This window comes from Sphaerodactylus townsendi, linkage group LG02, assembly GCF_021028975.2.
Source record: "Sphaerodactylus townsendi isolate TG3544 linkage group LG02, MPM_Stown_v2.3, whole genome shotgun sequence".
In the NCBI taxonomy this organism is placed as follows: Eukaryota; Metazoa; Chordata; class Lepidosauria; order Squamata; family Sphaerodactylidae; genus Sphaerodactylus; species Sphaerodactylus townsendi.
In genome coordinates, this window is record NC_059426.1 from 72,538,007 (window position 1) to 72,824,670 (window position 286,664).

General features: G+C 43.7%; 10 protein-coding genes and 1 long non-coding RNA gene across 22 annotated transcripts in view; 7 read left to right on the forward strand and 4 right to left on the reverse strand.

The window, feature by feature from the left end:
* Positions 1-38,744: 38,744 nt before the first annotated feature.
* On the forward strand, positions 38,745-52,985 carry CD6 (CD6 molecule). Its single transcript, XM_048484555.1, has 9 exons — positions 38,745-39,093; positions 40,170-40,262; positions 42,663-42,731; positions 45,765-45,905; positions 46,559-46,687; positions 48,430-48,528; positions 49,673-49,747; positions 50,495-50,608; positions 51,960-52,985. Exons 1-9 carry the CDS (start codon positions 38,745-38,747, stop codon positions 52,055-52,057), a joined length of 1,167 nt encoding a protein of 388 aa, XP_048340512.1. The 3' UTR covers positions 52,058-52,985.
* A 26,138-nt stretch (positions 52,986-79,123) lies between these two features.
* CD5 (CD5 molecule) lies at positions 79,124-117,146 on the forward strand. The gene is made up of 10 exons (XM_048484556.1): positions 79,124-79,204; positions 91,317-91,355; positions 99,944-100,243; positions 101,934-102,002; positions 102,602-102,895; positions 107,104-107,226; positions 109,483-109,536; positions 112,519-112,641; positions 115,965-116,067; positions 116,337-117,146. The coding sequence occupies exons 1-9, from the start codon at positions 79,153-79,155 to the stop codon at positions 116,051-116,053; spliced, it is 1,143 nt and encodes a 380-aa protein (XP_048340513.1). The 5' UTR covers positions 79,124-79,152; the 3' UTR covers positions 116,054-116,067; positions 116,337-117,146.
* A 2,797-nt stretch (positions 117,147-119,943) lies between these two features.
* Positions 119,944-143,340, reverse strand: VPS37C (VPS37C subunit of ESCRT-I). Of its 4 annotated transcripts, none has more exons than XM_048485708.1 (7): positions 143,215-143,315; positions 142,655-142,745; positions 128,311-128,395; positions 126,138-126,254; positions 125,879-126,050; positions 125,216-125,298; positions 119,944-124,428 (listed from the first exon to the last, which is right to left on the reverse strand). In XM_048485708.1, the coding sequence occupies exons 4-7, from the start codon at positions 126,228-126,230 to the stop codon at positions 123,685-123,687; spliced, it is 1,092 nt and encodes a 363-aa protein (XP_048341665.1). In that variant the 5' UTR covers positions 126,231-126,254; positions 128,311-128,395; positions 142,655-142,745; positions 143,215-143,315; the 3' UTR covers positions 119,944-123,684. The 4 variants fall into 4 exon arrangements, with proteins under 4 accessions (XP_048341665.1, XP_048341664.1, XP_048341666.1 ...); XM_048485707.1 differs by having other exon boundaries at positions 142,621-142,745; XM_048485709.1 differs by lacking the exon at positions 143,215-143,315 and adding an exon at positions 143,118-143,137 and having other exon boundaries at positions 142,621-142,745.
* Positions 143,341-149,692: 6,352 nt separating this feature from the next.
* On the forward strand, positions 149,693-159,778 carry LOC125426686 (pepsin A-like). The gene is made up of 9 exons (XM_048485298.1): positions 149,693-149,780; positions 150,533-150,689; positions 151,516-151,633; positions 152,079-152,197; positions 154,253-154,452; positions 155,791-155,907; positions 156,506-156,650; positions 158,237-158,335; positions 159,546-159,778. The coding sequence occupies exons 1-9, from the start codon at positions 149,725-149,727 to the stop codon at positions 159,696-159,698; spliced, it is 1,164 nt and encodes a 387-aa protein (XP_048341255.1). The 5' UTR covers positions 149,693-149,724; the 3' UTR covers positions 159,699-159,778.
* Positions 159,779-161,633: 1,855 nt separating this feature from the next.
* Positions 161,634-198,645, reverse strand: VWCE (von Willebrand factor C and EGF domains). 2 transcript variants are annotated; one of them, XM_048486936.1, is made up of 21 exons: positions 198,256-198,645; positions 196,565-196,659; positions 191,991-192,080; positions 188,133-188,222; positions 187,305-187,433; positions 185,791-185,907; positions 183,578-183,694; positions 180,897-181,025; positions 178,432-178,898; positions 178,248-178,341; positions 177,074-177,156; positions 175,787-175,874; positions 174,062-174,147; positions 172,937-173,054; positions 171,935-172,020; positions 170,542-170,638; positions 169,392-169,474; positions 167,684-167,774; positions 166,734-166,816; positions 166,286-166,391; positions 161,634-164,293 (listed from the first exon to the last, which is right to left on the reverse strand). In XM_048486936.1, the coding sequence occupies exons 1-21, from the start codon at positions 198,363-198,365 to the stop codon at positions 163,548-163,550; spliced, it is 3,105 nt and encodes a 1,034-aa protein (XP_048342893.1). In that variant the 5' UTR covers positions 198,366-198,645; the 3' UTR covers positions 161,634-163,547. The 2 variants fall into 2 exon arrangements, with proteins under 2 accessions (XP_048342893.1, XP_048342895.1); XM_048486938.1 differs by lacking the exon at positions 191,991-192,080.
* LOC125427465 lies at positions 198,586-204,545 on the forward strand. The gene is made up of 3 exons (XR_007243688.1): positions 198,586-198,959; positions 201,813-201,916; positions 204,492-204,545. It is a non-coding gene; the product is annotated as an uncharacterized LOC125427465 (long non-coding RNA).
* Positions 204,546-208,327: 3,782 nt separating this feature from the next.
* On the reverse strand, positions 208,328-235,688 carry DDB1 (damage specific DNA binding protein 1). Its single transcript, XM_048485514.1, has 27 exons — positions 235,488-235,688; positions 235,169-235,317; positions 234,308-234,424; positions 230,956-231,177; positions 228,950-229,064; positions 226,782-226,879; positions 224,318-224,476; positions 223,198-223,281; positions 222,896-223,012; positions 220,451-220,553; positions 219,709-219,784; positions 219,506-219,614; positions 219,176-219,354; positions 218,931-219,094; positions 218,737-218,844; positions 217,535-217,742; positions 216,055-216,150; positions 215,649-215,760; positions 214,429-214,552; positions 214,008-214,172; positions 213,268-213,362; positions 212,960-213,130; positions 212,068-212,177; positions 211,789-211,958; positions 211,417-211,519; positions 209,150-209,273; positions 208,328-209,016 (listed from the first exon to the last, which is right to left on the reverse strand). Exons 1-27 carry the CDS (start codon positions 235,546-235,548, stop codon positions 208,933-208,935), a joined length of 3,423 nt encoding a protein of 1,140 aa, XP_048341471.1. The 5' UTR covers positions 235,549-235,688; the 3' UTR covers positions 208,328-208,932.
* A 129-nt stretch (positions 235,689-235,817) lies between these two features.
* Positions 235,818-259,452, forward strand: TKFC (triokinase and FMN cyclase). Of its 3 annotated transcripts, none has more exons than XM_048485517.1 (17): positions 235,819-236,034; positions 238,151-238,340; positions 239,623-239,733; positions 239,816-239,997; positions 240,278-240,356; positions 241,667-241,756; positions 243,423-243,457; positions 243,531-243,615; positions 243,921-244,010; positions 244,883-244,999; positions 249,701-249,820; positions 252,127-252,264; positions 252,687-252,793; positions 254,681-254,784; positions 254,922-254,955; positions 258,311-258,400; positions 259,021-259,452. In XM_048485517.1, exons 1-17 carry the CDS (start codon positions 236,032-236,034, stop codon positions 259,180-259,182), a joined length of 1,737 nt encoding a protein of 578 aa, XP_048341474.1. In that variant the 5' UTR covers positions 235,819-236,031; the 3' UTR covers positions 259,183-259,452. The 3 variants fall into 3 exon arrangements, with proteins under 3 accessions (XP_048341472.1, XP_048341474.1, XP_048341473.1); XM_048485516.1 differs by lacking the exon at positions 235,819-236,034 and adding an exon at positions 236,196-236,332; XM_048485515.1 differs by lacking the exon at positions 238,151-238,340 and having other exon boundaries at positions 235,818-236,332.
* A 5,587-nt stretch (positions 259,453-265,039) lies between these two features.
* LOC125426791 (lysosomal membrane ascorbate-dependent ferrireductase CYB561A3) lies at positions 265,040-273,282 on the reverse strand. Of its 4 annotated transcripts, none has more exons than XM_048485520.1 (6): positions 273,084-273,282; positions 270,425-270,631; positions 270,081-270,289; positions 269,259-269,413; positions 267,535-267,691; positions 265,040-265,415 (listed from the first exon to the last, which is right to left on the reverse strand). In XM_048485520.1, exons 2-6 carry the CDS (start codon positions 270,606-270,608, stop codon positions 265,392-265,394), a joined length of 729 nt encoding a protein of 242 aa, XP_048341477.1. In that variant the 5' UTR covers positions 270,609-270,631; positions 273,084-273,282; the 3' UTR covers positions 265,040-265,391. The 4 variants fall into 4 exon arrangements, with proteins under 4 accessions (XP_048341477.1, XP_048341475.1, XP_048341479.1 ...); XM_048485518.1 differs by lacking the exon at positions 273,084-273,282 and adding an exon at positions 272,667-273,051; XM_048485522.1 differs by lacking the exon at positions 273,084-273,282 and adding an exon at positions 272,683-272,703.
* A 12-nt stretch (positions 273,283-273,294) lies between these two features.
* On the forward strand, positions 273,295-281,121 carry TMEM138 (transmembrane protein 138). 2 transcript variants are annotated; one of them, XM_048485524.1, is made up of 5 exons: positions 273,295-273,435; positions 274,584-274,835; positions 276,892-277,063; positions 280,096-280,171; positions 280,459-281,121. In XM_048485524.1, the coding sequence occupies exons 2-5, from the start codon at positions 274,708-274,710 to the stop codon at positions 280,569-280,571; spliced, it is 489 nt and encodes a 162-aa protein (XP_048341481.1). In that variant the 5' UTR covers positions 273,295-273,435; positions 274,584-274,707; the 3' UTR covers positions 280,572-281,121. The 2 variants fall into 2 exon arrangements, with proteins under 2 accessions (XP_048341481.1, XP_048341480.1); XM_048485523.1 differs by lacking the exon at positions 273,295-273,435 and adding an exon at positions 273,442-273,604.
* Positions 281,122-285,768: 4,647 nt separating this feature from the next.
* TMEM216 (transmembrane protein 216) overlaps positions 285,769-286,664 on the forward strand; it is a 3,768-nt gene continuing 2,872 nt past the window's right edge. The window contains exon 1 of one of the 2 annotated variants that reach the window (XM_048486854.1): positions 285,769-285,870. In XM_048486854.1, the coding sequence (XP_048342811.1) occupies positions 285,858-285,870 (13 nt within the window). In that variant the 5' untranslated portion in view covers positions 285,769-285,857. Of the gene's footprint in view, positions 285,871-285,944; positions 286,249-286,664 lie in introns of those variants that run through there. The other variant, XM_048486853.1, reaches the window with a different exon arrangement.

The window sequence follows — 286,664 nt, forward strand, 5'->3', positions numbered from 1 at the left end:
AAACACTGCATTAAATCTGACACTTTATTCTTTAATGCCACTAGCATTGGTGTAGTAGTGTAGTTTCTTTCTAGTTTATGATTTTTCAAAAAGCACACAGAATCTGCAGAACAAGTGCCATGTCCTATGTTCCAGTCTCTGGCTTCAGCGTTTCAAAATAAAGAACAAGCCTTTGAAGTAAGACGCATTAAGCAAGTGGAACTGAACGTGGCCAAGAGGACATATGTTGCAGTGCTTACATGCTGCTTGATCTAGCATGATCTTAGCAATCACAACCTGAACTAATTTAAATAACAAATAAAGAGGAAGATGAAACATCTGACATGAATTACATTCCAAATAATGGTTCAACAAGCCTCCTCCACCCCCCGAGAATATTCTGTCTAGTTACAGCCAAACAGCTTGTTACAAACAGCAAAGCATGGGTGTGTGTGTGTGTGTGTGTGTGTGTGTGTGTGTGTGTGTGTGTGTGTGTGTGTGTGTGTGAATATACAAACACACACATACACACATATGTATATTCTTAGGTAATGTCACTAGTGGCACAAAATCCATGCTGCTTTACTGGCTCAAGCAGGAGTAATATAGCTTGACAAAATTGTTCCTCTCTAAATAACAACGATACAGCAGAATAACCCCATGCCTTGCTGAAATCACCCCTGGGACCCATACCAATGTAACCTGCTGCACCAACAGTGCACCTCACCCTCACTAAAGCCAGTCAAGGAAGTTCAGGCAAGAAGGTAAACTCAACAGTATGGATTACACATTGGATATGGCTCAAATGCCTGCTGGAATACAAATTGTGATTGAAATGGATGAATTTGAGAGAGTTGACCTGGGGCGCCACACTCATATATGCCTTGCAAATATCCAGGATTTTTATATCCAGGATAGCATACTCTATATAGGGCTGCCCCTGAAAACAATTTGGAACTTCAACTGGTTCATAATGTGACAGCTAGGATCCTTATAGGCCCCTGCTGGAGTGCCTATACCACTATATACCATCTACATACAAGGTAAAGTTGCTGATGTCACTTTCGATCAATGGGGCTGGTAGAAATGGCCATCATGGTTACAGCCGACTTATAGCAACCCCTTGGGTTTTCAAGGCAAGAGACATTCAGTGGCAATTTGCCTTTGCTTGCCTCCACACTGGAACCCTGGACTTCCCTGGTAGTCTCCCTACCACACCTAAAAACCTGGACTGACCCTGCTTAGCTTCTGAAATCCCACAAGGTCCCATGAACTAGATATTAATGCTTCATGAAGACCTGACTTTTAGTGGAGACAGCTGATTCCAGTAAGATAATTATTTATGCCAATAAATGCTTTGTTTGCTTGCTTGCAGTAAGATAATTAACATCTCAATAAATGCTTTGTTTGCTTGCTTGCAGTAAGATAATTAACATCTCAATGAGTGGGTAATCATTCTATATTACCTTTATAGCACACCCCATTGGTATATTTCTGTAGTATTAGCTTGTTTCCATTAGAGGGCAGCAATTCAAAGCATCCTGAGGGGTGTTAGAGAAGATTTTCTTTGTGTGAAGAACTGTAGAAGATAATTGTAAGTGTAGGTGGTGACAGTTTTGTCTGCATGTTTCTTTGTGGTTCCCTTTGATGTATCTATACAGGGGAACCAGGTTAAAGCTTACTGTATGCACAATCCAATGGAAATGTTAGTACAAGTGCTAAAAGCCTGATGAAAAAGCCATGTGGTCGATTCACTTTTAGAGCCCTGAAGAATCCTAAAGGATTGTTTATTGTTCAGAAATCATTTAGAGGCCTGAAATCATATGTTCAAATGCCCAGTCTTTCCAGCCACAAAAAAACTAATTGATTTCTACTGTTATATGAGAAAAAATTAAAACAGAAGTTATATTAGGATGGCAATTAAACTGTTATCCTAACAGCTTTTGTAGAAATATTGGATCAATAGATAAAAAGATATGGAAAATCACTGAGATGTTAATTATCTTACTGGAATCAGCAGTCTCCACTGAAAGTCAGGTCTTCATGAAGCATTAATATCTAGTTTATGGAGCAGCTCACCAACTGAAGAAGCTACTTCCGAAAGTCCTGTGCTAACTTTTTTAAAGCCTTTGTTCATCTTGTTCAATTATTCCTTGGGGATTCTGGTGGTCAGTAGTATCATATGCACTTTCCAAAGACATTCCCAAAGAATTTCCATTTGCATTCAGACAACACTGATCTCTTATTTGGTTCTCTTTTCAGTCTGCTTGAGTTGCCACCAGGACTCGGGGAGTGCTGACAGCTTCCTCCTGATAACAAACCACAGTAACAAAGAGACTCACAGAAACTGGTCTGGAAACTATTTGCAAGGTCTAGAGGGTGAGATGAAGAACTTACTGGGCCATTTTTTTCCACTGCCTTGAAGATCACTGAGACATTTGAGACAGAGTGATGATGGAACTGCTGGATTTATTCTTCATGGCTTTTTCCCTAATGGTAGTCAGAAAAGGTACTTCTCCATTCTTTCATGTGTCTCTTCTTTCATTCTCTTCATTAGTGGCTCCACTTTTCTGTTAATTCTCCCCTCCCCCATTTCTAAATTCTTTAAATGTAGTTGTTATCTCAAATTCATGCATCTCACCCTCTGACATTCACAGTGACCCGTTCTTTGCACCTTGTATATGATACATGATTTCCTACTTATGCTGCCTTGTTGGACCCAATAATAGGTTGCATTATCTTTGTTCTCTCAAGAGGGGACCATTCAAGCATTTAGTCTATCTTTTGGGGTTAGTAAATGACTGAATTTCAGCTACTTTGGGATGCCAAACTGACATATCAATGGCTCCTTCCGCACACGCAAAATAATGTGTTTTCAAACCACTTTCACAACTGTCTGCAAGTGGATTTTGCTATTCCGCACAGCTTCAAAGAGCACTGAAAGCAGTTTGAAAGTGCATTATTCTGTATGTGTGGAGTGAGCCAAAGTGTGGCCAGAGATGGCAAGCCTTCTCTAACTCCTGGGCAGGTGATGGGCTTTTATTGTTCTGAATTCACATTGGATATTTCCTTTCACTGGAAAACAGGAATAATTTTCAACTGGATTTTTCTTTGTGGTCAAAATGATCCAGGAGGCAAATGACTGTGATAGCATGATACTAGCAAAATATCCAACAATATGTTGTTACAGACTTAGAACCCAGACGTCTTATACTCTCTTTTTACATGTTGGTTATTATTTTTTCCGACAAAGGAAACAAGAACTATGTTGGAAATAGCATACTTAAAATAAATGGAAATGGCTGTAGTTTATAGGCTTTCCCATATATTTCCCAGATGGCAAAAGAGGGACCTGATCTCAGCTTTCCAAATGTATGAAAAGCCCTGTTAGACAAAACCAAGGGTGCACCTGATCCCGCATCTTGCACTCAAAAATGGCCAACCAGGTTCCACATGCAGATCATAATGTGACAGCTCTCCCCAGTTGCTCCATATTAAACACAGACAAAATTCCTCTAAACCTAGAGGTTCATTTTAGCTGTCATGGCTCGTAACAGTAGATAGACGTATCCTCCATTAATTTTCCAGATCCACTTTTGAAGCTAAGTCAGTGGTCATCACCACTTTTTGCAGCAGTGAAGCTTATTATGTGTTCTATGAGAAAGTACTTGCTTTGATTTGTTCTGTGTCTCCTGCTAATCAGTTTAATTGGGTGACTGCAAATTCTCATATTACGGGAGTGAGAAAAGATTTATTTAATCCATGAAGTGCATACTTTAGTCAGTTTTATCATGTCACCTACTTTTTTCAAAACTGTTTTTCTAAACTAAAAAGTTCCAGTGTTTTAAGTTTTCCTTTATAAGGTACACCAGCATCTTGATTTTGTTTTAGCTCTTATCAATATCTTTTCCAGCTGTATTGTAGCTTTTCTAGGAAACCTACAGTTTCCCTGTAAATTCATTTAATAGTGTAATGATAGAAACAATTTTGTTTTCAGTCTTTATAAAAAATAATTCAGAACATAAACCGTGCCTTTTTCACCACCACTGTACACATATATTTGAAGGAATGTTTACTGACTGGCGACCGTGGGCTGTTTAATGTGGCAAGTAGCTATGGTGTAAATAATGGCCTGATTTTCTTGATATTTATCATAAGCCTTGGACCCTGCGTTGGGAAGAACAATGGGGTACAAATATTTTAAATGTATAAACCATGTTGATATTTTCACTCATGGGGTTGATGTTTGAGGTATCCACCTCAACCCCAAGATCTCCTTTCTGAGTAGACACTACCAGTTCAGACCCTCTCAGTATACATATGAATCCCCCCTGCCCATGCACATGACTATATACTTATGTATACTGAACCTCATTTGCCATTTTGTTCCTCGTTCATTTTAGTTTATTTATTTACAAAATTTGTGTCACACTTTTTTGCTTTTTCAAGGGCTGTGAAGGCCCTTGCCTTCATACAACATATTAGGAGAGATCCTTTTGGACCCCTTTGTTTTCTGCTTGGGTTTTCACCATCACCTACAGACTTGGCTGCATTATCGTTCATTCTTTATTCTATACATTTATAAATATTGCTATCCCCATGGTCCTTAGAGGTCCCCACTACTTTTTCCCCTCGGTTGTGGGAATTGTGGTCCTTTGTTTACTCCTGTTTTCTTCTCCCTGTTCTTTAATTTGATACTGATTTATATTCGGACCTGCCATCTTATCTCATGGCTGCTAAATTCCTAAGCTATGCTGCTGCATAGCAAGCTTTGCATGTAAAATGAGGAAGGCTGAAAGGCAGAGTGTTCTTTCTTTAGCTCTGTTGTCATTGAGCACATCATAGCAAGGAATGGACAGTTCTGAGAAGACATTATGGAGTTCCAGGGGCAGGGGGACTGCCTACATTTATTACTTTGCTTAGATAGTTAATGTATAGGGTTGCCAACTCAGGGTTGGGAAATTGGGGATGGAACCTGGAGAAGATAGGGTTCGGGTAGGGGAGAAACAAAAGATGAGTAAATTACAAGAGTGTCCTCACCCCAAAGCAGTAATTTTTTCCAAGGGAACTGATCGCTGAAGCCTGGAAATTAGCTGTAACTCCAGGAGATCTCCAGGTTTCCCCTAAAGGTTGGAAACCCTATGACAGTATAGCATTGATGGAATTCCCACATAAAACATATTATCTATTTTCATCACCTGATCAAAATCAGTAGGGGTGAAAGTAAGCAAACAGAGACTGATTCCGCATGGGCCAAAAACATCAGTGTGAAAATGGTGTGAAAATGGTGTAAAAGGGTTTAAAACGGTGTAAAAGGGTTTATACTGTTTTCACACCGTTTTCACACCGCTGTTTTTGGCCCATGCGGAATCAGCCAGAGCTACGGAGAGCTACTTATTGCAAATTAATGTATCCAGAGTGAAATATGTGGTCCTTGGAGATTCTCTGCTTCGCTTCTGGAGTTTTTTTAAATCTTCCCAAGAGGCCATTTTGCTGGCTTCTGTTGTATGTACCATTCCAAAATTGTTCATAACCTGTATGACATGCAGTTGGACGTCCACTAATTTAGATTGAGAATCAAGATTTTGTTAAAGTCCTGTTTCTTTCTCCAAGATTGATGTAGTTATGCAGTTTTGCACCATCTGTAAAATTGGCCTCCTTGATCATTAACTGCAGGCCTACACAACTTGTAATTCACTTTTTAAAAATGCAGCCCACAAGCCATGTAGCCTTCAGATATTTGACAAGCAGGTAATAAAAGAAACCCTTACCTGAGAACTCATTGGGGCCAAAAAAAGCTTTTGCTCAGATGCTATATGTCTTTGGAACTTCAAGTACAAAAGTAGGTACATTATTCTTTGCAGTATTTCTTTGGATCGGGGCCATAGTACAGGTGGGAAAGAAAAATAAACAAATCTTTTTCCTAATGTGGACAATGAAGACATATTTCAAGCAGAAAAAAGGGGCCAATTTTCTTGTACTCAATTAAGAATGTATAAGCTCCAGATCAGCACTGAAAATTCAGTGACTTCCGCCATCACAAAACTCATGCTATTGAAAATGTTGTTAATAACTTAATTTGCCTTTCGGCAAATTAAATTAATTAAAATTAAATTGCCTTTTGGCAAAATTATCCAGTTTCCAACCTCATTTTTTATCATTATTACCAAGAACACTGTAAGTATGGTTAAAGCTTATCCCTATTGTTTTTCTTAATTGTACTAAAATAATTCAGTAGGAAATGGTAGGCTGAATTCGGTCACAACTGGTGCTAAGAACCACAGCTCATTTGAAACATTTTTAGGCACACAGTTCCCTTGAGATCAGCTCAGGTGAACAGATAGAAAGTTCCTTCATTATACTATGTGCTTTGAGTCCTGTCAACCACATCGCTGCTGAAAGGGATCCCTTGGCCTTTTTAGTTCAATGTGGTCCTGAATGAGCTGATCCAAGAATATTGAATGGGCTGTGCCAGTTGCTAAATACTTACCCTCTTTCAGACCCAAGTTATTTTGCTCTCAGTTTTTAGCAAGGAGAAAGTGCCCTTCTGCACATGCAGAATAATGCAGTTTCAATCCACTTTCACAATGGTTTGCAAGTGGGTTTTGCTATTCCACACAGTAAAATCCAGCTGCAAAGTACATTGAAAGTGCATTATTCGGCATGTGCGGAAGAGGCCAAAGTCCGGTCTTTTTCAAAAATCAGTCTGACTTTGCTTTAGCTTTGTTTGATGAAGGCCATGGGGTAATATCATTCATATATATATACGTGGTGTGTGTATAAAATCATGTATCTGTGTATCAAGTGGAACAACTCATTCCAGTATTCGAAACACTACTACTTCTGTAGCATGTGTGCCTTAGCGCCAGTTGATATAAACTGAATACTTTATTTAAATAAAATTTAGGAGCCAGACTCATTTTTCAGCCTTCAAGGTTTTGTATGCAATTTTTAATGGCCATATTTTATAGTTATTGCTATCACAAAACCTAATACTATACCCTTTCAAAATTTGTGTAATTATATAATTGTATAATTTAAAGCTGTGGAAAAGGGTTAAAGTTTGCAAATAAATATGGAATAGCCATGATTGTTATCACAACAAACAGCTAACCTCTACCCCTAAACAGAGGTGGGATCCAACCAGTTCTCACCAATTCTCTAGAAGTGGTTACTAATTTTTTCTGAGTGTTGAGAAGGGGTTACTAAAGCAACCTCCCTGCCCAATAGAGACTAGAGGTGCGTGTGTGCGGCGGCGACGGCGCTGTTTGAATCCCACCACCATCGGAACCTGTTATTAAAATTTTTGGATCCCACCACTGCCCTTAAACCTAATTTCTGCTAAATTTCTCTTAATTTCAGAGGTTTAAAAAGCTTCACTTGGTTGAATATTGGTGCTAGTAGAGCAACCAACTAAATAAGAAATGAATTCTGTCACCACTACTGAATGGTAAAGTTAGCCAATGCTTTCTAGGACTGGCATGAGCCTTCACTGAGAAATTCCAGCCAGGGCAAACAGGATAGTAATAGATCCTCTTCATGATGTGCCGGGAAATCTCACCCTCTGGCTAATGTGTAGAACATAAATGAAAAGGGATTTGCAGGCCAGCTGTAATAGTTCCAAATGCTTTGAATTTATCTTCATAGAAACAACCTGTCTGACAGCTACAGTGTGTGTAAGTCCATATAAGATCAGATCTCACTTTGTGGTAGCATTTTTTTTTCAGGACCGTAAGAAGGTGAATCTGTGTAAGTTAACCTAAAAAACATAACTGTTCCTATCACAGTGGAAGCAGCCTAGATTTATTCATCAGAATAAATCCTCTGAAATGGAAACTGGGGTAATTAATGCAGACCCTGTGACACTGAAGATGATAAACATCAAAATGCTTACGGGTTAAGGAATCCATACCATCCCAGGCTATTTACTTCCTACAGCAGCCTTTTGATAAGCTGCTTATATGTTAAATACAGTCAATAGCAGATAATGAAAGAGACTGCAGATAAAAATGATATAGGTCCCTAAGGATGTAACCTTCCAGGAAGAAAAGAGATAAAAGTGTTCCAATGCAATACACTATGGTGCTTTAGTAGTGTTAACAATGAGGCTGTGGGAAAGTTAGGATGAAAACCTACCACTTGGACCTATCCAGCACCCAAGTGTGTAAGGCAAGTTATGGATACATGGACCAGATTTCTGAAACCAACCTTTCTTTTGCCACCAGAAGCTCCAGGCATCATATACTGCCACAGAAATTAAGGCAGCAGCCTGCAATCCAGGCAGCAGGTGGCCTGGCTGTTATGCATGGTCACTATCTCACAGTCAGCAAAACAGAAGCTGCTTTTATTGCCAGATGCTCTCACATGCTTTAATTTTAAGCTGTAAAATTATTGTGATGAACATGCTTTCAAGATAATGTGGGTTCTTGACTTAGACTTGGATGTGCTGAGTGGCCAAAACTTCCATTGATCTTTGCAATAACTGGTGGTTATGAGGCTCAGTCTTAATCAGACACTCTAAGGCGGTTTCCGCACATTCAGGCTCGCAGGCTTGCATCGGCATGATTGATGCGCAGCCCCCCGAACAGCTGCCTACCTTTTCCCTGCCTTTCGTTGCTCCGAGGAGGGAAGGGGACACGCCCCCTGACCAGAGCGATGGCTGAAGTGACTGAGGCAAGGAGGTGTGTCCCCTTCCCTCCTCGGAGCGACAAAAGGCAGGGAAAAGGTAGGCAGCTGTTCGGGAGTGCCACGGGAATACGCCGGCTTCCACCTGCTGCTGTTCACTCAGCAATGGGTGGCAACTGGTGAATTCCAACAAACTTGCCCCCCAAGCGAGTTTCAGAAGTGGCGTCTTCGCACCACTTCAGGGGAGCCAGGACAGCGCTGCTGTGATGCAGCAGCCAGCGCTGCTGTGATGCAGCAGCGCCTCCTGTGCGAACAGTGCCCCAGGGACCGTTTTTTTTCCATCCCTGGAGCGCTGTTGTTTCCCCATGTGGAAACCGCTTAAGTTTATCTAACAGGTCTTCCCCTGAGTTAAAGATTTATTCTACAGTCCATTTGCTGAGAACAAAAGAACTAGGCTGGTTTACTGGCTGAAGATCAGAAAGACTTCCATATGGCATCAGTATCCTCAGTTTTTCTTGTCATGTGTCTCCTAATAAGAACAGTCTTATAGTGCTAGCAATCACTACTATTAAAAATCTGTTAAAGCTCCCCAGTGGTTGGAGGGAGGTGATGCTGCCACAAGGACAGGAAAAATGGAGAGTAGGACTGAGGGAGATTCATACTTTCTTATCAACAAGGTAGCTATTTCTTCTTTGATTGGGGAAATTATCTGGAGACAGAGAATGAGAGGGGGTACCTGAAATCTTTAACCTATGCATACCAGGATAGTCCTGAGTTCAACCTCTCAAATGAGCAGGGAGTTGTATAATTAAAATTGGTCTTACTAAAGAAAATATCATTTTATTTTATTTATTTATCAGTCTTATATACCGCCCAATCCCCGAAGGGGATATTTAGATAATGAACATTGGTGCACAGCATACAAGAGCTAAGAAAAAAGGAAGAAGTTGGATAGAGTTTCTGGGAGGGGTGATACTTACCAGTCGTGAAGGGACATCTAGGAAAAACAGCACTGAAGAGGAAAACGACCAGCATTTCCAGGAGCAAAGGGAGGAGCCCACATACAAGTGGGATTGTGTGCATGGATCCAGAACACACACACACAGGGCCATCTTAACGCATGGGTGTGCTGGGCAATTGCCCAAGGGCCCCTTGAGCCTTAGGGTCCCAAGCTAATCCATGTATGTTATGGCTTATTCACAATAAATAAATACTACACTGTACTAAACTATAAATATTTGATATTGGAAAATGCATATTTATCATGTGTTTTACTAAAGATAATGAACAATATTAACATTAGTTTTTATTGTAGCAAGTGGACATTGGCATAGCATCATGGTCACCACATGTGCACGTATGTGTATGTACCTCATGTGCTACATAATGTAAAAACAAAATATGATTCAGTTGCAAAGCCCATATTGTCCTTTAGTTTGGCTTATTCACAGCATAGCTATGTTGGTCTACAGTAGAACAGCTAGATTCAAATTCAGTCACACTTTAGAGACCAACAAGGTATTTTGGGCATGACCTTTCGAGACTCACTTCCCTTTCTCAGATACCTAACAATGGGAGATTTGAATCTCAAAAGTTCACACCCAGAAAATCTTGTTTGTCTCTAAGGTGTGACTGACTTGAATCTAGCTGTTCTTTAGTTGGGTAGCGATCATTGACCAAGGATGGCAAAGATTTTTTTTTAGTTTCATATCTTCTGATCCGCTTGCTCAAACCTAACCTAACACTAATACTTTGTCGGAGACTAGATTCAAGATTAAAAGACCCACTGTTTGACTAATTGTTTGTTCTTATGCCCTTGTGGCTTTTCGTTGCAACTTTCTGTTCAATAATACTTTCTTGAAGAGTGGGACTTAATTTGACTTCATTTAGTAAATAACTCAGTTTTGTAAAATATGCAGCTAATTGAAGCTAATGTTTTAGAGAAGTTCAGCATGACGTGCATGAATATTTCATCTTAGATAATTATTTCAAAACTGAGTAGTCCCTCCCTCCTTTGCTGCCCATTTATGTAAACTAATTAAACATGTTCATTTCTGATACCTTCCCTAACATCTTTTTTAAAAGTTCTGCGTTCATTTTTCTTTAAAGGAAATTTCCATCAGAATGACTATTAAAATGTTTACTACCAGTTCGTCTTTCTTATAATTACAAGTTTTAGATAACATTACAGTGCTTTCGTGAAATTATATTTTAATATGTACCCTCTTATTTCTGTAGTCACAAGCCTTTATTGGCATAAAATAAACATACAAAATCAGCATACAAAATTTGCCCATTATTGCTCACAATTATAGACACTGGTACTAAAATACTAAATACTAAAATATATACATGGTCCTTCTGTAACTATAGGACATTCCTTCAGCTAAGTTAACTCACTTAAACGTCATCGGATACTGACAGAAGCTAGCAAAATTACTGCTGGCTATATGTGGTCATAATACATAGACATTGGTTGGTATTCATCTAGACTTACGTCTATTATTGTTAGCAGAAATTTTGCTACATTCTCACACACTGTGGGATCCATGTTGTTCAAAAGCATAGGTATCTTAAGAGCATCAGTTAGATTGTTATACAGAAATGGGATAAGTGCAGATTGTGACATTCTGATTTTTGCAAACCTTACACAATGAAAGAGGGTATGATCGAGTGTCTCCACCTGACCCATATTGCATGGACATAGCCTCCTCTGTTTATCAATTTGTTGATATCTGCCATAGAGCAGCATAGAAGGCATTAGATTGAATCTGGCCAGTGTTAAAGCTCTTCTTAATTTAGGGTTGGTGATCCACTGTAAATAATTGGCCATGTGTCCTTGTTCAATTGGAATAAGCAGGGTCAGGGGGGGAACACGTTTTCCTCGCAGCTGTTATCATATCCCGATACTCTTGTTCTAATAGCTTAGTTTTCAAGCAGCTATATGCTTCTGATAGGGAAAGAGGGACTAACGACTCTAATGAAAAGCCAAGAGTGTTGATTTTTCCCTCAACTAGTTTCAGCCACCTAGAATTTGCATAGTCGGAAAGCATGAGGTGTAACAAACTGGAGTGATCCTGCAAATAGTGGATACGTAGCCAGTATCTGACAGTTCTCAGCCAGGCCATCGTGGCATATGATATTTGCCCGAGTTCTAAACATAGGGCTGCATATGAAGCACAATTTGGTAAGCCCATAATTTTGTAGAAGAAACGGGACTGGGCTGTGTTTATATTTTTGTTTATAGCTCCGATCCAAATAGGTGCTCCATAGAGGAGCTGAGAGCCGCATTTAGCATTGAACACCTTCAATGCGGATGGTATATACTGGTGGCCCACAGTGAAAAAGAAACGCTGAATTGCTAGGGCACTGTTGTTAGCTGCAGCGAGTGCTAATTTCCTATGTACTGCCCAATTAAGGTTGCTAGTAAGAGTTATGCCCAAATATTTGAACTGGTTAACTTGTTCTATGGGTCTGTTATTGATGGTCCATGTATGACTAGGGGGTCTTCTAGGAAAGACCATTATTTTGGTTTTTTCATAGTTAATTACCAGTCCCCCAGAGTGGGACTTAATTTGACTTCATTTAGTAAATAACTCAGTTTTGTAAAATATGCAGCTAATTGAAGCTAATGTTTTAGAGAAGTTCAGCATGACGTGCATGAATATTTCATCTTAGATAATTATTTCAAAACTGAGTAGTCCCTCCCTCCTTTGCTGCCCATTTATGTAAACTAATTAAACATGTTCATTTCTGATACCTTCCCTAACATCTTTTTAAAAAGTTCTGCGTTCATTTTTCTTTAAAGGAAATTTCCATCAGAATGACTATTAAAATGTTTACTACCAGTTCGTCTTTCTTATAATTACAAGTTTTAGATAACATTACAGTGCTTTCGTGAAATTATATTTTAATATGTACCCTCTTATTTCTGTAGCTGAATTTGAAGCCATTCTCAAAACAGACACTTTTTACATGACTGAAACAGCAGGAATTCCTGCTTTCTTGGTTAATTTTAATAAGTAAAAGATACCGTCAATACCTAGTACAGCTTACTCGTATCTTATGACTGAAGTAATTTGATTTGGCTCATGATGGCTCTTTCAAAGTTTGTCATGGCCAATAGCATCTAGGACAAGCAATGAAACATTATAATTAATTTATATGAATATTATTCTATGCCTACCATTTGTGTTTTCTGGATGAACCATTCTTAGTCTGCCTTTTGAAAGGTTTTTGACAGACAACTCTCCACAATGCAGTGCCCCATTATGTGCACTTTCTCTATTAAATCTATGAGACTGGTCAGGTGGCACTACATGGAGAGTAAATTGCCCTAAAGAAGACAACAGACTAGTCAACTCTGTGATACACCTCTGAAGATGCCAGCCACAGATGCAGGCAAAACGTTAGGAACAAGATCCACCAGACCACGGCCACACAGCCTGGAAAACCCACCAGAATCAGTTGAATCTGGCCGTAAAAGCCTTTGACAATAGACTAGTCAACTTTTTTTTTGCAGAAATTTTTTTATTGTACTGTAATGTATAAATAAACATAAACACATCATATTCTTACAAGAAATGCTCCCCAAATTCTTTGCAAATGTGACAAATCATATCATCTCTTGAAATTTGTCAATTTCCATACATTTCAGAATTTACTCATCTACTGTAGAACTTGAGTCTGTTTTCCCATATTGCGCAAATACAAATCTAGCAGCTGTTAACAGCTGTTTAATTAAATTCTCCTTACCTTTCAGGAAAAGGGCTGTATAGATTAGTAGCATAATCTTGGCAGAAAAGGGGGAATCTACATCAAAGTTTTTTTTTTAGATAATCCACAACAGAGGACCAATAGATTTGTGCTTTGCAACATGATCACCATATATGCAGATCACTTCAAAACCAAATATGTCCTGCATATTCCCTCAGTGTAGATTTTAGCTAATATAAGTGGTGATAAATGCCATTGATAAAGACATATGTCCACATTTCTTCAGGAATTTCATAACCCAAATTCCCACTTGTTTGGACACGTTTAATGTTTGGTATAAAATCTCTAGAATTTTGGAAAGTATCTTCTCCTGATTTTTGGTTATAATTTCCTCAAATTTTATCAAGCTGCTTATCCCTGGCCCTGAATGCACGCATCTAAACAAGAAGCTTCTAAGTTCAGATCATTTAATATTGCCACTACTTATTTGATAGACTTCTTGGAAGTCAATGATAGTGTTGCCTGTAGTCAAATAATTATATATCTATATCATATACTTCCTGTTTAGCTATAGAGTTTAAATTACATTTTTGCAAGATGTCTAACGGTGCAATCAGGGGGTGGGGTGGGGCAGTGGTGGGATCCAAAAATTTTAATAACAAGTTCCGATGGTGGTGGGATTCAAACAGTGGCGGCGCCGCACACACGCACCTCCAGTCCCTATTGGGCAGGGAGGTTGCTTTAGTAATCCCTTCTTGGCACTCAGAAAAAGTTAGTAACCACTTCTAGAGAAGTGGTGAGAACTGGTTGGATCCCACCTCTGGGGTGGGGGCTGAAACTGCTTAGAAGGCAGCATGGCCCTGGCATGTTGGGATTCAGTAGATTTGTACCACTTTGGCAGAACCAGTTGTTAAAATGGTGCTGGTAAACAACCAGTTGTTAAATTATTTGAATCCCACCACTGGCCGGTACTGACATTAATTCCACTTGCACTGATGGAAGGGACACTTATACTGGTGCAGAGGCATTTACGTTGGTGCTGGGGAGTGGCATGGCAGCGTGATATCCATGTGCTTGCACAGCTGTGGTGGCAGCACTTGTCCAGTGCAGGAGCCCACACCAGTGCCAAAAAGGGGTGCTCCGTGGAGCAGAGCTAGTGTTAGTAGGCTTCCTGAGTCCTTTTGGCCTGGGAATGCCCCCATTTGTTGGCACAGACTTACACTGGCTAAATCAGTGACTCATTCCGCACATGCAGAATAATGCACTTTTAAACTGCTTTCAGTTCTCTTTGAAGCTGTGTGGAATAGCAAAATCCACTTGCAAACAGTTGTGAAAGTGGTTTGAAAACGCATTATTTTGCGTGTGCGGAAGGGGCCAGTGCTGCAGCCTATTGTGCTGCCAAGGCCACTTTCACAGAAGAAGGGGCAGCATTGCTGTTGGCTTGCTGGCTGTGATGCAGCAAGCCTCTTTGGTGGTTTTCAGTTGTCCTGTGGCTACACTTTAACCAGCTGTGGTACAATTACCCCACTCCAAGCAGGCAAAAGGGAACATAAACTCAACCATAACTCAATATATGCTATTCATAAGCTACACAAATAAAATAAACCAAAGATTTATTATAAGGTACACACAAATAATCAATTTAAAACACCACAGGTATAAACTGCAACTTTCTAGTTTAAAAAAAATTAACAATACAGAATATATAGTTGAAGTCCATATCAAATGATCGATTAAGACCCTACACATTTTAGCCCCCAAAGCCTTCCTCAGTGGTCAAAACTAAACCATTTTCTAAAACATGCATCATCGAAAGAAATATATTTTAATTATAGCCAGGTATTGCTATCTAAAAAAAAAAGAAAATTGTTATTTACAAAATTTATCCCAAATTTGATCATTTCTACTTTTTAACCAAAAATGTACAAAATAATCTACCTTTTATATTGTGTGACATGATATACATCTAAGCCAGGGCATGGATTTCTTCATAATTTATTGCTTCTAACAATGGGTGGATTCCGCACAGCTAAAATATGACGTCTTTAGGATTTTATAAAAAGATCCATTTTGGCATTTTGCGTTCCCACAGCGCAGTAAAACACAAGTGTTGCCAGCCAAAGCAGATCTTTTCCCCCACCTGCTGCATGGAGCTCTTGTCTGTTTCACTGTGGTACCTGCCATTTTGTGTGCTGCAGCGGATTCTCCATGAAGATTCCCCATGGAGGTTTCCTCTGCTGGCAGCTCATCCATTTGCTTTTTCACTGTAAAAAGTAGATGATTAATGTTTGTTTTGCCTAGTGATCCCACACATGTGTCGTTTCTCCTTTTTTTGCTGTTTTGAGGGGGATGTCTGCAAAGCTATGGCAACACGATTAGAGAAGCTGCAATATGCGCACATTTGTGTTGAAGTAGCTTCACAGACATCCCCCACTAAACAAAAAAAAGGAAAAACGATATGTGCATTGGATCACTAGGCAAGACAAACTTTATCCATTTATTTTTACAGGAAAATAGCAAATAGATGAATTGCAAGCAGAGGAAATCTCCATGGGGAATCTTCACAAAGAATCTGCTGCAGCACACAAAATGGCGGGCACAAGCGATGGAAATAAAAATAAAAAGTTTGGGCAGGAGGAATAAAGAGTTTCCTGCCTGCTTGTGTTTGCTCAGCAGGCAGGACACGGCTTCAACCTGGGTTGGGGGGGGGGGGGGATCACTAGTTTAGTGATTTTTTAAAACACCTGGGTTGATAGGAATATAAAGGCCTGAACTCATTTTGGGGGAGAGAGCTGTGCGAAGTTCTTCCCCAAAACGTTTTTTTTTATAACATCCAAAAGACATTATATTTGTGCTGTGTGGAATCCACCTATGTTAGTCCATCAAAACCAGTTGCTTTATTATTTTTAAGCTATCTATTGCCTTTCAAAGCTCGTTCGATACCATTTGATTTTCCAAAGCCTATTTATCTTTTTCTGTTAATTTTGGAATCTGAATTTGGTTATACATTTTATAATCTCTTGTTTTTTTCAGTCCTTGGGATTTAAAGAATTTGTAATAGTATTTTCCAACGCATTTGTTATTTGTTCCAAGTTTACTAGCTTGTTTCCACTTTCATTTTGAATATATTCTATCATATTCTTGGCTCTCTAGTTCTTTAATTTGTATGCTAGAAATGTACCATCCTTATTGCCATGTTCAAAATAATTTTGTCTTAAATCAATATATTTTTATGAGTATCTTCAGTTTCTAATTTGTCTAACTTTGCTTTCACTGCTTTCAATTTTCGATAGGTATTTTTGTTCTGATCTTTTTTATGTTCTATTTTTAATTTCTTTACTCTCTATCCAGAGATTCAGCTTCACATTTCTTTTTAAAATAAGCATTAGTCCTAATAGCAATGCCCCCCCCCCCCCGGATTTACTTGCTTTCCCATTAATAGACATTTTCTCTACCTTTAAGGAGTGTCAGCAGAAATAAAATGTCCTACACACATTTCAAAGAGATTAATTTTGACTTTTTGAGTTTGCACACAGCCCGCTGAAAACAGCCAGCTAAAAGTATTGCCAGCCAAAATAAATCTTCTTTCCTACCTCCTGCATGAAGCTCTATTCAGTTTTACTGTTGTATTCGCCATTTTGTGTACTGCTGCAGTGATTCTCTGTACCGCTGCCATTTGGTGAAGGTTTCCCATGGAGCTCATCCATGAGCTCCTTGCAGCTCATCCATGCGTGACCTAATGGGTGGTGCCTGAGGTCAATTGACTGGGGTCCAGTGGTGGGATCCAAAAATTTTAATAACAGGTTCCAATGGTGTGTGGAATTCAAACACTGGCGCCGCCGCATACACGCACCTCCAGTCCCTATTGGGCAGGGAGGTTGCTTTAGTAACCCCTTCTCAGCACTCAGAAAAAAATAGTAACCCCTTCTAGAGAAGTGGTGAGAACTGGTTGGATCTGACCTCTGCCCCCGTCCTTCTGGCAGATTACTCCCCTGGCTCCAATGCCTGCTTTTTAGGATTAATCTATACATCAGGGGATCGCTCCAGAAAGTTTTCAAAAAAGATGAGAAGGCACAAAAGAACTCAAAGTCTTTTCCTGGTTTATACTTCAGTTTTGCACTTCCCTGTTTTTGCAGATACTGTTAATAGTTTTGTAACCTGAAATCCCCAAAACTGAACTTAGTAAAACAAGGAGAAAATAATGAAAAGTTTCTTTCCTCCCTATTCTGTTGTGCCCTTTGTCTATAATTTTCCCAGACTTCCTAGAGGCAAAAGAGCCTTGGAGCAAGTCACATCTGGGAAAAGAGACTCTGCATTCCAGCCAATATGGAAGATGAGCTTCTGTCCAACATTCAGTTGATAAACTCCTCTGGAGAACATAAAAGTTTGCACACCATATTATGTTATTTTGCTTCACCTTTATGAAACATGTTAAGGGCCTGGGACGGGGTAAGGTTGGATTTCATTTTCCCTCTCAGAAAGGGTCAGTGGTCAAGCAAGGATATGTTCTCAACATGCAGCAAAGGTTCCCTGGCTCAGTCTTAGAGCATCATTGGACTTTGGAGGCTGATATAAAGCTGGCTCTGGCCAGGCCGAGCAATGGTGGCCTCTGCCTGTCTGTCTGGGTTCAGCTTTTATATCGCTGGCTCTGGCTCTGAAACTTCACTCCCGAAGTCATGTAGACTGTCCACCTCACAAGTGGGAAGGGGGTGAGGTGCATTTCCAGGTTTCTTGGTGGAGTTCATCTGCAGGTGCATTTTCAGCTGCATTTGAATTGCATTTGCAATTTCATTAGCATGTGTTTCATTAGCATGTGTAAGGAGTGGTGTCCCCCAAGGATCCGTTTTGGGACCAGTGCTCTTTAACTTATTCATAAATGACCTGGAAGTAGGGGTGGGTAGTGTGGTGGCTAAGTTTGCAGATGATACCAAATTATGTAGGGTGGTAAGAACCACAAAGGATTGCGAAGAGCTCCAAGTGGACCTTGATAAATTAGGTGAGTGGGCTAAGAAATGGCAAATGCAGTTCAATGTAGCTAAATGTAAAGTGATGCACATAGGGGCAAAAAATCCAAACTTCACATACACGCTACAGGGGTCAGTGCTATCAGTCACAGACCAGGAAAGGGATTTGGGCGTCTTAGTTGATAGTTCCATGGGAATGTCAACTCAATGCATGGCAGCTGTGAAAAAGGCAAACTCTATGCTGGGGATCATTAGGAAAGGAGTTGATAATAAAACTGCAAGGATTGTCATGCCCTTATATAAAGCAGTGGTGCGACCGCACTTGGAGTACTGTGTTCAGTTCTGGTCGCCACATCTCAAAAAGGATATCGAAGAGATAGAAAAAGTGCAGAGAAGGGCAACGAGGATGATTGAAGGATTGGAGCACCTTCCTTATGAGGAGAGGCTGCAGCATTTGGGACTCTTTAGTTTGGAGAGGAGGCGGCTGAGGGGGGATATGATTGAAGTCTATAAAATTATGCATGGGGTAGAAAATGTTGACAGAGAGAAATTTTTCTCTCTTTCTCACAATACTAGAACCCGGGGGCATACACTGAAAATGCTGGGGGGAAGAATTAGGACTAATAAAAGGAAACACTTCTTCACGCAACGTGTGATTGGTGTTTGGAATATGCTGCCACAGGAGGTGGTGATGGCCACTAACCTGGATAGCTTTAAAAAGGGCTTGGACAGATTTATGGAGGAGAAGTCAATTTATGGCTACCAATCTTGATCCTCCTTGATCTCAGATTGCAAATGCCTTAGCAGACCAGGTGCTCAGGAGCAGCAGCAGCAGCCTCAGAAGGCCATTGCTTTCACATCCTGCACGTGAGCTCCCAAAGGCACCTGGTGGGCCACTGCGAGTAGCAGAATGCTGGACTAGATGGACTCTGGTCTGATCCAGCTGGCTAGTTCTTATGTTCTTATGTTCTTATGTCCAGGTGGAATTCATTTGCAGTTGTCCTAGGGGTCTGAATGTGTGTGACTTAACTCAGAAACTGGAATGAGGTGAGGCAGTGGGGGGGGGGAGTTCGTAGTATTTTGTGGAATGTTGAATGGTGTTTGAAAAGTTTTCTGGGTTTAAGTTTTGGTGTTTTATTAGTAACGGAAGTCAAGTTTTGTTAATTTTCAGGCTCTCCTCCTTTGTTGAAACTGTCCTGGTGTTTGTGAATGTCAAAGGCTCTCCTGTGTAGTCTGACATAGTAGCTGTGAACAGAACAGATCCCCACCATACAATCACTCCACACTGTGCCACAGAGAAACACATCTTACTGTGACATACATACAGAAGAGGTAACAAAAAATGTTTATTCAAATTGGTGCGGAGTAAGCAAACAGATAAAAGCAATTAGCTGTGTCTCTGCAAAATCAAAGGCCCTTTCCACCGGGCTGGGGGATGCAGGTTGCAGCCGGGGTAATTGATCCCAGTGCAGCCCTGGGGCCATTCGCATACTCCCGTGCGAGCGACCCCGCTGCTGCTGTGCGGAGGCGCAACCTTCCGCCCCCTTTAAAGGACAGACTATTTTTATCTGAAGTGGGTTAGGTCCAAGGTTTTCTTCCACCAAATGGGGAATTTTTGTCTCCTTCTGCTGGACAAAAAAGTTCTTCCTCCATGGAAAATTTCTTCACTTAGCTGAAGGAAACTGTTAGTTCCAATCCCATGTTACATGCATGAAGACATTATGTATATGATAGCCTCTTACATACCTTACCAGAGCCATGTGGGAAACAACCATGCTTAGGCTGCAGCCGTGTCACTAAAGTAACAAAAGATCAGGCTCTAAGGGAATTGGACATACATGTATGGTGCAGGGGTATCTCTTACAAAAACCTGAATGTTGGGAGCAGGTCGCCCCTCTAGCAGCATTTTGCAATGGTGATGGAGCCAATCACACAGAAACATAAGGCTTGGCATCCCTGGTTCTGGGTGGCTGGAAATTCCATTGTTCAGTCTCAGCACATTTAATGAGAGCAGCAGCTGTGTGGGTTGCTTTTCACAAAAACCTATAGAAGCCTGTGGGAAATGAATAGAGATTTTGCAACAATTGTGTCTGCAGTTTGCTGTCAGAATTGCTGTTTAGGGCTGAAAACAAGCTCCATAGCCAACTGTGCCATGCATACTTTAATATTCTGCAAGAATGCTACTTGGTCATGTAAGTCAATTTAAGCGATTTTCAGGTCCTTCAAGGCCTGGTAAACATTTTGCTACCATTATGACTGGGAGCAATTTGAGGAGTGGTAGCTCATGAAACAATAGTAGATTTGTGGCTCACAAACAACAGAAGATGAAACTTTCTGTTTATTCAGAATCAATTGTGCTGTCGTCATGAAATTTACTATAAGGTTAGTTTGTGGCATGCTTACACTGCAAAATTTTAAAATAAAGCAAGTACACTCAAAAACAGTAACTACTGTACTTTCATTTTCTGAAGTATGTGGCTTTAAATTTTAAAATTAGTCAGTGCAGCAACCTTAAACCTTAAAGGAGAGATTGTCTGTCTATTATTTGTATTACAGGTAGAACAGGTAAATGGTGATAATAGGCCAATGGGCATTTGATCATTTCAGTTGACCCGAGATATCTTAAAGAGGAGGAAAAAATGGGATACCCATATTTTGAAGATTCTATTTCATTCCCATGCTTTTTTGTTCTATGTTCAGGAACACTGGGAAAGTGAGAAAAATTTAGTACTTTTTCGTAAAATTTTACAGTATCTTCTAATGTAAATTTTTTATAATTTTTATCTAATGTGCCCTCACAAAATCCATGAGATACAGACTGGACTGAGAGATATTAGTTTTTGTAATTCAGGGTTGGGGAGTGGAGGTTGATACATTTTATTATTTTCCATAATTAACAAAAAAGAAAAAATACACATATGCATTAATAACTGAACACTGGTGACTGAACAAAACTGAACAAAAAATACACCCATGCTAAAACACATAACTGAAATAGATCTTAATGTTAATGATATTTTAAACTTAAGAAAGCTGTTAAAGTTTTCCAGTAATTTCCCACAAAATCCTTAGGCATTTGATTATAATTTTTAATTGTTACCTATAATACACATTAATGAAGAGAAATATTAATATAACTTACTATTTAAGCTTCAACATTAAATCTCATCTAAATTCTAGTTCAATCTTTTTATCAATATTAAAAACAATATACTTATTCTTATTTTAAAGAATAATATGCAAAATGCACCTTCCATTCCTCTAGGAATGCTTGATTTGGTCTATTCACAAAGTTTTGCCATTGTAGCATAGTCTCTTATTTTCCCATCTTTTTAGATTAGGACACTCATCTGCTTTCCATTTAATTGCAAATACCACTCTGGCCGCTATTGTAAAATATTGGAACAATTCTTCCAACTTTATTGTTAATTTCTTTGTAGAATTTCTCAGTGCATTATCTTGCCATCCACGGAAAAGTTAATTTTCAGTATTTTCTGCATTTCTGCATTTATCTTTCTAGAATTTTCTCACTTTTCTGTATGACCAACGCATTGGTAAAAAGATCCGTCTACTTCTTTACATTTCCGGCAAATTCCCTTATAACTTTTATTCATTTTTACAGCGTCTTTTGGAGTAAGATACCAACAATAGGACAACTTGTACCAATTTTCTCTCAGGCTTTGGCAGGCTGTAAATTTTGTTTTTTGTCCTCAGGGATTCCCACAGTTGAAAAAATATTTCTTCCTCAAAATTTTGCATCCATTTCACCATGTGTGTCTTTACTTGTTCAGTCTCTGTGTCATATTTAAATAAAAGTTTATATATCCATCCTAATAAATATTCTTTTTGTAGTGTAATTTCCTTTTCAAATTCTGTCATCTCTCTTAGGCCGTTTCCGCACGGGCATTAAATGGCGACCTGGAGACGGCAAAAACGCCGTCTCCAGGCCGCCATTCGCACGGGGGGCGCAGCTGCAACGCAGCCGCGCCGCCCTCATGCCGCCCGCCCGGCCTGAAGCCGGCGTTTCCCCAGAGCGCTTCCCAGAGCTCTTTTTGGGGAAACGCCGCCGTGAAGTCTCTGCCGAGCGAACGGCAGCGGCTTCATGGCCCCTCCCCCACCCGGCACTTACCTTGTCCCCGGGCCTCCGGCGCGTCGCCGAGGCCTGGGGACACGCCCCCCTGCCCTGCGGCGCTGGAGCAGGCGCGCAGGGCCAGGGGGGCGTGTCCCCAGGCCTTGGCGATGCGCCGGAGGCCCGGGGACATGCCGGGTTGGCCTTCGTGCGGAAACGGCCTTACAGTTTCTCCTGCTGATTTAATTTCTCTTGTTAATCTTGAAACTAGTTGAAAGTATGTTAGCCATTGTATTTTCTTACCTTCATCTTTTATTTCTTACCATGATTTATTTTTCCTTAGATCTTGATCATATGTCCATAAGTTATAGTATCATTGTTCTTCATTACATTATTATCACAATAAGCTTCTGTGGGTGACAATGAAGGAGTAGTGGAGGCATGCCCCAGTGTTCCCACAGAATTTCTATGATCTTTCCTAACCCTGCTATGTAAGTTGGAATGCTCAGATTTTCCTGGTCCCACCAATATAGCTATCACTGCGATCCAGTCCCTGTGGCAGCCATTTCCCCACTACACCAAGCAGCTTTTAAAAAATCAGCTGTTGAATGTCATTATGCTGTCATTATGTTTCAACATTCCCAACTTTCATTTTTTTAAAAAAAGTCTCTAGCCCTTTTCATTGTGGAGCTATGCCTTTTTCATATATTAGCACAAAAAAGGCTGCAGACTTATTTTTTAAAAACCATGAAATCTGGGAATTCCGAAAACCTGACACCCACATTGTTATAATGTGAGGGGAAACTGCTGTTGCATTGCTGGGGCAGGGAAAATATGGGTTAACATATTGTGGAAGTGGGGTGCTGTGTGGTTTCCGGGCTGTATGGCCGTGTTCTAGCAGCATTCTCTCCTGACGTTTCGCCTGCATCTGTGGCTGGCATCTTCAGAGGATCTGATAGTTGGAAAGGAAAGCAAGTGGAGTATATATACCTGTGAGTAAAGGTCAGTAGGTGAGGGCATCTGAATAGGAGTGGCCTGGCAAGTGAGTAACAATGAAGTGTTGCATGTGAGTAACAAAAGAGATAGCAAGGTCAATAGGTGAGGCATCTGAATAGAAGTAGTCTGGCCTTTGTTCCCTTTGATTATCTGTAGTCATCCTGTGCCTGTGTGGAGCTTATTAGTCACCGTCTTGACTCTAGTGTTTTTCAAAACTGGCAGCCAAAATATTTAAAACCCTTCACCTGGTCGATATTATGGTCATCAATCTGCCATTTGTATTTCACAAATCTTTTCATGAAGACAAGAATTTTGGGGGGGAAGTTCATTGTTAGCTTTGCCAATCTTTCAATATGCAAGGACAGCTTGAAGGACTTGTCTAAGCCCTGCTTCAGAGTGGAATAGAATGACCATATCATCCACATATGGTAATGTGGGAGAGGAATCGATTTGTGATCATCAATAAGCCTGAATTCGAAAACAGAGAGAAGGAAGCTGGAGGCAAATGTTTTTAGTGAGAGTTGGCTAAAACAGAGCCATAGTGGACAGCAATTGCTCTCATGAGGAATCTGTATGTATATAATTGAAAAGCGTGTTCCCAATTCATTTTTGAATTGTAAAATGACAAAAAAGGTAGAAAGTGCCCTCTCCACTTATTAGGCAGGAGAAGGGTGCTTGCCCTTCTTCTAGGAGAGAATAGGTGATTGCAAGCACTGGATTAGGGGACCAGGTACCAGGGGACATTGAACTGATGGGAACACTTCACGTGTTCTTCTTTACCAGTGGACTCATTAGAGAGAAACTAGCCAGACAGCTATTATTTCTCAAGGGCAAAGAAATAAGACATTTTGGACTGGAACCCCACCCAAACTGTCACAGAATGCTGCTGTGAGGGGGTAGGAAAGAGCTTCTGCCCCCCCCCCCCAATCCATTTTCCTGCACCCAAAGAGCACTGGGGGATGTTATTTTCCCTATTTACCCACGGAACTGCAAAAAATGGAGATAAAATTTCCTTCTGCACAGGTGCAGGAAGACTGCTTGGGAAAGAAGTCAAGAGCCAGTGGTATTCTGACCCCCTTTGTATGGCATTCCACCCCATAGTTTCTTCTTCTTTTCTTCTGAGTCCATTTGGGCTCTTTTAAATTATTTTAAATGTCACTCCCTGCAGCTGTTTTGTGGCTGAATGGAACTTGAGTTGGATCTGGGGGACCCAGAACCAACTTGTTAAAATCCCAAACATGTAGTTTGGCTGTTAATTAATCTGACTTTTGATTGCCTTGAATTGCAATTTATTTTCGTGTATCTAATCTGGAGGAACCGGGTTTGATTCTCCGCTTTGCCGCCTGAGTTGTGGAGGCTTATCTTGGAATTTAGATTAGCCTGTACACTCCCACACACGCCAGCTGGGTGACCTTGGGCTAGTCACAGCTTCTCGGAGCTACCTCACAGGGTGTTTGTTGTGAGGGGGGAAGGGCAAGGAGATTGTAAGCCCCTTTGAGTCTCCTACAGGAGAGAAAGGGGGGATATAAATCCAAATTCTTCTTCTTCTTAAAGTACACATGGTCCAATTTAAAAAGCTAGTCCAATAAATATATAATTTTAATTAATTTTTATATAAATGACTTTTCACAGATAGAAATATGTCTTTGAATGTTTTGAAGCAAGAGAGTTTGGAGATCGCTCTGTTATAAACAAAATTGTAGGGAATGTTTAAAATATTCTAATGAATGGATAGAAGAGATTTCGATTACCAGGGACAAATTATGAATGTATTTAAGGTGAACTATCTCCAATATTTCATTTGTAATTCTGTTTCAGATAACAAAGCCATGGCAAAGTTGTTTGATAAATAACTGTACTAAATTTATAGATGGGATAAAATCAGGCCAGTGGGCTTCTATGGCATACTTATAAGAAAATAATGTTGATACTAAGAGGTTATGTTCTTTCACCTGAGAAAATATATACACATAAAAAAGAAGAAAAAGACTTTGTATCACTATAACAAGAATTTGAAAGCTTAATCCATAAAGTGTCAGGAAATAACAGGTGTATTGACCCAATTATACGTATGTTTATTAAAATGTACATCCATGCACTTTATCTAGTAAAAGAAGGAGGAGTATTTTTGAGATGTGCTCACACACACACACACACACACACACACCTTAGTTTTTGCAGCATTGGTCGATATCCAGAGCCACCTTAAGCCCCAGAGACATGGCTGCGCTAATAGGTTTTTTGGCTGCTCCATTCACCTCCATGGGTTTATGCCTGTGGGAGTGGACACTCCCAACTCCAAAGGGCTCAGGAAGCCAACTACTGTCAGACCCTCCCCTGGTTCTGCCACCTTTCATGCCAGGGGATTGCGCTGCTCCTGTGCCGTGTCCCAACTGCACTACTGGCCCTGTGCTACCCTCCAACACCATGCCACAGTGTCAACATTAATGCCTTGCTGCTGACATATATAAATATACCCCTTGTGCCGGGAGAGGGGGGGTGTTACACTGCCTCCACTGCACTTTTGCCCCTTCCCTTTTGGATTGCACTGTTAGACTATTACAATACTATTTCTTTAGGGTGTCATTGGTAATAGTCTAAATGTGAACACAGAATGGAAAGGCTATCTTGGATAACTGAAATTTAAATAACAGATGTTCTATGAAAATTTAAATATCTCTCAAAATGTAAAAATATATGTTGGGGCTATTGTGCATAAAATTGAACAATGCTGTCCAAAAGCTGATAATTGCTTGGATATTGTTTTATGCCAATTTGTTTTATATTGTTATTTCACATCTCATGTTATCCACTACTTGTTTAACGTGAACTTTTTTCAAGTATTTGCCAATTTTTAAATCACACATTAAAATGAAGTAAAGGACTGAAATGCTGTTGTATGCTTGCTTCAAAAGCCTAAGTAATTTAAAACATTGAGAATAAATTTGCAATTAAACAGCTATTTCATTTATACATAAAATATAGATATATCTTTTAAATGTTTTCCAAGGTAAATTAGAATGGTTTAAAAATAAGCTTTTAGACAATGAGATGAGAAAGTATAAAAATGACAAATAAGATTTTACTAACTTGACATTTTTTTCTTTAACACTAGTGATAATGACTGCATCAGTCTATTTATATTTTGTTAGAAACAGTCACTTTTGCGTGAGGTTTCCATACATCAGTGCCATTTCAATAGCATTATATTTTATGAATGCTGTTCCTCCATGTTTTTTCGATGGAGATATTGCTGAAACATATGATATACAGATATTCCATATGAAACAGGCAGATCTCAGTCTGCTTCTCCATCCTCCCATCCATACTGCTTTTTCACCCCAGGGTAGCAATTTTGTCAGTTCTTCTCATGTCTTAACTAGGAATTAATTAAGTACAGCAGGGCTACTTCAAGTTGTACCAAGGCTAGATCAATGGGCTATGGTCTTGGAATCAGATATAAATAAGTATTTGCTCCAAGTTACTTTTTTTTATTTCAGTCCAGGCAATGCCAACTGAGTCTTCTGTCCCTTCTTTGACCTTCACAACCAGCAATGAGGATAACACAACTGCAAAGTCAGGTAAGCATAAATAAGGTAAGCTGAAATTAGAAGATGCCTTTTGTTTTTGTGGTGTTTTTCACCATAGTGAAGAGGTGAGTTAAAGGCCACGTATTTGGCCACACTGAAAAATGTCAAGAATGTAAAGACAAGTAACTCTGGTAAAGGCTGAAGTATGCATTGTTTTTATTACAACTAACTCACTTGCAGTGGCATTCTTCAGTTCAATACCAGAATTCCTCCTCTTTGCAGAATAATTTTTGTGGAATGATGACAAGGTGCAGCTCACCTGTCTTAGTGATGACCATTGCTGGTAAATGCATCATAGCACACCAAGAACAGTCACCAGGCATCTCCTTGTTCAGTTTAGATTTTGAAAGCTTCCAAGGATGTGGTGCACTACAGAGGTTGAGAAATCTCCACTATTGCACATCTCTGTACTGGGTTCCTTTCAGCCAGCAACTAATTCAGGCAGTGGGCCTGAATTATCTCATGGTGGGTTGAGTAGAAGGCATGAAGGCACACCTACCTACTGCTGCCCTGATGTACCAGTCCCAATTTCCTTCCCTACCTCTTTTATATAAAATAGGGAACAGAAGTTAGCAGAGATGCAGCAAAGACTGTTCCTTGTTACTGAACAGGATTCCAGGGTACACTATAACTTCATGCAGGGCAGAAGCAACACAAGGCTGAAAGTAGTATATTGAAAAATTGTGAACCACTTATGACACAGTTGACTGCCTCACATTAAGTGAAAATACATTTCAGATGTGAAGCACTTACGTTTCATACACTGCAACCCTTTGCGTGTAGAGGTGTGGCCCTTCCTGCTCAGTGACTAGATACACAGAATAAACACAGGACAGTATGTATATGGTGTGGGTAAGCAAATGGCCATAGCCAAAGAATTTATTAACCGAAAATACAGGAAGGCAATTGGCGCAGCATGGGAGGTGATCCAAGCATCTGGGCAGCCCGAGTGCTGTTCCCAGAGGATGGCTAGTTCCTTCAGCCCGCCTGCTGGAGGAATCTAGCCAAGCCGAAGATTGGAGTGGGACATTCCAGACCGGCGAAGTGCCCATGACTGGGGCCCCTTCTCCATCCTTCACTAGGGGCGCAAGCTCCTTAGCCCCCCGCGGGGCATTCCAACCGTGGACTTGTTCCACCTACCTCTTAATGAGGTGTAATAAACAGGGAGCTCTCCCAGCTCCCCTGCTGTGATCACTTCCCATGCGCAGCCAAAATGGCTATGACAACAACACAACATTTAAACATTTCAAAATAGGGATCGGTGGGTGGAAATCCCGCCGAGAAGATCGGCTGCTTGGTGGGGCCGTGCGACCCGCGAGGCAGGGCCTTTATAGGCCCAGCCTCGCCCCCCCTCATGAGCGTGCTCTGCGGCGTGAGCACGCCACCTAGCTGGGGCCCCTGCTTGAAGCGAGGCCGAGCTGCCCGGCCCCTCTGCGCTGTCTGTGGGGCGGCCAGCGCATCTTGTGAGCGGGCCTGGAGCCTTGGCGGGCCTTCGCCCTCCGCACTGCTTGGCGGACGGCGTTTTTAGTGGCGGCCGGCACCTGCGTGTAGAATAATGGCCCTTCCTGCTCCAGTGACTAGATACACAGAATAAACACAGGACAGTATGTATATGGTGTGGGTAATCAAATGGCCATAGCCAAAGAATTTATTAACCCGAAAATACAGGAAGGCAATTGGGCGCAGCATGGGAAGGTGATCAAGCATCTGGGCAGCCCAGTGCTGTTCCCAGAGGGATGGCTGGATTCCTTCCAGCCCGCCTGCTGGAGGAATCTAGCCAAGCAGGTGAGTGGGACATTCCAGACGTGAAGTGCCCATGACTGGGGCCCCTTCTCCATCCTTCACTAGAAGAGTAAGCTCCTTAGCCCCAGCAGGCATTCCAACCGTGGACTTGTTCCACCTACCTCTTAATGAGGTGTAATAAACAGGGGCTCTCCCAGCTCCTGCCAGCTGAATCACTTCCCATGCGCCAGCCAGCCACAGAACCGGGCGAAGGTCATCCCTTCCCGGTTCCGCTTAAACCTCCTATGCCTTCAGCCAATCACACAATGCTGTTCTAAGGCTATGCAACCACAAATCCGTGCCCTGAGGCGACAAGTGAACCCCATCCTGTCTGTACAGTGCTTCTACCTGAGGTGAAATGTCCCGATGTGAGCCTCCGCCCCCAAAACCCTGAACAAAAGCGACCGCGGTCCGGCAGATCCTGCGCTCTGGCTCCATTCACCCACTTGGCGGGTCCAAGGCACCCCTCCAGATGCGTCTTCCCAACAAGTGAGACCAGAAGATCATAGTTTCCGGTAGCAGGTGGTGAATGGAGTCCAAGTCCGCTAACATTGTCTGTAATAGTTGCACGCTCTTCACTGCAGGGATGTCGTTCTCTCCGAGCTGCAACACCAGCGCATGGGGGGGCTTGAAAACTTTCAGCTTGGTCCGAAGGGTGGGAAGAAGGTCCCGCCAATGCATGCCTCTTTTCCCGATCCAACACAGCCTGGACTGGTGGTGTAAGCCCAGGTCCCCACCCCATCCTGAGGAGGCTGCGTGTCTGCCGGCCCAGAAGACGATGCTGTGGCCAACCACCCAAATGACTCGCTGGTGTCCTAAAGAAGCTGACAAAATTGCAGGTTAGGTGGGGCCACAGGGTGGAGAACCCTACTGGTGTGCAAACGGCCTGATGTATGTTTTGTAGGCCGAAGACCGCCAATGGCCCACATCCATGACTCTGCCGGCTGGGGCTCCCAGTCCCGCTAGGGTGGGCGGCTGCCCGATCCGAAGGAATGGAGCCCATAGGATGCAGCGGGGGAGGTGTAGGGCCGATAGGCAAAGCCTCGCTTACCGCCGCCAGCTGGTATTAGCGAGGCGAGTCCCATCAATGTGGACAAATAAAGGGCCCCCCCCCTTCGGGCGGATTGCCAAGTAAGACGCCATGTCCTTCACCGGGCAAGGGCCAGGGGCTGTGGAGGCCTGCATGGAAATGCAGGTGCCTTTGGCCTGCTGATCCGTCTTGGATCGCCTTAGGTGGATATGCGCTCATGGATCGAGGACATCCCTGGCGACAGAGTCTGTCGCTGGCACCCTCCCACCAGGCGGAGACAATTCCCAGCACCGGAAAGCCCGAAAAAAAGCCAAACTAAAGGCTGCTTTAAAGAGGCAAGTCTCAGGGGGCGTGCACACCCGGGGGAGATGTGGCGGCTATCTGGGTGAGCAAATTCAGAGAGATCGGGGGCGCTTGTCCCGACCCACAGAAATATCGGGTCCCACCCCTTTATGGCCTGCCCTAATGGGAAGGATCCCGTGGGGTCCGGAATCCCTGAAGCTTTGCAGTAGAAGGATGCTCCAGCGTGAGTGTGTTCGCATGGTCTTGGGAGACCGCCCCTGCGTTGTAAACAGCCAAAGGTACATCAGGAGAAGACTTCGGTAACCGAGGGAGCCCCGCTCCCCTGAGACTGTTGGAACTGGAAAGCATGGATTGCACCCTGATAGGACTGCCGTTGCGAACCAGCGAGTTCAGGATTCCTGTGATGATTGTGTCCTCCCAGGGCCCAGAGCTCCTGTGGAAAGGGTGCGAGGTCGAGGGATGCTCAAGGCGGTGGTAGATCTCTCCATCTGGAACCTGGAGAGAGGCGTCTGCTATAAGTTCTCCACACCTGGAATCGCTGGGCCACAAAGGGAAATGTTATTGATCAAAGACAACACCACGAACTTCCTAACAAGCGCATGACCAGCTCAGAAGCGAGATGATTGCCGATTGATCGCACTTTGACCACTGCTTGGATTTGTCACACCAGAAGATGATGACTCTGCGGTTGGCAAACTGCTGCCACAGGTGTAAGGCCACCACTATTGGAAAAAAAAATTCCAGGAAGGTAGGTCTTTTTTTCCCAGGCCCCTCGCTGCAGATCTGGCCACCGTTGGAGCACACCATTGCCCTCTGGTAGACCCCAAACCCCATTGTGCCCGCGGCATCAGAATGCACTTGCAAAAGTGGACTCAGGGTGAACCCGTTCCTGCCACAGGGAATCCCGTTAAAATGGGCGAGGAACTCCTGCCAGACTGCCATGTCGTCCTTAATGCCCCTGGTCAGCCATTATGTGGTGGTGGGGGGTGGACACTAGTAAGCGTGTGTGCCGAGGGCGCAAAATGGTCTGCCAGGCGCCACCACCCGGCATGCAAAATTCAAGTGGCCTAACAACTTCTGGATATCCCTCAGAGTGCATTTTGATTTCCCTCGCAGCTGAAATAATAAGTCCCTAATGGCTACTAACTTATCTGGTGGGAGGCTGGATGTGCCCTGTAGCGTGTTCAACGTGATCCCCAGGAAATTAAGGGTGTGCGAAGGGCCCTCGGTTTCGCAGCCAGTGGTACACCCAGCTCTGCCAATGCCTGAAAAAAATTAGGTAAGCCTTTGGTGGCATTGCGAGAGATTGCCGCCTCTACTATGAGAAGTCGTCCAAGTAATGCGTGACAAATGGACTGGAAAAAAGCGACCATGCTGCCCATTCCAAAAAAGGAACTGAGAGGCCTCAAAGGCTGCATAGCGATGGAGCAGCCCATGGGCATGGCTTTGCTCGACAAACCATTGCCCTGGAATTTAATGCCCAACAGGCAAGAGTCATTTTAGGTGTATGGGGAGTAACGAAAGGCGGACTGTATGTCGCACTTTGCCAGGAGAGCCCTGGCCCTAGCCCTGATCAGATTGATGGCATGGTCAAGCGATCGTGGCAGGGCGAGACAGAGATCCTGCTCTATGTAGTCGTTTACTGAGGAGCCCTTGGGATAGGATAAATGATGAATTAAGCGGAACTCTCCTTGGGCCTTTTTTTAGGCACCATGAGGGAAATCCTCAGAGTTTGGGAGTGGGGAGAGGGAAGGGGGCCAGCCATGCTGACCCGTGACCCACTTCTTTGCAAGTTTTGCTTCTACCACTAGGGGCATTTCGGAGCAGATTTAAAGGTTGCAGTCAGTTGCCACCCTAGGGCCAGTGTATGGGATCTGAAAGCCTGAGAAAACCCCTCCCAAAGGAATTTGGCAACCGGCGGTTAGGGTAGCCAGATAGCAGGGACTAGCAATGCGGGGTTGACCCGAGGGGGGGCCGGCCAGGGTTCCCCAGGACCCACGTACTCCTGATCTAGGATGAGGCTGACTGGGAAGGAGTGGCCCGAGCCCCTCCCCTGGGAGTTTGAGATTTGCACTTGAGGCGGGCTCCCGAAAGGGCAGGGACTTAAGGCCTCTTGTACAAGTTGTCTTAGTGTGGGGGCCTAGGCAAACCTACATGGGAGTGCCAATTTGCATTTTGCCCTGTTGCACCTGCCCAAGTTAAACTCCCAGCAAACCTGGCGGGAACCCTCCCCCCGGAAATTATGCCGCTTCTTGAAAGAGTGGCCTTGGGGAGTGAACAAATGGCTGGACAAACATCGTCCATGCTTCTGATTTAACTTGTCCCCATCGAGCATCACTGCATCCTGATGATGCATCTTAAACTCACAAATTAAGTAACTCAGAGCGCATGAGTCCCCTATAAGAAATGAGCCGTAGCACATTACACTGGTGGAGTGCATGAGGTGCCGGAGCCCCTAAAAGCGAGATTAGCAGCAGCAGAGAACCAATGCCATGTATTCCCCAAAACCCAGTAACCAGTTATCAGGTCCTCTCCACCCACGTTTGACCTTGGGGCGTGAGGAGGAGGACCAGTGACACCTGAAGAGAGCCTGGAAGCGGATAAATTTAAAATATCCACGCATAATACCCGTTGAGGGCCTATCCTTCAGCTTCATGGTGTTGAGGTGTTTTCCTCGGGGATGCTTGGTGGGCTTAGCACGCTAAAAAGAGGACTGAGGTAGGGGTGGAGCCCCTGGCCCGAAGCCCAGGCTGCGGTCCCTCTGCGATCGCTCCGAGCTGGCGAGTGATGGGATAGCTGCGCATCCTCCCAGAATGTTCCCTTCCCCGAGGAGAGTCCTCGTCCGAGGAGTACTCACTGGAGGAAGATGATGAGAACGCATACGCTTGAGATGCGTGCAGCCGAGATCCTTTCCTTTGGCTTCTTCGCTGGCGGTCCCGGCTGGACCCTTCGCCCTCCTCAGCCCGATGATGGGCTCGCGGTCTCCTCCTCTTCTTCCTGTGAAAAGGCCTCCTCCCCCTGGTCCCCTGCTGGCTGAGATGGGCCTGCTGATGTCGTTGCGAAAGAGGCCGCTGCCCCACTGGCTGAAGAGCCCTTGGCCAACCGAGCGAATGTATTCGCCAGGTCATTGAAAATCTGGGCGCTGAGATCTGAAACCCCTGGTTGGTTCCCTGGGGGGGGGGCTGGTGCTGCCCCCTGCACAGCACGCCCAGACACCGGGGTTGTTACCACCCGCTTCTGAGCTTCCGAAGTTCTAGTGGCTGCCCCTTTAGAGCGCTTAGGCCGGGCAACGTGAGATGGAGAAATGGGTTGCCCAGCCCTGACCCCTGCCAAGGAATCTAGGCCGCGCCATGCAGGCGCCTTCCCCGCCGTTGTTCGCCGGGGCCTGCTAGTGGAGGGGGGCTCCCTAAGAGCTTCCTGGGAGGGGTCCAGGTGTGTTCTGCTGGGGCCCGACCCGCGAGAGGTTGTAACTCTCACTTTGGGGGCTCGTTTAGCCTGGCCCCGCACCTCGCTAGGGGTTTTCCTTTTATCTCCCTTAGCAGGTGCCATGATATATCGAACAGCGGAGTAATGAGATAATGAGCTACAAAACTGTAATGAGCTATAGTATGGTGACCCCCTCCACTGGTAACAACGACCAAAGCGTCGAATAGCTACTCAGCCAGCTGGACAGGAACGGAAATGGAGATCCCCAAAACAAGGCAAAACGTTAGTAAGAAGCCGAGATCACTGTGAAAAGAATGTGGCCAACCCCTGTTGCCCTTGGCCCGCCGACTCTAACTATTGGAGTGTGGGGTTATCCTCTCCCCTAGGCCGGCCTGAGAAAGGAACAAACCGGGGGATGGAGGCGTAGGCCAGAGGGAGTTCTGAGAGGACTGTGACCGGCCCGAAGCCACCCAACCCGCTCAATGGGGGGGGGTGATAAATTAATCCCCCTTCCCCCGTACCAGGACTGCCACCCTTGAGGAGTGGGGGAAACGACCCTTTGTTCCACCGTAACAAAACAAAACAACAAGGAAAGAAAAAAGGGGGGGCAGGCGGCCCGTCGCCCCCCGCTACGGCGCCGCAGCCGCAGCCTATAACGGGAAAGGGGGGGGCAAGAAGGCCCATCGCCCCCCCACGGTGCCGCAGCCAGTAACTGGAAGGGGGGGGCCAGAAGGCCCATCGCTTCTGACGGGCGCGCTGGCCGTACCCGGCTCGACCCGCTATGGGGGTCCTGCAGTAGGCAGAGGGGGGGAGGGCAAGGAGGCCCGTCGCCCCCGTCAATGCGCCGCAGCCGACGCCTATAAGGAAGTGGGGGGGGGCATGTGGCCCGTCGCCCCCGCTAGGGCGCTGCAGCCATCGCCGGTAAATTGTGGGGGGGGGGCAGAAGGCCCGCCGCCCCCGCTCAAGCGTCGCGGCCATTGCTGCGTCCCATGGCCTTCACTCTCTCCCCCCACCCTACCCGACTAATCCTGAAGAAAAATCCCTCGACGAAAATCCCTCGAAGATCGGCTGCGGAGTGGGGCCGGCGACCACGAGGCAGGGCCTTTTATAGGCCCAGCCTCCACCGCCCCTCCGCAGGCGTGCTCAGCGTGTCGCGAGAGCACGCCACCTATCAGCTGGGGCCCCCTGCGCTTGCGCAGGGCGAGCCCGAGCTGCCCGGCCTCTGCTGTCGCGGCGGGGCGGCCCAGCATCTGCCGAAGCAGGCCTGGAGCCTTCGCCGGGCCCCTCGCCCTCACGCAACGGCGGCCGCGTTTTAGTCGCGGCCGCGCTTTCTAGGTACCTCTTGCCTCCAGAATGAGTAGTGGTGAGCGTGGGAAGTGGTTGAGGTAGCACCCTATGGGCCTTTCCCCACTCTCATGGTTCCCCTCTATGCTGCGGGCTGCTCTCAGCGCGCAGCATCCCAGGCGTGCACCCGGCCGTCCCCACGACCCCGCGCTCTGTGCGGGGCCATCAAAAGGCGCCGTTAAGAAGAGCGCCTGGGATGCTGCGCGCTGAGGGGCGCGACAGCAGCAGCTTCGGGGCGGCTGCGCTGTCGCCGCCCCTCTCAGTGGGGAGTGCTGAGGGACCCCGCGCTACTCTCCTCGAGTAGCGCGGGGCTTAAGGTAAGTGGGGAAAGGCCCTATGAGGGACCTCAGTTGATTCCGTGGATAGTGGTGGTTAAATCCAGTTCTACTCATTCAAAGACTGTAGCACTTAATCTGTTATCTTAACAAAAGCAGCAAAGGTTCAAGAGCAGATTAATCACTTCAGCAGTGACCTGAGAAGTGTCTCAGTTCTCGCATATGGAAATCAAAAAGGTTTTATAGACAGCAAAGGCTTAATTTGCCAGCAAAATATACAAAATATGCCACTGATCATTCATCCAGCCAAATTAGTCCTTTGAATCATGAAAACATTGGGAATTGTTTATTATTAATTTGTTCATTTACTAAAATATGTACATCCCACTTTTCCTCATTTTTCAAGGTGGCTTACAAATTAACATTCAGAACAATACAACTTAAAAAATACTAAATGTAACTCCAAATAACCCCCTCCACCTATACATACTTATACATTCTAAGTTTTTTCTAAAAAGTGCCACGTAGTTAATGTGGCTTCAGGACCTTTGAATAACAAGGAGATACTTATACCACTGTAAGCAGAATTACACTCTTGATTCCAATGGGCTTAGAAGAGAGTGTATTTATTTAGACTCTCTCTCTCTCATTTTTTCCCTAGCTTGTTGGATTTAATTCTGCTCAGGATGACATTGGTAGTTGTAGAAAGTAAAAGTCAAGTAATATCTAATGATTGCATTAGTTTCTCTCCAGAAAATGACAACTGAAAATTCCCAGAGGAATTCAGGGTGAATAAATACATAATATTTGACAGTGAATACAGTAGATTCTTACATAAATAAACAACGGAAACCCAAGGGCTGATTTTGCTGTCTCCTCTCCCCTTATACTTCTGATAGGTTATCAGCCTTTATGTGTGTCTGTCATACGTACACCTTTAAAAAACAATTGCTAAACTGCTATAGGGTCCAACTCTATGCTTCCATGAAATGCAGTGAGAGGGCTTTCAAACCACCACAGTGTTCTTCAGATATCTTTCTGACGATCATTTACCTAGATCCCAATATCCTAGAAGAGAAAACAGCTCAGAATTCCTCATTTACGCTATGTTATCTACTAACTGGGGTGACTAGGAAAGAAATAAATGGGTTAAAAAGTAGATGGTCAAAAAGCAGTGAGGTTTTTGAAAGAAGGTTGTCATGGAGACCAATGGAGGAACAGACAGTGAATTTCTTAGAGAATGGCAAAGTGATTAGGAAACAGAAGAACACAAAATTAGGAAACAGCTGCAAGGAACACTTACAGCTTAATCTGGGGTGGGGTGGGGAATCTCCCTCTGGAGCCAGTGTAGCCTCGCACTGGCATGGATGCACACCCAGCCATTGCAAGAGGCAAATGCACCAGTGGGGGGGGGGGGATAATTTATCCTGACATGGTTCCTGACCCAGAAGCTGCTGCTTGTCTCCAGACCCATCAGCACAAAAAGCTGCACCAATGTGGCCAGGGGCATTCCGGGGGAGAACCAGGGGTGGAGCTCACACACTGCCTATCCACCACCACCCCATGCATTTTTTGTGACATATCTCCACTTTATCTTATGGGGGATTCTCAAAGGAGTAGATTAGCTGCTCTAGTAACATAAGCAAGTATTGATGTGCAGTTTTTGATGTCCACATTCTATTTTCCATCCTGGGTTTTAGGAAATGATGGACTATCCCAATAAACAGTATCCCAGGACATAATGGTACATCATTAACTTTTGAATCCAAATGCTGTTATATGCAATCATAGTCCATGTCCACAGGGGCACTCATGTGCAGTGGTCTCCCATCCACCCACCCACATAGTGTGCAGTGGTCTCCTATCCACCCACAAGGAGTATCATCTACTTCTCTATTTTGAGCCAGGATATTCCAAGGAAGAACAATATCTGTCATTTCTGGAGATGCCAACTATATTTCTAGGTATTTGCTGTTGTACGCAAATGGGAGTATGCATAGTTGCTCTTCAGATATGACCAAGGTCTCCTGGCAGTTATCAGTCCCACTGGGTGGTGCTTAGCATACCTCTGGTTTTTGAGGTTACCCTGAACTTCTTGCTGATACCTCAGTGACATTTTCATCAAAGAAGCAGGATGCTGTGTGGGTGGCAGTTTGTGTTTGCACCCATTCCAACTGATGGGGGATGATAAAGGACTGAGCAAAATGGGGGTTGTTTTCTTGAGTAACATCTTCCTGGATGTATTGACCAGATCTGGCGATTTCTGCATCAGCTTAGCCCAGGATCCATATTGTCATTGGCTTCAGTAGATCTCACTGGCTGCTAATGTAACCCATGACCTTTTAGACTTATCAGTCTGACTGCTTCTTGAGTTCTAGAAGCACCATGGGTTTATGAATGCAACCCAGAGTCCAAATTGTTGGTTCTTTCATGACTGTTCAACCCACAGATATTTTATGCTTACTTATTAAAATGTTTGCAGCCTGCCTTTCCTCATGGTTCAAAGCAAGTCATAGTTTAAAACATACAAAATGAAATTCAAGGTAACCCCTAGGAGATGGTTTAAGTATATACTTAATATCATAGTCAGAGGAGCAAGCATTGGGTTAGGTCAGGATAACACTGGACACCTCTCTGTCTATGATATTGCTCCACAACATTGCTTCCAGAGGTAAGCATCTCTCAGGTCTCTCAGTTCTGTTCATTGGTTCTTACTCCCCAATTCCCTCATCTATTCCAAATCTATCCCCTCACAACTGATTATATCCTAGGACTGTGTATGTTCTGCTGCTTTGATTATTGTGTGCTTCTGTACCTCGATTATCCCTTAATAAATATTGTTAAACTTTATTCACTCTCCTGCAAGTTTCTTGCAAAAGCTGACTACAGTATACATAGGCAATCAAGGTCTCAAGCTTGCCCAGCCTGTTGCTAAGCCAAGTGTCTGCTCTCACTAATTCCCCACTCAAAAAGGGAGAGACTCCCACCACTTCAGGAAACAAGTGCCACAACAAAATGGCTGTCATGGAAAGGGTTGGAGGAATCCCATTCCAATTAAGTGGAGGAAAATTAAGTCAGGTTTTTTGCACCGATAAGAGATGCTTTGTGGGAAGAATGTGGGCACCAAGAAACATGTGGGTGCCATAGAGCCCATGTTTGGGGTCACTGTCCTAGACCTTTGGCTATGACCTTGGAAAATGATTGTTAGTTCAGTAGATGTACTGGATTAGATGGATCAGTTTTTGCTTATTTAAAATATATAGCCTGCCTTTCCATATTCATAGTGACTGACTTGATGCTAAGCAGTTTCATATACATTCATATATGCTAGATGAGAATTCCAAAAATAAAACATTGACATTTGGGAGGTGAACAGTGTGAACTGTGAAAATAAAGGATATCAGTTTTTTACTGCCAGCATGTCTTTTATTGCTCAGTAAGCTAAATATCTCCAGGCTCTATGTCACTCTTCCACTTATCCTAGAGACCATCAACTGGATATCTCTGTCTAGCTTCATCTGTCCCAGTGAGACTCCACCTCATTATTCTTGCATAATTACAGTGTGTCACATTGATTAAACAGATCAAATTCTGTAGATTTTTTAAATCTGAACTGAAACTTCCGTTACTTCATTCTGTCATGGTATGACCATTAATCCCTCTGTTCTCTACTTGTCTCCTTCAGAAGCTCAGAGGTTACGTTTAGTGGATGGAGGAAGCCGCTGTGCTGGCAGAGTGGAGTTAGAAGATGATGGTATCTGGGGCACTGTATGTGATGACAGCTGGGATCTGACTGACGCCAGTGTTGTGTGCCGGCAGCTGGGTTGTGGATGGGCCATTCAGGCTCTGAATGCCTCTTTTTTCCAAAAGGGAACTGGCCCCATCCATTTGGATGAAGTGAAATGCTCAGGGAATGAATCTTATTTGTTGGACTGTCCCTCTGAGAAGAATAATGACTGTGGGCACAAGGAAGACGCTGGCGTGGTGTGTTCAGGTATTTTGCCATCTTTATTGTTGTCAGCTAGCACCATTAACTGCACATAATCCAGGGATAGCTATTCTTAAACTATTCTCATTGGCCCAACTTCTCAGCAAGAAATCCAATTCTATACTATTACCATATTGGTTCTTTGAGGCCCTGGATGACTCAAAATGAAGTAGGAGAGGACAAGAAGGTGGCTTCCTCTTTTGGCCAGCTTCAAATGAGGGCAGAAAGGGCACAGTTATCCCCTTTCTGCTCCAAGACTACACCTCGGCTGAGTAGAACAAAGAATGATGAAATTTAAAAAATTTCACCTGCATGGGAATAGGTTGATAGAAGAAACCATGCATCTTTCTCCTCTGTACTCTGTGTCTGATGGGCTGGTGCAATCAGGAACCAGTACAAGAACATTGGAACTGTTTCCACACATGATACCAAAATTGCCTTTGAGCTATGTGCCAGCCTGACACCTTTCTGCATCTGAACTGAAAAGTCAAAGAAATTCCCATGCTCTTTATTAGAGCTCAATTTCAAATATGTGAGATGGAAGAATGAAAATCATGGCAACCTCTCTAGAACCTGATACCTGAAAAGATCGCTTGTTGCTTCCTAGAAAAGCTATGTTAGTTAGTTTATTATTATGGCCTTTAGGCCAGCCAAAGAAAAGCGATATCAATTTCAACTTCTCATACATTATGTATTTGCATATCTCAGTATGATGAATGTGAGGCAGAAAGCAGAATATATAAATGAATAGACATCCGACCCTTGTACATTTTACATTCGCCTTCCTTTATTATCCAGCTTTTCACCTCTGAATGTTGTGATATGGAAAGCCAAAGAGAGACAGTTTTAATTAATGTTTCATCAATGCAGCTTTCTCATTTGATTTGCATATGCAGGAAATTGCAGTACCATTTTAGTACCACTTATGAAAATGCCCTATGTGTGCCATCTCTGACTTTAACCAATGAAATCTGACGAGTTCTGAGCCTCTGACCCTGGCAAGCATGTCAAGGCAAATAGCATTTTACTAGATAGCATTTTCATCTGCTGACTCTGCCCTTTTCTCTCCTCCCCTTTGATAGATCACCAGGAATGGCGCTTATCAGGTGGACTAGATGCTTGTGCTGGCCGAGTGGAGGTCTACTACAAGGGGGTCTGGAACACCGTATGCGATGGTAGCTGGTACCAACAACAGGCTGATTTGCTCTGCCGCTTCTTGAAATGTAGTGATAGGGCTGTAGAGCCAAAGGTGCCCTTTGACCATACACTTTTGGGAAAGATGTATTATGACTGTTCTGGAAATGAAAGCTCACTCACCCAGTGTTTATGGCGCTACAACAACTCCAATCTGTGTGACCAGTCCAGAGCTGCTGGTTTGATATGTTATGGTAATTAGTGCTTGAGCCTTAATTAGTATCTCCATCATGATTTCTTTTTCATTCTTTCTCTCTTTCTGATTTCAACAACAAAGGTAAATAATTATGCAGAGGGGAAAAAAACTTTGTCCATTTAATTCTGCACTATCATATGGTGGGGACTTCTGCTTTTTTCAAGAATCAAAGACTTGTCTAATTCCATGGTTCCCAACCTTTTTGATAAGTGACCCAGAAGGCCAAATTTGCCTTGCACAATGACCCACCTAGGGTTGGCCCAAGGGTGGGGGGGGGGGTTTGGTGCCCCAGGCAAACTAAGATCTTGGCATCCATTAATTCCTAATATTCTGTTTTCTATAGTGCCCTATCATATGTTTTTGAGAAATCAACTAAATATCACACAAAACTGCCCTACTGTGAACCCCAAGCAAGTGGGATTTCATCTCCTCCTCTGCCAGCTGGGTCAGAGCTGAAGAGGTGTGCTTGGCGGGGGTGGGGGGGGGGGATTGTTGGGTTGAAGAGATACATGAAGGTGGCAGATAGCACTGAAAAGGCTGGCAGCAAGCCATTCGGTGTAGTCCATTCCTCCCAGCAAGTAGAGGCCAGTGAGACACTGGGGGAGGGGGGTTGAACAAGAGGTTGGGCTGCTGACAGAACAACAGCAGGACAGAGCCCATGTCCACATATGCCTCTTTCTGTCCTCCTCTCTTTTTTTCAATGGCAGGTTCCATCTACTGTCCAGTCCTCCCACCCAGATGGCTTCCCCCTCATTAATATTGTCACAAAGTAGGAAGGGGAAATGAAAGTGTGCAGTGTTGGAGAGATCACAAGAAAGTGAAAGTTGCATAGGGCAGGAGCTGCCATTAGGGAGGACTGGTCTGAGACTGAGAAGCTTCATGATCTACTTTTGGTTCCTGACCCACAAGTTGGAAAACATGGGTCTGCCCTATTACCCAGCCAAAACAGGGGGTTGTATACTGTGATTCATGGATGCAAGGATCACTGATTTTTCACACATTCACCTTATAAAAAGTCATTTTGAATCCAGCAAATTTTATTCCCAGAGTCATGGGTCAAATAGCATGGTCAAATAGCCACATGGGTCATGAGGCTTCAGAGACAGGGGACAAATTGCTGTCTCTTCTTTCTTCTATCAGTGGAGTTGTGTGAATAGAAGAGACATAAAGAGCAATTTCACTCCCTTCAAAGATCTCATAAATATGGGAAAAGTTTATTCCCAGCCCAGGATCAGAAAGAACTAGGCAGGGGTGAGGGGAGGGGGGGGTGAATGACACCGAAAAGATCTGCAACCATCAACCAATAGGTCATGGGATCCAATCCATTAATCTCAATTTAACACATCTCAATAATGTGTTGTCTTTATCAGGTGAAATAGCACACCAGATTCTGGCCAATGTCTATCTGATACAAAATCAGAAATTTCATTTTAGCCCTTACATTCTGAGGCTGTGATTGCAAAGTGCTAGCAGACCCAATTATGGCCTTGGGTTCTGTGTTTTCAGTTTCTATTATTCCCTTTTCTTTATTCCCACTGGTCAAAAATGATGCAAGTGTTCCCAGGAGCCATTTTACCACTTCTCCCAGAAACAGTGAGGCAAACAAATGGCTCTTGTTTTCTTGTTTCTCTGCAATATTGAGGAAATGTGAGATTCTTGTTACAGATTTGTAAAGATCAGTTTGATATTGATCAGTTTGTCCCAAGGCACCCTGTGTGACTCACAAGGAAGCTGTGCAGGAATAGAAACAGACACAGGCAAATGATCTGTAGACTTTGCAAAACTGAACTACAGGGAAATATGACCTGGAAGGTCTGTAGTGAAGACTTGAACTGCTACAGCAGATGCACAAATAGAAAAATCAAGCAAGATTCATCACGATCCCCAGATCTCTTAACCTTTTCAAAAAAGATTTGATGAAGCTGCATAATACAGAGGCCACTTCCAGCCTGGACTAGATGGGAAGAGAAAAGAAAGAAGCGGGGTGGCGTGGGTGGGTGATAGTATGAAGGCTTGTGGGAAGGGGAGTACCTTGCTTTCCTCTGGTCAGTTTTGGTCTTTCAGATGTGCATGACAGCTCCTAGCAAGAATCACTGCTGCAAACATAATGAGCATGGCTAACTGTATCTCTACTGTCCTCTGTCACTAGTTATTTATTCTCACACAATCTCCTTCTGGCTTTTAGGCTCCCGGGGTTTACGGACCTCTACATACCTGAACCCAGGAACACCAACCAGCCCTCTGCCTACTACACGTGAGTGCAAGTCTCTTCAAGGCAATTTCTTTTATTTATAATGCATCCCCAATATAAAATGGCTATAAGTTGAAAATTCCAATACAAAAAAATCCCATATGGAGTGTTCTGTCCACTACACATGGCTCCATGCTTGCCATTTGTACCAGTGAAATGAGTGGACATATGGCTGTTTCAGGCCTGTTCCCAATCTGCAGAACAACTGAAGCAACTAAAGGTCTTTGAATCAACACTATACCACAGGCCAAGCTCATGGGGGAGTCAAACAAGAAGGGGGAAATGTAAACATTGTGGGAATGAACATATTCAATTTAAGTCATGCTGGTGAAAGAGCTAATAGGACAAACTAAACAATAAAATGAGTAACATGTCCTCATATGCAGATCTCAAAGTTTTACTCACATACGTTTTCCGCATGCACAGCTTACCACAGATTTTCCCAGTGGTCAAACCTTGGAACTGTTTTGCTGTCCGAGGGTGGATCTCTTTTGTGCGAAGCCCTTTACCAATAATACACACTGCTCCATTGCTGGGGTAATAAATTGGCCATAGCCATTTTATTGAGCAGAAGCATGAAGCTAAGCATGGGTCTGGAACTGGTAATGTGGGTAACGTGCTAAAGCTCCGCAGGGCAGGCGCCCCATCCCGAGCTTTGTTCTACTGCGGGGCTCTGCCGGGTGGATGCTCCTGGCAAGAGATGTTCCCCTTCGGCCTGGTTTGGCAGGGGCGGTCGCCTTTTGCCACTGTTGCCGTTCCCAAGGGGAAGGCGTAGTTCCCTAGCTCCCTTCCCCTTGCCCTTCCAGAGAAATACCCATGCTCCAAACCGCCAAGTATCTAGGCTATGACAAAATGAGCATGCATTAACATAGAAAATTAGGGAGAGGTGGGTGGGCAAATCGTCAGCCAGTGAGCACATGGCCGGCTCAAAGGAGGGTGAGCCCCTTTGAAGTCTCGGTTCACCCCTCCTTTTTTTCCGGTGATGCTAGCCTTTTCCAAGCGTGGCTCCCCTTCCCCGGCATCAGCTGGTTTCGCTTCTTCCCACCCCAAGCAGCAACCGCGCCTCGTGGTAATTCACAGACGTCTTTCTGTGAAATCATTCTGCATACCTCCATTCCCTCATCATTTCCCCCTGTCTCTTCAGTTGCATTTATTCCACATGCTACTGCTGAAAATATATTATTCTTAATGTTGTGAGGTGCCATCTGTGATACAGAACAACCCTCCCCCATTTTTTCTTGCACAGATATTCTAACATTACAGCACAGTTACATTGAACTGGAAATTTTAAAAATGTCTCAGCCTCCATTTCTACCACCCACACAAAATGGAGACCAACCCCCCTCCCCCACTGGAGCAGGTGCCATTACCTGAAAGAACAGAAACACATAGTGCCCTCCTCCAGCACATTTTCCAGCCAAATTTGAGCTGGAGTAACACACAATCATTACTGCAACAGTTCCTTGTCAGTTCCTCAGTTCCTAAATGCTAACACCATGTATCTTCACCTTAACATTAGGTAGCTAGTTTAATATGAAATTGACAAAGCCAATCCAGTCACCCCTCTTCTGTGTACCTGTGCCTGAATGTTTACATTGCAAGCTAGAGGTGAAATTGACAAAGCTGATACAATTGCCCCTCCTTTTTCATATCTATGCCTGAACATTAACATTCCAGGGCCTTGGTAAAATTGATAAAGCTGATCCAGTTACCCCTTCTTTGTGACTCTATCTCAACGTTACATCACTGGTTCAATATGACAAAAAAAATCTAAATCTTTTCAAAAATGGAGGAGAGGGGAGAAAGTGTCTGACAGGAGGTTGGGCAACTACATGGGTGCTTGGATACTGGGCAAGTGTTGGTGACAGAGAAATAAAGACTGTTTCAACATGACCATACACTCAAGGGAAGCTAGCTCAGAAATGAATAGGAAAAAATCATGGTAAAGGAAAACAATGGAGGAAAAGTGAAGAGAAAATATTTCCAGAACCAAATTGGGGGGGGGGGGGCATGCAGAATTCAAAGGAAAAAAAATAACATTTGGCAGCAAGATTCATTGGAAATAACTCATGCAGAAAAGACTCTAGTCTTAGTAAAGGGAAAAAATCAGCTGGTGGTAGATCTAAAGCAGCCCTGACAGTGAAGCTGGAGAGAGATAGTAATTTTTCAGAGAGTTAAAATAATTATTTAAGGGACATCACTGGCTAAGGTATTCCACTTACACATTTCTCCTACTGTTGCTTCTCTAGTTAAACATGTTTTGCTGGCTCTTAGTGACCCAGTAGTGGGACAAGAATTCTGACTACAAGCAGTGATCCCACCTTCAGCTCTGAAAAAAAAAACACCACCACATATCTAGCCTCAGGGTCTTGCACTCACCAGCATATCAACATCTAAAATGTGTTTGCTTTCCATCCCACATCTATCTGCAAACTGGAATTTTCCTGCCAGTTTACATTTGCAGATTTTTCTGTATTGATTTGATCCTAGGAAGGCATTATGAGGTATGTGACTAAAGGAAGGGCTGCCTGAATAGGTCAAATCAGCCAGACCTTGTTACCTGGTGAGGTAAAGAAAATCTCTGCATTTCTTGCAGAGGAGTAGGGGCAAATTGCAGGACTTAGACAAGACTCAGTATCATCCAAGTAGAAGAGATCATTCACATTCAGTGTATGCTTTCTGGCTTTATCTCAGCATTTTAGCTCTTGTTTGAGCTCATGGATTTCTGCAGATCTTGGCTCCATTGGATGATTGTCTGTTTTGCAGGATGTCCTGCTGCTATTCTGGCATGACTCCACCTGCCCTGTGTGTTTTTGATAACTGAACTGATGGGCAGAGCCTGAAGGTTTGGCAATGGTGTGGCTGTCCGCTGTTGTAAGGCATGTCATGCTATGCTACGTTTAAAGAAAGACTCATTTTCTATACACCATTTTAAGAATAAGAAAAACAGGGAAATGCACAAATTCAAGCACTGCCTTAGGAGCCTCTTTCCCTCCTCCCCTTCTCTCCCATTTTTGACTATCTTTCCATTTGTAGGTTTGGCTGTATGTGAGAACTGGGACAACAAGGGACCATCATACCAGATGTTGCTGATCCTCTGCATCATCTTGGGCCTTCTCCTTTTTGTGGCCACGTTGACTCTTATGGGTTTGCTGAGAAGAAAACCTAATACCCTTGGTAGGCTGGGCATCACTAACATCGGAGAGCAGAAGGGACATTTTATGGGAAATTTGCTGGGATAAGTGCAGCATATTATAATTGAGAAAAATTTCAAAGTAGGACTAAGCCATGGTTTTGAAATGCATAACAGTTACCCTTCTGGCAGAAATCAAGTTAGCTGTAAAGTCTCAGGTACATCAGACCATTTTCACGCGATTACATAGCCATCAAGCAGATTTTGAAAGTTCTCAAACAGTTTTTAGATATATTGTTACATGGGAATCTATTCAATTGCAATTTGTGAAGTGGATGAACCTTAAATTCTCATGTTTTCACAGTCCCTTCTGCTCCCCCCTTCTGACTCACAGTTGAAGGCTTCCTATTTTATAAAATGTTTAATTTTATGTAGATGCCATAACAACTGTCCTGGTTCAGGATCCCTGTTATTGGGAAGGAAATAAACTCTAATTTGCTAAGGCAGCTGAATTTCACAGTTGTAGGCAAAGATCATTACCATCCCTGAATTTTCTGAGCTAGAGACTGGAGATGAAGAGATGCAAGAAATAGACAAGAGGCCTGAATGAAAATTCTTGCAATATGGAGTGATAGAGTCAAAATCCTGACCATGTACAAATCCTTACCCTTTTTCCTTCATCTGTTTCTATTTACAGATCGTGGCATTTCCTCAGCTTCATTAACTGCTCCAGTCCTAATGAATCATAGCATGCAGATCTCAGGGATGCCCACTGGAGTGAATAATGACTATCGGGAAATGCTGACAAGCTCTCCCAAAGGAGAAGGTACTCAAAGCTGGCACGTCTCCCTCATTCCATCTTTCCATTTTTTCTTCTCTCCTTCCTTCTTGACAGCTGTCTCTTTCCATGCATTAAGCCAAAAGAGATCCAGGGCATCTTTTTTAATGACCAGTTTATAGCAAAAAAAAAACACCCCACCCCTATCATAAATGACCTGGAAGTAGGGGTGGGTAGCGTGGTGGCCAAGTTTGCAGATGATGCACCCAAATTATGTAGGGTGGTGAGAACCACAAAGGATTGCGAAGAGCTCCAAGCGGACCTTGATAAATTAGGTGAGTGGGCTCAGAAATGGCAAACCTGCAGTTCAATGTAGCAAAATGTAAAGTGAAGTGCACATAGGGGCAAAAAAAAAATCCCAAACTTCACATACACGCTACAGGGGTCAGTGCTATCAGTCACAGACCAGGAAAGGGATTTAGGCGTCTTAGTTGATAGTTCCATGGGAATGTCAACTCAATGCATGGCAGCTGTAAAGAAGGCAAACTCTATGCTGGGATCATTAGAAAAGGAATCTGATAATAAAACTGCCAAAGATTGTCCCATTGCCCTTTATATACAAAGCAGATGAAGATGCGACCCGCGCAAGATTCTTGGCGTATTGTGTCCAGTTCTGGTTTGCCCGCATCTCAAAAGGATATTGAGGGAGAGATAGAAAAAGTGCAGAAGGGCAAGCAAGGGATGATTGGAGGGACTGGAGCACCTTCCTATGAGGGAGAGGCTGCAGCTGTTTGGGACTCTTTAGTTTGGAGAGGAGGCGCTGAGGGGGGGGATATGGATTAGGGAAGTCTACAAAATTATGCATGGGGTAGAAAATATTGACAGAGAGAAATTTTTCTCTCTTTCTCACAATACTAGAACCAGGGGGCATTCATTGAAAATGCTGGGGGGAAGAATTAGAACTAATAAAAGGAAACACTTCTTCACGCAACGTGTGATTGGTGTTTGGAATATGCTGCCACAGGAGGTGGTGATGGCCACTAACCTGGATAGCTTCAAAAGGGGCTTGGACAGATTTATGGAGGAGAAGTCGATTTATGGCTACCAATCTTGATCCTCCTTGATCTGAGATTGCAAATGCCTTAACATACCAGGTGATCGGGAGCAACAGCCTCAGAAGGCCATTGCGTTCACATCCTACATGTGAGCTCCCAAAGGCACCTGGTGGGCCACTGCGAGTAGCAGAGAGCTGGACTAGATGGACTTTGGTCTGATCCAGCTGGCTTGTTCTTATGTTCTTATGTTCTTATGTTGTTGCTCATTAGTTCTACCACAGTTGTATGTCTTTAATGGAGACATTTCCCCAACATTCACATCACAAGTTATGGGTGAATTATGATTCTTTCCCCAGCTTTTTTGTGGGGAGAGTGTATGTGCCAGTGGAAAACGGTCTGGAATGAAGCTATGAGGACATTATCAGCATTGAAAAGACAATGCCAATAATACCATTCATTAAAGTAAGGTGATGCAGGTCCACTTTACATGCCTGTGCCAAGTATTGCCCCTAAAGTAAGGTGAGAACCAAAACCTGTTAGCTAAGAGGAGTTGTAGAGATTATCATTGTTGCTCTCTCTCTCTCTGTCTCTCTGTCTCTCTCTCTCGTTAATATATCTGATGGGAATCATTGTCCACAGTTCATCACCATAAGGGCAGGTGGTCTCTTTACAGAACTATATGTTGCTTCCCCATGATCTGTTTGGTAACTGTTACCTCTGTGTTCTCCCTCTCAGCAAAAGCAGTGAACACATCTCATACTGAAGAGTCCAGCTCTGATTATGAACACTATGATTTCAAGGACAAACCACCAGTGGCACTCTCTACATTCTACAGTGAGCATGCCAGACCTGTTGCTGTCTTCAGCAAGTTCCTGGGTTCTCTGGGCCTAACTATTTGCTGCACAGAGGTCTATCATTGGGTCTCTCTTATACCTGGTTAGACTATTGGTCCACCCAGCTCAAGTTTTTTTCTGACTGGCAGTAGCTCTAAAGGGTCACAGACAGAGAAAATGTTTTTGTTTTGTCAGTTCTGCTGCTGAAACCCTTCCTCTGCTGTTTCCAGAGACTAAATCTGGGGGCTTCTGCATGCTAGCATGTCCTCTGCTGCGAAGGCATTGCCCTCCTCCCTGCAGTTTACTTTAAGGCAGATACTTGAATTTTTTCAGAGCAGTAGTATGATATGCATAAGCTGCTGAACCCTTTCCCTGTGCCAACTTCTTTGCTTCTCTGAAGATGCTGCTAGCCCCTTAGAGTCCTAACAAATAATTCAGGAAGATTGGGAGCAGAAAAAGAATTAAAGCCCCCTTTCCAGTAACATTTGGCTCAGTGGAAGAGCCTCTGCTTTGCATGCAGAAGGTGCCAGGTTCAAGCCCCAGCATCTCCAGTTAAAAGGACCAGGCAGTAGGTGATGTAAAAGACTTCTGTCAGAGCCCTGGCATGTTTATCACATGTCCTTCTCCCTTTATAGGTGCTTCAGTTATGTGAGATGGCAGCTTTTTTCATTCTGCACAATGGAAGCTACTTCTATTTGGTCTTTTAGGAAGGAAGGGCTCCCTAATTTAAGGAAAAGGGAGATGAAATGTCATATTTTGTGAGGCTCAAATAAGGCTTCAAGGCAGTCCATCTATTACCTGCATTATGATAATTTACACTGTCAAGGGTAATTGAATGGGTGCTGTATGTGAGTACATTCAAAGATTAAGAAGCTGCATGTAAAATCTTCAAAGAGGAGGAAAGTCTAGAGCTGGAGGAAATGTGGGCCTTTAGAAGTCCAACAGAGTTAGATAGCTTTTAAAATGACATTTCCTCACAAGGCTGCTAGGAACTCTGGAGTGGGGAGATGATGATGAACATCCTGCCCAAAGTTTTAAAACAAACACAGAGATAGATATGACAACCAGACTTCTGACTCATAATGTCCTTGCAAAGGTGTACTTCGGAGAAGTTTAACTAAGTGGCTTTTTGGCTTCTTTTTCAGATTCTCTTCGGCACCGAGCAGCCGATCCAGACATTCCTCCATGCAACATCCCCATGCCAGCTATGCAGGAGGAAGGTGAGAGCATGTTAGTTATGCACTAGAACATGATAACCTTTCCACACTTTTTTTGTTCTCTCAGTGTCCCACCATTCCAGCTCTTCCTCTGTGAAGAAGCCTGCTTCATACTTCATGCAGCACTAATGGCAGCTTAATAACATTGTGGGTTGCATGTGTAGTCAGGCTGATTTTGGGTCAGATCAGGCTTCCAAGCTTGCCTCCTTCATGCTTGTGTCTTCTTCAAACCATAGTGTCTCCCTCAAATCAAGAGTGAAGTCTTTTCATGCAAAACCTCTAGTGATTACATTTGTTTGTAGAGAAAGGCTGTTCATTTGTAAGGCTTAGGTTTTTAAAGTTTTCAGTTAACCTTGGAGGGCTGATGCTCATTTCATCTGGCAGTCATGTTTGTCATATGTACACTTACTTGCACAGTATGAAAAAAGATGTGTGCCCATAATCACACAATAGACATGTGCCAACCAACCTCAGGCAATCAGGCCTTCTTTGAACATATCCACCGTGTGTCCTCCAGTGTTTAGAAATGCTCGCTTCCCTTTCATTCTTCATGTTCTCATCAGTTCAGTGCTAGAGTATTTCTCACAATCATGTAAAATGGATGTTAGCCCTGGGAATATTATTATGAGCTCACCTGACTGAAGGCAGAAGCTCCAAATCAAGTGCTTTCAGAAAGTGAGGGACGTGAAGAGGTACCTGCAACTGCATGACTGCAGAAAGGCTGAATGTGCCCATGGCTTTCTCCAACAGAACCTACTGCTGAGGGAAGCTCCAGTACTTCCTCTGGAGATGAAGAATGGTACGAGAACATCCACAAACTAGCAGAACAAGACAGGCTTCCAAGAAATAAGCCTTCCTTTGGAGGTAAAGATCAGAAATGTTATGAATGGAAACACTTTTAGCTTCCAGGATACTATTATTTTTCTATCTAAGATTATCACAGAGTATAAGATTGTGGGCATCTTTTCAAAATGTCAGAGGCAATTTTAATGTTTTTATTTTAAAGCATTTGTATCCTGCCTTTTAACCTCTGAGCCTAAGGCAGTTTACATCTCATTAAACATAGCCAATTAAAATAAAACAAAACAATCTAAATACAAAAAAGCACATCTCACATATATATGTAAAATAAATATACACTTAGTCCCATCACCAAAAAATCCTGTTGAAACACTACAGCTTTGACCACATATTGTAAGGCTTCCAGTGAGTATTCCTAGGTAGCTCATTCCATTAGGATATCGACATTATTGAGAATGCCCAGGAGTGGGTTGTGACAAGACAGACACTCTCATTAAGGCACAATCAATATATTAATATGCAATTGGCACACAGGCTCACAGAAGGAAAGTTGGTCTTTCAGGAATATCGCAACAAAATGGAGCCTCATAGAGACAGGGCACATATACTAAGGCATGCCATTACTTAAGCTTTATACAAGCTTTATATAAGAAATTTTGGCAAACTTTTTGAGTTTGCCTGGACTAAAATTCAGTTTGGGGCTGAATTGGTCCACATGCTGCCAGTTGATCACACCTGCTTGCCACACAGGAATTTTGAAAAACATGAGTACTTCACATACTCATTTGAACATCCCAGCAATGAGTACTTCACATACTCATTTGAACATCCCAGCAAAGGAGCACCAGTGGCATAGTGGCTAAGAGCAGGTGCACTCTGATCTGGAGGAACCGGGTTTGATTCCCAGCTGTGCCGCTTGAGTTGTGGAGGCTTATCTGGGGAATTCAGATTAGCCTATGCACTCCCACACACGCCAGCTGGATGACCTTGGGCTAGTCACAGCTTTCCAGAGCTCTCTCAGCCCCACCTACCTCACAGGGTGTTTGTTGTGAGGGGGGAAGGGCAAGGAGATTGTAAGCCCCTTTGAGTCTCCTATAGGAGAGAAAAGGGGGATATATATCCAAAACTCTTCTTCTTCTTCTCTTCTCTTCAATCCTGTCACAAGGATGTACAGCTCCTGTGGTGGCCAGGTGAAGCAGACTCTTCTACAGAGAAAAAAAATGCTGTTACAGTTTTCCCAAGCATCAACACAATTTTCTACCTCATTAGTTAATGACATTTGCTGAGAGAATATCCAGCTGAAGATTTGTACTACTAAAATCTTTCAGCACAACTTTAAGCAGCATCATTGTGAGATGAGTCTTTCTGCTCCTCAGCAGCTGACCCAAGTTCCCTTCTCATTTCTTTCCTTCAGGTCTGACAACCGTTTCCCAAACTTTGGTGAACTACAAGGCCGGGATTGAATCATCTAATAGCAGTGATTATGATGATATGTGGCCTTCTGAGTGTTAGGGGATGAATCTGTTCTAAGGTTGCAACTCCATCTGCCCTGTTCTTAAGAAAGAGCTGAGAATAGAAAGCCTGAGATCAAAAATTGACTTTTTGGGGGAGGGGGATGGAGTGCCATGGCTCAGATACAAACTGAGGTTTCTGGGGTCCCAATGCAGAGTAATACCACTATACGATTATGCTCAGAAATGGACTTCTTTTTGCAAGATCCTCTGTGAAGATTCAGCCATTGTAAGAGAAAAGAAACTGATCCCAGAATCGAACCACCTCCACAATGAACTGTCAATTCCTAGCCCCCTCCAGAGATAAAATGGGGTTATTACGCTGTTTTGGAGAGAGGTTTGTATGGGAGAGATAATCAACATCTCACCCATCTCACAGTGATATTACGAAAATTTATTCACTGGGACTTGAGGGCCTATGAGCTTCTGAGATAGAAGGTAGAGAAGAAAAATAAATTCTCTATCTGCCTGAAACTCAATATTCACCATACAGATTCCAATCCCATTCCTGTTAGTGGAAAGAATGCTCTGTTTGCCTGGGAGTGTTTATTTCAATGTTAGGCTTAAGGCCTGAAGGCACTGAATCTCCGTACCACCCTGTGACTGTCAAACAGCCATTATGAATGTAGTTGATGAAACCAAAGAACAAGCATCTATTTGAACCTTCTGCTGGTTATTTGTACAACTCACTGAAACAAGTTAGACCTTGGCACTTTGTAATGTTTTCTCCAATGAACATAACTTAAAATTAGAGTAAAACTGTTGTATGGAAGGATGGAGGAATATCCATAATTTGGTATAAAGAGTGAGAACCTCTTGCTGGATAGGTAATAGTCCCTGAGAGATGTTCCCTGGATGTGCCTGTAGGGACCCATTTACCCAACTTTCTTAAGCAATTAAAGCATGGAGAAGGACCATCCTTGGGACAGATGAAGCATGTGGAACTCCAGGGAACAACAGAAGCTTGAGGTAGGCAGAAACTTTAGCCCACCATCAGTTAAGAACTAATGAGGTGAATACTCTAGCAGAGGATCCTCACTGCTCCAGATGGCATTTTGGATGCTGATGTCATCCTCAAGGTATCCAAAAGAGATTTTGCAAGCTCAGAAACAGCTGCTACTTTCTTCATCTGTTTCCCTGTATGTGACTGTACAAAGGTGCCCAAAGAACAAAACGCTGTAAAGAACACAGAAGAAAACAGGCCCTATCGAAATACAATCTAATCCCATATCCAAGAATGTATGTTCTCTTCATGATTTGTCTTCAAATGCTACTGTTAAGCCAGAGTCCTTCCTTGTCCATAAATGCTGAAGTAGGAGGTCCCACCAGTGGCTGTGCTTGGCTGTTTCCCTTATCATTAAGAACATGCTGCATAAGTGTCCAGTGTGTTTTTAAATGCTTGCCACACATTCTTTTTTGGCAAATACAACCACCAGATCTGTACCATGTGAGCCTCGCTTCGTTCCTGGCTAAAGACATTTATTTGCATGCTTTCTTTGCTTTTCTTAAGAACAATTAACAGCCAGCCTTATTTTGAAGTCCTTGGTAGTTAATGGAATATAGTTATTGTAAATGTGTTTTATTTTTTAAATTTTACTTTATTCATGCCCGATTTTTGTCCACAGTGGGGACCCAGAGTGGCTTACAACATTTTTTCCCTTCTCAAGTTTATTCTCACAACAATCTTGGAGGTAGGTTAGGCTGAAAGCATGTGACCAGTCCAAGGTCACTAAGCAAGCTTCCATGGTTGCATAGAAAATCAAACCAGAGTCTTCCAGATTCTAATTTAACAGTTTAAGAATGAATGAAACAGCAACTCAAAGACAGCTGCTTCAGGGGAGGGCGGTATATAAATTAAATTTAACTTAACATATGGTGCATTGTGGTCTAGATGCTGCTGTACTAGGGCTGTCAACTTTCATATGGAGCCTGGAGCTCTCCTGGAGATATAAGTCACTTCCAGACTACAGAAAACAGTTCCTTTGGAGGAAATGGTAGTTCAGGGGATAGACTTTGTGGCATCACATACCCACTGAGATCCTTCCCCTCTCTGTTCTCTGTTGCCCCATGCACCACTTGCAGATTTCCAGGAATTTCCCAAGCCAGAACTGGCAACCTAACACACTGCCAGGAATTCTTCTGTAATCTACCTACCTAGCAGTACTAGGATGAGTAGTCCACAGCTCCTTGCAGGCAGTGGACTGTACACATGCAACTGCACGCAAGTATCCTTGCATACTCTGTAATGGAATACATGCTTAAGACTCAGTCTAGAGTATGTGGAGAAGGTAGAATAAACCTAGAAAGGGGAAGACAGTTCAAAAAGTTTGGGAACACTATTGTAAAGGTCAGAGTGGTTATTAATCAGTGTGAGCGGCTGGCTGGAGCCAGAGAAGGGAAAATGTCAAACCTGAAAACCTGGCCAAGATCCTTAAGGACTCAGGCCTGCTCTATTTCTTCTAGGTTTCCAGGAAGCATTTTCAAAGGCCTTCTCAAACAAAACATTTTCAGTGAACGAACGTAAGATATTTTAAGAGTCTCTTTAATGTAAATGTGTTGATATTCATATAATATGTGTACTCTCCTCAAGAAGACAGGATTGGCTGACTCAGTTGTGGAACCTATTTGTCCTCCTTCATGTGTAAAATGTCTCTTGCTAAAACATTTTCATGCCACCTTTCCCAACAACCATGGCAGCTCAAGGCGGTTTACAAAAACATTATCCACAACTAGCAAACAATTACAATTAAAAACAGACAACTGGGGAGAACAGCCATCAGCAACAACCTGCCCTCCAGCTAGTACCTTGCCTCATAAACTCCTAAATACCCTCCTGAAAAGAACAACCATTTAATTGTTATGGCAAGAGGACAGCATGGAAGGCCTTTGCACCATGTGTTGGGTATTTGCTTGGAAAACAGGATTCTTCAAGATGAATAATGTGCTTTTTAGAAGGCAATTTCCTCCCTCCTCCCCATATCTAGTATCTCTGAAACAAACTTCCAGTCCTTAGTCCTTGTCTAAGGAGGGAAGTGTAAATGCCCATGGCATGGAGTCTTATTCCAAGTGAAGAGACAGCGTTTTATGTGGACAGGGAGCAGATGTTGAGTCAGTTTGTATATATAAGCCAGAATAGAGCCGCACATTATATCCCACAGCAAGACTGCGGACTCTTGTCCAAAACAATAATACACGCAAAGCACCTCTCAACTGTAACTTATTTGTACTGAATGTCACCTTTTCCCCCCTCAAGGTAGAAACATGCTCCACTAGTTAAGTGTCTTGAAATGATGCCCAGGAAGGATCTTTGCAGTTCGGAAGAAGCAGCTCTGACAGATGTACAAAAATGCCATAGAGAATCAAACAAAGCATTCTAGGGCATAATTTTTTCAGAGGCATGTAACAATCCCTCTCTAGGCTGGAGCTTAATAATCTGCATAGACAGTGTGAGAGCATCACACATAGAATTTTCTACATGACTCTGTTGGGCTGATTCAGTGCAGCTGGTCCTCAAATACTGAAAAAAAGCACCTTTCATATCAGACTAAAGGTCCATCTGATCATTTCTCTCGCTCCAACACAGCTAAATGCTCTTGGGAAGTTCATAGTTAGGGCATGATATAGATTTCCTTTTTTATTCCTAATCATTGCAAAGTCAGAAATATCCTACTTTTTGAATATGGAATATCAATATCCCATTAAGGTGCTGACATTGGTCACTGTAAGAGATATTATTCTTAGTGGTGTATCTGCCTAGGGATGGGGGGTACCCTCTGTCCCCGGGTGCCACTAATCTGGTTATGTGGGGGGCAAAATCAGCCCCCCCACGTGACCAGGAAGATGGCAAGCCAGCAGGAAGTCCTGCTGCCTCATTGTCTTCAGGCACTCTCGGCCCCACCCATGTCATCATCGATGTGGGTGGGGCTAAGAAAGCCTCAACCCCCCCCCCTCCTGGCTCCCGGCTCCCAGTCCCTTCTATCCTCCCCTCTGCTCCTTTGCTTTTATAAGCATGGGGGCGAGGCCTGTGGGGCATAGCGGGGGGACGCATGAAGAACAGCTGTCTCTGGGTGCCATTTTCCCCCCATACGCGTCTGATTCTCATAATTATTACTGTGCCTAAAACAATTGGATGCTATATAAAGTAAAAGGGGGAAATGAATTCTGAAATTGGCTATCTTTGGAATTTGGTGGAAATGCCATTTCCTCTTTCTGTCCCCTGCTGTTGCACAGCATCTTTTGCAATGTCCCATCAAGAATGTCCTGCAGGCCTCATTGCCATCTAGAGGTCAAACGTAGACCAAACGTTGCCCTGGCTGAAAATTTTGTTTAAATACAACATTAAAAGACTTTGTTCAGCTCTTTTATGTGGCTGCTTCATGATACAGAATGGGAGAGACAATGTATTTCATCCCCATTCACTTTCCCCATGTCTGTGGCTCAGGTCTCTGGATTTCCCCAACCATTCCAGCAACGCCTATTCCAGGCCAGGGAGAGATCATGTACAGCAGTGAGCTACCCAGTCCCTGTGCCATTTTGGAAGCAGAGCTTAGTTCTGCCAGTACCCCAATCCCTGTGCAGTGGATGGAGCATTTGGATCAAGTTTAGAGGAAAGATTCCTGGGAATGCCACCAAATGAGCACAACAGATACTGAGATAGATATTGAAAAATGTCTCCAAACCTGGCATACTATGATTCCCTATAGTGCTGCAAACCCCATCTGAATAGCAGAGTCAAAATAAATAAAGTAGGTTGCCTATTTCCACTTGAAATCCAACTCCCCATGTGTGTCTCCTTCCTCAAACATTCTGCGCCCTTATCTGCTGCATCAGTGGGTTTCAATTTCCCTCCTTTAGTGGCTTCATCTCTTGTTCTGGGCGCTGGAAAGGCAGCCTGTTTCCTTTCGATTGAATCTAGCTGCTCCATGATCTGCTTTGAAGCACTGGTATCATGCACTATGTTGTTCTGCAGGCCCGCAAAGGGACAGTGAGTGTCAGGATGAAGGTGCAGAGGAGAGCAGCGGGTGGAGCACTATCAAAAAATGCAGCATTAGTGTAAACCAGCCACAGTGGAAAATTCACCCTCAGCCACATCCTTCAGCTGTTTATCAAGTCGGAGACATTCTCATAGACTGAGACCAAGAAAAAGCCTTGCCCCAGACCACAAAATATAAGGCAGCATCTTCAGGAAGAATAAAAATAGTAACAAAGAACACCTGTTGAGACAAAAGCAAAGAATAGACCAAGAGGATAGGAAGTGCCCATCCAAAACCTCAACGCCAACCACATTCACCCAAAATAGGACACATCAGTGTTTTTATGTTTTAAAAGACGTTTTGACACTATATTACTTCCTTCCATATACTGAGAGGCCATGACCTAGATAGCCCAGGCTAGCCCAGTTTTATCAGATCTCAGAATCTCAGCATGGTCAGCCCAGATGAGTTACTTGGATGGAAGATTACCAAGAAAGAGCAGAGTTGCAATGGTAAATCACCTCTTTTCACCCTCTGCCTTGAAAATCCATAAGTTGACTAAGACTTGATGGCATTTTCTACCACCACACTCTGGTAGTAAAAACTTTGATTACAGTCTTATAAAAAATAGGATCCTAAATCTTGTATTAAGCTGTTTCCAAAACACAAAAAAATATGTCAACACATCTCCAAACTTGGGTTGTCAATTCTAGCTGGGGAAATCCCTGGACATTTGGGGGTAGAATCTGGGGAGGGCAGAGTCTGGGGAGAGAAAGGAGCTCAGCAGAGATGGGGAGCCATGGAGCAGGGACCTGCAACCATTCTGAGCCTGCAGGACCTTGGGGATTTTCAGAGGGTTTGGTAAGCACCATCTCAAAATAGTCTCTGCAGCAGATGGAGCCAAACCCGAAATGGCTGCCTCAGGAGGCAGAGCCAAACACACTACTTCCCTCCTTGCTTTGCAAATGAAGCATAAAAGGGGGATCAAAAGGATAGAAGCAGAAACCCCATAGGGGGAATGGAGAAACAGACGGGGGAATAAAAAGAAGGAAATCCTGAAGGAGGAACAGAAGCACAATTGTGGCTTGCTTATGGGTCCTCCTAACCCTCCAATGGCTGTTGCTGCTATCACTGCCATGGAAAATCCTATCATTTGCACAAGGGCAGCCAATACCAATCACTGGCTTTCAATGGCCCAACCCACTTTCTGAACAATTTGGTGGGTACCGGAAGAACTGGTGGGTGCCATGGTGGAGAATTTTGCCCATAGAGTATGCCTTCTGAAGCTGCTATTTCATCTAGGGCAGGGGTATCAAACTCATTTGTTACAAGGGCTGGATATGATATAAATGTAACTTGGTCGGGCCAGGCCTGGGGTGCAGGCAGGGGAGATGGCTGCCTTGACTGGTTCCAGAGCAGCACTGGGGGGAGGGGTGGACTGGCAAGCATGTAGTAGTGCGGGGCGGCTGCCTTTAGAGAGCTTATCAGCCCCGTGAACCAGCTGAGGCAGTCCCCCTCCCTCACTGGGCTCATCAGACCAGGTCAGGAATGAGGTGGAAGGGGTTTGCCTCAGCTGGCTCGAAGGCTTGGTAAGTCCCCTCAAGGGGCTAAATGTGGTCCCAGGGCTGCATGTTTGACACCCCTGATATAGGGGAACTGATCACTGACGCTATAGTCTAGAGAGAAGTTGTAATTCTGGGAGAACTTCAGGTCCACCTATAGTTTAACAGCCCTACTACAAATACAGGATTCCTTTTCCAGCTTGCTCATCCTCAAAAGATGGCATGTTTATTATCCCACAACCTAATGCCAATATTCTTTCCTCTCCTCATCCCAGGCAAAAGAGCATAAAAAGTTACTCTTCAGCTCCAAATCTATAGCCTGTTGTAGAAACACCCTGTTACCACAGCCTCAAGGTTGGCCTTTTGCCTCTCTGACCCCGAATCTCTGCTCTACCGACCCTGCCCTGTGCTTTCAGTTTTAATTCCTGATACCACTTCTTTGCTGCTGCAGACACACACACTCTTCCCTCATTTCTTTTCATTTCTTTTCACAGCAGGCTTGTATGTACATTTCATTTTCTTTTATAAGGTTTATTTCCCTTTTAGGTAGGCAGTAGTTCCAGGAAAAGGCTATTTCCATTCCATGATTTTCATTGCTGCTCTACAGTAGTCCACAGATCAGTCTTTTTCTGTTGTAACATAAAAACCTGATTTGTCTTAAGAGTCTGTTTCGTCTCATTTTTCTCTATTGATCTGAGTCTGGGCCAATGATCCCAAGAATATAGGTGCCCTAAATACACATGCCTGCTTCATGCAAGCCTCTTTACATTACAATCCTGACACGTGAATACCAATCTGTGTAATGCTTTTCAGGACCAAATTGGAGACAGCAGTGGAAGTTCCATGATGAACAAACTCAGGGAATTGTGCATCATTCTCCCTTTCCTCCATTTTTTCCTCACAACAACCATGAGAAGTAGGTTAGGCTAAGAGATCACCCACAAAGCTTCATGGCAAAGTGGAACTTTGAACCTTGGGTTTCCCAGATACTAATCTAATACCCAAAAAACTACACCACACTGGCTTTCCCAGTCCAAACTTAAATAATAATAATAATAATAATAATAATAATAATAATAATAATAAAATAGTCTCACAAGACCCTGTTTCGGATCAAAACTGCAGCATTGGGGGAGGGAACTTTCAACTTTGTTGTGTCATGCATTTTCCTGATCTGAAACTGCTGCACAGAATGGCTGTTTCTCCCATTGTAAACATACTGGTCATAACTGATATCTATATGTTTGCTCCAATAGGGCAAATTGCAGTTCTGTGAAGCCATTTCAAGTTACAACAATTCCTCACTTGGAATCGGGAACTTGCACACCTGTTTTTTAGAACACTTAACAGTTCATTCCCAGAATCACAGCTATTCAAGACTGCACATTTCTATCTCTACTCACTGGTGTCATGTTTATGAAGTACAAAATATATACAGTCAGATTACTGTACAGATATTACCTCTTGCTTAGATTCGGCATAGATCTGAACAATCAACATGTTAAAAGATGTGCAGGGTTTGTGTGGGCTTTGTTGTAAATGGTTGCAGGTAGCCTCAATTTGGATCACAACTACATCACAGGGGAATGATTAACTCTCCCCTACACACTATTTCCCCCACTTCAATGCTTCCCACCACTGGCGTAATGCCCATTGGGCAAGGTGGGCAGCTGCCCAGGGCATCACCTTGTGGGGGGCATCAAAATGCTGGGTTCGTTTTTGGGTATTTTAGTGGTTTTCCATGTTTGGCCTGCAGGGGGCGCAGTTTTTAGGCTAGCGACACCAAAATTTCAGCGTATCATCAGGTGACTGCCCTAATGATACCCCCCAAGTTTGGTGCAGTTTGGTTCAGGGGGTCCAAAGTTATGGACCCTCAAAGGTGTTGCCCCATCTCCTTAGCAAAGAATGGGGGATGGGGCACCTTATGCAGGTCCATATACTTTGGACCCCTAACACCAAACTGCACCAAACTTTAGGAATACCATAAGGATCAGTTTCCAGATGATACCCTGAAATCCTAGTGCCCGATACATCCAAAATGCGCCCCTAGAGAACATCCCAGCAGTTCTACCCAAGAATCTTTTGTTCTGCATTGAGTTTTCTGTATTGCTGTCCATGGGGGTTGCTTTTGGGATGGGGGGGGGAGATTTATGAAGGCACAGTCTCAAAGGCTTTCAGGATGCTCATCGGAGACTGCCTTAATGATACCCCAGGTTTGGTGCAGTTTGGTTCAGGGGGGGCAAAGTTATGGGCCCTCAAAACTGTAGCCCCCATCTCCTATTAGCTCCCATTGGAAACAATGGGGGATGGGGCACCCCCTTTGGGAGTCCATAACTTTGGACTCCTTGAACCAAACCATGGGGGTTGCAGGATGGGGGCGGGGGGAGATTTATGAAGGCACAGTCTCAAAACTTTCAGGGTCTCATCAGGAGACTGCCTTAATGATACCCCCCAGGTTTGGTGCAGTTTGGTTCAGGGGGGGGCAAAGTTATGGGCCCTCAAAACTGTAGCCCCCATCTCCTATTAGCTCCCATTGGAAACAATGGGGGATGGGGCACTCTTTGGGGAAAGTCCATAACTTGGGATCCCCAAACCAAACCATGGGGTTGTGAGGATAGAGATTAGCACAAAGTTCAACCAGGGTTCATCGAGACTGTTCAATGGCGCCTCATAGCAGGCAGTTGTTCAGTGTTATACCCCAAAACCAGTCCCATCTCCTTATTAGTCTTTATTGGAAACAATGGGGGGGATGGAATCCCCCTTTGGGAGTCCATAACTTTGGACTCCTTGAACCAAACCTCACCAAACTTGGGGAGTAGCATAAGGACAGTCTTCTGATGATACGCTGAAATATTGGTGCTGATATGTCTCAAAAATGTTAACTCTGGCAACGCACCAGATGTCCTGGTGCAAAAAAAAATTGGTCGTGGTGGAGTGGCCGCCCATGGGCGGCGTATGGGACATCCAACTCAGGTTTTGCCCAGGGCTACAGTTTGCCCAGGGCTGCCTTGTTACGCCCCTGCTCCCCACAGCTACTCTGCCTTATTGGGGAAACATAGGCTATTTATGTATGCACTACTTACCCCACAGCTGTTTGCTTTGCAGTGGGGTTTTCCCGCAGTTCTTTGTTTACATCAGATTACCCTCCTGCAAAGTGTCCTCTTGTTTTAACATACAGCTCCAAGTGTGGGAGCAGGCTATAAGCTGCAGCAGGACTCAAAAAAATTCACATGAAAATTTCTTGTCCTTTTCACAGGTCTATCAGTCCAGTGTTAGACCTTCTGTGTAATTTTTTCAAAGCCCTTCTGATCCTTCTGAAGTGGTGGCTCCAGCAGTGGAAGGAACTGCTGTGATGTGGGCAAGGGAAGGAGGGTGAAAAAATCCAAAGAAAGGAGAGTGAGAAAATCCAAAGAAAGCTAAATGTGTCCTAATCTCCTTCACTTTTCCTGTGAAGGAACAGGAAAAGTCACACTTTCAGAGCTTTCAGAAACTGTGAAGATTCTCTGATCTGTAGGTGGGGTAACTGCCGAAGAGGAAGAAATACGTGCGTAACTGAGAATCAAACCTGAAGGGAATGTACGTTCAATGCGAAGGGGACTACATTTGCGTAAAAGCTCTAAGAATCCAAACCTAGTATCAGTCAAGATATCAGAAGGAGACTTTATTCCAGGGTCCCAGGTTTGGGAATGGGGAATCAAATCATCCTTGAAAAGATGTGGTAGCTCAGAAACCCTTAGTTTTGATAGTAAACACTGCAGAATGAGTATTGAAAGGTTTCTACTTAAAGCCAGTACAATATTTTGGCTGTTGGACATTGTGAATATTAAGGATTTTTAATATATATATTTTATTTTCAACATCTAGGCCCATTACACATGGAACACTTACCTCGAGCCTGTTCTCTGCACAGTGGACTCATAGTGGCTCTCCTCACATCTCTCTGTTTACTCAGGGGAAGCCAGCCCACAACCAGCAGTGCAGGTTGTCTGCTGAACTCTGCTGGACCTCTGCTTCTGGTTCTCTTAACTCTGTCCATCAACAACCTTAAAGGCACAGAGCTGATATTCTCTCCCCCACTACCTTCCCTCTATGCATACTCTCTCTCTCTCTCTCTCTCTCTCTCTCTCTCTCTCTCTCTCTCTCTCTCTTTCTATGTATCTCTGTCACTGTCACAAGAGAAGAGAAGAGAAGAAAGGGACTTGTTTTAAAACAGAGTCTTGCCTGAAATAAAATTTTAAAAGTGCTCTCAGCCATTGGGGAGGGCAGAAGCAGAGCAGGGGAGGTGAGGTGGAACCGAAAAACACCTGCTTGTACTGTTCCTTGCAAAAGCCTTCTTTGTTGTCACTTTATGTCAAAAGATCAATCTCTCAATATGTGCACTTTAGAGAAGCAAGAAGGAGCCGGCAGCATGAAGAGGGGGGCGAGGGGGAAGGCTCCAGGGCACCTGGCAACTGAGGCTGTGCTCTGCTCTGCTGAGGTTGTGTTGGTGGAGGAGAGACTGAACATAGATGTTAGACAGAGATGGGGGGTGTTCTCCCCCCCCCACACACACACTATACATATGAGAGATCGATCTCTTGATCTCTTGATCAGTGCACTTAGGGAAGCAGGAAGGAGCCAACAGCATGAAGGGGGGAGGTGAGTGGGAAGGTATGCAAAATGCTGTGAGGAAGTGGGAAGGCTGGCCACGGGCAGAGAAGAGATATGCAGGGCAAAGCTGTCCCACTCTGGTGGTGAAGCAAGATTTAAATTGCGCTATAAGTGGTTTCACTTGCTGCAAAGAGTGGAAAGTGAAAGTGGGGCTCCAGAATACACGTCTGTACAAGAAGTCTTGCTGCAGTGAACACAGTACTTGCTCCGCTACACAACAAAGACTTTGTGCATAATCATCCATAAGCAATTTTTCCAGCTCAAGAATTCAACAGTGTTCAGCCAGTTCCATTTTAATTTGCAGACTTCAGCCAGATTGCACAACATCAGTATAGAGCTAAAACTGTAGCTGTGGGCCATGAGAACACAGAGCTTGCACATCTGACATTTTCAGATTATAATGTGCGGAAAACCAATACATTTAACAAACTCCTGCACAGCTGGAAAATGCACAAAGATGAGCCTGGAAGATGTTGATTTGGTGAAGATTCATGTGAACAGATCTGAAAATTGGTCATTAGGGATCTGAATTTTTAAAGCAGCTTTTTCATGCAAATATTTGATCAAACACTTCAATAGTTGGCACATATCCTTAATACAAAATAAGACCAATGTGCACATTGCTTCTGTAATTCATGCTGCTTCTCTGTGCAACATATGTGTGACAGCTTGAATTTATCAGTCCTCTATGCATCATAGCAGAACAATATGCAGTCATATTGTAAAATCTTATGTTTTGGCAAATGTCATGACTTGCTCTTTTGAGCATGCCACTATAGGCACTGTGTTCCACTTGGCTTCTTTAGTTTGACACTTGGTATTGGGCTTGCTATGCCAGCATAGGATTGTACTGGGATACTCTGGTTTGCTGTTAGTTCTTTTGCACCTGGAGGCTTTTGGCCAGTGGTTGTTCTTGCATGTTTGGCTATTGGCATCACTGACCTGGGTACAGCATGGAATTTTTCCTCTATAGGAAACAATAGAGACAAGTATAATGACTGGGAGCATGTTGCTCAGGTGCCCACTGTGCTTGAAACTTGTGGGGTATTTTATATACAGGCAGGAGCATATCATGTTCTCTGCAATGTTGGTGTCATTTGCTTGAAGAATACCCACTCCAGCCCACTGGAAAGAGTCCTCCATAGGTAATAATGGACCAGAAAGATTTCTCAACACACACACATACACACACAAACCACCTGAATCTGACTCCTAGAATGGTATTGGAAACCTGAATGGTCCAAAATGCTGGTCTGGAAACCATTCCCAAAATCCAGTGGTCAAATCTGATTGGCTACATGGTCTTACAGCTACAGTCACAATGTATCATAGTCAGTTATGGTATCTGATTGCTTAATGTCATGCAGTGACAAAGCCATTGAAATAAAAGAAATAGTATTGAAGCAGTGATCAGGGAACAATGACTACAAACAAGTGTGGAAAATGGCTTGAAAGAGAGGAGTTAGGGAAGACTGAGGATCCTTTTGACTCCCCAATACAACACACTGAAAAGTTAACCTCACAAAACTCTGGCGTAGTGTTGCTATAAGCTAACTAGTTGGCCTTGGTTGATCCATTATATTGTAGCCTCAGTGCCTGATCTGCTGTAAGAGCAAGACAGGAATACAAATACAGATTAATGAGACCATTTATGCAAAACTCTCAGAATTAACACTCATTATTATTATTATTAAATGCACATATGTTGCATGCAGGCTACATGTTTTCCTCTGTAGGGATGTCCCATTTCCTCAAATGCTGTTTTAGACTCAGGATCAGTGGTGGGATTCAGCAGGTTCACACCACTTCGGCAGAACCAGTTGTTAAAATGGTGCTTGTGAACAACCAGTTGTTAAATTATTTGAATCCCACCTCCGGAAACGGTTGTTAAATTATTTGAATCCCACCACTGTCCGGGTTCTTGTTACGGGGAAAGCACAATACTTCCCCTGGGGATTTGCATTCACTGTCATTGTCTCTGTAGATGGTTCATTACTTTGGGGTCACTGAAAAGGGATTTGGATGTCTTCTGCAGACAGGCAAAAATGTTGCTGAGGTCCAATTTGTCTGACTGAGTGGAAAGATTCTCTGAATCATAAACACCAATTTTTAAAGGCTGGCTGACTGTCAGTAATGCCAGTATTGTCCTACTGACATCAATCCACTGAGGTGAAATACAGCTGCTCCATTGACTCTAGAAGGACTGTGTTACAGAAGAATCTGATCCAGAGAGCATCCTTAATGCTGATGCTGAGATTAGAGGCAAAGAGCAATTTTACACTAAGCTTAAATGGCCTTTGAGTCTCTCTAGAGAGATTCTTTTAAAGCAAATGAACATGTAGAAGAATGGTTGTTGTATGTTTGTGTTATGAAGCCAATTGTAGCAACAGCCCTTTTAAAAACTCTCATCCCTCACACCCCCCAGGCAATTATTTAAGGCATGTACCAAAACCACTCATCTCAAGGAGTCTTCTTTCTGGCTTCAGTGGAATGGGAGTCTGGGAGTCTCACTGGAGTCTGGGAGTCTCACAAAGGTGGCATCCTGTTCCAGTGAGAATGCATTGCTCACCTCTCTTCCATTTATGAGAGGGAAAGAGGAAGAGACACATAAAACTGTGTCATACTGAATCAGACCATCTGCCAACAAGGTCACTATCATCTGCTCAGACTGGCAGAGCCCCCCTCCACCCACTCCAGGGTTTCAGGGGCTGGAGGTCTTTCACATCACCTTCTACTTGATCCTTTTTGCTTAAGATGCTGGGGTCTTCTTCTTCCCAAGAAGATGCTCTGCTACTGAGCCATGGCCCCCCTCCTCCAAGAAACAAACTGTTTTGTTTCACCTACTTATCTCTGCCATCTTATCTGTCAGCCTGTCCAGTCATTGAGACCAGGATGGTGGCTCAGATTCAGGGCTACCTGAAACAGGCCCTAGTGAAAATGAGGTAACTGAGAGGCGGTAGGGAGGCAGTGGTAATGAAAGGGCAGAACAGTTTAGAAAAGGTCAGGTGTGAGGAGTTTCTTAAAGGGAGGAAAGTGGCTTGTATCTTCTAGAAATCTTGTTGTGAATTTCTGAGCAGTAAATGAGCAGTAACTGAAATGCACAGTCCTTATTCATGTGTGGGTCAGAGCCAGTGCACTGGAACAAGCTATTCTCTTTCAGTCTCAGTTTTCTCTCTGTAAAATAAGAATAGCAAAGACCTTGCAAGGTTGTTTAAGGACAAATGTGTTAACAAAACATTATCACCTTCCCTGAATTCTCAAAAAGGCAGACAATAGCACTGAATGAGTAAATTCAAATCATGCCAAAACCCAGAAGAGGAATCCTCATGTTGATAGAAGCTATGATAGGTTTCCTTTAATCATTCCTGTAAATTATGCTTCTGTGACCAGACATGTCAACCAGCCCCCAATTCCTGATGCTGCTCCAATAAAATCCCAGGGCAGTTTTATGTCATGAACCACTTTCCTCACTGGAAGAGCTGATGCTACAGAGAATCGATAAAGCACACCCAAGGGTGCAAAACTAAGAGCATGCCTGCAATGCAGCAATGCAGGGAAATTCAATTGGGTCAACAATGTCACAGTGCGCTCCAGTCATTAAGTATCTCAGGACTGATTGCCAGCTGCAGGGACATGGCTGTAAATTATCAAGGCTCCATCTGCCTCCATCTGGCAGCTAAGTACATGTCTGCATGTGAGATTTCAACCTGCACATTTGGTAACTGTGAAGCAGTTTATGTATCCTCTGCTTTTGAATTTGTCAACACAGTGTTCATCATATGAAGCTGTATCCAAGCAGTCTGAATTTTAAACCACCATCCCATGACTAGCTCCTTGTGACTTCTCTACATATTTTAGAAGAATCAAAGAGAACATGGCTGTGGTTTGACCTGGACATCAATGGGTAATCTGTGGTTTTATAACCATTTGTAATCAAAGGTGAGAATCAACAGGTCGGTGGCAGAGCATACTCTTTACATGCGGAAGGGCCAAATTGCAACATACTTATTCAGCCCATCACCTGTTGGCTCAGACTACACCCCTTCAGTCATATAAAAATTGTCTGAAGGGGATCCAAGCTAGTGAGTTTGGTTTGCCCACTTAAAAAAACAAACCACAGAGTGGGTGGAAAGCAATAATTTTTGTATTTGGCAGTGGTCTGGTTCAGAATGTTAAGATGAAAGGATGATGATAATTGTAAGAGGCAGCCCCTGATTGTATATTTGTTTCGGTACTCCATAACAGTGGTCCTCCAGTTCATTTGTAAATGAATATTTACTTATAGTGTTGCCAGTTTTTCTCTAATTCTATCCACTGCTCAGTGAAAGGAGAGTGTGAAGTGATCTGGGAGGAAATCCTTTGTGTAGACAGCCAAGAGAATTGTTATTATAATGCTACAGGGGTCACCAAATGAGCATATCAAAGGCATAGAAACGTTTAAAGTGCAATCCTGAGATGTGGTCAGCACATTGTTCCACTGTCAGGCACTGTCAGGCTCAGATGCTTTGAATCCCATCCCACCTTCTTGGCTAATGCAAGACCCTCAACAAGGAAGCGTACATTAGCAATGTGTCTGACCTAAAATATCAATACACCACCATCGTATTAACTCCAACTGGGCATCTGGTCACTTTGAAGCTGTGTCAAATATGATCTGAGGGGAAATTTGGAGAGGTATTGCAAGACTGGGGGCTTAATTTTACCAGTCTTTCCTTTTTAAATATCCAAAGATTTAAGCTGCAGAACTGCTTCTATTTATATTTCTTTTGGATTGCTTGTTCATTAAAATGATTTATGATTGCACTGTTGCCCTGGCGACCCCACTGTATTTCATTGGAAGCAATGGCAGCTGCTGCTAAATTTAAATTCAACTGAAGGAATGAAAAAAAGATCTTATCTGACAAGAAGGACTGGAGGAATGTTCAAAAATTCACTTACAATATGCCAGACAGACATGTTTCCAAGAGGAGACTTGGTTGCTTTGTGACAGCAAAGAAAAATTTCACATTCACAAGATAGAACAGGAAGGGTTGCATTATTAAAACTTGGAAAACAGATCCAGATGCAGGTGAGAAACAAGCAATATGGCAAAAAAAAAATTGGGCCCTGTTTGCCACAACTCTTAGGGAATAAATCTGTACCACTATCCATATTCTAATTATTAGGAGGCAGTGGTACTTTTTTCCAATTAAACAAGTGTATTGCTGTGTGACATAAACAAACCTCTCAAGAGCCCCTGATTCTCTGAAGCATTTCTAATTTGAACTCAATTCAAGTTATCCTTGTTTACCATTTACCACTGTTTGTCCGTTAGATATTGGCTGTTGAAACTACTAATGAGGGCAGTGGTACACAATTTGGCCAAAGTTGTCTTGGGGTAGAGAAAGTTGCACCAGTTTTCCTAATAAGGTTACATCTGTATCCACTTTGAAGGATGTTGACAAATCCAAATGAACTGAAGGGGGTTTGCTCCATTACTTTTGCTAGTTAGGAGAGGATCCAACAAAGGAAGACCGGGCAGAGAGTGAGTTGCTTACAGAGACTGCAAGTAGGTGCCTTTCTGCCGGCATGAAGGTCAAGGAGGGGACAAGTTGCTTGTAGAGAGCAGAGTCCGAATCTCCATGTTGGCTGCAGGCATGAAGATCAGGGTCAAGTTGCTTTCAGAGAGTGGAGCCCTGATCTCTACAAGCAACTTGTAAGAAGGGAGTGCCAATGGAGGGGAGGCTCCTGCCACCACAGCACCACAGTCCGCAGGCAGGCCAGAGTAGGGAAGGGAAATGGGCAACGACTTTCAGTGGCTCATTTCAGGATGGAATATCCATATTATTAGCATGGCCTTCATCCCCTGCCTTATGAAATATTGGATTTTCATATTATTTCCTACACTGTGTGCTATAAAATGCCAGTTTCCATGTTTGTATGGGTGGATAGCAGAGTGTCCAAACTGAAAGCAAGCCTAAGGCGAAACAGTCTGTTTGCAAAGATTACATCTATGAGTAACTCCAGTGATACAATCTGGACATCTCAGAACAAGGACATGCATCTTGATTATCACACCCTTCCAGAGCACTCCATTTACATAATGGAATCTGTAGAACTCCTGGACACCACACCTTGCCATGGTTGCAGATATGCAAATAGTACAGGAACATCCTGCCCTGAGATTGAGGTATCTCTTTGTATTTTCTCCCTAACAAAATGATCCCTTCCTGATTCACTCAAGCCTCAGCCAAATTTGAATACTCTGGGCAGAGACTTTAGGAAGTATCTCTGCATAAACCATTCAAGGTTTCACTGATGTAATCTAGGACCAATTGGCCCCATTGTCCCGAAAGTAGAAACAATAGATAGACCTGCTAATTAGCTCAACCCAGCAAGTCCAGCAAGGAAACCCCAAGCAGTTGCAGAGAAACGAAACTTAAGTTTGAATTTCCCGCCTTACTTGCGCAAGGGTGTATAAAAATACTGCACAACAGAGCCTCAGCGCTCAATACTAGCCTGAACCTCTCTTGGTCACGTTGGGTTGAGACGCAATATATCGTCCTTCACTTTGGTCCCTATGCTGGCATAGAGATCCTTGCCTTCTTCTGGAATTTCTCTGCAGATTTTAGGTAACGTATAAGTCCCCTGCTTCCCCTCCTATTCTATCATCCACAGCCTATCTTTTCCTCCCTGGTTATATACTTAGGAACTGTGTGTATGAGCCTTAATGTCTCACTGCATGATTGCTTGCAACCAAAACTTATATAAAAATATTTAAACTACAATTTGGTCTCTTTTGCCTTCTCTGTAGAACATTTCAAAAGCCAGTTCTGGTATAGTTGTCTAAACCTGCCTCTCGCACTGCCAAGCTGAGTAATTCTCCATTGCTATTTTTAAAATAAGCTCTTATACTGTTAAACTGGGTAACAATATGTAATTTAAAGAACTACACAACATGCTGGCAATCTTGCAATTGCAGGGGGGAGGCCAACCAGAACTGTGGGCAGGCAAGCCCCCAAGCCCTTCAGGTGGGAGTGTGCACACCCTTGCATTTAAACAAGGAAATGCAAGGAGAGCTGATCTAAGTCCCCTGCTCAGGGATTAATAGCAGATGACACATTTGGGGGCCATTCTGGCTTGGAGGCCCAATGGGGTTCCTTATCAGTTTGACTGCAGGTGTTCAATGCACATGGTACAACTTGGGAAATCATCCTGAGGCATCAGTTTGGAAAATGAAGGGCTAACTCTGAGATCAGAAGCCTGGGGCCTTCATAGACCTGAACAGAAACCCCTTGGGGAGTGCCACTATCCTTGACCCCTAGAGCTTAGGGGATTGGATGTGACATACCTCCTTCAAGCACTAAAGAAGGCTTGGCAAGGAGGAGCATGTGCCATACCCACATGACAGTTTAAGGCTCGGAGCCAGGGTGGCCTTACTCATAAGACCAGGGATGCACAAGACAGAGATTGTGGCTGATGCGCTTGCTTGTCCTGAGGTGCAGTCATGCTGTATTCTGGGCCTGGTGTAGTCACCTTGCTGATTTAGTTGGCATGGCTAGTCATGGAGCTTATTATCCTAAGGATTTTTGAATAGATGGTATTCTCACGGACTCAATATCGTTATTACTCACAAACCACAAAAGGAGTGTGTCGATCTCCATATCAATTATTATATCTCCCAGATTGCAAGTTCAGCATAAGTGACACAATCAACACAATATATTGGAGGTGATAAACCCTGTATTTATTGTATTGTCAAAGGCTTTCACAGCCGGAATCACTGGGGTGCTGTGTGGTTTCCAGGCTGTATGGCCATGTTCTAGCAGCATTCTTTCCTGACGTTCTCTCCTGAAACGTCAGGAGAGAATGCTGCTAGAACACGGCCATACAGCCTGGAAACCACACAGCACCCCTGTATTTATTGTTGTCTCCCTGTATTTATTGTTGTACTAGCAGGAAAATGAAATGGTGTCCCTTTTACTCACCTGTTTGCACTGAGGCCCTCTGGATTAACCTCTTAAAGAGGTAGTACATAGTCACCCTACCTCCAACAATTTTAGTTTACAACCACTGCGGTTAGTCAGCCATGGAGAAATCAGCCATCTGGGCACAGCCTACAGCTTTGATGGAGGAATCTGGAGTTAAGAGAGAAAGGGACAGAAAGGGAGATAGCTCAGCTTGCCATTTCCAACTCTCACTCACCTCACTGGAATCCCTCAGAGATGCCATTTCCCATCTGTTTCAGTACTGTAAGCCAGAGGCAGCTCTGAGTATCTGTATGAGCACCCTTCCTGACAGATCAACAGCAGACTCTGGCTTTGTTTTGCCATCTGCGGAGACAGTCAGCAGTTCATGGCCTTGGCGCTTGCTGTGCATGTCAAACATGTGAGGCTTGGCCAAACAATTTTTCTTTTGTGTTAGGGAAAATCATTCATCAATCAATAATTCAGACAGCAAAAAGATTTCTCAAAGTCACATTATATCACAGTGTCCCACAATGAGGAATCAGGTTATCTGTAATGCCCACAGCTATTTAGGAGCATTGTACAAGTCAAGTCTGACAACCCTATAGACTTCCAGATGTTCATTCACACCTGCAGAGCAGTTGTTTATATGTCCTCACCCTTTCAGGAGTGGTAAAAGGGTTCCAAACTCTGGGCTGGGAAATTCCTAGAGATTTTGAGATTTGGAATGGGGAGCTTTGGAAAGGGGAAGGACCCTTGTGGGGATGTGATGCCATAGACTCGTCTAGCCTCCAAAGTAGCCATTTTCTCCAGAGAAACTGATCTCTAGTCCGGAAATCAGTTGTAAATCTCTCTAGGCCATGTTTGAAGTTGGCAGTCACAACTAGCAGCAACCCCATCACAACTGATAACGTTCTCCTAATGCACTGTTCTGGTTGTCAATATTGAGTATTATCATAGCAGGATTTGCTTTGTAATTTACTGGCAATATATTTATACCTTCTCCTTTCTTCCATCTTTGACTAGAGGCAGTCTAATGTCTTTGTTTTTAAAGGATTTGAGTGGACTTTTTAGTTTCACAATCACACAACTGCACAGAAGTGTAGTAGTACAATAGTCATAATAATTTTCTTCAAAAGCCCCTCAAAGTTAAGCCACTGTATGCCAAAAAGGCTTTTTTTCAATGCACAAATTCTTAGTTTTGAAGTGATTTGTTTTTATCTTGCTTTTTATTATGTACAGGAGTTCTTTATAATATTACACTTCTTTAGGAAGGAAAGAAAAAAAATAAAATTAGACAACCACCCCCAATACAGAATCAGTTTCAGGTGGCTCACCATGTTAGTCTACAGTAGCAGAACAAAATTCAAGTCCAGGAGCACCTTAAAGGCCAACACAATTTTCCATGGTAAAAGCGGTAATGAAACAGTGGCAAAGAAAGCTCTGACCCCAAAAGCTTATACCCTGAAACATGTTGTTGATTGTTTAATGGATACTGGGCTCAAATTTTGTCCGTGGAAATCAGCAGTTTTTCTTTTTTTTAAGGTAACTAATTTTTTAAAAGAGTCTTTGGTTTAAGAGCCATTTACAATTTCACCCATTCTCTTAAATATGAAAAGGATAAGTTCAGATTGCTACCTTAACTATTACACCATGTGAAGTAGTCGCAGTATCGTCTGATATCCAGCTTATGACTCTGTGCAGTGTCACCTTCCTCTGCTCTTTTATCCTTAATTCTCTTTCTCTGTGGGTTGGGGGCAGTGGTGGGATTCAGCAGGTTCGCACCACTTCAACAGAACCAGTTGTTAAAATGGTGCTTGTAAACAATCAGTTGTTAAATTATTTGAATTCCCACCAGTGGTTGGAGGTACATAAATGATCATGGAATTAGCACTGTTCTAGCAATAAATTAGAAATTGGTCACATGTTGAAAATAATGACAGGGGCATTTCCCATTTGACATGCAACACCAATGCCAGTTTGCAAAACAAAAAATGAGCAAGAAAAAAACAAGGCTGCACAAAGTCTAAAAGTAAGCAGGCACCAAATATCAGACTGTACAATGTATGTACAGCTCACACAGTGCAGAAGTTAAGATGGCAGGCATAAAATAATCCCCATATTATCTGGAACATGTGTGATTTATTAAGAGCCTTCACCTCTCAAACAACTTTTGTTTTTTATTTTTGAATGTAGCATTGTGAATATATGTACTTTGTAAGGTCAGTGAATGTTTGGAATTGCATAAATCAGATCAATGCAACAACAACACACAAGCACATATTGAAAACCTAAGGGAAGAAAAGGAAGGGGAAAAGTTGAAAAGATTGCCGCTATCATGAATGGATATGACAGTAGCATCAGTGCCTTGAGGGATTAAATGTAGTACTAAACAAATGGAAGTTGAGTAAAAGCAGGAACTGACTTTAGGTTTTGACTGTACAACTATTAGCAGTTAGAATAGATAAGAAAACAGTTTGGTACAAACACTCCAAAAGTTTTCTCTATAGACAGTGGTTATTCATCTTCAACCAGTTCCTTAACCATCATGCACACAGAAATCCTGTCATATAGGCAAATCAGACCAATGTCCTGTCTCCCAGCTATGTATGGATACCAGTGCAGGTCCTGTTTAGCTAGGGCTGCCAGCTCTGGGTGGGGTTTGGGGAGCAGAGTGACTTCAATGGAGTATAACACCTAAAGTCCACCTTCCAAAGCAGCCATTTTCTCCTGGTGAATTGATCTCTGTCACCTGGAGATCAGTTGCAAACTCTATGCTGGGGATAATTAGGAAAGGAGTTGATAATAAAACTGCAAAGATTGTCATGCCCTTATATAAAGCAGTGGTGCGACCGCACTTGGAGTACTGTGTTCAGTTCTGGTCGCCACATCTCAAAAAGGATATCGAAGAGATAGAAAAAGTGCAGAGAAGGGCAACGAGGATGATTGAAGGATTGGAGCACCTTCCTTATGAGGAGAGGCTGCAGCGTTTGGGACTCTTTAGTTTGGAGAGGAGACATCTGAGAGCGGATATGATTGAAGTCTATAAAATTATGCATGGGGTAGAAAATTTTGACAGAGAGACATTTTTCTCTCTTTCTCACAATACTAGAACCAGGGGGCATTCGTTGAAAATGCTGGGGGGAAGAATTAAGACTAATAAAAGGAAACACTTCTTCACGCAATGTGTGATTGGTGTTTGGAATATGCTGCCACAGGAGGTGGTAATGGCCACTAACCTGGATAGCTTTAAAAAGGGCTTGGACAAATTTATGGAGGAGAAGTTGATCTATGGCTACCAGTCTTGATCCTCCTTGATCTCAGATTGCAAATGCCTTAGCAGACCAGGTGCTCAGGAGGAGCAGCAGCAGAAGGCCATTGCTTTCACATCCTGCACGTGAGCTCCTAAAGTCACCTGGTGGACCACTGCGAGTAGCAGAGTGCTGGACTAGGTGGACTCTGATCTGATCCAGCAGGCTAGTTCTTATGTTCTTATGTTCTTAGTTGTAACTCCAGGATATCTCCAGCCACCCCCGGGAGGCTGGCAACTTTATGCCTAGCCCTGGCATCAGGCCAGTATGGGAAAGGGATGGATGATTGGATGGTGCAACTACATTAATGCTGCCTCCTGAGTGCTGGTTCGGACTTCTTGTCCCTGCTTTGTGCAGCTTCCCTTTTGCATAAAGACTAAAGTTAAGAGATGAAGCAATCCTAAGTGTTTCCATTCACTGCTGTACCAGAAAATGGCACCACTTTAAAAAATGAAGGTATTCAGAAGATAATAATTGGGGAGGGGAGTGAAAGTCTGTCAAAAGAAAAACAGAACTTGCTTTGTGTGCATCATTCTTATGCTACAAGTGCTGAAAACAGTTGTCACATTCAACTGACTAATAATAAAACTTGTCAAGTAAAGTGGTTTGTGAGGCATTGGTGGGCCATTTTGCAGTCAGGCCTGGCACAGCTATTCCTGAAGGGAATGTTAACAGAATAAGGAAATACACCTTTTAAAAACTGCTGTTTGGTTTCATATAATCAAGTGGTAGTCCTACTCCTTTGTTGCCCTGCTTCAGGATGCTTGCTTTAGGCTGCTCTACCTCAGGCAGTAGATTTTTCTGCACAATTTGGGTATTACATTTTGGACAAATGTTTTTCCACATGAGCAATCTGTAGGCCCAAGTCACACCATCGTCTGTGTCTTGGAACCGCATGGGAAGCACCTCCAAAATGGCACCATGCATTAGCATAGCTCTCAGGTGTCTGTGTCATGCAGACAGATGAATAAGATTAGGCCTGGTAAATTAAATATTATCTTTCAGTGTCTCCACCTATCAAGATGGTTCCATGATCTTCCATTGTCTAAGTCTTATCTTTTATGAGAATGACTCTGAAGGGTAGGAGCTTCTAAGCAACAATAGCTTCAGAAGAATGTCAGCAGCAATGCCTCAGTGACCTTTCAAGATACTGAACAACAGGGTTTAGGATGTTATTATCAAGATTAAGCTACCCCAGCTGGTGCATCGGTTACTGCAGCGACCTATACTCCACACATGGCTTGGTGTTGATAACAGTTTTGATTTTCATGCTTGCATTTGCAGCCTCGCCCTCCTGATGAAAGACTCTATTGTTCATATGAGCCTCAAGTAAATTCTGCATAGTTATATGCAAAGGTAAACTGTTCCAGCAGAGTTGCCTGCAAATTTCCTGTCAGTAAGCAGAAAACCTTCTCACCTCAAACAGAGACCACAGGCAGAGATAACAAGAGAATAAATATAGAAGGAACCAAAAAGACAGACCGACCCAGGAAGTGGGAGGCTTTTTATTGAAACAAAGGCAGTTATTTCTGTCAGGCAAGGTCTATTTGTATATAACAACCACATCGGTATTATTCCTTCAGCAGGTACCTTGGCAAGCAGCTCCATATCTTGGCAGATACCACACTGAATTGTACAGTTAACAAGCTCTGGATAATGAGTATGGTCTGGAAGAAATTTCTCCCCTTAACTGGGGTGCAGTCCCATTAAGAATAATTAGCCATATAGTGCTTTGTTTGCAATACTTCCCAAAATAGGTATTTAAGCAGAAAAAAACAGATTCCTGGATACTTTGCTGTGGGAGGGAGGGAAGGAATAAGAAATAGAGTTGCCAGGTCTAACACGACCATTGGTGGAAGAAGGGGGATACAGGTTTCCAGATACAGGTTGGGAAATTCCTTGATATTTGGACATAGTATTACCAGACCAACCAAGGAGACCCTGTTTGGAATACTGCAGCATCTCTACTTGCCTCAGCCAACCCTTGAGGTACCCAGCCATGAAGTGCCAAAATGGGGTGCCCATTCCTTGAATTGGTTCAGGGCACCCAAGGAGAAAGAGCTATATCTGGACTTGTCTCCCTCCAAATCAGCTTGCACAATGCTTTTTCACATCCTTCATGACAGGATTAAATACACACAAAGGCCTCGGCCTGGAGAGAATTCCCATCTCCAGCCCTGGCTCATACACCCGGGTGAAGACAGTGGATGTGCTGATGTCCTTACCTGCCCAGTGTTGTACAAACTAATGTTTCTTCCTCCGACTAATACTTTTAATGACCACCTTGTTTGCATTGTCATTGTTTTACAGCTGTAATTTCATTAGCTAACTTCTCCCTTGGAGACACTTCAGAGCCTGGAACCTCAGGCTGATATCTCAAACCATTAGACCAATGACCCAACCATGAAGGTTGATGTCTGTCTCTTGTATTTCTTAGGAAAGGCAGGAAATCTCTTTCTCTAGGGAGATTATGGATAACCCTACATAACCCTGAGGGTCCATTTTTCCCTATAAGAAGCCCACTCTCCCAATAGACAGTGTTTTTGTATCTCTGGACATCTCTGTCTGTGGTACTGTTCCACAGCGCTGTTCTTCCAGAGCTAAGCACTGGTTGCTCAGTTCTGTTCATCGGACCATTCCGCTCCAAGATCAGGTGGCTACAACTTGTATTGCCCATCCTTATACATTCCTCACCTATTCCCATAAAAACTGTCTATATTCTAGGACTGTGTGTGTGTTCTGCTGCTTTTATTGTGTGCTTGTATATCCCCGTTATCTCTTAATAAAATTGTTAAACGCTGGCCCTTTCCACACTGGCCAATAAAAGTGGGGGAAGGGTGGGTTACATGAACCTGCCCTTGTCCTGGCCCCTTTCCATGACTGGGTGTCCCATGGACATCCAGCGCATTGGCCAGGGCACGCGCCTTCGCATAGAGGTGCGGTTGTTTTGTCTTTTTCTGTGTCTTTTTCTTGTTCCCTGGCAGGCAAGACCAAGCCACAGAGGGAATCCGTGGAAGTGGTTTTTGAGAATCGCATTATTTGCTATTCTTGTATTTTAATGTGGCTCACAGTCACAGTCATTCGCTTGGCCACAGCTGTAAAGAGCATTAAAACCAATCGCACATAACACGATTCTTGTTTAACCTGCTCTGCAGCCAATAATGCAGTTGAGGGGCAGGTTAGACCTGTGTTGGGACAGGAACTTAGCACGGTTCCTGCCCCAACACGTGTGAAGTTCCCGTCTAACACAGTTTTTTCCCCATGGTTATCCCAGGTCTATTAGCCAGTGCGGAAAGGGCCTTTATTCGCTCTCCTGCAAGTTTCTTGTGAAAGCTGACTCTAGTATACATAGGAAATCAAGGTCTCATGTCTTGCCCGACCTTTTGCTAAGCCAAGAGTACTCCTGCTAATGCCCCACTCTAAAAGGAAGAGACTTCCCACCACTCTGGGAAACAGTAGAGTCTGGGGAGGACAGGAACCTCAGTGGGGTACAGTGCCACAGAGTCCACCCTACAGTTTGGAAGGTGGAGTCTATGGCACCATACCACATTGAAGTCCCTCCCCTCCCTCCACAAACCCCAAATTCCTCAGGAGCTACCCACAAAATCTCCAGGTATTTCCCAAGCCAGAACTGACAACCCTAAGTTATAGCTGAATAAGCTGAATAAGCATGTCAGGATACTGAGATATCTTGGATAATAGTCCAAAAAGCCGTTTTGCTAGATTAACCTTCTACAAGTGCAGATACGGGTGTGTTGGAATCAAATGCACTGAGGAAGACATGTTGGTCGAAAACGCCGTTCAACGCGTAAGTGTTCTGCTGACAAACTTGCTTGCTGATAATTTGTTGTCCACTGATGCCATTTCCATCTAGTATCGCACTGCAGAATCTCTTAATTAATTACACCTGAATCATCTCCCCCTTATTTGAAAATAAGTAAGAGAGACTCTTGAGGAACTTCCTTCTCAATGGGAGCTTGACCATTATTGCATATACGGACTAATGTATGAATGAATAGATATGTTGTTACTATGACATTTGTTATGTCTTGTTACAGTATCGCAGTACATAGTTTTTGACACAATTGGTACAATATACTGTGTGAATTATTGTGTGCCTTTTTCTTCCTTCTCCTCGCTTGTGTGTGCAGTTTTTTTTAGCCTTGGCCAGGCTGTTCTTGTCCTTGCCTTTGCTCATAACCATTTCTAGTTCTGAGTGTTCAGTATCAATTTCATGAAAGGACCTGCTGTTCTCCTTTCCAGGAGAAGCAATAAGTTCTGTAGATACTATCTCTGCCAGCGTGCAAACTATCCTAAAGCATTTCTTAATGCAAACAGCACTTTCTTCTCATTTATGATATTTTGATACACCCTCAGTGGGATTTCATTTTCATGGCTAAATAGGTTGTGAAAATGTGGATCTCCTGGTTGAGAAAGGCCAGTGAGCAGTTCTAATACCCTGAACAACAGAGAGAGAAGATTGGTAAAGCAAACTTCAAGCACTGAGATATGACGCACATAACCACATCAGGAGGAAAAAGGCACTTTGCTTCTACCCAGGCCCCCTCCTTTCGTCCACAGCAGGTAGCAGAGGCACCAGAGTAGAGGCAAAAACATGCTATCTGTATATGGTTGGGTGAGGAGGAACAAGCCGATGAGATTCAAGCATCTAGCCTTTATCCTACTGATGCTGGTGGGAATATGGGGTGAGTAGTACTAAAAGGCTCTTTCATGCATTGAATAAGTATGGTCTCCTTTACACACACACACACGCGCGTGCGCGCGCAGAGGAAGAGTCCACAGGAATGTTGATCCCATGTTAGTGTATCATACTAATGAGCTATGCATTGGTAATTCCTATTCCAAATATCAGTTAAGCTATAACTTCTCTGGCTTGCCTTCAGCAAGCTACTGTCTCTCTGCCTCATTCCGAATCCTGCTCCTGGTCTGTTAGGAAGATAACAATATTTGTCCATCTGTGGTCAGAATGACTGAGTCTATATGAAACATTTGGAGTATTCAGGAAATGTACTATAGAAATGTTGAGTATTGCTATGTAGGTCTCTTTTTTTCTGGAGTGCATTCAAAAATGACACATCCCCTGGAGGTGTGTGTAGAACCACACATTAACAGAGCTTCATCTGGCAATAAGCCTGGGTTGGCTGAGTGAGAGAAGTCACCCGATATGAGAGCCAATACTGGCCTGAATCCAGAATATCTGAATGAATATCTCTCACAATATGTTGTCCTGCTTGCACTATGAGGAAGCTGTGTTGTATTCCTGCATTCATGAAAGTATGAGCAAAAGCTGCTGGATCTTGGGGCCTCCCTGTGATGTCCCTCTCTTTGGAACTCGTAATGGATTTTGTGTACTGACTTGCTGCTTAATTTTTGTTGCTAACTGTTATTTTAAACTGTGTAACTATTTTGATGGGTAAAATCGTACAAGCCATTGTGAAAGCCTTCCTTGACGAGTATGTGGGTTCCTCTTTTACAAACGGATATTTATCTTCAGGGCACTGTGAACCAAACTAATTCCTTTGAGGTTGCTCTGCTTTTCTGCAGCCATTATCTAAGTAAGGCTGCAATCCTATGTGCAATTAAGTCCCATTACATTTATTGATAGCTACATTTGAGTAAACATGCCTATGACTGAGCTGTTTGTCAGCTCTCCAGTGAATATGTTTCATCTTTCCCGTACAAAATAACCAGTAGATGATGCGCACCCTACAGAATATTCATAACTCTTAGGATTTATTGTTTTGGTTTGCTCCTTTGTTTGAATGTTGTTAATAATTGTTATTTTTTATAACAACAAAATCCAAAGTCAACTTATACTAAGATGTATATAAATCTCTTTTCTAAGCAATTAGTCTTTTTTATAATGATGTTTTCATCTGATGAAAACAAAATGTCACTTCAGTCCAACAAGGAAGATCCATGCATTCACATGTATACCTGCATTGTTGAATATGGCCACAGCTGAATTAACGTTTTAGGCAAAAAATTGCTGATACTTATTATTTGGAGTAATTATTTGCTCTTAACCATCCACCTGTTCTCCATAATTACTTCGTCCATCTAACAGCCTCTATTATTTATTCATCCTCTTATTATATCTCCTTTTAAATAGACATCATGACTTTTGTATATCAAGGATTAGCAATAATGGGTGAGGATCTATTTATTTCAGCACAGTAGTATGCCAACCCTTTTTGTTAGCTTGAGAATATGATATCACTACTCAAGTGGAGAATATGATATCACTTGAGAATATGATATCACTACTCAACCTGAATGTTCAGATAGATCTTAGGATACAATTCAAAAATCATAAGAAGGAAACAAAAAGTCGGTTTGCTTTGAATTGTTTAAACAGGAAGAAACAAAGTAGGGTATGCATGTGTGTTTCTGTTTGGTGAAAATACCAACAGAACTAAAATCCTATAACATGACATTACTGTATTTTATATAAATATGTTAGGTCCTCTAGCTAGTATAGTATTTCATACAATATTTATTTAGAGCTATCACTGACTTGTAAGCACTGTCCACAATGTGCTGTACAATATATGCTGTAAAACATGCAAAAATAATTTGTAAATATGAGCTTCTGATAAGGTAGTGTATGTGTCACCCATTCATAACATTTTTAACGGGGGTGGAAGTGAATAAACAAACAAATACATTTTTCCAAGTTTTCTTTTCCTCTGGGGGGTGGGGAAGTTTTATCTTCTCCCTGCAGTCAAGCAAAAATATCACTGTTTAATTAGCATTAGGATTAATTAGGAATAATATAGGAGTAACCTCAAATCTCCATTGATTAATTTGTATTAAACATCAGACCACAACCAAGAAATCAGAAGGATGTTCCTGAACAGGGCTGTTAACAATAGGGCACTTTGGTGGACATTTATTTATAGGTTTGCCATGAGTGAGAAGCAACTTGACAGCACATCACACACCAGAGGATTTTCATGAAAAAATTGAGCTTAATATTGGAAATCAAACAGATTTTTACAGAAAAGAAATTGGATTTTCTTTCCAGTTGGTGCCTGAGAGTGCTTTCACACAGAGTTCAGTGATTTCATTGTCCCATGGAGCAATATGCATAAGCAAACCACCATTATTCAAGACACAGAGAGTTGGCGTTGGACCTGAGCACCTGGGATAACATTGCTGTTCAGTCACAATTCACTGGAGAGCCCCAGACAAGCCATTTTCTTTTAGTCAAAGTGAGCCAAACCAGATGAGACACTGAAAATTCCCTGAACAGAGCTTATAGCATTTGTAGAAATTCCATTTTTAGCCTCCCCCTCCCTACTATCTTCTCAAACTGTAGTGGTCTTCACAGGCCACTAGAATGAAAAGGAGGAACCTCCCTTCCCCCATGTCACAATCCTGAATGGAACTGGGACTCTACATGCCTGAATGAATTTCCACACACAGAACTCCCAGCATCTTCCCCAATCCTAATAGTATAATAACCATGATCAACCACAGGACAAATGACACAGGATTTCTAAAGACCTTCTTCAGTAGAAGGGGCTGTGTATTCCAGGTGGGCCCCCGAAGCTGCTTTGAGATCTGTTCAATGAAAGATTAACAAGAAAAGAGAGAGAGAGAGAGAGAGAGAGAGAGAATCAAATGTCCAAATGTTCATATGTTTTATTGTATATGAATTTTTAGCATTGGAAATATAAAAGTTCAATAAAAATAGTTATTTTTTTTAAAAAAATTCAGAGGCTTTTACCTCTTTATACTGAGCACTTGTCTTTAAACAATATCAATTCTCTTTAGTTACTTTTTTCCCGATTTAAGCAGTCTGCATGGGCAGTCATAGTAGAAGGAATCGTAGTACAAGGAATAATTATAAGGCTGAGAGTGATTTTTAAAAATCCACTGGAAAAAATCTTGGTTGGGGAGTAGCAGAATGCCATATGGAGCACTGTCATGGGGACAGCAGGAATGCCATTTAAATAAAAGTTCCCGTTCTAAAAAGAGGATTTTGTTCTGAAAATAGTGATCCCACATTTTAAAAGCCTGAAAAAAAGTTCTTATGTAGGGTTAATTGTGCTAAAGATGGGGGTCATAGGCCTATTGTCTCTATCCTAGCTATGATTTAAGAAATGTAAAGCTTTTTGCTTTCTGAAAGCACTAAAATGATTAATAATGAATAGTGTCTAACTATTTGCACATAAACTTAAGACGAAATCATGTGTAAAGCTAGGGATCTTTATCTGTATCCCAAGAAGTGTAACAGAGTTGTGAAAAGCTGTTCTACAAGCGGAGCATGAATGGGGCTGTGTTTCTGGGAAAAGGGGGTGGTCAACTCTCTTCTCCATGCCAGGTTCGCAGTCAGAAATGAACTTCTCCTGGGCTGCAAGACAAAGACATTTACCTGTATTATGATTATGACTGACTTTTTTCCATCCTCTTCCCCAGCACCACAGCCCTGATCAGCATTTGTGTGTGTGTGTGTGTCTGTGTGTGTGTCTGTGCGTGCGTGTGTTTGTTTGTTTCCTGCCCCTCCTTGACCAAGTTCAGGTTCATTGGGATATCCATGGCTGTATTTTGTATAATTACATGTTTGAGGATTCAAACACAGATTCTTTACATCACATGTGCTTTGATCCTTTCTGAACATGTTCCTTTTAAATAATCCTTGAGTTATTTATTTATTTATTTATTTATTTATTTATTTATTTATTTATTAATTATTGTATTTGTAAACCGCCCCATCCCCTAAGGGCTCTTATACAAATATTTAATTCATCCCTACTGCATCCTCATAGAAGTCAATGTACTGCAGTGGATAGAGTATCAGGCCAGGATCTAGGAGACCCAGGTCCGAGTCCCTTTTTCTGTTCAAGCTTGATGGGTAACCTTAGGCCAGTCACACACTGTCAGCTTCACAGGATTGTTATCAAGTTAAAATGGAAAAGGAGAAAATGGTATAAGTCATTTTGGGTCCCCAGTGACAAGAAAGGTGAAATATTAATGAAGTAAACAAATAAAATCATCATCCTAATAACTCAGGGAAGCTATTTGATGCAGCACCAATGAAAGTACACAGGAGTGTAAAAACAAGAAAACAAGATAAAAGTAACTTGCAGACCGAAGAAGGTGAAGAGAGCAACTTTTACAGGAGGTTCTTATCTATCCATAGTCTCTTATTAAAAGAAAACAGCTGCATGTTACACTTGAAGTCAGATTAAAAGACCAAATTAAATTTAACTTGCAGAGCATCTACCTCTGCACCATCTCGAACCAGAAGTATAGGTGTACCAGTTTGGCCCGTTACAGAATCTGATGTTAAAAGCCTTATCATATCTATGGCTTCCAGTAAATTACCCGAGGAAGATTTGATTCCTCGTGATCCATTTAAAACTTTTCTCAACTGGTGGGCTCCAATCCTAGATAGGGTCTTTATCCAGATTAATGAATTAGGTACCTTCTGTGATAACTGGAAGCTATGTATGGTGATTCTCATCTACAAGAAAGGTGATCAAACTGAGGCCCTTTCCGCACGGGCCAATAACAGCGCCCTAGGGATGGCAAAAACGCCGTCCCTAGGGAGCTGTTCGCATGGGGGGCGCAGCTGCATCACAGCCGTGCTGCCCTTGCTTCCCCCCCACCCCAGCGGCGCAAAGCCGCTGTTTCCCAACTGCGAACGGCAGCGGCTGGAAGGCGCCATCCCCCCCCCCTTTCCCAAACGCCCTACTGTGTCCTCTCACGTGCCTTGGCGTAGTGTCACACACAGGCCAGGGGACGTGTCTTCCCGCTGTTCCCCATGCGACTTCCAAGCTGTCAGTCGCGGGGCAGGGTATACAGGGCGTGTCCCCTGGCCTGTGCGTACGCGCTCAGGAGGCTAAGGTAGGACACAGTTGGGCGCTTGGGGGACGACGCAACCTGAGTGAGACGGATTCGTATGCGAGGAACAGTCCCTCAGGGGGGGGGGGTTGGGTCGGCGCCATGTACGCCGACCCAACCCCCAGCATGGCCGTGCGGAAATGGCCTGATACTTATGACTATCACCCAATAAGCTTAAAAAATACAGCATTAAATAGTAAATTTGGTATGGTACATTTCTATTCTACAAACTTGAGGATCAGGTTACCAATAACCACACCATATATCCACAGCAAGCAGTCTTTAAAAGGGCACAGTCTACCACTGATCATTGACAAACCCTCTACAATCCAGCCCTCTCTGGAATGAAAGAACCTACCAGAGCCCTTTACATGGCATTTGTTGATCTCGCCACAGCTTTTGAATCAATTGATAGGAATGGACTTTGGGTGAAATTACTGAAATAGGTATCCTGAATATGTAGCCGTGCTGGGGCACACCAGTATAGGGTTGCCAGCTTCCAGGTGGGACCTGGGGATCCTCCTGGAATTGCAGCTCACCTCCAGTCTATAGAGATCCATTTCCCCTGGAGAAAATGGATGCTTTGGCAGGACCCAGCAACTCTTCACCAAAGTTAGGCATTTTGCAGTGGATGTTCTGTACAGCCAGGCTTGCCTCCATTCACTTCAGCATCAGAAAAGTCTTTTCCCTCTAATCTCTGCTTAGCCTCTTGGGATACCAAAGTTGATATGAGCCAGGCCAGCATTGGTTCTAGTTACCTCTCAGCTACGGAGGCACTGTGCTGCCTTGGGCAAGCTTTCACACTTGAGCTTGGTTTTCCCATCTGGAAAATGGCTGCCCTCCATATTGGCTCCTCCCCTTTCTCTGCTGAATTGATCAAAGTCATTTTTGCTGGACTCCCTCTTCAAGACTGGCAAGAAAGGCCTTTTGGCAGGTTCCTCATTTGTTGCTTTCTTAAAATTGCCCCTTTCAGCTTGTCTACCTAAGAGAAACACTAGGTTATGATTCTTGGCTTCTATCAAAGGAGGGGACTTTGTCGATTTTGCGCCAGGAGCAGCCAAGATACACAAATGTTTGTTAGCAAATTGGTCTCTGGAGAATTTCTACCTCTGTGAGTGTGGTATTCAAAGGTACTTGAACACCTGCACACATGCATATGCCATCTTTTGTTCTGTGTCCTGTGCAAACCTTGGGCATTTTAGCATATTGAACCAGTGCCATTTGTTTTTTCAGATTTTTTTAATTTGATCAACAAATATGGGGAAGGCCCTGGAAAACTCAGATTTTGCACCGGGGTACATTTCCCCTAGATACACCTCTGATCTGCATAGCTACACAGGTGCAGATGGTCATATCGTGGGACATTGACACAGCTGTGAGGGTTCATTGGTGCATGCCTGCGTAGCTATGCATGGGTGGGAAGTAATTTTTTAAAAAGACATATCTCTGTGCAAAGGTGCAACAGCAACCTGGATTGTTTCCATGGGCTTCAATTGCTGCCTGCACAGATTCATGTGAATGTGAAAACAGGAAAATCCCGACTGCAACCTGTTATACATTTGCTGTGCAGAGGGGACCTGAGTCTATAAAGGTGATGCCAGGATAGACAAACTGGCAATACCTCCATCAAAATCTGCCCCATGGTATGGAGTAATTAAAAGAGATCACTCTAGGGTTTTATATTTGGTAAAATTCTCAATAAATAACCTAAGAATGGCATTCAGCTCATTACGATTTCAAACAATCCCATTGGCTATGCTCAGTGGGCAATACTCTCAAATGCCACTACCTCAATGTCTTTGCATATGCAGGAACTCCATCTTGGAAGATCTTTCTCATTATGTCCTGACCTGTCCCTTTTACTCAAATCTCAGGGGAAAGTCTCTTGATAAGATCATTCCTAGGACACACTCTTTTTCTGATCATGACAAACTTGTTTTCTTGTTATCTAATACTGACCCCTATTTTGTGCTTTTTGCCCTGGCAGCCAGGAAAATCCAAGCTAATGAGCTTTTAAAGAAAATAACTAACCCAACCTATTGATTTGATGTTTTAGACTTGTGATGTATACTGCTTTACTTTGAGTATAACTAACATTTTGGGCCTTTCCCCACTTACCATAAGCTCCGCGCTACTCTCCTCAAGTAGCGCAGGGTCCCCTGGCACTCCCCATGACAGGGGCGGCGACAAAACGCCAACCACTCCAACTGCTGCAGGCTTGTAGGTGCCCTCCAGCGTCTTGCGAGCATCCCATGGCAAGCTCTTGTAAATGTAGCCCTGGATGCCTGGCTGCCTACATGAGGGATGCAGCGTGCTGAGAGCAGCGTGCGGCATAGGGGGATCATGGAGAGTGGGGAAACGCCCTTTATTGCTTAGTATTTGTAATGTGAAGGCATATGGTAGTATACAATAAACTTTTCCATTCAACTCTACAAGTTGGAATGGCATTGTTAGATAACAAACAATAGGGAGACGTTCCACCAGTTTTTCTTCTTGTAAAGGGCTGCATGAGTGCTCTCATATTTGCGGTAGCATACACTTTTATGATCCATGTCCTCCAAATATATCGGTCACATTTACACTTTGCATTTTAGCTGTATACGTATAAAACATCTGGAACCAGATCCTTCTCCATACAGGTATAATATTGACATGCAGACGATATAATCTGACCATTCCTTTCTATCTTTCTCAGAGTGGCTACATATTTTTTTTTATCTTTAAACTGAAAAAAGTTGACTGACAGTTAAAAATAGGCAGAATTCTAATAATGGTGCATATAATGGCCAGCAGAGAAAAAAGATGCTCTCGGTGCAAATATAGATTGCTCTTGTGAATTATAATGAATTTAACATGCATTTTTAAGATTCTCTTCTCCTCTTCAACCACTCATCAAAATTTCTCTTAATTGAATTAAGATTAAGATCAGCAACAGGAAAAGATAATAATTGCTGTGGAGATCAGACACAGATAGAGACAAAGAACATAATCTGAATTTGGAAGGACCATCTTCAAGACACATTTTAGTATAATGAATGGGAATAACATGAATTTGCTTTTTTGAACTTTTCAACAAAGGATACATTGTGCCCCAAGCATGCAGACAGTGAATGTCTTCACTGAATCTACTCAAGATACTTTCTTGTATGCTACTTCAAGCCGTTTTAATTTAGCTTATACAACTCAGGAATGGCTCCCTTCATTTACAATATTCAGACATTCACACAGTGCAAGACAGCAGCTCAGTTCATACACAACAGAAAATATTGTTTAAATTTAGCTATGCAAGTTAGTTTGTGAAATCGGAATTTGCAGACACATTATTGAATCCTGCTTTGCCTTGACATACTGGTTTCATTGCTTTCACTGGCCAGCTATCATAAAGGCAGCTCAGGAGAACAAATCGCGATGAATCCAAGATCTTCACACACAAGCATAGTTAAAACTATTGTGCTTAATAAGCTAACTTTTTATGTTTTATGTATGATTTTATGTTGTTCACCGCCCTGAGCCCTTCGGGGATAGGGCGGTATACCAAGTTTAATTAATAAATAAATAAAAATAAATAACTTCTCTGTGGTTTTAGATTCTAGTTTGTCATATCCTAACCTACTATTGCAAGTAGAGGGGACTGTGTTCAGATGATCGCAGTAACCATAGTTAAGTTACCGGTAATTAAGCTATGTCTGAACTGAGCCAGTGTCACAGGTGAAAATTGTCTTACACTAGACAAAATGCTAACTGACATTTTAAAAAACCTTTCTTCTACAAGATTGTTCATATGAACTATGCTATTAAAGGTTGTCTTGTCTTGTCATGTGGCAGAGATAGATATGTTTTAATACAAATGAACTTTCTATACAATACAGGTTTTACATTCACACTGCAAAGCTGATTGAAACAAGAGCTGCTTTAAGTAAACTTCTCTGTACACCTCTTGAAATGCACTACTCTGTGACCAGTGGTGGGATTCAAATAATTTAACAACCGGTTCTGGTGGTGGGGTTCAAATAATTTAACAACTGGTTGTTTACAAGCACCATTTTAACAACCGGTTCTGCCGAAATGGTGTGAACCTGCTGAATCCCACTACTGACTGTGACACATCAGATAACAAAACAATCCCATCAATATTGTTGAAATTATATTGGCCAACACCAGAGTCAGTTTGCCACCTTGGTTATTTGCCAGAAGAGAATCAGTTTTAACAACCGGTTCTGGTGGTGGGGTTCAAATAATTTAACAACTGGTTGTTTACAAGCACCATTTTAACAACCGGTTCTGCCGAAATGGTGTGAACCTGCTGAATCCCACTACTGACTGTGACACATCAGATAACAAAACAATCCCATCAATATTGTTGAAATTATATTGGCCAACACCAGAGTCAGTTTGCCACCTTGGTTATTTGCCAGAAGAGAATCAGTTTATTGATAGGCAGCTGATGTCAGGTATCAGACAATAGCAAGACCTGTTGGACAAGGCCGTAGTTAGGACTAGCCTGGTACAAGACTATGACTTAGATCCAAAGCAGAGTTTCCACAGCTATAAAGATTTCCTGTCAAAGAGGATGACTTTCTTGCCTCCAAGATCCTATTAGAGCCCCAAATGACCCCCAGTCTGCAAAAGCCTCTTTCGATTTTTGTCTATATGAGCAATGAAGTCAGCAAAATTCTAGGAAAGTTTTGAATATATGTTAATTCAGCCTATGGATTAGAACAGATCAAACAGAGATGACATTTTAAGCTTCCTGTGAAAGTGGCAGTGATTCCCAATTTAAGTATGTGGATTAAATACAGCAAAGAATTAATTCTGTATTGACATGGATGGATGCAGTACACGTGCTAGGACTTAATATTACTGGAAGTTGTAGATCCATATTATAATTAAAGAGCCAACTTTCACATAACTTCAGAGAAGACCAAGAAAGAAGCTTTATAATAAAGCCTTTTTTAACAACCAAAAGTATGTAGTCTAACAGTACTGATAATTGATTAATAATCCATAACATTTACACAGCCCTAATACTAGTTGTTGTATGTCTTTTATTAGAAAGTGGCACAAATTAGGTTTCTCAATATGTAAAAACAAAAAAATACACAGAAGCATTCTGTGCAATTGTTAGTGCCCTGGCATACATCTGTGCATGGTTCATACTTGGATTACTGGCAGCTATTTCAGGGGTCTGCAACCTGCGGCTCTCCAGATATTCATGGACTACAATTCCCAATTGGTCATGCTGGCAGGGGCTTGATGGGATTTGTAGCCCATGAACATCTGGAGAGCCGCAGGTTGCAGACCTCTGAACTATTTACTTCTGCCATTTTTACCAGCCTTAAAAAAGCTCTTTAGTTTCACAAAAGAATGTTTTCCCTGAAATTCCTTTCACATTCCAATTATTCTAGGAATTACTTAGCCCTCCAACATGGTGATGCCAAGTGCCATCAAATCACAGCTCACTTATAGCGACCCCATAGAGTTTTCAAGGCAAGAGATGAATAGAGGTGGCTTGCCATTGCCTGCCTTGGCATAGTAACTTCCTTGGTGTCTCCCATCCAAATTCTAATCAGGGCCAATGCTGTTTAACTTCCATAATCTGGTGAGATTGCGCGAGCCTTCCAACATATGTTAACAGAAATATTTCCATTTATTTCTTTTTTTAAAGACATATTTGGCCCAACACTGAGCCACAATTGGCTCTGGAACCATAGGTTTGCTGTGCAAAGGTTCCAAACTCCTGCAACAGATTTTGTTGGTATAGTCATTTTTTGTGATGAGGACATCATCGTCATCCTTGTGGCAAGAAGATAAGAATAAGACATGAAGCTTCAAGTAGCTGGAGTGGCTGTTGTGTGTGTGTATATACCGTATATACACTCATAGATGGTATGCAAGTCGATTCCACTTGCATATAAGTTCGAGGCACCTAATTTATACACACAAAAAACTTTAAGGAGAAAAAACTTATTGACTTCAGTACGTATAAGTCGAGGGTTGGGAAATGCAGCACCAATTAAGTGCATCCAGTAGGTTAAATGTTTTTCCCCTAGCTATATTTATTTCAAAGAAAAAGCAGTGAAACTGGCTCTGTAAGGAGTTGGAAAAGAGGGTCAACAAGAGTACTAATATGGTATCAACAATAACTTTTAAAAGGTACAAAAAACCTTAGCTCAAGCCAGCAACCGAAGAAGCTGCTTTAAAACACAAGAGTTAAAATCCTTCAAAAGCTGGTTCCCTCATCATCATCTGTATGTCCAAATGTAACCCTTAACTTAGATTTTTTAAGAGGGAGCATTATCCAGGTGAAAATTGAAAAATCTACTATTAGCTTCCCATTGTAAACAATGGGGGGGATTTGGGGCATCCCCTTTGGGAGGGGTCAATAACTTTGGATCCACTTCGGAAGCCCAAACTTCACCAAACCCTGGCTGGTATCATAAAGAGACTCTCCTGATGAGACCAGCCAGGTTTGGTGAAGTTTGGTTCAGAAAAGAGGTCCAAAGTTATGGACCCTCAAAAGGGTAGCCCCATCTACTAATAGCTCCCATTGAAAACAATGGGGAATGGGGCACCTCCTTTGGGGGTCCATAACTTTGGACCCCCTGAACCAAACTTTACCAAAATTGGCTGGTATCATCAGGAGAGTCTTCTGAGGGTACCCTGAAATTTTGGTGTCTCTAGCATAAAAACTGCGCCCCCTGATGGCCGGCAAAGTAAAAAAACACACACAAAAATTTAATGACCCGCATATAAGTCGAGGGGACATTTTTCAGCATAAAAAATGTGCTGAAAAATTCGACTTAAACATGAGTATATACGGTATATATATATATTAATATAAACCATAGATAGGCATGTTAGTTTCTTGTAATGCTTAACTAACAGAATATGGCCATGCTGAGAAGTAAAACTATTTTTCTCACCTATGTGTTACTTTCTTTGCAGTGGTCACTTGTGAAGGTGGAGAAATTAAGAACCCTGAAGGTCAGTACATCCCTCAACCAGTGCATTCAATTAATGGCATTAAGGGTCAGATGAGAAGAATTATAGGGAAAGCTCAGATGCAATTGAATCTCCTGACATTTTAAAAATAGTAGACTTTGGGGAAAGGAAGGTGGATAAAGACCACAGCATTGGAGTGAAATACTTCGTACTATTTCCTAGGTAGATTAGTCTTCTCCAGCTGCTGTTTGCCGTGCAAAGGCATCCATAAGTGTCCTGTTGATCTAAAGATCATGTTTTATACCTGGAAATATAGCGAATAGACCTCCATGTAAATTCAATAGGGATGCTGCTGAAGGTCAAAAGTAACAGGCTTGAAATACACATTTACGCAGTTTGTGGTATATTTTAAGGCATATACTTTTCCCTCTGAAAATTGTCTTCTGCTGTTTAGGATAATTAATTTTATTAGCATATATAAATTATTTTTTATTCTTCAAGGCTTTCACACCCAGAATCAACTGGCTGTTGTGGATTTTCCAGGCTGTGTGTTTGTGATCTGGTAGTTTTTGCTCCTAAAGTTTCACCAGCATATATGACTGGCATCTTCAGAGGCCTGTCATGGTAAGATGCGCACCACGGAGAGAAACACATCTCACCCTGACATGCCTCAAAAGATGCCAGTCTTAGGCCGTTTCTGCACGGCCCATTTATGACGGCCTGGGGGTGCCAAAAAAGGTGCCCCCAGGCCGCCGTTCACACAGGCTCTTCTTGCCTGACTCTTCTTCCCTCCCCCCAGGGCGGCGTCAAGCCGCCCTAAACAACAACCCTTTAAAGGGTTGTTGTTGGGGAGGGAGCGTCTTCCCTGCGGCGCGGTGCGAACCGCGCCGCCGGGAAGACGCTGTCTCCCGTCTCCGCCCCACTCACGGTGTCCTCCCCTTGTGCGCCCTGCGAGGCGTGCCTTAGCCCGCCCACACTGTCCTCGCGACCTCCAGGGAGTGGAGGGGCAGCGATGAGTGAGGAACTCACGTGGAAGTGAATTTCGCATTACCCAGTAGCATGAAGAAGCCCCATGACTGAAGCGAAGCGTCTTGGCGGAGCCACCTACTTGCGATCTGCCCGCAGCCTCCCCTTTGCCTGCCCTCACTGCAGCTTGCGTCGCGAAGCAGGCTCTCTACTGCGCCGGCAAGAACTCCTACCCGGCAGTGGATAATTTCTCTAACCATGCAGAAACGGCCATAGACATGGGTGAAACCTTAGGAGCAAACGTTACCAGGACACTGCCACATAACCCAGAAAACCCATAACAGGCAGTATTTTTAAAACTGCTGTTCAATCAGAGAAGTTTACAAAATGGCTTGTGAAACAACATTTTAAATAACAATTTAAAATACATCTGAAGCACATAACCAAAAAATAATAATAAAAATTAAGTTTGAAAAATTTAAGCAAAGCTCTTAGGAAGAAACCTAGAGATTAAAATGAGACATAGATTATTGAATGAAATAGGATACATATTCTGAAGGCAAATTAACTCCTGAACTACAACAAGGAAGTCTATTTAGCTTTTTAATATTTTTTTATCTTTTTAAAGATTGTATATATGTGATATTGTAAAATTCTAATGACGATTGATGTCAGAGATTGACTCGACTCATATGTTTGTTTTTTGTACACACAAATAAAAATAAAAAAAAATAAACCAACACAAACAAAATAAAGCCAACTGCAGATAATCAACCCAAAGAATTAAAAACAAACCCAAGCTCTAAAAAGAAAAGCACCCTGGCAATAATAAAACAAGGCATTTGCAGCCCTCTTCTTTTACTCAATAATAAAACAACCCAAATTTCAACTCAGTTCCTATTATTCTTTCCAGCCTCCTGAAACAAAGCAAGCCTCACAGGAAAGAGAACTGCAGAGTCCCTGTCCAGCCACCAAGAGCCACGTAACTACATGTGGCACTTCTGTTATCAAGGGACCACAGCACAGGTTCTCTAATGTTTTCATGTGAGCTAAGGTGATCATTAATCTACTTTTGTGCCATTTTGTAGGGCATTAAAACTAGCACTTCGATTTTGATCCAGAAACAGCCTAGACACCCTCCTAGGAACACTGCAGCTTGCCCATGTTAATAACCAGGCAGCCACATTCTGAACCATCAGTAGTTTGCCTGTTCGCCTTCTACTAGGCATTCAAGGGGGGGGAGGGGAGCTGGTCACTTGGTCCCTGCTCATTGATATCTGAAATTGACCTACATTTTTAAAAATGGGCAAGAAATTTACAAAGCATTACCTGACCTCCTAAATATTAAACTGACAGATGAATTTGGCCAGAAATTTCAAAGTAAAAAAAAATTCCAGAATTAAATCCCAAAATGAAAACACTTGTAATTAGAGCCACCGCAGCGGTCAGTAAGAGAAACTGAGCGAGCCTCGGAGATAACATCTGGTGGAGATCGCCAGCAGCGGGAGACCGGAGGTCCGTGTTCCTAGCGAGTCTCCCGTCTGCCGGTTCCTGGCACCTTTTATTGTTACTCTATCCCGGTGTAGGAGGGACTGGGGGAGTTCGGAGGCCGGGGAGGTGAGGAGATCATCATGTGATGCATGATCTCATCTGGCTACGTCACCCGAGGAGAAGGCGTCTGCAGCGTCTGAGGCCTAATCCTCACCTGGGGGCAAGACCATTGTCCCTAAGCCCGGTGATTGACCAGACAGTTCCGCGACCGTGACTCATGGGGGGGGGATGAGGTGGGGGGAGTGCGTCGACCCGGCAAAGGCAGGTCCGATTAGCGTCCCAGCGTTCTACTACGGCACTGCTGGAGTGCGGCTGAGGCCTACTACATCTCCTCGCACTTTTACATTTTAGAAAGCGGGGCGAAAGCGGCTAAGGGTGATTTAAAGGGGCAGCTTGTCTCCTCCGCCCGTTTGGTCAAATTGTAAACTGCTTATTGCAACATTAGAACAGTTTGCGGGGTAAGAAATCACGAGGGGTTTCTGCTTACACCGCGTTACAGGCAATATTAGACCGCGCGTGCGACGAAACAGAATCCGATAACAAGGCACACAATTAAACCAATGCAGGCTGTACAATAGCACTCAACCATCCTCCCGACGGCCAGCTCCAGGGCTGACCACCAATGAGGGCAAAACATCATACTTCAGATTCAGATGCAACTTCTTGCGGCACTTTCATGTGGATCAACTGGGAATTATCAGAAAGATTAAAACAACATGTATGTACATTCTCACAACACTTGGTGATGTAACAACAACAAATAATCAATGGCGGCGATTGTCTGGGAGTGCAAACGGCGAAGGTTCCTGCTGCTCGAGGAGGCCAGGGCATCCAGGCGGTGGAGGTAGGGGGATTGATGGACTTACATGAGGGCACAGGCCAGCCGGCCAATAGTCTTAGCATTGTAGGAGGCGAGTCCGGGGACTCCCACTAGAGAAGTTAGAAGTGAGGAACTCCCGCTTGAGGAGAGGCGACCAGCGTCGCTCGACAGGAGAATTAGAAAGGCAGAGGCGGCGGCCCGGCGTCCGGGCTCCCGGGGTGGAGCCTGGGGTGGGACAATGGTGGCGACTGAGGCAACAAAGAGTTCCGGCAGAAATTGAGGCGGGGATGTAGTTAGCGATCCTCTCCCACGCGGAGTCCCAGAACCAGCCTGGGAGCAGGATGTTTCGAATGCGGGGAATGTCCTCCACATGTGTCACCCGGATTTCCAACTGGCAGGCGGCCGAATGGGCCGAATTGGGTTCCCGTTAAACTGCGCCGGTGATGCGAGCGCAGGTGTTGGGCTTCGTGGTTAGCGACCGTCTTGGTGACAGGGGAAAGGCGCCAGCCGGGGTTTGGGCGGCCAGATTACAGTAGAGCTCATAGAATATCTGATGGATGAGGCATTCATGAAGGGGCTCAGCGAACTCCAGCTAGGAAGTCTCCGGGTGCTTTGCAGGCGAGGGAGCAGGCAGGAGCTCAGCAGGCTCCGACTCCCTAGGTACTGGCCAGGCAGAAAAGATGAGAGGCGTTGGCAGCGGCAGCAAACTGCTCCCAGATGTTGGTCTGGTGGCTGCCAGGGGTGGCGGTCGCCATCCCCGGCCTGGGGAGGCAACAGAAGAGCAGGCAAGGATGGTGGTGGCTGAGTTGGTGGTGATGATGCATAAAGCGGCACAGAGTTCTCGGTGTCGGAGGTGGTCTTGCTGGCGCCCAGCAGCTAGAACCTGGCTGGTGGTGGCCTTGGCGTCTCCCCAGGTCATTGGTCTTTGGGTGTTGGCGGACAGCGTTCCTGCTGGAACCGGCTGGGCGGGATCCTCTAGAGAGATCGTTCCATCTCGGGATGGGGTTGGTTTCCCCTCTGGCGCCATTCCATGGGTTGGCCTGTCATGGCGAATCCGAGGAGTCCACGGGGAACCACCTGTAGGAAGAGGGACTGAAACACACCCCACCTGGAATTCCACCGGGGGGGGCGAGTCCACGCCAAACTCAGTTCTGGCGGATGGCGGAGGGTGGGATGAGTTAGTGTTTAGATTTAATATGGGAAGGAAGAAGGCTTGTTTGCAGCCTGTGAAGGTTGCTTTTAATACGAAAGCCCTGCTGGGGGGCACATACACTCCTCTTTCTTTAGTTGTTTGACAGGGAGGGCAGGAGGTAGAAGCGACCCTGGTGGGAATTGGCTTCAGAAGCGTCACATCCAGGGTGCGTCAAGGCCGAGGTCCGAGCCTTGAGAGGAGGAACAGAGGCTGTGGGGTCCTGGGGGGGATTGTGGGTATGCATGCTTAATCAGCAACACAAAGGGGCTTTGGAAGCATCTTTTGGGGGGATGGGTGCATCCGAGAATGAAGCAATCAGGCAATTAGAGGCAAATTCCTGCGCACACACAAGGGGAGAAAGGAGGGGTTTCTTGCAAGGGAGTTGCACTTACCGTGACTGGTGGCTGATGCAGGAAGCTGGATGGGGCTAAATTTTGTGATCAATTATCTTGGGAATTACCATGCCAGAGACCGCTCCTTAAGAGGCGGTTTACGGCAATGGCCTCAGCTGTGGTACTGATAAAGTTGCCAGGCTGGGCATCATAACAAGCCGGGTTTGGGTATTAGGCTATAATGGCGGCAGCCTTTTAAACTGGGGCCTGTCCCTGACAGTGCCTGCGGTATCAGGGCCGAGTTGAATTTTAATCCAGGGAGGGCCAGTCAGCCAATTGGCCTCCGCCTTACTGAATCGAAAAAAACAGAAGGAAAGGGGAGGAGGGAAACAGATTTCCTGTGAAATTAGGAGGCAACCGGAAGGCAGTTGGAATCAATGATCGTGGCGGCTTTACACCCATCAGACCAGAGTCGTTTTAACCTGACTCATAGGGTCTCTTCCCAAGAGATTGACATGGATGTCTAGAAACGATAGAGGCCCGGACTGTGAGCTGCCGCTTCGAGTCCTGGAGCTGTTGACCGTGGCCAGTAGTCTCCGTCTCGCGGTTTGTCTCCCCACCCAGATGTGCGGGCAAAGCCTACGGTCGGCCACTGAGCCAGACCACTTTCGGCTGCTCTGATGGCGGTAACATCAGCGCCCGGTGTCCACCAGGCCCCTTGAACACATCCTTCTATAGGCGAGCTCTCCAGATGGGCCCAGGGAGCTCCCGATAGAAAGCGTCTCCACCGCTTCGCGATGGTGGTGTAGGCTCGCCATATTGGCTGCTGGGCTGCATTAGCCTTTATTGGAGTGCGGCAGCGGAGCAGCGCATGGGGCAAGAGAATCAACTGGCGCCCAGCTGGCTCCAGCTGGAGCAGCTCCTGTGGGATGTTTGTCCAGACCTGGGAGGTGGATGGGTCGCTTAGTGCGTGGAATTCGATCACTCCGAGGGGCGATGAACAGTCCCTGTTCAGCGGCCAGAGCCTGCTGGCAACACCTTAGTGTCCCGGTAGGGATGGGCGCAAATCATACTGGGTTAGGCGACAAGAACCCCTCGTGGGGAACTTAAAAGGAGATGGGCTGAGTGCATCTTGGCCGAGATACACGAGAGGGGGTGGTTTGGCAGGGGGGGCCTTGGCGTTTGGGTCTGCTCTGGTACTCTCCTCTCACTTGGTCCTGGGCTGGGGAGAGCGCCCGAGTGAGGAGTTTCCAAACTGAGGGCAGTCGTTTCTCCAATAGGCCTTCTGGCAACGTGGGCACGGTTTTAGGTGGCCTTCTCCTGGGGAGGGACCACTCACTCCATCGGGGGGTTGTAGGCCCCCCACGGGGCTGCCTACACTCCTTGAGGAGGTGTCGGGTCTGCCGCCCAGTTGGAAGCAGTCATCCTGAGACTGTCTCCCGCCCGGTGGAGAGTGCTGTGAGAGGCTAAAAAGCTTGATGGGGCGGAGGATCCGATGTCTGGCAAGCCTTAAGCATGTCGGCCAGTTCAGGATTTTTACCTAGGCCCGTGGTGCCCTGCGGCACTCCATGAAGCGTTCTCTAACTGCGAGGCGCATGAGGGAGCTTCGTTTTGAGCCTCCTGCGCTATCTACCACCTACCTCTTGGCTTCCTGGAGCCTGTTCTAGAATTCAGCATAGGGCTCTTGGGGTTTCACCCGGATGGAGGAGAAACTCACAGGTTGGCGCTGGCGGCATTAGGGGACTTTGATAAATGCCTTATAGAGCACACTCAGGCGACCGTGGGGTGGCCTCAGGCAGGACAATCTGATCGTTGGGATTGGCAAAGCATGTCCGAAGAAGCAGCAAAGCTGGCCCGGTGTGGCGCCCGCCAGAAGGTGCTGCTCTGTTGAAGCATTGCTGGTGAACTCACTTTCCCAGACCACAAATTGTACGGGGCTCCAGGAGCATCACGAAGGTGGTCTTCCAGTCATCTGGGACCATTAGGTGGTTCCTTGCGATGGCTTCCAGCATGCCTCTCGCGTAGGGGCTGAAGTGACTCTCGTCCCGCATTGCTGCGGGCTTTCGGTAAAGGATAGCCCATAGCTCAGGGGAATTTTCGACAACCGAACTAACCATCCCTCCCTCAGTATCTGTGAAGTGGATGGGGCACAATGCAAAGAATCTCGGCATCGTCTTCCGTCAGGGTTTCTTTCTTCTGCAGATCGTGGCTATCGTTCTCTTGAGAGTTTCTGAAAACCAGCGCCATTACGATGGCGTAGCGGAGTGCAGTGGCAAGGAAGAACAGGAGGCTGGCAGGCAGGAAGTTGAGAAATGGGTGAAGGAAGGCGAGGGGCAGAAGGACAAGCGTCCAATTTAGTGGATAAGAAAATTCGAGTTGAAATTGAAGGTGAAAGATGGCGAAAGGAGGCCTACAGCAAGGGGAGCCGTGGGTCTGCAGGCTGATGGCGACAAAACATTGTCTCCGTCAGTAGCAGCGACATCGGTATGCGAGGCTCTGTCTGCGAAGAGTGCCGATGTTTCCCAGTCCTTAAGATTCAATGTCCCCACCCTCTGGGTACCATGGACACTGAGCTGTCAATCCTCAACCAATTTGCGCAGCTCCTTCTCTTCTGAGGGACCCTGCATTTCGTTAAGCAGCTTTCAGTTCGATCAGCGTGCTTGTCATAAGCCCTGCTTTTGCAAGCTCCCATACTCACCGGTGTTCCGTCGGACTGAGAGAGTGTCCCTAGGGCGTGTCTCTGGATCTGCGCCGATCCAGAGGACGGCCGATGCGAAGCGGTGGTCCTGGATCGCCCGATCCAGCGGACCGATTATCCATGGCCCTTCCCAGGCTGACGGTGAGCAGGGTGGAGGTTCGAGGGATTCCCGGGTTTTCGGCACCAGCTTGCCTTGAGTCGACCCGCGGTCAGCGTAAAGAAGCGAAGGCGAAGGCGGAGATAACATCTGGTGGAGATCGCCAGCAGCGGAGACCCGGAGGTCCGTGTTTCATGAGTCTCCGTCTGCCGGTTCCTGGCACCTTTTATTGTTACTCTACTTCGAGTGTAGGAGGGAGGGACTGGGGAGTTCGGAGGCGGGAGGTCGGAGATCATCATGTGATGCATGATCTCATCTGGCCTACGTCGCGGGAGAAAGGCGTGCAGCTGCGTCTGAGCCTAATCCTCACCTGGGGGCAAGACCATTGTCCCTGCGCCCGGTGATTGAGCCAGACAGTTCACGACCCGTGACTCATGGGGGGATGAGGAGTGGGGGTGCGATGCGACCGGCAAGGCCGCAGGTCCGTTGGCGTCCCAACGTTCTACTACGGCACTGCTGGGTCGGCAGTGCACTACTACAAACACTAAACCACCTAATTAAAAATTCTGAAACACCAATCAAGACCTGTCTGTACATGTGATCTACGATGACCAATTATGTGCCTGATGTTCAAGATGAAAACATTATATGGTTATCTAGGCAATGTGCTGCCTGCAGGCCCACACACACCATAATTCCCACATTCTTGCAAAGAAATTAGACATAACAAGTGGAGAATTCTTGGAGAAACCAATCTATCTTAAAGCTTTCCCTTTCTCTAAAACCACTTGTAATTGCTGAGACACTTGCATCTCAAGCCAAGAGGTGTTTATTTATCTCAAGTGTGTGAATTAAGCTGTGTGGAAAGGGAGGTAAGAGGTCTTAACCCATAGCACCAAGAAGAAACTTATGTGCTTCATTCTGTGTTTCTATCTTTTGTCTAAATGGTTGATATCTTAATCTCTACTCAACAGAATGGGATGTGAGGCTCACTGGTAGCAACTCCAGATGTTTTGGATGGCTGGAAATTTTTCACGAAGACAAATGGAAGAAAATAAATGGCAGTAGTTGGAAGCAGCAGAATGCAGAAGTTGCATGTAAAAACCTTAACTGTGGTCCCCTTTTGAGCACACTGAATCAGACTTCTGCAACACTACTGAAGCAAGAAGTTTGCTTGATAATAAGCTGCCAGGGAAATGAGATGGCCCTGAAAGACTGCAAACCACATAAATATAACTGCACGCAACATCTGAACTTAGCCATACTTTGCCAAGGTACATAAGTATTCTTCTTTGCTTCCTTCTGTCTGAAATAAGACAACTATTTAAAAGCAGCAGGAATGCTTTGAAAGCACCCTTAATTGTATTAGCTATGAACAGACCTTATCCTGTTCTGGGGCAAGCTCTGAAAAACTGGTTTTACAAATTTTTGATGTGGTTGAGTTTGAAGGAAAGAAAAGCTAGTGAAGAAGGGCAGCTACTATATCAATGCACCTAAACTCGCCCTCCCCCAGAGCAATTCTGCAGAGCTCTCAAAAAGTTTTCATGATAGCAAAACTGTTTTCACTACACTTTTCAAAAAAGTGGTCAGCCTGTTCTAAAGCATGATGGGAGGAGCATGACTTATGACTGAATCAGCTTTGACTTCCTTCCCTGTAAGACAGTTTGTAATACTGAGCTTACACCACTACTGAAATATTGGCCATGATCATTGTTAAAATGTTACAGTGATCTTCATCTTTTCCTTCTTTGGTTGATCTCTCATTTCTCCTAAAATAAGTTTATCAAGAGAGAAGCGACTTAAGACGAATTTTCCAGTTAGTTCCAGCTAAGTTCACCATTCTCTGAAACTCTGCAGGTGTTAGCCACCTGGTGCCAGTCAGTTTTGTAATTTATGTGAATTTTACTGCCACTGAACTATATGCCTTGTTTTAATATATTTTCTTGAATTTCTTCAGTAAAGTCTGTTTTAACTTTATGATGTGTCTCATTCAGGAAGTCACTGGTGGATTCCGCACAGCATAGATATAACATCATTAGGACATTATAAAAAGATCCATTTCAGGATTTTGTATTCCCACAACATGGGAAAACACAAGCGTTGTCAGCTAAAATGGATCTTTTTCCCCCCGCCTGCTGCATGGAGCTCTTGTCAGTTTCATAGTGGCGCCTGCCATTCTGTGTACTGCAGGAGATTCTCTGTGGAGAATTCCCACTGAGGTTTCTTCTGCTTACAACTCATCTGTTTGCTATTTCACTGTCAAAAGTAGATGAGTATAGTTTGTTTAGTCTAGCAATCCTGTACATGTGTTGCACCTCCTTTTTTTGTTTTGGGGGGCCATCTGTGAACCTACAACAACACAAATATGAGCATGTTGCAGCTTCACTAGTCATGTTGCCATAGCTTCACAGACAAACCCCTCAAAAAAAGGAAAAAGGAAAAACAACATATGCATGGGATCACTAGGCTAAACAAACTGTATTCTTTTGACAGCAAAATAGCACATGGATTAACTGCAAGCAGAGGAAGCCTCTATGGGGATTCTCCATGGAGAATCTTCTGCAGCATACAGAATGGTGGGCAAGAGCAGTGAACACGAAAGTGAAAGATTTGACTTTGATCCAGAAACAGCCTGGACATCCTTATATGGGGAGTAATAAAGTGTTTCCTGCCTGCTGGTGTTTGCTCAGCAGGGAGGAATTGTCCTCAGCCCGGGTTGGGGAGGGGGGGCATAAGATCACGAGTTTAGAGATTTTGGAAAAACCCAGATTGGGAGGAATATAACAGGCTGAACTCATTGTGAGGAAGAGACCTGTGTGAACTTCTTCCCCCAAACGTTTTTTATAACATCATCAAGATGTTATATTTGTGCTGTGCAGACTCCACCACTGAGAAAGCTTGGTTATGTTACTACACCAAGACAGAGTTAACCTTGACAATGTTGGATTGTATTTGTCATTTCAGATCCCATTAAAACATCCTCTGAATCGCCCCCAACACCAGCACTGTTGGTGACCTCCCCAAAGATTCCTGGTAAGAAAATAATAAACCATAATCCTGACACCAACCTCACTAGTGAAAGCAAATAATAAAGCATAATCCTCCCACCAGCCTCACTGCTGAAAGTGATCCATGCAACAGAAATTACACATTGTAAGTGGGGTAAAAAATAACCTCATAATAAAAATGAAGAGAGGAAGTAGAGATTCATAGAGGAAAAATCAGAAGTGCTATGCCCCTGGTGTACGGCAGACGTATTGTTACTGTGCGTAGTTTGGCCTGTTGATATGTGTTGTGTTGTGCTTTCATACATCAGATTTTCACACAGTTCTGCACAAACGGTAGACTCTATGGCACAGGTGTCAAACTCGCGGCCTTCCAGATGTTATGGACTGCATGATGCTGGCAGGGGATGATGGGAACTGTAGCCCATAACATCTGGAGGGCTGCGATTTTGACACCTATGCCTATGGCATTATATCCAGTGGAGGTTCCTTCTCTATCCAACCCCCCCCCACTAGGCTCCACCCCCAAAATCTCCAGGTATTTCCCAACCCAGAGCTGGCAACTCTAGCTGTTAACTACTACTTGTTGGTGCACTGGACTTATTTTTTCCATGTCTTTCTCACAAGAGCCTCCAAGGACAAGACTAGAAGCTGTAACCTCATTGTGCTCCAGGACAACAAGGCAGCACTTAGGAGACCATCAGGAAATGGTCTGCCTCAGTTTACAAAGAGGGTGGACAAAACTGGCTCCCAAATTCTGCCAGGAAGCAGACTGTGATGATTCAATAGAAGTAACAAACCAGGGGAAGATGCAGCAGCCTGAGAAGTGGGCAAAGGTGAAGTGTGAAAAAATGAACCTTAGCTTGGAGTGCTTGAACAGAAGCAAGGAATGCTTGAGTATAAGCTTAATTAAATGTTCAGGTGAGTGAAACTGTCTGGGGGGAAACACACAGATTCTTGGCTGCTTTTCTTTCCTTTTAATTTGAATTCTGAAGAAACTGGCTTATAACGTTACCTCACTATCACAAGGAGCAGGCAGAAGGGTCAAAAGCAGTCTAGTCAGAATAGTAAATGAGAGCAAAGTGATAGTGAGAAGCACCATTTCAGACTGCAGGTAGGAGGTCCTTTTGTAAAATCTTTCTCCACATTTAAAAATCTTCTCCCATTTGATAAGCAAAGGAAGGGGCTGTGTTAAACCTGTTTGCCTGTGTGCTAGTTTAACACATGCAGGAAAAGGTTTTACAGACAGGAGTATTCAAAAATATGAACAAACCCCACAACTACCTGTGATCTGTAGTGGTGCAGTCCAGAATGCGCTGTCTTCCAAATCATTCTACATAGCATGTGAAATGACTCTCAATGCACAGGGCTGCTTGTAGAGGCTCAGGCTGTAAGCAACACCATCTTATATCTCATCTTCTGCCTCCTGCCTTGAGCCCCACCCTGTGGCTCTTAGACTGGACATGGATCTCATTGTGAACACATCCCTCCTCCCAGCCTTTCCAGCATAGTTATGATAAACATATAACTCAATATAAAACAGGAATACAGTGATACCCTAAAGACTAATGAAAGCTTATGCTGTTATTCTTTAAGGTGCCTCTTTTGCACCATGGAAGCTTGCTGGGTGACTATGCTGGGCGAGCTACACACTCTTCTTAGCCGTTACCCTGTCTAGGGTTTGGATGGGAGACCTCCAAGGACTACTAGGGTTGTGACCCAAAGGCAGACAATGGCAAACCACCTCCAAAAGTCTCTTGCCTTGAAAACTCTATGGGGCCACCATATGTAAGCTATGAAGAAGAAGAAGTCAACAATCTGAGCTGAGAACAAAACTATACAATGAAGCACTTGACAATTGCACTCTGTCCACAGTCCCTTCCTTCCACTTTATCAATCTCTAATTTTACCCCTGCCCTCCATTTTGGTTGGCAATGTTTATTTAATTCATTCATTTGTACCTTGCCTTTTGCCCTGGGGGCATCCAAAAAGGTTTCCATCCTCCTCTCCTCCATTATTATCCTCACAGCTACCTTGTGAGGTAGGTAATATACACTTGGGACCTGAAGATTGCATTTTTAAACATTCACAAGTATTCAAATCTAGGGTAGGATACTAATAGCACTTCTTTGTCAGACTGGAGTCCAAGGTCTCCTGTAGGTCTATGAGGGTACTCCAGAAGGTCCAAAAATCCTCTGGCAAGAAAGAGCTGTTACACCATGCAGTTAACAAGAAATGGAAGCCTGTAGTAAACTAGGTATCCCTTTGCTTTAAAAAGTCAGGTCTGGCTTTTCCAGACACAACTAGTTTTCCATGCAGCCACACAGCAGCTGCAGAGACTTCTTATAAAGAACCACCTTGGCCCAATTTGGCTCAGGCCCACATGGAAGGAGGAAGGGCTCCCATTTCCCTCCCCTGTACTATTTTCCTTCAGCTCAGGAAAACGTGAGGGGGGCAGTGTGGCACAGGAACTTACCACCTACACCAAGCTCCTGAGTAGAGATTCTGTGGTTCTTCAAAAAGAAGTCCCTGCAACTAGTTTGTGGCTGCAGTGAATGTGATTTCCCTGGATATAATTGAAAATAAAATGAAGTTTTGTCTTCCATTTCCTAGGATTTGGGGCAGGGACTCTGATTCAGGTATAGGAGATGGAAATGACCTGCCCTTTTTAAAGAACAGGAGCTCATACAGGTCCCCTAGCTTCTAAAACATGTTTCAATACTATTTAGAAAGCACACTGAAAAGTCATTGGGAATCCCCAATAGGAACTCCATTTGATTGTAGCACCAGAGAGGTACAGCCTCAATACAGTCATCATAGTTATTTGTAGAACAGAACTGAATGAGTTTTCCCTGTCTTCCAATGTAAAGAACATCAGCATAGAGACTTAGGTGATTTCTACACAGCAAAGATAAAACATCCTGCAGATGTTTTAAAACATCTGTTTTGGCTTTCTGTGCTTTCACATTGGGGAGGGCACAAGCACTGCCAGTCAAAACAGAACTTTTTTCTCACCTGCAAGGAGCTCTAGTCAGTTTCACAGTAGCCTTGAGTAAGCAAGTTGCAGTGGTCTAACCTGGACATGACTGTTGCATGTATCACAGTGCCTGTATCAGGGCAAGATAGGTAGGGTACCAGTTGCTGGATCCCGCAGAGGTGGGAAAATGCTACTCTGATTACACTGGTGACTGTGCCTCCATTGATAAGGAGGCATCCAGAGTCACTCTCAGGCTCTTGACAGATGATGCTGATGTCAACTGCACACCATGAAGTGTGGGATGCTGACACCCCTATCTCAGGTCTCCCCAGCCCAGTCACAGGACCTCTGTCTTTAACTGATTCAGGCACTTCACCACTGCCTCCTGCCAACTGGCTCTGTCTCAGGCACTTCACCACTGACTCTGTCTCAGGCACTTCACCACTGCCTCCTGCCAACTGGCCGGTATAACTGGGGGTATCCAGCTGACTGCTCATCAAAAGGCATAGCTGGGTGTCATTAGCATAATGATGGAAACCCGGCCTGAAACTCTGGACCAGTTTGGTGAGGGGGTGCATGTGTCATTAAACAACATTGGGGAGGGAATAGTCCCCTACGGACTCAGTGCACTAGAGAGTGCCACAATGAAATCCTCTTCCCTTGTACTACCCTCTGTCCCTAACCTTGGAGAAATGAGACTAGCTGTCCCACATATATCAGTATCAACAAGATGGTGGGCCAATAGTTCGTGGTTGACTATGTCAAACACTGCCATCAGCTCAAGCAATAACAGCAGTGCTGACATTCCTTGATTCAGCTGTCTATAGAAATTGTCCATGAGGGCCACCAGTGCCATCTCTGTTCCATGGCCAAGCCAGACTGAAATGGCTCCAGAACCAATTACCTTACCTGGAAACAGAAGCATAGCTGGGCAGAGGCATAGCTGGGCCAAACTGCGCCCAGTGCACAGTGTGTTTTTTCTGCCCCCCATGCCCCCCCCCCGCAGCATCCCTGCGGCACACATACCCTGCCCCCCTTCCCACACTTACTTACAGTCCTTTTCTATTTCTAGTACTTTTTGAGGCTGAAAAAAGTGGCCTCTTCACAGTTCAAGGAAAAAACTGCCTGGCAAACTATACTTCCCAGGAGATCTTGTGTGCCCCAAGGTCTCCTGGGAACTGTAGTTCCTCAGGCTGTTTTTAGCCTGAACTGTAAATAGGCTGCTTTTTTCAGCCTCAAAAAGTACTAAAAAAAAAGAAAAGGAACATAGGTAAGTGTGGGAAGGGGAGCGGTGTGTGTGTGTGCCACGGGGGGGCGCCGCAGGGGGCACAGGGAAAAGGGGGAGGGGCCGGGGTGATTTTCCACCCCGCCCCCAGGCATGTGCCCGGTGCACAACGCAACCCCCCTTCTCCCTTGGCGCTCCGCCACTGTAGCTGGGCCATACTGTGCCCAGTGCGCACCCTGCATTTTCCACCCCCACCCTCCCACACCGTGGCACCCCCACTCCCCCCACACTTACTTTAGTTCAGCCTGAAAGTGCAGGCTGGAAAAAATGACCTGTTCACTTGAGACTGAAAACTGCCTGGTGGGAATTACACTTCCCAAGAGACCTTGGGGCAATTTTACACACACACCCAGGCATGCGTCCGGTGCAATACACACACACCCTTCCCCCTGGTAGCTCCACCTCTGCCTGGAAACAAAAGATACAATACCGGTCAGTAACTGGATGCATCAGTAGGGTCCAAAGAAGACTTCACTAAGAGTGATTTTACCAATTGTATTCCCAGGAAACACCCTCAAGCTGAGGGACAGATTGATAATGTCCACCAGGAGGCACATATCCCATCACCGTCAACTTTCACCAGCCATAACAGGCATCGGTCCAAGGGGCAAGTGTTAGGCTTCACAGCTACTTTGGATGTTAAAGGGATCAGGAATATTATTTGTGGTGTAAGCTGAGAACCATAAGAACTAGAGATTCAGTTGTAGAGTAGAAGAAGATGAGATAAAAGGCTGGGTATAACTTTGTGGCTCTAAAAAATTGGAGATAATGTTTTTGCTGGGTCATTGTCAAAGGTTGTTATATTTATCTGAAGATGAGCTTGCTCCTAGGAGTGATTCAACTTGTATTCTTATCTTCTGTCTCCAGGTCAAGATGCTGAAGCTGTGTCTTATACAGAAAACATATTGAAAATCCTCTTAATCCTTGTCCTTACAGCAGTTGTCCTGTTTATTTGTGTACCTCTTATCTGTAAAAAACTAGCAAAGAAATGTAAGTGGCAAAGAAATGTATGTCTTTGTATCAATTTAGCCCCAGTTTAGGATACAATTACATGGATCTGTGGTAGCCCAAGAAACAGCCATGTCTGTGTACTTTCCAGCATGGAAGTATACAGTACCAGGATGTGGTGATTCTATTAAACAGTATTCAGGTTGGGAAACAATCAGAGGTGAGTTATGGGTTCTCAATTCCTGAACATGTAATATCTAACCCTAACTCTTCCCCTCATTATCTTCCCTTTCCCACTTCTTCCTCCTCATTGGGGGTAGGGGAGGCAACCCATGCATTGCCCCTTCTCCCAGCCCCTTTTCACCTCAGTTCAGTCCAGTGAAGCCTGATGCAGTGGCAGAGTTCCTCATGGGGTCTGGGAATGAGCAGGAAAGGGAAAAGGTCAAGGGGAGGATCACAGTGGTGGCAGCTCAGGATACACTCTGTTCAGGTGCCAGCAGCAATAGTGGCAGGTCCAATCAAATGGGCACAACATTTACAAATGCATGCAATTGAACAGGAAAGTGTGTGTGTGTGGTTAGGCCCTTCAGTTTGTAGCTTTCTTGATTTATCCATAGTTATGAAAAACAGGCAGCGTGAAAGTGGTTAAGACTGGTGTGAAGGCTGGGGATCATGAAGGGAAAAATCTCCCACTTCTCAATACCCAAAAGCAACAAATGGGTCCTAATTCTCCTAAAATCTTTTATTCTATTCTTTGCTGCTGGTCTCTCTTTCTCTCTCTGTTTTATCTCAGATAAGTACACAAGAAACTTTTTAAAAGTTTACCAAATAATTATTCCAGGGATTAGATTAGAAGGGAATATTGTCAACAAGAAAAGAAGCAATTTTATTAACAGATGTTTTCAACATTCAGCACTGATGGTAGTTGGCTTTCTGAAAGCGTTTTACATAGTTTTTAATGCTTTTAAAATGTGATAGAGTTTCAAGATGTTTCACAGATTATATCCAAGTTAGAACCCCAGGGTTCAGTGGTAACTCTGCTGCCTATAAACTATACAGAAAACAGTATTTCCACAACTTGCTTTTCCCTTCAGACTTTGCAAACTTTAGGATTATCGAAATCATTTGAAGTAAACCCTTCTAAAGAACTAGGGATGGGAATTCTTCTCCACATACAGGGGGTACTTTCCCCTTCTGACAAGGAAATGATTCCTCTCTGACACAAACTCTCTCAGTCAGTTCCCTCAGTGTCCAGAAGATGAACTAGCTCTGCTGTAAGAACCTGGGCTAAGAGTTCTTCTTTTCCTAGAAGTAAATTCCCTTCCTGGCTAGAAAAAGATCTCTCTGGGCCTTTCCCCACTTTTCCCTCGGCCGCCGTCACTGCACGTAATTCCCAGTGCGCGGCATCCCTGGCGCGCACCAGGGCGTCCCCACGATCCCGCGCTCTGCGCGGGGTCATCAAAAGGCGCCCTTTGCAAGAGCGCCAGGGATGCCTTGTGCTGAGGGGGCATGACAGCGGCAGCATGCCTTGTGCTGAGGGGGCATGACAGCGGCCCTTTGCAAGAGCGCCAGGGATGCCTTGTGCTGAGGGGGCATGACAGCGGCAGCGTCGGGGCGGCTGCGCTGTCACCGCCCCTCTCGTGGGGAGTGCCGGGGGACCCCGCACTACTCTCCTCAAGTAGCGCGGGGCTTAAGGTAAGTGGGGAAAGGCCCTCTCTTTCCCCAGTACTCTCCTCCCACCAAAACTACAGGCCTTTCACAAACACTAAAGACATCTGTTCTCTCTGGATCTCAGAGTTGAACTCCCCTCAAATTCTTGTCTAACTCCTCTTAAAACTTCACCCATTCTCAGCCTGTGACTCACACTTTCAGGCTCTGTGAGGGATTAGCACTTTACATCCTGGCTTTATTGCCTACTTCTTAGGCCCCTTCTGCACATGCAGAATAATGCACTTTCAATCCACTTTCAGTGCACTTTGAAGCTGAATTTTACTGTGCAGAATAGCAAAATCCACTTTTCACTTTCACGATTGTGAAAGCTACACCATTGAATGTTGTGGGGTTAGTGCTTACTGGATGTCTCACAAAATGGTGGCATGGAAATTAAGCACAAAAGACAAATAGCCATGTCACTGACTTGGGTTGCTTGAAGACAGTGGGACATAGGCTAGCTTCCAGTTCTGCTTCAGGTCCTGTATAAGAGTTAAAAAGCTGTTAATGAAATCATTTTGACAGCCATGTGATCTATTGCAATTTACTCTGCCACCTAATATCCCTCTTCATCTTCCCTTGCTGCAGATTCCAGGAAGAAGGAACACCAGTGGATTGGTCCAAATGGAATGAACCAAAATGGTATGAAAGAACTATATAAGGTAGAGGGGGAACCATTTTCAAAGACAAATGAACCAACATTTGCACCCGGTGTTCCAGATGTGAATCCTGTTAATGCAGGATAGAAAGCATAATAGAAACTGAAAATACATTCTAGTCCAGTGGTTCCCAGCCTTTGGAATTTTGAGAGGAAGTTGTAAGTATCACCCCAAAATAGTTGCTACAAGAGGCTGAGCCAAGTGCAATACCTCCCTACTGCAGAAGAATCACATGGCAATTCTGCTAATTAAGCTGCCTTTTCAGAGATGGATATTGATTTGTCAGGGTCAGTATTTTCTGTTCATTGGTTGGAAGCACGGTGGAGCTACTGGCAGAACAGCAACGCTGGAGAATTAGGGGGTGGGTTTCTGCCTTTGAACAGTTATCTTGCCATGATGCAACAGTCCAGCTCCCTAGACTCTAAAAGTATAACACTGCTCTCTTTCTGCTTTGCAATAAGCTAATGGCGATAGTCGGTCAGGGATGATAGGGGAAGTGAACTACATACTGACTAAAGAAAAACCTGGTCCTCCTAATCATCCAATGGCTGCGGTTGCTACTGCATCCATGGAAAACATGTTGATTTAAAAGAGGGCTGCAAATAACAACACCTGCTTTACTGTGGCCCCCAGACACTTTCTAAGAAGCTCAGTGGGTCCAGGGAAGTAGTGATATGCACTGTGGCACCCATGGGCACCATGCCACGTTGGAGAAGTCTGTTCTAGTCCATTCAAGTTTACATCCTCATTATAAACCTATTGAAACCTCACTTATAATAAATGCCCTAACTGTTGTTTCTGTTGATAGCACAGAAAGTAATAGTGTGGTCAGTTTAATCTCTGATGTTTATGCTTTTGGGTTCCTTGATTTGGTAACAGGATGGCTATTGGTCAACCAATTTATTATGTGGTTTAAAGAGAATAACCACAACATGAGCAGAGGTTTCTTGAAAGCCAGCCAACCTGATACCTCTCAAAACTACTTTACATAAACTTCCAATTGTGCTGAAAGTATAGAGGCATGCGTCCAACAAAGATATTGTAGAGTATTTTCCTTCACCCACTCTCCGCCTGTGAGAGGGAGACATCCAGAGTCACACCCAGGCTTTTGACGGTAGGTGCAGGTGTCAATTCCACTCTATCCAAATTTGGCAGCCCTGATTTGCCGTCACCCAGCCAGAGGACCTCCCATTTCCAATGGATTAAGTTTAAGTCAGCTGGGTCTTTCAACCATTCCACCATGGTCTCCAGAAACCTAGGCAGATACCTGACCTATCAGCAGATACAGCAGGGTGCCATCTACACATTGATGATAGCCCCATCTGAAACCAGCTTTAATAGCAAGAAAGCAAACTTTTATTTGAACCACTGAACCCAAAAAATCGCATGCTTGGAAAATTCCAGCTTCCTTATTGTTCAGTTTGCCCAGTGTTCATCTGTGACAGCTTCTGCAACCTTTCCTGCTCTCTAAGGATCAAGATAAAAACTCAAAGCCACAGCATTCATAACATTCAGATCTCTGTGAGATATGTAAGTGGTTCAGAATAATTAGTTAATTTGTAGAAATGTGTAGAAATAAGACTGCTGGGAAGACATATAAACCCCTGCCTTTTCATTCCAGTCAGCATACAAGCTGTGATTACTTAATGATGAAGGAAAAGCACTCTTCGAATGTTTATAGATGTTCCCATTCTAAGGTTTCCAGGTACCTCCAGGCCACCAGTGGGGAATGGGGAGATAGGGTTGCCATTTCTAGGTTGAGAGACTCCTGAAGATTTTGGGGTGGAACCTGTGGAGGACAGGGACCTCAGGGGGGTACAATGACATGGGGTCCACACTCCAAAGCATCCATTTTCACCAGAGGAAAAGGCACCTATAGGCTAGAGATAAACTGTAATTCTGGAAGATCCCCAAGCCTCACCTGGAGGCTGACATCCAGAGGTGGGATCCAACCAGTTCTCACCACTTCTCTAGAAGTGGTTACTATTTTTTTCTGAGTGCCAAGATGGGGTTACTATAGCAACCTCCCTGCCCAATAGGGACTGGAGGTACGTGTGTGCGGCGGAGCCACTGTTTTAATTTCCCCACCATCAGAACCTGTTATTAAAATTTTTGGATCCCACTACTGCTGACATCCCTATTCCACTCTTTATTATCAATTCACATGTTCCCCGGCTAGTCTTGATATTCCAAGCAGGTTTTGGTTTCTGAGTCCTAGCTAGATGTAACTGTGCATTCTGAAGTGGCAATTCAAAAATATCTCAGCCTCCATTGCTATTATTGAGAATGGCTAACCCACAAATGGAAGCCAAAACAGAGCAGGCACCATTACCTGAAGGGGAGGTTGCGGGCTGAGTGTTTGGTGGAATAAAGACTATTTCAAGATGACTGCATGCTCAAGTGAAGCTGGCTCAGAAATAGTTCAACAAAACATTGTGGTAAAGGTGCTCAGGAAAACAATGTAGGAAAAATGAAGGAAACATGTTTCCAATGTGAAATGGAAAGAAAAAAATGTGGAATTAAAACAAAGTAGCATTTGGCAGCAAGACATGTTGTAAACAACTTGTGCAGAAAAGGCCTTATATTTGAAATGGAGGCAGAGTCTAGAAAATTCCCCATCTTGGTATGTCACAGTTTTTGTGTGACCGTTAGTAAACCCATCATAATATGAGCTTTTACTCCCTCTAGTGACAGGAACTAGATTGGCAGATATACAAGCCTCCTAAGCAGGACTACTCAGAATCTTACTCAAGACTGTTCAATGGGACTTACTCCCAGGAAAATGCTTGTTTTGTTTTTTAATTCCATAGCTAGTAGGTCATTCTGCTCTTGCCCTTCATTAACATCATTTACGTGCAGCTCTGAGTTTCATATTTTAATAGAGTAAAATATGTTTACAGTTTAAGACTGATATATTGCTTTGGGTAGGAAGTAATTACTAATTCTACTCCACACTTTTCTTTAGTTTCATTCTATCGCAAAAGCTCCTCAGCTTTCCAGCCACGACCTGAAAGCCAAGGAATTCAGGATGAAGAGAAAGGCTATCTCCAAACCCTCAAGAAAAATTCTTACCTCTCACCTTATCCAGGTAGAAAAGACCAGGCAGAATATAAAAATTCTTCTATATGTAGCACATGATCCTTTCATTTTTTTAAAAAAAAACAGCATTCATAACACTATTGGTTTGTCTATGTTGAATTCCGCAAAGCATAAATATAACATCTTTAGGACGTTTTTAAAATATTCATTTTGGCATTTTGTGTTCCCACAGCAGGAGAATACAAACATTGCCAGCCAAAATGCATTTTTCCCCCCACCTGCTGCACAGGGCTTTTGTCAATTTCACAGTTGCACCCACCATTTTGTTTGCTGCAGCCGATTCTTCATGAAGATTCCCCACAGATGTTTCTTCTGCTTGCAGGGCAAGCGATTTCATGGTAAAAAATAAGTGAATAAAGTTTGTTGTGCCTAGCAAGCCATGCACATGTTGTCTTTCTTTTTTTTTTAGGGGGATGTCTGTGAAGCTACGGCAACACAAATATGCGCATATGGCAGCATCTCTAATAATTTCGCTGTATCTTCGCAGGCATCCCCCTCAAACAAACAAACAAAAAAGGAAAAATGACACATGAGCAGGATTGTTAGGCACAACTAACTTTATTCATCTAGTTTTTACAAAAAAAAATTGCACGTGGATGAGCTGCAAGCAGAGGAAACCTCCCTGGGCAATCTTCATGGAGAATCTGCAGCAGCACGCAAAATGGCAGGTGCAAGAGGCGAAAATGAAAGTAAGAGGTTTGGGCGGGAGAAACAAAATGTTTCCTGCTTGCTTGTGTTCATTCAGCAGGCAGGAATCATCTTCAGCCCAGGTTGGGGGGAAAGATGCCTAGTTTAGCAATTTTTTGAAAAACCCACATTGAGAGAAATAAAACGGGCTAAAGTCATTTTGGGGGAGAGAGCTGTGTGACGTTCTTCTTCAAGATGCTTTTTATATTGTCCTAAAGACATTATATTTATGCTGTGTGGAATCCACCTACGATATTCAAAAGAGTTCCAATGTTAATTCTGGTTGCAACTTGTAAAAATTGAAACAAAATAGCTTTTAAAATACAATTTGTTGCTAAAGAGAATAGTCACCCTTGCAAAGGGAAAATTAATCAGGTTTCCCAGTTTTCAAAATGTATCCGTTTCTTTTTCATAGACTTGGCATACATGGTTGGAAAGTATCGTTTTTCTTGCTGAGGGTAGAGCTAGAGTGTCCTTCATGTATTATTGTGAATCATTATCTTATATTCCAATAACAAAGTCAGCAAATCTTTGGATACTTAAATCTGGTGCCTGGAACTGGGATCAGGCAAGAGAGATCTTTCTACAAACCTGAAAAGGGCCCCAGGTTTGAAGAAAAAGCTAAAATAACAACTACAACATTGGGGAGTTTTAAAAAGTTGGAAAGGATAAAAGGAGTGTGTTCATCTTTAAGCAACAGATTGCCTCAGTGACTAGGCAAGCACTGATTCCAGGTTTGGTCCTGCCAGCAGGGGCGTAATGCCCATTGGGCAAGATGGGCAGCTGCCCAGGGCATCACCTTGTGGGGGGCATCAAAATGCAGGGTTCGTTTTTGGGTATTTTTAGTGGTTTTCCAATTTTGGCCTGCAGGGGGCGCAGTTTTTAGGCTAGTGGCACCAAATTTTCAGCGTATCATCAGGAGACTGTCCTTATGCTACCCCCCACGTTTGGTGAGGTTTGGTTCAAGGAGTCCAAAGTTATGGACTCCCAAAGGGGGTGCCCCATCCCCCATTGTTTCCAATGGGAGCTAATAGGAGATAGGGGCTACAGTTTTGAGGGTCCATAACTTTGGCCCCCCTGAACCAAACTGCGCCAAACATGGGGGGTATCATTAGGGCAGTCTCCTGATGAGACCCTGAAAGTTTTGAGACTGTGCCTTCAGAAATGTGCCTCCCCAGCATGCAACCCCCATTGACAGCAATGCAGAAAACTCAATGCAGAACAAAGATTCTTGGGCAAATTTCTAGGATGTTCCTGCAGGGGGTGCATTTTTTGATATATTGGCACCAAAATTTCAGGGTATCATCTGGAAACTGTCCTTATGGTACCCCCAAGTTTGGTGCAGTTTGGTTCAGGGGGTCCAAAGTTATGGACCCTCAAAGGGTAGCCCCCATCTCCTTAGCAAAGAATGGGGGATGGGGCACCCCCTTTGAGGGTCCCTAGTGAAAATACATAAATGCAGCTTTTCGTGGTATAAAAGTAAATACTATCACCCCATTAAACTTCTACGCCCATTTCCTCACATTGCCCCAGGTTCAGTGCTGTGGAGAAGCATCCCCCCACCTTGCTTCCCCACAACAAAAGTATCTTAAGGTACAGCACAATGGCATTCCACATGGCTTCCAAAAGAGGAAAGGCTTTATTGCCTGTCAGAAGGTAGCCAAAAATAGCAGCCCTACCTAAGGCAGTGTTCCCCATGTTCTCCATGTTCCTGAGACGTGAGATGTTCTAGGTCTTATTTTGTTTTTAAGAGAGAGCTTTACAGTGTCTTTACAATATCTACCTTGTTTAAAAATGCACAACTAGGGAGTATTAGCAACAGACATCTCTTTCAACAGATAGCAGTTACTGACCCTGATTATTGGAAACTGCTTTATACAGAATTAAACCCTCAGTCCATGAAGGTTAGTATTATCTGCTCAGACTGTCAGCGGCTTTCATTGGCCTCAGGCAAAGGTCTAGATCAGGTGTCCAGATAGCCACAGAGAGGAGCAGCATGTACATTAACCATAAACTTTCAGCAGTTATTCTTTTCATATATATATATTCTTGTCCACTTGCAGAGCATTGGTTCTGGACCATCTGTATGGTAGACAGTTAGGAAAACATCACTACTCATTCAGAAAACCCCAATCAAATAATCTCTATTAGCATAGTCATGTTAGCCAAGGATAAGTCACTCAACAGTAATAAAAACGGAGTGCCTCGTTAAATTACTGGAGTGTAGCAAGGTCAGGGGAATAGGGTGCAGGGGTCACGCTCCTCTCACTCATGTGCTCCATTTTCAGAAAAAAAAAACCCAACAACCCCAGACTCCCCTTTGCCCACCCTCCAGATGAATGGAAAATGCATAAATAAGTGGTTAGTGATTGTGTGTGTAGATCATCAAGTCACAGCTGACATATGGCAACCCCAAAGGGTTTTCAAGTCAAGAGATGTTTAGTGGGGTTTGCCATTGCCTGCACATGTATGGACTGAGAGGGTTCTGAGTGAACTTTGATTGGATGAATTAAATTACAAATGGGTTTTTCCATCGTGTCAAGTTTGGCTCTTAGTCCCTATATTTGGATATTTGTGTAGGATCTGTCACCTTTTGAAGCTAAGAATGCTTGTTTCTTCTCACAGCTCTGGAAGGGGCAACCCACAGATCTTCCAACCCCTTAGACTACTCCTCGGACAGCGACTATGACTTATGTTCTGCACGGCAACTATAAAATCTTCCCAACAGGTATGTGTAGCTTTATCCTATGTCCTCAGTTGGTTGGTAAACCACAAAATTAGATTATAATATATTCACCAGATATATAAACCAGTTTCTTTTGGGAGGTCAAAAACTTTAAAATACATTTAAATCTGTAGTGTGAGCGAGCCTTTAAACTCAGGCGATGTGGGAGATCAAAGCAGTATTGCCATGATGGGTAATCTTGCAAATATGAGCCTTGTGACTTGTTAAATTCTGGTCAGGTTGATTTCATGAAGTTCATTTTCTTCCTGCAGGCACAGGCAGAATTCAATAAAAGAAAAAATGGATGAGGAGAAGAGATTTAATAAAATTCCAGGTTTTTCCCCTAGTCACCGTGAATACCAATTGCAACCTATTTTCACGATCTTCAACATGAACGTTATACATTCTTCTTTGCCTTCACACTGAGAAGGGCAGCCCAATCCTCAACCTGAGGCAGCCGGGGACGGCACCACTGCCACGCCACACCATTGCCTCCAGAGGGCTTTCTGGCAGTACAGGAAGGCAGGGAAAGCAAAAATAAGCTCCCATTGCCAGAAAGCCCTCTACAGGGGTAAATGGATGTCTTACCTTTTGGGCGGCATCACTCTGAGCCCCAGCCCGCAGTATACCTGGCTGCAAAGTCTGGGTGGCATTGCCCACGGAAACACCTCGGCCCACCCCACCCCCTGCTCTCTCATTCAGTTGGGATTTCAGCTTTCTCCTGCAACGGCCTCGACTTCCAGGTTTCGCCATAAGGAACCTGAGGGTGTGCTGGCTGCCATCACCTTTGCACCTTTTGTTGGCAGGGGGTGCCCCTTGCACTAGCAGAGATGACAAAGGCATCGATGCAGCCCTACACCAGCTCCATTAGTCAATTTGGCCCCCATAGAATTGCACTCTTAGTATATCTATCCCCCACTCACCTCAATGATCACCAAAAAGAAGATTTTTTTTCATGTCCAAGCAAACTTCAAACAGAAACAGCTCACCACCGGAAAAATATTTCTACCATACATCAAGGGAATCACAGATCAAATAGGAAAATTGATGAAAAAGCATTACCTACAGACCATCTTCAAACCCACCAGGAAAATACAGCAAATGCTACACTCAGCAAAGAACAAGAGAGACCCTCTCACTTCTGCAGGAGTATATTGCATACCATGAAGCTGTGGAAAGGTCTACATAGGAACCACAAAATGCAGCATTCAGACCCGTATAAAGAAACACGAAAGACACTGTCGGCTTAACCATCCTGAAAAATCTGCAGTTGTAGAACATGTGTTAAACAAAACTGGACTTAATATTTTATTTGAGAACACTGAAATTCTGGACAATTCAGAAGCTTACAATGTCAGACTGCACAGGGAGGCCATTGAAATTCACAAACACCAAGACAACTTCAATAAGAAAGAAGAGACATTAAAAATTAGCAAAGCCTGGCTCCCAGTACTTAAAAAATGGACTGATAACCCCACCCGCAATACAATGCACTCAAACCACACCTTTGCATAGCAAGTTCCACCAAACACTTAATTATTGGTTCCCTACCCTGGGACACGGACAATATACCACACTAAACTTTCTTTTCTCACTTAGACACAGTGTGAAACAGACTTTTCTCTGTGATACACCTCTGAAGATGCCAGCCATAGATGCAGGCGAAACGTTAGGAACAAAATCCACCAAACCACGGCCACACAGCCCAGAAAACCCATCAGAACCAGTTCAAACAGTGGGTTTTTGAGGGTCTCAGTCTGAAGGTCTATAAGATACTAATAGTGCCAGCTCTCTCAACAACTTAAAAACTGGAACTGCTAACTGCACCCTGGGAGATTAGTCATCCCTGCTTGGGCATCCAAAAATGTTGTGACCCCAGTAAACCCTACCAGATGGGATTTCTAGCAAAAGGAGCTAAATCTTCAAAGGGTCAGCAGCCAAATACACAAGCCCAGGGTGTGACCCTCAATGGGCCATACAGGTGGCTGAATGATTTTAACTACCCAGGAAAGAGTGATAATTAAAGTTAAAATTAGCGTTCCAACTAGGACTCCTCTGTTAGAGTGTTTCTAAACAAAATGGCATATACCTCATTGGCAAAACTGGAATGTTATATGATTATGATTTGTAGATATGCTGTAATTGAGCATAGGAGCAAGTTGTAATTGGTTGTTAATTATTAATTCTGTTTTGTCTAAATTCAGTGTAATATAATTTCTAAATTGCATCTATTTTTATGTATATTATTTGTAAGCTGTAGCTATAACTGAATATATAATAAAAAATATAAGGGGTAGAAACCCAGACACAAATCATACCTCAGATAAGATACATGTGTTTGTATTTGGAGATTTGTATACAATTATGGTAATGTGAGCTACAAGGTCTACAAGCTGGTTGGCGTTTGGCCTTTTGCCAAGAATTCACAATGCCCATCAGTACAAATGTACACAGAAAAGGAAGAGACTACACTCCCAATGGAAATACTTCACACTTGGATTTCCTTGAACAAGGGCAACATTATTTTTTTGAAACTGATGAACTCTTTGATATTATACAGGAAAGCCAAATTATCAATCATACTTTACACTGGGATCAAAAACTTAAGTAGATGGAGTTGATGAGGTGATTTTTCAATTTCACAGAAACCATTGCTTAATCTCATTTCCAAATAATTTCTTTTTTTAGTTAGCAAGCCTTTATTGGCATAAATTTCCAAATAATTAATGTGAAGGTGTAAAACCTATCTTATCTTATTGAGACACTAAGACAAATCTTACTTTTTTTTAACTGTCGAGTCACAGCTGACTTACGGTGATCCTGACAGTGCTGAGTGTTTTTAAGGCAAAAGACATGCAGGGGTGATTTGCCATTGCCTGCCTCTGTTTCACAAACCTGGTGTTCCTTGGAGCGTCTCCTACCCAAATACTAGTCAGGGGTGACCATGCTTAGATCTGATGAGATCTGATGAGATCAGGCTAGCCTGGGGATATCCTACTGTGTTTCTTCGAAAATAAGACACTTATATTAATTTTTGCTCCCAAAGATGCGCTATGTCTTATTTTCCTGCTCCACAGCTGCATGCTCTGGTGTTCTGTTCGTCGGGCATGCTTCCAAACAAAAACTTTGCTACGTCTTACTTTCGGGGGATGTTTTATATTTATCACTTCAGCAAAACCACTACTACATCTTATTCTCAGGGGATGTCTTATAACCTTTAAATAACAGCTTGCAAGAGACTGGTTAAATGCATTAATTACACAGCAAATGGCTAAGTAACTACTGAGTTTCAGATCTGCAGTACCTTAATCTACCGGTAAATGCATACAGAAGAAAGGGAAAAATGTATGCAGTTGAAGGGAAGAGTGTGGATAGATTGCAACTATAAGCATCACCAAGGATGAATAAAATGAGATTGGAATTTTTTTGGAATCTGGGGGACACTGTATACAGTGCCCATACCTTTGTCATTCACATCCTGCCAGTCGTTAGTCAAACCAGTTTTGTAACACTTAAAGCTGCACCAAGGAAAAACTGAAACAAACCCCCAGAATTGTGGCCAGCATGCTGAGGGAGACATGTATGTTTTGCCACTTGATTAAATGGTAGATAGTAAAGATACTGACTCTCTTCCAATGAACATGCTAGTTCCTGCCTCAGATCTAACTAGCGAGCACAAAATCCCTTCATATCTTTCACCTGTTTAAAAAAATGGTTACTCCCTGGAGTGACATTAGCTAGAGCAGGAAGCAGGATAATGGAGTGTGGGGCGGGGGTGGGGTGAGGCTTCTTTTTCAAGCCAGTTTATACTATACCCAGAAACCAAACCCTTTCAAATAAGTTTGTGCCATTTTGAAATTCAGTTTTCAAAGCATAGTGGACCTTTATCAGAAATAGAATTTTATTCATATTCAGTTCTTACAGTTAACTTTTTTTTTGCATACAAACTGTGTTCTCTGGAAGTTCAGTCAAAGTCTACTTTCGGTCACAAATTCAATGATTGAGATACAGAAATAAGTATGTCCCATGCTCATTAATCTCATGATGTTTTTGTCTCCATTTTTCATGGTTACATTCTAGTATAAATTCAGATTTTCTTCTGGTTTGTGCCATTTCTTTTATCCCAAGCAACACCATCTCCCAAGAAACTGAAGTGATAACACCATAGAACCATCGAAATTCTAGTAGTGTTAGGTAAAAGTCAAAAGCACACATATCAGAAGAATAAACCCATCCAAAGAAATAAGTCGTGTCAGTTATCAAAGTATTTGAGTATAATTCAAGCAACACACTTTAAAATTTTGCTGATTTCAAGCACATCTTAACTCTCTGTTCAACTTAATCAAACGTAAAAGTGATAAATTATGGTTGAATTTTATCCAATATGCATATTGAGACTGGTTCAGAAATCCTGGCAGCATTATGTCTGACATTTTGTACTCGGATACAAGCACAGAAATTATATAAGCAGAAAGAGCATGTTTGTAAAGTATGTCTGTGCAGTGTGTCTCTAAAATATTCCACAGCAAGAAGCCTATGAATTGTGCCATCGCTGCTCCTAAGTAGTATAAAGATACAAGATTGGAATCCATGATTTGTCAGGTACTGACAATCACAAGTCTTTCTCATGCTCTCCTCACAGCAGTCCTTTCCAACTCCAGGAAATTTCACTTCTGGGGTCTTGAGGCCATAGTGTAGCAGCCATGCAGACTACTAGTCTGAAGCAGGAATGTGGAAGGGAATCACCCCCTCCCTGTGGCAGCCTCCTGCCCTGTGTGCCTATTAAACCACACTGACCCCATAACACCAGGCATAAGCTTTCCCAGGGAAGGGAATAACTGCTGGGGGGAGGGAAATAGGGAAAGAGCCATAATCCTTAAATCCAACTTACACGCTTACTACATGAATGCACCTGTCACAACTGATGTGGGACTCACATGCATTGTATCTGTCTATCCATAACTGAGTGCAAACTGTCAAGTATAAGCTACCTTCAAATCCTTGGGATAAGAACATCTGTACTTATTTTAAGTGTACAGCCCAAGCATATGCTTCAGTATTTTCTCTGGTAAATTTAAATTCAACACAAGTATCTGAAGAATGGCTACATGACCTGTCATGGAAGAGCTTTAAAGTCTTCATATAAGGTACCTAGAACTAAGAAGAAAGAATGCTTCTATAGCGGTGTTTTTCCATGTATATTAAATAACTTCAAACAGATTACATACAATGACTCAAACCACCACTGCAGCTTTGTAACTATTCATTTTTGTTTCTGTTGGCCTATGTTTTTTCTCAAGTATTCATTGTCCATTACTTTTTTCTCTCCTGTTTCTGGGCTGTCACCCCCCCCCCGCCCCATGCCATATATATTCAAGTACTCTTGCCCACTTTTGTGTGTGGCAATATTTGATGCAATGTGTTAGAAAATTTCTAAAAACCCATTAGATGCTTACAGGATTATGAAATTTCTGGGATTGTACAAGACCAAAATTTAAGTACACTGTTTATAATGCCATCGGCAATGAGCAATCTTTCTCCTCTGGCATCCTTTAAAACAGTTTTAAAAAATCATTCCTTGTTCCTCTCTCACACAGACATACCACAAGCAAGCAGATAGCGTGCTTTCTTAAACATTGGTTATTTCAGTCTTTTCTCATACTCTGGCATTCTAATATGAAAGAAATTATCTACAATTAGGCTGCTTAAGAAATACAAAGCTAGATCAAAGATGAGTGACAGCTGATGAATTAAATTAACACAGGAGGGAGGACAGGCAATGACTTTTAATTACACTGAAGCAGAAACCCAAAATCCAGCTGATAATGAATAACAAACAATAACAATAAAGAGCAAATGGATGACTGAAATCACAGTACATAGAATAGAGAAAACTTGGTTTGAATGATGCTGAGAAGGACAAAGTTTATTGGGCCAAAGGGAAGAAAGCTGCACAAATGGATCTTTTAGGTTGGATACAGAGAAGAGGAAAGATCACATTATACCAAGAGCTCATGGCTACATGAGATGAAGGGTGAAGGGTTTACTGACATGAACCATGAGGTCAGAGTGAGGATGTTCAGTAAGTAAGAAAATGAATCAATAACACATCCCAACCAATCACCTCTTGATTTTTCAAAGTCGTAACAATAACTCTGTGTGCAATTCATCAAGTTTTATTACCATAATTCATCACAAGTATAGAATTACTTCATCATATTCCAAAAGCATTCAACTCACCTAGTCGATTAGTAGTCTCTTTTTAATAAATACATTACAGGCAAGCAAGAGAATAAAGTGCTTAGTAAAGCCAACCTCATCCATTAGGATCCCTCTTAATTGGCAGCCAGTGTTTTTTCCATCAACTGTGAGTAATGGAACAATGATTAAAGAAGGCAGGAGGGAGCTTCACTATGGAACCTCTTCCTGCTACCTCAGAGATTAATAGAGAAAAGAAGAAAGGTATGTCCAGCCACAGACGTCTATAGCAGTGGTGGGATTCAAATAATTTAACAACCGGTTCCGGGGGTGGGATTCAAATAATTTAACAACTGGTTGTTTACAAGTGCCATTTTAACAACCGGTTCTGCCAAAGTGGTGTGAACCTGCTGAATCCCACCACCGGTCTATAGGCTCCAGTCTGGCATAGCACAATTACCAATGGAAACAGGAATGCTATCATTTTAATGCTGTTCCTGTGTGCAAAAATGTGTCATAATCTAGCTTTTTATTAATTAGATCTCCTGTCCTATCTCAACAAACACCACTTGCCTCTAGATAACATAAACTATACACCAAATGCAGCCATTTTGTGCATATGTTCAGATACGAGTTATAAACCAAGTGAGCCCTGGGGAAACTAGAAAGGTGGATATATAGTGACAAGAGGAGCATGCTGTGCTCTGTAGGCAGATCAGCATGAAATATTAAGTGGACAATTACTATACCTGGGAGTAGTGGAGGGAGGGTTGGTGTTTCTGTTCTGCTAGCCAGCGTGCTACTTCTGAGGCATGTCAGGAGCTATGAAGGTCCCTCCATCTACTTTCCAGTAATTTTTTTTAGTGCCATGAGAATTCATATTCCTTTCTTTCCTGGCAAGCATGTTTTCTACAAGAAATACTTGACAGAATTTTTTGTTCTGTCATTCATAGGTTCTGTGTAAATATAAGTGTATAGAATTCTAGTTATATATAGCACACTAGAGTAGAAAACGAGACACACCTGTGCACATGTGCACACACCCACACGGTGGCAAATCTATATTACTGTCACTAAGTATGTCTCAGAGGGCTTACTTGAAACAATGCCAGTTCATATTTACTATGGGTCCAGATCTCTGTTTTACTATGGCTTGGACCAATTCATTGGTCAGTCCATCTGGCCACAAATGGCTACCTACAATCAATGCATACTGCTACTTGAAAGCTTAACCTTCAAACAGCATTCCTTCTCAGCTCTGACAGCATTAATTTACGCATAACATCAGTAATAATGCTTACAAAGGTATCTTTCAAGATGATACTCCCAAGTTGCATCTCAGACCTCAATAGCTAGCAAGAGTTGATTTTTCAGGTAATGCTGTAGAAGAGGACAACAAAGAATACTGCCCAGGATCCTTGACTAGTATCCTGACCAAGAAGGATCCCGAGGAGGTAGAGGTGGATACCCAAAGGAAGGGTTTGGATTTATGGGATATGGAGGCTGTGAGGGGACAGGGAAGCTAGGCACTGGAGGCGTGGTAGGATATGGGCACTGTGAATTCCCCCCAGATGACAAATAAGGAGGCTGTGGAAATCTTGGAGCTGTCATTGGAGATCTAAAAGGAGGTTGAGGGTAACCAGGGCCAGGAGGAGGAGGTGCTCTGGATGGAGACCAAGGGTATGCAGGAGATGACGATGAATTTCCTGGCTGAGACTGAGGTACTGAACTACCCGAAGAGACTGGTGGGTATCCAGGACCTGCAGGTGGTTTATAAGGAAATGGGGGTTGGACACTTGGCTGAGAGGAACTAACTAGGCCTGCTACAACAGGTGCCCCTGCAAAAGGTGCTGGTTGGAGATTTCCATGAACTAAAGGGCCGGTAGGCATGCTGGGGGTAAGACTGTAAGGTAAAGGAAAAGGTGGTTCTCCAGATGATCCATTCTGTGGCTGCTGTTTTGCAGGCCCAGAGGATGTGTGGGAAGGAGGCTGATGGTTGAACTCCGAGCCCTTGGCTGGCTCTTGGGAAGACTGAGGCTTCCTCAGCACCTCCTGAAGCTTTTCCACTTTCACCCGCCGTACATGGGACAACTTCCTCATGGAGGAAAACTGCTCAAGGAATATCTCCAGAGGCACTTCGCCCTCCAGGAATTTTTCAGCCATTACCTGGAGAAGAAAATATTAATTTAATTAATGCTCCTATTGGGAGATGAGGGCACGTGTTCTCTGCTATGTCCTTCAAAATTCTCTGTTGAAATGAGATTTCCTTATTCAAAGAAAGTGCTGTCTGTGCCTTCCTGGAAAAGTAAATTAGACTGAGGCCACTGCTGATGCCTCCCACATCGGTAGTCAGAGGTTTACTGCCTCTGGACATGGAGGTTACTTTCAGTCACCTTGGCTTGTGGCAGCTGATAGGCCTCTCCTCCATAAAACTGTCTAACCCCATTTTAAAGCTATCTACGCTCATGGCTGCCACTATCTCCACTGGCAGTCAATTCTACAGTTTAATTTCTCATTATGTAAAGTAGTATTTCCTTTTGCCCATCTTGAACCTGCTTCCCCCCATCAACTTCACTGGGGTCCCTTGAATTCTAGTAATATGAGACAGAGCAAAAATAAAGCTTACTCTATGCACTTTATCCACACCATGCATACTTTTATAAGCCTCTATCATGTTTCTCCTTAGCTGTCCTTTTTCTAGGCTGAAAACTCTCCAGCCTTTCCCCACAGGAAAGGTGTTCCAGTCCCTTAATCTTCTTGGTTACACTGTATATTTTCCATCATTGCAATATCTGGTCTGATCAAGCAGGTTCTTTCTTATGTTCTTATGTTCTTAATAAGGCAAAGTCAAAATGTGGGAAAGCTCAGCTTTATAGGGACTTTTAAAGCAGTATTTCCAGCATGAACATCAAAATAAGTCTCATTTCCCCTTGAGCTGAAATCAAAGGCTGACCTCAGATTCTTCTTCAATTTTCTGTCCTTCAATTTGCAGAAGATTTAACAGGATGCCAGGCTGCATCGAAACAGAGAACTTCTCTATGGAAGAAACAGAAAACACTGAACAAAAAAAGTCACACATAAATGAGGATTTAACTTCCTCTTCATCTTAAGTTATACCAGCTCATGAGGGACTGCAAGCGGATGACCACCTTGTAACCAAGGTAAGGACCCTCTTCCTGTAAGGATCAGCATTCTGCAACATCTTGATGCACCTCAAAACCGAGAGAGGGACAGTGGGGGTAGGGAGAGTAACACAGCAAAACAAAGAGCTCCATTCTCCCAGGACATGGCACAAGAGAGGTGCAAATGTCACTGGCATCATAAGCTTACATCTTCCATTTATGCCCAAACAGGCTACTAAAAGCAGCTGTACAAGCAAAGCTCTTGCTCAGAGGGAGCCAAGCTATTTTTCTCAGTCACCTTCTTACCACCTTTCATCATCACCACACACAGCTGCACAGAGAATGACAGCAAGTAGGACCTGCCTCTGGATCAGATTATGTCAACCCTACTGTATATTCACACATTCCAACATCAAAATAAAATCACAGTAAAATTTTTCAGTTAGTCTAGTTCACCCCAAACTGTGCTGGGAGATAAATAGCTAAACATTTACCCAGTTTTGTCTTCTGATCCTGACAATGTTCCACCAGCTGCTGCAGATCCTGATACTTATCGGAGAGACGTGCACGCCCTGTTTCTAGAGGCTCCTGGAACGTGAGGTTCTGCTCCGCCAAGCTACGGTTTGTGGCCAGAGCCATCTCTCTTTCCAACTGTAAATTCTGGACCTGAGAAAGATGACCCATATTTAGAGAAAAGCGCCTCTTAAATTCAGCATTCTTCATCTAATAGTTCTGATTAATTTTAATGAGTACCTCATTGGACTCCAGTGTCAAACGCTCAATCTCTTCTGAATCTTCTTGAAGCTTCTTCAGCTCATCTACAGTCTTGTCCCTGAATGTCTCCATCTTTAGGGGGGCTCATGAATTCCTCTGGGGTGAGAAAGCAAACACATTGAATAGTTGTTTTCATGAACTTCTACGTTATCAAGCCATAAGCCTGGCCAAGTTCCATGTATTGCATATATTTAATCATGAAATTATAACTTATTCATACAGCACTACCAACTGCCTAGTGCAGAGATCCCAACGTGGTGTCCCTGGGCACCATGGAACCCACCAACATCTTTCTGGCATCCGCCAAGAGTTTTTTAAAAGTATGTGGGGGCAGGTAGGCAGAGGCATAGCTGGGCCAAACTGCGCCTGGTGCGGTGTGTTTTTTCCGCTCCCCCCATGGCCCCCCTGTGGCGCCCCCCCCTGCAGCACACACACCCTGCCCCCTTTCCCACACTTACCTACGTTCCCTTTCTATTTCTAGTACTTTTGGAGGCTGAAAAAAGCGGCCTCTTCACAGTTCAGGGAAAAAACTGCCTGATGAACTATACTTCCCAGGAGACCTTGTGAGCCCCAAGGTCTCCTGGGAACTGTAGTTCCTCAGGCAGTTTTTAGCCTGAACTGTAAATAGGCCGTTTTTTTCAGCCGCAAAAAGTACTAAAAAAAAGAAAAGGAATGTAGGTAAGTGTGTGAAGGGGAGCAGGGGGGTGCCGCGGGGTGTGTGTGCCATGGGGGGCTGCGGGGGGGGGCACGAGGAAAAGGGGAAGGTGCCGGGAGGCAATTTCCCTCTCCAGCGTGCGCCCAGTGCACAACGCACCTCCCCCACCCCCTTGGCGCTCCACCACTGCAGCTAGGGCTTTTGCCTAGCAAGACTTCTGACTGACAGCTGGATATTTGACTGGCTGTACAGATGTTTTAAATGCTGCATTTGCAGCAGCTGCCACCACGGCACAAGAATCTACACTGTATTACTGAAGTTAGGCCATGGCAATTATTTTGTGGCTGGCTCCACCTCTTTTGGCAGCTATTCTGTGGAAGTCATTTTATTGTTGTACCCATGATGCCATGTCAGAATTCCAAATGTGTCTGCAGGCTCAAAAATGTTGGGACGCCTAGCACAGTGATTCTCAGAATTCAAGAAGATTTGTTTCTACCCTGAAAAGATTACACTCCAAAATGGCCATGAGGAAGGAAAAAATGGGAAGTGGAGGCAGAGTTAAAGAGGGAAAATATGCATTAAGTCTAGGCACGCAAGCTTAGGCTTGGTTTCAATAGGGAAGTGATATTAAGTTGTTGTGATTCATTTAAAATATGAGTTTTTGAAAGAGATTATTTGGGATGGCTACGCACAAATTTTCTGACAGGCAGTTGTGTAGTCGACCCACGTGGTCAGCGTAAGAACGAGACGAGACGCGGAGATAACATCTGGTGGAGATCGCCAGCAGCGGGAGCCCGGAGGTCCGTGTTCCTAGCGAGTCTCCCGCGTGCCGGTTCCTGGCACCTTTTATTGTTATTCTATCGGGGGCGTGTAGGAGGGAGGACCGGGGGGAGTTCCGGGAGAGCGGGAGGCGGGAGGTCGGGAGATCATCATGTGATGCATGATCTCACCTGGCTACGTGCGGAGAGGGGCGTAAGCGTCTGAGCCTAATCCTCACCTGGGGGCAAGACCATTGTCCCTGCGCCCGGTGACTGAGCCAGACAGTTCATGACCCGTGACTCATAGGGGGATGAGGAGTGGGGGTGCGGTGCGACCAGAAGGCCGTAGGTCCGTTGGCGTCCCAACGTTCTACCACGGTGCTGCTGGGTCAGCAGTGCATTACTACAAGTTGTAATAGTAAGGGGAGGCAAGAGAGAAAAGGCAGAATCATCTGACAATGCAGGAATTCTTGGGACAGCCAGTAGAGGTAGAACTGGAAGTCGCAGAAAGAAAGATATTGAGATATGAGAATGGAAAGATGGGGATGGGCAGAGGCTATAAAAGGCTTTGGAAATAAGGATGAAGATGTTGTCCTGTATCCAAAGGAGGACAAGAAGCAAGTGTAGGTATTTGAGAAATGTTATCACATGGAATCAGTGATTCTGCTCCTTTTATTAAATAAATATTTAGCTCAAAATATTCTGTCTTTATGACATCACAGACTCTAGACAAACAAACCTGTTATTGTCCACTGTTGACTCTTCTATGTCTGATTCAAGTGAAACATCTCACGGTCTTCACTGAGAGGATTTTGCATTAGTATCTAGAAGACAAATCAAGACATGCTTCTGTTTGAAACTCAGACACTCCACACTATGCATGCAGCCACAGCTGGATGGAAGACATCCCTTTTTTCCCCAAATACGAGGGATAGGAAATTGTAGTTCCAAACATACCACAAGAGAGAATCAGTTGACACATTACATTTTTAGGTGTTTTAATGGTAAGACTAAACTTATTAATTGTGGATGCAACACACAAAACAGCACACATACATGGTATACTCATCAGGGAGTTATGACTAATCACCATTCTTTGTTAAGTGTACAACAAACTGTAAGTTCAGTTCTTCCTCTATTAAATGTGACCATGCTCTGAGTGTGCTCAAGAATAAAAATAAATAAATCCAGTTTATCAATCCCTTGGTCATCTCCACAGACAACTGGGAAGAATTTGTCAGTAGCAGATATTGGTAGGGAAAAATGAAAAGTACCAAGGGCTGTGCCTCAATGGTAGTGCACCTTCTGCCCATGCAGAAGGTCTCAGATTCAGCCCTGAGCACTTGTAGTTAAAAGTATGAGACAGTAGGTGGTGTGAAACGGATTTTCCTGAGACCCTAGAGAAGTGTTTCCACTCAGACACCATTGAGTTTGCTAGACTAGACTAGATCTGATTCAATAGAACCTATGTTCAAGAGTACTCCTGGGTATCACAGCACATTTGTCCACTCTTAGAGTTTAGCAACACAAACAAGAATCAGTTCTATCAAGGCAGAAGAGATTTCATTCTGCTCATGTTCACACAGGAACAGTCAAGATGGGGAAACTGTTTTAAGATACAGTCAAAAATCATTCAAAAGGAGATGCATTAAGAATCATCATTATATACAATACAACACTGGCCCTTGTGTGAATGACAGGGCTACCCATAGACAAGATGAGGGTTCCCACCTCTTTGAGAACTTGACAGCTATGCAGAAGAAAACACCTGAATGTTGTGATTTAATTAAAGGGGGAGGAACAGCCTGACAAGGATAAAATATGCTCCAAAAGGGGAGAATGTTGAAAGTAACAGTATCAATTAAAGGGGGGGGGATGCAGTAGGAGAAATCAGCCCACTCAAATGCCAGAAAGCTTAATGGTTTCATTGAAAGGAGAATTTCAAGATTATTCCTCTTTTACAACAACCTACATAAGCCACTAGCTTATCAGCAAATCCACACATGAGCCAGTACTCCCGTGGAATGGTCTGCAGGAGGAAACTCATAAGAACATAAGAACAAGCCAGCTGGATCAGACCAAAGTCCATCTAGTCCAGCTCTCTGCTACTCGCAGTGGCCCACCAGGTGCCCTTGGGAGCTCACATGTAGGATGTGAACGCAATGGCCTTCTGCGGCTGTTGCTCCTGATCACCTGGTCTGCTAAGGCATTTGCAATCTCAGATCAAGGAGGATCAAGATTGGTAACCATAAATCGACTTCTCCTCCATAAATCTGTCCAAGCCCCTTTTAAAGCTATCCAGGTTAGTGGCCATCACCACCTCCTGTGGCAGCATATTCCAAACACCAATCATACGTTGCGTGAAGAAGTGTTTCCTTTTATTAGTTCTAATTCTTCCCCCCAGCATTTTCAATGAATGCCCCCTGGTTCTAGTATTGTGAGAAAGAGAGAAAAATTTCTCTCTGTCAACATTTTCTACCCCATGCATAATTTTATAGACTTCAATCATATCCCCCCTCAGCCGCCTCCTCTCCAAACTAAAGAGTCCCAAACGCTGCAGCCTCTCCTCATAGGGAAGGTGCTCCAGTCCCTCAATCATCCCTGTTGCCCTTCTCTGCACTTTTTCTATCTCCTCAATATCCTTTTTGAGATGCGGCGACCAGAACTGGACACAGTACTCCAAGTGCGGTCGCACCACTGCTTTATATAAGGGCATGACAATCTTTGCAGTTTTATTATCAATTCCTTTTCTAATGATCCCCAGCATAGAGTTTGCCTTTTTCACAGCTGCCATGCATTGAGTTGACATTCCCATGGAACTATCAACTAAGATGCCTAAATCCCTTTCCTGGTCTGTGACTGATAGCACTGACCCCTGTAGCGTGTATGTGAAGTTTGGATTTTTTGCCCCTATGTGCATCACTTTACATTTTGCTGCATTGAACTGCATTTGCCATTTCTTCGCCCACTCACCTAATTTATCAAGGTCCGCTTGGAGCTCTTCGCAATCCTTTGCGGCTCTCACCACCCTACATAATTTGGTATCATCTGCAAACTTGGCCACCACGCTACCCACCCCTACTTCCAGGTCATTTATGAATAGGTTAAAGAGCACTGGTCCCAAAATGGATCCTTGGGGGACACCACTCCCGACATCTCTCCATTGTGAGAATTTCCCATTTACACCCACTCTTTGTTTCCTGTTTCTCAACCAGTTTTTAATCCATAGGAGGACTTCCCCTCTTATTCCTTCATTGCTGAGTTTTCTCAACAGTCTCTGGTGAGGAACTTTGTCAAAAGCCTTTTGGAGATCCAAGTAGATAATGTCCACTGGTTCCCCCTTATCCACATGTCTGTTTACACCCTCAAAGAACTCTAGTAAGTTTGTAAGACAGGATTTGCCTCTGCAAAAGCCATGCTGACTCTTTCTCAGCAGGTCTTGCTTTTCTACATGTTTTATAATTTTATCTTTAATGATAGATTCTACTAATTTACCAGGAACAGATGTCAAACTGACTGGCCTGTAATTTCCCGGGTCCGCCCTAGATCCTTTCTTAAAGATTGGTGTGACATTGGCCATCTTCCAGTCTTCAGGGATGGAGCCTGATTTCAGGGATAAGTTGCATATTAAAGTGAGAAGATCAGCAATTTCATGCTTGAGCTCTTTAAGAACTCTTGGGTGAATGCAATCTGGGCCAGGGGATTTGGTAACATTTAGTTTATCAATGGCTGCCAGAACTTCTTCCTTTTCTACCACTATCTTCACTAGTTCCTCGGATTCGCCTCCTAAGAAGCTTGGTTCAGGTGCAGGAATGTTCCTCACCTCCTCTTGGGTGAAGACAGATGCAAAGAATTCATTCAGCTTCTCTGCAATCTCCCTGCCATCTTTTAGCACACCCTTTGTTCCTTTGTCATCTAACGGGCCTACCGCTTTCCTTGCTGGCTTCCTGCTTTTGATGTACTTGAAGAACTGTTTCTTGCTGGTCTTGATGTTCGCAGTCATGCGTTCCTCATAATCCTTTTTTGCCTCCCTTACAGCTAACTTGCTTCTCTTTTGCCACCATTTGTGTTCCCTCTCATATTCTTCATCAGCCAAACTGGACTTCCATTTTCTAAAAGACATTTTCTTTTTTCTGATAATTTCCTCAACCTCTCCTGTTAACCATGGTGGCTTTCTTTTGGACTGGGTGCTGCCTTTTCTAACCTGTGGAACACATTCCAGCTGAGCTTTTATTACTGTGTTTTTAAATAACCTCCAAGCATCCTGGACAGTTTTGACTCTCTTGATTTTCCCTTTCAGCTTCCTGCACACTATCCCCCTCATCTTTGAGAAATTTCCCTTTCTGAAGGCGAATGTAACTACATTAGTAGTTGCCACTTGTTCGCATGCTGAGATACTGAATCTGACAGCATTGTGGTCGCTGTTCCCTATCGGCTCAACAACACTGACTTCCTGCACCAGGTCCTGGGTCCCACATAGAATTAGATCTAGGATCACCTCTCCCCTGGTTGGTTCCACAACCATCTGCTCTAAGCCACAGTCATTTAGCATATCCAGGAATGTTCTCTCCTTACTATGACCTGAACATGCATTTTTCCAGTTTATATGGGGATAGTTAAAATCACCCATTACCACTACATTTTTGTTTTTGTTGGCCTCTCTAATTTCTTTTTCCATCTCAGAATCCTCTTGTGCACTTTGGTCAGGGGGACGATAATATATTCCTAATATTAAACTGTCCTTCACACCTGGTATTGATATCCACAGTGATTCTGTAGGGCAGGGGTAGGGAACCTTTAACACTCGAAGAGCCATTTGGACCCGTTTTCCATGGGAAAAGAAAACACTTGGAGCCACAAATAATTTTTGACATTTAAAATAAAGATAACACTGTATATATTGGGTTTTTTAAACCTTTTACTCCGCTCATTCTGAGAAGCGCATGGATGCGGCAAGGATGGGGCCAGCGGCTCAGCCTTGCCGGCCGCCGGGAAAGCGCCCGCCCCGCTCCAATGGGGCAGGCGAGAGGGGAAGCCCGTGGCGCGACCCAGCCAGCCGCGGGCAGTTGGTGCGCCTGCCCTGCTGCCTGCAGGGCGGGCAAGAATGGGGCCAGCGGCTCGGCTCATGGAGCCGCAGTGCAAGGGCAGAAGAGCTGCATACGGCTCTCGAGCAGCAGGTTCCCTACCCCTGCTGTAGGGGAACCAGCTCCCCTTGCATTGTCTATTTTATGTGATACTATGCTCTCTTTGATGTAAAGGGCAACTCCACCCCCAATGCGCCCTGTCCTATCCTTCCTATAGAGCCTGTAGCCCGGTATAACAGCATCCCACTGGTTCTCCTCATTCCACCATGTCTCTGTAATGCCCACTATATCAAAGTCCTCCTTCAAAACTCTGTACTCTAGCTCCCCCATTTTAGGTCGAATGCTTCTACTATTAGCATAGAGACACCTTTATACCCTGTCTCTGTCCTTAACCTGGGATTTATGTGCTTTACCCTCAAGTCTTTTGTAGACACTATCCCTTGTCACATGCACATTGCTATGTTCCTCGCTTGTATCTGGTTGATCTAGAAAAACCTCCCTCTCTGTCTGCATCACCGCCCAGAGCCCCTAGAGGATGGGGCGGTATAAAAGTTTAATAAATAAATAAATATAAATTAAATAAAAATAGATACTGTATTCCGAACCGAAGTCACCTCAGCTCCTGTCGGCTTTCCCCCAGTGATCAGTTTAAAAGCTGTTCTGCCACCTTTTTAATGTTGAGCGCCAGCAGCCTGGTTCCTCTTTGGTTAAGATGAAGCCCGTCCCGTTTGTACAGGCCTGCCTTGTCCCAAAAGGTTCCCCAGTTCCTGACAAATCTGAAAGCCTCTGCCTTACACCACCTTCTCATCCACGCATTGAGACCCTGTATCTCCGCTTGCCTAGCTCGCCCTGCGCGTGGAACGGGTAGCATTTCTGAGAATGCCACCTTGGAGGTCCTGGACTTCAACCTGTTTCCTAGCAGCCTAAATTTAGCTTCCAGAACCTCCCGGCTACATTTCCCAATGTCGTTGGTGCCAATGTGGACCACAACTGCTGACTCCACCCCAGCACTGTCTAAAAGCCTATCTAGACATCCGCAACCTTTGCACCAGGCAGGCAAGTCACCATGCGGTCATCACACCTCTCACAAACCCAACTCTCTACATTTCTAATGATCGAATCACACACTACAAGGAGCCCCCCGCCTCCCCGAGGGGTATCCTCAGTGCGAGAGGATAGCTGATCACCAGTTAAGGAAGGGATCCCATCTAAGGGAGCATCTTCCACCACCTCAGACTGGCACCCTCCGTCCCCAAGACCTTCATTCTCCATGACATCTGAAGAGATGTCACCTTGGGAGTGGGACCCGGCTGTTAGGTCCCTGAAAGCCTTGTCTGTCACCCTCTCTGCCTCTTTCAGCTTCTCCAGGTCTGCCACCTTGGCTTCAAGAGAACGCACACGTTCCTTGAGTGCCAGGAGCTCATTGCAGCGAGGGCACACCCACGACTTCTGTCCTAGTGGCAGATAGTCATACATGTGACACTCAGTGCAAAACACTGGAAAGCCCCCTCCCCCTGCTGGCTTTCTGCCTTCATATCTGATTTGTTTAGATATTTAAATATTAAGCTTTTAGTCACTGCCCCCCTGGAGCTATCTGCACGTACTATCTGTCAAATATGACCTTATTAATTAAAAAAAATTAAAAAATTTAATTAAAATTGCTCCGCTGGTTCCAGAGACTGAACTAAAGCCCCACCTCTCAGGACAAAAGCCCCACCTCTCAGGACAAAGAGGAACAAGAGATGAACTCTGTTAACCCCTGTTAAGCCCCACCTTCCAGATTCAGCAGCCTTAGCTCACAGGAGCCTTACAAGGAGAAAAAGAGATAACCCCTGTTAAAATACACTGTTTTAAAAGCTGTGGCTTTGAGAAAAGCCCTCCAAAATGAACACCAGCAGGTCACTCTGCTCTTCCTGGCCAAGTGTAAGGGATTCAATGGTGTTGATGTTCAGACCAGCCGCCTGGCCTTGACTGAATTCCAGAACCCGGGCGATGGGCCAGCATCTGCGGCGGAGACTCTGGCGGAGACCTTATCTCTTCGAGAGAGATGAGAAATCCGTTCCCATGAGAAACCGGGAGGGGGGAGGGGACGGACAGAATTATAACCTGTGCTTCTGGCGGGAGACTTTATTCCTGCCACGCCGTGTATGTGAGCTTTCTAGGATGTCTGAATAAACGGTCTTTTACTCCAAAAAAGCCTTTTATTTCTGCTTCTATGGAATTCCTTACATTGTGGCAGGAATCCTAGTTCATCTATCTTCCCAGTGTAGTGGACCTCTGGTGTCTCGGCATGGAGAGGTTGAATATTCCTGAAACTGTGGAAGGTGCGGTAGCCCCCAAAGAGGGCTCCGAACTTTCCCTTCTGGATTTGGAGGAACCGGCGGGGGAACGGGTCTCGCTGGTAACTCTTTCCCGTCCTCGTATCAACACGAGTCTGCCCTTACTTCGTTGGGACGAGGGACGAGGGAACGATCATGTGGACTTGCATGAGTCGTTTGGGGCGCTGTCTATGGACCGAGCGCCTGTGGATCGGATACCTACCCGTTTTCGTGTGGATTACAAACCTCAGATGCAACCTGTCACGGAGGAGATGGGCCTGACCACTTTTCATGCGGCAACCCAGGAGTCAATTGAACGATTCCTGGACTCGTATTTCGACGATGCTCCCAAGAATCCACCGTGGCATAGCACTGGGGCCCGTCCTAAGACCACCGTAGAAACCGGGACTATATCGGGGATTGGGAGGGGTATCCGTACCAGCTTCCGATCGGACCCCCCAGATCCCGGATTAGCAGCTGCACCAGAGGCGCCCCGTGGAGCCGCCGGGGGACACGAGGTGCTGCATTCCGATGAGGAGGAATCCGAAGAAGGCCAGCCTTCTCATCTGGACCTATTTCCCCTCCCGTCAAAAGAGAGCTGGGATGAGGAAGTGGGCCGACTGCGAGATGCCCAGGAAGCATGGGCCCGTGAACGCCAGCTGTGGGAAGAGGAACGGGAGCAGCTGCAGCTAGAGCGTGAAAACCTGCAAAAGGACCGGGAACAGCAGTGCAAAGAAATCCAACTCGATCTGGACCGTGCCAAAGACGCGTTGCAACGGCAATATATGCAGAATCTATCGGTCCATGATAAGGTCCTGGAACACTCCAAACTGGACTTAGAGCGTCAACGCGAAAGCGTTAAGGCCATGCGTGCACAAAGTGAACTAACCGCAGCCATTCACCGAGACGAACTGGCCAAACTGGAACGAGAGAAAGCAGCTTTGCATGCGCACCAAGATGCCTTGACTCGCAAGGAAAGAGACTTAGCCGCCTTTGAAAAGGAGCTGAAGAAGCAGCAGGACAAGATGCCCCAAGCTGGAGTCTACGCCGTTACCGGTACAGCCAACGCCAGAGGAGCGACGCTTCTGGGTCCTGCTACTCGCGTATCTGCCACCTTCCAAAGACCTGCTCCCACCAGAGCACCAGCGGCGCCGGTGCCCCCACCTCCACCGATTCCGGCTCTCCCTGCGCCGCCGCCTCAACCTGCGCAACCTCCGCCCCAGCGAGCTCCGAGGGCCGTGGAGAGAGGATATTACAGACCTCCGATACCTGCCCGTTTCGATGGGACCGCTTCCAAACTCCCCTACTTCATCCTGCAACTTGATGCCCACATGGAGGACTATGACGATTTGTACCGGTCGGAACGCGAAAAAATACGGGACATCGGCTCCGTCTTGGATGGAGCGGCAGCCGACTGGTTTGTGACTCTTTTTGACCTGCAAGGGGAGGATACTCGCACGGTGCCTGCGTTCCTCCAAGCCTTAAGGGCTCGCTTCCAAGATCCGGATGCCGAAAATGACGCCATCCGCACCATTAAGTCTATTCAGCAAGGCAACCGCTCTTTTGCCGAATTTGCCCGTGAATTTCGTGCGGCAGCTGCTTGACTCCCTCCTGAGTGGCCTGAACGCATGAAATGTGAATACTTCTCGGATGCCGTCGACGGCAAACTGCGAGAAACGGTGTTCCTTATTCGGATCCCACGCACTATTGCTGACTGGATCGAATTAGGATCTCAAGTGGCGTCTCGTTTGGACTACGCTCGTGCCGGGGGCCGCCCACGCCCAAAACCCGCCGCTACGACCACCGCTGTGACTCGCAAGCCAAGCCCAGCAGTCTCTACGGAAACCACCTCCGAGCGCCGTCGCCGTTTGGGATTGTGTCTTTACTGCGGAGGACCGGGTCATCTAGCTGCCAACTGCCCGAAAAAACAGAAGCCAACCGCTCCGGCTGCGCGCACCCCATCTGCTAAGCCACCACGTAAATCCGGGCCGCCTCCGACGGGCTCGTCTAAGGTGGTTACCGAAGGCGACCCAGAAGAAGGGGAAGTGGCGGTTTGCCTCTCTTCAACGCCCATGGATATGGGTTCGACTCCAGATGCGGTGAGTGAAGGCAGCGCTCCCATTACAATCCAAGCAATTCTGGCCAACCCCGCTAAGCACACTCGTATTATAGCCTCAGCCCTTGTAGATTCTGGGTGCTCCCATTGCTTAATGCGGCCCCAAGTGGCTGAGGAACTTGGACTAGACGGAGTTCCCCTAGCTAAGCCCATACCGTTCACACAAATGGACGGCAGCCCCCTCGGGGCCGAAGGACCGGCCCAGTTCAAAACGCATAACCGTCCTCCTCCGCTGCGCCGACCATTGGGAGAAAATTAGTTTTATTCTGGCCCCAGTGGCCAAACACTCCATAGTCCTGGGCATGCCATGGTTGTTGTTGCATGAACCAAAATTCATTTGGAAAGAACGGATCTTAGAATTCACTGACCCCCCCTGTGGAGAACACATGAATTGGGGGAATAACTCACCTCCTAATGACATACACCCCCTGGCTTCGTCAGCGGTGCACGCTCCAATTGCTCCCGAATCCACCGGCATTCCACCGGCTTACCAAGATTTAGCCAGAGTATTTCAGGAGCAAGAATGCGATCAATTGCCACCTCACAGAGACACTGACTGCAAAATCGTATTACAGCCAGGGGCTCAACTGCCCAAGGGTAGAATCTACCGCATGAGTCCCAATGAGGAGAAGGAACTTCGTGCCTTCTCAGACAAGAACCTTGCTCGCGGGTTCATACGACGAGCTACCAAACACACACATGCTGCTCCTGTATTATTTGTTAAAAAAAAGGATGGGTCTTTAAGGCTCTGTACGGATTACCGAGGACTCAATGCGGTTTCCCTGTCCAATAAATACCCTTTGCCTTTGATCAAGGACCTTTTAGATGCATTGGGCAAGGGACGTATTTTTACTAAGTTGGATTTAAGAGAAGCATACTACAGAGGCACGATGGTGGAAGGCTATGAACATTTGACTGCATTTAACACAAAATTTGGACAGTATGAATACTTAATAATGCCATTCGGGTTAAGTGGGGCCCCCGGAGCTTTTATGGCCCTCATCAACGAAGTTCTACATGACTTATTATACAAGGGAGTAGTGGTGTACTTAGATGATGTTTTAATTTATTCACAAACCATGGAGGAGCATGAAGCCTTAGTTCGGGAAGTATTAAAACGCTTGCTCGACAATTCCCTCTTTGCAAAACTTTCTAAATGTTGTTTTCACCAATCCTCCATCGACTACTTGGGCTACCGGATCTCTTCCGAGGGGTTAAAAATGGATCCTGCTAAGATTGAAGCAGTCCTCCAATGGCCTGCCCCCACCAACCGGAAAGAACTCCAGTCTTTCCTAGGGTTTGCTAATTTCTATCGTGACTTTATACCCCAATTCGCTGAACTGACTCTCCCACTCACCGACCTCTTACGCACTAAAGGTAAAGACCCACAGGCTGCCAAGCCCGGGGCACCCCTTTCTTGGTCTAAGGAATGTCAGACAGCCTTTCAACAGTTAAAATCAGCTTTTACTACCGAACCTATCCTAAAACACCCTGACCCAGATCTTCCTTTTGTGGTTCACGTGGATGCCTCGGACAAAGCGCTTGGTGCAGCCCTGTTGCAGAGAAATAAAGATGATAGGCTTGTTCCGTGTGCTTATTTATCAAAAAAATTCTCCGGTGCTGAGCTCAACTGGACTGTAGGGGATAAAGAGACTGCGGCCATCAAAGTAGCGCTCTCCACTTGGCGCCACTGGCTGGAGGGGCTAAACACCCCTTTCAAGTTTGGTCGGATCACAAGAACTTGGCCGCCCTTTCCACCCACAAGATGTCCGCAAAACAACTCCGTTGGGCCGATTTCTTTTCTCGGCTTCTCTTTTTACCATCCATTTTTTCCCTGGAAAAACCAATAAACTGGCTGATGCGCTCTCGCTACTGCCCGGGAGGGGTGGAGCTGCTCACGGGATATCCCGCGCACTGTTCTCTCCCCCTCCCAATTGGGGCTGGCTGTCACTCGATCTCAGACGTCCACTCCTCCTTCTCCGCCCATTCCCAGCCTGGTCTCTCCTTTCCTACGGGAACTGGAGGAGGCGGGGCTGCAGGAGCCGCCAGCGGAGGAAGGTGACTCCCAATTACGCTTGGAGAATGGTGTTTGGCGGAGGGGGGATTGTTGGTACGTACCTCCTCCGAAGCAGGTTCCTCGAGGCCTGTCATGATGCCCGGCTCGGCTGGACATTTTGGCTTCCTTAAAGACTCTGCATTTGGCCCGCCGTCAATTTTGGTGGCGCGCGATGCGCAAAGACATTGAGACATATATCAAAGGATGCTCTGTTTGTGCGGAAGCCAAATCCGTTCCGGGAAAACCCCATGGTCTGTTAAAGCCTCTCCCAGTGGCCTCCCGCCCCTGGGAAGTTATCTCCATGGATTTTATTACGGATTTGCCGGAAAGTCAAGGCAACACAGTCTTGTGGGTGGTGGTGGACTTATTTTCCAAACAAGCCCATTTCATCCCATGTACTTCCATCCCCTCCGCTCCTAAGTTAGCGCGTTTGTTCATTCAGCATATTTATCGTCTACACTCCTCCCCCGTCAAGGTGGTGTCCGACCGCGGGCCCCAATTCATTTCAAAATTCTGGAAAGCTTTCCTGGGCTTGTTGGGGGCCGCCCCGGCAATTGCCGCCCCCTACCACGTTCAAAGTGACGGTGAGTCGGAGAGAACGAACAGAACCCTGGAGCAGTATTTACGTTGTTACACCAACTATCACCAAGACAACTGGTGCGATTTAATTCCGTTTGCAGAATACGCCTACAATAATGCGGTTCATAGCAGTACAAAAAAAAACCCCTTCGAAGTTGTGTCTGGTCGGTCCTTCCCTCCGTTGCCGCAACTGCCTGCAGAAGCGTTGAATCCTCCAGAGTTCCAACAGTGGATTTCATCTCTGGCCGAGGGGTGGAAAACAGTTCAGACCGCCTTACAGCAAGCTAAAGATTCCCAAAAACTTCAAGCGGATAAACACCGCTCGGATTTCCCTTTACGTGTGGGCGCCTGGGTATATTTGTCTACCAAGAATCTCAGAGACGTACATAAATTTTCAAAACTGGGCAAAAGATTCGTGGGACCTGTTAGGATTACTAAAGTGATTAATGATGTCACTGCCCGATTAGACTTGCCTAATTCTCTAAGTAATATCCATCCTGTCTTTCATTCCAGTTTACTCAAGGAGGCTCCCGTTTCCGATGCCTGGCACGACCCTCCGGAGAGACCCCCGCCGACTATAATTGATGGCCACAAGCATTACGAAATTGACGCCATCCTGGACTCTCGTTTTAATCGCAAACGCTTGCAATATTTAGTCTCTTGGGTGGGATATTCCTCTGGGTATAATCAATGGGTCTATTCAGAAAATATTGACGCCCCTTCCCTCATTTCTACTTTCCACCGCACCTTTCCGCACAAACCTGGGGGGGAGAAGTTTTTCTTAAGGGAGGCAGAGTGTAAGGGATTCAATGGTGTTGATGTTCAGACCAGCCGCCTGGCCTTGACTGAATTCCAGAACCCGGGCGATGGGCCAGCATCTGCGGCGGAGACTCTGGCGGAGACCTTATCTCTTCGAGAGAGATGAGAAATCCGTTCCCATGAGAAACCGGGAGGGGGGAGGGGACGGACAGAATTATAACCTGTGCTTCTGGCGGGAGACTTTATTCCTGCCACGCCGTGTACGTGAACTTTCTAGGATGTCTGAATAAACGGTCTTTTACTCCAAAAAAGCCTTTTATTTCTGCTTCTATGGAATTCCTTACACCAAGTGTTCTTCTGCTGCTACTCCTCTCTGCTGGTTCCAGAGACTAAACTCCCATACCCCTGCTGCTACTCCTCTCTGCTGGTTCCAGAGACTAAACTCCCATACCCCTGGTTCTCTGCAAAACTATGCAAAGCAAAACTATTCCAGAGGACTTTTCTGAGCACTGTATACAACTGGGAGAGGCAATGGCAAACCACATCATAAACATAGTCTGCCTAGTAATCACTGTGATGTGACTTCATCCCAAGGGTCAGTAATAATCTGGTATTTTCACAGTGGAATACTTTTACCTAACAGAATTGCACTGTACAAAATGATTTTACAAACTTCGTTGGATAAACTATTAGGTTCAACTGACCATACTGCTGTAAGCAGGATCCTATGATGTAATTTTTGCATTGCTTAATGTGTCATATAAATAATACTATGCTACAGTCCTTTCTGATGGTTCCAGACTTCTAAAACCCTGGTGCATTGGTTACTAAGTGTCCCATTTTGTTGACTGTACTGACTTATTATGCATAATCTGCCTTCAGTCCCTCACAGAAAGGCAGTCTATAAATAATGTAAATAAATAAATATCACAGGCATAAAGACCATGATAACAAATATGTTGCAAGCATAGTATGATACCATCAACCAAAAACGATGCAACACGGGCAGTCCAATCCAAGGGGGGTAGTTGTGCAGCGACCAGGAATGGCATTACTGTGGCAGAGCTGCATGACCTCCAGAGGTTTCAGGCAGTGCAGCAAGCACAAAAACTGCAAAAAATATCTGACTGTCCTGCAACCTCCCCCCCTCCCCCCACAGCTCATTGGGCTGAACCTGCCTTTCTGAGGGCATAAGTCTACACTACCAACAAGGAGAAAATCCGTTGGAAGCTGACTAAAGTTGACCCTACCTCCAGGAACGCCCCCAATGACATCAGCGTGCGCTCCTAAGCAGAAGTTCTGGCACAGAGGCCTGGACAGCACCCAGTCATCACACTGCCTTGTGGTAGCCCAACACCAGTGTAACTGGCTCTGCGGTGGCATAGGTGCCACTTATATTGCCATTAGGTGGCACTGATGCCGACTCAGAGGCCACACTAGTTCCAAAGTCCTTTCTGCTCCCCCTTGGCATTGCACTGTTATTCACACTGGAAATAGTTTTCCAGAAAATGCTATACAGAGATTTGTCATGAACCATCCGTGCAAGCACCACTGATTAGTGTGAGCAGCATGACCATAAAATGTCATAAGAACATAAGAACAAGCCAGCTGGATCAGACCAAAGTCCATCTAGTCCAGCTCTCTGCTACTCGCAGTGGCCCACCAGGTGCCTTGGGGAGCTCACATGTAGGATGTGAAAGCAATGGCCTTCTGCGGCTGTTGCTCCCAATCACCTGGTCTGTTAAGGCATTTGCAATCTCAGATCAAGAAGGATCAAGATTGGTAACCATAAATCGACTTCTCCTCCATAAATCTGTCCAAGCCCCTTTTAAAGCTATCCAGGTTAGTGGCCATCACCACCTCCTGTGGCAGCATATTCCAAACACCAATCACACGTTGCGTGAAGAAGTGTTTCCTTTTATTAGTTCTAATTCTTCCCCCCAGCATTTTCAATGGATGCCCCCTGGTTCTAGTATTGTGAGAAAATGTCCACATATCAACCAAGACATCATGGATCAGGACTAATAAGTGTGCCAGATCATAAAGTAGCACAGCTGCAAAATTATCACCAGATCAGACACATTATTTGGCCAAGCCCTTCTAGCGCCATCTGATTAGTTTTTTTCTTAAATCCTACCTTTCATACTAGTCAAAGGGAAAGTGTTACAAACCACGACTGACGAACTCGAGCAATGCCCCTTCACACTCCGTCCAATTACAGACACAGATTTGCCTCAGTCAGTTTTCCATACCAGCGTACAACTGCAAAGGTAGAAAAGATGCCTTTGAGCATATGCAAAGTGCGTCGCTGCATCCGCATCCAATAACTAGGGCCAGACCCTATCACCCACTCGAGATTGGAAAGCGTGGACCACTGCTCGGGGGGGATGGTTTTCTCTCCTTTCCTTCTAAAACGAAGTAAGCACCGTCCAGGATGTGTGCCCCGCTCCTATAATAAACCCATGTGTCGCGCACAGCCCGCAAACACCTCGGGGCTGGCAGCCCTTCATCCTCCATCCAGAAGGGAAGATGGGTGAGGGCCACGAACACGCTATCAGAAAGAAGCACGTGGTCGGAAAACCGGGTGGATCAGATAATGTCGCCCACAAAGACAGCTAACTCTTTCACCCCTACCCTCCTGTCTCCAAATCCAACGTGAATCTCTTTGCCTTTTCTCGCGAGATGAAGCAAGAGGGGTTAAGGGATAAATTCTCGAATGATCGCCATTCACCTGTTTGAAGTGAAAAGAGAGAGAGAGACCAGGAAGACAGGGAATCCCCAACCGCGCAGTGTTTCCGGCTTCCGGTTAAACCGTGACCGATTTTCCTCCACTTCCTACACAGTAGAATTACAGCACACACCGGCTTCCGGTTTTCTCTCGTCATTTCCTTCAGCGGCGGTGGAGGTTTGCTTCGCTTGCAGAGTTGGTGGCTGAAGGTGCGCTTTGGCTTGGCGCCCATTTCCATGCGGGATAATGGAGTTGGTGGCTTGCTAAAAAATTTTTTTCCCAGAGTTAGGAAATGGGTCCTGCTCCTAGAAGTATTAAATTTTGGCCTCTCCTTTTAACTTCTTCCTGTGACGCTCCTGCCGTTTGTGTTCATGGACACTTTCTGCGTTTATGAAGTGAGCTCTGCTTCACGAAAACGTTTTAATCGTTTTTAATCTTTAAAGATGACACAGGATGTTGTTACACCAGATTAACAGGGCAACCCCTTTTGAATGCTGCGCGTAGTTATTGCTAGCTTCAGCCCATTGGAACCAGTGGCTTTAGCCTGGAAGAACTGTACAGAATTTGCAAAGCTGCAAAATCAGTTAGTTTGTGGAGCTCTGTTTAAAACAGATGTATTTGCTGTTTATTTGAATTTCTGTGACATTTTAATTTTGGTCCAATGTGAAGCTTTTCTTTTTTGGAAAAAAAACTCTCTTAAAATTGGTTCTTCCTGGTGGTTGGTTGGCTTGGGGTTTTTTTTGTTTTTTTTGGCAACTTTGCCTTTATTATAGAACAAGCAGAAAATTAACAGATTAAGCTTTCCCCAACACTGAATTGAAGTAACAAGGAGAGCCTCACCTGTTAAATTTCTGGCAGCTGCGTAAGCATTAAAGGCACTGGAACACTGCTGGCAGAAAAAGTTAGTAACGTCCAGTTGTGGGCTTGCTGGACAGCTCATGCAAGCGAGGTATTATGAATACATGCTAAAGGGAACAGGCATTATTTTTTTCCCAATGCCTGTAGGAATTCATTGAGTTTTGGAATGTCCATTGGAAAGTAGTAATGCAAGCTGGGTTGCTAAGATTGTGTTTAGTCTACACTTGACAAAACTTCATACTTATCTTCCCCTCTCCCTTAACATTACCAAAATTGTGCAGAGGTTAAAGATGCAGCATTCAACACAATCACTGTTAAGTTTACAATAAAGATGATCATTGCAAAAAAAATTGGTGATATTATTGTCTTTAATTACCTGTGTATCTTTCTGTACCGAATAAACATCTTACTTGTGAATAATTTCATTATGCTGCAACCCACACCGATCTGCAGCTTTTCTGCCAGACTGATCAGAACCATTGTATGCTGTGCAGTCTGCATAGCTGGTCTCCTGGTGCACATTCAGTGGCTTTAGGCTTTAACCTGCATTCAAGCTTGTTATGCTACAATGCCACTCTGAAGAGTGTGAAAAGCTGCCTTCTGAATGTGTCTCTCAGTTCACTGTATAGCATTTATTTGACACTGAAGGAGTTAAATTCTTAGACACTCATACCAGTAGCAGTATGCTATAATGTGCACCTTTATCTTGTGGCTTTATCATATGAGCAACAGTATGCTACAATGTTCACCTTTATCATGTGGCACAAACTTGATTTGCTTTAGATGTAACACTTTCCACCAGCCACTGTTAAGGTCTTTAAGGACACAGATTCAAGAGCTCTTTGGGAAAATAGTTTTGCTGCCTGTAATAAAGCTGTTTATTTACCTTTCCTTTACTGCTGTGGGTCATGCAAAACAAAAGATAGGAGTTCAATACATTTAGTTTGTCAAATAATAGTTAAGAGATTACTTGATTTTGGCCTTGTGTCTGCTGCTGGGATTGTAGCCTAGTTCTCAAAGTGAATGAGATGGTAAATACACCTATCTTGATTTTTAAATGGGAGGAAAGGACTGTAGAGGAAAAAAGAAGGCAAACCAGGCTTGTGCATACTCAGAGGTCATAAAGAAGTCATAATATAGATAGCCCTGAGAAAATGAATGTGTCTTAAGCAACATGAATCAATACTACAGCAAATAGGAGAGCATGTAGGATGCTTCTTTGGTGTGTCATTGATATTTTAATCTGAGTGTGACAGCTCTACAGAACAACTTGATTGGCAGATCATCAGACACATTCTTAATCTAGGTGTATATAGGGTTACCAGCTCCAGTTTGGGAAATATCTGGGGATTTGGGGTGATGCCAGTTTACAAATAGGACAGTCTTAGTGATCCCAGGACCCTTGACAGAAGTCTAGGATTGGTGGTAGGGGACAATAAGGCAGGTATTTGGAACTCAGTGCATTTTCTCAGAGATACATGTACTGGATGATGGTTGGCTTTTAACACAGAGAAACCTATTTAACCCAGAACATAGCTAAAATACTGTATGTTTGCAATGAGAAACAGAGGGGGAAATTACAATACTTTGCAGTGATTAAACAAGATAGAGAACAACTCTATTTGCGTGCTGGTGTACTGCCTTGCTTAAAAGGGAGCTGACTGAAGGCGAAGGATGAGCAGTTCATATTTTAGGGAAAGGGGGGCCCTTCATATCTGAAGCTAACATGCTTTAACTTTTTTATCAGCTGCTCCTAAAAGAATTTTTCAAAACACAAGGGGGGAAGTGGCTAATTCAACACAAATCAACAACACCCCCCTGCCAACAAGCTTGGTTTTTCTGCACCCACATTTCCTTATTTACTCTTTCAAGAGGGCACACAGGGATGTCAAAGCAGGGTTGTCCAATGTTGTATACTAACTGGAACCAAAACCCCAAAGCTTCTGTTCCTCACCACTGCCTCTCAAGCTGTGGTGGCATCTGCAGCAGCATCAGAAAGGGAAATGATAACCAAGACATCTGTGCAGCAGTTGGAGTGGGGGGCCCAGCCTTCATCCCTCACCATTGACTCTTGAGTAGTGGTGACATAGAGAGGGTAGCAGCAACTGGGAAAGTTAAATTGTCTCCACTAACAAGCCATACAAAGTACCAGGCAATAGCTGATAGTCTTTCAAATAATATTTAACTTCATGCTATTTCCATCTAAGATAAAAGAACAAATATGCTTTAATAGGACATCTTGGCAATATCAGATCAATATAAAGGTCACCTCCAACCATTTTTTTTCCTGGCCCCATGGACATTATCATTACGGTCTTGATGTTTGCTTGCCCCTAGCAGTTCAGGATCCCGATAGCATTAATGAGAAAGTAAATTCTGTTGTCAGCTCACAAAGTCCTGGAATTGAAGGCCTCTGTAGATAAACAATCTCACTCCCCACTTTCCAAGCAGTTCAAGTCAGTAGCCTTATCCAGTGCCAGGAGAACCAGAAGGGTAGGCCATAATCATACTGTCTGGCTGATGAAATTTTCACTCCAGCCCTAGCAGGAACCCCTCAGAGCCAGGGCATCGCATGGGCATATGGCAATGCAAAAAATCAACAGCACTGTGGCTCTGCTCAAGGAGCGAAAGGGGCAATGTTACTGAACAATTGCTGCTGTGGGAGACACTTCTTTGCTTCTTTTTGGATGGGGTAAATATTCCACATGGATGTGAAAAATAGAATGGCTCCTAGTCTTTTCAGAACAGGAGAGATTTGTAACTTCACAGCCCCGTCATCCTCCGGCTAGGTTAACGATAACAGTAGTTTCGGATATTACACAGCAGCAAATCCACGCTTTCTGCCTAACACAGGAATAAGTCAACTTCAGCTCTCTGACAGTGAGAACCTCTATGCTACAAGTGTTCCTGAACACTTGTTCACTTTACATTTACACTCTACATGTCTAGATACACTTGATAAAGTCTTAGGCATACAACAAAAAATGTGAAGCTGCCTGAGCATTATTGCTGCCTGCTAAGTATACACACAAATGCAACAATTATGCCATGAAACAAAAGGTGGAAATCATGGTTTCCCAAAAACTGAAGATGATGGTTTGAACATAAGAAAATGTGACTTCCCTGTAATGGATTCAGTGGGCAGCAAAATAACACCTGGACTTGGGTGTTGTGTGGTATCCGGGCTGTATGGCCGTGTTCTAGCAGCATTCTCTCCTGACGTTTCGCCTGCATCTGTGGCTGGCATCTTCAGAGGATCCTCTGAAGATGCCAGCCACAGATGCAGGCGAAACGTCAGGAGAGAATGCTGCTAGAACACGGCCATACAGCCCGGAAACCACACAGCACCCAAGTGATTCCGGCCGTGAAAGCCTTCGACAATACAACACCTGGACTCCTATAGGGACTTGACAGCCTGCATATTTTTAAACATACCAGTTTGAAAGGTAGGCCAGAAATATAAAATGAAGTGGAACAGAAAGGGCTTGACCTTCCAGAATAAAGGTAATAGAAAATGTTGAGAAACTTCATAAAATGGCAAGCACAAACAGTAGTGATACTCAACAATGGTGATGTCACTGGCATGCTGTGATAACTCTCAAGGACACCACCACATTCCAGATATTTATTGTTATTTATTTATTTGCATTATTTATAGTCATAGGGACTTGAGGTGGATTACACAGAATAAGTCAGTACAATCAATGTGATGGAACATTTAATAAATAATGCAATAGGATTAGGATTGTAGAAGTCTGGAACCAACCAGAACTATAAAAGACAGTACTAAAGCAAAGCATAAGTATTAACATGACCCATTAAACAGTGCAAAATTACATAGTAGGATCCTTCTTAAGATATACTGCATACAGAAGTATATATATTCCCTTATATACTTACAATCCCTTAGCATTTATCCAGACAACTTTGTAAACCATTTTGTACAATGCAACTCTATTTCCTGTATTTCCTGTTGGCCAGTGGAAATTGCATTTTTCTTGTGAAAACATTTGAGTGGTGGGAAAATATGAAGACCAGGCATAAAAAACAGAGTCCTTAAAATGATCCTTTGCAACTGGGGCTTCCCCCTAATTAAAAAAAAGTAGTATATGGGTACTGAGCCAAAGTTTCTAGGATTGACTGTCAACTTGTTTCTGGGCTCAATTAAAGCTGCTGGTTTTATCCCCTTAAAGCCCCTCCGCAGCTTGGGATCCATATCACCAAAGCACCATCTCAATCTCAGTTAGTGAGTGAACCAGGTTCAGTCTCCACAACAGTTCTCCTTTTAGGGCCTTCCCTCAGGAAACACTGATTACCCAGGGCATATTCAGTCATTGGTCCAGTTTTGAAATGGGTTGCCAATGGAATGTTCTAAAATATTCTTTCTTTCTTTCTTTCTTTCTTTCTTTCTTTCTTTCTTTCTTTCTTTCTTTCTTTCTTTCTTTCTTTCTTTCTTTCTTTCTTTCTTTCTCCCCTCCCGCACACACAAAATAATGTGTTTTCAAACCACTTTCACAATTGTTTGCAAGTGGATTTTGCTATTCCGCACAGCTTCAAAGAGCACTGAAAGCAGTTTGAAAGTGCATTATTCTGCATGTGCAGAATGAGCCTTTCTTTCTTTCTTTCTTTCTTTCTTTCTTTCTTTCTTTCTTTCTTTCTTTCTTTCTTTCTTTCTTTCTTTCTTTCTTTCTTTCTTTCTTTCTTTCTTTCTTTCTTTCAAGCAAGTAAGACAGTATTGTTTCAACATACTTTTTATTATTTTATTAGGGGAATTTTTATATGGGCTGCTGCTTTAAGTGTTAATTATTATGTTGATATGTATGATTTTCTTGTCTGCAAGTACTATCCTTATATAAGCCACCTTAACCTTATCAGGGAAAGATGAGTTACAAATATATAATAAAGACACCACAAGCAGACATTTACTTCTATAGTTGCCTCAATCACAATGATCCTTTCACTCAACTAAAAACAGATGGGTATGAGTCTTTCCCCAAGAATTGCTTCTGTGCAGTTTTTCTACTATTGTCAAAGAAAAGTATGTGTAACATTTTTAGCTGGGTCACTTTAGTCTGAGGAGCTAGGATGAATGTACAACCATGTATTGTGTGAAACTTCCAAGTCCTGGGTCACAAAAAAATCTGAAGACTATTACATACAATGAACATTACATTATTCCTTGCAATTTCACTTTTAGAAAGAATGTTTGTATACTGTTATGTTCCAAAGTCAAAAAGTACATTGTATAAAAGATTCACACAAATTACAAGATTTGAGACATATTGTCTTGGTGTCCTGTTACCAATATGTTCTGGCAAGATGCCATATCATACAACAAACAAATAAATAAATAAATTTTAGTCTTTAAGGAGTTACTGGACTTCTGTGTCATTTTGCGATCACAAATAAATGTCATTTGGCAAGCCTTTCAGATCATGGTCTTAATGCAAACAAAAGATGGATGAACTTGGAAAATTTTTTTCCAAGACTTTACTTTAAGGACATTAAAAAAACCTTATCAGGAAGGTTTACATTTCTTATCGGACTCAAGAACACAAGGAGCTAATTGTATATAAAGAGCAGCAGTCCATTACTACTGTACATTTGGGATCCATTCTTCATTTTCTTCAACGGCTTGGGGATAAAGAAGAAATCATGAAGTGGCTTCTGCTTCTGGGCCTGGTGGCACTCTCTCAGTGCCTGGTGACCAAGTAAGTATTGGACGCTGGGTTTTTTCTTTAAAGACAAAAAGGATCATCATTATCAGAAATATCAACTCAATATTTAAATTTCATGAAAACCATATCTTTGGGCAAATTTTCTATTTGTGATGCTGAGCAAGCTATAAAGCCTTGCTGAGCATCTTTTTTTCTGTCTTCAACTTGAAGATGGCATTTTTTTCACCCACTATATTCTGTCTTTCACATAAATATTTACGATATAAATTGACTTGTTTCTGTACACCTGAATACCCTATTAAACAAAGTCAACCGCAGTCCAGTGGCACTTTAGAAACTAACAAAAAAATTTATACCAGCATACCACCTCATGAATCAGAGTTCACTCCATAAGGTGCATGTAGGAATGCCAGCCTCCAGGTTTGGGGAATCTCCCAAAATTACAGCTGATCTTCAGACCATAGGGATCAGTTCCCCTGAAGAAAATAGATGCTTTGGAGCTGGACTCTATGACATTGGTCCCCACTCCCCAGGCTACACTGTGAAACCTCCAGAAGTTTCTCAGCCTGCATCTGGCAAACCTACTCACCCATCTGGTGGCCATACCTGGCAACTTTCAATGTATGAAGTGTGAAACAATGATTAACCTGGATCTCCAAGGTCTACTGCAATGTAAATAATGAGAATCTGAAAAGAAAAATTTAATTTGAAAAATCTTCAGTAACAGATAATTCTTTTCCCCTTCTCTTCCCCCCCCCCCCCCACACCACCACTTTGCTGCTCAGAATTCCTCTGAAGAAGGGGAAGTCCCTGAGGCAAAGCCTTAAAGAACATGGGCTGCTGGAAAAATTCCTTGAGAAGCATCCTTACAACTTGGGCTCAAAGTACTTCCCCAGCCAAGCCAACGCCAACGCTGCCGAGCCCTTGGAGAATTACATGGATGTAAGTATTCTCATTAGGAAATACATCTCAAAGAATATGCTACTCTCCTGGGCATATTGAGATTCAGTGGTTTGGGGAGAGGGACCTGAGCAATGCTCCATGCTGGTGCATGACTGTCCATTCATTTTAGAAAGGGACATTTGATAGAGTCAACCCCCAATCTTTTCCAAATAACTCAGAAATCAATCAACCCAACTCTTCCTTTGCAATAATCCACACTCTTTGTTAACTATCTTTGGATTCTCCACTAGTATAGAGTCAAATCTATCGTTCACTGATGTTTGTGTAGTCAGCATTCCCCTACAAAAGACCATTCTTAAATTCCAATTGAAGAGTTAATTTAGTTCAGAATAGCATTTGGAATATGAGTCCCAAATTGTTTTTGTTTACTCCTTCTTTCATAGTTCCACACATACTGAACTCAGAGAGTTTCAGAGTGAGACGGGGGCAGAACATCATAAGCAGATATTAGTCCAGCAGCTCCTAAACAATGCCAGGATAACACCAGCACAGGCTCAGCGTAACTGATGACACCCTGATCTGGTGGCTCAAAAGCAATAAGCCAGATGTTTACAGCTGGACTGGGGACAGACAGTATTTGTTATGCACATATGTTTTGTCTCATTGTCACTTTTGGTCAAACAGGTTCTGCAGTTTTTTGAAACAGTACAAAACCCTGCAAAACCTTTTTGCTACAAAGGAAAGAGGAATGGATTCATATATCTCTCTGAAATAAAATATCACTCAGTCTTCAGTCTCACACCCTCTGGGGGGATAGCTTGATACCAATGATGTATACTAGTGACCCATTTTTTTGCCCTCACAGATTGAATACATTGGCAACATTGAAATTGGTACTCCACCACAGCAGTTCGTTGTCCTCTTTGACACTGGCTCCTCCAATCTGTGGGTCCCCTCTGTGTACTGCTCTAGTTCAGCTTGCTGTAAGTAGCATCTAACATTCTGCCTGGAAAAAAATTGACTTATCCTTTATTTCTTATGTATAACTATTTCCCTTGCCATGCATATACAAGTAGACATGGAAAACAGAAAGGCCAGTACTGACACTAGTCATGACTAGGTGCCTGAGTAGGCTATCTTTCAGGAAATGGAAGCACAGGTTGTATCAGTCCAACAAGCCTTGTGGAGGTAACCAAAGGAGACATTAAGAGCTATATATCTTAATATCTGTTGTACTGGCTGAAGAAGAGCATTTCACTGAACCTTTCCAAGGTGCTTTCCCCTGACAGTGACAGGCAGTTTGCTTGCAACTGAGGTTAGGGGACAGAGTTTTCACATCAAAGGCAATTTCTTTGAGTCACCTTGAGTTTCAGCACATCTTTTTTTACACATTGAACATTATTATGAACTCACTTGTTTCACTTGCAGCCAACCACAACCGCTTCAATCCCCAGCAATCTTCCACCTACCAGGCCACTAGCACGAGTCTCTCTGTCACATATGGCACTGGGAGCATGACTGGATTCCTAGCATATGACACTGTTCAGGTAAGCTGATAAAGGAAACAGAAACAATAATAGTCCTTGGGAAGCTACATAAGTATGAATGTATATGAATGATGTGAGAAGCAAAATTATGTTCAATTTGGATCTTAAATACTGAGCACATTCTAGGGTTGCACATCCTGTGACCCACCAAAGTGAAGTCATCTCTGGCTTCTGTCTTGCCAGGTCATGTTGTTTTGAGAGTCCCCAGCAAGCGGTAAAACTGGATAATTATAAAGATCCTGATGAGTTTTTATATATGACCAGTGGGCTGCATTCAGTTTATGTAGTCAAAGTTTTACAGACCTGGTATGCAACATGTGCCCTCACATCATATTGGACAGAAGAGCAAACCTCTCAGTCATCCCATGTTTCTTTTATTCTATTTGGGACTCTAGAGTCGTGGTTTCCAAACTGTATTCCAGGAGAACTTACTGACGTACCACAATGAGAAAGTCAGTAATCATGATCAAATTGCCCGCTTCTACCAATCCAATGAGCATCCATAACAGCCTGTATATAAAAGAGTATGCTTTAGGTTCATGCAGAATAGCAATAAGGTCCACAAGACCTACCAAGCCTGGTAGCCTAGCTGGTATATGCCCTGGAATATTTTCCAGCATCCTTTGCAACATGTGAAGATTCCATAGCAGATACATTAATGTAGAATTGATTCTCTGAAATTAGAGAGAGAAATCTATTGTACTTTGGCAATTATCCTAAATTACACCACAGTAAATGAGATAAGGTATCTTGATGTTGACCCAATGGATCGAGTATTCTGCAATTAAAATATACAAATTATATGACTAAGAAAAATGAATCAATTAATCTATTGGCTGTTAACTGCATGTCCACATCTTTGTACATCAGTCTTTATCTTCAGGGCAGTTCACTGAATTATTGAATGCATATCTTGCTTTTCTTTCATTATTGAACTGAAGGCAGCATGCATAGTTGTTTTTTTTAAGTTTTCCATCCAGGAATTGACCAAATCGAGAATTGCTTAACTATGGCCCCTTCCGCAAATGTAGAATAATGCACTTTCAATCCACTTTCACAATTGTTTAAAAGTGGATTTTGCTATTCTTTAAAGTGAACTGAAAGTGGATTAAAGGTGCATTGTTCTGCACGTGTGGAAGAGGCCTAAAGAAAGTTATTTGTAACATGTTCTGGGTTGAGATGAGCTTTTAAATGGTGGACTTGCAGCACATGCCTCATATTTTAATTACCACATTATAGAAGATGAAAGTGAGCAGCAGTGGCGTAGGTGTTTAAGAGCTCATGTATCTAATTTGGAGGAACTGGGTTTCCCAGCTCTGCCGCCTGAGCTGTGGAGGTTTATCTGGGGAATTCAGATTAGCCTGTACACTCCCACACACGCCAGCTGGGTGACCTTGGGCTAGTCACAGCTTCTTGGAGCTCTCTCAGCCCCACCTACCTCACAGGGTGTTTGTTGTGAGGGGGGAAGGGCAAGGAGATTGTAAGCCCCTTTGAGTCTCCTGCAGGAGAGAAAGAGGGGATCCAAACTCTTCTTCTATAATGTGCTTTGTTTTCTTGTTTGTATCACAAAAGTACCGACTTCTGTTGTCGTCCCCCCCCCCCCACACACACACAGATATGCATCATCAACTAGGGCTTAGATTTTTTTTTTCTTCAAGCTTCATCATTTTAAAGGAGTAACTAGATTAGTCTTTTGTTGTCAGAACAATAGTCTTGGGGTGCCTTCTGCATCTGAAAAAATGGGCTCCCACTCAGGAAAACTTTTTTTTTTGCCATCAAATCACAACTGACATATGGTGACCTCATAGGGTTTTCAAGCTAAGAGACATTCAGATGTGATTTGCTATTTCATGTCTCTACATAGTGACTTTGGTATTCCTTGATGGTCAGGTTAATCAAATACTAACCTGAGCAACCATCCTTAGTGTCTGAGATAGGATTATCCTGAGCAAACCAGGAAAACTTACAAACAGTTAGTCTGTCTTTTGGTAACCACACAACATGCTGTTGTTTGAGCTTCATCTTGTGTCTGATTGTCCCTACGCTTTCACTTAGGTGGGAAGCATTGAGGTTACCAACCAGATCTTTGGCCTGAGTGAGACTGAGCCAGGTTCCTTCCTCTATTACTCTCCCTTTGATGGCATCCTGGGTCTGGCCTATCCCAGCATCTCCTCTTCCGGAGCCACACCTGTTTTTGACAACATGATGAGTGAGGGCTTGGTGTCCCAGGATCTCTTTTCCGTCTACCTGAGCTCGTAAGTCTGGGTTAGCTGCGCATCTCTTTGGGAAGGGGCTAAAATAAGTATGGTTACTGAACAGAGACTATGAATATTGCCTGTATTTTTAGAGATACAGTAGCAAGGGAATTTGTACTAATGGCACAGGCTTGGATTTGGATCAGATAACCATTTTAAATATACTGCATTTAGGGAGGAAAACAAGCAGCAATCATCATATTGAAATGCTGAGATGCAGACCAGATTTCTCACCAGTCAATACATCAACACAATACTGTTTGAAGCATTCTTTAAGTATAGGGCTGTTGAGAAGGACAAAGAACTAAACTAGGCAACTTCGGAGTCCATTCCAACTCTGGAGTCCGTTAAAACTTCCTGGGAAAACTTGCAGGACTGTTTTTCCTGATTCACCGAAGGAAAGAAAAGTATTTAGACTAGAGTGAAGCCCACACTTGCAGTTTGATCCTTCTGCTGTTATATGTATGTCCCTGCTCTTAAAATGGCAAAATATTGATGGAAGACACAGGAAATTAGTAGATCCTTGCTAATTGGCTGGAGATCAGTATAGATGCTGGTGATTAGGAGCTCCATCTCATACATATAAAGGAAACATGAGGACTGAGGAGGCCCATGTCATGGGGCGGGGGGGGATGTCATGGGGCGGGGGGGGGATAAATGCCCCGGGCACAGGCCTGGGTGTGGAGAATTGCTCCCCACCCATCCCCTCAGGCTGCTCCCGCGGCCTAGAGTAGCCCCTGCAGCCCACAGCAGGCTGCTCTTTTAACTTTTAAAAATAAGTGAGGCATGTTGGGTGCAGGGGGGGCATGGACGCCATTTTGCCTCAGGTGCCAGTTTTTCCCCCTCGGGCACTGAGGAGGCCTGTACATTTCAGAACTAGATAGTATATCAAATGGTGCTTCTTCCTTCATTTCTGAAATTCTTGAAGACCTCGGGAAAAGAAGGTTTGAAATTTAGAAACATCAGTGTCTGTGCAATGAACTATAACTGTCATAAACTCTAGCACCGGCCATCTCACCCTGTTTTCCCTATGGTTTTCCAAAGGAATCTTTCCACCAAGCCTCTTTATTTGGTACTCTTTAACTTACAATGTAAACTTCTATGGAATATGGAATATTTATATAGTAGTTTAAGTGCTCATAGCATGTCATTTATCTTTATCTCAACCATCTTCGGAGCACAATCCTGTCAAGTGGGTGAATACTAACCCCATATAAGGTGCAGGGATAGAGTTCATGACTGAACTGAAACTTGGAACATTCTTTCAGTTCACAACTTTAGCTCTAATCCACTATACCTGCCCCTTTCCCATGACTGACTTCTGCTTTCCTTTCTCAGTGATGACCAGAGTGGGAGTTTTGTGATGTTTGGTGGTATTGATTCCTCTTACTATTCTGGAAGTCTCAACTGGATACCTCTTTCTTCTGAGTCCTACTGGCAGATTACTGTGGACAGGTAAGCAAACCTGCTAACCTTGAGACACCTCCCAGGTTAATTTGGATGTCATCAAGAATACGGTGCACAGAAAGGCTCAGGGAGAGAGATAAGATGTTATCATGAAAGAAGAGAAGAGGACAACTTGTCAACTTGTCAGCCTTTCAAATAAATCTGCAAAAATTAGTAGCCCACAGATGTTTTTACTCTCTGCCAGCATATACCTATATTTTAGGGCATGTCTCCACCAGGAAACATAAACTGATTTAATAGTTATGTACAGAGGCGTACCCGGAGTAAATGGCGCCTGGAACTATTCTTGCTTGACCCAGGCTACCAGGTAAAAGGCTATTTATAAGCCTCAATGACATTAGTGACCTCTACACTGCAATGGCCTTCAAAGTTTTTACTCTCAATTACCAACAGGTGGAATCCTTCACAGTTGGAGGAAGCAGCTCTTGTTAATGGAAGAAGAAAGTAGTTGATCTTCGGGGGGAAATTTTTTTTAGTAGATACTGAGAACACAGGGAACATTTGTCCTCAATTTCTTCATGTTTTCTTTGTGGCAAGTAAGATTAAAGCTGTTCTCTGGTTGTACACTAACCTGTGTTCTCTTCAGCATCACCATGAATGGCCAGGCGATCGCTTGTTCTGGTGGCTGCCAAGCTATTGTTGATACCGGTACCTCCATGTTGGCTGGTCCTGCTAATGGCATCTCTAACCTTCAGTACTACATTGGTGCCAGTCAGTCCTCCAATGGTGAGGTAAGAAAATGAAGGACACACTTCCACAGGTACTCAAGGCTCAGACACAAACGCAGGGAGAGTGATGGTTGAACCCCATTTTTGATGGCTAGCCTGAATTTGTTTAGCACTTACCCCACACTGGCTACAGCTGGATCATGAGGAATTAGGATATGAACAGGAATGGCAAGTTTGTGATTGCCTTTTAACACTTGTCTTCCTATCAATTTTTCCAAAGTGCAAAGAAGCTCCTATTAGTGGCTGACAGAAAATGTATATGAAACTATGTGGTTTTTGAAATATCTGTAAGGGCTTGCCTAGACAATTGGGGATTTGAGAAAATAAAAATGCAGCAGTTACACTTTTGCTAACGTGGGGGGAATCAGATGTCTGCCCTCCAGCAGGATATGTTGTTGCTAGAAAAATGTCCTTTTAACTCTTCAGCTAGGGACATAACTTTTAATGTAAAGCTTTTCAACCTGTTTTTGCTATGTGAAAGGCAGCTGCTTGTATTCCTCTATTTAAGTGCTCTAGAACAAGAAAGTCCATGCATCACTAATATATGCATACATAAAAAGGAACACAAAATGGCAAACATGAGAACAGCCTTTGTGGCATACCTCCCTTTCATTCTGCAAAAAGTTGCAAATGGCTTAGCTACTGTTAAGGATATTGCCTCCTTTCATTAAATAGGACTGGGATACAGACTTGCTAATACTGAACCAAGACTTGCAATACTGTTGTAAAGAAAGCCAATGTGATTCTGGGTTGTATCAATAGGAGCATAGTTTCAAGATCGAGGGATGTAATTCTACCTCTCTATTCTGTATTGGTTAGACCTCACCTGGAATATTGTGTACAGTTCTGGGCACCGCAGTTCGGGAGGGATATTGACTGGCTGGAGCGGGTCCAGAGGAGGGCAACCAAAATGGTAAAGGGTCTGGAGTCCATGCCCTACAAAGAGAGGCTTAGGGAGCTGGAGATGTTTAGTCTGGAGAAGCGAAGGTTAAGGGGTGACATGATAACCATATTTAAATATTTGAAGAAATGTCATGTCGAAGAGGGAGCAAGCTTGTTTTCTGCTGCCTCAGAGACCAGGACACGGAGTAATGGATTCAAGGTGAAAGAAAAGGGATTCCACCTAAACATTAGGAAGAACTTCCTGACCATCAGAGTTGTTTGACAGTGGAATTCACTGCCTCGGAGAGTGGTGGAGTCTCCTTCTTTGGAGGTTTTTAAACAAAGGCTGGATCAGCATATGTCGGGAGTGCTTTGATTGTGTGTTCCTGCATTGCAGGGGGTTGGACTTGATGGCCCTTGTGGTCTCTTCCAACTCTATGATTCTATGATTCTAAGCTAAAATGCCCTGGGGTTATGCTTTGACTTCCAAGATGAGTCTCCTCACCAAAGAGAGAAAAGACTTGTCATGAAAGCTGTGGGTATAGTTTCAGTCTAAGTCCCACTGATTTCAGAAATCATTACCATCCTAACTAAAGTCCTTGCAAGTTGGGATAATGTATACTCTATGTATTACAGTTGAACTTTGTGATCAAGGCAAAGCATTTTATGACTAATCTCTGTTCTCCATCCTTTCCATTCCACACCAGTACATGGTCAACTGCAACTCCATAAGCAACCTGCCTAACATCATATTCACCATCAACGGCATTGAGTTCCCTCTGCCTCCTAGTGCCTATGTTATCCAGGTAAGGAGCCAGCATCATCATGCCTGGATTTCTGGCCAGTCCTAACTGGAATCTGATCCCTGACAGGGGTAAAACAAGCAATTTCACTGAGGCATTCCACTACCTCATAATCCAAGTGTAAACATTTTTCTCACACATAATGTGATTTGGACATGTGAAGTGATTTGGTCCTATAGCATGCTCCAGCTATCACAGTGCTTCAGAAGAGTGTTTGCTTTTTTAAAAAAAGATTTGAGGTTGCAGAATTAAAATAACCCATAAACAACACATTTGACTGTGGCTCAAACATAGGTCCATTACTAAAGGAAAGCTTACCTTGGGGATGGTAGCTGTGTGGTGGGACTGAAGTGTGATCTCCTTACATTTCTCTGCCCAGTGCCTGCCTCGCATCAGTTTACTAATCTCAACAAACCTTTCATTTTGCTGCTTCTCTTAATTCTACTGATATTCTGTCCCCTTCCTTCCCTATACATACTCTCCCTCTCTCTCTCACTGCTGCCGTTGCCACTGCTGCAGCAGCAAGAGAAAGGCTTGCTTTAAAAAAAAATACTTGTTTCAAATAAAGTTTTTTAAAGCCCCTACAGATCATCAGGGAGAGTGGAAGCAGAGCCAGGGAGGTGGGGGTGAGCTGGAGCCAGAAAGAAACTGGCTTACATTGAAATCTCGATATAAGCACATAGAGAAGCAAGGGCCAGCAACATGGAACAGTGGCAAGGGGGAGGCATGGATGGCTGTGAGGGTCTGGGAAAGGTGGTGCTAGGAAGCTGGTTGGGGGTGGAAGGAAGATGTCCAGGGCAAAGCAGTGCTCACTGGCCCATCTGCCCATTCTGGCACTAAAGCAAAATTAAATTTGCGCTAGAAGTGCTCTCGCTTGCTGCAAGGAAGATAAAAAGTGAAAGCAAGGCTTGAGGAAATAGACTTGTATCGGAAATCTTACTGCAATGGACATTTGTCCCCATCGCGCAGCAGACACATTGTGCATAATTGGCCATAGTTTGTCTCTGATATGTGGAAGTAAAGTATCTGATTGGTTACTAGTTCATCATGCATGTGATGACCATGCTTAACCATACAGTGCAAAATAGTGCAATAATGCTAATCGAATGCCATGTAGACACTCTGCCCAGGCATCCCCTTGCTAGTAAATCAACTCAAGCAGTGCTATTGGCATGTATAATCCACACATGTGTCTTGTTATTTCTTATTTCAGAACCAACAAGGCTACTGTACAAGTGGCTTTCAGAGCATTGACATTCCCACTTCCTCTGGTGAACTTTGGATCCTTGGAGATGTCTTCATCCGCGAGTACTACTGTGTTTTTGACAGAGCAAACAACCAGGTTGGCCTGGCCCCTGTGGCATAAACACCACCACATCCATTGGCAAAACAATTCCTTAAGGACAATCATTATTTCTTTAGGATTATATTTTGTCAGTATACTCCCCCCCCCCCTTAAGCCCTAACACCAAGAACCACAGAATAAAATACTATAAAAGCAAATGAAATTGTTGTTGTGTATTTCTCACTGCCTAAATACTGAGCTGTCTGACTGGGCATCTGTAAAGTCCCTACATGTTTTACCTTTTTTCCAACTTCCCTAAGTCTGTGTTGTTCACTTTGAAGTTCTGTCTAATATCTTAAGCACAAAACACTGGGGATTTGTTTGCTGAATTACTGTTTCCAAATAAGTGAGCAAAGCTATCCTTCTACAATAAAGGTCCATTGATGATAGCATAACGTTTGTGTAGCTTAATTGACATGCTGTAGCTACTCAAAAGCGAAAAAGAGAGATAAAGTTGTATAGCAATGCCACCCAAGTCTAAGATGATATCACCATCCAACAATCATGGAGTGGAATCAACTGTGCTCATCACGTCAGTCATATATGCAAGGAGCCAGTCCACATGCAGCAATGATGGCACACTACTATGATATTTGAGCTCTCTCAAATATGGGTTCTGAAGCAGCATTGTGTTGCTGTGTTGCTCCACTGGTGCCATGCCAAAGTCATGCCTAGACATGGGCAATCTTCAGGGTACACCAGAGTAGGATGTCCTGGGGGATGGCCCTCTAACCAGTATAAATTGACTATGGAGTTGGACTATTAAACAGTCAGTGGCACAGTAACAATAGTCAAGCTTAACTTTGATCCAGCTGTTCGAAATACTTCATTTTGCTTTGGGCTTTGAAACATTTTGAGAGACTTCTGTTATTTTTCCTGACAACCAAGGGCTTCCTCAGTCAAAGTTCTGAGGATCTCTGATCTTCACAAAGTCTCCACACAAAAAATAGGCTAAAGAAAGGTCTCTGATCACAGTTTCCAAGCAGGAATCCATGTTGGTCTTCACAAAAGATTATCCCTTGTAGAAATTCTTTATTAAAAATAGTACATTTTGAACACTTCTGTTTTAAAATTAACATTTTTGATTAAATACATGCTAAATTAATGTGACGTAAGCTTTGGTTCATGAAAACAAAACTGTCTCTTTCAAACTGAAATGTTCACTGAATTGTAATATACACAGACACAAAGCTTTATACACCCCCCCCCCCAAATGTAACAAACCATTAATTTGGGAGTTCATTGACACCTTACAGCATATTAAAGTTCAGCTAAGTTCACACATACATGATTCTCTAAGAGATGTCATGTATGTATGAAATAGTAATCATAAATCAAACACCCCAGAAAGCCTTCAAGTCACCTCAAAACAAAATGCCTTTCAATGAAAATCAAATCAAATCCAAAGCTGAGTATCAAGGCATGTCACGGTGAGTCAACTCTTAGATATAAGGGACATTGTAAATATTTAAAAGTCGGAAATAGGTTCAGGGGAAGTTTTGGAGCAGAAGACAGCTGGTAGATTGTTACTGTGGCACTAGACAGATCTGAAGAACTGCAACAGAGGCTTTGCTAAAGCTTATCTACATCATAGTGTGGGTTTGTTCTAGGAAAGATGTTAGGAATCATTAACAAATTTCTTAACACCCTCACCAAATTGTACTTCCCTATGCAAACCTCAGAACTGTTTAGAGGAAGAATTAGATACATGTGCATTACAAAAGCAGACACAAACTATGATTTTGATGCTAATATACAAGCAAGGTTTTCAGTGTAGGGTGCCAAGCCACAGCTGGCACACACACACACACACACACACACACACCCCCCAGGTAAAAACTGAAAGGAACACAGCAGACACTCTAGCATTGTGCAAAATTTTTCCATGGTTTTCCAAGTGCATTCCTCTCCCCCATTTCCTTCCACTGAAGCCCAAGGAACTGATATGCAACAAAATGAGATACTGAGAGGCTTTAATAGGAGGCCTGCATTCCTATTATGATAGCATGCCAAAACCACAACTTGGTCCCAGGAAAATGTGTAATAAACTATGTCATCATAAGGACTTTGGGAACCTAGGACAAAAACAAATAGTCTCACGGGTGAGAAGAATAATACAAAATGGTCTTCCTTAATGGTCAAATGTGAAGAAGTTTGAGGAGAAGGTGTGTTGCCATAGGAATACTGGTAACAGGTGATATGAAAGACCCTAATCTGAGACCCTGAAACTCTGCAGAGCTGTTGCCAATCTCAGTAAATAATACAGACCATGATAGACTAATGGTCTGACACAGCTTCATGTGTGAGATTCAATAAGGCAGAGATTCAATGGCAAGAGAATTAGGACTTGCTCCGCCCCACATATATGCTCTTTATTTAGTACAGTTTCTGAGCTCTAAACTGGAAGAGTATGAAGTAGCTGTGGGGAAAGACAGATAAGTCTTTTAGGCCTTTTCCTGGGTCAGCCCCAGAACTGATACCCTGAAGCCAGCTGTGTGGAATGTATAGCCACTGTTGGATATTTCCTCATTTACATTATGTACACATCCCTGCATGTGTACCCTGTATCTCTACATTTACCCTATACAGTGAATGCTAGATGTTGGTAGGATCATTTCAAACCATTTTCCAAGCTGCTGAGCATAAATGTGTCCAATTACTAAGATGACCCTGTACATTTAAACCAACCCCAAACCTGATTGCCACAGTATATAACTAAGAAACACTGGGAGCTGCCATTTCATGGAAGAGTCATTAATAATCAACAAAGCATTCTTGGAAGTTTCACAAAACTGCAGTGCTGAGAGTTCTTTGCAGGAAGCCATGGCAATTTGTATAATTTAAAATGTCTTATGTAGATGTCCTCCACTTAGACACCTCTCTGAGGTAGTTTTTCCCCCCCAAAGCCTCTCCTGCCACCAGCTTGAGGAGTGGGCTGGAAACACCCTGCAATCCCAAAACAAATCCAAGGACCATAAAAAACCAGTTGGGTGGGTGGGTGGAGTCTGGTAGCTGGTATCCTGCATTTATGATCTCTACATGAATTTCAGTTAAGATTTTTAAATGTCAAAATATACAAAAAAAATTCCCTACAGACCTGTATGAACATGTTTAAATTTAGATAGCACAAACTATATATTTAATATAAACCTAGTTTTACCACACTATAATGTTTTGAGCTGTAGAACTCCTTACATAGCTGTTACTAAAGCACAAAAGAACTAAATGCTTTAGTATTAGATTAACACATGCCAGCAAGTCTACACAGTAAAAGTAGGTATGATTATGTTCAAAACAATTTAGTCAGAGGGGTATACTTTTGGCAGCAATGAAAAATAGGTCACTTTAACTTCAACACTGAAGTTCCCATATAGGTCTGCAAGCAGCAATGGGATATCTGTGCTACACCTGGCCTGTGAAGAGATTTACTACTTGGCATCTGCAAAGGGATGACATCCCCTGCTTGCAGCACACCAATCCTGCAACATCGAGAAAAAAGAGACAAAATTAGAAGAGGGTCCTTGGTAATAATCCACATATCTTTCAACATCTGCATTCCCAAAGGAGCAGCAGGAACTTCTGGAATCTATATTTCATGAGATAGCAAAGAAAAGACATTCCACTGCCTTCTACAGCCAGGAAGATATTTGTTAGGTAGGCAGACTTGGTCTCATCTCCTCACCATTAGGGTAAGATTCAAATAATTCCTACAATAAAAACACCTGCTCTTCAAAAAGACACAGAATGCTGTCATGGATAAATAACAGCAGGGCCAGTTCCCACCGCTAGTGGCAACCCTGTCTGTAGATGTCCTCCTTTATTTATGAGGATGAAGTGATTATATTACTCCTGTCCAAAACAGGTCCTTCTTTATGGATCTGTGCTATTGATGTCATTTTCATCACCCGGGGGCAATGTAGGGCTGGTCCCCACTGTTTGCTGACCCACAGGTAAATCAGTTGTGTGAGATTGGCTCCCAGGAAGTTCTTGAGAAGGAAAGTCTGGAATGTGGCTTGCTGACTGTGGAGGTGGCAAAGGAAAGCTGGGGGTATACGAAGGACCAACAGGGCCACTTATGGGATCAGTGTGGTTAGCTGCAGTAGATGGAGTGGGAGCATAAACAGCAGTGGAGATTACAGATGTTCCAGTTGTCCTTGTAATGAAAGTTGGCTGCTGAGAATGAGTTGAAGGGGAGCCAAAAGAACTCATTCTGGTGGGATGAGGCCTGACCCCTTCTGCTCTACTGAGAAGTGGCAGAGTGTCCATTGACCTTATTTGAGGGGTTGCAGAATAGCCTAGCCAAGATGAAGGAAGTCTGACACTTGGTGGTCTGTTGGGCTGCAGCCTGGAGAGATCCTCTGGTCTGTTTGAATGGAGCCCACCATTCCCTGGTGCAGTTGGAGTCGCATGCTGAGTCTTCCAAGTAGTTGCATTGCTTGATGTAAGGTGAACCCCTGGAGTTAGTGAGGCAGGTGCAGAGGTACTGTTGCAGAGGCTGCAGTTGTCCTTAGGCATCAAGACCATAGAATGTGTTTGTGAGGTCTGCATGTCTGTCTCTGCTTCTTCAACCCCTGTGTAAGAGGTGGATAGTCTGTTGTCCAAGGAGGCCAGGGCAACTGGTGTAAAGCAAGCACATGCTAAATTAAGCATTAATTTCTTCTGAATGCCCTCTGTGTTATAAATGATGTAACCTGAAGAAACTCACACCCACTACCTCTTTCTGATGTGTCTCAGGCTGATTTTGCATGCTAAAAATGCTCCATTGTTGGCATGGGGATTGCCCCGGCGCAATGGAGAGTTTTGCACAGCTCACAGCACTGCAGCATGTCTGCCACGCTGTTACCCCGGAGTTCCCCTGCAGCAGTGGTTTTCCAGAACTGCAAAAGTTGAGGACCTTTTTTCAATGCCCTTCTGTTGTTCCGGTGGCTTCTCCTGCCATGAAAACTCCTCAGCAGCAGAACGAGGCCATTTTTCCTGCCTCACCACTCTGGCCTACTCCTCCAATTAACAGCCGCCTTCCCCCACCCCTTGCAGTGGAATAAAAAACACAGAGGGAAAAACCTTGCAAAATTTTGCAAAACTCTTGAGAAACCTTGCAAAAAAGTGGTGTGTGAAGCCGCAGCAAACGGGAGGACAGCGATTCCCTTGCACACACAAGGAGTTTAGATGTGGGAGGGGCGAGGGTACTGATTTCCAGTGCCTGTTTTGTGCAGAGTCATTTAAAACTAAATTGGTAAAAGTGAGGGGGGGACGGGGGGAGATTCAACCAATCAGAACACAGAAAAGAGGTTGTCTGCACATGCGTAGAATCATTGCCGAAGACCTTGAGGTGCAAGTGGAGGAGAGCGGGGGGGGGGGAGGGGGGGGCAAAGTCAACAGCAGGGTAAAGAGTGCCATGGCAGCTGCGCTCCTGGATACAGCACGGGCCATTTTTACTGTGCAAATCAGCCTCACTATTATGAGAAACAAAGAACAAGTACAAAGCAAACACATACACAGTGAACTATGAAGGGTAATTTCTGAGGCTTCCTAATTCTGAAAGGGCCTGGGTACAGCATAATAATACATTACTGTAACAAAATTTGTGGCTTTAAGCTAACCAGCATCTCTAGATGTGTCTGTGCTGGGGGGAGTAAAATATAATGTAAGACAGGCCAGTCAGACCATATTGATAACTGCAATCCTAGAGAAACATGCTTTAAAATCTACTGAAATGAATGGGTTGAGAAGGCTGTAACTCAGCTCGGGATAACATTGTCAGACAGCCAGGTGAGGCCTTCACTTGGCAATCAATTCCTCAGCATTTCCCACCAAGCATCTACATTTATCTTCAACCATATCTCCACTTCTATTCACACATTACAAAATCCTAGTACCCCCACATATCTATCCCTTTCATATTGCCAGACATGTTCCAGGACTGTGATTTATGGATCACCTCCACCCCAACCCACACACACGCACACACACCTTATGTTTGCCCAACCCAAGAAAGCCCCTGTGGACAGTAACTAATATTGGCTCCTCAGGGCTAATTCAAGTCAGCATGTCTGAGAATTAAACAAGCCCTGAATTCCCAGAGCAAATTTGGTCAATAGGACTGGGGTGGTCACAAGGACTTTATAATATGTAGTTAGGCCCTCAGTGTCTGTCCTCCACTCACATGGATGAGTAATTCCAAATTCCATGATAGACAAGCTTTTACAGCTTCCATGAACAGGAAAATGTTTAAAGTTTCCATAACACATAGATCACCCATATGCATCTTGGATTAGAGCCTGCAGATACCTTTAGCTAACAGTAACACTTTCCATTGGTGAAAGGAGTCTTCTGCTGACCCTCTTGCATCAATGGAAAACAGAAATCCAGTGGCACCTTTAAGACTAAGATTATTTTGGCATAAGTTTTCATGAGTAAAAACCTCACATCAGCAAAAGGTTCCTTGCGCCAGAGGGAAGAAGTACAGTTAGCAGAAGAGATGCGTAGAATCCAATCTTGTATTTTATGTTTCCATAATACTAAGTTCTTTTCTGCAAGATTTCATGGTATTGAATTCACAGAAGCAGACTCCAATGAAACCCCAAGTAACATATGAAGAATAGGCTTACCTGTCATTTTGGTACCTAGGCAGTCTGGGCAGCACTGTATAGGAGGCACAAGAGGCTCTGCACAGATGCTTGGACAGGGCCTTTTTTCACAGCTCACCTCTCCGAGCTGAAGAGATAGCATGAAACAGATAAGAAGCTTTGTCTTACAGAGAATTAATATTGCCATATGCGTAGTTTCCTTGAAACCCCTTCACTCAAGAAGGGGATTGGTGGTGCAGGCAAAGGCTATTCGTTACTTCAAGGGAGCTCTCAAATTAAGGGGCATCAACAAGCCATCTAGGCTTATTAAGGGCAAGAAGGAGCACCACTGCCACCCAGTCTGGGTATCAGAAGGTGACTCTTTTGAACAACATCCATCACTGAACATCAGTCATTCTCCCCACCCCCCAAGTCTCAGTCACTCTGCAAGGTGCCTAAATAGCTGTCTTCTTCTGAGAGAAAAGCTCACCTGACAGGTGCATTGAATGCAGGGTTCACCCTCTGGTACAAAGGTATGTCCATTCACCACTTTCCTTCCCTTGTAATTGCAATCTGTCAAAGCAATGACAATGCAAGAGCTTTTAAAAACAGCCCCACTGGAGTGATAAATGGCCAGATAGAATGAAAAGCTGCAACTCAGAGACTGTATGGCACACAACTGTAGTATACTGGTTACTTTAAGTCAGATGTAAGGCTACTTTGTGTCAGGTAGGCAGCAAGGGGTGGAGGGCGGCAGAAAAGAATCAGGTATATATTTGAGTACAGGAAATCCACACCAGTGACCAATACAAACTGGAATTTTAAGTTTTGGTCTCAATCAAAAAACGCAACACTGACTACATATAGACAACTAACAACTAATAGAACTGTGACATACAGATATAGATGTGTGTACATAAATGACCAGAAGAATTAAAAAGTACAAAATCAGATTACTTATTGTACTATTTACTGCTATGTGAAAGCATGAAAGCTCTCAAGTTAAACTGCACTCTTCAGCAGGCAAAATGGAAAGTACTTGGTTTAGAAGTTATAGACAGAGAGCAAAATTGCAGGTGCAGTTGACAGTGGGAGCCAGTATTTGACTTAGCACTGAACTAGGCATGATGAAAGGAGATCAACAGGTATTGGACATCATGTAGCATATTTTAAGAAAGCTGATTGCCATCAGAGGAACAGTGTGACGTAGTGGTTAAATAGTCAAACTAGGATTTGGAAGACCCAGGTTCGAATCCCCATTCTGCCATGGAGCTTGCTGAATGACGCTGGACCAGTCACACACTCTCAGCTTAACCTACCACAGAGGGTAATTGTTGTGAGGATAAAATGGAGGGGGGGGGGGATAGGTTTTTGAGTCCCCACTGGGGAGAAAAGTGGGATTTAATATATCAAGAGATTAAAAGGCCCCAAGGTACTTACCATGACAAACAGGACAGCACTCCCCTTCAGAGTGGAAAGGGTATGTACAGAAGACAATACAGTCCACAGGGGAACAAGCCACAGAGCCCAGCTGCAAGATAATTATACACAAAAGGGGGACATCGAGATCTTACATCACTGGCAGACAGGCTACAATTTCAAACTCAGTCCCATCACGAGAGGTGTAACACTTCCAAAGATATAGATCAGTGATTCCCAACCAGGGTTCCATGGTACCCTGGGGTGCCATGAGCACGTCCCAGCGGTGCCGTGGCAATGCTACCAGCCTCCCTCACTTTTGTGGTGTCTCCCGCCAGCACCAGCAAGAATATGGAGCTGGCCCAGGGGGCAGGGCCTGCCGCAAGGTCAGCAGCCACTTCCCACCCACCACCCACCCTCCGTGCTTCCCTTCACCCTGGGAGGGAAAGGTGGGGGGTGGCAAGCAGGGGAACTGGGAGGGGAAGGTCGGGGGAGGATGGCAGGGATACCGTGAGATATGAAGAGTGAGTTCAAGGGTACCGTGACATCGAAAAGGTTGGAAAACACTGGTATAGATGGTACTTTTAATGTTCAGAGTGTTCAGAGACTGCTACTTGCACAAGAAAACTTCATAGCAGTACAGTAATAAAAAGTCAGAGTGTTTAAAAAAAAATAGAAAACCTTGCAATTTATTGTTAACATTTTACAGCACGAATAGGCTCCCATTCTCCCAACCTCACATAACGGAGGGAGAATAGCTTTAGTGCTGAGGGTGAGAGTTAAAGGTGCAGGTTGCCAGTTGATATCTGGCGCCAACGAGGGGATGGAAAGACACCATCAGGAGAAATCCAGAAGTGATATGTCACTCTAGAAATCACTGATAACTCTATGATCCTAAATTCTAAGTAGTAATGTGTCATGAGCTCAAGACCGAGGGCTCCAGTCTTGTCTCTAGAAATCCGGGTTCTTTTCCAACCAGGCACTCCAGCTGCTGAGTTTTTAAAGTCTTTATTTCAAAAGATAAAATAAGAAAGACTGCTTTTACATAGTTTCCTCAGCATAGCACATTCTCATAGGATTCCTTTGTTTCAAAACTCAGAGCCATGGCGGGGAGCTGGTTCCCTGAGCCTGGCCCAAGGTGGAATCTCCTTAGCCTTTGTTCTCACTTCCCAGGAAAACTCTGTTCCGGCCATGAGGTAATTTAGGCCTTTTGGTTTCTGAATCTCTCCACCACATAATGTGCTGCCACTTTTGGTTTTCCTCAGAAGTGGCATCAATGTCAATCAATGTCATACCAGGTGACCAGTTCTCTTCAACAGTCACAAAATGCCCTCTGGGGGAAAAACAGTCTTTACACATCACTAGAAGTCCAGAAGCTCGGGAAACCCTTAGGTAGAGTTTCCAATCTCCAGGTAGGACCTGGAGCTTTCCTGGAATTACAAATGGTCACCAGACTGCAGAGGTCAGTACCACTGGAGGAGATGACAGTTTCAGAGGACAAATGTTATGCTGTACCATAGATTGTAGATGAACCCCCCCCCCCCACACACACACACACACAGATTCTTCCCTAAAATGTCCTGGAATTTCCCAAGCTGGAATAGAGAGCCATATCCTAAGGGCAGGGAGTTCTGAAGCCTGAAGGCCACAGATGAGAAACCACAGCTGAGAAACTACTCATCCCAGGCCCTTCAATCTCTCAGCTGCGATCTGAGAGCCAAACACTTACCAAACAAATGCAACTTAGGCAGGGATCCAAGATGGATGGGAATGTCTCATTATTGTAAACAATCTTTCCTGCATAGGTACAACCTGCAGTTAGGAAAGAAAAAAATGTGTTGAGTTTGGTCCCATCATGTGCCTACGCAACACTGAACATGGAACCTGATAGACAGCTTAAGGGTTTAGTAACTGAGTATGACAAAACATGAAATGAGAGGTGGTGGCACTTTACCTGTAGGAATGCTTCAAGTCCCACTTAATGGGGCCTGGGGAGGAAAGCAAGGAAAGCAAGGACCCCTGTTCCAGCCCCCAAGGAACAGATGGTGTTTCACTCACTTGCCTGAGAGTATCCTACAGGGGTGAGAGTATCCTACAGAGTGAGAGTATCCTACAGGGGAGCTAAGTGGAACCATCACTACCACAAGGGCTTAAATGGCTCTTTTCAGCTGTCAAAGCACCGCATCAGTACATTCAAAACATGTCTAGATCATAAGATGAGCCTTATTGGGTCAGACCAAAAGTTGACTTAGCTGTCAGGTGTTTCTGGGAGGCAAAAGCACCCCCATACTGTTCAGGAGGTGCAACTTCTAACCCTTGAAGGTTCAGTTTAACAAGCACGGCTGGTTACCACGGACAGCCCTATCCTATGAATAGGATAGGTTACCACTGACAGCCCTATGAATTCTTCTAGTCTCCTTTTAAACCAAAGGCCATCATCACATCTTGTTAATTCCATCTTAACTATGGATTATATAAGAACATAAGAATTCATCCTCATAACTCAATTTGTGTACCTGACAAATAGCATTTTGCTGCAAACCCCTCCATTTATCACTCATAGACTAAATAATAATTCAAAGTTCTGCAAACATGCTTATACAATCATAGTAAACAAGACAATTAAAACCAACAATTTGAGTTTTCTGGCTAGAGAATGTGGCAGGGCCAGAGTAAGGGGGAACTGAGACTGGGGCAAGCGCACACCCTGCGCCCCTGACACGCCCTCACCCGCTGCGCCCCCGTACCGTCACATGCCCAGTGCATCGCGCACCTTCCCTGTCCCCTTGGCGCTATGCAACTGGAATTCTATTTTGTCAAACAGAAAAATATCTGATGTTTCAGAGATGGAAATAGCTTGCTGTGAAGATGGAGCTTACCTGCTGAGCAGTCAGGGCAGCACTGGCCAGGGATCCGTATTGGATGAGGACATGTCTCTAGGCAATCTGTCCTCTTGCAGCTCACGGAGCCATCTGCCTGCAATAGAAAAAAACTTCACAGAAACCCACAACACAAACAGCCAGACTGCTGAAGATGGATTGGTCAGTCTCACAGATTCTTTGCCCCAGAAGCAGGTTGAATTTGCAACACGTAGCTTTCTTATAGCACCAAATATCACCTGCCTCAATATCAGCTTTCAAAAGACTTCAGAACCATTAAGAACATAAGAAGGCCCTGCTGGATCAGAGCAGTATGGTTCATCTAGTTCAGAAACCTGTTTCACATGTTGACCAGAGAGTTACTCTGGAGGGCCAACAAACCTGGTAGAGAGGCCAAGGCCTGATGCTGCCTCCTGGTATTCAGCACTGCCTCTCAGTAGTCACTATGGCTAGTAGCCATTGATGGTCTCTCCTCCATGAATTAATCTAATTCCCTCTTAAAGTCATGTATGCTAGTAGCATTGAGTATGTTAGTAGCTTGGAGTGTATACATCTCAAGTTATATTATTTGTTTGGTAATCAAATAATTTGTCTTTTTCTATTTTGCATCTCTTGCCCATCAACTTCATCAACAAATTCAAGTATTATTTGGAGAGGGGGGGTGGGAAGTGTTCTATCCACTTTCTCCATCCCATGGATAATCTTATAAACTTGTAACATGTTCCCCCTTAGCTGTCCTTTTTCAAGACTGAAAACAGTTCCAGACTCTCATAAGAATGGTGCTCCAACCCTTTAACCGTCTTGGTTGCCCTCTTCAGTACATTTTCCAGCTCCACAATATTTTTTCTGACAGATGGCGATCAGATCCAAACACAGTATTCCAAAATGAGGTCACACCACAGTTTAAACAGTTTGCATCCATAATATACCATTGGAAAGCCTATGGAGTGCATTTGTACAGTTTTTTCTTAGAAAAGTTACTGATAACCTTAGCATTAAAATTCTAAATTCTCATTAGCATACATATAGCACAGCCTACAGCTGCACAACCTCTCTAGTTTGTTTCATTTTTAAAAACATTAAAATGTTATCTTTCAATTATCCACATGGCAGCTTACATAATGTGGCAGATTGAATGACACTCCCTGTCTGCAGACTGGGAACTTGCCATTGTATACATAAAATTCAAGATCTGAAAGCTTCCTAAGTAACCACAATCTAAGCCCTACATTTTCTAGGCTTGTCACTGACAAAAACAATGGAGCTATCCTATCCAGGGCTCCCAATGTACAAAGGCACACTATATTACTGGCCTTGGCTACTGGAATGCAGCAAAAACAACCATCGTTCAGAAAGATTTTAAAAGAGTGAAGTAGAGCAGGTTATCATTCACCTGGCAGATGCATAACTCACAGGGATCACCCGGTGACCAGATCTGTCCAACTGGAAATTCAACTCCATTGTCATCCACAAAGCAACCTGACCAAGGAGGGAGAGATGATGAAATAGAGCTTTTGCACAACTAAATCTCAGCAACAGAAAACAAGGTATATCTGGATGCTGACAAGGGATGCACTTTGGGTAACACATTGCAGCATCCCTGTGGTTTAGTGATTGGAGTTCCAGATTAAATCCTAGGACAGTGATGGCGAACCTATGGCACAGGTGCCAGAGGTGGCACTCGGAGCCGTCTCTGTGGGCACACACACACAGAGTTCATCATGTGAGCGCGAAAAATCACCCACACACACACATCTAGACTGGCCTGGGCCACTAAGCACGATATGCGCGCACCGTGGTGACCAGGGAGGACTTGGCTGGCGGGCCTTGTGCCTGTGCTCTGGGTGGCCTCTGCCTGGGGGGGCGGGGGCACAGAGGATGCAGAGATGCTAGAGAGGCACAGAGTGGTGCACGCAGGACTTGCTGAAGGCTAGAGCAGGCTGGCCCCTGCTCGAGCCGGTGGGGCAGAGGAAGAGGGAGCCAACCAGTTTTTTCTAAACTAAAACCTCAGCATTCAGGTTAAATTGCCGGGTTGGCACTTCGTGATAAATAACTGGGGTTTGGGTTGCAATTTGGGCACTCGGTCTTAAAAAGGTTCACCATCACTGTCCTAGGAGGTCTGAGTTCAAATTCCCACTCAGGCATAAATTTTACCAGGTAATCTTGGACATGTAGTTCTCTTTCACCCTAACCTACCTCAAAGGGCTGTTGTAAGGATATAATGGAGAAGAAAGACTCAAAAGCCCCTTAGAGGAAGGGTGGGATAAAATATACTAAAGGTATAGATTTAGCAGACAGTGAACTCTGCCCTTTGCTAATAATTCATACCTGCAGATATTTTCATGCCACTGGGCATAGCAACATGTGAAAAACTGATTGGCATTTGGGATCCTACCTGCCACAGATGCAGCCTTTCGGCAGGTGTAGCAGCACTGCCCTGGGGCCAGCAGCCAATCCTCTCGAGGACACTCCAGAGTAGGACAAGGGGTGAAGGAGCATTCAACTTCACCTTGCTGCGGAAGGAAGTGGATGGAGGCACATGTGACATATAAAAAGAGAGAGATTTAGAAACAGGATGAAGAGAGCTCTCTGCAACCTATTCTAATAATCTGTTAAACTAGGGATGTCTGGTTCTATAACTTCTGAACAACACAGGGTTATCCTAATTCATCAATACCAAAACAAAAAGGGAAATAAAAAACTTCAACCAAAACACACCAGATAACCAAGAAGGTTGACAAAAAGCCTATTAACAGAATACATTACAAATAATTTTAAACATTCATTAAAACTGAACAGGTTTGAGTTAATAAGCTTTCCTCAGTGGTACGATTGTTACAATATACATAATAAAGTAAATCATTCAAAAGACAGCATTTCTGGGCAAGCTTTAAATCTGTCAGCTTTCTTGGTTACCTTGTCCTAATTCACCAGCACTGTCCATGTTGTCTCTGCTCTCCGTCACTATACTGAACCTCCAGGTCATCAAAGGGGCATCCCTGTCCAGTGAGCGTCAGACTGAAATTAGGATTGCTGCATAGCCCATTTTAAATTAACCTTGTTACAGTAATACAGAAAATTATTTCTCAGCGCAAAGCAGCAGGCACCTTCAAATGTGCACAGATTTTGAGGAATTGAGATATCCTGCTAACTGACATAATCTACCAGCAAAGCAGACAGAAATTTCCTATCTCCCTTGTATCAGCAAATAAATAAGGAGATTTTATATGTGCTGACATGGGATTGCTTGCCTGTGAATCAATACTCAACCAGAGCAAAATGAATGTACTCTCCTAATAATCAGGATATATGAATGAATTATTTTATTATGGCAAAATAATCAGTAAGAGCATGCAATTTCAAAACATGCATTTGCTGGATTTCACCCATTCTAATTCCTGTTCATCTCTTCACCAATATGCTTCCTACTAGGAGAGATGGCAAACTTGGAGTGCCTTTTGTGTATCAGAATGGCCACAAAATCCTCTGGGAGGAGCTCAAAGGATTACTTGGTACCTACCCTGCACACACAGGTGGTACAGTCATCTCCATCCAGGCTGAACTCAGCTCCTTCTACGTATGTCAGCCCACGGAAATGACATTCTGCTACAGAAGAAAACAACAGTAGGTTCAGTATTGCTACAGAAGATCTATAACAGGAAATTCTGAATATATTAGCAGCCATCCAAATGGCTATCTGCTGGAAAACAGGTGCAGTGGGAAGATCACTCAATTGGAAGTTCTCCAGATAATTTTCACAGAAAACTAGCATCGCAGGGCACAGTTTTCTAACTTTATTTTCTCCCTGGCATGAGAGTATAGATTTTTTTAAAGCAAAAGATAATTTAAAAAATGTAATACTCAACCAGGCCATTTGGATTCAAAGGCCACTGTAAACAAGACAATTTGATCAAGAACAGTTAACAGTTGGAAAGGTTGTGTTGGTTTTCCTGTTCTGTGTCCTCTGGTTTATTGTTCTTTCTCCTGTTACCCAATTTGGTGTGGTCTGCTCCTTTCAGAGTAGGGAATTAGAGAAGGGCAGACCTTGCTTAACAAGAGGTTGTGCAAGCTCAAAATCTTGGTTGCCAGAGTTTATAAAGAGTTACTTTTGCAAGAAATCCACAAAAGAGTGAAGTGCAGTTTAACAATTTTATTAAAGGAAAAATAATAAAAATAAGAGCACACAATAATCACAGCAGCAGAACACACACACAGGCCTAGGATGCATGTAGAGTTGAGTGGATAGGTTTGGAAAAGTAGACAGATTAGTGTGGGAAGGGTTATGCTAACTTATCTTGGAGGGGATGGTCCGATGAACAGAGCCTAGTGACCCATGCTGGAAGAAGAAGCAATGTGTTGGGGGCAATATCAACAGGCAGAGAGGTGTCCAGAAGATACTCAGAAAGGGAAATGGGCCTCTAGTTTGCATTAAGAGACCCTTAATCTCCCAGGACAAAGAAAAGCCTTGCCTTTTCAGGGAAAGACAAGAGAGAGACAAACTTAAGTGTTGGGTAGTTAATCTAATGGGTTGAGCACTTGGCTTAAGTGGCTAAATCTGAGAGTGCTTGAAGGTGGGGAAGGAGCTGATTTAATCACAGCTTTAAAACAATGGCAATGCAAATAGAGTGGTCTTTTAGAGTGAAGTTAGTTAGAGGAAGAAAGCAAGATTAGTATTGTGATGGCAGGAACACCTTGGAGCAACCACATTCACATGTTCTTTGACTCAGTGAGGCAGCTAGATCAAGGCTGGAGGTGAAAACTGCTATTTTCAGCAGAAGGGATTGTGTTTACCTTAATCCCTTTAAGAAAGGAGAGGCAGATTATTTTGCAAGGCAGATACGGATGAGGGGAAGTCCAGTCAAGACTTCTGTCTTTATGAGTAAACTAGCCAATAAAGAAAAAAAATAGCACTTTGGCACTGCACTGCTAGGCACCCCAAGGGTTGGCAGGATGGGAAGAGACAGGGTTCCCCCAACCCACCTTGGGTTGGTCTAGTAAAAATCCTGGATATGTTGTGTTTGTATATCTATATGTTTTCATTACATTGTTAAATATTTTACACATACATTTAAATATTGTAATGTTTTGATGTTCATCACTTCAAAGGCAGCACAGAAAAGTTTTATATATATATAATCTCATCTCCACATGGAAGCTACTAACTTCTTCCTGGGGAAAGGACAGTGCCCAGGTATCCCTAAAAGCTGGTGCATGAGCTTAGTGTGAGATGTTCAGAGAGACCTACCTGGCTGGCAGGGACAACAGTCTGTCTGGGGAGAGCTGGTACATGGCGTAGGTGTACATTCAGGAGAGATACAGGATACATTACCTGCCTGGAATCAAGAAACAAGAAATATTATAGTGAAGACATGCCAAAGTTCAACCTAGCCTAGCCTGACATTTCTGACTTCATTTCCTGTCATCTTTACCAGACACCACATAAGCATCGCCTTCAGTGAAGAAAGACAATAGTTACAATGACCAATAACCACCAATCCCACTGAAATGTTAAGATGCCTTCCCAAAGTGCTCTGACTGGTGATGGCCTTAGGTGCAGCTCATCTATACACCACCCCTTGCAAAGGCTCCCTTTGTTACAATAGATCTGAACGTTCAGAGATTTCCAAGACTGGTTGCTAGGGCTCACATTTGGACAACTTCAGTAGCTATGAGGGAAAGCTGGCCAACCATGAAGGTTCAAAAGGCAGGAGGCATGGATTCTTCTGAAAGGGACAACCCTCCTGATGTACAGCTTTGGGGCTGACCATCCTGACTGTGAGGTCATTGCTAGACCTGGAGTAGAAGGTAGTCTTCTGTGAGCAGATTCAGCATGGAGAGATGGGAGGCACAAAGTGTCAGGAGGCCAGTTATTATGGGGATTTTGCTATTGCTGCTTTCTGTATGCTGGTTGGTGGTGGAATGGGTTAATTGCATTTCTAACTGACTTTCAACTGTCTGTTGAATGATGTTATACTGTACCAGGTGCTTCCTGGCCATCTCTACTGTTATCTCTTTCACAGTTCCTTTTGGGCGCGCTTTCCCAGGATGGGGGTGGGGGTGCAAGCTGCTTTAACTACTGGGTTTTGCGCAGGCAAACTCAGTTCTGGCATGACCAGAGAAGATCCTCAATACTTAATAAACTATTGTTCTTATACATGAGTTTGTTTTAGTTTTGGGGATTCTGACACAAAGGCAGAAGCTGTGGCTGGTCTTGATTTGGTCTTTCATCATTGTGTCATCCTCCCTTCTCTTATGAGCTTGATATCTTGTTTGCATGCTTAGGAAACAGCCATTCCTGCTCCGTGGTATTAATGAGCTCAAATTGCCTCCACGTTTCCAGCCCACAGTCCCTGGATCATTGTAAAATGCTTGACCCACCCTTCGGACTCTCATACATGCCACTAATTCAGAGCACATGCACTGCCCATTACATGAAATGCTGTCTCCTGTGAAAGCCACTGATGGTAGCACAATAAGCAATTTGTTTGCAAAGCAAAACACAATGCTGAGCTCCATGAACTCTAAGACTCACCAGGCAGACACAAACTGTGCAGTTCTCCTCAGAGAGAGCAAAAACATCCCCCTCAGCTCTGGCAATTCCATCATATAAACAGCCTGCAGGAGGTAGAAATCAGAGAGGGTGTTAAATGAAAATCTTCTGCTCAGTCCCCACCCACCCAAAACCCTTTGGGGTCTGGTGTACTATTTATTCTCAATAAAAACTTGGCTGAAGCATTAAGCTGCTCAGAGGTTACAGCTGAGAAACAGGAAATGTCAAGCAGTAAATGTCTGAGTGTGTGAGAATGGGGATTTGAATTGTATCAAGAGATAAGTGGAGATATAGTTTGGTTCAAACCAACCAAAGCCTCTCTGAAGGTCTCTTTCAGAGGAACAGTTTGAGAAGGGAAAGAAAGAATATTTAGAAGACTCATTGAAGGGAAACTGCTAGTAGGTATAATATATCAGGAAAGGAAGGGAAAGAAGTACATGGGAAAATGCAACTTTGATTTGTCAATGTACATAACAGTTGGTGACAGAAATGAGATTATTCTTCTCCCAAGACATTTTGATTCAGAAGAATGGTACAACTGATCCCTGACTTTTTCATTAGAGCTATATTCCTTTAAAAGTTGACCCTTGGAATACATTAAGCACCAATGCACACATTATAAAATCCTCAAGACTGCCACAAGGACTTTCATTTGGACATGTCCTAGGAATTCTATGCTCAGAACTTAAATCCCAGGCATGTGTAGGTCCCACATGGATCAAGGTCATGGTGTGCAGAGGGAGGTCTTAAGCTCCTGTGCAGCTATTGAAACTGTACTGGCAGGACGCTATTTGCCTCGCTGGGAAAGTATAATCATTTCAATGACAGAGCAAATGAGGCCATTTCAGGTCAGGAAAATAGTGTGTAGGAGAGGCTTAACCTATACACCATGGTCCTGATTCAAATGGGACCAGCACGTGCTTGGGATTTAAGTTCCAAGTACAGAATTCCCAGAACATCTTTGACTGAAACACCTCTGGGAGCCACAAGGACTTTCTAATGTGTGAACTAGCCCTCAGGAAACTGGAAGGGCCTTGAGAAATCATCACGGAGCTTTAGCCATAGCTTCAACAGTAAATTCAAATAGACAGCTTGAGCGGAATAGGGAATCTGGGGTAGTAATGCTCTCAATAAATATTTAGGTTGAATTTCTCACCTGTACAGCTAGGACAACACTTCCCCTCCTCTGCAGGAACTGGATGGGAGCAGGTAATCTGGCATGTCACTGCTATACACAACACTTGCCCACCCTGCAGCAGGAAAAGAAAGGCTACCTTAAGGATAGCAGCTAAGGAACAGTAGTAGACTTGGGAAGGAGGAGCCTAGTGTATATCACATACCTCACAGGAGCAATTCAAGCAGCCTGGCTCCGTCCAATGGCTGCCATTCTCATGAGGAACCCCTTCATGCCAGCAGATAGAAGGCAGGGAAGCAGGGGAAACTGTAGGAGAAGGGGTACTTGGGGAAGGGGGTAGTGTAACCTCCTCCCATAGGAATGATGGTGGCAAATGGCTTGTCATCACTGAGGGCCTGGCAGTTCGTAGCAAAGGGGCCATGTCGAAAGAAGGACTGGATGCAGGGAATGTATGAGTAGGAGAGGCTGCAGGTGGAAGTGTAGAAGAAATAGACAGGAGAGAGGAAGGGGGCTGAGTTGTGAGTACAATCTGTGGAGCAGGAGCTCTGGAAGGAGGGGAGCCTCTGGGAGGCTGAACAGGTGCCATAGACTCTGGAGAAAGATGCAGCACAGTGGGTGGATGCTGGAGAGACTGAAGAATTGGAGATGGGGCCAGGCTGGCCTTTGAAAAACCTGTGGGGGGAAGGGGTGAGGGAGGGAAGCACAAAAAGCCAAGTAAGGCAGACATCTCCAAATTTTGTACCCAAAATATTTTGTACCCAAAATATATAAACTGGTCACCAAAACCCAAAATATATAAACTGGTCACCAAAACGCATTCCAGAATGCCCAGGAACTCTAGCTGCCTCTCTCATTGTATATTCATACTGTGGGGGATTTCTACTAGAGGGGAAAGCCACTCTTTACACTGATCACCTGTCAGGTGGCACACTTGACATCAAACGGGATCCTAGTTTCTGTCATGGTAATGGGTTTCCTCAACTGTCTCCTGCTGCCTTTGTGCTTTGTAACCTGTAGTAATGTATATTGCGCCCAAGCGCCAGTTTGTCTGATAGCCCTTCCTATGGGCTTGAGAACTACGGGTTTTTGCATTCCTGTTCTGAAGTGCTTTGCTTTGATATCTCTGGGGGGTGAAGGGAAGAGGGCATCTTGGTGGGCATAAAAAGGGGTGCTTGGGAAGCCATTCTTTAGAACTGGCTTCTTCTGAGGCCATGCTGTCGTCTGTCAATAAAGGCTTTTGATTGAAATTACTGAGTCCAATATTGCTACAGATTTGGGGCTTCACATAACCACTTCAGCCTCCTATTCCTAATGGGAAACTGCCCTCCCTCACAACCCTCAACCACAGAGAACAGGGACCATACAAACTCCCTAACGAATTTTAATTGTTAAATTATGCATTTCTATATTCCCTACATAAGGGCCAAAGCAGATGCAAATCATTATGTGTACCTGTCATATTTTTAGAACCCCATATAGCCAATAAGGAACTATGGAAAAATGGGGAGAGTTAGATCAGGGACACAAGTCTGAGAAAAAAGTGAAATAATGCCCCCTCCTCCAGGGCAGCTTTCCTAACTCAAACATCAGCCCTATTCATGCAATTATTATGACGTTCGGGGGGGGGGGGGGATCAAGGGAGAGTAGCATACAGATCTAGTTTGGCCATCTCTTTTCTCATTTGCTAACCATTTTTCTCCTCACCAGCAGCAATGTATATCCTTGTCCCCAGACTATATCACAGTACTTTCAGAGTCATTACTTGTACAGGACAGGAGATCGATGTCTTTCTTCTAGAGACCACTTCTGTAGAGATTTTTTATTCTCTAACAAATTTCACACAGAAATATCTGGTAGCTGGAAATATTACCTTCTGCCTCACCACCTCCCAGCTAATATATTATTTGCAGTGGTGGGATTCAGCCACCAGTTTGGTAGAACCGGTACATAATTTTTTGTTGAGTTCGGGGAATTGGTTGTTAAAAGCAGCTTTCAGAGCCCTGGAGTAGCTGGGTGCCCAACTGCTCTGAGGCGCTAAAAGCCCTGGAGCGCCCTCTCCCAGGAGAACGAGGAGGCTTTCAGAGCAGTGGCGGCAAGGCCCCATTGCCCCCCTTTACCCCCACAAGAAGTTCCTCTGCAATAGGTAAGTGGGCGGTGGCGGGCGCACGGTGGAGAGGGGGAGCACAGCAGGGGGAGGTACGGCAGGGTGGGGGGAACCGATTGTTAAATTATTAGAATCCCACCACTGATTATTTGGTGTAGTTGAGTGTAATGTAGAACATGACTCTGTAAACAACCTGAACACCTGTGGTGATAGTGCCTGTCATATTACTTGGGATCAGTGACAAAACATTTTCTTGTGCCTTTATGATTCTTTATGAAATTGTGAACACAGCCTTTGAAGATGAACACTCCCTCCCTAGAAGTGTTTATGCATTCCTTCAAAAAGAACAGCAAATGCCAGTTAAATTATTCCATTCCCTTGAAGTCCCAGACTATTTAGCTCTGCAGTTCTACTTGGTATCTAGGAATCTGTGTCACATTGACAACATCATCCAGAATTCAATGGGCATAAAAGAATCCTACTCTACTTAGGATGACACTAATAGAGTTCCTTTTTCCTATTACCCAGTGGCATGTCTTTCAAAGACTCCACACAAGATCTCTTACCTTCACAGGACACTCTGTCCACACTCAGCCGGTAGCCTGAGTAACAGCTGCACATAAAACTCCCCATTGTGTTGTGACAGGAGTGCTGACAGGTTCGCTTCTCACTGGGCCGGCGACATTCATTCACATCTGCACAAGATGCACAAGATGATAGAGACTTACACCAAGACTGGGTTGACTCAGTAAGGATCTAGTTCATGTTCACATGATCAAATTGGGTTTCGACCAGGCTTAAGGCCTTTTTATGACATGTAGTTTTCATTAGCTGGGAAACAAGATAGGAAGTGGACAATTATGACATCTTAACTCATTCCTAATTCTGCAGGAATCCGGAGTGAATATACTAAAATCTCTGGAGCATTTCTGTTGCTTTCAAGCTAAGAAAATCTTTTCAGTCACCTCATAAGCAGTATTAGTGCCGTATAATGGCAGCTATGTAGGCATACCAATGTGTCAGTACTTAATATCGTCAATAAAAGCTTTTATGCCTTTACCAGTGGCATGGCAACTAAAGTCGCTAGTTCTAGTTGGGGAAAATTCTTATTTATTTAATTAAAACATTTCTACATCACTTTTCTGCCCTATCAGGGTCCACAAGGAAGCAAACATTTATTTAAAAATATTGGAGATTTGTAGGGGCAACAACTGGGGAAGGTAGAGTTTCTGTGGGGACTTCAGGTACAGGAGTGCAACAGCAATATGATGCCCAAAAGCACCATTTCCACCAGGAAAATGAATCTCTGTCTGAAGATTAGTTGCAATTTCAGGAGAAGTCCTGATCCCTGCCCCTGGGTCAGTAATTCAAATGACAGACCTAAATTCAGCAAATGCAGGTTTACACAGCATGGAGAGGCAAGGATAGAAAAACTCCTGTTAAATTTCTGTTTGCCCAACAGTTGTTAATGGCACAGGAGACATAGAAAAGGAGTAGAATCTGAAGGCCCTATAATTAGCTATAAAGCAGGCTCTAGAAGAAAAGGGGACTCTTCTATACACATTATAAAAGATCTTTGAGACAAGTATTAAAATGGTAATAGCAGGGGGGTAGTGAGGAGGGAGAGGAGGCTCTTGCCCTGGCCACCACCACCACCCTGCCACCCCTGCAAAAAAACCTCTGTGATTCCTTTAAAATTAAGTTTATATTCCTTCTGGCCAACCAAGCAGCACTGGGACCAGCTAAGACTGGAGGACGAGACAAGACCAAGGAGGGCACACTCCTTCCCTGGTCTTGACTCCATCCAGTGGCGTATTTACCTAGGGACAGGGGTGCCTTCTGTCCCTGGGCACCACTGATCTGGTCACATGGGGGGCACAAAATCAGCCTCCCACGTGACCAGGAAGATGGCAAGGCAACAGGAAGTCTTGCTGCCTTGTCGTCTTCTGGTGCCGTTGGCCCAGCCCATGTCATCATCAACATGGGCAGGGCCAAGAAAGCCAGAGGATCCCCAAGCCAGCAGCTGGCAGTCCCTTCTGCCCTCCCCTCTGGGAAGGACAGAAGCAACTGGAAGGCTCTGTGCTGGGGCCTTTGCTTTTATAAACTCAGCCCCACTCCCAAGTTCAAAGCAGGCAGCCAGGAGAGGGTGAAGCTCGGGGGTGAAGCTGGGGTGGGCCCAGCCCCCAGCGTAGCAGGGTGGAGCCTGGAGAACAGATGTCTCTGGGCACCATCTGCCTAGGGACAGGGGGTAACCTCTGTCCCCGGGCACCACTGAACCAGTCACATGGGGGGTGCAAAATTGGGCCCCCCACATGACCAGGAAGATGGCAAGGCAGCAGGAAGTCCTGCTGCCTTGTCGTCTTCTGGTGCCCTTGGTGCCGCCCATGTTGTCATGTTGTCAGGGGCCGTGGCCCCACCCCATGTTGTCAGGGGGCATGGCCCCACCTCCAAGCTTACAAAAGCAAAGGCCCCGGGCGCCATTTCCCCCCAGTGTGCCTCTGTCTCCACCCCTAGTGTCTTGCCAACCTTGTTGCTACTCAGACTGCTAAAAGGAAAGGAAGGAAAGTAGGCTGAATTTAAAAGGAACAATTCCTTCAGCTTTCTTTCCCTCTAGCCATCTGAGTGTCACCAAGGCTAGCAAGATAAAGGAAGCAGAGACAAACCCTTGTCCCCACCCCCAGTTTCTTCATGGTTGCCACATGCCACATGCCACAGTGCTCAGATGGCTAGAAGGAAAGTAAACCGAGGGAACAGTTCCTTTAAAATGCACCTTCCTTTCCTTCTAGCCATCTGAGCACTGTGGTGCCAAGGCTGGCAAGACACTTGGGATGGGGACAGGGACAGGGAGGGCGCGCTGCTTTCCTGGCTTTGTCTCTACCCTTTGTGCCTAGCCAGCCTCTTGCCCCAGCACCATTTTCTCTAGCTACGCCCCTGGTTAATAGTAATTTTGAAGAAGAAACACCCCATAACCAGAAATCCTTTTTGTTTTCAAGAAAATAGCATTACTATGGCTTCTCTCCAGAATAAATTCCCAGGTGAGCATGCTAGAACACTACTGGGTTCTGCTCTCATTTTAAACAATTAAGAAGGCCCTTCCACCACCACCACCACCCCCTCCAATGACATTTCAACCTGTACAACTTAAATGTTATCAGGAGGCAGCAGGAGGGCATAAAGTTAGGTTGCCTCTATTAAGGGGAGGCAGCCTGTTCCTCCTATTCTCCCCAGCCAAAAAGATGTCACTTACCCAGGCAGGAGTGCCGGTTTCCATGCAGGTAAAAACCAGGCTGACATGAGCATCGGTAACTGCCAATGCTGTTCTTGCAGCGGTGCTGACAGGGTGTTGCTAAGCACTCATCAGTATCTGGGAGCAAAATGGACAACATCACTGTTACTTTCATTTGTCTCATTAACAAAATAACACTGCCCATCAGAAGAGCCTGATGAATCTGACAAGTGGTCCATCTAGCTGAGCATCCTATTTCACACAGTGACCAACCAGTTTTTCTGGTGGGCCAACAGCAGGGCAGAGAGCTGAGGCCTTCCCCTGATGTAGACTCTTGGCACTGGCATTCAGAGGTTTTCTGCTTCTGAATGTGGAGGCTTCTTTTAGTCACTATGGGTAGCTGCTGCTAATAGACCTATCCTCCATGAATCTGCTTAATCTCCCTTTAAAGCTGTCTGTTCCTGTGGCTCTTACCAGATCCTCTGGCAGGATCAACTTCATAGGATGCTCACCTCCAAGTATTTTGGAAGAGGGGGAAAAAGTTATCTCTGTCCACTCTCTAACCAATGCATAATTTTAGAAACCTCTATTATGTGTCCTCCTCAGTCATCTCTTTTCTAAACTGAAAAGTCTCAGGCTGTTCATCTTTTCCTCATAGGAAAGGTGATCTAACCATAGAAGCATAGAATTATAGAGTTGTAAGAGACCACAAGGCCTATCAAATCCAATCCCTTGCCATGCAGGTTTTCCTCTGGACACTTAAAAAAAACCCAGTGTAATATTTTTTATTGTCCAGTTCTCTGGCACAGTGGCTGATTTTAGTGAAAAGTTAGATATATGGGTTAATAGATCAACTAACAGTTGAGTTCTCAGAGGCCCCTTCCGCATGGGCCAATAAACCTGGGGTAACAATGGGATAAAGCCCATTTTGGGGGGGAACTTCACACAGCTCCTGCCCCTAATGCGATTCTGCCCCGTGTTTCCCCCAGTGGGCTATTGGAGAATCACGCTATCCACGATTCTTTGGTTTTAATGCGGGTTGCAGCCTCTTGCAAATGGACCGCATTACCCCATATGTCCCGGCTCGTCCTCTGCGATCAGCAGAGGCGAATCTACTGGAGATCCCTGGCCCCTTGATGACGCGGCTGGCCTCCACACGGGCCAGGGCCTTCACAGCCCTGGCACCGGCCTGGTGGAACACATTACCACCCATGTTATTCACCCCCTGCAAGGGACCTTTGAGAGTTCCGCAGGGCCTGTAAAACCTAATTATTATTCCACCGGGCCTTTGGAGAGTCCAGGAAGCCGATAATGCCCCGGCCTGCTAGTAGGGGTCCCTCTTAACATCATTGGGACCCTCCTCATTTTTGGAAGAGGGTGGTATATGGGTCTCGCGGGCCCTATTGTAGAATGTACCTGTTTTAAGATTTTTATGTTTTTTGTATGATTTTATGTTGTTCACCGCCCTGAGCCCTCCGGGGATAGGGCGGTATAGCAAGTTTAATAAATAATAATAATAATAATAATAATAATAATTACTTGGCCACGTTTTCCTTTTTATCCCAGCGCCCGCCTCTCTGCTGTGAAGATACGCAGGGACACAGGGACAGCAGCATGGCTGTGGAGGTCCATGCCTACCTGACCCCCTAGCTATGCAGCAGAGGGAGGTAAGTGGAAAAAAACGCGTCTCCATGCAAAGGCACAACAGCAACCCACATGTCTCTGCAGGCTCCATTCGCTGCCGGCACAGAGGTATGCAAATGTCCCAATGGCAATGCAGGTTACTTTACACTACTGCAACCCGCTGTACTTTGCCTGTGCAGAAGAGGCCTCAGGTGTATGCCACTAAGGCCTGAAGAGTTGTTGAGTTTACATCAAGAAGTCCTTAAGTCCTCAGTTGCTCAGATTCCCTTCCTAAAAATAGTGGCTGTGACATTATTCCCATTTTCCTTTAGCAAGCCTTTCATTCCTTGCATCATCCATCAATAATGATGGTAGTTGAAGTCACCCAGCATTACAGTATTAGCTGCTTTGGTCGCCACCCTTATTTTTTCTCCATCTTGAAATCATCCTCAAGGGTTTGGTAGTGGGGCAACGGTATAATCCCACTTTTAAGTAATCCCTAGACCCCAGTATTTCTACTCATAACTGTGAAGGCCTCTTGCATACAATATAGAATATTTTAGCAAGCTCAATTTCCATCCACCTGCTCTTGCAGCCCCATCCAGACTTACCTTGACAGCTGTGTCGATCAGCAGAAAGCTGCATCCCTGGGCCACATTCACACACGAACCCTCCTTCAGTATTCACGCACAGGCCTTCACACGAGGCACTCAGGCACTCATCAATGTCTGCAGAAAAGAAGGTTCCATTTGTCAATGAATCTAAAGAAGGAATGCCAGCATCCAAATAGGACCTGAGGATCCCCTGGAATTACAGCTCATCTCCAGACTACAAAGATTAGTTCTCCAGGAGAAAAGGATTGGTTTGGAGGGTGGACTCTTTGGCAATGTGTACTACTGATGTCCCTATCTTCCGTAGGCTTCACCCCCAAATCTCCAGAAGTTTCCTAACGGGGAACTTGCAACTGTCTTCCCCTTCCCTGCCAGAAGGGAGAGCCAGCGTGGTGTAGTGGTTAAGAGCAGGTGGATTCTGGAGTACTGGGTTTGATTCCCCACTCCTCTACCTGAGTGGCAGAACCAGATGTGAATCAGAGTGGTGAACCAGATGTGTTTCTGCACTCCTACATTCCTGCTGGGTGATCTTGGGCTAGTCACAATTCTTCAGAACTCTCTTCACCCCACCTACCTCACAAGGTGTCTGTTGTGGGAAGAGGAAGGGAAAGGAGCTTGTAAGCCACCTTGAGTCTCCTAATAGGAGAGAAAGGTGCAATATAAATCCAAACTCTTCTTCTTCAGTGGCCAGGGGGCAAATGGCAAAGCTATCTTCCCCAAAACCAAAAGGGTACTAAATGGGCCTGGTGGTTCAAAGCGAAGGCCACAGCTTAGGGTGCTAACTTCCACGTGGGGCCTACAGATCTCCTGGAATTATAACTCATCTCCAGATGATAAAGATCAGTTCCTCTGGAGAAAATAGCTGCTCTAGAGAGTGGATTCCATAGTATTATACCCTACTGAGATCCTACTGAGATCCACCCCCAGGCTCAATGCCAAAATCTCCAGGAATTTCCCAATCCTGAGTTGGGAAATTGCAACTCCTGCAAAATATTTTTTTTTCTACTTATACCACTAGTAAGGAATTAAACCAGATCCTTCATGATTTCATCTCAATGTCTGCAAAGCAGATCACACTATTTTCTCCACAAGAATGCAGATTTTACACACACCCACATACATACACATGCCCGTTATTGATGTCTGCAGTAGCTGTTGGAAAGATTCATAATATACAGTTTACTGAGGAGTGATATGCATGGCTGGAAACTATGCAGAGCAGCCTTTGTGAGGGAGACTATTCGTGTGACCCAACTGAAGTTTCTGAGAAGCAACTCCAGGAAAGGCACTAAATTCAACTGTACTGAGAAAGAATCTGCAATTGAAGGTGTTCAGATAGAACCATTCTGATACAAACCACCACTGGGGCTTAAGGATTACTTAAAAGTGGGTTATACGATCTTATCAGAATGCTTTTGATAAGAAGCGTTCTGATATTAGCCACCACTACTCCAGCTGTGGTTCTTTCTGGCTTTGCAGGGACACTTAGGACAGAAACCCTGCTTCAGGCTCACCTGCACACCGAACACCATTGGCAGTCTCTGTCATGGAGAATCCCAGCGGGCACACACGCGCCACCTCCTGGCAGCCACCATGGTTGCAAGCAAGGTCACAGCCATATTCTCCACAGGCTCTAGGAGTATCTGAAAACATGAATGGGAAAAGGTTCAATTTTTTTTCCAGACATCAATACAGGGATAAGAGAGGAGATCTTCTTTCTGCTATGCCAATTTAAAGGGCCTGGGAAAGCCAGACAATCTTCTTATTACTCTATGAAGAAGAGAGAGGCCAGCAGGTGAGAATAGTTAATATTTACCACTACAGTCATACAGGATCAGATGATATACCCTATTACTGCTGTGGTGAACAGCCACTATGCCTATGTTTTATATAACTGAACTTGGCACAGAAAGTCATAATGTTTCCTTTCAAACCCTGTTCTTACATGTCCCCTGATTTGCTAACATATCTCTGCCTACTGATGACCCTCCTCTTCATGCATCTGATGACTGATTTAAATCTATGAAAAGCAGATATGAAAAAGCCATCTCAGAGGTCTTGAGAGTCCCAGGCCAATTCCAGATTTTGAGGTCATAAAAAGGTTGTTGTTGTTGTTGCTGTTGTTGTTGTTGTTTTTAAAAAGGGCATGTGATATCCATAAAAGCTAGACTCTAAGGAATGGTGAAAACACATCAAGCTTCTGGTTCTGTATTCTAAACACCAGATTTTAATGCTGATTCAACATTCAAAATAGGAGACCTGCTGCTGCAGTCCATAGGTAGTCTTTCACACACGCATCCTCATGATAATGAATCAGCAGCATTCCACAAAGGTCAACTTACCGTGACAAGTAATGCCCTGCCCTCCATCCCTGCAGGAACAAACATTGGGAGCAATGCACAAACCGCTGCCACAGCCAAAGGAACAAAGTGCTGGGAAAGAAATCAACACAGCATCAGAACAAATTTTGACCTATCCCTGACCCAGCAGAAGAAAACCACTCTTATCCCAAGGATATAGAGCCCAGATAAGGGATAGCATGAATTGCAAAGCAAGAACATTTGGAAGTCCTTTAGAGAGGAGAACACATAGAAGTGTTTTGGTGAAACAAAACAAACAAACCCAAACTTATAACATTGTAATAGATGAACAATCTATCTTGTTCCTTTACAGACGTACATTTGTCTATGACACAAAGGCCAATTACACATAAGGTATTTGCTGCATAGCAAAGTCCAGTGTTTGCCACAGCAAGATTTCTTGTATGGATGTATTTTCTGGAGCCCCACTTTCACTTTCCACTCTCTTTGCGGCAAGCAAAACCACTTATAGCATGATTTAAATTTTACTTCACCATCAAAGCGGGACAGATTTGCCAGTGAGAACACATTTGTTTGTTTGTTTGTTTGTTTGTTTAATTTTTGCCCCGCCCTTCCCCAAAGGGCTCAGGGTGGCAACAACATCATAAAATAATAATAATAAAACCACAATAAACACATTAAAACAATTATAGTACAGTTACTAAAACAACCCAACTCAAGATGGCAGCTTACCAATTCCAAAGATATCCCGCCAGGAGGTTAAAAAAAAGATGTTAACCTGGCTGGCCACCAGGGAAAGCCTGGCAGAATAGCTCCATCTTACAGGCCCTGCTGAAATTACTCAAGCCCCACTGGGCCCTGATCTCAATTGGGAGCATATTCCACTAGGTAGGGGCCAGAACTGAAAAGGCCCTGGCCTTTGTTGAGGTCAGATGGACAGTTTTGGGGCCAGGGATGACCAAAAGGTTCCCTTCTGAAGAATGGAGGGACCTACTTGGGCAGCATGGGGAGAGGCGGTCCCTAAGCTACATGGGTCCAACACCGCTCACAGCCTTGAATGTCAAAACCAATACCTTGAAGATAACCTGGTACTCGATAAGCAGCCAATGAAGATGGAACAGGACAGGTTTTATATGGTCCCTACTCGGGGCTCCAGCCAGGATCCTCACGGCCGCATGCTGAACCAGGTTCAACTTCCAGATTAGGCTCAAGAGCAGGTCAGTGTAGCGCAAGTTATGGTAATCCAGTCTGCAGGTGTTGCATGGATCACTGTGGTCACATCAGAGCAGGAGAGATAAAGGGCCCACTGTCGTGCCTGGCAAAGATGGTAAAATGCTGTCTGGGCCATTTTGGCAACCTGGGCCTCAAGGGAAACTCTGAAGTCCAGGATCACCCCCAGACTGGTAATTGACAAAGCCAGATGTAAGGCCTCGCCATCAAGCACAGGATGGCTAAAGTTGACTGTCATCTCCCCCTGACTCACCCACAGGATCTCCATCTTTGTTGGATTCAGTTTTGACCTGCTAGATTTTAACCAACCAGCCACAGCCTCAAAACACCGCTGGAGAGCCTCAGGGGCCAAGTGCGGCTGGCCCGCCATTGCAAGGACAAGCTGGGTATCATCTGCATATTGATGACTTCAGCCCAAAGCTCTGGACCAGCTTGGCCAGAGCGTGCATATAGATGTTAAAAAGCATCGGGGAAAGAATTGCCCCCTGTGGCACCCCTGGAACTCTCCTCCCCTGATGACACCTGCTGTCCCCGGGCCCAAAGAAATGAGTTCATCCAATGCAAGGCTGTCCCCCATGCCCCGATATCGGTGAGGCGGTGGACCAAAAGGTCATAATCTACTGTGTCAAACACTGTGGTGAGATCTAATAACACCAGCAGCCCCGAACCGCCTCTGTCTAACTGGCACCAAGTTCATCTACAACAGCAACCAGAACCGTCTCGGTCCCATGATCAGGACAGAAGCCTGACTAGAAGGGGACCAACACTTTAGTATTTTCCAGGAACTTCTGGAGCTGACCTGCCACTGCTCTCAATTACCTTACCCAGGAACGGAAGGTTCAACACTGGGCAGTAATTGGTCAGATTCTGAGGATCTTAATTCGGTCTTTTAAGAAGGGGGCCTCTTTCAGCCAACCTGGAAAGACTCCTTGCTCAAGAGAACCATTGATGATATCCAACAGGTGGCTCTGTAGCTCTTCCCTACAAGCTTTCACTAGCCAGGAGGGGCATGTGGTAGATCCGACAGCTGACAGAAGCCTGTCCACCTCAGAGGGATTAAATGGTCAAAACTAGGACCAAAAGACAGGCAAGGGGCCCCCAATTCCGTATTGTACCAATAGTGGCTGGAAGAGCTTGGCAGAGAGACAAGATCTTGTCTGCAAAATAGCTTGCAAAAACCTCACAGCTAAATGCCAATTCATGATTTTGGGGACCGAGAGATGCAGTCGTCAATGTCCGAATTACATTAAACAATTGTGCCAGGCGTGAGCTAGCAGCCGCAATGGAGGAGGCAAAGAACGATTTCTTTGCCTCCTTCATGGCTCTCTTGTAGGATTTCATAAGCGTCTTATACAAGTATCTTGCCTCTTTGTTATGAACCGCGGCCACACTTGCTGAGGAAACCTGTGTCAAAAACCTTCAGCAAATGGTCAGTGGCGCAGAGAATCTTTGCAGTAGCATAAAATGGCAGGTGCAACAAAATGAAACTGACGAGATTAAGGCAGCAGGCAGGGAAAAAGAACCGCTTTGACTTGAAATGCTTTACTTTCCTGTGCTGTGCAGGAGAAAAAAGCCAAAACAGTTCTTTTAAAAACATCTGCAAGTCATTTGAAATGTCTGTGCGGAATGGGCCACATTCTCTCAGAACTTTCTCACCCCACCTACCTCACAAGGTGTCTGCTATGGGGAGGGGAAGGGAAGGCAATTGTAAGCTGCCTTGAGACTCCTTAAAGGTAGAGAAAAGCAGGGTCTAAATCCAGGTGGTGGTGGGCTCTCCTTTGAAGATTTTTAAGTAGAGGCTAGATAGCCATCTGACAGGAAAACTGATTCTGTGTTAACTTAGGCAGATCATGAGGCAGGGGCTCATGGGGACGGGGGGGGGTCTAATGACCCCCAGCACAATAGCGGGGGTGTGTGTGCAATGCCATGTGGCACTATTGCACAAGCACAGACAGCCATAAGCCGCTGGGAAAGATAGTTGGGAGCTGAGGCTTGCAGGAGGCGCCATGTTACCCAAAGGACTCCAACTCCTGGCATGCATCACTGGAGCCTCCAGGAGGGAGTGGGTGGGCGGTGTAGGTCAGCTGTCATGTGCAGTGTGAGATGCATGTGTCTCTCTGTCTCTCTCTTCTTGCAGGAAAAGCAGCCAAGGTTTCACTCTGCGGTACGTCTCCCTGTCTTTCATTCACTTAAACCCCGACTGCCCCTCAGGGCCTGGGGAGGGCAGGAGGCAGCCTGCAGAGAGCCAGGGGCAGCTTGGACGGGTTCTGCCCAGGAGCTAGCCTGCCACTGCAGTGCCTGTCCCAGCCGCCCTCGCCTCCAAAGCAGGTGTTGTCCCCGGCTGCCATTTCCCCCCATATGCTTCTGTCATGAGGAGGAGGGCAGGAAGGGATGAGTCAGTGCTCAGCCCTTTCTTATGTGCCCAGGATAACACCAATTGCCATTTGGGGGTCAAGAAGAAGTTTTCATCCAGGCCACTTTGCCTAGGGATCTTGGATGATTTTTGCCTTCCTCTGGGCATGGAGCAGGGGTCACTGGGGGGGGGGGGCAGAGGGAGGAATGGAAGGTAGTTGAGAATTTCTTGCATTGTGCTGGGGATTGGACTAGATGGCCATTGAAGTCTCTTACAGCTGTATATTTCTATCTCACCTAGGGTTGCCAGGTCTCCCCTTGCCACTGATGGGGCAGTTTGGTTGCCTGGTCCAGGTTGGGAAATTCCTAGAGATTTGGGGATGGAGCCTGGGGAAGAAGGAGATCTCAGTGGGTTATAATGCCATAAAGCCCATCCTTCAAAGCATCTATCTTCTCCAAGGGGATCAGATCTCTGTAGTCCAGACATGAGATGTAATTCCCAGAGGCCCCAGGCCCCACCTGGAGGCCTACGAACACTCCTTAGAAACACTTACACATCCTCAAACATCTAAAGGAGGAAAATATGGCTTTGCTTTCAAGACCCAAATTGTTATACCAAGTTTCATTTTGCAAGCCCTACCCCCTCCATAACTACATATTCTTGAAGGTTCTTCACTAAATGCTGCATTCGTTTAAACTGTAACAGCCCCCATTTTAAAAACCAAGCTGGGGACTGTGTTTCTGGTAAAGATATACAAGAAAACCATCATTGTTCTGCAATGTTCTTGAAAAAAAAATCAAAACACATCTCAGCAGCTACAGTATATGAAATAGCAAGTTGTATCCTGCATGATGCATTTTGTCCAGATGTATTTGTTCACTTAACAGGTGCACTGGCGACAATACGTTTCAGTTTTTCCCTACAGAAATGTAACTTCAAGAGACTTTGCGTCCAGGTAAGAACCTGCATGATGATAACACTACACCAATAAAATTGTAGCAAAGGAGCTCAAAAAGCAGAAACAGGGATAATTAGAGATAATGATTTATTAGGAATAGGGACCAGAAAACGGGAAGTGTCCCTGGAAAATAGGGACAGTTGATGCAGACATAATTTCACTTTTAGTCCCACCTGGAAGCACACTTGGGGGAGGGACAGCAGAATCAGCCATACCATAGAGACAGGGATAAGCTCTAGCATCATGTTTGTGTAGTTTCCTTTTTTGGTTCCTTCACTGTCAAGGAGGAGTTAGGAGCTACATCTTGTCTAACCCACATGAGGAGAAGTTGGGCTGCTTAAAGACAATTCCATCCTGTTCTGATTAACAACACACTTTCTGGCTGCAGAGGAAGCCCTGCCCCCCACCCCCCGGGGCTTGTATGCGTTTATATTCTTAGCTGTTATGGGTTTGATTGGCTACAAGATCATTAGATGAAAGGTGGGGTATATATCATTTAAATAAACAAATAATGTAAGGGAACATACCTCAAACAGAATTTTTTTTCATAATATTCCATGCCTCTAGTGCATGGTACAGGTCACATACCTCTTTACCTGTGCTACAATGATTAGACTACCTTCTTATGTCCAACTAGATCTCTTTTTCCCCATCTAGTTTCTCCCTCCCATCCAACTGTTTCTCTCTGTGCTGTGGAACCTTGGCCTATATACACAAGATTATCCCCTCCAAATGATAGGCTGTTTCTGCACGGGCAGAAAACAGCGCCCTAGGGATGGTAAAAACACCGTCCCTGGGGTGCTGTTTGCACAGCTGCTGCTGCATCGCAGCAGCACTGTGCCAAACCCCCCAAAATGGCAGGAAAATGCTGCTTTTGAAACTCACTCCCTGAGTGAGTTTTTTAAAAAACCTGCGTCTTCCCACTGGCACGGTGCAAAGTCCACTGGTGTGAGGGCAACGCTTTTGGCCCTTCCAGTGTTCTGTTCACCTACCTCTCCTCCCTGCGCAGCTCTGGACTGCTGGGAGGGGAGGGCGGAGGGTGGCGTGGGCATGTCCCTCCAGCCATCCAGAACTGCGCAGGGAGGAAAGGTAAACAAGATGAACCGTGGGCGGCTCCGTGAGGAGCTGCCTCTGCAGTTTGAAGAAGCTTTGAACAGTACTGTGCAAGCGGTCCCGAAGCTCCACTGGCATTAATTATGCCAGTGGACCGCCATTTCTGCCACCTTGCAGAAATGGCCATAACAATAAAGAACCTGAAATTGTAACACAAAACAAAACAGGAAAATTTATCATGTCCAATTTGCATGTTTCTGTGTTGTATAATTTTGTAGCATTCAGAATTCTTGCATTATGAGTACTGTCCAATAATATCCTTATAAAAGAAGGGAAATGAGGAACTTCTTTCCAGTTAGCACATGTGATTCATATTCAGGGGCACTAGCATATCACATGGACGTGATTCTGTTCTCAAACTCCACAATGGCTGCCAATATTTATTGCAGCATGGAAACCCCAGCTGCCTTTTTAAAAAAGAGAAAGTTAGAGCCATCTGGAAGTGCCTTCTGAGTACTGATGTATGCTCATTCAAAGGATCAATTCAGAACTATAATGTGACATCAAGAATGCTGCCTTTTTCTGTCACAAAGCCATTTCTTTCTTCTGCAAATTTCATATCTATATGGGTAAGAGAAGGTCTAGCAGCTGTGTGCCTTCTGCCCTGTCACACAGGAGGCATAAAAGGACTGTCCCCTGCAGTCACGACTTGACAATTCTAGCGGTCAGCAAAATGTAGTGAATGTAGTTATTTAAGCAAATTCGGCTGTGCCTTTCCAATGAAATATTCAAAGTGGCTAACAATTATAAAATTATAAAATAATTTAAAATAATTTATAAACAATTATAAAATAAAACTTTATAAATATTAATTAATATAACACATGAGTAGCAACAATATGACAATTTAAAAACCATAGCAAAAGCAGGAATCATGGCAATGAAACACAATAAAGAGCCTGAATAAGAATCAATAAAAATGCAGTTTAAACCAGATTAGCAGGACATGTTTTTGCAGAAACATCTTCTAACTGAGGGTATACAAGCAAGTTAACCAAAAGCCAGCTGAAATAATCTCATCTTCATCTGGCATCAGAAAGATTGCAGAGAGACCACCAGCTAACCCTCCTGGGGAAGGCTGTTCTTTAATCACAGTGCAAAAATGGAAGGGGATTTGTCCTGAGTAACCACCTACACCTTTTCATATGGGGATCTAGCGTAATCCTTTCAAAGATGATCTTAAGGAACAGTCAGGACTTTATGAACTCAGATACCCAAATCCCAAACTGTTTGGGGCTTTTAAAACCAACGCCACTAATTGTGTACCAAAATGTGATAGAAGTCAATTACAATCTTTTCTGAAAAAAGTATACCTTTTTTGTGAGTATACTTGTCAGCACCCTAAAAACAGCATGGCCATGAAGTGCAGGGACTGGTTAATTTGCTGATATCACATGCTGCTTTATTAGCACTTGCATATTTGTTGTCACTTTCGGCTCCATGAAAAAAGCCCACCAAAAAAAGCCCACAGTCATGAATGCCCACAGGAAAAATGCCCACACAGAAAGATGCCCACATGGGAAAAATATAATTAAAATAGAAATTATTTAAAAATATGACATAATTAAAAAGAATAATATAAACAGCATAATATAACCAAAAACCCCAGCGACCATGACAAAGGATCACCTAACCCAAATAATTAAGACAATAATTTACTAATGAAAAAAATTTACACATAATGAGAGAGGAGAGAACAGAGACAAATGAACTACTCCAAACAAAAACTGACATCAAATTGCAACAATCACCATAACACACATGAAGAAATAATTCTTTACTGCAGATTAGCCAATCTTCCACCCCCACAGCTGCACCCATCCTCTCAGGTTTGAAATCATGGCAGAAGCAGTGGGCAAGCAGCAGAAGTATTGGGTGAATGGAAGGAGCAGTGGGTGGGCGGCAGAAGCAAGGGCAAGCAACTGGGCGGAGGGGAACAGCCCAAGCACCCCCATGTTAAGCTTGAAAGTGGCACATGGGTCGTATGCCCCCTCTGGCCCCCCATAGATACACCACTGGGGAGAGTTGCAGCAGCCGCCAGCCAGTGGATCTGCCCCTCTGCCTGTGCAAGTGTCCCGGGGAAGGCAAATCCACTGGCGTGGCCTCCCACTGCTCTGTGTAGCAGATTTGGGACCCCTCTTTGGATGGGTCTGTAAGAACATTGTGAAATTCCCCACAAACAGTTTGTAGTTTTGGCAACTGTTCCAGGGCTGTATCATGATGATTTCATATTCTTATAGGAAACTGAGGATCTCTACTAGCTGCTCCCTCAATATAAATAGAAAAGAAGTACTTGAGTACCTCATTATAGGTGTCTTCATCTGGAAATATGGCAGCAAGCTAATCAAAAACACTTCTCACATCTTGAATAGGGACAAAAACTAATGCCACAAGACACTTCAATGTAACATGTTATTAGTTTTATATTCAGTCTTCAAGCCAACAGTTTTAATTTTCCTGATGAGACTCTGACACATGAAAATAACACCCTTTGATTTCAGTGTGTGGAAAGGCAATCCTCAGTCCAGTCATACAAGCCTTCCCAAAAATCATGTGGACAATTTTCCATGTGAGCAATTTTCTGAGTGAGCATTCATGACCCTGGACTTTTTTCTGTGGGCATATTTCCTGTGGGCTTTTTTCTGGTCACAGTCACTTTTATCTCATCCACTCTGGAATATCTTGTGTGTTCTTCCGCATTTGTAATCCTAGCCCTCAAACAAAATCGGTTAAGTGCTTCAATTCAGGTACAAAGCAGGAGAGTAAGCAGGTGTCTTCCAGAAGGATACAGATACTTACGCAGGGTGCACTGTCCACTGCCTGGAGATGGTATCCACCCAGGGCAGCATCCACTTCCAAACCCAGAGAGACAAACATGTGGCCCCACACGGCGTCTAGGAATAGAAGGGTAGAAGTAAAAACAATCCAAGTTTTGTCCTGTTGGAGGGCTTATTCACACAAATACTCACACAAGGGCTTATTCACACAAATACTCATGGAAAGTTGGTGTTGGTGTTATGCTCAAGGTATATGAATGATCAGTGGTGGGATTCAGCAGGTTCGCACCACTTCGGCAGAACCGGCTGTTAAAATGGTGCTTGTAAACAACCAGTTGTTAAATTATTTGAATTCCACCACCAGAACCAGTTGTTAAATTATTTGAATTCCACCACTGTGAATGATGTGGCACAAACACCAATTGTAATCTGACATGCAATTTTGTAATGCATGAAACAATTTTGTCTGGAAAAAAACAGTGCCTAGCTGCCATAACCAAATGGCTACATTTCTTGCCTTAAGCAAGAAATAATGAGAGAAATCAGGGACAAAAATAAACTGAAAACTGCACTGAAGCTGCAGAAAAAGCCAGGTAGACAATGGGAGCCACAGGCAACAGGGCCAATGAGTCAAGTGTTTGTTTTTCCCACTCAGCACAATTTCACAGGAGAACCTTTGTACACGCTGTAGAAATACAGATGTTCCCCAGTACCCTTTTAAAAGATGCCTTTTGTGATAGGAAAAGGTACAGCCTACTAACTATCCAATACCTGTCTGTTCGTATGATGGAGAATGGAAAATTCACTCCCATCTTAAGGTTTACAGAAAGACAAAAGCACCGGGCAAGAACTACTGACATGGGCAAGCAAGATTAGTGCAGTGAAGGGGGGCTGAATATACAGAATGGTGGCACAGACTGGGAAAGGATGCACCTGGGAGATCACAGAAAGTCAGATTTAAAAGACGGCAACATGGCAATGCTAAGGATGTTGCACACAAATCTGCATGGGCATTCCGCTCATGGCTGAGGCATCCAATTGTTGTCTGGACTGAAGCACATTCTAAAGAACTGGTTGTCTAAATCATTTACCACAAGCAGTTGGCCATTTTGCATTCAACCACAATCTTGTGAAATGTACAAAGCAGCCAGTTCAGTGATGGGGCAACAAATGACAGTACATAATGAAAAAATCAGGGTCAACCCCAAATGCACCATCATTTTGCTATGTGCTGAAATTCAATCCCTCATTTGCTTGGCCAATATTTCTGTCAAATTTAATGGTTGTGCAAACTGGCCCTTACTTCCAAGTAGGACTATGTAATTACGATCACACCTTACTGCCAGGCCATTCACACACTTAATAGAGAAAGCGAATAATCAGGAAGGGGTCAGACTAACCACATTTCAGACTAAGAAACACAGCAAGGTGGGTAAAATAAGCTGCTGGACACCTTGAATGAAACAAAATCTTCCTGCAGGCAGGCACTGCTGTTTCTATGCCCATAAACAATTGATGCTAAGAATGCCCTGCAGACCACAGGCCATCTGGAGCTGCCTTCCTCTATTCTCTCCTGGGTATAACTGGGATCACTTCACAGAGCTTGACCCAAATCAGAGCGTCTCTGCCCAGCCAAACTCCAGAGGGGTTAAAGGTGGGAGAATAAGGTTTAGGAATTGGCTGTCTCTGTGCAGGGATGGATATAGGGGGTACCTCTCCACGGCGAAGTTGGCAAGCTTCTTCCTTCCTGTGTAGACTCTCCCTTGGGCCCCTTGAAGGAATACAGACACACAGACAGTCTGGAAGAGCAGCTCGGCGAACATGACAGGCGTCTCCCAGTCCGCAGAGATGCTCACTTCAGAGCTCCTTCTTTTCCCTCCCTCCCCACAAGCCCCTACAGCATGGTAACTCTCTAGCCTCTCCTCCCCACCAAGGATGAGGCTGGGGGCTCCTCCTGGGCAGAGGAAGGGAGCTAGGATCAATGATCTCAGGCTGGGGGCAGCATTGGGAACAGACTCCTCCCCACGGCCAGGCTCAGATTCCTTAGCTCCCCCAGCCCATGTGTTAGGAGTGGAAAACTCTGCCTGTCCGTGTGTGAGTGTGTGAGTGTGTGCATGCATGTGTATATATGCAAGTGTGCTTGCTTTCCCCCCTCCCCACAGGGGCAGAGGCACCATGAGAGGAGATGCAGTGGGAGGATCCCAGCGTTCCAAACACAGCAGCTCTGTTGTTTGACTGGGAAGAGCCTCCCCCCCCCAACTCTTGCAGGAGTCTCCTTTTCCACATCTGGCAAGGCTCAGGAATCCCCCTCCCTTTTCCCCTCGCTGGGCTGCTTTCCCGGCTGCACCAAAGAGGAGCTGAAGTAGTTCCAAGCCAGATCCAGTGGGAGCTGACAGCATGTGAGGATCATGTCAAACGTGAGTAGCCCAGAGATGCTCTCTTGAGGTAGATTGGGTGTCCTGTTCCAAGGAGGAGCAGCAAAGGAGAAAGAGGCCACCTAGGCCAAAAGGCCTCAGATAGTTCTCCATCACTATCACTTTGCATTTTCACTTTACACTTCAGAAAAGCAGGTGTCTTTGTCCAAAGTATTATTTGCAATGTGTACATGATGATGTCAGCTGAGGCTGAGAAATAATATTCCCCTTTCAATATGCTAATTTGGAGAACCATCATTTAAAAGTATAATACTAATCATAATTCCGCACATGCAGAATAATGCACTCTCAAACTGCTTTCAGTGCTCTTTAAAGCTGTGCGGAATAGCAAAATCCACTTGCAAACAGTTGTGAAAGTGGTTTGAAAACGCATTATTTTGCATGTGCGGAAGGGGCCATAGAGAAGAAGTTGAATTAGTCAAAATGATAAAAATGGACCACTGCAACTAACCAACTCAGCAAAATATGTCAGCAGAGAGAAATGTCAAAAATGAAGGTAGACCCTCACCACAATCAAAGTGGGATTTGGAAACCACAATAGCTCTGCTCGTGCTACAGTGAAAGCATTTACACCCTGCGTGTATGATGATGCATGTGTGTCCATCTGTTTGTAAGAAAAAGCTAACACCCATTCACTTAATAATGTGGGATTTGTATTACACAGTCACATGTACAAGCATTGCATGGCACATGGAAATTACTGAACACATGGACTTTAAAAACTCCAATTTACACAGTATGTAGATGATACATGTGTTCACTGTAACTTACAGATGGGGCTGGTGTTCATTCATGTTGGACAAGAGACCATGCCACTGACAGAGGATTAGGGCAACTGCAAGCATCAGAGTAACACACACACACACACACACACACAAATCAGATTTTTTTTCAGTCTACGATGGTTCCAGGGACAGGCCAAATGCTTGTCCCAGAACATAGTTTGGAGGAGAACCCCATACATTTCTAACAGTTTGTAATCCCCAATCAATAGCCAGTTCTGAAAAAAGGGAAGGCAGGCATATTTTTGGACAACAAAATAGAAAACATCCCTCTAGGACAGGGATGGCCTAGGGACTAGAACAGCCTTAGAAAAGGGCTTCATAGTGACCTAAGGTAGCAACCTCCAGGTGGTGGCTGGAGATCTCCTGCGGTTACAACTGATCTCCAGACGATAGAGGTCACCTGGAGAAAATGGCTGATCTATGGCATGATACCCCATTGAAGTTCCTCCCATCCCTAGCTCCACTATCCTCAGGCTCCACCCCCTCCCCCAGATCTCTAGGTATTTCCCAACCTGGAGGTGGCAATCCTATAGTGGCCCCACCTTGTGCTCCCCTCTCCTAAAAAAAGCCAAGCACCATCTTATCAACCAGGGGAGAGTAACCACCCCCAACTAATGCAGTTGGAGGGAAAGGAAGCCTGCTTCCCAGTTATCCTCCTTATGTGCAGCCCTGAATGGGCAGGGTAGTAAGTTATGCCCTGGCCCCATCACAGCTAGGCAGGCCTAGACGGTACCACAGCAGTAAAATGCTACTTGCCTGCAGCAGTTGTGGCTCTTCTGCACCCTCAGCTGGCCCAGTGTAGCCAAAGCCCAGCAGGGCGAGGTGGTGATAAGCTGCAGCTCCTGGTTGCATGGCCAGTCAGAGCAGAGACTGTAGTGACGGGGAAGGGTGATGCACTCACTGGGGAGGGCTGCTGCAGCTCAGCAGCTGGCCTACCCAACAGGGGAAGAAGAATAAGATTGAGACATTGCTGACAATGATGGGATTCCACAAAGTACCCTGATGAGGGAGGAGGAAACAGGAGATGTCTCCAGTAAAGGCAGTCTTCCAGGACAACAGCTGCCATGCTCCATGACTGTTCAATAATGAGACTTCGTGTTCAAATGATTTCCTTTATTGAAAACAGCAACAGGATTAAGTATTTAGTTCATTAACAGAACTAAGAATTGAGCACCAAAACACCTTCCATTCCCTCTCCCCACCATGTCGTTTGACACCACCCTTTGGCATCAGTTCCCAAGGGGAAGCAGGCACCCCTCCATTCTCCTGGGAAGGCGGAGGCGTGGCCTTTATCAAAGCAAAGCAGAGGCCCTGACCAAAGCAAAACCCCTTACTCCCCACTGCTTTGAAGTGTAAAAGCCAGCAGCTGCCTAATGGGTTGATTAGCCTGCACCGAAAAGCAAACTAAGAAGCAGGCAAGAGATAACAGTCCCAGACAGGGGATCCCACATCCCAGCCAGGAGAAATGACAGGATCGGGCCAGAACAGGGTCAGATAATGACAGCAGCCCACTGAGAATTTTCCCAGGGGTTTCAATGGGTAGTTGACCCCTTACTTTTGAGGGGAAAACATGTGGAGACACAATGCCTGTTCCTGCCACCTCCCTGCTAGGTCCTTAGCCAAGACAGCACAAGGTATGAGACATCTCTTTTCTCCTGCAAAAGCCAGGTTTGAGGTTGGTAGGTGAAAGGAATGTGCCTTGAAGGAGGAGCTGAAAAGTTGGAGATGGAGAGGATTGGGGGGGGGGGGCCTCTCTCATATTGATCCCCCATGAAGTTTCATAGACTTTTTAATTAAGTTTACATCAATGAGAAGAGACATTTTGGGGAAAGATTGGCAGTACAAACATGGTGGTGAACTATATTTCAACACAATATGAGTGCAACAGAGAAAAGTGACTGAACCAAATATAGATGTGACCTTACTTACCTACCATTCTATGGTACATTTACTCTTTAAACAGATAAGCAATGGACTGTCCCTTTCTGTATACTTTGTCAATACTAGTAATAATGCACACTGCCAAGTCACATTGTTTGTTTTTCTCTAGGAAAAGAAAACAAAGCATAGGGGCGAAAAATCTTCTTCAGAGAGCTTGTGCTGTTTTCTCTCCAGCTGAGCAATTTTCTGGAAGAAGAACAACCCTAGTTGGAGGTGAGGCAGCTTGAGATTCACAGTTGGCTGAGATTTACAGTTGGTATTCCCCCAGCCCCAAGTGAGTACCTGGTAGAAGTAGGTGTGTCATTTATAAGGACCGAGGAATTGGAGGAATCAAATGTTACAGTGAGAAAACATAAGCCTTGCTTGACAGATGGACAAAGGTCCATCTAGTCCAGTGGTTCTCAAGCTGGGGGTCAAGACCCCTTTGGGGGTCGAACAATCCTTTCACAGGGGTCGCCTAAGACTCTCTGCATCAGTGTTCTCCATCTGTAAAATGGATAAATGTTAGGGTTGGGAGTCACAACATGAGGAACTGTATTTAAAGGGTTGCAGCATTAGGAAGGTTGAGAACCACTGATCTAGTCCAACATCTTGCTTCCAGCACTGGTCAGGCAGAGACCCCAGCAGGTCATGATGGCACCAACTTTCTCAGCATGGTTCCCAGCACATGGTATTCAGAACTGTACCGCTTAAGTCTGACCATGAATGTCTATTGAGCAACCATTGTTAGTAGTCCTTGACTCATTCCTTGTAAATGCACCTTTTCAAAAGCATTCTACACTGGGGGCCATTCTACACATTCTTAAATCATATGCATGTAAATGAAGCTCATCGATCAAAATAATAAATCAAATACAAAGATATTCCTGTTTGTGTGAATGGTCAGCTTATAAACTTTCCTTTTTAGAAAGGCCAGCAGCAAGGCAGGCAAAGTCCTGAAATCCCAGAAAGAAGCAGCATGATTAACCAAGAGGAACTTTTGATAACAGAAAGGACCGTTACAATTTCAGGCCAGAAGCTGTAGTTTTTTGGATAGCACACTGTGCAAGCTTGTAGTTTTTGTCACCTCTGGTGCGCAGGATTATGGATGTTAAAATCATGCTGAGGGCGTGGCAAGACTGGAAAGCAGACAGACTAGTTTGTGGTGGCTTCCCATACTAGTAAGAGGTGGCCAGTCCTCATTTTTGTTGCAACTCTGATTTTGCAAGAGAACTTGCTAGACTCTGAGGTTTGTGTACAAGGCCAAAGCATTGCCTACAATAAAAGCAAAGAAGGTCTGGAACTACCTTCAGAGATGGGGCTTGTGAAGACTGGAGACTGTATGAAAAACTCCACACACAGCAGCAGGGGACAGGGTAACAGAAGTAGTGGTTGATCACTCAGACCTCCTGTCTCATCATCTAGCTACCAATCAACCTGGTCAGATGATCTAGTGCACTCAGATGAGATATGAATGGGAATGTAACCATCATATGCTTAAGATAGATCATTTTTTTAAAAAAAATAAGTATTTTTCTTTCATTTGTGAAGTACTATGGTTTTTTGGTTCCTTCAGCAATAATCTGCTCCCTGAAGGACAGTAGCTTGACCATCCCACTAGCCTTGGAACATTATTAATTGGCAAGAATTAACTAACCTTTATAATAGATCCCGTTTCAACTATCTAAAGGTTACATGATGGGACAACCACTCTCCTCACATCAAAATATGCTGCTAAGCATTGGCATCTCATTAATGGAATACCCATCCCCATGAGGCTTACCTGGCACCCACTGTGCTTTTAGGCACCAAGCCATAACATCTCTGGACACCCACTTTTTAAACTGCTGTTTTAAGTTGTCTGTAGTCTATTTTTGTGATCTATGTTTTTATGCTGGGCTGGGCTTTAATAATGAATTGATATATTTTAATGTTTTCTTTTTTCTTTTGTAAATCAGCTCAGGCAAGTTCCCAGAGAGATGAAATTTAAAAAGTTCTAAATGTTTCTCTCTCTTGTTCATACAGATTTTATGGTGAATCCTCCATGTAGAATTATGCAAAATACAAAAAATCGCCATAAAACGTAATATATGAATAAAGAGCAAGTGGGCATTTAATTAAACAAATCTGAGAGAACACCAGGTAGAATGTCAAAAACCTCTCCACAAGGGCTTTCAGACAGAGCCATTCTGGGGAAATGAAATAGAGGCCACATAACTTCATTTTCAAAAGAGCTCCAAGCCCTAAAACTTACAAAAAGCTGTTACTAAACATGTTCTCACCTTCCAATGCTACTGAGTACAAATGATTCACAAAAAAGAGAAATTGTCATATCCTGTTCCATTTGTCCAGATAGAGAAATACAAAGTGGGAGCTTTGAGTTTTTCCCAAAATATCACTGTCTTTCTCTCATACACTGTGGGCAGCTCCTCTTCCCCTGTAGTGCATAGAACTTTGGGGACGCTCTTTGTACTTCTCCATGTCTGGGGTTTCTCTTGCAGTTTCTCTTGCTTGAATGTAGGTAGACATGAAGAGCACATGATGTTTTTCCCAGCTTGGAAAACACTCAACAGCCTATGTCATCTTTTTTCCTGACTGGAAAACAACATGGTGCTTATTTTTCTGATGAGGTAAAAAAAACACAAGGTTGTTTTTGGCAGTTTAAGTTTGGTTTTTATAATGTGTGCACACCTACTGGAAGGTAGTTGTGCTACAGTGGTCTGCACTGAAAGCTGTTATAAACACGTCTTGAAAGACTTGCAAAACCTAACTTGTACTTGTATTAGATTGTTGCTTTTTATTCCTTCAGCACCTGCGAAACCATGGTATAAAAAGGGTCTGTGATCTAAGAAGAAGAGTTTGGATTTATATTCCCTTTCTCTTTTGTAAGGAGACTCAAAGGGACTTACAATCTCCTTTCCCTTCCCCCCTCACAACAAACACCATGTGAAGTGGGAGGGGCTGAGAGAGCTCTGAAGAACTGTGACTTGCCCAAGGTCACCCAGCTGGCATGAAAGCTGGAGTGCACAGGCTAATCTAGTTCACCAGGTAAGCCTCAACAGCTCAAGTGGGAGAGCGAGGAATCAAACCTGATTCTCCAGATTACAATGTACCTGCTCTTAACCACTACACTAAGCTGTGTATCACTGATTTGTACTAAAATTATATAAAATATGAAAATTACATTTCTGTATATAATATTCTTAACAGTTGTGCATATGTATTTATTTATAAGTAGGAATAAGCATTATTTATAGTTAGCAGCAAAGCCCATTGTGGGGAAGATGCAATTGGCCCTAGTAAAGGGTCGAATAGGAAGCATCTCCCCCCCGCAAGGGGCTTTACTGGGGCTGCAGCGGCCCCCACACAACCCTTCCTCACAGCACACCACTTACTTGGGTTCTGTGGCTCGGGGGTGGGAGAAATGTGGCTTGGGGTGGGTGGGAAGGTGAGGATAGGGGGAGGGTGGGGAGGAGTGGCTTGGGGTGGGGGAGGGTGGCAAGGTGAGTGTTGGGGTGGGGGCAGGGTCAAGAGAAGTGGCTCGGGGTGGGGGGCTGCAAGGTGAGATGGGGAAGGTGGAGATGAGAGACTTGGGGTGGGGGGAGTGTTGCAAGGTGAGTGTTGGGGTGGGTGCAGGGTGGCAAGGTGTGACTGAGGGTGGGGTGAGGGTGGCAAGGCAAGTTTTGGGATGGGGGAGTTAAAAGGTGTGGCTGGAGTGGGGGAGGTTGGAATGTAGATGGTTGGAGTGGGAGGGGGCAGGGGGAGCATTTGCTGGGCCCTTTGAGGCCTGGCAACCCTGCGGGGAGGGGGTGGGGGAGCAATGGCCTGGTGCTTTGAGGACCTGGCAATGGCCAATAGGAGCAAAGGATGCACAAGGCTTGGGTCCCTGTGTGTCCTGCACCCCAGTTGGCTAAGGGTTCATCTTCGGGCATTCAAACCCTTAGCCAATTATGTATAGGATGGAGACAATTATGTATAAGATGGCTTGATGGGACCGTCCAAATAAACTCAGTTACTGGTTCCCTCTCACCTTTTTTGTTGTTAACCTGCAAATGTACTCCACCTAGACTATTTGCCCACCACTTCCAATATGAATTTCTCCTGAAAAATGACAAGGCAGGCAATTCAAAAGGTATATGTATGCCACTCCCATGAATACCAAATTACTTTTCCACTTGTGAGCTTTAGTAGATACACAAACGAAAGATTTCCACAAGTGGCATGCGTGAGCAAAGGCCACCTTCGAGCTATGATATGCTTTCAGTTTATTTATGACCAAACCAAAAGAACAACTGAAAATAGAATGCAGTAGTCTCAACATTTCAAAAGTCTCAGATCTCTTAATCATTCCTTCTGGGAGCAGAGCCAGCCTGTTCAAGAGAACTCCCAACTATAAAGCAACTTGGCCACTAGCTCCACTGGGTTAGATTACATGGTCTGCATCTCTTATAAAGCGAACGTTTCCCGCAAAGACACTGCTCCAAGGGGAAACCTTTTGAAGAACAAAATGTTTTATTGGAAACTTGCTGTTTTTGGCATTAGCAGCTATAACACCTCTGTTTGGCAACTGCATGGTAGAACACAGTATGAACAATGAAACCAAATGCCAGTAACACTGCTGGAAAGGCTTCAGGCTGAAGAGATAAGAAATCAAAGCTATCTAATACATAAAGATTTGTATAGAACATGGCTTTTCGCTATTGCTGTTACAAGAGGTATCAACCTAAACAGTTTGAGACAGTTACTTTGGAAACAGTCTTCCTTCTGCTGAACATTACAGGATATGTTAATTTTCCAGTGCGCCCAAGAATTTGAGCTAACACAGAATAAGACTCAGTAGACAAGAAGTGCTCCCAAGAAAACAAGGGTTAAGAAGCCCTGACAGTGTTGGAAGCTGTCAGTGGGGCAGAACCTACATCTGCACTTTAATAGGAGAGGAATGGAGAAGGGCAAGGAGCTTCCTTTAGTCTTTCAGTGAGTGTTTGAGAGGAACTGCTGAAGCTTCATAAGACCAGTTTGAATAATGCCTTTCTCCCCCACCACAAGGAAGCCCAAACCAAGGACATAGGTGGTGGTGGGGGGTTCTTGGGTTCAATGCCCCCATTACATGTCCGAATCTCCGCCCCCCGTCTGTGGGGTATTTTGTATTTTTTTGTTTTTGACCTGCAGGGGGCGTAGTTTTTAAGCTAGCAGCACCAAAATTTCAGGGATGTTTTGGGAGACTCTACTGATGTTTCTACCCAGGTTTGGTGAGGTTTGAGGGTCCATAACTTTGGACCCCCTGAACCAAACTTCACCAAACCTGGGAGTTATCTTTAGGAGAGTCTCTTACAGATACCACTCAGGTTTTGTGAAGTTTGGTCAAGGGGGTCCAAAGCTGTGGACTCCCAAAGGGGGTGCCCCCATCCCCTATTGTTTCCAATGGGAGCTAATAGAAGATAGGGGCTGCACCTTTGAGGGTCCATAACTTTGGACCCCCTTAACCAAACTACACCAAACTTGGATGGTATCATTAGGAGAGTCTCCTAAAGATACCCTGAAAGTTTGGTGCTGCTAGCTTAACAATTGCACCCCTGACAGCCCCCCCAATTCCCCCCCCCCCAGATTCTCCTTTTAAATCCCCCCACCCTTCAGCATGGATTTCAAGGGAGAATCTGAGGTTCCCAGTTTAAACGTTGAAAGTGATGCTGTTTCAGGGTGGAGAAGAATCCACCACAAAACAGCATTACTTTCAATGTTGTTTTAACTGGGGACCCCAAATTCTCCCTTTAAGGTGGATTTAAAAGGAGAATTTGAGCTCTCTGGTTTAAACACTATTGAAAGTGGGGTGGATTTCAGCATCACAGCTGCTGTCCATGGGGGGGGGGGGGTGCGCAAAACTCAGATTTTGCACCAGGCTTCATTTTCCCTAGCTATGCCTCTGCCCAGGGGGGAGGGTAGAAGGGGCTGTCAGCTGGAAGTTCAGTTGGTGGGGAGCAGGGGAGGACAGGTGGGGGAGTCTGTTGGCCTCGGAGTTGCTTTTATAAGCACTGAAGCTGTGGGGCAGGGCTTGGGAATGTGTGACCACGCCCCCAGGGGCAGGTGGGGGCATGGCCCCGCCCCTCAACCCCCCCATAAAAATCTATACCTACGTCCCTGGCCCAAACTCATTGTCAGTAGGGACTGAATGCAATTCTTCCTGAAAAGGGGGGGCGAGGTGGAGGAAGAGTCACTTAAGTACGAACCTCTTTCATTATTAGAAGGTTGAAGTGGAAAAATAGAGCAATACAGCTGAAAGTTTATCTTTTTTGCCAGCAGAGGATATTGCTGGTTTTCAGAGGAAAAGGGGTTTTCTAATAAAATTTAGTGCTAGCCTTGTTTCTTGGAATTCTGCCTCCTCTAGGCTGGAGAAGGAGCAACTCCAATGTCAAGATCAGGGCTCAGCAACAAACAATCGCTCAAATCAAAGCTCCATTCCTTCAGCTAGGAAAGTGTTAGGCAGCCTTCTGCAAAACCACAAGGAAGAGACATTTTTGAAAGAAATCAGATGCTAAAGATGAAAATGAACTTGAAGAACATTTACTTAAGCATCGCCAGAATACCACCACTACCACCATCCCGGGTTACAACAGAACAGGGAGAGTGTGTAACAACAGTAGACAATCCTTTTCTCTTGGACTACTTTATTTGGTAAAATTCCAAAACCAACAAACAGAAAAAATCATTTTGGAGTCCCTTCTTCCTGAATGGGCAGCAAGGCCTGGGGATAGAAAGGCCTTCCACCCACTTGGGTTCCTCACCCAGACAGGCACCTCCAATAAGCCTGAGCAGGCACCATTTACCGTCTCCCCCACAGCAGACACAGCCATCTAGCCACACCTCATCCAAACAGAAGAGGAAAAAAAGACTTCCACTTCAAACACAAGGAGAAAAAATCCAAACAAAGATACTGAAAGACAACAGTGAATGAGTTGTGGGAAGAGTCTAGGTAAGGGATGCACCTTTGCCAACTTCTGGCTGTTACAAGGAACAGGACTGGGTTGGCAGATGAGAGCCATAGGATTGGTGAGTCCAAGCAGAAGGTAACGACATCAGTGGCCATCACTGCATCCACAAGTCCCTTGTGAGATGGCTCAGTTCAGATCCCCCACTTTCACCTAGGCACATCGCTATGGCCTCTAGTGCAACTAGCTAGGGGACCCCAGCAGCAAGTGGGAAAGATTCCATAGGCTGACATGGAGGAAGGTGCTAGGGAAAATCTCCTCATCCAGCTAGTGGATACGGGTGAGTTCCTCCACAATCTTGATCAAATCATCCACTGTGGCCTCCCTTTTCATCCCACTGCCGTCATCGATCTGAAACAGGAAAATGAGAAGCAGTCACTCTGCAGAAAACACTGATGAGAGTTGTGCCCTTCTTCTTAGTTGCTTGTCTTGAGAAGGGCTTGCCTCAAAATCTTCTCCTAAAGAACTACTTTTCCCAACTTACCTGTAAGTTAGCCACCACCTCCTGCATTTTGGGTCGACTGATGTCTAGAAAGCTTTCAATCAAGTCTCCATCAATGAACCCAGTGGCTAGCTCTGTCTTGCGTTCTGTATGAAATGATCTCCAAGTGCAATTAAGAGTCAAGGAAACAAACCTTATAACTACACCAGCCTTAGATTTCCCTCTCAAGATCCAATGAATCTCATATCTTCCACATGCAACAGTACCACCAACTTCCAAAACATGACAGCACTTTAACAACATTCATTCACCCATCTATAAAATTAGGCTGTAGATTTTTAAGGGCAGGAGTGGCATCTTTATGTCCATTTTACTAGGCAGCAGATAAATAACAGGAATGGTCTATCACAGTGGTGGCGAACCCATGGCACGGGTGCCAGAGGTGGCACTCAGAGCCCTCTCTGTGGGCACGCATACACAGAGTTCATCATGTGGGGGGGAAATCACCCCTCCCACACACACACATATCTAGGCTGGCCTGGGCCCCTGGACTTGATGTGCATGCACCTCAGTGAGCAGGGACAACTCGGCTGGTGGGCCTGGTGCCTGAGGGGAGGTGGGGGTGGGGGTGGGCAGAGATGCTAGAGAGGCGCAGAGCGGCGCATGTGGAACTTGCTGGAGGCTACAGCAGGCTGGCCCCTGCTCGAGGGGGTTATTCAGGTTAAATTGCCGTGTTGGCACTTTGGGAGACATAAGTGGGTTTTGGGTTGCAATTTGGGCACTCGATCTTGAAAAGGTTCGCCATCACTGGTCTATCAGAAAGAAGACATACAGAGTAACTGCATTGTTCTGAAACAAGAGTTGAGTTCAGAGTTGATAATTGGGAGATATGGAATAACACTGCACAGGAAAGTCTAGTTCCAGGTGTAATGTACCATGTAACAGCCCTTTCTGTCACCTCCCCAGAGCATGCTGCAAAGAAACATAATGAACAATTATGGAAATACACTTGAAAATGTCCTGTGATGGCACTGTTTTCAAGGGAACTGCCACCCTGGGATGGCTTTTTCAAAACGTTTCCCCTATCCTGTCTTAAGCAGGTACACACTGAGTGTTTTTGCTCTTTTGGGAAGATGCAAAATTGATTTCCTGCACAAAGGGATGAGAGGCAGTAACACTTTACATGTGTGTTATACATGTTGGCCTGGATCTAGTGATGCACAAGCAGAGACATAAACTGAACGCTTTCCTCCCTCCCCATAATAGTATCCAGAAACTGGTTGCACTAGATCTTGTGCAAGCAGAAACACAAGTAGGGATAGAGTAAGTCTGATAGTGCAAGTGGCTACCATACTTCTTCCACTTGTGTTTTTCGCTTGTGCAAGAGTTCAAGCACAAGTGGAAAGTCTGGCCTGAGTGCTGAAGTACACTTTTAATGCAGAACACTTTGGATAAAGTGAGCCGAGTTTATGAAGCAACATGCAAAATCCCAGAGGAATTTTTGTGCTCATCTACTGCAGTAAACAGGAATCTTATGGCACATTAAAGCCAAACGTAATTTTAGTCTAGCATAAATTTTTGTGCACTAGAATCCATTTCATCAGATCTGAGAAAGTGAGCTGAAGTCCATGAAAATTTATGCTAAAATAAAATGTGTTAGCCCTTTTAAAATTCCATAAGATTCCTATTTCACCCTTGCCTTTCTTGATATCTCTGCTTTACAATATGGGTAAAGGCTCCTTTTTTCCGAACTGCAGATACTCTTGTGTCTTGAGTGGTTTACTTAGCTTTTGGTCTTCTCTGCCAAGTCACTCATCAATATTTTTCCTGGACACTTTTGGCCCATCAAAGCCCTGCAGGAGTCAGTTCTTAGATTTTTATAATCTCCCTGTAGATCATTCTTATTTTAATTGACATTATCGGATTTAAACTGATGATATTGTATTCAAATGTATAATTCAGTTCCTGGTATATCTTTCATGGATTTTTAAACATGGTCTAATTTTCCTTGGATTATGAAAAATCCTTTAAATTTCATTTAGCATGGACAAAAGTGTGACTTTCTGTTCATATCCTGTCTTAGTCATTTTTAGTATCAGTGGTAGACCTTTCAATTTCTCATGCAGTGTATTTCTCTGGCTGAAATGTGAAATGCACAACTCATTTAGAATTTTAATCTCTACCCTCAGCTCTGTGTACAAATCTGAAGGAAAGTAACCGGTCTCTTCAAAAATATCTCTGCACCATGCTTAGTGTTTTAAAGCATTCCAATATGTTAAACTAGATGACACTAGGAAGGGAAAGGATATAAGGAATGTTCAATTTTTCCCACACTTTTGATGACTTTATTGAGTCTGTTCTGAAGATCAAGCAGGAGGTTATACCAGCTTTCTGACAGTGAAGTCACCAATCCTACAAAAGATAAGCAGAACTGTTTCAAGCAATGTTCAACTGCTACCATTTAAGAGTTTGCTATTGCCAGTCTTGGAAGATGCTATTGTACCTCAGGGTGCACTGAGAGACAAGGTTTTCCATCCACATGTTCCTCCCAGAATCTGCTGCTCAAGCTCCTTTGCTTTTCCACCACCTCCAGGTTAACAGCGCCCCCTTAACCCCTGGCATATTTTCATACTCACAAGCAGTGGCAAGCCTGTTTCAAGGAAAGATGGCAGAAGTCTTACCAATCATTCCATTGACTGTGCCAAAGAGCACCGAGCCCTGTGTTGGTGTGGATGTTTCACCCAGATTCTGCATGACCAGGGACCCATGACAAAAGACGTTGACAAACTCGCCCAGATGGAACAGCCCCAACTCCTGAAGATGCTGGCGTTCCTCATCAGTTGTGGCCGCACTGCAACACAGAAAGTCTAGTGGGCAAAAAAAATGGAGATAATTCTCTCCCACTGCTCCATTCTGTTGTGGATGTCTTGTGTCTACTCTGTCTTATGGAAGAAACTTACCTGTCCTTCTGACACACAAACAAGTTAAATGCATTCTCTGCCCCCAGGAAGTTGTCATCATCCAAAATCTCTACCGCACTCATCCAATTTGGATTAAAGTCTCGAGCAATCTGAAATGGAGGATAAATAGCCCTATAATAGAATGCACCAATCTATCTGGAGGTTCTCACTGCAAGAGCCTTTGTATTTCTGTGCTCCAGTTCTGCTTTGGGATCTCTCTCATTCAGAAAGATAACTAATTACGAAAGAGGCAGAATGACAGACCTGATAGAAAAGAATCACATGTTGTTGTTTTTTAAAAGCACTCATGTACATCTTGTGCTATGGTTCCGTCTCTGCATAGTTAAGAGTCTATTGTCTTGAGCAGAAGAGTAAGATGTCTAGGCAACTGTAAAGCTTGCTAGATTATTCATCTCAGAAAATTCAAGAATGATCACACTACAATGTTAATTAATCCAGAACATCATTCCCTTCTCCATGATGATGCCATTTGTATCCAAGCCCAGAATCCAAATTGGCTTTAATGTAGTATAAAGGTGAACATGCCTGAGACATTTGGTACCTGAAGTGGAAAATATAAATAGTTCTCCCATCTCTAAAGTATGACTTATAAATAAAACAACTGACAGTTCACTATCCTTTAATGGCATACAAAATTTGCAGCCTCAGACAGTCACCTTCACGCTACTAAAGGTAGGATGGTCCCTAAAGAGGGTTTAATAAGACATTTACAGGTGTACCTTTACTGTGTCATATGATAATATGCTGTACAGAATGTTATTTCTGCACTAAAAGTCAAGACTGATTAGAAAACAAGAAAAAAAAACCCCAGTTCTATATTCCCATCAAGCACCCCAAACTGAAGCATCAGTTAAGGTAAACGCACTGATACCTCTTCAAAGTTGCCTTCCATGGGCTTGTAAGCAAGCAAAAGGACAGAGCGCATCAGATCTCCAACTAAGATGAAGTCGCCCTTTGTCTTTACGTAGAGTGCCATGATATTGTTATAATGATTGCATTCTGTGCGAAGCTCTTTCTCTGCTGTCCACTCATACAGCCGCACCTGGTGGGAGAGACTTATAAGGTCCAAGACAAAACAGACTATAACACCAGTGCATCCAAAATACTCACACTTTCACCCAGTGTGCTAATCACGTCAGCTCTGCAGAACACCAGTGGAGAAGCTTCTGGAAGCCTTACCGTGCTATTTATGCTCGCTAGAAGTTTTCCATTGAATTCCACCATGGAATAAACAGCTCCCTTCACTTCTTTCTCAGCCAAGCTCTGCAATTTGCCTAGAATACACATCAATACAACAAACTTTGAAAATACACACACTCCACATTCTTCGTGAAGCAGGAAGCAAGGGTGACCAGAGGCAGGTTAGAAGTGCCCTTGGGATTGAGGACAAGTTGCAACAAATGTGTGCCATTTAGGAAAACTGTGACATAATCTTCCCTATATGCTTCTTTTTCTGCTCTGCAGCTGATATAAGGCAGTTCTTAACATGCTGAGGCTTTTAGAGCAGAGGAGACTTGGAGCAATCCTATCTCATGAGTACACAACAGTGCTCAGAAAAAATTATGACTTTAAAGGAAGCAAAAACTGCAATGTTAATGATGACCACAGATCTGCCTGCCAGAGGAGGCATTACTGTTGTTTGCACTGCTCTATTTTTGAATGTTCAGGATGGCCTTTTCAAAAAGGACACAGAGTTGAGTCATTTGCAGCACTTGCTGTAGAATTATACTGTTTGTACTGCATCCATTTATAATTTTTGGTTTCCAGTTGGTGTATTGTCTGTGATATACCTTATACTGTTTTCTTTATTCCTTTATTTGTTCTCATTTTGTAATATGCTTAGCATCTCAGTGAGAAAGGCAAGCTGTTAGTACAAGAAATAAACATGTGGAACTGGATTTCACATTTCCCACTCTTACCATCAGAATAATGAAACACCACAATCCGGCCTTGCTTGGGTTCAGCTTCATCGGGATAAACCATGGCGGTGCCCACAATAAAATAAGTGTTGGGATCTTTACCCAGTTTGCAAGAGACCAGGCTTAGTGCATACTCATTCTGCAGAAACTGGTGAGCATGAAGCACTAAGGGCAAAAAAAAAACAGAGGGGCAAAAAAAAGAGAGAAACTATTCAGAACTCTGCAAAGGATATTTTCCAACGTGCCGAAGAGTTAAATGTGCAGCAACCACAAATAACAGAACAGAGGCCACCCTACAACACATGTTTACAATTCATGGGTCTCCATGCCAACATATATGCCCCTTCCCCCTCCCCCCCAATCTATCTTCCACCCTTCAGTGCCTCCCATAAGAAGCAAAACGCAGCCCAAAGAGTTGCACCTTCAAATGTGTGCTGATCTATAATGAGCAGGTTGTGCACCTCTACCTCTTCACCAAAAGATGTCTCATGTGGAGCTGTGCTGCTTGAGAATAACTTGCTGGAGCTCACACTGCTGGAAAGAGCCTGGAACATGAAGAGAAAGGTTATTCCTTCAATGGGTCCTGAAGGTACCAAGAAGGGCAAGAAAGTAAACAGGAAATACACGTCCAGGGGGAGGAAATAATCAAGCCCCACTGAATGGGGCCACTCCATTATATGTCCTCCAAATACCAAAGGAACAAGAACATTTGTATAAGACCAGTATTTGCCAAGTTCATAAACATTAATTCCATATTGAGATTGAGGAAAAGGAAACAATGGAACGGATTTGGGAAGAACAGAATGAATAGAATTTTATCATTACGGTCAAAGACCAGTCCTTAAAAGTTTCTAAAAGGAGCAGCAGTGGCGTAGTGGTTAAGAGCAGGTGAATTCTAATCTGGAGGAACCGGGTTTGATTCCCCGCTCTGCCGCTTGAGCTGTGGAGGCTTATCTGGGGAATTCAGATTAGCCTGTGCACTCCCATACACACCAGCTGGGTGACCTTGGGCTAGTCACAGCTTTTCGGAGCTCTCTCAGCCCCACCCACCTCACAGGGTGTTTGTTGTGAGGGGGGAAGGGCAAGGAGATTGTAAGCCCCTTTGAGTCTCCTACAGGAGAGAAAAGGGAGATATAAATCCAAACTCTTCTTCTTCTTCTTCATCATTTCGTCCATAAAATACCTATATACAAATCCGATGTAACTAGGATTTGGGAAGAATATGTTGGCTATGGCACAATTAAGAAACAGATCAGTACTGCTAGGTTTCTTAGTGACTGTTTATTGAAGAGACATTTGGAACACAGCATAGAAGAGACAAATGGCAAAATGAACCTAGAATCTCCTCATAATAGGAGATGGAGAAGTTTATGAGCCCTAGAAAATGAAGGGAACAGGAATTTCAGTAATTGAGGGTCTCCACAGTGTGGCTAGACTGAAGACCACCATGGAGTGACAGTTATCTCATCCTAAGGCAGGAGAACCACACATTCTGCACCTAAGGATCACAACATCAGACAAGAGTTGGAAGAGTCTAGTTCCCTAATAATGGTCAATCATAGGGAAATCACAGTTGCAGGAGCCATGTTACTGCTTGTACAGCACCCCAAATCCATATAAATTCAAGGGGTTTCCTTTCACCTGGGTGCTTGCACTGGGCCTCAGTGCAGTGGTACCTCCGCTGGAATCCTGAACTTCAATGCGACTGGAGAGCACTCCAAAACACTGAGATACTTCCTGATAGCAGATTTTCCTGAACAGCAAAAACATACACACAGGTAAGTACCAAGACAGTGAACTAGACTCACACCAGTGGCTTTTCAGTAAATGAGTTTCAAAAAGAGTTTCAAGAGAATATTTCTCATCCCAAGTCCTCTCCTGCAAGAGCTCCTAAGTAAGAGACCGATCTACCACTTTCCAAGCACTAGAAAAGGCAAAAGGAAGAGGAGGCTTCCAGAGATAATGTGGATAATATATATCTCCAGTTAACCTATGGCACTGTGATTGGCCTGATGACAAGACAGTAACAGGTTTGTGCTCAGCTCACCTGGGTGACTCATACAGAGGGACAGTGCGGATATGCAGCTTCTGAATCTCATCAATGGTGCCGATTGTCAAAGTGCTGTTATTGGCCAAAGCCAGGCTATAAAAATAAGGACAAACAAATATTTCAAAGAAAGAAAGGAAATCTCCCCCCATCAACCCTCCTCATACAATGTCTTCTACCTCCAAAATTCCTACCCATATAACTAAAGCAATGAGAGGAACACACAGGTCAAGAAAGGCATTAATATCTTGCTTACTCCATATACTATGCTGGATATAAGTAAAAATGCAAGCAACAGATAAGCAGAAACAGATGTATATTCTGAACAAGTATCATGTCTTGCAGAGGAGGGATTCTCTATGAGGACACAGTTGCATAGAGATATTTACAGCACCAGGAGTGGAAGATACTTCTGTGTATGGTTGTGAAAGAGAATCCATGTGCTGACATTACAAACCAGCCTGCGCATGATAGAAGGATTACTTACTACAAAGAGTGTGGTGTTTGTGTTTATGACATAGCTAGTTGCTCCAATCAGTCTATTTGCTCTAATCCGTCTGCTTGCTCCGGTCAGTCTCCTCCAGCTCCTCTCTAAAAAGAATCCTTTTTAGCTTCCTATCATCGCCTGACAAAGTTTCTGCTTTGAGGATCAGTCACTTGAGAAAGGACCTCCTCACTGCCAGTCTAAACTGTCTTTCAGAAAACTGTCTTTTGACTCCCGTACAACAATTATTCTCCATATCATATTCTTCCTGCTCTTAAGGAAAAAAAGTTTCTGAACAATCAGTCTCATTGTGGAATTAAATACCAGAAACAATGGCTGCTTTGTTTTATCCTCATGACTGGCCATCATCCATTAACTTAGAGGTTCACCGTGAGTGCCAGGATCACTCAACATAATCTTGGACTTCAGCTTTACTGAGTTTGGGTAAGGTATAGGATGCTACATCATAAAAATGCAAACCACCTATCTCAGAATGGAGAGTAATAGTTTCTGAATAATTTTGTATCTTATGGGGGAAGGAATGTAGCAGGAAGAATACTTCCTATGTAGAGGCAGAACAAATGAGAAAGGGATGCATTCTGCTTCTGACAATGGTTTTCTGAAGATGATTTAGGCTGGCAGTGTGGAGACCTTCCGCCCCTCCTTGCCAAGTATTCCTTCAACATGAACAGGACCAATTTATCAGAGGAACCAGAGAAGAAAGCCAGTGATATACAGTTTCTCCTCAGAATATTATGTTTTGCAGCTATCGTTTTGATACTGGCCTTGTAAGTAAATAGCTTCTTGTCACTTCTACATGGGCTGACAGACTGCCTAGGTTCATTTCCAGAAGTCAGAATGTGTTATCTAAGCTCACAACACTATGACATTTCACAAGAAAATGGAAGCTCCTACATGAAAAGAACAGCAGAGGTAGAAGCTGCTATGCTCTATCAACAGCAAGGAAATCAAAGAGGAGCAACAAAATACGCTCACCTGTCAGGATATCCATCTGAGTTGAGAGGACACATGTAGTTCACCTCCTTAAGATTAACATTAGAGAAAACTAGTTTGTGATTGCTGCTGTAAATCACAGTTGGGCGGTCAGAGCAAGCAAATACATTGGTGGTGGAAAGGGAACGAAACGTCCTTAGAACAGTGGGCTGGGTCCCCAAAGTTACTTTCTTACGGTCACTCAGCAAACCTGGTGTGGAAAAGTAAAAACATCAGGGGTTACCTGGGTTGATCTGAAACCTTCCATGCTAGCCTAGATAAGGGCCTCCATCTTAAAATAAAATGGGATTCTGAGTGGAGTCTTTGATGTGCTACACATGAGGCCATTGTCCAAAAAATAACAGTATGTTTTGAGTTTTGAATGACACAGCTCCAGTTTCAGAAACAAGCAAAACAACCTGAAGAGAAGCCAGCCATGTGTACCCAACAGTGCTCTCTAGTGGATTTTTTAATGTAAAGCAGGTTTTACAGAAAAATGCCTACTGAATATCACTTTTGGATAAGAATGAATTATTGGACTTCCAAGTGGTTTTATTTATCTTTTGCAAGCAGACAATAAGGCTTTACTGTCTTGTTGGCTGATGCCCAGGACAGATAGGACTATTACAGGGACTCTGACTTTGCATGATCACACCCTACTCATCCTGAATTAGTCAACTCACTTAAATCAGCTTCCGGAAGATGCCGGAACTGTATATATGGTGAAAAAAATCAACTGTCCCTCCATAAACATGTCACTCTAGACTCTAAGGTACCCTTAGCCCAGGCATTCAGATGTTGTCTGGTCCACTCATTACTGGGCGACTGCACCATATACAATCCCACTACATCAGGTAGCCAGAGAACTAGGGATGGTTTTCCTACCCATTCCCATCCCACTCACAAGCCAACAAGAAAAAGCAGGAATGGGAATTGATTACAGAGCTACCAGTGCTTATGTGCTACCTGAAAACAGCTGAAAAACAACATGATTTCCATATTGGCTCACTCTCCAGTGCAAAACCTTCTCATTCAAGAGGCACCACAAAGAGACATGGGGGGTAACAGCCTCTTTATATATACAAAATTATTGGTTAGAATAAGTCCAACATATCCTGATTTTGTTGGGAACGATCAAAAATGCCCAAATGCTTATTGGTTCTCAGCAAGCCCGGTATGGAGAATAAAAGGAAACTATAGCTCACCTGTCTCAATATTCAGCCCAAAATAGAAGAGTGCCCCATCCCCCAGGGCACACAGAAGGTAATGGCTACTCTCAAAGGTGGTCATCAGAATGGATCGTGGAATAATCTCTGAAGGGAGGAGGAAAAAAATTAGTCAACATCGCCCCTAACGATATTCAGCCTTCTCAACACGGAACATATGCGAGCAAGCATACCTCCTCCCAACATCTCCTTGTGTAGCAGGTCAAATGAGGGCAGCTTAAGAATGTGGGCTGAAATGTCAGTCCAGAGGCCAATGGCACACAGAGGGGACATGCCACTGGTGTCCCCCAAAGGAGTGATGTCCAGGCAGGCCACCTCATGTTCCATCTCTGTGCAACTGACAAGGAAGAAACATGTCAGTATTACTGAAAGGCACATGACTTGCCCCAAGATGTCCCACAGCAGGGGGCTTACGCACCTTATCTGCTTCAGTTCCCGAGGGTGGATCTCTAGATAGTACAGCACTCTCCCCACAGCCACCACCACCTGACAGCTGTTACAAGAAGCCACGCTGATGTTCTTCCCATTGGGTTCTTTCCACTCGCTGACAAGGGCCTTGGGCTCCTGACTGACGAGGCGCACTGAGGCAGATGTGATCTACAGAGAGAACACAAGCTGGTATTTCCTCTTCACTCAAAGGGAACTTGTTCTTTGAACATCTGTCTACATGTGCCAGACTTGCTGTACTTCAGTCCCGACAAGATACCATACTTCCCAGGTCTCCTTTTACTCCAGATTCATTTCTTACCTGGATTAATTGCTGATGGGCCACATTGCCACAGAAGAAAGTTTGTTGATCATCCACAAATCCTGTCAGTTCAGTTTCTTCTACTTCCTCCCCATTCAACATCAAAACCCTACAGAATACATAAAGACGGTATCAGTTACCCTAACAAACCATGTAGTTTTCAGGATCACATGCAATTTGATAAGTGACTGCTGTCCTCCTACCTGGTCTGGCCCACAAAGGACAGCACTAAAGTGTTATCGGTTTCACGGTGGGAATCTGATCTCAGAGGCCACAATCCTGTACAGCAAAAAAACAAAACAAAAGTAACAGAATGTTTAGGCAAGAAACATCCTCCAAAATCCAGATCCATAAAAAAATCCCTAAAGTATCCACAAAAAATGAACTCCCTCATTCCTTTTCTTTCAGGGGCCCTGGAGACAATACACGCCGTACTAAAAATTCTCAAATTCACAGAATAAGTTACACAAATAAATAAGAACATGCCCAGATATTCTGTTTAAGTAATTCTGATTCCCAAAGTTGGATTTTCAAATAATATATAACTTTCACTGAGTAAAGAACACAATGACCGAAGGGAAAGAAAGAGGAAAGTATAGCAATGGGAAAAACAAATTGGCTGTAAAGGTTGGAAGAACTGAAAAAAAATATCAAATGTTGTACTGATCCATACTTGTACTGACTCCCTAGTTTTTTAGTTGATGTTGAAATACTATGTGAATTGCTAGGGAAAACTTGTACAACTTCCAGTGATGTCTAAACCTTTATGTAACACGGCCTTTAGTTTTCTAGACAAGCATGAGAGCTAAAATCTCATTTTAAAGTGGAAAAAGCTCACTCACAAAATTCCATACAAGACAATCTTGGCAAGTGGATTGAAACCCAAGCTGCTTTCAACATACATTAATGCCACTGAAGACAGAGACAAAAATATGGCAGGCAGACCTTTAATCCCTGGAAGATCAATGCTGGCATGTTCATGAATTCCAATTCCATTCCGGATGATCCTCAGAGAACCCTCTTTATAGGCACCGGAGCATGTAACCAGCTATGGAAAGTGCAAACAACCATTAGCACTCTCTTCAAGAAGGTAACAGATATCTAGAAATATTTTTGCATTCAAATTGGGGATATCAGTTAAAACAAGATTCCAGTATCTGAAAATTAAAAACCTTGTCAATAAAACCACCAGAATTCTTTATCTTTATTTTTATTAACCTTTAATAGGCATAAAAACCCACCAGAATTCATGATCTGAATAGTTCACTTAACTCAATGGAGAACTGATTATAGATAATCCACTTAATTAAAAAAGCATCTTGTTCAAAAATATAAATTACTACAATACAGAGAGATTCTTAACCACTACATCATGCTGGAATAACTATTTTACACTAGATTTTTCTGAAATTAGGCTACCTTATCTCCCATCCCTGTGAAAGGTTTCAGACAGGGGCGTATAGGGGGAAATGGAGCGCCACCACACTGCACCTGGGGGTGGGGTTTCGCCCCTGAACCACATCCCCCTTCCCTCGGGCTCCTGAAGCCCGGCAGCCCAGCTTCTGCCCTCCCTTCTGGGGAGAGAAGAGACTGCCTTCTTCCATCCTCTGAGAGGTGCTTTTATAAACACTGAGGCCGGGGGCGGGGCTTGGGGGAGGGCCTGCCCCCAAGCTCCGCCACTGGCCTCAGTGCTTATAAAAGCACCTCTTGGAGGATGGCAATCTCTTCTGCTATTCCCAGAAGGGAGGGCAGAAGCCGGGCTGCGGGGGGTGGGGGCAGCGTCCTTGGCCCCACCCATGTCCATGACGATGTGGGCAAGGCCAAGGGAACCCGAAGACGGCAAAGCAGCAGGACTTCCTACTGCCGCATCATCTTCACACTGGACCTAGTCACATGGGGGGTCAATTTTGCACCCCCCCATGTGACCAGATTAGTGATGCCTGGGGACAGGGTGTACCCCTGATACCTGGGCAGATATGCCACTGGTTTCAGACTGATGGGAGAAATTGTCTTGATTCTGTGATGCAATCTTTTGCCAGAGACTCTAATGTTAAAGTTTAACAATTAATTCACTGTAACTATATATCAACTCCCACAGCTAAATAATCTTTTCTTGTGAGCATGCCTGCTATTTTGCCATCTTCTTCAAGCAGTGATCCTATCATGTCCCTTTTCTTCTTTCTGCTACAGACATAACCAAAAAAGCATTTTTAATTGTTGTCCTCATGTTGCCTCTTCTACCTTCTGCCCCATGAAACTGTCTGCAAGGAATTTGTTGGACCTTGTAGTCTTGGCAGAGTTTGACTCCCAACAAATATCAGGATGACTAAAATCTCACATTACTACTACCACTACTACTCTCCTTTGTGAAACTTTGGTAATCTATTCTAGGAAAGCACCATCCAGTTCTTTAGTCTGGCGCGTGTGTGCGATTGACCCCCACAATGAGATCACTGTTGTTTCTCTCCTCAATTTTTACCCAAATGCTCTCAACCTGGCTTCCAGGATTTAAGACATGGCCTCTTTTACTGCAACAGGTTATATCCCACAACTATTACATTGCAATATATTACATGCTGTTAGTCAAAAACTGGAAGCAATACATTATGCCAACTTCTGACTGAGGATGAAGTAAGCATTATGAATAGATTTTCTATGTTAAAACAAGAAAATAAAAACAACAATTATCAGAAGCTTTTTGTGCAAGGTTGGTCTACATTTATTGATTTCTGAAATTAAAAACTTTCCTTTAGAATCTGTAAAAAATGAAGTTTTGAATTGGATGTAATAACTTGTGAGAGTGTAGGAAAACAAGAAGGCTTAAAAGGAATATTGCCTAATAGAAGAAATTGTGTATGGTGGTGGTGAATTGAATTTTGGGAGCTACGTATCAGATTTTTACAATCTTAATGATGACATTTTTGTAAATGTGTAACTGTTTGTCAAAGTGGATGACATTAAATAAATCTAATGACGTTCTTGAAGATGGCAAATGTTTTCCACACACTTAGAGGCAGGGAAATGAAATGCTTGCAGATGATACCCTACAACCCCATTCTCCCAACCCTGTGGGAAAGCAAGATTTTTCCAAAAAAAGGTCCAATAGTCACACACAAGAGCCAAGTTAGGCAAAACAGCCTTTCTCCAACTGAAAATTCTCTGAAACACCTCAGATTTTTCATCATACACAGCAAGGGGAATAAGATGATTGAAGTGCTACAATCAGCCATGAAGGTCACTGGATTACCATGAGCCAGTTACTGTCTCAGTCTAGATTGCTTGAAGGGTTGTTATGAAGGACAGCTATACAACTCTTTCAAGGAACAGTACTACAAAAACTAAATGCATGCAAACACATTCCATGAATACGGAAGGAAGGACCAAGTTTACCTGCCCTTGGCCCTGTCTCTCAAGATCTACCACGCACATATCCACGATGGGGCCGAGGTTGGTAAAGGTCTCCATGGCCACCACGTATGAGCCTTGTTCATTACTGTCCACATTGAGCTAGGAATGAAAGAAAGAGGAATAAGCCTTTGAGGAAAAATTACAGAAAAAACACAGGGAAAAAACATTAAACACGTGAGGCTGCCAAAAATACTTAGGCCATTTAAAATATCAGCTTGCAGAAAACAGATTAGCGAATGGCCATGGCTTCAGAGTTAACGAGCATACTGCAGACTGTTCTTTACCTTTACAAGTTGGGAATCGCCCAGCCGAGAGCCAACGAACACAACCCCATTGTCTAGGTAAGTCAGACATTCTGCAATGGATGTCTAGTTGTGGATAAAGGACAAGAAGAGAAAGCCTCGTGTCAGCGCAGGATGGTAATTAGGAACTTGGGCTGGGAAAGGAAAACTTATGTTCAAGACATCACTTGATTACCAAAATCTCCTGGGGGCAAGCTATTCTCATTTTCCAAGCTCTTGCATAGAATGGCACAAAATAAATGTTTTGAATACATTGTAAACAGAATCAAATAAACGTCACAGTTCTGTAAACTGAACATGATAAGAGCGAGATACATGATGAAGAATGATCTATGTTCTTTACGATGAAGATCAATTTCTGGCACATCGATGTCTCAAATCTCAGACAAAAGCATGAAAGGATTTAAATACACTATTTGGATGCAAACCTTTGCCCAATACTGCTAATGGCCACAACAGGGGAAAAAACAGGCAACCTACCACTCATATACTTTGTTTGATTTTATCCCACTCTTCCCAACAAGTCAAGCTCCGAGTGGCTAACAACATTCTATATCAAGAATCATTCTATATCATTCTACACCAGGAAGGGGAGGAGATAAATTTATCTGAAAAAAGAATTGGAGTACACAGAAGTGAGAGTAACCCTGGAATACAAAGGGACCCTTCAAGAGAGCTAAATAACCGAAAGTGTCTATTAGTGAGATCCAAGAATGGGAGACTGGGACAATCACGTGAGGAGAGGAGTAACAGTGTCAAGTATCCCATTAGGGAACAGGCTATATACAGTGGCGGGTGAAAGTCAACTGGGGTGAGAACCTTCTGAAATAAGGCAGGGATTCTGCCTCGGGAGTACTCACAGAAGGAAATCCTCCTGCTGATATGTGAAAGAGGAAAGGTTTTGCCACAGTGCTTTCCACTGAAAACAAAAGTAAAATCTATTAAATTGGTTAATGTTTTCAATATGACAGGAGAACCAAGACAAATCTGAGTTCGTTTGTTTTGCACTCCCCCAGTGGACAATTTCCATGCCTTCAGCTTCCCATTGGCCCTTTCCAATGAGTATTGTCAGCAAATGTCCCAAAGATAGGAGAAAGAATACCTCTCCGAGCAGTTCCACACGCAAGTCCTTCAGGCTGATGCCACCATCCATCAGCTCCTCTTTTTCCAACAGCAGCATGAAGAGGCGGCCTTCCATGTCCCCCAGAAGGTAGCGAGACCCATTTGGATCAACCCGGTTGTGGCACACGATTGTACTTTGCTGTTTCACAGAAAAGGCATTATTCAGAACTCTTCTGAGAAGCAAAATGAAAATTACATTGAACTGACCTCTCTGTAAGCTTTGAATATTTTTAACCTATAAAATGGGGTAATGGACCCCAAAATTCATTTGAGATTTTAAAGGAGGCAGGAAATACAACATTTCATTATTGATTGGCAGTAAAAGAGTCTCTGTGGGATTAAACTATTTTGTTCTGTCAGTGTCAGTATTTACCCTTTAGCCTCTTTGGTATAAGTATTCTTGCTGACATTGATCTAAGTGTGTGTTTTGCCAGTCATAATGTCCTCGTGCATGAGTAACAACCTGGTACTCGTCAAAGCCTCTGTTTTGGCACTTCTGTGACCACAGCTGCTGAGTATTTTTAATGTAGCACTGACTCTGCATTTGAGACAGACCTCTCTGTAATCTGGTGAGTCCTAATAAAAAGTATTATGTAGTGCTATTTTTCAGTCTATCATTACCTGTTCCTGCAAATATTCGTTGTGTTTCTCTATATGCTACTATGTTGTAATAGCAGTTACATCATTCTGTTAGCAACAATGCTTACCAAAATGTCTCAAAATCAATTCTGTAACAGCATGAAAGAGCTTCATGTATACTGCACGACTGACAGACTTTAATTTAAATATTTATATTTACATTACATAATTATATAACTAGAATTTGAGATGGCTTACAATCTGCTATAAAACATAATAAAGATGACTTAAAATGAAAACCCACATCACTAAAATGTCTGCAGCAAATGCCAGTCAAAGAACAGCAGCTACTGGAAATCAAACGATCACTATCCAGAACCAAAAAAACAGCTTTGCAGGGTCCTGGAAACTCAGAAGCAGACAACAGGTAGACTGACGTAAGGAAAGGGTTCTGTAATTAGGAGCCACAGGAGAGAAAGTCTTGCCTGTGGTCAGGGCTGCAGCAAGGGGGAACTGCGCCTGGGGCACGTGTGTATCCTGTGCCCCTGCCACCCCTACCCCCCAGAACACCCCAGCCACGCCCGGTGTGTCGCATGCCCCCCAACCCCCTTGGCACTACGCCACTGCCTGTGGTAATATAACCTTACACTAGAAGATGGAAGGACACAGAGCAGGAGCAGCAGGCAGTTTTTTAAATGGCCTAGGCCAGTGGTGGCGAACCTTTGGCACTCCAGATGTTATGGACTACAATTCCCATCACTGGCCTAGGGTGTTAACAGCATAATGCTTGCAGCAGTAGAGTACACAGTAGTGTCAGCAGCATGCCTTGATGCTCACAAATCTTCCATTTATGCCTGCTGTGCAGTTGTCTGTTCTCTGGCTGCTTCTCTACCATCTGCATCTCCCGTGTATGGCAAAGGCTCATGATCTTTCCCTGATCTTGCCCAGGAGTAGCCTTGAGCATTCTGTCATGGTTGTCTGCGACAAGTGAGCAGCAGAGGCAATTTGGGTAATGTGTTTGGAAGCGCCCTGGGTCCTTCACTGTGCATACAACTTGACAAGAGAAAACATGATTGTAGGGGGATTTGAGCCTGCTTCTGAATGGCCCTCTGGATTGTGTTGTCCTAGGGCTCCTATTAGTCACACCACAACCTACCCCACAGCAAGAGCGAGGCTGTGTTCCCTTTGTTACCTCCCGTATTGTGCACTGCAGACAAGCAGGGCAGGCTAATATCAGGGAGGTATGCTGGAATCAACCTATGCTAGTTAGCTCCTTCTATACTTGGAAAACATAGCAGCCATCATCTACAAGCTGCTGCCTGATTGATGGGTTGTGCTGGAATTGATATAGATCCTGGGGTCATGGCAACACTCTCAGCTCTGTCATGTTGTGTCTTTAAAAAAAAATGTACTTGTCCTCCACCTTACCCCTGGAAACACCATTTTGTGAACCTTTTTCCCCAAAACAGCACAGACATTGATTTCCTTAGTATTAAATCAGTACCATTCCGCGCCCCAGTCTGGCCTTCTTTTTGATTCCTCGGTGATTGGAGCCAATCACAGAATTAATGTGATGACATAATAACAGCAAACCATTAATCAACTTGGCTACACCCTGATTTCACTAAAGGCAAACAACTGATTTAAAGAGTGACAGTCAAGTTTCACAGAGTCAGGGTTGTCGTTTTTTTCGCCCTCAAATTAAGGGTATCACTTGCTAAATGTTCCCATCTACAGAAATCCCAAAAAGTGGGCATCTTCCAAAACAGACAGAAATGTTTGAAAAAGTATCAGTTTACATCAAATAGTGGATGACATTCCCAGGTTTAAACAGAAACAACTCTGAGAGGAAAGCATGCTTGTACCTTGATGATCGGTGGGGCTATCGCCAGGTATTTATCCCCATTGTGGTAGGTAATGGATTCTTGTCCTATGATGATAGCTCCACCAAAAGGCTCAGGCACTGTAAGAAATATTTTGAAAGAAAATAATGTTTCAGAACACACACACACAAAGAATCAACATCCTCCATCCAGGTTTTGTACAGATGTCCTCATAACTGGGTATTTATTTATATTTAAACTCCAGCCTAGCTGTTTTTTGAAGCTCAGTTAATCACACCTGAGTTTTCCCCCAAAAAAGTCTTGTTTCCAGAGAAATTATGCAGCTTTTGAGGAGAGTGAATGTGCACTGAAAACTGAGAAAAGTAAAACACACGAAACAAAGGAATTTTAAAAAGTGAACAGGACCATATGTCAGACTACATAGAATGATATTGCTCTTTCCATCCTCATTTAGAAAAACAAGCAAATCTTTGATTTCTCATCTCATTTACAGCACAATCTTATCCTGCAGCAGTCATTTCTTTTGGATAGAAGTCATTATCCTAGATTTTTAAAAGGCTAGAAAAAATAAATTGCACAATTTGTAGGGCTTTCACAAAGCTACCAGTGAACCCAAATCCCTCCTTCAAAACACAAACCAACAGGCAGCTCAATTGGGGGAGTGGGGAGCAAATCCCTCTCTGGAGCCAATGCACCCCTGCACTGGCGGAAGGGCCCTTTCCACAGACACAAGGGGCAAATGGACCAGCAGAGCGGTAACTTACCTGGGCAGTCAGGCACCATGTGGCTCCACAGCGCCCAACCCAGAAGCTGGCCCTGTCACCCAGCCCTGCCAGCACAAAACACTATGCTGGTGTAGTTGGGGCATACCATGTTTCCCCAAAAATAAGACAGTGTCTTATATTAATTTTTGCACCCAAAGATGTGCTATGTCTTATTTTCAGGGGATGTCTTATTTTTCCTGTGTTCTGTTCATAGGGCATGCTTCCAAACAAAAACTCTTACTTTTGGGGGATGCCTTATATTTCACACTTCAGCAAAACCTCTACTATGTCTTATTTTCAGGGGATGTCTTATATTCAGGAAAACAGGGTATCTTTATTCCACACTATGGGGGATTTCTGCCTTTTAAAAAACTTTTTAGGGCTTCCCATACCATGGGAAAGCCCTCTGGGGAGGGCAAGGTGGTGCCAGAGCAGTGCCATCCCTACCCACCTGACAACTGTGGATTGGGCTATTACTCTTATAGGATTTACTCTTATAGGATCTTTCTAATCTGCTCGAAGTGAGCATCTAAAGGTGACAATTCACTGTAAGTGCTGGCACATTTGGAATTACAGAAGTGGTCTTGCAAATGGCCTGCCTGTTTTGAGTCAGGCACACAGAGGAACTGTCTCTTGATAAAGAGAGGGCAGGATATAGCGTGCAGTGTGTTCATGCAGAATTGTTGCAGATGCATTAAGGCTGCAAGGGAAATATCATCTGTGCGCTCTGCTGACCTGAGGTTGCCCTTTGTTTAACACAGGGCAATACTGACTCAGTTACACACAAGGCTCAGTTCCTCTCTTCCATTTTTAACCTAAAAATGCAGGAGCCCTTGTTAAATAAGAAAGGGGGAAAAACCCCACAGTGCAGCATCCTGGAGCCAGACTCAAAGCAGAACAAGAGGCAAGTCAACTGCTGCATAATATTACCTGTGAAAACCTCCTTCACGCTCATTTGAGCAGACTGCTATAAGTTTACTATGTCATAACAGCTGAAGCATAATGGTGTCATAGAAGCAACAAAAAGGAACTTGGGGTGCCAGGACTTATCCACTGTATTTTACCCTGTGGTGACTGTACCAAAAACCAACTGTTGTTTTTTACCTCTTGGTAGCTGGCAAATATTAATCAGTACCCAGCAATAATTGACTAGGATTCAAACAGTTAGCTAACAGGAGAAAGACATACGGCCAGTTACCAAGAAAGAAGTAAAGCTAATACACATGGAGAACTCAAGAGCAGAAAAGACAGTGATCTGCAATGTCAGTGGCACCCACAGAAAAAGCAGCAGCAGATGCTGCAACATCACTGCAGAAAAGGATATAGACAACACAGAGATAAGGGCAGCAAGCCTGCTCAATAAGGAAATACAGCTACAGCTTTTTTATATCTACGGAGCTCCAGTAGCTATGAGCTAAAACTAACCTGCAATGACCATAGAGGCTTCAGCCTCTACATTCTCTTGTTTCCAGGGTCCCTTGTTAAACTCCTTCTCACGCAAAGACACTTCGTAAGTCTTTACATGCCGGCCCTGAGGATCCTAGAAAGCGGGAAGCAACAAGATCACTGGCATGGACAGTGAGCAGTTCCACAATCGTCTGCATGATGAAATATAAGGCTGATGAGGGAGTGCCAGCCTGAGAAAATGTTAAATAATTTTTCCTCTACTTGAAGACCTCTGGTATTTTTGAAGCTGAAAATGATCCAGACGGTTTAATCCACAGAACAACTGTTCTCTCAACTTGTATACCTACTTTTCCCTCTCCTCCTTCTCAAACCACTATAGCTGCTAAAGTTAATTACTAGCAAAGCTTGTTCTGGGCTGTTGTTTATCAACTTAAATAATTGAAAGACCCTCACAGATGTCTTTGTTCCACAAAACAGCAAATAAAAAATAACCTGATCCTTGTCAGCAAGATTCTTGAACTACTGCAGTTAATGGCAGCTTGGAATATATGCAACTTGAAAGTTAATTTATTTCAACATCTAAGGAATAGGTTTCCATTTCACAGTAAAATGGATGGGTAAACTTGAAGACCCAGAAGTGAGATTACCCAATTCCAACCAAACTCTAGATAGGCAGGATCTTTTCTGCTGATGTAATTTTTGTTAACAAAGTATGTGTGTGTGTGGGGGGGGGGGGGCACCAATTTTCTGGTTTAAGTACTTTAACAATGTGTAGATTCAATCCACATTCTAAAGTGAAATGAAAACTATACTGACCTAGATACAAAGAAGCATACAACTGATTACACATACTTGAGGGAGCTTTAGACTTGTATCTCTCAAGCAACAACCTGCCTTCTGAAATAGTTGAAAGTCTCTCCCCTCCCCCTCAGTTAATATTCTGAGGTTAACAGTCTGACTTCAAGATTGCAGCTCAGAACAAAACAGACCCTTGCTGACTGATTCTAAGGTAAGGAACAGTGCAGAAAAAGTCAAAGCAATGGGTAAAAAATAAAAAAAACAGGTTTGACTGGATCCCTTTCAATAAAGTATGCTTTGAAGACCAGTATCAAGAAAACTACAATTACCAAGTTACCTGATTCTGCTCAGTAAATGCACATGCTAAGTAATATGTGAATTCAAGTCACATGGACTTGAAATACTTCCTGTGGTGATAAGAATACATGAAAATCTTACCCTAGTTCCGTGAATTCATAAAATATCAAAACATCTTAACAAAGCAGATAAAATTCATTTTTCGCTTTACTAAATGGAAAAATTGGTTAGGGTTCAGTTAAATAGTTCATTGGAAGTTAACAATCCTTACTACTTATGCAAGAATGGTATGCTCATTTTCTTTCATAACATGCACAACTTGGATCTGTTCAAACCTGAATCCTTATTAATAATCCATGAAATGAGAGAACTATGGCCTAGGCACCCACCGACACTTCATCTGAATTGGAGATGTGAGATCTAGGCATTTGTTCATATTTTAACTAAATTCTTGGTCAATACCTAAAGGAGCACTCCTTTGCCAACAGCCCAATTGAAACTGAGATATATTTTAAAAGTTATCATTAGAGTTCAGCAGTTGCAAATATACAATTCTTGCACATTATTACACTTATCTAAACTAATATGAACTACCTCAATGACAACATATTGAATTGAGTCCACATAGGGAAAATGTATCATGGTCCAAAATGTTTAAAGCAGCACTGTCACAAAAGCAATACTTTTCAGGGTAGAGGAGAATCTATCAGCATTGTTGAGGTCTATCGTGACCTCAACAATAGTAGCGTGAAGAAGTGATGCTTGCTGCTTATGACAGTGCTTTGAACAATGCAGACACCAAGATATTAGGACCAGTGATAAAGCAGTCATTCAAAGCATAAAGGTCTAACTGATTCAAACAACAACACAGAATAAGACTAAGCATCACTACCATCTCTGCCCAGAATCTTCCTTTCCAACATGGGTACCTGATAAACAAAGCAGATGGTTGGGGCCTGGCACCCATACAGGAACTTGACATCGATGACCTGCAGCTCTTCCAGACGGATGTTAAATGCCTTTAATTCCTTATTTTCCCGCTCCAAAGGAATAACCTTGAAGAGGCCATCATAGAGCCGCAATCCAATCATCCTACATTCAGGGTCAATGATGCCAATTATACCTGTTTCTGAGGGGCGACCAATACGATCCTACAAAGCAGCAAAAAAATTCTTTGTTTCACACACAAAAAAGTTACACAATTGCTATTAAATAAGATTTAGCTATACGAGGTACAGTGCAGGAGTTCATTTATAAAAAAGGTAAAGGTGGCTCCAAGCCCCTGCATGAGAGGTGGTCCAGTTATAGTGGTCCACCCACAAAGATTCATGAATCCAACTAGATTCGTGAGCACTTTTTGGTGTGGTCTAGGAGCCTAAACACATACTCAGTTGAGGCTTCAGTGGAACATGAAACTACTTGAAGCTACCAATAAGGTTGCTGTTCTATGACCACTTCTGATTCGGGGCATAAACCAGTCCGTCCCCCCCTTTACTACAGAGCTGGGTGACCTGAAGGGGGCTAGGAAATGTCTGGAATGACACTGGTGGTGAACTTGTACTCTACCCAATAGATTACATTATACTGAGTCCATTGGATGAACAGGTGGTCCCAGTGACAAAGAAATGTTACTACTTTGCTACTACAGGGATCAGCTAGCTCACAACCATCCTAATTGTCGAAGGCTTTCACGGCCGGATTCTACTGGTTGTGGTGGGTTTTCCGGGCTGTGTGGCCGTGGTCTGGTGGATCTTGTTCCTAACGTTTCGCCTGCACCTGTGGCTGGCATCTTCAGAACTGTATCACAGAAGGAACAGACTTCCCTCTGTGATACACCTCTGAAGATGCCAGCCACAGATGCAGGCGAAACATTAGGAACAAGATCCACCAGACCACGGCCACACAGCCTGGAAAACCTACCACAACCAACCATCCTAATTGTTCAAGATAGCTTGTTGACAGCAAAATCTGGACCATTATTGTATCAGGGAGAGCCAGTTGTGATACCTATGTCAAGTTTTGCCTGATAAAATATTGAGAATACATTCTGACCTGGACATCCGTTGTAACACAGACACACCATAAACAGGATCAATATACCACTTGACCTATTCAAGAATCATCTGCCCAGTTTCCTGATAGATGTCGACAAGATCCTGTGATTGGTGAAGGCCACTACTTTAACTCTGGATCCTTGCCCATCCTGGCTGCTAAAATCATGTAAGGGCCACATCCACAAACCCGTAGTACTTACTATGAATAAGTCACAAACTCAGGGCACCTTTCCTCAACACTCAAACAGATGGTACTTCCACTACTTAAAAAAAACATTCCTACAGGAATATGATGTAGTCAATTATTTCCCAGTCTCCGACCTGCCGTTTTTTGGCAAAGTGATTGAGGAAGCAGTAGAGGACCAACTCCAGGTGTTCTTGGATTACTCATCTGCTCTAGTCCCTTTTATAATGTAGCTTCAGGCTAGGCTAGGATATAGCACAGAGACAGCATTGGCTAGCTTTAATTGATGACCTACATCTGAGTGTAGAGATCCTGAACAACGAACTGCTTGGCTGCTGTGGTAAGTTGGCCAAGAGTGAACAAACTGACACTAAACCCTGAAAAATACCAGTAATACTGTTTGTGGAGGTAGAGGTCTTGAATGACATTATGCTCCCCACTTTTAGTGTTCTGATAGCCTCTGTTGACTCAAATAAGAACCTTGGATTTATATTGGACCCAACTTCATTATCGGAAAAGCAAGTCAGCAGTTCCTATAAAGGCTTTCTGCCAACTCAGACTAGCCTGAAAGAAACACCCTTATCTTAATATAGCTGATCTGGCCACCTGGATCCACAGCACAGTAACAATGAGACTAAACTACTGCAAAACAGTGTACATGGGTTTCACCTCAAAATCAATTTGGAAACTTCAGCTGCTACAAAATGCCACAGCTTAGCTATTATTGGGAGCTAGAGTGATGTAGTGGTTAAGAGCAGTGGACTCCAATCTGATGAACTGGGTTTGATTCCCCATTCCTCTACATGTTGCCTGCTGGGTGACCTTGGGCCAGTCACAGTTCTCACAGAACTCTCTCAGCCCCATCTACCTCACAAGATGCCTGCTGTGGGGAAGGTGATTGTAAGCCACTTTGAGATTCCTTATGGTACAGAAAAAAGGGAACATAAAAATCAACTCTTCTTCCACTTCCATATTGCAGGCAATTCACTGGCTGCCCATCAGTTACTGAGCTCAATTTAAGGTACCAGTTTTCACATATAATGCCTTTCATGTCCTTGGACACCCATGTCTGCCAGAATGTATCTTCTCCTATACTCCACTATGGCAGTTTTGTTCATTAGAGAAGGATATTCTGCAGATGCCAACCTGCAAATGGGCTAAATCACCAATTGCTTTTCCTTATTTTACCTACAAGCAGATCTTCACGCCTCACTCAATCCTTCTCCCCTGCATACATATACATTCTCAAAACAAACACCAGCTTCCCACAAACAGCCATCAATTACATAGTCCAGCTTCACAATTGTCATTTGAATTATACTACAAATGCATGTTTATGCTTGAACACAATGCAATCTACCTTCAGTAGGCCATAGAAAAATCACAAGTAGCACAAAACTATATGAACAAGATACAATGTGAGGACCTGCGCAACCATAATCAATAACCAGCTGCTAAGCATAAAAAGTAAAAAATGCATTATATAAATACATGATTCACATGAGACCTCAAACAAGATACTATCTCTCAGGAAACACTTCCTCACAGAATTGTTGGGAGGATAAAAAAAGTGTGGTGGGGGGGGGGAGTAGCACCATGTTTGGCAAGCTATGCCTCAGATGAAGGACAATACACAAATCAAGTAAGTAAGCAACACACACATATCCAGAAACCAAGGCTCAATGCTCAGGTAAAAACAAAAACCAAAAGTTTACATGCAGAAAACACCGTTACCTAAACTGATCAAACATATTGATAAAATACAGCAGAAGTAAGCATTGCTACTATGTATTGTCCATCAATTTCAGTTTTCTACCACTAGCTCTTTAAAAACTTGAATAACAGATAATATATTCAGAACAGGACAAATAAAATATCACAACATTGTCATCCTACATCACGCTCTATCCAGTGGTGGGATTCAGCAGGTTCACACCAGTTCGGCAGAACCAGTTATTAAAATGGCGCTCGTAAACAACCGGTAGTTAAATTATTTGAATCCCACCACTGGCTCTATCCAAACAAGCCAGTTCCTCCTCTTACCTGCACATTGCCATGGGCACGGGTAATGATATCGATGCTCTCTCCACTTTGTTTATACTCGAGAATGCAAGCATTATACTTTGCTGTTAGAATGAAGAGCAAATCCTTGCTTTCTCCCTTAAAAATAGAATTAAAAAGAGTTCATGAACATTTCATACAGAAGAAATCCACTCAACTATCTTAGCTTCCCTAGCCTCAAACAGAACATATCCAGAACAGTGAAATTAAAAAAAAACAGTGCAGCAGCTAAAGTGCCAGACTAGGTGATAAGAGACCAGGTTGAAATGTCCATTTTTGTCATGAAAGATTTCTGGGTGACCTTGGGCCAATTATTCTTCCTCAGATTAGCTTGTTTCATTATGCCGTTGTGATGATAAAATGGAGGTAGAGAAAATGATTTAGACTGCTTTGAGCTCCTTGAAAGAATGGCATAAAGGCACAGGCACACTCTTGCAACCAAATCAAACAAATGCACAAGGGCAGCAGGAAAATTTCCAGTCCATGGCCAAGCATCAGCATCACCAGCTCACAACCATTCTATGTCAACCTATCCAATAGTCGTGAAAACAGCTCTTTTCAAACAACGGCCAAATTAAAGTCTTCTTTCAACCACAGTGGTTCTAACCCCTCCTTACTTTTCAACATACCCCAAGCATGTGCATGGGAACAGGACTACTTACAACACAGTAGGCAAAAAAACTCGCATTTCATACTTCAGGAGCACATCAAAAAGAAACACACATTGGGTCTGGGGGAGAAAAAAACCTTCTTGAGCCCCATATGCTCAACCACCCCCACCTCCAGGACAAGATGTACAGTACAAGGCAATGTTGTGCATCCTTTGAGGAGGAGGAGACGCACCTTGGGTCGGAAAAGCTCCATGACTGCGATTTTGCCATACATGCCCACCTCCTTCACGGGCCGCAACCCTTCTGCCGTGACCACGTAGATCTCCAGGCGGGTGTTCTTGGCAATCAGCAAGTTCAGGTCCTCGGCAGAGGTAAAGTGACCTGGGATGGAAAAAGAGCATCTCGGGGCTACAGAGAGGACTGACTGTGTGCACAGCTACAGTTCCAACCCCCCCCCCCCCCCGTTCACCTTCTTCTTCTCCTCCTCCTCCCGCCACCACGGGCAGGCCCCCTTCCACCTATCACGGGAATGCCCCTCCCTCTGTCATTACCGGTGACGCAACCGTTGACGGCCGTGGGCTTCTGTGCCGTCACGACGTAATTGCACGACATGATGGTTGTGGGGAGCAGGACAGATGAAGAGAAACGGAAAGGGGGGAAGGAAGAAGGGGTAGAAGCGGGCTCGATGGCCACTGCCGCCTCCGATACCAGCGAGAATCCCCCGCCACCAGAGCGTCCGCTCCACGTGGGGCACGATGGGAAAGGAAAGGTCGTAACAGTGAGGACGCTAACGTGCCGAGTGTGATGGCGTCCCCTACTGGTCGGAGGGACTTAATCAGACGACAGCGCGAGAGACTTGCGCACGCGCAGGCCAATATAGCCCATCGGGTTGCACGGAACACAGTAGCGCAGGCGCATTCTTGAAGTCCGAAGCCTCCGCACGGCGTCCCGCCCAGTCTTGCCTTACTGCCAGTTCTGTGATCACGTCGCGTGTTGAAGTCAACCGCCGGAGCTCGAGCCGCCTCTTCTGCTTAACCAAATGGCTCGTGCTTTCCCCCGCCCTCTCGCCCCTGTCCGTCAGGGTGTGCCTGTTCTATGGTGAGCCGAGGGGACTTCAGTCTCCAGAGCAAAGTCCGCGGCTGGCTTCAAGCAAGCGCCCCAGCCCGCCCCCTCGCCTTTCTGTTCAGCCTCTCCTCGGCTCGGTTCCAGGAGGCACGGCTGAAGGCAGCCCCCGGCCCCGCAGTAGCTGCGACGCGGCTTTTCCATCCGCCTCCTGATCTCGGGGCGACCTTCCCCCGCATTACAGAACTAGAGCTCTCTCCCTCTGTGGCTGGCAGAGGACTATCCTTTTCCCCCCTGCTGACAGCCCAGAGTCGTAGTTCCTGGCAACATGGAGGTGAGCCCCCAAGTGGGAGACGGTGTGAAGCCCCTGGCTTAAAGAATTATCAGTCATTGGGTTAATATGAATTGCACGTCATGGTATTTCACTCTATAGTTGCCTCTTGACTTAGCTGCCCCCCCTTCCGAATCCTCTTATGTAAGGTGAGGATTTGTTCGTTCCATGTAAAGAAGTGGACTGTAGTCCAAGAAAGTTTATGCTGGAATGAAATTGTACTAGTCTTTAAGTTGCCACAATGCTAACGTTTATTTTTGCTGCAGCAGACAAATACAGCCACCACTTTGGGATTCTTAATATCCACCCTGCTGGGTAGGTATCTAGGCACACCTCATTGCAAAAGGCTCTGCCCTTCTTTGCTGAGGCAACCTGATACCACAGAGCGCATCCTGCTCCACTGTGTGGAACATTTATTAAGATCTCTACTTAATGGGGGCACCTCATTTAGCAATAGGAAAATTGCACATCACCTTCCAGGTGATCAGCACTCTCAAACAACGGTGAAGGTAGCTAAGTTTCTCTCAATTGCTATGAGGATACTTGACTCAGTGCAATACTCTGTAACTTTTAACGTTCAATGCCAATAAAGGTAGTAGTGGTTGTTGGGATTCTTAATATATACTCAGAAATAGCTGGAAATGTTAGAGATAGGCTCTCTCCATCTCCCCAGTAAATGTAGCAAGCCTATAAGTCTTTAAGGTGGAGGGGCATGACAGGCTTCTTGTAGTTGTCTAAGAGTGGCACTGTTGCAGCTGCATGCACACATTTATGAGCCTGGCTATCTGCAGGCAGTTGCTTCTTGTAATTACTAGTCAAGTGATTGCTGAGTTTCAAGACTTTTAAATAGCTATTAAACTTGAATAGGTAGGAATCTAAGCAAATGCAATGTACCGGTAATCATTAGAAATGAATAACTGTTTAATATGAGTAGGTATGGTTTGTATCCAAAGATACTTCTTTTTTACTACAGAGAAGTTAATTTTTATTTGTTACTTCTGCAGCTTGAAACTTTTGTTGTTGTGAAGGAATAGCCTATGATAAATAATTCAACAGAATCGGACAGGTTGCCAGTTGCCTGGTCTTGATTGTTCTCCACCCATTCTTTGGATTTTGGGACTTGGTTGACCAGCAGTGCCAGAGGACAGAGGTCTGGGTTCTGTGTTTGTGTACTGCCGAAGGATTTCAAATGTTAGCAATTACAACAAGAAGCTGTGTGAATGTCATTTCCATTGCATTAGCCTCAGGGAAGTGTGGCGGAAGTCATTTATTTAAAACACATAGTCTGCCTTTCTGCCCAATTAGGGTCCTCAAGGGCAAACTATTAAAGATGTTAAAAATCAACTTTTGAACTTCAAAGTACAGTAAAAATTCAAGAAACAGATGCTACTTACATATCTCTCCTGAAAATATGACCTTTTTGGATGCCACAACAGAATCACGAGCCACATATCTGCTTATTTTGGGTAGTGTCACTTTGTAGATCAGCCAGCCATGTGCTTGGAATCCCCCCTGTGTAGTGCCCTGTTTCCCCGAAAATAAGACATTCTTTGAAAATAAGACGTAGTAGAGATTTTGCTGAAGTGCTAAATATAAAGCATCCCCTGAAAGTAAGGCGTAGCAAAGTTTTTGTTTGGAAGCATGCCCGTCGACCAGAGCATGCAGCTGTGGAGCGGAAAAATAAGACATCCCCTGAAAATAAGACATAGCGCATCTTTGGGAGCAAAAATTAATATAAGACACTGTCTTATTTTCTGGGGAAAAGGGTAGAATGTGTGTGAGCATGCTCATGAATCTTCTTGTTATGTGATCCTGTTCTAGGGCTCAAAGAAGCTACTGAACACAATTCTGAGTTGTGCCGATGATGCATTGACTGGAATAGTGACCTGTAATCCTGGCCTTCAGCTGCTGCAAGGCCACAGAGTGGCCTTGCGTTCTGACCTGGAAAATGTGGAGGGCAAAGTGGCGCTTATTTCTGGAGGGGGTTCTGGACATGAGCCTGCCCATGCAGGTTTGTGGGGTCAGGTTTATGGAACTTTTGTGTATATGCCTTTCCCCCTCCCACCATCCCAGGTTGTGTATGGCATTTCATGGATATTGTCATGGTTTGTATCCAGTGATCTGATCTGCTTGCTGTTCCCTCTCCCCTTCAGTATCTTCTAACCTTTAGAAAGCTCCTTTCTGGTGTTTCAGAAACAGTTGCCCACATGGGCAAACTTCCATGCAAGTTGAGGATGTTGTAAAATTGCCTGTTTTTTCTTTATTCACACTTATTATTTTCAGAATGGGAGAAGTGAGCAGTTTCTTCCCCTCTTTAATGCAGCCCCTTGATTTGCATTAGGGCTTATCTGTGTGTATCCTGTGACTCCAGGAATTAACTTGTTACAAGTCAGAAAGGGTTGATAGTGCTAGGGGAACCTGACCCAAATCCTTAGTTTGCTGAGTTCACCCCCACACTAATGAACAGCATGCAGACCAGTAGTGTAGCACCAAGGGGGAGGGGGCGCGACACACCGGACACGTGGCGTCTAATAAGCTGAAAGACTTACCACAGTTCTTCTAGTTGCAGTGGGATTCTAAGAGCATAAGAAAAGCTCAGTCCGATCCAGGATCCTGTTGGTCAGCAGGTTGCCCTGGATGGCCAAACAGAGCATAGAGGCCAAGGCCTCCACTGATGTTGCTTTCTCACACTGGTATTCATAAATTTACTGCCTCTAGTGGTGTATCTGTTGGAGGGACATGGGGGAGGGGGTCAATTGACACTGGGTGCCAATGTGGGGGTGCAAAATTGCCCCCCACACCCTTCCTGTGAAGAGGTGCCCCCGCCTGGCTCTCCGCTGGCCAGGACCGCTGATGCCCTCCTCCGCCAGCTGAAGGAGCAGTTGGGCGGGGCGGGGCCGAGGGGTGCCTGGCGGGCCCACAGCAGGCTCCTGGCCCAGCTGGCGGAGGAGGGCAGTGGCAGACCTGGACAGCCTGGAGGCCCGGCCCCACCAGGCTGCCCGGGAGGGGCGCCCCAGGCAGGTGTTGCCCTGGGCGCTATATTCTCCCGATATGCCTGACTGCTTCTGAATTTGGAATTTCATTGTATTCATGATGGCTATTAGCCATTGACAGACCTTTCCTCTAGGTAGGGGTCATTACTACATCCACAGGCAATGCATTCTAAATTTGATTACTAATTTAGTAAAGAAAAGCTTCCTTTTATTTGCTGGGATTATTTTGAGCTCTGGTGGAACAGGAGTATGAGCAGTATGTGAGATGCTAATGCAGCCCTGTCTGTTTTTGTTCCTCAGGATACATTGGGAGAGGGATGCTCACTGGAGTGGTGGCTGGTGCAGTGTTCACTTCACCTGCAGTAGGAAGCATTCTGGCAGCGATCCGAACTGTGAGACAAGCTGGAGCAGGTACAACAGCACTCCTGCTAGGGGGACATATTTGCTGAATGTAAGATGCAGTCGCATTCATTTCTTTTTCTCCTTTCTTTAGTTGGAACACTACTAATAGTGAAGAACTACACTGGGGATCGTCTGAATTTTGGACTGGCACTGGAACAAGCACAGGCAGAAGGGGCTGTTGTGCAGATGGTGGTGATTGGTGATGACTCTGCCTTTACGACAAAAAAGAAGGCGGGCAGGAGAGGGTTGTGTGGCACAGTGCTTATACATAAGGTAAGAGACATGCATTTCAAACTTAAGGCTCATTTGTATGCTGACCAAGGGCTCCAACACAGAGAAGCACTTGCTGCTCAGGATACAGAACAGAAAACATGCAAGAAACTTTCTCCATGTAAAATGCCGTTAATGACTCAGCTGCCATCATTGTTAGTCATTTTATTCATAATCATTCCACTTCTTTTTGGGTTCTTTGTAATATAAGGTGCAGTGACAAGTGGTGATCTGCTATAATGCTTGTGATGAAATTCAGTACAATGTTCCTCTTTATGTTTAGGTGGCTGGGGCTCTGGCTGAGGAAGGTGTTGGTCTGAATGAAATTGTTCGTAAAGTTACTGCTATTGCAGCATCAATGGGTGAGTGGGTCAGGTACCTCAGCCTTTCGAATTAAACCTTAGCCTGACTTGCGTTATAACTTCTTACTGGAAGGTCAAGTAGTTCAGGTGATGCATTTTATGTTGAATGTTAAGGTTATATTTGCAGTATATTTAGTTAGAATGTAAAGTTGTTTATCCCTATTGGAGATAGAGTTGAATCAGTGGCTTGGGGGCTCTGAAGGAAGGCAGAGTTCTTGCAAGGGGTCCATGAATTCATCCAGCATGGACAGGTTTCCAATTTCTTCAACCTGGACATTCTTCTGGGAATTGTCCTCCCGTCATGCTCTATGTCAGAGGTCTTCAAACTATGGCCCTCCAGATGTTCATGGACTACAATTCCCATCAGCCTCTGCCAGCATGGCCAAGTGGCAGGGCTGATGGGAATTGTAGTTCCTGAACATCTGGAGGGCCATAGTTTGAAGACCCCTACTCTATGTGAAGCCAGCTGAACTTCATCTGCCAGGTGGCTTGCTGCAGTGTTGCCACAGCTCCCTAACTGGATTTGCCCACTTCAGTCCTCCACCAAAGTAGGCCGCATTTAGCCATTTCAGCCAGAAGGTCCCAAGCATGCACCAACCCAGTCCTTGTGAATGTCTTGAGTAGGGTGTATTGTCTCCCATCACCCACTCCCTTCGATCTTTGGTGACAGCTCTTTTGGCACTCAAGCCAATTTCTGGTAGTACAGACTCACAGCTGAAAAGGGTCTTTATGGGCAGCTACACCAATGACTCCAAACTATACAAATATATTAAGTTTTCCTTATACTGTGCCAAGTCATTTCAGCCTTTCTAAACTCTGAAAGGTTCAAACCAGCACCAACCATCTCATTGAACACTCAGTGTAATAAGCAATAATAAGCAAACATACTTTCTTGAGATGAATGAAGTAATGTACTGCACATATAATATTATTTTTCAAGTGTATGTAAATACTGTTGTGATCAATAGAATGCACAATCATTTAAAAGTGTTAATTAAATTCATAGTTGCTTTTGTCATTATGCATTTTCTCTAGAAATGAATTCCGTACAACTACTATATGGAGTCCATGAAATTTTTTAATGTTAAAAATAGATCCTCATGTTTGACAAGGTGTGGACCACTGGTTTATATCATATTATGGAGTCTAGCATTTTATTCTCAGTCCTGTGCTGGATTGTGGTGGTCTGTTCAGAGCACTGCATTGTAGCCTAGAACATGGGCAAGGTTTCTCTATTTGTTTCATTTTCTGTTTCACAACAAAAAAATGAATCTGCAACGTGGTGTTTTGACTTCTTTTATTCATAATAGGCACTCTGGGAGTGAGTGTGTCCCCATGCAGTGTTCCTGGATCCAGACCTACTTTCCAACTTGCTGCAGATGAACTTGAGCTAGGCTTGGGTGAGGATACATTTTACACTTTTCTCCTATGTTTTTGGCATGGCTTCATAAATATGTACTTCATGGCTAGAAAAGCTGTATGTGCAAGTTCTTTGTCAGTTATGATTATTGACTGATGTCTGTCGACATGGTAGTGAATTGGATATGCTATTGTATTATGGTGAATGGTCTACAAGAAAAATAGACATATTTCCAAATTAGATTCATTACAAGGAGGGAACCCACAAGGACTTGCAATTGTCACCTTATCTCTCCCCCTCCCCCCTGACTATTTCTTTGTTCCCTTCACTGAAAATTCCCACATCTTCTCCTGATTCCATTTTCCTGATTCCATCTTCCTCTTACCAACCATTTAACCTACCTTTATCTCTCCCTCCCACCCCTTCAGGTTTCCCCATTTCCCTCTCCCTGCCAGATTCTATCTAGGGAATCTATGACCCTGTTGCACAGTGGTAGTTACTAGGCCAGATCCAGTTTTATGATGCTGGCAGCCAGGTTGCACCCAGTTGTGCAGTGGAGAAATCACAAGGACTTGTGAAGGGCTTCTCATTTTCCCCTGTATTCCCTCCCACATTATTTCCTCTTTCTCTACTCCTGGAAGCCCCCTAACCTTCTCTCCTTTTCTGCTTGTCCTTCCCACCCACCAGCCAATCTACCTTCAGCTATATTTATCTACTTCATTTCTGCTGCACCTTTCCCCACAACACGTGCCCCAAGCAGCTTTACATCTTCCTTTCTACTGTATCCTCACAACAACCTTGTGAGTTAAGCTTGGCTTAGAGTATGTAATTGGCCCAAGGTCCCCTGTAAGCTTCCATGGCAGAGCAGGTTTCACATATCCAAGTCTGAAATCTCTACGCCACACTGGTATTTTGAGGTAAGGCTGAAGCTAAATAGTAGCAAGCAGCTGATCCTGTGTTAGTAATTGAAGTTAGATGGTAGAAAATTGCCCAGTGATTACTGCTGGCCCTGGCCTGGAAGAGTCCTCTCTTAAAGGCTAAAACAGTCCAGGAAAGGGCCTGCTGCCCTTTACTGACAGAAACTAAGGATTGAAGGCTGGCAATAGTTGTGGTTACCTAACAACATCCACTTGAGGGCATTCATTTTTTTAAGCTAGAGCTGCTGCTTCTGTTATTTTTGTGGTGGGATATTTCAGATTTTTCTGCAAGCCTGGGACATTTTTTACAGATTTGTGGAAAGATCTTTCTCATTTTTTCATGGCTCCAACCTTCAGATGTAAGTACCTGCAGATTTGGCCACATTGAAGATTATTTATTGAGGGTTGTACAGATAATTGGTTTTTCAGCGTAATCTAACAAATGAATTTTGTTTGTTTGTGATTAGGTAGCTATTTAGGCCTTGTGTCTATTATGCATATTTTTACCATAGTGACTAAATAATTACAAATAAGATTATTGAGGAAAAAAGACCATCTTTATCTATGGATATCTGTGGTATGAATGTACTAGAGTAGACCAAGATGTACTATAGTCCCAAAACAACTTGGCAGAGTTACTCCATTATAAGCCTGTTGAAATCAGTGGGCCTAGAATAGAGTAAATTTGTACAGGGTTGCGCAGTTAGTCACCCTAAGCCAAGCTTGCTTTTGTTTAGAGATGAAATAGGCATCACAGGTGTCACAGCTGATATTTCACTCTTTTTGCAGGAATCCATGGTGAAGCAGGTGTGCGCAGAATGAAAGTAAGTTGACTGACCCTTCTTGCAAGACAAGAAGTTTGTGACTGTTCATTTATATATTTCCTCTCTTTCACAGATGATGCCAGCAGATAAAATAGTCAGAGTAATGCTAGATCACATGACCAATCCCTCCAGTGCCTCACATGTGCCACTCAAGCCTGGTGAGTACTGTATCTTGGAGCTGAGCTATGCATACTAATTAGACTGCTTAGGATGCTTGAAACTACTTATACACACACACACACACAAAATCTTCTCATATTTGTCCTGTATTTTAACTAAACCCCTTATAAGGACACTCGAATGGTAAGCTTCAATTCTAGTCCTAGAAGTCACTTGAATTATGGGATTAGAATTCACCCAAGTGGTGGAGCAATTGTTATGATCTTCAATTTTCTGTGTTAACTCAGGTATGGAGCAATGGCCTGGGAAAAACTTTCAATGATACCCAATTCTTGGCTTCCAGGTGCTTCTGTAGTCTTGATGGTGAATAACTTAGGAGGCCTGTCTTGCTTAGAATTGAGCATAGTGGCTGGGTCAGCTGTGCATTGTCTTGGTAAGTTACTGTCCTGAGACTTCAGGTGAGTGTAGATTAAAGAAGTGGCTGAATGATGGGGATTTTTGCCTACTGGAAATCCTAAAAGTGAAGTTCAGCAACCCAAAGCAATCTTAATAATAAAACATTAAAGCAAAATTCTGTAAGTCAGAACTAGGAACTGGCAGGATGTTTGGGTGTCTGGAGTTGAATGTACACATCCTAGAAATCAAGGTTTTTTTTCTTCATTGCATGCAAGGCTCATGTGGGATATTTCTGTTTTAATTAATAAGGTAATTACTTGATTTGGGAGCTTGCCACATTTCATTTATTCCACTAATTGATAGCCAAAGCCTTGAAACTGAAAAGGAACCAAAATGTCATCTATCCCCACACAAATATGTGATAGAAATAGTGGGAACTATGAACAGTGATGCACTTACATGGGTGAAAACTTTTGCTGTCCCAGTTTATAGCTAGTACTGTCTCATTCTGTCAACCATTGGTTGACAAGGACTACAAGTTAGTGTTTCTTCTTGTTGAAAGGATTTTCATGGATTGAACAGTTATGTTTGTGTTAAGATCTAGCATGTTGTATTAAGATCTAGCACCCACTTTCGGGGGTGGGCGGTGTGCTAAATTTAACTAATAAATACATAAAAATATATCAGCGTTCCCATTACTTTGCTCATTTCATTTAGGTTTTAGAATTTGAAAACTGGTATCCCTGCTTCTTGCACAATTTGTTTCTTCATTTGTTCCCATTTTTAAAAAAATTCCTTTTTTATTTTTGTTTAAAGCCGTGTTTTCATTATTGGTCTCCCCACCTCCCTTATACGCTAGTCACTCACCCAGAACAGTGCCTCTCAGTTCTGCATGCTTAATTATTGCAGAGAACAGGGGAATTCACATTGCCCGGGCTTTCGTTGGCTCCTTCATGACTGCACTGGAGATGGCTGGTGTCTCGCTTACTCTTCTGCTTGTGGATGATGAGCTCTTGAACCTTATTGGTGAGTCCTTTGGATATCTATTTTCCTTCCAGCCTTGCAAATTGGAGGATGTTGTACTTTATTGATGCGGAGGCTAGAGCAAGAACTTTGCAGATGAGACAAAATTATTCAAGATGGTGAAAACCAGGGCTGACTGAGAAGAGCTCCAGGAAGATCTCCACAAATTAGGTGAGTAGACAGTAACGTGGCAAGTGAAGTTCAGTGTTGGTAAGTGTAAGGTGGATCAGAAAATCCTTAATTGACGTGTATGTCGATGAGGTCTTAACTTGCTGAGTCACAGAGGAAGAAAAACCTTAATAGCCCAAGGAAAATGTCTGTCTGGTGTGCCTCAGCAGCAGTGGCATAGCTACAGAAAATGAAGCCCAGAGCAAGAGCTGATCTTGGCCTCCGCCTCAAGCATCCAGCACCCATCTTTTAAATAATTGCACAGCTGTAATATAAGGAAAGTGCCAGCCCCTTCCTGGAGATTGGCAACCCTTAAATGAGTCTTCCAAGTTACCAGGCCAGTCCTGGAAAAAAGAAGTCCCAATTGTCTCCTAACCAATAGAAAGGCTTCAGCTAACCAATATAGCCAGGTAGGTCCCAGTTATCTAGTGATTAACACAACACACATCTAAATAAAGGTGGGGCAGATCTACATATGAGCCAGTAGATGTAGTGATTAGAGTGTTGGGCTAGGAATTGGGTAGGGTCGCCAACTTTCAGGTTGTGGCTGGAGATCCCCACTATTACGCCAGATCTCCAGGCAACAAAGATCAACCCATCTGGAGACAATGGCTGCTTTGGAAGACAGACTCTCTGGCACAATGCCCCATTGAAGACTCTCCCTTCACACACCTGAAGGGCAATCCCCCCAATCACTTCCCAACCCAGAGCTGATAATCCTAGATTTGGGAGACCCAGATTCAAATTCTCACTCTACCATAGAACCACGCTAGATGACTTTGGCTAGACACACACTCTCAACCTTACCCACCTTGCAGGGTTGTTGTGAAGACAAAATGGAGGAAAATGGTGTATTCTGCTTTGGGTTCCCAATGGGGAGAAAGGCAGGGTATAAATGAAGCCAATAAACCAATACATAAAATTAAGCTAGTAACCTCTTCCTTTACAGACACAGCAGTGCTGATTTGGATTTAAAATATATAAGTATTTTACAATTCACTGAAAGCATACAGAGGATGGCCAATAAGAAGCTATTGGGAATGCTCCAAACAAAACAAAGATTTCAGCCCATGATGAAGGAAGGCAAAGATAGAGTGGATAGATAGCTATGCCCTGACTGGGCATGATCCAGGTGAAGTCAAGAGCTCTTAAGTCCCTTGACTTGCAATGGCAAAATAATTGCATATTTTTATTTTATTTTAATTGAGGGAATTGAAAGGTGCTTAACTTTGTCTGGATCTTTCCCAGTTGTACAACAATTACTTGATAAATATGACAGTTCTAACCAGTCTTGTACTTTAAAGTTGACCACAGTCAGCTGAACCGTCAGTCTCTTTGCTTGCTGCATCAAATAGAGTAGATTGGAAGATCTTCCTTTCTGTTTTGGTGCCCAGCAACTGCGGTGGAGTTTAATGTGCTCTTGGTAGCAAGGGGGTGGGGGTGGGGGTGGGGGTGGGGGTGGGGGTGGGCGAAGCTAGCAAACTATGTGATGGAAGGGAAAGGAAGGAAGGAGGGGGAGCTAAGAAACATTGTGCCGGGAAGGGAAAGGTGGGGATGGAAGGAAACTAAGGAATATCGTGCTGGAAGGAACAGGGCTACAAGGCTGCTGGGTCGAGGTTCGACCCGACAGAGGGACACCTCATTGTTCTCACTGGAGGGAGGAAGGGAAGGGGGAAGGAAGGGGAAATAGGAAGAAAACCTATAGGTCACAAGACTGCCAGGTCGAGCCTGGACCTGGCGGCCTTGAGGCACCTCAATGTCCTGGAGGGCAGGGGAGGGAAGGAAGGGAATGAATGCAGCTCCAAGGCTGCTGAGTCACGGTACACCAGAGGTGCACTCCAGTCTGGCAGCCTTACTCCTGGGGAGAGGGGGCTGGTAGGGAAATGTGCCCTCCCTACGTGACCCACAGATGTGGCACTTGGGACCCCCCCATGACACCCCCCCTGACACTTCCCCTGTTCAGTGAAAAGGGCAAACTCTGTTATTAAACTATTAGGAAACTGTTTGAGGAAAAAATAGCCAATATCATGCCCTTGTAAAGATCTATGATGTGGCCTCATTCGGAAAACAGTATACAGTTCTGGTCACCATATCTCAAAAAGCACATTGTGGAGCTGAAGAAGTACAAAGAGGGCAACCAAGGTGAGTGAGGGGTCAGAGCATCTTTCCTAATGAGTCTGAGAGACAACTAAGTGGGGACATGATAGAGGTTTATAAAATTATGCATGGGACAGAATGAGTAGCTAAAGAGACCCTTTTCTCCCTCCCAAAATACTAGAACTTTAAGGCATCTATAAAAGTTGATGGTCCGTAGATTCAAGATGGACAAACGGAACTACTGCTTTGCTCAACAAGTGATTAAAATGTGAAATTTGGTGCCAGAGGTTGTAGTGATGGTCACCAGCCAAGATGGAGGATAGGGTTTTCAGTGGCTACTAGCTGTGGATAACTAAGGAACCTTGCACATTCAGATGCAGTAAACTACTGAATATCAGTACCAGGAGGCAGTATCAGGGGAACGCCCTGGCCTCTGTGTCTTGTTGTTGGCCCTTCAGAGTAACTGGTTAGCCACTGCATTGTTACCTGAAATGGTGGGAGTTTGTCCCTTGTAGAGTGGGGGAATTATCAAAAGCAGCCTCTTTGGCTTAGCAAAAGGTCAGGAAAGCTCAAGATGTTTATTGCCTATGGATACCACGGTCAAGTTATGCAAGAAATTCACAGAAGAGCAAAATAAAGTTTAACAAATTTATTTAGGGAAAAGAGGGGTACACAAGCACACCGTAATCAAAGCTGCAGAACATACACATAGTCCTAGGATGGAAGCAGTGTTGAGATGATAGGTTTGGAATAGATGAAGGGAATTTGGGAATAAGGGTTTTAGTCACCTGATCTTGGAGTGGAAAGGTCCGATGAACAGTTCTGAAAAATCAACAAGTTGGGGACAATATCAGTTGACGGAGACGTGTCCAGAGATATTGAACATTGGTTACTGGAAGAGGGGACTTTCAGGGTTATGCAGAGTGGTTCTTAATTTCCCAGGACAAAGGCAAATCTTGCCTTTCCAGGGAAAGACAAGAGGCAGACATCAACTTTTCAGTGCTAAGTCATTAAGCTAATGGTTTGAGTGTTTAGCCTGATGGGGTAAGCTGGGAGTGCCTAGAGGTAGGCAAAGTCCCTAGTTCATCATAACTGTAAAACAATGGCAGTGTAAATAAAGTGGTCATTAGAAAGAGATTAGTCAGAGGAAGGGGTAATAGTTTAATACAATGATGGCAGGAACACTTGGGGCAAATACACTAACAAGTCCTTTGTCTTCGCAGGACGGATAGTCCAGGGCTGGAGACAGGAACGCTCTCCAATGCAGGGGTATTGTTTCCTTTTAATCCCCTTAGGAAGGGTGTGAGGCAGGTACTTTGCATAGCAGATATGGGCGAGGGCAAGTCCAAAAAAGCTTTTACTGTGCCCTTTTGGGTACGCTAGCCAATGCAGAGAATGGGCTCCCCATTTTGGCATGGCACTGCTAGTTATCCCACAGTTGGCAGGATGGGTAGAGACTCCATTGTGCTAAAACAGAGACCGTCACCCACCCACCATGGGTCGGTCGGGTAACAGCATCAGTCAAGATGCTGGCCTAGATGGACCATTTGTCTGGTGGTTCAAGCTTGTCTTGTGCTCTAATGTTTAAAAAATAGGTATGATGAGTTGAGACTTTATTTTTTCCATGTTAATAAGTTGGTTTCCTTCTATTGTGGCTGACTTAATGTGGACCTTATAAATGCACAACCTACCTGCAATCTATTGAAAGGGTGACCCATTTTTGATTATTTGTAGGGCTTGTGGCAAAGTATTTAGCTTTTTTATCAATTGAAAGTACCTACATTTTCTGCTAATGAACTATTGCCTAGGTAGTGACCAGAGTAGTAGTCACATCCTCCTTTCTTCCCCAACATGCATTTGAACATGCTTACCCTGAGTAAGGCTGTGAAGTACAGGAGATATTGTTCTTACCTTTTATTGGCTATGCCCTTAGGGACATTGTCACATTGCTTATTCTGACTGACTGTTTGGCATTATGATGTAATATTCAGGATTTGTGATCCTGTGAGGAAGAAGCAGCCTAGTGGATTAAAAAATAAGAAAAACTTGGTACCAGGGCAGCTCCTGAAAACAGGTGGTAAACAGGAGGCAGATGGCTAAAAAGACTCACAAGCTATTTTTTGTGCCAAAAATGTTTCCCCAGGTCTCCTAACTGTTTGGTGTTTTTTAGAATTGAACACAGTCCCAATAGGTGGGATTTACTAGCTTATGATCGTGTCGAATTCTTCTTGGCCAATTTGTTCAAGTCCATTGTTCTGGGGTTCAAACATGCACTGTTAAGTTTGCCTTCTTACCCAGTTGCCTGCTTGTTGAATGGAGCTGTTTATAAAACAGATTTTCATCAGCCCATTATTGTTTCTATTTTTGTGAGTGCAGGTTAATGGTATAGCATGAAATTGCCTACAGCTGAAGCTTAATGTTCTGTGTTCCAATTCTTAGATTCAAAAACTACTGCTGTGGCCTGGTCACAATGTACTAGAGCATCAGTATCGCACAAGAGAAGAGAGAGGATAGCACCTGAGAAATACCCTGAGGAAGAAAAGTTTGTACCAAGAGGAGGTAAAGCATTTGTGGCCACTTCAGAATTTCTTGTCATACCTTGGCCTGCTTCATTTTGTCCAGTGTGATTTATTGTGGTCCAGTCATTTTTAGATGTCTTCAGAAGGAAGAAAGGTGTAACCCCTAGACTAGAGAGACTGCACCATCAAGAAGGCAGTTGTGACTTGAAGTGGTTGTACAAACACAATTTCCCTGTTTTAGCCTCCTAATATTTTTCCTGTTTCCACACATAATTGTCCTCTGCTCATGTGCAAACTGAGCCCTGGCCAATTTCTCCTGAAAACTCTACTTGTCTTTAAACCTATTATTTCTTGCCGTTGTGCATTTGGATCAATGTTTTCTATGGCCTGGAGAGAAAAATGCTGCTTTCATCCCTGTGCCTGCTGAAGAGATGAAGGGCACTGTTCTCCTTGCTAAGCAGCAGAGGTACTTGGTTCATTTGAAATGTAGATGGCTGTGCTGCAGTCTCTGGCAATAATTGGCATTACCAAACAGAATCCCCCGCATTTACAGTGCTGATGGAGCTAAATAGATTTTGTTAGTATTCCTGAGTAGCATGTGCAAAAAAAAAACCAAAAAAGGGGATACCACAATGAGATTCATGCACAATGAGATTCATGATGGCAGCAAAGCAGTGATTCGTGTTGTGTAACAGGCAATGTAGCTATCATGATGAGAAACCACCTTAGATTATGCCATGCATAATCCCTATCACCAATGCAAGCCAATAACTATCACACTGACCACTTGGCCACTATGGAAAATACCCTGTGCATGGAATCACCTCTTCTTGGAAAACTGGGCTGGCAGTGCATTGACTAAGGTTCACAAGTTTCGGTGAAACCGTGCACAATCCATGTACAGAATAGACTTGATTTCCTTGATTTTTCTTTAGACTTTATTCTTTAGACTTGCATTGAGCAATTCTCACACTGCATTCAGTGCATGTACAGCCGAATGTGTGATTTGAACTCCACATTTATCCAGGTACTGGTCCCTGGTTTCATTTGTCAAGCGAACACATGTTGGTTATTTCTTACAAACAAACATGTGAATGTCCATGCATGCATTCACTGTAAGGCGAAAAGACACTGAAGTACTTCCTCCTGTTCCCTCTTCTGCTTCAAGTCTACTTTTGTTCTGTTACAATCTGTGTGACAATTTTTTTAAATCATAGGTTTCTGCACAACAAGATGGAATAATGGTAGTCATGGGTTCTTTGATAATAGTACAATTTACAAATAAGATTTGTGTGGTCATAGATTGAAAGCCATATGTTGAACATTGATATTGCTTCATGCCAAGCTATACTTCAGGTTATTTCAAACATTCTGCTGCAGTTGTCAGGTGTTAAATAAGTTGATATGGACTTGGGTTTCAAACTTCCCTGTAACAAAGTAGCAGCTGTTTGGATAGAGTTTGGGTAGAGTTTACCCTCTTATGCAGAACAATAAAGAAGATCTGTGAAGATGCAGAGACTTCTCCCCAGCTTTGCAATGCAGGAGAGGTGCCAGCAGGGTATGAATCTGAGGAGCCTGTTGTGTGAAAAAATACAACTGTAGCAAGTAGGAACCTGCAAGTGGGGAGTCAAGAGGACATTACATCCACTATTTTTCTTCTGTTCTTCCCCTTCTTCTCTGCTTCTCACTCTCTATCCTGCTACTTTCTCTATTTCCTCCCAACCCAATTCTCAGCAGCTTGCCTGCTCTGGTTGGATATGGAGAGGCCTCTCCCCCTACAGCCCTGCTCTCACTGCCTCAGCCGGAACCATTCCAGGTGCAGCAAGACCTCCCTCCCCGCTAAACTGTCTGTGGCAGGATGGCCTGGCTGCTGGTTCTGAGCTCGCTTTTGACTTATTCGAGAGTTGACTGAGGCAAGGAATAGAACAGCTGTGCAAGGATCCCTAATGGAGAGTTGGCTCATACAAGGAATAGGACAGCCCTGCAAGGACCCCAAAGCTTCAAGAAGTGTTACTGGCTGAGTGAGAAGGAGTCTGGAAGTTGTAGTTTCATCAGCCCCACTGTACATGAGAAATGGCACCCTCTGGACTACATCTCCCAGAATCCTTCGTTTGGGGGTTCATCTTTGGGAACACACTGCTGAATTGCATGGCAGAACCAGTAAACTCCATTAGGCAACACATGATGCACACTTGCATCTCTCAGAATCCTTCACTTTTCTGGTTCGTCGTCAGGAACATGCTGCTCAATTATGTAGTAAGATTGCATGGCACAACCAGTAGTTTGCTCCATGAAGCAACACTTATGATTTCAATACCTAAGTAAATCTTTTATAATGTCCTTTAGTGCCAGCCTCCCCACAGATGAGACTAGTTCTGGATACAGTATGCAGTACTCTGCTGAACTTACAGGACAAACTCAACGAACTGGATCGTTCTGCAGGTGACGGAGATTGTGGCAGCACCCATGCCCGCGCTGCCAGAGGTTAGTGCTGTTCTGTTAGTGCCCTAGAATTCCTTAGACACTTGGTTAGTTTATGCTTCATTGTAAGATTGAGAGTTATTTTAGCACATTAATATATTTTCATAATTCATTTGTTCTTTCATAAGTTTGGATTTACTATACCCAATAGCTTTTCTGAAGTAAGAAATCTGAAGGTCTGAGTATCTCTTCAGAATGCCTCTCTGTAGAAGGATTATAATGATACATTCTCCTAATGATGCATTGCAAATATATTTGGTCTTAACAAATTTAACAGAATTTCTTTGTAAAGCAGGATCCCTGTCTTTCCCTGTCCAATCCTGTAGCATTTCTTGGGACTTATGTTGGTGAAACATAATTTGTAACCATTAGTGAGTTGCAGCTAGAATGCAGTCATTTCTAACTGGCAAGTGTTATTTCCTCAGCAATCCAGGAGTGGCTGAGTATAACACCTCTACCAGAGCATCCATCTCAACTGCTCTCTACCTTGGCAAAGTTGCTGCTGGAGAAGATGGGAGGCTCCTCAGGGGCGGTGAGTACTTATCAAGTGGATTTGCCGCTCGCTGCATGTATTGTCCTTCAGTGACTATTGCAATGAAGGCCTGCACTATTGTAGGCAGAGGAATGTAACAAGCTGTGAAGAGACAGTGAATGAGCCATTTTATTGCTGGTGTATATTTACTGTTTTTGGAAGTATGTGTGCATAAACTTGTGATAACTAAATATTTTAAAAACTGGTTCCTGTTTAGTTAAGAGATGCAGGGTGCTTTCGGTTTAAGTTAAACCAGTTGAAAAACAGCATACACTTGCAAGTGAAGGAATAGGGAACTTACTAGCTGAAGCCAAAACTAAACCAATGTTCAGCTCTTTGACCCTCTGGAGAAAATGTGGGATACACTGTAATGGGACAATTACTGGCCGATTATGCACAGTGAGGTTCCCTCAACTTCAAAGAGAACTGACCAGGGAGTCTTTGTTTGGGAGCATGTTTGGCGTTATTACCCACTGCCCTGACGTTTTGCCTGCGTCTGAGGGTGGCAATGTTTTGCGGGTTTTCTATTGCAATGCATGCTTTAATTTTTAATATAATCTTTAATTTTAATCTTTAATCTTATCAATAGATCAATCTATTGATAGATCAATAGATCAATCTATTGATAGATCGATAAATGGAAATAAAAAGGTGAACTAAAAAGACTTTTAAAAAGTCTTGAATATGCCATCTGTACTTTTTTCCCCCAAGCAGATTGTCTGTTATGCTGGGAAGCGAGGGGGGAGTAATGGCAGCATGCAGACTGTACAACCACAAAAGGACAGTGTGAACTGCCGTTCACGAAGTTCCCCAGGTTCATCATCATCCATCTCCCAAAGTCCTGTAAACCCAACCAACGGGTGTTTCCTGATGTGGTCTGGAATCACTGATTGCTTGTGTATAAAACTATGAGGCTGAAAACATCCCAGTTTGTTGACCAAATGCAGGGCAAATTGGGTGTTTGGACTGATCAGCTAGTCTTATTATTTTTACATTTTTTAGTGTTAGTATATATATTTTTTAATCTAAAAATCTAAAGATATGCAGGAGCAGGGAGGACATGGGCAATAGAAATGATAGGCAGGACAAGAAGGGGGAATTAGTTAGCAACAGGGAGGAGGGCGAGGAAAAAGCATGCAAAGCAACCCGAGGAAGTGGGGAGGTAAGACTAGGCAGGCTGGCTACGGGCGGAGAGAAGAGGTCCAGGGCAAAGCTATGCCCATTGGCAAATCTGTCCTGCTCTGGCAACAAAGCAAAACTAAACTCGTGCTATAAGTAGATTTGTTTGCTATGGGGAAAGTGCAGAGTGAAAGCAGGGCTAGAGGAAATGCATCCATACAAGATATCTTGCATGGGTGGACATTCGCCTCCACGTAGCAAACACCTTGTGCGTAATTGACCACTGTGTTTATGCAACAGGAAAATAACCTTGAATATAAGTCAACCCCCTTAAAAATGTTATACATAAAAATAATATTCAGTGTAACTAACTTATATGCAATTGTAAGATGTACTGCTCCTTTTTTTAATGGCATACCTGTGAAAAAAACTAGTTTGCAGTCGAGTAAATACTGTACATTACAATGTTATAATCTGATACCTATCAGGGAAAGATTATTTTTAGATAGGTAAATCTATGGAAATACACTTAAAATATTTTTGAAAAATTTGCCAATTAAGAATTATTTCTGGTCTCTCAGTTTACAGGGTTAGATTTCTTGAATTTCCATCCCATTTGTATCCCAGTGTATCTGTATAATCAAAGCAGCTTGTAGCCCCCTTATTCAGGTATTATATTATGCTTGAACAATTGTGCCATAAAATTGGTGAAACAGAACATTTAACCAGCTATACTTTGTTCTTAGACCAGTGTGATTTTTTTTACAGCTCTATGGGCTGTTTTTGACAGCTGCTGCTCAGCCCCTACGAATGGACAGTGACCTATCAACTTGGTCTGTGGCCATGGATGCTGGTATCGAAGCCATGATGCGGTGAGTGCCACTGATGTGTTTGCAGCACAGTCTTTCTGGTGTGCAGTGGGTTAGCGTCTGCCCTTGCTGTTTGGGAGAGAAACTGCAAGGGAGAGCTGGGCACTGGTTCTACATGCAGGACTGTTTTTCTCTGACAGATATGGTGGAGCTGCCCCCGGAGACAGAACCATGGTAAGTGATGCTCTCTACTGCTGTTGCTTGGGTAATTTCCCCTGCTAATACCATGATCTCATCTTGAGGCAAAACAGACTGTGCTCCTTGCTTGCTATAGATAGATTCATGTCTTGCAGACCTTGTCATTGTTGCCTCAGAATGCTCAACTTACAGCCCCACACAACTGCATCTATCAGGGATGGCCAAACTTGCTTAACATAAGAGCCCCGCAGAATAAACTTCAGATGTTTGAGAGCCACAAGACATGAACAGATATCACACACTCCTTTTTATCGTGGCATGCACAGCTTGTTACAAACCTTTTATATAAAAATTAAGAAGTATATGTATGTAATAATCATTATTTGTATATGTAATTTTATTAACATGAAATGAGACTGCCAAAAATAAAAACCAAAGAGGTAAAAACAGATATTGCTAATGATAGTTTTTTGTTTAAAACTAAATATCTGGTCAGAGCATGGAGAAAAATATATAAATTCAAATGCTGCATTGCAAGAAAGGTGAGAGATTCCCCCCTTCCAGATTTTGAAGGGAAAAAAACCTCTAATCCTTTTACTCTAGATTAATTAAAGTCATCTACGTTAGGTAGCATTTTACTATTTTGTTTAAAGGAATGGGGCAAGAGTGGCTACTTCTGCGGCAGAATCCTCCCCCTCGCCAAATATCCCATGTCTTCAAAACCTGCTTTAAATATCTGACACAGTTCAAAGATGATCTGAATGTTCTTCTACCTTCATCCCATATATTTGAACAAGTTGCAATTATTTGGCAATGAAATTAGATTTGTATATGTTTAAGGGCCTCTTGTTCTACAAATCCCACATTGTGCTTAGATCCGAACTCAGACCTGCATCATCTCTCCATCCTCACATAACCCACATGATCTACCTCGTGCAAAAACAGAATTTTCAGGAAGGTCTCTCAAGACCTTCAGCTTCAGAGCCTTTTTTCCTTAGCTAGGACAAGTACCCAAGGTTGCTATTGCAAGAAGGGAACAGCCACTTCCAAAGGGCACTCACCACTCCTCATCACCACCATCAGAAAGGAAATCTGGTGAACTGTGCCAGGAGAAAAGAGGAGGAAGAGGTTGAGGGTTACTTTGATTAAATTTAAGAGGTTGAAAACTGAACGTGGGACTCAGCAACATGAGGAACACACACCCCTCCCCACTTTCATATATTGCAAGGATTCTGCAACCAGTTCAAAGCCTGGGGAAAGAGCCAAGGGAGACTTCTTTTCCAAGCCAAAACAGGCCTGAAGAGGGAAGCAGCAAGAGCAGAGAGCAAAACAACAACCCGGGCTGCCCCTCTCAGTCCACTCTCAAGAACACTGCTGGAAAGTTCCTTTCAACTCCCTCAGAAAATCCATTAATGCTGTCCCACTCTGCTGCTGAGAGATGACTAAGGGGTCATCTCCTGTGCCCTTGCAGACTAAAATGGTAACATTGAGCACAGTTAATCCTGATTTGCCACCCAGCCAGTCCCTCAGCTGGGGATGCCCCACCACCTTTCCTTGGAAGCATTTGTCAGGGAGGTGAGGCACAAACATCAGTTTTCTGTGCAGCCTGGCTTGGTCATAACTCCCCATCAAGTCACCTTCCTGTCTTTCTACTGTTCCCTTCTCCCTATCCTTGCTTTCTTCCTGCTCTAGAGCCTGCTGCGCTCTTCAAGAAACATCGCCATGTCCCTGGAAGAGGTAGACACAGTGATGGGATTCAGCCGGTTTGCACCACTTCGGCCGAACCGGTTGTTAAAACGGTGCTTGTAAACAACCAGTTGTTAAATTATTTGAATCCCACCACTGGGTGGACATGTCACATAATGTAGCACACAGGCTTAGAAGTAAGCTAGGAGAGGGAGAGACCTGCATCTCCAGCTGCGAGCCACACATTTTATTGCATTAGAAAACTACACGCAACTCATAAGCCACAGTTTGGCCACTTGTAGCATATTTATTTATTTATTCATTCATTCATTCATTCATTCTTACTTACTTACTTACTTACTTACTTACTTACTTACTTACTTACTTACTTACTTACTTACTTACTTACTTACTTACTTACTTACTTACTTACTTACTTACTTACTTTGGGCTTCTATACCGCCCCGTCCCCGAAGGGGACGAGTCTGTAATGCATCAAGTTTGCACTGTTTTTCAAGACTTACACATTAATATGGAGTTCAATATTGTGATTTATTAGTTAGTACGGTGTTCAATATTGGCATATATTACAGGAGCAGCAGTGGCGTAGGAGGTTAAGAGCTCGTGTATCTAATCTGGAGGAACCGGGTTTGATTCCCAGCTCTGCCACCTGAGCTGTGGAGGCTTATCTGGGGAATTCAGATTAGCCTGTGCACTCCCACACACGCCAGCTGGGTGACCTTGGGCTAGTCACAGCTTCTCGGAGCTCTCTCAGCCCCACCTACCTCACAGGGTGCTTGTTGTGAGGGGGAAGGGCAAGGAGATTGTAAGCCCCTTTGAGTCTCCTACAGGAGAGAAGGGGGGGATATAAATCCAAACTCTTCTTCTTCTTCTATATGGTGACAAACTATTACAAGGTGTCATTAATATGAAGGATGTGACTGACATTCTTGACTTCAAAGTCTTATAAAATAGTAGGAAAGATGGATACTGTGCACAATATGTAGCCTATATTAGTGCAGCTGGCCTCAGAGCTTTAAACTTCTCATGTTTGCTGCTCTGAGTTTCTGGAGGAAGAGTTGGATAAAAATGAGAGAGATGCAACAGATCTTTCACATTCTATATCTGTTCAAGGAAACTTCTGTGAAGACTCCATATTATCTCACTATGTTCTTTATATCTTGGCCCCCACGCAAATTGAAAATCCATACAATGGGATTAACCATGGCTACAAGGTTCAGTTCTGCAAACACAAGGAAAGCTCAAGTTGCATAAAAATCAGTTTTGTATTTAAAAAGTGGTGATAACCTAATAAGAGCCCCCAGTCATTCAAAACTGGCATTGTGGCATCATCCAGTGCTGAGGAGAGTGCAGGGGTGGGGGAGAAGAGTGGAGCTGGACCCTGGGCAGGTTGCTGATAGGGAAATGGAACCCCTCAACCCTACCCTTAAGAGTCTTCACAATTTCATTTTCAAATTATATAGCAATGGATATTATGTTGTAGATCATCTATTTGTAGTAAATATATCCTTGTTTCTTCCTTGCTTTCCCCTACTGTAAATCAATTCAGCTCTGCATCCCTCCAAGCCATTTGTCTCATCTGTAGCAGTAAAGTTTGGGAGGTTTTAGATGAGAAGATAAAAGACTGTCCATTACTCATGCTGGTGGAGTTGCTTCTGTTTAATCCTTCTTGTCTTTTGGCCAGCTGGATTCACTCTGTGCTGCTGCTGAAGAGCTCAGAGCTCTGAAGAGCCCTAAGGCTGATCTGATGCAGGTTCTGGCCAAAGCTGTACAGGCAAGTTTATCAACTTTCATGCAGGTGAACTTTCAAGGGCTAGGGGGACAAGAGGTGGGCTTGTAAACAGATTTTTGTTCAAGATTTGTGCAAGCACCCCACTGTCTCTATTTCTATTGGTACATTGTCAAGTCATCTTAAATCTTTGTACTGGATCCCCAAGTTAAAAATACAGCCAGTAATTCATGTGTAATGCTGTTTGAGAGTTTTGCTGTGGCAATCTGAAAAAACCCCAAGAATTTAATCATTACATGTAAGCCTTCAGTCATTCATTTGCTGAGTCAGGGCCAAATCTGAAGAGTAATGTTGGCTCAGTTTCAGATTGAAAAGCACACTACTACAGGTATTGTCTTCCTATATATGCTTACATTGGGGACATGGGACAAGTATACATTCTTATCAGAGGCGTAGCAAGGGGGAAAAGCTCCCAGTGCACTGGTGCGTCCGCCCCCGTCCCATCCCAGAACGCCCCCGCCACACCCCCACAGATGCGCGCACCTGGTGCATCCGCCCCCACCCCTGCTCCTATGGAGCTACGCCTCTGATTCTTACACTCTTTTCAGTTGCTGGTGGAGAGGTAAAGTTCATATTCTAAACTGATTTCTTCCTCTCTTCTGCAGCAGGCCGAGTATGCTGCTGAATCTACCAGGAATATGGAAGCAGCTGCTGGGAGGGCCAGTTACATCGGCTCAGCCCACTTAGATGAGCCAGACCCTGGTGCTGTAGCAGTTGCGGCTATTCTTAAGGCAGTCCTGGAAGGACTGCAAGCTCAACCAATATGACATATTTCAGACTGTGGTTCACCAGTTAACGAAATATTGCATGACCGTCCTTCCTTTCCTGTGCTTGAATCAAAGGATCTTCATAGTGACAGTGTTGCTCCTGCTGTGCTGAATCTGTAACCATAGTTGCCTGAGACTAGAGCATTCTTAAATTGATTTTTTTTTAATTTCTGCAACCTCATACAAATGGATGGAACTCTTCTTTAGCTTGGGACCAATACTTGTGCTTTTCTAATTCAGGCTATAAATAAAATATCTTATCTTCTGGAAGTGTTTGTAGAGTACTGTTGGAAAGAGTCTATCATATTCTAAGCTGTATCATCACTCTCCTATTTGCAGGAGCTGCACTTCAATTAAAGCCATGTATTGATGCACTTAATAGCATCACACTGAAGATTGCTACTGTTTTTGAAGTGAATAAGGTTCCTGATAGGTCAGTCAGAGAAGAGAGATGGCTTCCACACAGGTTATCTGCCCAGAGTCCCATGCTTTTGGGAAGCAGGGTTTTTTTCTTGCTATCCCCATTGCACTGAATTTGTACACCTCTGGAGAAAAGCTAGGGGAAACCTCAATCTTAAACTTACCTTGTTCCAAAGTTTTGGGAAAGAATGCAGTAAAGCCTGGGTGGTGGCTCGCTCCTGTGGGTGGGAAATTTTTGGACTCTCCCTGTCCCAGCAGCAGGCATTTCCACCCCCTGCCACAATAGGGCTTTTTATTTAAAAAGAAATTGGCACTAGAATATTCTTGCAACAATATACTGTTGTAAATACAGGTTCTTTTTGGCACATAGAACATCATATGGATATATACCATTGTGACAATAGGTGTGGGAAATTCTGTAAATTCTCAGCTTTCAATAAAATCCAAGCAAGTCTTCAGCACCTTTCCTTGTAGAAATATAAGGAAAAAACCATACCCTTTGCTAGGGAAGAGACTGCTAAAAATTCAGAGAATCCACTACATCTACTGTTACAATGATATATTGGTATAATGATACTCTAGGACTGTTTGTTTTTTTGCAAAAGCCCTAATGGTATTAGTTTCCCCCTTCTAATTTGGTATCATCTGCAGATTTGATTAACATGCCCTCTATTTTATTATCCAAGTCACTGATAAAAATATTGAATAGCACTGGGCCTAGGACAGAACTGTGTGGCACTCCACTACTCACTTCTTTCCACGATGAAAATAAGCCATTGATGAGCACTTTTTGTGTTCTGCCAGTTAACCAATTACAAATCCATCTTACAGTTTCATTGTCTAGTCCACGTTTTTCCAGCTTACTTGCAAGAATATCATGGGACACCTTGATAAAGGCCTTACTAAAATCAGGGTATGCTACGTCCACAGCATTCCCTTCATCTACCAAGTTTGTCACTCTATCAAAAAAAGAGATAATATTAGTCTGGCATTACTTGTTTTTTAAAAACTCATGTTGGTTTTCAGTGATCACATTACTCCCTTCCAAGTGCTTACAGATGGTCTGTTTAATGATCTGTTCTAGAATCTTTCCAGTATTTATGTCAGGCTGACTGGGCATGGTAGTTGTTTGGGTCCTCTTTTTCCCCCTTTTTGAAGATGGGGACAACATTAGCTCTCCTCCTGTCTGCTGGGACTTCTCTTTAGATACCAATGCCTGGTTCCATATAGATTGAAAGTCATCATTCATAATCAATGGGGTATGGCCAAGTGGGAGAAAAAGCAGTCTGAGCCAATAATTAAGTATGGCCATCCACACTCTTGTCCCCACTCTCATGAGGCCTGTCTCTGAAAAGTGGCATTAGAGACACATTTTGGAACATGAAGGGCTGATTTTAAAATTTTATATTGTACCACTTCAAGAGGTGCAAAACTGGGGAAGGGACCTACCTGGGTACCATTCAGGAGCTGTATAAGTGACTTGGCTTTACAGAATCTAAGTGCTGCAGGAATATGTCTTAAGGAATTTAAGGATGGCAGTTGAACTCCACTGTGCATTTCCACTAACATAGTCCCCATGAGCTCTTCTACTACTGGCAGCGTGGAGGACTACCCTCACATATTTGAAGCAGGAAATGCCATGATTTTAGTTTTCTGATAATTAAAGTTCTAATTTGTCATCTTTACAATACAATGCTAATGCTTTCAGTGCTCTTTTAAGGACAATAAGCATTCTTGAAAGAATTACTACATCATCTGCATAAAGCAGAACTCATAGATGTCTTCCAACAATTTGGGTGTGTATGTGTGTGAAAATTCATGTTATGAGAATGGCCCACCGTATCATTAATATAGAAGTTAAATATAGAAGTTAAAAAGTGGTGCCAGTCATATATCCTTTCCCAGTTTTAATATCACTTGAAAGATAACGCTGAAGGTTACATCAAACTTTGAGTAAGGTCCCTTCATGCAACATACATATTAGGTAGAGCAGACACTGACCAAGTGAGAAGGCTTCCAGTTTGCCCCACAGTTAACTCCAGATATGTAATCAAAGGCTGCTTTAAAATCCATAAAAGCAGCATAAAGACAGATCGTGTTGTAAGAGTAGAATTTTTCAACGAAACGATGGAGTACTAGGCATTGATCAAAGGTGGATTGATCTTTTCTAAAACAAGCTTGCTCTGCTTAAAGTATGTTTTCTTGTTCCAGCCAATCCTGGAATTTCCATTGTAAATGTCTTGTATAAACTATACTGATTGTTTCGAGAAGGCTAATTGACCAATAATTAGCAGGGTCATCCTTTCTTATACACAGGGACAATGATTGCAAGCCCAAAATCATTGGGAATGTGACCATGGGTCTCAATAAAGAATGAAGCCAGAATGGGACCCAGAAGTCCTTATTGTGCTGTAGTTAATTATATATCAAAGTTATTAAAACATTTGGAATAGCTGCTTTTTAAGTGGACAAAATAGCATAGAATTTGGCCACTTTAGAGATGACCTCATTGGAGTAGTCTGCAAGGAAGAGATAACTGTAGAATTTTCCAGATCTTCCAGGGAATTTGGAGTAGGGGTGAGATATATGGAACAGATGTCCTTATAAAATGGACACTACAATAAAACATATTTCACTGTTTTGACTGCATTCAACTGGCAGGAACACAGGTGCTGAGAACAGGGGATATGCAAGTATCTTCCCCCACAGCAGTGATGAGGGCTGGTATGTTTTTTTTTTATAATTTGGCAAGAATGTCCATTTTCATCAGAGGTCTCTACATAGTGTTCCTGAAACTATATCCCCCACAATCTATGCAATCCACAATAATTGGATCATTGCTATAAGAGCATGATATAATATGCCAAAATAAAGCTGAGTCACTAGAACTGACAGCTTGAATAGTTGTGACCTATTGTTTTTCTTGGTTTCCTTTTTCTTGCATGCTTACAGCTGTTTATAAAGACTCTTCGAAACTGCATCTCCCTGTATTGCTGACGAAGGACACTTTGGCCCCAAGTACATCCAGTTGGCCGTGACCAGAGGCAGGGCTTACTCAGCCCTAGCTCCAGCTTGGTGAAACATTCTGTCTGCTGACATCAGGGCCCTGTGGGACTTTACTCAGTTCTGTACAGCCTGCAAGACAGAAATGTTCCACTGGGCAGCGGCATAGCGGGGTATAAAAATTGTCTATCGAACTAATTCCTGTGAACTAAAGGGTAGTAACTTACTAAATTTCTTGTTTAAATTATGACAGCTGAGAATGGTAATTAGCAGCTAAGTCTGGCCTGGTCTTCCTGGGCATTAGGAAAAAATCTTAAGAACAGCTGGGAAAGGGGAGATGAGGAAAAAGGGAGGGTACATTTAAGTGAGCCTGTATTTTCCTTGCTTAGTTGGTGCCTTCTTTAAGGCATGGTTTGATTCTATTATCATTTTCTTTTGGCATGTTCTTTTTAATTGTCATCCTCTTACTGGATGAGGAGGTTTGATCTGTCTCCTTGAATAAACTTTTGGGTTAGTTGAAAAATGTAGTATTTGGAGTTGGTGCTTGTGTGTGCATTCTTCCAGAAAGTGGACCCAAGAAGGAAGCGGTGAGCCATTTCCCTGCAACAAAGTGAACTGTCTTTTTCTGTCCGAGCCTCCCAAGGGCTGAGAGTGAGCAGGGACAGATGCAATCGGGAGCAGCAGCCGATTCATACAGGGGGCTCTTGCCCTGGACACCAGGAGCCTGGGGGGTGCACTGGCCTCTGATCCCCCCCCCCAAAAGCCCTATAATGCCTCTAAAATCACAGAACTTCTATGCGAGGTGCACTGAGGCTGGCAAGACACTGGGAGCGAAGACAAGGCCAGGGAGGGTGCACTCCTCCTCTGGCCTTGTCTCTGCCCCCAGCGGGGAGTAGGGGGAAAAATGCCACCTGGGCGCTGCCCTGTCCCTCCATTTACCTTTTTCTGTGGCTGAAAACAGGCCAGGCTGGTGGGGCGGGGCCAGGAAAGGGGTGGGCGCAATTTTCCACCCACACAGACGCGCATCTGGTGCTCGGTGCACCACCCTGCCCCCTAACAGCTACACGTCTGGCCCCCAGTGTTTTGCAAGCCTCATTGCTTTGACATATCTTGGACGAAGGAAAGTTAGCTGCTTTTAAAAAGCATAATTTATTTAAAATACAGCTAACTTTCCTCTGTCCAAGGCACAGCAAGGCAGGGGAGCTGAAACAAGGTCAGAGAAGGAGCACACCCTCCCTGGCCTTGTCCCCGCCCCCAGTGTCTCGCCAGCCTTGGCACACATTGGATAGAAATTAGGTGCATTTTAAAGGCACCAGAGGGGTTGTTTTTGCAAGGGAAATCAGCTGGGAGGGGGTACAGCTGTTGGGAGGGGGTGCCATTTTTTAAAGCTGTGCCTCTGCCACCGGAGTATGGGGAAGCCACCCAAAAGTCCGGTTAATCAAACTGATAAGCTGGTCTCTCCTACCTTGCACATGTCCAACCTGCACACTCCATCCCCTTTCCCCCACAAATAGAGAACGATTCAGGTTAGGATGAGGGGCTAGATTAAATTTTTAGGCTAGGTTCTTTTATTAGACAGTGTGCCAACATAAATATTTCATTTTAGTATCAAATTTACCTTATATTTTGATTCTGTATTTTTTAACTTTACTGTAATCCAATCTGGGCCCAGCCTTGGCTGGGAATGGGCCGAGTATAAACATAAATGTAATAAATGTTGACATCCTGATTGCTGAGTCTAACTTTTCTTCCCACCCAATGTCCTGTCTCTCCCTGATAGTATTAGCCTAAAAAGCTAACTGTTGGGGTGAGCCTGTGAACAGACAGTGCACAGGAATGCCTGCGCCATCTGTAGCCCTCTGGGCAAGCACCCTGACCGGTCACAAGACCCCCGTGACTCACAGGTCACAAGATGTCCTGGACAAAGGAACAAAAGGTGCATACCCCCAGGTATGGATTAGGCCCAGACAGGAACGTTTCCTCTCGCACGTCCGCAGCCCCTATGAGTCATGTATTGTGCAACATTCTCCCGCTCTCCCGCCTTCCCGAAAACCCTAATAAAAGGTGCCAGGAACCGCCAGCTCAGCAGAGTAGCCAGATCCACGGATCACGCTATATCGCCACTGGCTTCTCTCCACCAGATGATATCGCTGCGTCTTGCCTATTCCTTGCGTCGCCCGTAACGACTTCAGCTAACCATTATGTCCATGTCACAGGTTACTAAAATAATGCTTGTAGAAAGAACTGTTCTTAAAAAGCAAAGCATGTACAATTCAACACAAGTTATCATGACCCAGCAAAGCAATATGTCCAGATTTGAACAGGTAGAAAGGTAATTGGTTACACATGAACAGTTAGACTGTTCATACATGGTCTTTTGCTACAGTAAGTGTTAGGAACCATATACCATTGTGCAAGGACAGCCAACACCAGAAGAGTTGCAATTGCTTATTTTAGTTGATAATTTTGATTTTAAGTGAGCTGCAAAAATAAAAAATGTACATAATTGTAGAACATCACATACAATGGCACAACAGCAAGTAAGGAACAGGTAGTTCAGAGAAGACAATGTCCAGCAGCCAATGGCAAGAACACTTCAAGCCTGCAAAGAAGCCAAATTACCAAAGAGACCCAGGAGCACTGACAAGATGACTTCTTGCCGGAAAAAAAACTTTTTTTACTGCACCAGTTCCAGTAACGACACAGTGAAGAGAGAGGCAACAGGGATCCAAATCTCATTGGAAAATCACACGAATATGAGTCACTGTGCTTGAAGTAGCTTCACTTCATCTGCCTTCCTGAAGCAAGGGCTGTAGAGGAAACAGATCATGAGCAATTCTTTAAAACTTAGCTCCATCCCTTACCTTGATATATTAGTTTCTCCATGGCTAAATATTCATTATGGGCAAGGTTGCCCAATTTTGTCTTTCTGCTGGTGGGGAGGGGCTCAGACAAGGGGTCTATCCCCTCCAAATTCAGTTTGTCCTTCTTCCTTGGGCTATGATGTACAGGTAAACAATTATTTTAGTTTTATATGTGAGTGGGAAGGGCAAACATGATAACACTCACAATATTTAATATCAGCAAGTTGTTCTGGAAATATCAGAACAATACTCCCAATATTCAATAAGACAAATGCCCTGCCCCACACACAATAGTAAGGGAAAAGAGACTACAAGGAAGTACCCACATGATGCTTGTATTGGGCCTTGACCCTATACATTTAAAAGGTATAGACCTGGCCTTTGTACTGGGGAAACCACATCTTGCTTATATAGAAAGCAATGGCCTTCAAATTCTCATAGGGCCAAGCTCTGACTCAGCACTCGGTGATCTCTAGCTGCTACTGTGTCCCTGACACAACTCCCAATTCTAGAGTTATTAGGAGTGAAATCAGAAATTGAACTCATGTTGAAGACACAGAAGAAGTCTGATATTGCCACCATAACACCCTAAACATCAGGTATCTTATTGAGTCGGCATTATCTAACTGCACACAAGCAGTAAGAATTAGCAAATCACCACTATTCCTATTGTCAGAGCTGAACTCGAAGCCCAGTCCTCATCATTTCATTCGTAATATACTTTTCCATCAACTGCCTGTTTCTTCAAAAGGCAATTCCTAGAAAAGATGTGTGTGGGGAGAACTTTTGAGATCTCATTCCAATGAAACAAAGATCTAGCTTGGAAACATAGAAATGAATAGTTTGTGTGTGTATATAAGTGTTATTTGGTAAAAATGGTAAAAGCAATTATATGAGATTAAAAATGATATTAAAACCAGTACTAAAACAAGCAAAAAGCCCACTAAAACATTAAAAGTAATACATCATGGTAGCAGGAAATAATATTAAATATGGCCCTAACTCCCCCCCCCCCAAAAAAAAAAAAAGGCAGAAGCTTTGCTGAAAAGCCTAGGTAAAAAAATCTTTGACCCTGAAGTGATCCTCAAGGCAAGGTACCACCACTGGAAAAGCTCCATGTCTGGTTGCCACTGACTTTCCTGTAGGTACAGTACAAAAAGCTGGACCTAGAAGGATGATCTTAACTAGTGAATGGGAGAGTATGGAAGAAAGTAGTGCTTCAAGTGCTCCAGTCCTAAGGCATTTACAGTGTTTAATGGTAATGGTAAGAACCACCACTTCAGATTGCGCCTGGGAACAGCTCTTCAGCTTGTGAATTTTTAAGGGCCCTTTTAAAATTCACAAGGACAAGTTGCACATGGTGGTACTGGCCACAGAATTCAGCTTCCATGGAATCTCAGAAGTAGGTTCCAAGTACATAGGAAAGACAGGCTTGAAAATTATGTAGGCAACATCTGGCAAAATCATATAGAAGAAAAGAATGGTCAAATAGGCAATACATTTCATTGGAATTTCAAGCCCTTGGAATAACACTGTCTCCTTAGCATGAGCAGATTGTTATGCAACATAACACGCAAATCATGGTCACAGTTTGCCAGAGGCGTATTGGGGAGAAATGACGCCCGGGGATAAATTGCCTGGGGGCGTGGCCATGCCTCCCCAGATCCTGCCCCCAGTCTCAGTGCTTATAAAAGCAGCTCTCAGAGGCCAAGAGACAGACAAGGGAGGCAGCAGCCATGCCCCCTCGACTCTGCCCATGTCGATGACAACATGGGCGGGGTGGGGGGCAGGGCCCGATCTGACGCCCCACACTTGACCAAATAATTTGCGCCCCATGTCGCCATTACCGGTACGCCTCTGCAGTTTGCAGAATTCAGCTACTTCATGCCTTTTAAAAAAAAAATTAACAGAGCATACATAGAGGCCTGCCTGTGACGGCTGCCAATGAATCACTGGGACAAATTGAATTTGTTTTGCCTGCAGTTCGAAGCATGCTATGTTTATTCCCTAAGAGACTTATACTTATCTAATCTGAATTCCTTTCAATTGGCTGGATTTTTTTTACCTCTTGTATGTCTTGTGAATTTGCATCTGGACGCTTCCATGCAGACATAGCAAGAGCCCATAACACCAAGAGCCCATAAATCAGGATAAGTAACCCCAAGATGTTAGCAAACCAGGCTTCTGCAGGGAGATTTGAGTATGGTGTTGTTGAATTTGTTCTGTGGAAAGAAACAAGAATCATAGCCAAAAGAGGTCTGAAGCTGGCCTTTTTGGATCACATGGAGCCTCTTGGGCAACACTTAGAATATGAATGAAAATTAAAATAATAAGGATACTCCAAGAAGAAGAAGAGTTTGGATTTATATCCCCCCTTTCTCTCCTGTAAGTATTGTGTAATACTACACAAAATGAGCCTGCACCAGATAGCTCACAAGAACCTCTGCTGTTATCTAACATGGAGCTCCTGCCAAAATCTTTGCTGTTACCCAACGATGAGCTTCTGTTCTTAGGAAATTTCATAACAAGTTTAATGTTACTTGTGGACTACAAACCTTCAAAAGCAAGATTTTTGCAAGTTTACTATAATGCTGCTCTTGTGACTTCATTCTAGTTGAGTTGTCTGTAATAGTGGTTATCTTTATAAATGTTACCAACAAATATATAGACACTGATGATCTTGGTCATTATTGTTATAGTGGTTTGTTTGGATTTATGTTCTTTTATTGTTTCACACATCCCAGCTCCCTGTCTTGGTTGCTACAGATAGGGTTGTGAAAGCTGAAAATGCAACAACAGCAGTCTGTATCATTAGTAATCTTACATGCTATGAATCATGAGTCATATGAGGCCATTTCTGGCGGCATCCATATAGCTAACTGCCTGCTTTGATTCTCAATAGTACTAGCCAAACAAACCACAAAAAAGGTCCACAAAAATAATGTGAAGGAAAATAAATTCTGATGCAGAGATGCTCCTTTACAGGGGATGCCACTTCGTTTTCTTCAATTTTCTTTTTTAAAAAAAATATTTCTATTTTCTCAAATAAAAAGACAACATACAACACACACATGTATATAAAAGAAACAAAACACATCCTATTACACATCGTACAGTGACTTGCAGCTATCTCATCTTTGACTACAGGTAAACTCTAACTTTAATGCATATACTCAACATGCTGATTCAGTAATTCTTTCTTAAACATCTACTGATAGTTACAGTCTACTGTTTCAAACCCTGACACAACTTCTCTATTTTAATACTTTTTCAAAAGGTATTCTGTAAAGGATTTCCAGTCTTGGAAAAAATTGTCCAAACTGTGTTTTCTTTGATCTTTTCCAGAAACTGAAGTGGGAGAATACCTCCCTTCTTGATAATGTCTCATGATGAGTTACAAAAGGAGCGTTTCTGGTTCAAAATACTTCTTGATAACTTTTTTTTATATTTCATTGAACAGCTTTGCATCTTGGTGGTTGCCACTTGTGTTGGTTTCATTGGTGCAGTCTTCCTGCCGTACAATTATCTTTAGAGAGACTACCTGTTTGTATTTCTGAAAGTTAATTATTGCTTTCATAATTCAAAACAACTGATACCTATCTGGACCAGCACCTTTCATTTGGTCTTTTGATGCTGAAAAGCAAGCCTTTTTTTTAACTTCAGTGTCTCATTCACCACCCATTATTTGGGACCCAAGAAACATTTATTTTCTCCAGCTTACAATATCTGCCCCCCCCCTTTTCTCTCTTGCTTCTTTTAACAACTGCTGCCTTCTCCCCCAGTACTCACAGTCTGAAGAACAGCTTCTCATTAATGCCAGAGATACAGGCTGCCATAACTACAGAAAGGATGGCAGAGCCAAAGAAAACATGGATGGGCTTGTAGAGGGCTCGCAGCCAGATGGGGGCCCAAGGTAGCAGGAAAGATGCAAATCCCATTAGCCACTAGGTGAAAAAAATAAGAATTGGGATTTTTATCAAACAACAATAATGGAGAAAGAACCACACATGGTATCGGTATGGGCATCTAAGAGTTTTACAAGCAAGATTATTTTAATACTTCACATTTATTAACTGCTTGGTAGCCCAAAATCAGAAACTAGGTTTTGGAGAAATCTAAATTTAGATTTGTTACTTGGCATGCTGCCTCAGATGCCATGATTTTGGAAGGGAGATTAGCTTAGGGAGTGGGGGGAAAAAGACAACCAAGAAGGAACATACAACTTTTGAAAAGGGTGTGTGAAAAATGTGTAGTATTCATTGTCTCAAAATATAAGGCCATGAGTGAAAGGTCAACCAATGTAATTGACAGGCAAACCAAAGGATCTCATCACACAATGCATAACTAATTAATGGAATTTATGGCTGCAAGACACTGTAGAATCCTTTGGCATAAAAGGTTAATAAGTATTGAGGTAAGAGTACAGGTCTACCCAGTGATTATCTGCCTATTAGGAGAAATGTAACATGTTGAAAGTGCATATTTCTGACCATGAGATTCCAAGTACAAAATCAGCTTCCCCTAAGCACCTGGTTGCCACTGCCAGAGAAAGATCTGCGCTATCTGGACCATAGGGCTGATCTACTTAACTATTCATTGAGTTTTACTCACCTGGCAGGAGAAAAGCACTACAGCAGTTAGCCCCAGCCAGCTGTGCAGTGAGTACATGTTGGGGATCTTCTTTTTGTTGTGAAACTCAAAGACAGCAACCAGCCCCAATATGACAAGGAGAAATGCTGTCAAGGTCAGTCCTGCATGGAGCAGCTTCCATGGAAGCTTGGGCCCCTCCCAGGAAAGGGGCACACGATATACCAGTGCCGCTGCAGGGAGGAAGAAAGAGTTGTTAGAATCAAGTTTATTGAGACACACTTCCTACCCATCCACCAAGTCATTTCCATTCAAATGCCAATGGAAAAGCAAATAGTAGGCTGGATTCAAAATGTCTTCCCCCTTACCTGAGCCATATAAGACCAACATGCCTGTTACCATAAAAACTGGATGCCAGTTGAACATTTCAGAAGAACCATCCCAGGCAAAGCCACCAAGCCAGTGTTGGCTCCAGAATCCTGTCAGTCCCACACAGAGAATCCCCAGAATTCCAAGCAGGATAGAAAATGGCAGGAACTGGATACCAGGCATCTCACTACTAGAGGGAAGAACACCTGAGAAAAATAAGAGACCAGCTAGGTTTAGGGCTCTTTGTTAGATCACAGCATTCATCACTTTTACTTCCCACATGGCCCTGCTTGATCTTCTGGATCAGCTCTGCCTTCCTTCACTCTGCAGCACTGCTTTGTGTTCTACACACTTTATATTGGCAGTTTTATAACCCAAAGAGGGAGGAGTTCCTGTGACTAGTTTAGGGAAGTAGCTTTAAAGTGCATAACTAAACAAGTGGAACATCAGGAGGAGAGCTTCCAGATCTCCCTGTGCTTATTCAAGTAGATCACAGTCTAACTAAAATGCTGTACTTTCAGAAGCCAAGATGAACAGCTAGTAGCCAGACTATCACACAAGGTATCCATAACTTGCAGAGTGTGTCCTGATAAAATAGCTGGACATACACAGTGACACCTCCTTTCCACTAGGCAGAAGAGGCTTAATTGATTTCCTTAGATAAGGAAGAGGTTTTCCTGTCACTGATATGATTTTTATCCCTCCAAGAGTCAATTTGCACAGAAAATCAACAGGATTGTTAGCCGAATTCTCAATTTAGTATTCATCTTATTTTTTTTAAAAAAAAACTAACAGGGGTCATACACACAAAAGCACCTCCAGCTCTACAACAATCCATGAAGAACCAGAACCCACAATTGATCAAGAAGGAAAAAAACCCCACTTAAATAAGTCTGGTGAGCCAAAATCTAGGTGCCACAGCTACACAGAACTAACAAGTGTGCCATCCTAATACCAAGGCTACTCCATCAGCCAAGGGAAACATTTATGTCAATCACACTGGGATCCAAAGAGAATAACTTGATCTAAGAGACAACAAAAATGAACTACTCTCAGTTACGGACCGCAATTTTATCTGCACACCCAACAGTACTGCATAGAGGTTGCACCTGCAACTTTTACTTCCTGTAACAGTCCTGTAAGGTAAGTCATGAGATTCCCTCAATTTCTGCTTTCGTACCAAAGTTAAGAAGCTTATGCAAATAGTTTAGCAAGGGTGCAAGCTATTTTTTAGCAGTTGCATCCTGTGTGATATTTTGTGGCGGGGGGTGGGGGAAATCCACATTGTATGTTAGGCTATGATGCCTAACTCCTGCTGTAAGGTGTCTGTAACTTGTGATTATCTGTATTTAGAGACAAACATGACAAATCAGCCAAACTGATTTTGCCGATTTGTCATGTTTGTCTCTAAATACAGATAATCACAAGTTACAGACACCTTACAGTAGGAATAAAGAATCTATTGCCCCATCTATGCAAACAGTCTTACTTTTGATGCAGACCACAAAAGAAAGTCAGTTGAGAGTGGCTTGCCAAAAGCCCCCCACATCCTAAAACCAGCACTGTGCTCTGAAATCATGTCTAAGAGGACTGTTCACAAGGCTGAGTTAAGTGGACTGTATGATGGCACTGTCCACTCCATGTAATTTTTTGCTCCCTTCACTTTACAAATGCTAACTCTTCCCCACTTCCAAAGAGGTTTCTTCATACTGTATCACAGCCGTTTTGCAGACAGTTACTCTGTCATAAGCAGGAATTCAAGAGCCTGATAGGACGACAACTGGAGGCTGTGGATACATTATGGACGTAGGGTTATAGGAATCAAGCTAGAGTTCACTCATTTGGGCTCAGTGGTCCATGCAAACCTTCGGCTTTTATTGTGTATAAGGCTGATTTTTCATGCCAAAATTGCTCCTCTGTTGGCATGGGGAATGCCCCGATGCAATCGGGAGTTTTGCACAGCCTCCAGTGCTGCAGCTATTTTACTCATTCAAAAATGGCCATTTATTACGGTGTCTATCCACCCCCTTCGTATACAATGACATCACGCTGGCGTCAATGGTCACATCACTCCATTTCATCCTCACAACATCCTGGTGTTGTAGGTTAGGCCGAGTCACAGCAAAAAAATGACGACCATAAAGAGAGAAAGAAATACTGTAACACTTATCCTTTCTTAACACTTATCCCCACAGCAACTAACATGCAGCCTTGTAACTAAGAAAATGCATGCGACTTCACCTCGCTTCCGTCTTACGCGCAGGGGATGTCGGGAAAAGTAGTTCCAATGCGCTGTCGACCCTCGACTACAGCTCATCATCCGAAGCCGCAGAGACCCCCACCCCACGTCTTCGCAGTGTTATGAGCCGCCCAATCAACATATCCGGCATGGAGATCGATGGATTTCTGGGAAATGTAGTTTCCGTGTGAAACCCGAGACCTTCGCGTCATAAGGACTAGGGGACACGATGAAATTCACTTTCAAGGGAAAAGTTACATGGCATTGAGCGAGGGAAGCTCTCTCAATCAAATTTCTGCTTGTCAAACTCAATCAGCCATTAAATGCATAGGCGAAGTCTCACGGGGGGGAGGGGGGGACACCTCGGACACTTACAATCTCCTAATAACTGTGTTACTACAGAATCGGGCTATTAGTACCTTGACCCTATGCGATGACAGACGCCCTTGATTATTGAAATCAATGAGTTTAGGATCGGTCTGTAGAATACTATCGTCTGCAACCCTATTACTTAGAAATATTTAGAATCTCAATAAAAAAATAAATAAACAAACAAGGGTCCAGAGGCACAGACGATATTTATAGAACCCATCCGGCTTTGAATCTGAGTTCCGCCGTAAAGAGGGGAAAAGGAGCGGCGAGACAGGGAACATCTCTATAGTAACCACACGTGAGGGAACGTCCGATTAGGCGGTCTCCTGCGCCTCCTCAAGCGGCCGTTCTGTCTCTCTGTCTCTATGGCGCTGTCCCCATGGAGACCAAGACGGCGAGGTGAGTGTGGGGCGCGGCGGGCGGCGTCTGCCATGACTCGGGTGGCCGCTGCTGCTCTGTGGGGTCTCGTGGGGCTGCGGCCAGTTCAGCTTCCCGACTTGACCCGCGGAGGGGATGCTGAAACCTCACGAAAGGGAGCGTCGTGAAAGGAAGAAGTGAAATGTGGGAGGTAGGTAGAGAGGGAGGACGAGACAAGAGCAGATCCCCGACGCGGTGAGAATGCACACGTGACGGACAAGATCCGGATTCCGTTACTTTCCTGTGTGTTATAAGACCTGTGCTTCTTTCCCGGGTGTCTTCATTTTCTCCACCTCGTGGTTTGTTTTCCTCATTGTGGCAGTTCGAGAGAAATCACGAGTTGTGTTTGTTTTTTCTGTTTTAGCAATAGTAAAGTCCCTTGTGCTCTGAAAGGTGCAGGAGCAATGCTGGGTAAAGCCTACTTTCGATTCTGCTCCCATTTGAAAGCAAGGTGCCTTCATTCACTGACATTGTCATTGTTTGGCTGTTGACCTTCTCCTGGAGGTGCTTGGCTGTGTGACATAACCAAGATCTGTAATGCACCCGGCAGTGGAAAATTAGCACTGATGTGCTCCTTGGGGCTGGCGTTGCAAATGTTGCTAATCTTGCTGGAAGCTCCCAGGCTACATAACATCATCCCACTTGGTGGTTTTGCCTTCCCGCCCCCACCCGTTTGATATGTTGTGTAATGTTCTTGGGTCATTTGCAGCTTTCTCTTCAAAGTTCTGTTTGTGATTTTGTTTCATAAAGCATTACCTCTCTTTCACTGTCCGGCCTTTGATCTGTTTTGGCTCTGTGGGGAGGTCTCTTAATTAGTCGTGTGGTACTCTGTTCATGTTTACAGTGAGAAGCTGCAGAAAAAGTATGTGTGTGAAATGATGGGATCCCTCCCTGTATAAGAAAAACCTTGCTCATGTCCCCTAAGTCTTCATACTGGAAGAGGCTTCTTTTCTTTGCTTGAAATTAGGCTAGCCATACCTTAATTTTACTTTGCATCCCAAATCTTGATCTAGATGCAGGTGCATGCTTAAACTGTTTAGCATATTGAGCAGGCCAGTATTATCTGCAGTCTTATGAAGGAGCTGGTTCACTAGCTATTGTTAATTACATTTTCTTATATTCTTTTACAGGTTTGAAAACTAAGTCTTAGGGCGATGGTATAGTTTTGAAAAGTATATGACTTCCTGTTGAATATGAGCTGGCACCATTGTCTGGGATGCGAACCCTGAGGTCCCACAGTTCCAGGCAAGGAAGATGCTCCAAACCAGTAGTTATAGCCTGGTGCTCACCTTGCAGTTCTTACTGCTGTTTTATGATCTCTTTGTCAACTCCTTCTCTGAACTGTTGCGCACGGCCCCTGTCATCCAGCTTGTACTGTTCATGTGAGTATGGCAGGATAATATATGTTTGTGGTTATTTATTTACTGTTTCAATTTATGTACAGGGTTTGGACAGGTTAGTTGCAGTTGCAAAACAGATCACAAGTGCAAATTGGGGGTGCTATTAGGTCTGGCCCACATCTAATAATTATTTACTAGTGCATGGCACTAAGTGCACCTTTAAGAACCTTCAGTTGGTTCACTAGCTATGCCCTTTATAGAAAATGTGGCTTGCAGTGCAACCTTTAGTAGAGTTACACCCATTCAAATAAATGTACTGTGGTATCATCCAGATTAGATTACTGAAATGTGGTCTGCATGGTGCTGCCTATGAATATAGCTCACACCTACAAGTGCAGCAACCTAAATAAAATGGAACCTATTTTGCCAAAGAGCTCCATTAGGTGCCAGTTCAATTTAAGGCACGTTCAAAGCATTACCTCTTTTATAAGCCAGATAATGGTGATAAATCTTAATATGTGCATTTTTACACATTTTTTACATAAGAAAGAACACATTAAGTTTAGGCTTCTCATCTCATAAAATAGGAGGTATTGAAATTATACCAAGGAACATTTGGATTACTACACATTCCTAAAAAAACTATGTAGCATCAAGAATAGCAGAAGCCCAGATCTTTTATGACTTTGGAATGTATGTGAATGTAAATATGCCTGTTCCCACTTGAACTTGTTCATTACTGAGATCTTTACAAGTCTTCTGTACCTTCATGTTCAGAGACAAAGTAGCTGACAAGACAGTTTCTGTTTCGACTCCTTGTCTACAGAATTCTCTACCCACATCCATTCACCTGGTGTCTACAGTATTGAACTTAAGGCACCAGGTGAAATTATTTTTATTTACTCAGACTGTTGTTTGGACATTGTTTTTGGCCTCTTGCTGGTATTAGCTGAAGTGTGATATGTTGGTGGGGGGTTTCAAAACTGGGAAGGTAGAGGAGGAACAAGATGAGGTGGGCGAGGAGGCTCTGGGAAGTAATGGTGAAGCTGGGTTTGCCTCTGTGTAATATGTGAAATGGCTATGAGTGCAGACTGTTGCTCACTAATGGTGTGTGTTTATAAATATAAAACATTAAAAATGGAATATAAGCTTGTTTAGTGTTAACTGTGGTGAGATTTCTTGTGTCTCATGCTGGGGGTTCCTGAAAAGTACAGTAGTCCCATTTTTAAAAGTTTGAGGACTAATGGTAAACAGTTTAGTTTTTAAAGTACTTGTTTTAATTGTTTATTTTATTTTTGTTGATATTGGATTTTTTTAGCTGTTTGTAAGCTGCCGTAAGAACTTTGTAGTCTAGCTGGCCCATTAGAAGTGTTTTGAGAGCTAAAAATCCATCTCTAAAAGGCAGAGAGTAATGGAGGAGCCAGATATGTGGTTTGTTTTCAATCCTTGGATAATGCTACAGACTAGTTTTTGAATAAGTGTCTGGGAACAAAGACCTTTACAACATGGTTTTGTGTGTGATTACTCAGAAATTAATCCCAGTGAATCCTATTTGATTTACTGTGTCATAAATGTGCTTCAGAATCGTAACCTTAGTTCCAGTTCTCTTAAGGTGTCTCTCATACAAAATGAAAGAAGAGGGATCTCATAACCTGGTTCACACATTAACCCAGGGGCGAAGCAAGGGGAAACTGCACCTTGGGCATGTGCATGGTCTGCGCCCCTGCCGCGGTGCCTCCTGTCCCGGAACACCCCTGCTATAGCCAGGCCATACCCCCGCCATGGCTCTGCCTGAGGCGTCGCCCCCCCTTCCCATTGGTGCGACACCACTGCATTAACCGTATTATAATAATCACCAAGTATTTGGGGAAAGCAGACCAGAAGAAAACATGAAGCTTAAATTGACTTATTTCAGCAGCATGGTTTTAGCATAGCCTTGGTATTTTATGCATAGGTGGTTGAGGAATAACATCCAAGTGAAAAGTTGTGCAGGAGAGATTTTTGTAGTTATTTTAATGTATTTATTGTTCTCCAATTATTAAAACACTGTCCAGGAATGTGTAAAGGCATTCATCAGGCTTTGTCTTTCTTTCCACAGTATTCAGGATATTGCCATCCTCTTCAACGTTATCATTATCTTCCTCATGTTCTTCAATACTTTCGTCTTCCAGGCTGGCCTGGTTAATCTCCTGTTCCACAAATTTAAAGGAGCCATTATCCTCTCAGCAGCATACCTTGCTTTGAGCATATTCTTCCACGTCTGGATTATGGTAAGGCAGGATAGCATTCCAGTTATGTCTGGCTCATAAATCAAGCTGTTTATATTCATTATCACGGAAGCCCAAATTCTGAACATGAGTAATGGAGAAAGCACATAAAGCATGTGCAAGCATGCTTCCCAGCTCCTTCAACTTGTGGTTTTGATTAATGTGGAAATCCAAAGGAAGGCACTAAACAAAAAGCTATATTCTGTAAGAGTAGAGATGAATAGGTTGCAAAGACCTACTTCATTGTAGGCAGCGTCTACAAGACTCATCTCCAAACCAACTTCCATAATTATGGTATTTTCTTTAAACAACCTGATACTTCCAGGTTTCTACACTTGCTGCCACCTTTAGTGCAATGTACAGATCAGTAACTTTGCCTGTAGGATGAATGGGAGAGCTTCCAGAAATACAAAGTTAGTGTGATTCCATTAATTATTCTCTTTGTACATGAACAAAGACCAATAAGACATCAAATATGCTGTCTTTTTTTCTCTCTTATGCCTCAGAAGGTTCTTAGTCTAGTATCTATCTCTCTGGTCTGTTATAATCTTAATCATGGAAGTCTTGTGGGTGGTCAAGTGCAAGAAGTTAGATTAGATGACCCAAGTAAGTACTTTTGGCATTGCAATCTGAGTATCTGGAATAAGATACAACTGGAAAATGTCTAAATGATTACAAAGTTTACAGTGCAATGTATCAGAAACAACATTTTCTTTATGGTTTGGAACACTTTTTCTCATGTGAAACTATTTTTGTACCATTCTAATTTAATCAGTATATGACTGAAATTCCATGCTAGTGCAGTCAGTTAGTATCAAGATGTCTCTGAGGATTTTAGTTTTAAATATTCCAAACAGTCTGTCCAGCATCTAGTCTGTCCTCTTTTGACAGTTCAGTTTTTCATCTGCAATGTATTCTTCACCCAGAGACTCTTGTGTCAACTATTTCACATACATTGAACATTCTTCATCTATACTGGTCATGTATAGTATGGATGCATGTAATGTGTCTTCCAATAAGACCTTAGATATATTAGATATACAGACATGTGAGCTCCCAAAGGCACCTGGTGGGCCACTGCGAGTAGCAGAGAGCTGGACTAGATGGACTTTGGTCTGATCCAGCTGGCTTGTTCTTATGTTCTTATTTCTGGTGGACAAAGTTAGGGAGTTCGCCTGGCAGTATTGCCTTTCTGCTTTCCCTGAGTTTCTCATTTTAGTGATTTCTGTTTATCTTAATTGCTTATAATTATCATTGGAGATTCATAGAAAATAATTAGCTTTGCATTGACTACATACAGTTATAATTTAAGTCATCTATCATGGCTCACCAATATTGTGTTTGTATGTCACTTGATAGTTGAGCACACTAAAAACCCTTAGCTGTATTTCGTTGGTCATTGTCTGCTTTATGTATTATTTACAAATGAAGTCTTATTTGTACATGTGATTGTACATCTTCTTTCGAGCAAGTTAGATAATTGACTTTTGTTTAAATTTTGATATCTCGACTCTTATTTTCTTTGGAAGTGTATTTTCCCGTCTTCCTAACTTTTCCGATAGTTTTGTGAACCAAGTACTTGAAAGGTTGGAAATTATATTTAGAGATTTTGATATATCAGGGAACTAGGAAGTGAAAAGACGTACAGAAGTTGAATTTCCTTATTATTACCTAAAGATCCATCATGTTTTCAGAACTTTTATCTAAAATAATGGCCTTTTACTCTCCCTTCTCCCAATAGGGGTTTTGTGTATATTAGGTATCTTTTTAAAAAACAATGACAAGTTCTATCCTCAGTATTTTCCATCTCCTTATTGGGGTTTTAAAACCCCATGTCTGGAGAAGCTGGAGTCTGCAGTCCTTGTTGGAGCAATTCTGGGATATGAATACTTCCCTAGACAGTCAAGCAGGAGGATTTAAAAGGATTTTCTGGGATCTGTTGTCAGGAGCTAGAATAGGTCTAAGTATTCTGTATAAATCAGCTAATCTGATTAGCCTTTCTGTACTTGCTGAGCTGTTCCCCAGTGCTCCCTCCCACTCCATGTGGTGTCTAGATGTTTAACCCTTAGGCCAGATTGATAGACTTCCGCTAGAAACATGAGTTTTTACAGGCCATTGGACAAAATGGGTTTGCTTTTTGAGAAACTATTTCATATAACTTTAAGGAAAGGGTCTTGTAAAAATGCTACATCTGATTTTAATATCAAGCAATTTATGACTTCTTACCTCGCCTGCACAAATATTATGTTTTAGAATGATAAAAGGAGCTCCAATTTTCGACCGGAAGATTGTGAAACTTACAAAATTTGTGGAAAGTGTTTCTTAACAGACCAGGTGATCAGGAGCAACAGCCGCAGAAGGCCATTGCGTTCACATCCTACATGTGAGCTCCCAAAGGCACCTGGTGGGCCACTGCGAGTAGCAGAGAGCTGGACTAGATGGACTTTGGTCTGATCCAGCTGGCTTGTTCTTATGTTCTTAGGAAAGTAGTACATCAAGATACTGCAATCCCTGTGGATAGGCAGAACTCTTTTGAGCCTTCTGAAAATGTTGGTACTACCATAAGAATTGATAATGTGAAGATGAATATAATGCCAGGCAGTTGGAAAGTGGCTTTCAAAGTTCTCCAAGCAGGCTGAAAGCATGGAACTGGTGGGCCCTAATATTCAACTGTCATCTCCTTTTTGAGATGGAGTAGTCTGGATTATTCCCCTTTAAGATGCCATTGTCTTAACCCCAGTTGGGCCAGTATATTCAGCTGAAATTGTCACCGAACCCTGTGCCCTTATTTGTTTTCTAGAATGCTGGAACAATTAATCATTACCCTTTCAAGACAAGTGTTTGAACATCCAGCTGATTTCAAACTATAGAAGTAAATATTGAGAACAGAGAAATAGGAAGACCTTTGTTTCTGAAGGAGCAGAATTCTTAATAACCCAAGAAAAATGACATTTTAAATACCTGGATAGCTGGCTTTGTTGTTTTTATGGTATCTTTTCCCAGTTGTTAAATGTTTCTTTTCTTTTTTTCCACAGAACATCCGCTGGAAAAACTCCAACTACTTTGTGTGGACAGATGGACTGCAGACTCTCTTTGTGTTCCAAAGACTGGGTAAGAATTAACGGGAATAATTTTTTTCATGTGCACAAAGTCTCTTGTCATCAGTGAGGATGGCTTCGTCCCCACCCCACTCCATCTGGCCAGACAGGGGATTTTTGCTGGGAGCAGGGAAATACTTTGCTTGCAGACTGCATTGGCATCATCCCAAAAGCTGGGATTCTCTACCTATTCCTCTGAGTAATATGTTTAAGCAAGGGCAAATTTCCCTGAATATAGTGAAATCAGTAAGATGGATATGGATGGGAACCTTATTGACTGTTACTTTTCATTTGTTGCAGTGGCTGTGCTCTACTACTACTTTTATAAGAGGACTGCAGTACACTTGGGAGACCCACGTTTCTACCAGGACTCTCTTTGGCTACGAAAAGAGTTTGCTCAAGTCCATAGCTGATTGATGCTTCCTAGTTATCTCAAGGAGAGGTCAGCCTGCTATGATGTCTCAGAAACCTTATCAGTATCTTACAGCATATCTCTACTCGTCACAAACCCCTATAGTCCCATTCTAAATTTTGTACTTCATCTCGTTCCTAAGTCCTATGCACACCAGTGTTTTTGGCTCTTCTGTGGACTCCTTGCTTGCTGTTACAGATTGCTCAGTTTCAAAGCACTCCACTTTCCTCCTTTCAGCTATGCAAACTGCAGTCTCTGCAGCCTTACTGAGGAATGATCTGCAGTGCCAAATGGTTTTGGCTGAGAACTCTCAACATGAAGAAGCAATGCTGCAGTTTCCTTCTGGGGACTGTTCCCTCATCCTCCATCCCCCTCCCTCTGACAAGAAGATACCCAGCCTTCATTAGAATCACTGGCTGTTACCATCCTAAGCAAAATTACTTATGAAAGGACTGTGCTGTAGCTTGAGACAATTGACTTGGTAGATTCCCCTTTTGTATTGGTGTTTTTTAAATAATGAGAAAATAAATCAGCACTTTTCCAGAAAAAAATGTTTTATTTTCTTGTTGGCAAGGGCTATTCTTGTGAGATAGCATTTCCCTATTAACCCCAAATTAGGGAAATAGCTTATTTCATTATTAGGGGCTTGAAGATGACGGTATAGGTTAGCTAGCAGAGTCATAGCTGTATAGAAGTAAGGGTATAAAGTGGTCCCAAACTTTTTCAGGCCACCATCCCCCTGGTTCCATAAACTCATCCTTGGTGCCTGTTAACCTACCCTATAAAAGCATTATTCAGAATAGCAGTTTGCACAACATATTGAGGAAGAATAGCAGTTTGCACAACATATTGAGGAAGATAATAAAATTCAAAACAGTAACAACTGCACATTTATTCAAAATCAATTAAAACTTTTAAGTTCAATTTATTCAACAACACTGATTAACTTGATACCAAGTTTTCAAAATCTGATTTAGCAAGAATCTCAGATACCACATTTAGTAACTAGTTCACTGTTCAGTGATGGATAGGCTTGATGAAGTGATATCAGTTTTCCAGTGTCTGGTTTAAAGTCACTAAGCAGGAGTATGAAATCACCATGTTCAGTAATATGGAGTTGGTTTCTTTGCTTGGTGTTAAATTGGATGACCACAGAAAAACCATTTTTCACCAAAGGTGGTGTTGGAAATGCAATAAGAAGCATCTTAACCACTCTCCATAAAGCTGGATAGTGATCACAAATGTCCTTGTAACCTAAATTATTATGTCTTAATCTCTAACTTTAGCTCAATGTCATAGTTCAACTAGTTGTTCCTTCACTACCCAATTTACTAAGTATCTGAAATGGATTGATCACCCAGTCTGGAATTTCGACTGAAAGAAGATCTCCAGATTTCTAAGACATATCTTTATGTAGCTCTGAGTCAGCTGGACAGATACAGGAGCAAGGGATAGAGCTGCTGGTGAGGAGAATGTTTGCATTGCCTTTTCAAATTGCTGGAGAATTAACTGAAGTACCAGTGTGAGAGGACAGTGTTGGACGGTGAGTGGGTACTTGCAGCCTACTGGAAAGGGGTTTCTGATTGGTTCTCTGCATTCTTTTGTCTACTTTGTTGCTGAAAGAGGAAGGTCTGTTTGCCTAGAGATTGCTGGCCCTACTTCTGTTGAGAGGTGGGGAGTTGTAAGCCTTTGAACTGTAATGTTCTCCCGCCAGAGGCACAAGCCTTTGGCACAAAACAAAAGGGCGAAAGCTAAGGGCGGGTTGGTCTGGGGATTGGGCCCAGAGACTCTATAAGTAGATAATAAGCTTTTATATTGTTGTGATATCCTTTGTAGTTTAGGTACACATTTGGTAAGGTTTGTAAGTTTCAAGTTAGAACACAGCAAGGTAATTCTAGGATGAAGGAATTCATGTGAAGGGGATTATGAGTGCTCATGGCCCATTTCTAGTTACCTGCAGGGAGTGCACTGTATTGGTTTTCCTTTCTGAGGACAAGATGGGCTTCACTTGTCAACCGTGTAAATTGACAGCTTTTAGAGGAGAAGGTCCAGAGATTATTACTATCCATGAGATGAAAGGGAGAATTTCATTAACAGAGGCCCTGCATAAGGATGAGGAGACAGTCAAAGAGACAACAGCGTGGTTGACTGCTCTAATGAAATTTTTCAGAGTGCTACAGCACTACCCCAAAGGTGTTGAGCAAAATGGCATTCGGTACCATTGAAACTCAGAAATCAATTTCAGGCCCTTTCAATGGCGGCAGAGACGGAAACACTGCCAGAGGAAGAACCACAAACACAAGAAAGACTGAGGGAGGAGGGCAGAGGAATACGAAGAAAGGCACTGGAAGGGGAAAAAAGGTGTTTATAGTGCAAATAATTCTGATAACTAAGCAATGTCATGCCTAATCTCTTTGAATTGGTCACTGAGCAAACTATTTTTCTTTTTTTAAAAAAACCCTCTGCAACAGTGTCAAGACGGTCGTAAAAGCATCTCACACAAGTCACTTTTCAATAGCCAATGACCTTCAGTATGAACCAGCATTCACAATTTTCATCATTCTCAACACAGAACTTCCAGAACAGTCGATCACTGACAGCATGGGCTTTAATTTTATTCACTACAGTAATAACTGTTATAACTTGTGCAAGGTATCACTAAGGTTTTTCACAATCAGAAGTTGGCAATTAATGGCACAGTGAATGGAAAAGATATCTGGCACTGCATTTTTCAAGTAAGCAACACACCTGCGATAGCGACCAGTCATTAATAGTGCTCCATCAATACTTGCACAATAAAATGTTAGCAAATAGAATTTTCTTGTCTTTTTGAAGAACTGCTCAACACAAAATATTGACTCCTCTTTAGTAGCTATTCTAGTTGCATAACAAATAACCACACTTGAGCTAAATGTTTTTCTTTTATAAAGCACACATAAGCGAGCAACAAATATTAATTGTATGGCAAAACTGACTCATCCAGCTGTAATGCAAATTCTGTTATCCTTAGTGTGCTGTATTGGTCACATTTTCAGCATTTCATGGCTGTCTGGTGGTGGATCAGCTGCTCATCAGGCTTTATATGTTACTGCAGCTCTCTGTTTTCTGCCCTTGGACCCAGATGGCTTGCCTCCTTTTTTTTCTCTTCATCACACCCTCTATGGCTCTCTCTCAGGACATGCACGTAGGTGGGGGGGGGGGTCTCGGGTTTGAACCCCCCCATTCATGTCCGAAGCTCCGCCCACCCGTTTGTGGGTTTTTAAAACATTTTAGTGTTTTGTTTTTGGCCTGCAGGGGGCACATTGTTTGGGCTAGCAGCACCAAACTTTCAGGGATTGTTTGGGGGACTCACCTAATGATACCACCCAGGTTTGGTGAGGTTTGGTTCAGGGGGTCCAAAGTTATGGACTCCCAAAGGGGGTGCCCCCATCCTCCATTGTTTCCAATGGGAGCTAATAGAAGATGGGGGCTACACTTTTGAGGGTCCATAACTTTGGGCCCCCTGAACCAAACTTCACCAAACCTGGGATATATTATCAGGAGAGTCTCTTACTGATACCACCCAGGTTTTGTGAAGTTTGGTCCAAGGAGTCCAAAGCTATGGATTCCCAAAGGAAGTGCCCCATCCTCCATTGTTTTCAATGGGAGCTAATAGGAGATGGGGGCTACACCTTTGAGGGTCCATAACTTTGGACCCCCTGAACCAAACTTCACCAAACCTGGGTGGTATCATTAGGAGAGACTCCTAAAGATACCCTAAACGTTTGGTGCTTCTAGCTTAACCATTGCACCCCTGACAGCAGGCACCCCCCAAATTTCCCCAGATTCTCCTTTTAAATCCACCCCCTTTGGTATGGATTTAAAGGGAGAATCTGAGGTCCTCAGTTTAGAAGAAGAAGAAGAGTTTGGATTTATATCCTCCCTTTCTCTCCTGTAGGAGACTGAAAGGGGCTTACGATGTCCTTGCCCTTGCTCCCTCACAAGAAACACCCTGTGAGGTGGGTGGGGCTGAGAGAGCTCCAAAAAGCTGTGACTAGCCCAAGGTCACCCAGCTGGCATGTGTGGGAGTGCACAGGCTAATCTGAATTCCCCAGATAAGTCTTCACAGTTCAAGTGGCAGAGCAGGGAAACCCGGTTCCTCCAGATTAGAATTCACCTGCTCTTAACCACTACGCCACATTAAAAGTGATGCTGTTTCAGGGTGTGGGATAATCCACCCCAAAACAGCATCACTTTCAATGTTGTTTAACTAGGGGCCCCAGATTCTCCCTTTAAGGTGGATTTAAAAAGAGAATTTGGGCTCTCTAGTTTAAACACCATTGAAAGTGATGCTGTTTGGGGGTGGATTCCAGCATCACAGCAGCTGCGCGGGGGGGGGGGGGGGACGAGCGCAAAACTCAGATTTTGCACCAGGCTCCATTTTCCCTCTATGCCTCTGCCCAGAGGGGAGGGGCAGGGCAGGGCAGGGAGGGCAGGGCAGGGAAGTCTGCCATCCCCGACCTCGGAGAGCTGCTTTTATAAGCGCTAGGCCAGGGGCGGGGCTTGGGTAGGCATGGCCATGCCCTAGGAGCAGGTGGGGTGTGGCCCCCCCCGAACCCCCCCCCCTAAAAAATCTATACCTACGTCCCAGTCTCAGGAACAAAAGATCTTTCCCCCACAAGTTACAATAGAGGGCTAAATTCATGGTTATACTGGTATAATCTAGAAATATTAATATTGGGTGGACTGTAACAAACATAGCTAGTTCATTACCTGTTCACAACATAGTTCATAACCAACAGGTTAGATAACAAAAACACAGGAAAATAAATAATGCTCATGACTATTATAGTTAGGGATGTACCAGCAAAATTGGCTCTGTTACTTTTCAAGTTTTTGCTGGTACATCCCTAACTATAATAGTCATGAGCATTATTTTTTTTCCTGTGTTTTTGTTATCTAACCTGTTGGTTATGAAGTATGCTTTTTAGCTATGCCGTGTTCTGGTATCAAACAGAAGCTGTTTTAACCGCCAGCAGGGTCGCGACTTTCAACAAAATGGGGTCTTGGGACACGTTGAAGAACAAGCGTCTGGGGGCTGGAACCCGTTTTTTTCTTTTTCTTTCAGATGAATGAATAATACAGCGACTCCACTATGGAATCCCTGTCACTTCAGCGATGGATTGCATATGACTCTAGCACGGATATTAGAGACTCTCTCTATGGTCTCTGGTCCCAGGCCTCCCTTCCCGGTTGAGCGTTTCCGGAAGAGACTGCACTGCGTGGCGGGTTTCCATGGAAACGGAAGATGGCGCCTCGGAGTGAGTAGGGGGGCTTGGAACCATAAAGGACCGGTGCGGGGTGGGGAAGCCTGTTGGTGCTGGAAGGTCCTGCAACCGGAGGGTGGGGGGGTGGCCGAGGGCCTTTTAAGCCCGAGGGATGCCCACCCCCCACGTCCTGGAGCAAGCTGACTGGGGCTTGGGGGAGGGGCCGTGGCGACTAGTGGCGCAGACTGGACCTAAAATGAACTGGGGAGTCACTGGCGACGGAAGGAGCGGAGTAAGCCCAGCGGAGACCTCCTGCTGCCATGCATTTAACCACAGCGCCAGCTGCCTCTTTAGCACCCTTGCGGCAGTTTTGCTTCTTTTCACCCCCCATCAGCCGCTGTCCTGGAGTCAGAGCCGCGAAGTGTTCGGCCGGTGTGTTCCCTTTCCATAGCTTTGTAGTGATGGAGGAGGGTTTTTAACTTTGCGTTAAGAATCGTGTGGTCTTTCAGCTGTGCTAAATTAGTTTGGAGCGTAGGTGAGTGGAGGTTGCCAGATCTGAGGTGTGCGTGGTTTGATGGACCTGCTCACTGGTTGTCTGTGATTTTGTCCCCATTGTCCAAACCGATGAGCATATCATACAGCTGACTACCTCTGCGACGATATCTGTTACACAGGTTTTGCTGGGAAGGGGCTCAGAGAAGCTCATACTTCCCCTAACAATTGCTGTTAACTCCTTAGTGAGGCTTGGTTTCCACTTTGACAAACATAAACCACGTTTTATCACCTTTAAATGGGTCAGTTTTCTGATAACTGGGCTTTCAGTGCAATATAGCCAGCAAGTCTGTGTT

What these genes read in the sequence shown, in the direction of transcription:
- CD6 (XM_048484555.1), top strand. Translation starts at nt 38,745, where the DNA reads ATGACCATTAATCCCTCTGTTCTCTACTTGTCTCCTTCAGAAGCTCAG. An exon ending in CGCTGGCGTGGTGTGTTCAG is followed by an intron (nt 39,094 to 40,169) that starts GTATTTTGCCAT and finishes CCCCTTTGATAG; the next exon opens with ATCACCAGGAATGGCGCTTA. An exon ending in AAGCTCTCCCAAAGGAGAAG is followed by an intron (nt 46,688 to 48,429) that starts GTACTCAAAGCT and finishes TCTCCCTCTCAG; the next exon opens with CAAAAGCAGTGAACACATCT.
- CD5 (XM_048484556.1), top strand. Translation starts at nt 79,153, where the DNA reads ATGAGATTCAAGCATCTAGCCTTTATCCTACTGATGCTGGTGGGAATA. An exon ending in GATGCTGGTGGGAATATGGG is followed by an intron (nt 79,205 to 91,316) that starts GTGAGTAGTACT and finishes CTTTCTTTGCAG; the next exon opens with TGGTCACTTGTGAAGGTGGA. An exon ending in TAAAAAACTAGCAAAGAAAT is followed by an intron (nt 107,227 to 109,482) that starts GTAAGTGGCAAA and finishes CCCTTGCTGCAG; the next exon opens with ATTCCAGGAAGAAGGAACAC.
- VPS37C (XM_048485710.1), bottom strand. Translation starts at nt 126,230, where the DNA reads ATGGAGACATTCAGGGACAAGACTGTAGATGAGCTGAAGAAGCTTCAA. An exon ending in TGACACTGGAGTCCAATGAG is followed by an intron (nt 126,051 to 126,137) that starts GTACTCATTAAA and finishes CATCTTTCTCAG; the next exon opens with GTCCAGAATTTACAGTTGGA. An exon ending in GGATCAGAAGACAAAACTGG is followed by an intron (nt 125,299 to 125,878) that starts GTAAATGTTTAG and finishes TTTCTTCCATAG; the next exon opens with AGAAGTTCTCTGTTTCGATG.
- LOC125426686 (XM_048485298.1), top strand. Translation starts at nt 149,725, where the DNA reads ATGAAGTGGCTTCTGCTTCTGGGCCTGGTGGCACTCTCTCAGTGCCTG. An exon ending in TCTCAGTGCCTGGTGACCAA is followed by an intron (nt 149,781 to 150,532) that starts GTAAGTATTGGA and finishes TTTGCTGCTCAG; the next exon opens with AATTCCTCTGAAGAAGGGGA. An exon ending in GTCAGTCCTCCAATGGTGAG is followed by an intron (nt 156,651 to 158,236) that starts GTAAGAAAATGA and finishes ATTCCACACCAG; the next exon opens with TACATGGTCAACTGCAACTC.
- VWCE (XM_048486936.1), bottom strand. Translation starts at nt 198,365, where the DNA reads ATGTTCGCCGAGCTGCTCTTCCAGACTGTCTGTGTGTCTGTATTCCTT. An exon ending in GCTTGAATTGCTCCTGTGAG is followed by an intron (nt 178,342 to 178,431) that starts GTATGTGATATA and finishes TTCCTGCTGCAG; the next exon opens with GGTGGGCAAGTGTTGTGTAT. An exon ending in CTGCCCTGACTGCTCAGCAG is followed by an intron (nt 169,475 to 170,541) that starts GTAAGCTCCATC and finishes TCCTAACTGCAG; the next exon opens with GTTGTACCTATGCAGGAAAG.
- DDB1 (XM_048485514.1), bottom strand. Translation starts at nt 235,548, where the DNA reads ATGTCGTGCAATTACGTCGTGACGGCACAGAAGCCCACGGCCGTCAAC. An exon ending in CAAGGAGATGTTGGGAGGAG is followed by an intron (nt 218,845 to 218,930) that starts GTATGCTTGCTC and finishes TCCTCCCTTCAG; the next exon opens with AGATTATTCCACGATCCATT. An exon ending in CACAGTCAATGGAATGATTG is followed by an intron (nt 211,520 to 211,788) that starts GTAAGACTTCTG and finishes TATCTTTTGTAG; the next exon opens with GATTGGTGACTTCACTGTCA.
- TKFC (XM_048485515.1), top strand. Translation starts at nt 236,032, where the DNA reads ATGGTGAGCCGAGGGGACTTCAGTCTCCAGAGCAAAGTCCGCGGCTGG. An exon ending in TGCTATTGCAGCATCAATGG is followed by an intron (nt 240,357 to 241,666) that starts GTGAGTGGGTCA and finishes TATTCATAATAG; the next exon opens with GCACTCTGGGAGTGAGTGTG. An exon ending in TGAACTTGAGCTAGGCTTGG is followed by an intron (nt 241,757 to 243,422) that starts GTGAGGATACAT and finishes CTCTTTTTGCAG; the next exon opens with GAATCCATGGTGAAGCAGGT.
- LOC125426791 (XM_048485518.1), bottom strand. Translation starts at nt 272,745, where the DNA reads ATGATGAGCTGTAGTCGAGGGTCGACAGCGCATTGGAACTACTTTTCC. An exon ending in GTTGGTCTTATATGGCTCAG is followed by an intron (nt 270,290 to 270,424) that starts GTAAGGGGGAAG and finishes TCCTCCCTGCAG; the next exon opens with CGGCACTGGTATATCGTGTG. An exon ending in ATTCACAAGACATACAAGAG is followed by an intron (nt 265,416 to 267,534) that starts GTAAAAAAAATC and finishes TTTCCTCTACAG; the next exon opens with CCCTTGCTTCAGGAAGGCAG.
- TMEM138 (XM_048485524.1), top strand. Translation starts at nt 274,708, where the DNA reads ATGCTCCAAACCAGTAGTTATAGCCTGGTGCTCACCTTGCAGTTCTTA. An exon ending in ATCCAGCTTGTACTGTTCAT is followed by an intron (nt 274,836 to 276,891) that starts GTGAGTATGGCA and finishes TTCTTTCCACAG; the next exon opens with TATTCAGGATATTGCCATCC. An exon ending in TCTTCCACGTCTGGATTATG is followed by an intron (nt 277,064 to 280,095) that starts GTAAGGCAGGAT and finishes TTTTTTCCACAG; the next exon opens with AACATCCGCTGGAAAAACTC.